Source organism: Podarcis tiliguerta (assembly GCF_965153285.1).
Source record: "Podarcis tiliguerta genome assembly, chromosome: 4".
Lineage (NCBI taxonomy): Eukaryota > Metazoa > Chordata > Lepidosauria > Squamata > Lacertidae > Podarcis > Podarcis tiliguerta.
Window position 1 is genome coordinate 67,050,453 of NC_139537.1, and position 288,358 is coordinate 67,338,810.

The following is a 288,358-nucleotide window of genomic DNA, read 5'->3' on the forward strand; positions in this document are numbered from 1 at the left end:
ATCTTTTCAGCATACATGTGTCAATAGTTGCACTGCATAACAAACCACTCATAATCTGATTGTAACTGTGTAGTAGAATAATGGACTGCACATCTGGATTTTGACTGTGTAATATCAGTTGCTCAGTAGCAGCCAACCTTATAGAACTACAAGGGCCACTACAGCTGATGTTGTGCTTCCTCTTATTGCCCTGCTTTTAATTAATTTATTTTTGTTGATGTCATCAGTGGCAGAAATGGCAGCCACACTCTTTTTCTTTCCCTCCCACTCCCCCTTGCAGGTAGATGTGCCTTTCATGCTCTGCTGCTGGCTCTTGGTTCCTGGAGCTCCTTAGCAGTATGGATATACTGTCCTCACATTAAGTTTTTTATATACAGTACACAACATAGCAAGAAAATAGCATTCGGTTCACAGCGTCAATGATAAAGCATCATAACACAAGGAGAGAACAGCTGACTCCTGTAAAGTTAATGAAGCCAGTCACATTCAGGTATCCCACTTGGACAAATATTTACTTGGAATCATCCACCCTTCTTTTCATGCTTGCATAGTGGTTGGATGACAATACCTGTAACTCTGTACCTAGATATCCGTATTAGCTCCACATTCAATCATTTAATTGTCTCACCTCTCTCTGCTTGGACCATTTGTGTGCAGGGAGGAAAAAGAAGATCCATACTAAAATATCTCCTGAGTTTCTTACTGGACAGCAATTTGTGTGACCATTCCAGGTGTCTCCTTGATAATTTCCGGTTGCTTTGTTTACTGAGGTATCACCAGCATCTTTGTTTTCTACATTTCGGTCACCATCTTTCTCTAGTGTGTATCACTCCTCATAAGTGATTTGTGAGTTCTGAGTTTAAATAATAATGTACTTAAGGCTATTTATTTTCTAATACCCAATGGCACATATGGCTTACAACATTGCATTATATTTCTATTTCATTGTGTTGACATAATTAACATTTTAATAACATTTCAATCAAGACAATCTGTCAGCGAAACACACGCTGATTTAATTTCTGCTGAATTTCTCTTAGGTTTGCTAATGTGTCATACCAGCAGTAAAACTCTGTAGTAGATTACAGGATTGTGTTATGAATGTGCTGCGGCAGAAATGACTGCATCCTTCAACTTAAGTGTAATTCTGAAAGCCTAATACTGGGGGTGGTGGGGGTGGTATGTGGGTACACACACACACACACACTCAAACACACACACACCCTGATCCTCAGCATCTTTGTGTGGGTGTAAGTCCCATTGACCTCAGTGGAGCTTGCTTCTGAGTAAAAATGCATAGGAAGGCAAGTCTTCTTGAAATCGATAGGGCTTTTTGCCACACAAAAAATATGGCTTAGGTCCTGGACCTAAGTGCATAGTGCATGAATCATTATGGCAGAACTCATAGCTTCAACCCTATGGCTTCCTCAGCGTGCTGTGGGGGGGAGTGACCTTTATGAAGTGGCAGATACAATCATTATCTGATACCTGAAGAAATGTCTCACCCAATACCAGCCTGGCCATGGAGGAAGCTTTCCTTGTTGTCTTCTCACCAGGTGAAGTGCCTAGTGTGGTGATGTGTGAAAGGGCCTTCTCTGGGATGTAGAGATGGGCATATATGTCAATTTTGGTTTCTATCAGTTTCTCATTTTTCCAGTCTGAAATTCACAAGGTCATAATTTTAGTAGGAATTTCTCCTAATGTGTAGATTTCTAGCACAATTTTTCCCCCTGATATAATGCATTTCTATATGCTGTTTTAACTAAAACAGGGCTTTTTTCAGCTGTAACTCACGGGGGATTAAGTTCTGGCACCTCTCAGGTGGGCTCCATTGCTATTATAAGAGAACGGGGAAGGTGTTCATGGTGAGTTCTAGCACCTCTTTTTCTAGAAAAATAGCACTGCACTAAAATATACATTTTAATGCACAACTTTACCCTGGGTTAAGCACTGTGTACACATTAGGCATTTGAAAAAAGGACAGTTACTTTGATTCACTTCTTTCCCAGGCACCAGCACTCTGATAAAGCGTGTTCTCCTTCATGGAGAGCACGTGTTGCGGTGGGGGCCTTCAGGACACTCCAAAGTTGGAAGGCGGGCTAATTGATTGTTGACCACTGATGCGATTGGGCTTCCCTTGTTGTTGGGAAGAAGTTAATGTTGCCATTTATTGATTGACAGCCAGAAATACTAAAACTCCTTGCACGAGGCTAGGGCTTCCTCTTTTCGCCAGTGCATCGGATTGCCCGTCCCTCCCTCCCTAGAATTAGGGTTGTTCGCTTTGACCTTGCTATTGCCTGTCATGGGGTCGTCTGCTTTGAAGCAGGGGCCTGGTAGGAATTTGTCCATCTGGCTGATTGGCTGGGGCCATTTGGTTTTGCCTACTACGTAGCAAATCGTCACAACTTGTAAGGTTCGCGGTTAGGCATTGGTTTATGGTTTGGTTGGTTGAGGGGCATGGATTGGCTGTGCCTGCCCCTCTAATGCTGCTGCTGCAAGGGATTCCGTTAAAGGAATTGGGAGCTAACTATTGCTTGTCCACTCTGTCAAGGGGGCTCGGGCCATAGCAATGAGCTCCTGGTTGCATTTGGGGTGAGGGCAGGTTCCCTGCTCCGCGTAACCCCCAAGTGTATTCCCCCATTCTGACTTTCGCATCGTGCGGAATGTCAGTCTGTCCCCCATGGTGGGGGCAGATAGTCGCAACCAATGCCTACGCAACCACTCACAAATTTGCATTTTAATAAAGTTGTGGCCAAAATTATGCCAAAAATCTTAAACAAAAATTTCTGTGTGATGTGTGAGTTATTTGGGGTGGACCTGGGGACCTCGACACGCAACATACAAGTTTCCCCACAGATATTTGTGACATGAAACTGGAAATGAGAAATAAATTGCCAATTTTCCCCTCTGAGTTTTACCCAGAGAATTAAAGCACAAGTCACCATCACTTATGAATGCAATCAGATGCACACTTACCTATGGGGAAGTAATCCCCAGTGAGCACATTATAACTTACTTCTAAGTAAACATCACACTGACACATCCTGTCAAATTAAATGTAATTCCAAAGGTAAGCTGACAAAAAGTATAAATATAACCAAAAGAATAAAACAAGGATGTGTCCTGGCACCTCACCTATTCAATCTATTCTTAAATGACCTGGCTCACTATCTCGAGGACGTAAATGGGCATCCTTCATCATTAGGAGACCATAAAATAAAACTGCTTCGGTACACGGATGATACTACAATCCTCTCTCAGACACAGGTCAGTCTCAGAAGTCTTTTGAAATCGTTCTCTTCCTTTGGCAGATCAACTCCCTGGGAATTAACTATGGAAAATCCAAAATCATGATTTTCCCCTCAAAGCCGTCAAATTGCCAAATGGAGGCCAAATTGATCAGATCAAATACTTCAAATACTTAGGAATATTCTACCAGCCAAATTTAAATTGGACAACATACAGATGCCAAATGATCATTCAAGCAAAATGTACCTCTTCTGCTATTCTTCATTTTTTCTTCCGTAGAGGCAACCAGCTGGTCCCTGCTGCAATAAAAATCTTTAATGCCAAGGTTCTCTCTCAGTTATTGTATGGCATTCCAATTTGGATACAGGCATTTAATAGAGAAGTTGAACAAATTCAAGCTACTTTCCTTTGCAAGATCCTTGGTGCCCCTAAATGCATAAGCTATCTAACCTTATGCGTCGAAACCGGCCAGCGCCTGGTGGAAACCAACGCGTGGCTCATTATAATCAAGGCCTGGCTGAAAATACATTACAGAACAACATCAAATTCCCTTTCAACTTCTATGCTTGGCTCAGCTGGATGGCATTATACAGTAGAGCAATTCAGCACAAAATACACAGTTTGGGTATTGCTCTGGAGAACCTTGAAGTATGTGATGAGGGCTACATACTCCAAACAATCAAGCAGTGGCTTTATGACCATGATAAACAGTGTTTGTCTCCTCACACTCTGAGACTCTGTTCTCCAGAGGCCCTAAGCATAACTACTACTTAAGGATTTTGTACCAGTTACCTAAGGGACCTACTACTTCCTTCCCAACGAAGAGATTTTATGCTCGCAAGACTAAATGCTTTCCCCTCCACAGTGTTTACAGGTAGATACTTGCAAATTCTTTATCAAGCCCACCTGTGTGCCTGGAAACAGGGAGTGCCAGATTCACTGGACCATATTCTTTTGGACTGCCCTTTGCACAGCAGACTCTGCAAACAGATACTGAGCAAGATGCTGGACCTGCGACCCACAGCTCTGAGTAAAAGCCAAATGAGGTTCCTCTTAGCGGACAGGGACAAGGACGTTACTGCCTCAGTAGCTTCCTTTTTAATCTCCATCTCACTCGAAAGGGTTCTTAATGAATCATCCCTGGAATAGACAGGATGAAGCAGAACAATTGAGTGTCTTGTGACCCTCGACAGCCTCACTCCTGTCCCTTTTAAATTTCCCCCACAGATTTGCAGTGTCTTAACTTGTAATGCTAATAAAGGTATTTGCATTGTATTGTAAGTAAACATTCCTGCTACACGGTGAGTCTTTTAAAAGAGGCCCCATGGAACATGTGTACTCTGTATCCACAGGGCCTCTTTTAAAAAACTCACCCTGTATTACATTGCTCATTTCATTGGGTTAAGCGGGACCTTATAAGTGCTTCTTCTTCTTTCTTTCTGTTTTGCTTTTGAAAGGGACATCTAATGTGTTGCTCCAAAGATGTTGGACCCCCATCATATAATCCATCAGCCTACATGGTCAGTAAAATAAGGAGGACACCATATTGACTTATGGTCATCAATTTGTTCAACTCAGGAATTTATGAACAGCAGCATTGCTAATATTCTCACTAAGGACTAAATATCATCTTCTCTCTAATTTTTCTAGAATGTCTGCCCACCTTCAAAAGTTGCATTTTGGCCTTTTCTGCTATGCACACATAGTCCCGGCATCAAACAAGCTTATAAAAATGAAAAGAAAACCTTATGTGGGCTCTTGTCATTGATGTTGAGTCTCTAGTGCTGGAGGAAAGACATTACATAAGCACACGATTAATATTAAGGAATTTATATGCAAATATTCTTATTTTTCTCCAAATGTTAGGTGTCATTAGTCCCCTAGAGAATTATACTTTTAGAACTCACCCTGTCTCTATTATCATCATTGCTAGTGCAAGCAAGAAAAGATGCTGGTTTGTACCATTAAAGCAATTCTACTAAAATAAACAAACCATTTGGCTTTTATATAATGGTTTAGGGTAATGAGATGTCTGGGGGAAAATAATACTGACAATGAATCATAGAATCTCAGAATTATGTAGTTGGAAGGGACTCAATGGGTCATCTAGTCCAACCCCCTGCAATGCAGGAATCCTTTGCTCGATGCTGGGCTCAAACCTGCGACCCTGAGATTAAGAGTCTCGTGCTCTACCAACTGAAGTGCATCTTTCATTTGGTTAATTTTGTGGAAGATGGGGAGAGGGCTACATTTTATTTATTCTGATAAATCTTTTCCTTTATTCATTCAGAAAACTAAAATGTATGGCCTTGCAATTATGGAAGTCAGAGGAAATTGTATTTGCCAGCGGATATTTTGATTCATTAAACATGTCCAGTAATTAATGATTACTCTCTGGAGGGCTAACCTTTGAATGCATTCATTATTCCTTTCTTCCCATCTTTGCCTTTAGCTGTCCTAGCTTTTAGGATTGGATGTCCTTCAACTTTGGCTCCTCTGCTGCTTTCTCCCAAGAGGCTTTTCTGTAGTCGTGCTTTGATTTTCTCCAGCTCTTTAAGTCATCTAGCATATAACCCATCTATCCTTCTCCTTTTGTTCATCTGGGAACTGATGGCTCTGTACCAAAGTGTTGAATTCTCCAGAGAACCTTGCAGCCGCTCCTCTGTAAATAACTACAGTGTACAATGGTTTGCAAGCTTTTTTTTAAAAAAAAATCTAGAATAAGCTTGCAGTGAATTTTGTAAAGCATCTATAGGGTTTCATGCCTTCCCTAGAGTAGAAAGGCTGTAGTTGTTCAGTTGTTGTTGTGTGGCTTTTTTCCATTTTTTAATAGTAGTGTCTGACTTTCCCCAGTTGACCTTTAAAATTTATGTCAGTTTAAACAATCAACTTACATTGCTCTAGCTATTCAAAAGCTTTTACATGCATGCAATTTTCAAATAGAGCAGATACCTTTACCACAACGGATGTGGTTTTGTTGTTGAACATGCAATTAAAAGTCTCTATCAGACTACAAATACGTACACTATGTTTGTGTTTCAGAGGAGGAGGGAAAAATTGGGTGTACATTTTGCTTTGTTAGAACCCTATTTTCTTATTGAATTTAGAACCTAATGAAACTTCACTAGAACACTAATAGAAACTGTCCATCTCTATTCCTGTGTGCCGGAGCATCTTCCTTGTCGGTGGTGATGCTATTCCCACACTGGTAGAGCTTTAGAACCGCTTATAGTGGAAGTCTCTGTTGTATTTTTTCTTTTCAGGCAGCATTTGTTTTGTTTTATTTCTTAGGCTCTTTACTGCCTTAACATTACTATGGACTTCTCTGGATTGCACATTTTCCCTGCAGGAAATGGACTAATCTTTTCCCCTCTCAAGGTCAAATTTCTGTTGAATCTTGAAGACTAACGGTGCACATTCAGAAGGGCTTTAAATTTACAAAGCGCTGCGTAAACCGTAACTAATCCTTGCCATGCCCAAGGGAGACGAGTAAATTTTCTGGAGCAGATGGTACCCATTCCTCATAGAAATGTTGATTAATAAGGAACAGGGTTTTTTTTCTTTTTTCTTTTGCAGAAATACCTGTAACTAGATACTTCTAACTTACCCACTTCACACCCCAGATTCAATACATGCCTACTTCTGAGGGAAATGCTACTGTTGTGGGACTAGCCCTCTGATCAACAGGAGTGAAATCACAGTTGACTGAAGATGCTGAAAGCACAGTGGGAGGAAATCGAAGGCACGGATGCTCTGAACTGCTCTCATGGCACAAAAATGTGCTGACTGTCGAAAGAAGGAATTGCTCAGTGTTGCATATTTTTCTCTATTTTTGTGTTTGTCTCCAAAGCCTGAATCGGGTGCCTCGGGGTCTGGGACTAGCCTGATGAACTACTGTGAACTTTCTGGACAACCCTCTTCAGGCAAGATGGGGCAAGGGATATACAGCATTACCTTCCACATGACTAGAAGGGACTATGAAGCCTTTGCCCGGCCACCTGCTCAAATGCACTTCAGGCTCCAACTTAAGCTCAGGTGCCTCAAGCTAGAGTTGGTTATGGCTGCATGTGAACATAAGAATAAAGGAAACTGTCTCATACTGGGTTGATTGTTTGCTCTGACTGACAGCAGAATTTCATGGTCTCTAGGTGAGGTCTTTCCAATCACCTGCTACTTTCCAATCTCAACTGTCCATAGAGGTGCGGACCAATTCTGTGTCCAGGGCAGCTGTCTACCAGTTGCATCTGGTATGCAAGCTGAGACCCTACCTGCCCGTGGACTGTCTTGCCAGAGTGGTGCATGCTCTGGTTATCTCCCACTTTGCCTGCTGCAATGCACTCTACATGGGGCTACCTTTAAAGGTGACTCAGAAACTACAACTAATCCAGAATGTGGCAGCTAGACTGCTGAGTGGGAGTGGCTGCCGAGACCATATAACACCAGTCTTGAAAGACCTAAATTAGCTCCCAGTACATTTCCGAGCACAATTCAAAGTGTTGGTGCTGACCTTTAAAGCCAGAAACAGCCTCTGCCCAGTATACCTGAAGGAGTGTCTCTACTCCCATCATTCAACCTGGACACTGAGGCCTTCTGGTGGTTCCCTCACTGTGAGAAGTGAGGTTACAGGGAACCAGGCAGAGGGCCTCCTCGGTAGTGGTGCCCACCCTGTGGAACGCCCTCCCACCAGATGTCAAGGAAATAAACAACTATCTGACTTTTAGAAGACATCTGAAGGCAGCCCTGTTTAGGGAAGTTTTTAGGGTATAAGTAATAAATAAATAAATAATAATAATAATAATAATAATAATAATAATAATATCATTTGATGCTTTTAACTGAAGATGCCATATCTGGGATCATCTGGAGGCAAAGCCAGTGCTTCTGTCGCTGAGCAACAGCCTCTCCTCACATCTCTACCCAGTGTTCGTCCCAATGTTATACTTTTTACTCAGAAGAAGAAAAAGAGTGTTGTCATTAGATAAACATATCAAACTGTTATGTACTAAGCTTGGATCCTAGAACAATTGGCAAGTAGGATCCTAGAATGCAACAACTGATTGGCTTGCAGCAGCAGCCCAATCAGACCCCAGGAGGAAGCTAATCAGCCTATTAGGCTGGTAGGATCATAGAATGCAACAACTGATTGGCCTGCTGTAGCAGCCCAATCAGGCTCCAGGAAGGAAGCAGAATCAGCCAATCAGATGGGACTCATTGTATAAAGAATGTATATAAAAGCCTGAGGTTTTGGGGGAAACCAATCGCTGTTTTACAAGCTGCAATAAAGAGCATGAAATCATTGCAGGACTCCGAGTATATTTCACAAACCTTGTCAGCTAGAATGTCTAAGTCAAGAGTGGGAGACCTCAGGACCAGGATCCAAATGAGGCCCCTTAGAAGTCTCTCTTGACCACACCTCTCACTAGACCTGTTTCGCCTTTCTCTCAAGTGGCTTTGCCTGGCTTGAATTCTGATGGATGCCTCTTGCTTGTCTGGATCGAGACTAGAAAGAGAGAACAGGTCACCATCTCGTAGAATCCTCACCTGCTTCCACTTACATGTTCCCAATGTCCCTGGTCTATCACTACCAGACTTCCCTTTTCTTAGCTGACTCAAAATGAGAACAATCATTTTGATTCTGGTTCGCATGCTACAAATTGGGTTGTTCCAATATACTGGCAGAATGGCCCCATGCTCCCAGCTGAATGTTCACCCTTGCCTCCCTGGACTAGCATCCCAGGACTCAGAAGGAACAGAATCAAGGACTGGTAAGAGTCCGCTTTCTCTTGAAATAATTTATAGAATCATAGAATTGTAGAGTTTGAAAGGATCCTGAGGATCTTCTCGTCAAACCCTTTCCTTCCTTTCTCAGCTTTACTGTAAAAATGCCCTATCCCCTCCTCCCCTTCCTCAGACTTTGTATTTTATTGTGCCACCGTGCCTCAACCCCTTCAACTTCTTCTCCATCCACTTGTGGGAAGCCAGTGCTTAATCATTTAATTGCTATTTTGTTATTCTTTCACACAAAAAATCTCAATTTCTCAAAACAGAAATGGCAGTGATTGAAATCGTCTTGTAAAAAACACAAAGCCACAGTGTGTCATCCCATGCACCCTGCCTTTTAAACCATCTTTAACCACTGAGATTTCTCTCTCCCCTTCCTCTAAAATCAGATTATTATTTTTTTGAAAAGCAAACACCAAAGATGCCTTATATGAAATCAGTCCCCAAGATTTATATAGTTTATAAGTTATCTCATGCTGTGCTGTTGTTGTTTGTTGGCCTATCAGAGATTAACAGTGCAATCCTACGCATGTCTAATCAGAAGTAAACATCATCGGGACTTTCTCCCAAGTAAATGTGCTGATTTGAATTACTAGGACAATTTAACACATATTTCAGTTCCTTACCATCGCTAAGGAACACAAGATGCAGAATTAATCATGCGACTTCCAATATTCCCTGGTAAGCGTAGGGAGCGTTACTGGAGTGGGGAGTCCCGACTTCCCCAAGTGTTCAACATCTTCCTTTTGCACTGATTCTGCACCCCCCCTGTTATAAATCTGATCAACAAAACAAAGTACTAGGTGATCACTGTGAGGTCAACATGACTTCCCTGTGGCTTGAAAAAGACTAAATCAGTGCATCCTGTGTGGTCATTAAAACCCTGTTAATAAAAGATCTGGGAACCGTCACCACAGACCTCTTCACATAATGTTGTTAAGTGCATAGGCTGCCATGTTTTTGTGTATACAAAAATTACCATGAGCCTAGCTGAAGAGAGAGTGCTGATGAAAATAATTAAGCCCATGCCTTTGATATTATCACGTTGCTTCAGGGTATTCAAATTATCTATGAATGCAAAGCATGAACCTTATTCCTTGGTGAAAATAGATTTCCTTGTCCCCAAGCTGTTGTGAAAACATCAGGACATTCTTATTTGGTGCTTGTGCAAGATGGCATGTAATAAAATAGTTTTGATGGAAATGGGGTCAGCTCAGCCAGTAGCAAAGTACAGATCCTCCCACTATCACCAGAGCAATGCATCAGTTTGGATTGAAATATGCACGGCATCACTGCTCTCCTGAGTAATTAGAAGTACACTGTAATTGCCTATTCTGCTTTTTACAGAGTTATCAGCCTGGCTCCTTAATAGAAGCTGCATAAATAATATTTCAGAAATAGCCAAAAGTGGTTCTGTGGGAAGGACTGCATATTTTGAAGATAATATGTTATGTTAGAAATTCTTCAAAGGCATAAATTCCATCTTTAGGAGGGCAACAATGGACATTTGGGGAACTGGAAAATTAATTCTTCTACATTCTTTAAATACTGACTATGCAAGTGTTTATCTTCTGGTTCAAGTCAATGAGACCACTTTCCTTTAAAAAAAAAATACCACCCAATCCTACTTATTCACACACATATATATCATTTTATTTGTATTCCACCTTCCCATAGTTAAAATCATTCTAAAGGTGGCTTACAACGTGAAAAAATACATAATTACAAACAAAACAAAGGTAGATAAATAAAACATCAAAAAGTATGCAACCAGATTGAAATAATTTCCATATAATCGTAAGATCTAAAATAAGGAATAATAATAATAATAATAATAATAATAATAATATCAAGAGCAACAACAACCTCTCCACCCCCCAAAACAATATCCCAGCCCAGGAGTCTGTTCATCAGAGTCAGCTTTTGTAGCTGGAGTCAGTCAAGTCCCCTTCCTCCTAGCCAAGTTGAAAAAGTCCTACAGGGAAAGAAGCAGATATTTCGGGACTTACAGCCAAGGAAGGAATCCAGTGTCATATGCTTTTGATCATTCCACCATCACAAGCATCTCTGCTTGCCAGATGAAATGATTTTCCCTTTCCTGTCCTCATTCATTATTCTGAGGCTTCTCCTAAAGCACCCTTCCCCAGTGGATTTGGGGAGGCATGGGGAGGAGAGAGGGGCACCACATTACACTAACGGAAGCCCTTCTGCTACTTTTCACTGTTGTGCCAAGTTAGTTGAATCCAGGCCTAAATAGATTTGGTAAGGACTAAACCTCATTGAGCACAGTGCGATTTCCTTCTAGGTTTCTATGCATGGGGACTGTCCTGTGAAAAGCAGTAAGTGCTTGCTTGCTTTTTGTGGGCCTAGTTCAGACACTTATTTGACCTAGTGTTTCAATTGTCATGCATAAAGCATCTACACAACACAGTAGCCCTCTTCTTACTCATAGAAGGTGGCTGTCTGAACTTGGGAGCCTCCTATACTCATGGAACTTCTCCACACATTTTAGAACCCTGATTTCTCAGGGTTCCAAAACAAGCACAGAAAGCTCTCTGCTTCGGATAGTTGTCTTCAACAAGCTGGAAGGCACCAGAAAATAAGATCAGTCCAGAGGGTGGGGAGGAGAAGCTATCATGCCTTTTCCCACTATCCCCATCATCTGTTTATTTTGCAGTATTTGTGATGTCTGAAGACGACTAATATGCAGGTATTTCATATGGAAGCCTTATAGATAGGATGGCTATGTATCAGTGCCTGAAGTGTTGGTTATTCTTACCTTTTTAATGAACTCTGCTACATATGTTTTATCACAACACAGAATGCCGAGGGTGGCCCAGAGGGGATTTCCCCCTCCCTCACTGTCCATGCACAACAGTTTTCCAGTAAAGAGTTTCTGAGAAAAACCTAAAGAAAACTACAGCAGATACAAGAATGATTTATAGAAGTTTCTCTTTCATGAAGGATGAGCAGGTAGTTCGAAGAACCATATCCTTGACTCAGAAGGAAACATGATTTCTCTTGGAGCAGAAATGATAGGTACATAATGCCAGTTCATCACAGGACAAGCTTGTAGAGCTTTACTAATGTTAGGCCACCAGGATTTCAGAAAGCTATTTGTACAACTGTTTAGTTAATTCTACTGTTTAATACAAAGCTTTGATTTATAAGTTCTCACTTGACACTCAAGATGAACATGGCAGCTTTATCAGTCAGGAACCGTTCCAATCCATGTTATAAACACTTACCTTAATTTAAGCAGGACTCCAGAAAACCCACAAGCACTCTCTCTAGTGCAGTAAGGAGGAAGCTATTTTTAAAAACACTTAAACACCTGTGTTTAGGTGAGCACTCTATGACTACTCTGTATCCATAAATCCAAGTATTAAAAACCACTTCTGGGAGTGAATTGTTTCCGTTCCAACTTGCTGTCTTTAACTGTACACAAACAGACCTAAGAACTCTTTAGTATGCAGTGTATTGTACATTACTACTTCCCAACTCTCAGCAGTTGGCTTCAGTGAAGACAACTTTAGAGTCATTTACAGCTCTCTCGGGGACTGTTTTTAATCATGCTAGGTTGGAGTAATTTTTCAGCAATATTTCTCTTAAGCCAGTTTATCAGATGCTACGGAGAGGTGCTGCATCACTATTAGGCAGGTCATATTGTGGCAAGTGATTCCTATGGTTGGGTAGATTAAATGCTCTTTATGGCTTCCTGAGCATAGCCTTCAATGATGAGGCAAGTGTATGAATGCATACAGATGATCCAGCTCTTCCAGGGTGATCTCTTTCATCCTGCTGGAGGCCAGAAATGATTCTTGGGATGAGGTGCAGATCCTTGTTGTTTACCCTAATAGCTTATATTCATAAAATCATGTAATTGTAGAGTTGAGAGGGATCGCGAGGATCATATAGTCCAACCCCCTGAAATTCAGGAATCAGAGCTATAGAATCCCTGACAGATGACCATTCAATCGCTGTCTAAAAACCTCCAGTGAAGGAGAGTCCACCACTATCAAACAGCTCTTACCATCAGAAAGTTCTTCCTAATGTTTGGTTGGAATCTCCTTTCATGTACAGTCGCACCTTGTTTTGTGACTGGGATCCGTTCCGGAGCCCCGACCGTTAGCCAAAAAGGACACAGGGCAAAGCACCACGTCTGTGCATGCGTGTGGAGCGGTTTCCGCTTCTGTGCATGTGCAAGCAAACCCGGAAGTAATCCGTTCTGATACATCCAAGTTTGCCAAAGCGGACGCTAGATGAGGTGGACTTTCATGGAGATATTACTGTAATTTGAATCCATTGGTGCTACCCTCTGGAGTAGCAGAAAACAAGTTTATTCATCTTCCTTGTGACAACCCTTCCAATATTTGAATATGGCTATTCTATCCTTTCTCAGTCTCCTCTTTTCTAGGTTAAATATACCCAATGCCCTAAATGTTCCAGCTTGTCAATATCCTTATTAAACTATGGTGTCTAGAACTGGACACAGTACTCTAGGTAGGGTCTGACAAAGCAAAACAGAGTGGTACTATTACTTCCCTTAATACTTCTGTTAATACAGCCTAGAACTGGTGCAAATATAAGATATATATGAATGTATATAAGAATGCATATATTATCCAATAATTGTTTGCATTTTTTACAGAAATTTGGGGGGGGGCCTGCTTCTTTTTGAAAATAAGGAGGAAAATGAGAATTGGAAAAAAATATCTGTGGATAAGCCTAACATCAAGATTTTAAGAAACTTCCAACCATATAACTTGGGATATATGAAGTAGCAACACAGATCCTTGAAGACTGAACTGTACTTTACTGTCTCTTTTCTAGCTGGTGAAATTGTTGATGACCATTGTGATTGTAAAATCTTTTTATTGTTCTTCAGCTGTTCCAGATTATATGAAAGAAAGCAAAAAGTAGGGGAAAACACAACCCATTTTCCCCAGCCTTAAGTTGCATTCATCATGTTGGCAGTCAGAAAGTAAAATTTGACGCGAATTCATCATTCCTTTGGAAGCTGTGAAGAGAGGAGAGGAGTTTTAACACTGGAAAACAGGAATCTCCAAGGCACGATTCTTATATTATTAGGCAGGGTGCTTCCTGCGGCTTCTACAGATTTGGACCATATAGGATTAATACAGAAAACAAATAAACCTACAGTGGCTTTTAGTTCCAGTAATCAAGACCAATAAGACCAGAACTTGGTTATCTGCAGAAATATTTGTGAATTCTAAAATGGGCAGCTACAGCAGGAATTTAAATTGAATTAGTTAACCAGCTACAAAGTGTGAAGATACTTAGCTCATATTGTCCAATTTATTGCTCAATCCAGTGTCTGAAATGCACAATATACGCAACTACAGTATACCTGGCATTTGACTTTCCAGGCAGTAAGTTACCCATGAGAAAGTATAGCTCTCAGAGTCAAAAGCAAGGTTTGTCATGCAGCACTTAGACATTTAAAACCTTCAGATGACACCAGTAGAGACTTTTAAAAGCCAGATTGATCATGTTGTGTGGTTTTCATTGCATTATAATTGTAAACTGCTTTGCTATTTTTAAAAATGAAATTGTGGTATACTTTATTTATTTATTTATTTATTTAATACCACCATCTCTTGAGGATCAAGGTAAAATCTACAAAGATAATGTAAGAGTTGTTGCTCATGTCTGTTGGTGGGGCTTTTTGTTAGATATAAGCTATTTATCTCTGTCCTTCCAATGCCTCACCACACCTTTTCAGTTGGAGGCTGTTGATCATTCAGACAAAACAAAAACCTATATTCTTAGCTTCCTGTCTGTTTTCTCTTCTTCCTTTGCATAGATTTTTTGTAATAGCATTTGTGCTACTCATCCTTCAAGTCAATGAAGGCTAGTTTCACTTGACACAATCTCCTAGTAACAAAATTCAATATTTTTTCTTACATTTTATTATTAGTTTTTAATGATTTCTTCTGTTTATGGTTACTAGTAAAACATACACGGGTCACCAAAACATGTTTAACTAACTGCTGTGAAACATTTACTTTGCTTCAAGAGTTAGGAGCTTTTACAATAAATTACTTTCAGAAGGGTCAATAAATCATTTATAAGGCAATAAACAACCTTTAAAATATCAAATGAGTTTGTAGTGGTCATTGACTGGTGAGAGCTGCTTAGTGAGCCATCCATGGGAAAATAAAATAAATGTCAACTTATATGCTGCATAAATATCAATTTTATGTTAATTCAATAATCTTTATAATTACAGATCCAATCCTGTAAGCATAATAGGGGGGAAAATTGCATATGGAGCTTTTTGATGTTTAAATGACCTATAGCTACAGTATTCCTATTTCTGTTATATCTTTAATTTGCAAATTCATTGGGGGCAGAATTGTTATTTACTAGCGAAGCCTGGCTGCCATTAAACTTTGCTTTTTCCTCCAATGCTTGCTTGGGCACACCATATGGGTGCCTTTTCTAGCTGATTGGAATACCTAAAGTGGGACTTGTCCATTGGCTGTTAAAAGGTCATTGATGCCTCATTCAGAGAGGGTGTTATTTCAGCAGCAGCAAAAGAGGCTGCAAGTTGTCTACTCACCCCTAGCGACTTGACAAAGTCCTCAAAACTGATCTATGGCAGAGATTGTCTCTGAACCTAGGTTGGTCAGGACCAAGGCATGCTCTTTATGTCTATTGGATTATATTGGACCCTCAGAACCTTCTGTATAAATTGCCATGTCTGGAGCTTTTGTTTTTCAGTTATGAAACTACATTTTCTGTTGCAAATCTTCATTTGATGATTGCTGGCCATTTGCCGCACAAAGAATATACTACGAATTAGAAATTTGATAGCGTTCTTCCATCATTTTTGCCATAAACACAGTGATGCACAGTCTTTGTGTTAGCAAATGAACATGATTTAGTTTTTCCGCTTCTAAGGGCAAAAAATCATCAAGCAAAGATTTAGAAAACAAAGCACCATTAAGTGTGCTCATCTAAATGATAATAGAGCTGACTGGAACATGTCCTTCCTTTTTTTTTAAAAAAAGGTTTGCCTCAAATTGGATGCCAATTTCTATGGAGCTATAAATAAACTAATGGGAGATTTGAGAGGGAGAAACAAACTTTCGATTGTGTATTGTTTTTTCTCTCTTTTTTTTAAAGGAGCAATGAATTTTATTTCACATTTTCCTCAAAGAATGAGTGACTGGTGGTGCTCTTCAGGTCATATGCATCAAAATAATGTAAACAGGTGGTGGAGGGCAGTGGGGATGAGTATGCTGGCTCTGCCCCTGTCACCATTCCAGTCACCCTAAAAAGGTGCCTGAAAAGGCCTAGCATGCTTTGGTCAACCCAAGTTTGTTCCCACACCACGGTCAGGTACTCATAGGCATGGAGGAGAGATTTAATTCCATGTGTGTTTCAAGCTGAATATCATAAACCCAGACTTTTTGAAACAATAGGCAAACCAAGACCCACCAATGTGTGAAAGGTGGGCAGCAGGTGTTGAGGGGCCTGCCCAAAGTGCTTGCTTTTGGCTTGCTCAAGATCACAAGCAGCTTGTCTTTCTTCAGAGGTACCATGCAGTACTGCTGGAATGCAGAAGATGTGGTGCTCTAGATGCTGGTCCTCTAGACTCCACCTATGAGCCTTGGCCAGCATGGCCAAAGGTCAGGAAAGATGAGATCTGTAATCCAGCAACATCTGGAGGGCCACAGATCCCCATGCACTGCTATATTGTCAGGAGTGACCCCCCCCCCAAAGATCACTTAGCAGTGCTTTTTTTCTGAGGGAACGCATGCCCCTAAACATTTTGTGAATCTAAGTTTGGCCTCATTGAGGGGCAGTATTTCAATATGAGAGTACCCCTAAACATTTTTGTTAGAAAGAAAGCACTGCTTAATTGTGATTGTGAGGTCTGAATAGATTGTTCTCATTGGATATTGCTTGTATTCATCCATCCATCCATTCTTTTCTCTTTTTTGTATTTTTATAACCCCAGTCCAGTAGCTCAAGGGAGTACACAAAAATCAATCTACTTCATTAGTGTTATAAAATGGAATCATAAACGTGCGTAATAAAAGCAGGCTAAAACTAATTAAAACAGAATTAACAATAGAAACCTTCCCCTTTAGCTAGTCAGTAAAATCAAGTCCAAACCAAAATGTCTACCTGCTCACTGGTGCTTACACAATTGCTTCCTTGCCTTTTGTTGTTGGTGGTGGTGGTGTTTCTATACAGTCCTTCATCTGAAGATAACACGGCAGTTCACAAGATGTGAGCTGCTCATATGTTTAGTAACTCCATGGCTGACAAGCAACCCCTTGGTAGATTGCTTCTGTAATGGAGAACTTGGTGGCTTCTACACAAGCAACTCATCATACTTACCTGAACTGTGTCACTCAAGATTGCTGGTGAGAGAGGCTTACTGTCTGGTTTAAAAGATACTACACATAGAAAAGACCAAAAAATCATGGAAGAGACTATTCATCTCACCTGTATTTGTAGCTGAAAAGATTTCAGGGTCGTCTGCACTCAGTCCCAGAGCCTTAAAAAAAAAAGAGTGCAACAAGCAGAGTCACAAAACAAGAGCTAGTTTCTTGGAAGTTTTGCATTTTCTACAGGTAATGTGCATATTGGCCAGGTAATGTGCACAATTATGACATTGTATGCATATTTCCCCAAGTGTCTTGGGAATCTTTTATTTAGAATTATTTAACAACCTACTCTTCATGGTTCACAATCATTAAGCGAGGGACAACAGTAACAGAAAAAAAAGGCTGTGTTTCATTGAAATTCAACTTAAACTAAAAACAGACAGTATGGTAAGAGCATATTATGCATAACCCCTGGAGAACATGCAAACCTCTGCTGAGATAACAACATTTCCCAAGGTTTGCTGGAAATAATGCACAATCCCTGGAGAATGTACAACAACCTGTTAACATATACAGAACTGTCTAAGTACCAGCGGCAGGGGAAAAGATTCTGAGCTTTCTCCCGCCTCCACAGGACTCACAATGCTGGAAACTAAATTGTGGCTCATAATATTGTCACCTGTATTAGGAATGGGCTAAATTGGTTTGTTTTGTATTTTCATATGAACCTCGCTCATTCCTAAAAGCAAACAAACATGTGAACTGAAATACAGCTGTCATTTACAGTGTACATTATTCTGAATTTTGCTTTGCTGCTCTCCAACTGAAACACGCATGCAAAAGCGCATATAATATGGGAAGATGTGCATTAAAATTAATGGGAAATGGGAAAAAATGCCCAATATTGGGCAGTATGGGCATACAAAAATCTCTCTATAATTTTTGTGAATTTTTGGTGAATGGGTGAAGTCCCTGAAGAGGATGGAGCAAGCTTGTTTTCTCCTGCTCCAGAGGCTAGGATCCAAACCAAAGTGACAAGAAAGGAGATTTTGACTAAGAGCTGGAAGAACTTTCTGACAGGAAAATCTGTTTGACAGTGGAACTGACTCCCTTGGAAAGGTGTGGACTCTCCTTCCTTGGAGGTTTTTAAGAAGAAGTTGGATGGCCCCCTTTCAGGGATGCTTTAGCTAAGATTCCTGCATTACAGGGGGTTGGATTACTTGACCCTCAAGGTACCTTCCAACTCTACAATTCTATGATTATATGAAATGTGTGCTCAAATTCTGAAATATATATATATATATATATATATATATATATATATATATATTGTTGTCACTCTTAAATAAATGAATAATTGACGCAGAAACTGTTGGGATTCACAGGATACTGAGTAAGTCTGCAGGCTTCAACAGGCTGATGCAATACTCTGTAAAGTGCTGGGTCAGAGTGACTCAGCAGGAATGTGATTGGCTATCACCTGTTTTAAAAGGAAAGCCTGTTTAACAGTAAGTGTGGTGGTTGTGCTGTGGTGTGGTGGTGCTGTGGTGGAGAGTATTCATTTGCCTTAAGGAGCAGGTACTCTGTATGGACTGTTTTTGTAAATACTTGTATATAGCTCACATTAAAAAGACTGCACTGAAAAGAAACCTGGGACTCTGAGCATTTCGCTAAAAAGCGCCGCGAGGAATTCACGACAGAAACTTCTAACTGGAAACTAAGAGAAACCAAAACTGGCAGATTCATTTTCCATCATCTATATCAGGGATGTCCAACTGGTTGACCACGATCGACAGGTCGATCCCCGGGTGCTAGCAGTCAATTGCAGTCCATTGCGGGCTCATTTTCCTCCGGGGGAAAAAAGGAACATCCGACCTTGCTCCCTCGCTCCATCCTTCATTCGCTCATGATTGCAAAAAACGGAAGATGGAGTTAACACTGTGCGGTTTATTGTTTGTCATTTGGTGAGTGACTTTTAGCTGCCCCCCAAAAAAGCTCAACAACTTTGGGTTCCCCTCCCCAAAGAAATGGGTAGATCACTGCCCCTTTTTGCCCCTGGGAGTTGATCACAGTCACTTAGGAGTTGGATGACCCTGATCTATATAAACATGGTGTTTCATGGTACTTCCTCTTTTCTGTTACCAAAGGGTTGTTTGGTGATCCCTATTCACCTAACCAAGCTACAGTGCTTGGTTTAACAATCATTCTCTCTTCCTAGGGAGCTCAGGGAATGTAACTGTGAGGGACAGAGCGGCCACTTAACATGTCTCTGGACAATTAAAAGACCATACTTCCCAGGAAGCCATGACTGCTTAAAGTCGTATGATACTTCTTAAAATGTATTGTGCAAAGGGGGCATTAGGAAAGTGTCAGACGGAGATGCATTCCTTCAGATACTTGGGACGCTAACTGCATGCTTGAAAAAGCATGTTTCTCATTCATGCTTTATACATTTCCCGGAGAAAACACCTATGTGTTACCACAGTAGCTTCAGCAAAATGATTACGGCTTGAGGCAGCCTGCAGTAAGCCAAGGCTGGAGGGAAAGAGTAACATTTCTTCTCCCACCTCCTTGGGTGCACACAATAAAACAACTTTGTCAAGATTAAATGCTATGTACAGAAATGGGAATGAATAGAAATGAAATGTCACAAAAATAATTTTTTTTGCTAGGAGGAAGGTAATTTTCTTAGGAAAGCTTTGACAAATGCAAAATACTAGCTCCAGTAGTTCATAAACAGTGCAAATGTCTTTATTGCACAAGTTATACATTGTGTTAGTTGTAAAGTTCCATTTATAGATATATCTTTAATCAATTCTTCTTTTACTAGACTTAAGTATATGACTTCCCGGAATAGATGTTTAGCTCAGTAACACCTCTGATTCTCTGCAGCCTCTTGTGCACTAATATTTTAGATAGCAAGAAAAGAAATAAATGGCTCATATCTATTCAGTTGCCAACATTGCTTCAGTCTACTGCCATTGTCCCTGTATTTTAATGCTTTAAAATCCCCCAAGTTTTTTCCTCTTCATATATTGCCTGCATGCTGGAATTTGCTGTATACTTTGCAAAGCTGTGAAGTAGGTGAAAAGGGAGGGATCTTAGGACCAATCAAGAACTCCTTTGAAAAAAGTCCTACTCAGCCCATTGGGATAAGGGACTAACAAGAACCCACACCGCATATCAGGGGGAGAGGGAGGGTGCAACAAAGTGATGTGCACAAGGCCATCCCTCAGTCATATTTGTAGAATGGGAAAGGGTAGAGGGAAATGTGCCTTTGTAGCAAGAGTGGAAACACGTTTTGGAAAGCACTGTGAGGCTTTCTCTGCAGCTTCCTGTCAGATGTAGGTTCCATAATTTCTTGGGAATAAGGCCACATTTCATTGCAATGCCTCACTTCCAAGGCATTCTGGGAAGTGTGGAATTGGTGTGAGGGTCTCTCCATCCTTTTACCTCAGCTGCTCTCCCCCAAGGCATACAGTTTTGGCCAGTGATTTCAAATAGTTGCGCCTCAAGGCCCCCCAAACCCACTCCCCAGAATAAAGACAAGATGACACAGTAATTAAGGTTAATGTTAATGGGCGTAATTTAGGCCACAACTTTATTGATTACAGAATGTGAGTGGTATTGGCTTAGGCATTGGCAAACAAGACTATATCTGACTTCCGGCCCGCTTTGCTGGAAGTCTGCTAAGGGTAAACCCTAAAGGGGGAGCCCTGCTGACGTGAACCGGCTCGAGCATCCCCTGGGTTCCCTGGGGTCATGGCATATCCCTAGCGCCTCCACGGGGTTCGGACAAGATCCAGATCCCCAGATTCCTTTAACGGAATGCCCTAGAGCATGGAGGGGCAGGTGATGACCGCACCTCCCCTCTCCCACACTCCGCTATTCTGGCAAAAGCGAATGACATGGCATCGCGCCGGGGTTTAAATTGTCCCGGCCACTCCCTCAAGCCTCCACTTGGTGCTGTGACATGGCTGGGACACCTCACCATGACGTGGGACATTGTCCCACCCATGCCGAGGTGGGAGGAGGTGTGCCAGGGAAGCCAGAGCACAACACGCCCCCGCTGTGAGGCGGAAGTGACTTGCCTTATACAGATAAAAATACAGAGAAAAGGAAAATGGGGTGAACAATATGTTATGATTGATTTAGCATTTTCCTTGGTCACAACCTGTAGTTCAATTTGATTTAATTCAGAAATATTCTACAAATGGGTTTTCCAATCTGAAATCTTCACAAAAGCAGTCATGGGAACATTTGTGAATATTTCTTCTTCTTCTTCTCCAGGTTTCCAGTGCTTCCACATATTCCAAGTTTAGTAAGCTTGTCCCTGAGGGATTTTTATTTTTAAAAGGACCTCAGGAAATGGCAGCACATTATGGTTTCATATCTCTCTCCACTCCATGCTCCCCATGTCCTCACTTTTAGAAAAATAATAATTCTAATGACTTTTTCTCCAGGATATTAGAAAAGCTTCATCTGTACTTCCTTTCTTTTTGTAATTCTATTTGAAGCCAGAAGACTTGCATTCATTTTGTAATGTCTTGAAATCATTGGTATACTCCATTGCTTATCTGGGGGTCCCTGCCATAGCTTAATTGCTTTATTGGTTTACGGTCCCAAAGGAGACAATTCCCAGTTGTTCAATCCCAAATTTGTGTTTGCATAGAGAGATTTAATTTAAACTCATGTTAATTGTTATGCCTATGAAGAGCTCTGCATGTTGCAAGATAAAACTCGCCAGTGCGTAAATATATGCCCATTTTGAACACATTGCCAAAAACGAAAAAAACGAAAAACAAAAGTGTGTGTTTTGATAATAACCTCAAAATACAGTCAGGAGCAGCAAGCCCATTTTGGTAAAAAAATGCTATTGACTTATGGGGGTGAGAAATCACTTCTATTATTAATGCTGTAATTGCTAACATTTCTCTTTTGTTAACAATTTGCAGATATTTTGTCCTCCTCAAGGGAAGTCATAGTACCACTCTGTTCTGCCTTGGTCAGACCATACCTAAAGTATTGTGCCCAGTTCTGCACACTACAATTTAAGAAGGATATTGACAAACTAGATCATGTGCAGAGGAGTGCATCCAAGATGAACAAGGGACTGGGAACCAAGCCTTATAAAGAAGGGAGTTTGGTATGTTTGCCCTGGATAAGAGAAGACAGAGAGGAGATAACCATCTTCAAATAGCTAAAGTGTTCTTGGTCCATCATATGAAACCAAAAACAGTAAACTAGAATATAAGCTTTAACCCACTGCATAGGTTGCAAAGCACCTTCAAATAAAGTTACTGTGAAGGTCCTTGTGTTCTCATTCTTTTCCCAGAATTCTTCATCAGCAGGATTTATCTGACAGCCTGTTATCTGATGTAAACCCATGCCAACAATAAGCAATGGTGGCATATATACAGCATCAATAGCACTGTAGAGCCGAGGATGGTAAACAATGCCTGATACTGAGCAGAATGTTTGAGAAATATTCTAGAGATTCCCATGCAGTGTTATACCTGCTTTCACTTCTTTCTCCTAATAAAATAAAAGGAGAAATCATTTATTTGATAGGGTGTGTCAGCTTTATTTCCCCAGATGTGTAAATGGAGTAGTTCCACCTCCCTCAGTCTGGGTTCCCAGATTTGGGGGAGTTTCATCTGCAATGTTTTTGACTGGCATGCAAGGTAGAGCTATACTGTGTACCCATTAGAGAAAGCACTGTGCGTGCTTCAAATATTTGATTCATGAGAAACAGAACATGGGGCCTGGATCCAATGAATCTGTGGCAGAACACTGCTCATATCATGCTGCAGAACGGGTAAGACTATTATTTCTGCTTCTCGTTTCTCCCTGCAGGTTCCTGCACTCTGAATCTACTTCATTTGGACCACCATGGAAGGTGGCATAGGGGGCCACCAGAGGGAAGGAGGAACTGGCATAAATACCACTCCCCTTCTTGCCTTTTGGATGCTCCACTAGCTACAAATGGAAAGAGCCCTTCTGTTAAGAGAAAGCAAGTCTAGATCCAAGCCTAAATCTATTAAAAGTTGCCAAAAGCTGCATATAAAAAAATAAGAAATGGAAGTAAAAATGTAGCATAATTAGGGACCAGATAGAGGACAAACATAAAACTCAAGTGCCCAATGTGAAAATACAAAGTGAAAAGCTAAGTGTGACTGCTAGCTTACATGCACAAATGTGACTTGTGCAGGTATCTCATATTGAATGAAAAGCTAATTTTAATCACAAGATCTTTATTCAAAAAGTAAGGAAAAAATATTGGTTGAAAAATAGAAACAGGAGTCAATACCATGCAACATTACTATCAAAACTCAAATAAGCATTTATTGTATCTCCTCTTGATGTGAATAGAGGAAGCAAAAAAATCATCAAGGCAAAGCCTCCCAGAACAGTCTACATCATTCATCCTTCCTGTGAACCGGAACATGGACAGAATATTAAGAAGAACAACACTGTCATTAATAAACAACAAGGAAAATGCATGTTTTCCAAGGCCTTTTACGCTCCCTGTTGTGCCATCAGGATACAAAGGCCGGTGGGATAAGATTACATCAGAATCTATCTATGGATGCAGTGTGGAAATCATAACAGTGAACATCTGGAGGTAACTTTTCACTGTGTAACTGCTAAAGCCCTTCGGAGTGCTTTGAAAATGCACCTGCTATTAGCTAGCAAAGTGCTCAAGTGGGATTCTGGTATCGCTTAAACCAAACTAGCATTGAGCACAAGCCTGTATGACTACAATGGCAATAGTATGGTACAAACCACTTTACAGAGAGCAGCTTCCATGCTGTTTGTAAACTGTATACTTGTAATTCAGCTCAAGCCAATGATGCCAAGAGTTTTAAACTCAGGAACATCAATCCATAAAGAAGTCTTTGGTTGGTGATTGTTTTTAGGCCTCAAAAAGGCGAATAGTAGCTCGTGTTATTGGCAAAGTGCATTAATTCAATTATTAATTTTACTTAGGCTGAGCTGCAGTCCATTCTGACTTTACCAAAATACAAAACTGTGTTGTTGTTGTTGTTGGTCTATCATGGGTCACCTTGCCCACAAGTCCCTCATAAAATGTTGCTCTAAAACCCTTTAGGGAAGGGAAGACTTACTTCAATGAGATTATCTGAATGGAGAATGGCTGAACCACATCCATGACCATTTCTGACTTCTGATTATCTCCTCCCAGTTCCAAGGAGGTTAATGGGGAAGAGATCTACAATTGCATGCAGCACATACCACTTGCATCCTTTTATTAATGGATAGGCCATGTATTTCCAATTCAATAACCCATTTCAGTGACACAGGAGAAACACAATGGCCACAAAAACAAGAGTACCTCTCATAGTTAAAGTTTGGACATGTTTTCACCAAAGTTTAATAGGCCATTGATTGTAATGATATTTCAAGGGTCCAGTTTGTCACTGAAACCAATATGGTGTATGAAAGTTTAACTTTGGCTGAATTATAGTGTAATATTTTATATTTTGAAACAAATGTTTGTTGTTTCACAGTCCCCTAATGAAAATCCTTAGGGTTTTAAATATATCAGATTGATCATTGTTTAACAAAAGTATTTTCAAGAGCACTTTTGGGAAAAGCATTTTAAAAGATGCCTACATTTTCAACATCAAGATAGTTTAGGGGTGATTAACATGGTACCCACTAGAAGTTGCTGTAATCTCTGACCATTGACCATACAAACTGGGATTGATGGAAGTTATAATCCAACAAGACTATGTCGGCTATCCCTGATGTAGCTGGTATTCCTGTGTATTTCACATTTGTTGCTTCTTTCAGCAGCAGGGAATATAATCTCCCATTGCAATGTTGTTCAGTGCGATGTAACAAATTTAGAAAAAGCTCTGAACAGTGCTATAGTATGTTTGTATTGAAGAAATCAGTGTTGTTGGTTTTTTTGGTAGAAAAGATAATGTTTTGCTTAAGTCAACCTTAGAGACTCAGCCTTTCTGAGGATCACTGGTGAATGCTACCTCCCTCTATTCTACTCTCCAAAGGGCAGGAATGCTAATAAAAAAGAAATTCAAAGAAATACATTACAGCCTGCAGTCTTGAACATTGACAAAAGTGTTGGCTTGGAAATGTTAATATGGCACCTGATATGTTGTACTCAGAGGTTCTGAAGTAAATATACAGTTGTTTAATCAAAGCTCCAAATGTGCTCTGATGCACACAGAGAGCTCTCCTGCCAAGAGGAACATTCTCATTGACTTCCTATCCTTTCACATGCACAGAACTTTACCCTTCATCCAAGTGGATAGAACAGCTGATCCTTAAGGAATCACTTGGTAGGAAGCATTTTATGTGTTGTGAATAAGGATAAGAAAAAAATATCTCATAGACCCTGAGTAGGCAAACTAAGGCCTGGGGCCGGATCCGGCCCAATCACCTTCTAAATCCAGCCCATGGACGGTTGGGGAATCAGAGTGATTTTACATGAGTAGAATGTGTCCTTTTATTTAAAATGCATCTCTGGGTTATTTGTGGGGCATAGGAATTCGTTCATCCCCCCCCCCAAAAAAAATATATAGTCTGATCCCCACAAGGTCTGAGGGACAGTGGACCAGCCCCCTGCTGAAAAAGTTTGCTGACCCCTGTCATAGACCAAATGGTAACAATCATGCTGCAAATAATTGCTGCATTGGCTGCACACTTCTGTGCTATTTTCCCAAACTTGCAGTAGTTTTATTACTGCAAAACATGGCACAATACCCATTATAGCCATTGCCACACTTCTTGGCCAGTGACACAGAGCCATCAAGTTCAGAACCACCAGGTTGGATTTTGGGAAAGTTTGTATCCATTTGGGAGGCTTGAGGAGGCCTTCTACAAGGTCTTGTTTACAGTCCATTGCAGTGTTCAAATGCTTGGAATACTTGTAACTTATTTGTGGATAAGCTAAATACCTCATGCAGATGAGTGAATTTTTATCTTTTTCAAGATAGGTATGGAACATTCCTAAAAAGCTGTCTGGAGACCAGAGGTAGAACCATCCTATGGTGGTGGGAAGCTACCACAACAGCCATAGCCTTGCTGTAGCGATTGCAAGAGGCGTCTATTTTATTTCCTCCCTCCCATTGCAGCCAATGTGAATTACTTGTGCCCGGAATGGAGTAGTTTGGGACCCATTAGAGGATGTGCCATTTCAGCTGCCCCCAGCATGTCTATTACCTCTGGGACATCTACACCCACAGGACTTTCTATGGGCACACTGGGAAGGATGACACTCCAATGGCAGAGTGAGCCTTGCACCACTTCCAGTGACCCTTTAGCTGGACTTTGGGTGGCATTGGAATTGTTCCCTCCATAATACATTAAGTAGCAGGTGCTTGTTCGAATTGGACACAGGATATGTGCACGGATTGAGAGGTTCAGTTCCTGGCCTGAAGCCTCCAGGGTGAAATCAATCACCTTCAGAGGAGTTGTAGCAATGAATCGTTTCACTTTCTCCTTTGTTTCCTTCCCCTTTCTCTTTTCGTTCTATTTCTCTTTCACAATCCCAATCCCAGTGTTTGATATGTTTGTATTCTAACCATGAGCTTTGTTCTGTAGAATAATTTGAGGCTATTATCTCTTATTTTGATACTTCTTAAACTATTGATCATGACCCAGCACCATGACCCTCTCTTCTCAGATGTGTCATTATGAGAAATTGGAAAAGCACAGAAACTCCATCAATGACACACAATATGGGAAGTGCTGGTTATGAGAAAATTGGCATGCGACTTACTAGATAAATGTAGCAACTCTTCTGCCACCTGGGCCCCATCTATTTCTCTCTTCTCATTTTTATAAGTTATTTTCACTGAACTGCCATCACATCTGCAACAATCCTAATTTCTTGAAATGCATTCGTAATGGAACTTCTCCATGGCTAGAGGGGAAAGGAGCATATATGGCTAGAAAAAATTATTATCAAAACAAACCTTGTGGCTGCCATTAAGGATTGCTAGTCTAGGGATGGGATGACTCAGAATTCCTCCAGTTTCATATCCTGTGGCTTGGGGACAAGCTGGATACTTTAAGAGGCAGGGAGAGGCTGTTGCTTTAAGTTTGTTTCCTTTTACCTCCTTGTAGCATGTAACACAAGGGACGCGGGTGGCGCTGTGGGTTAAACCACAGAGCCTAGGACTTGCTGATCAGAAGGTCGGCGGTTTGAATCCGTGTGATGGGGTGAGCTCCCGTTGCTCGGTCCCAGCTCCTGCCAACCTAGCAGTTCAAAAGCATGCCAGTGCAAGTAGATAAATAGGTACTGCTCTGGCAGGAAAACGGCGTTTCCGTGCATTGCTCTGGTTTGCCAGAAGCGGCTTAGTCATGCTGGCCACATGACCTGGAAGCTGTACGCCGGCTCCCTCGGCCAATAAAGCGAGATAAGTGCCGCAACCCCAGAGTCGGTCACAACTGGACCTAATGGTCCGGGGTCCCTTTACCTTTACCTAGCATGTAACACATAACAATGCATGGCATGACAGCACCACCCCCTATCTCCTCGCATCCTGCCTTGCCAGCCACTGTGGGGTTCTGATTCAGTTGTTCCACAAAATGTGCTTTGGGATGAAAAACAAGCAACCCAAGTCAGAATTTCCTTCTCCTGCCCTGCCACTAACCAGATTTCACAGTTACCTAAAGGTCAGGAGAGAAGGGATTCTGAACAACACCTTGACAATTATCTTCTGTTCCTTGGTTGTTTGGCAGGAAAATGGAAACTGTGCAAACAAATGCTCTGGGTGGCACAGGAGATCGTCTAGAGAGAAAAGATTTTTATTGTCAGAAATGAACAAATGAAAGAGAGATGTGCATAAAAGTGTGTATAATTCACGTTTACCCAAGGAAGATATCCACAAGCTAAATACATTACACAATTCACTTGATCTGCACTTGTAAACAATGAATCAGATGTGCTACATGTCAGGAATTATGCACTTTTTCATCCATTTATTAGAAATTGTTTTCATTTATTTTTTTTAAAAAAATGTACATGGAAATCTAATCTTGCTGCAAGGAACAGCATATCCTTCTACTCTGGTGACAGAGGGGGAACAAAAGGCATTGGATGCCAGTGCTTAGAAGAAAAGGTACAGAGGCATTCTCCAGGTAAGATGTGTGATTTTGGAGGTAGAAGAGGGGTTGCTCAAGCATGGATGGGAGAAACAGATATTTACAGACATGCCTGTAATAGAGGAACGCTCGCTGTGCAATGTATGAAATAGCTTTAACTGCTCACCATCTGGGGGGGGGGGGTCACTTGCCATTCCCTCAGCTGTGTGGCTTGCTCATTGCACCCATTTGCTTGGCCAACAAATCCCTGCAGTCCAGCTGCTCTCTGCCAGACTGTGTGGATCTGCAGAGGGCCTAATAGAGGTGGGGAAGGAGGACATGTTTAGGCAAGGCTTCAGCCATGGCAATGCCAGGCTTGAAGGGCGCTCAGGGCAAGATGCCCTGTGCAGAGGACTCAACCTGGGTCGCTGCACCACCCTGACTGTTCCATCACTGCTGCCTCACTTTCTTTCCCCTGGATCCTTGCTATTATCCCAGTTTCTCTTCTCTCTCCCCACCAACTTACCAGGAAGTAGGCTCAGCAGGAAGCACTTTGCTGCACAGTGTGGCCATTCAACTAAGAAGGGGAGCCCTGTCATGAAGTAGTGATTCTGTAAGCAAGTATCACTGGGTGGGGCCCCTCAGGCAGGTGGTAACAATTAGTCCCCAAAGTGGGAGCAGGCGATGGGAATGGCTAGCCGCCAGCATTCCCCAGCCCCTATAAATCTTCGAGTTAACCTGCTGAGGGAGGAGAGAACACACTGTGTATGAGGCAGATGTTTGATGTTCTGTAGCTGGTGCCAGAGAAGACACAAATAAATCCTGATAACCCGTTTGGTGCCTGCGTGTGAGTGATTAGTAGCTTGGAGGGAGGACTCAGAAAGTGATCCCCTCTATGACAGGCCATTCCCATTTGATCATCACCTGGGCAGTCTACTACCTCTCTGAACCTACCATATCAGGTGGCAGTGGGAAGCAGGCAGAGGGATGGACAAGTCACCTTGTGGGCAACTTTCTTGGGGGGTGCTTTCCACTGGTGGATGTAGCAGAAGTAGATGTGGCTATAGAAATCTCCACCCTCCATCCAAGCAAACAAGAGATAGCATCAAGGACATATTCCAGCCAGGAAAAATCACTAGAAGACAGTGAAGAAAGTGTCCAGTGAGGACTTCAGTCTGGGAAGGAGACATGGCCTGGGCAGAGGCTTGGAGGGTCCCATTTGGCCTTCTGGGGTCTGGACTCCCAACATTCAAACCTGCAGTGTGATCCTAGTGGGCCATCTGGACTTAAGGGGTTTTGTCCCTTTTGGCTCGTGGTTCAGACCTCCTGTTGTCCTACATGGAGATGATTCATTTTTATTTCAATTTTCTGTTAGTCTAATTTCTCCAGCCTTTCCCCTTTATATTTACTGGGTACAAGAAAACACAGTGCAGAAATCAACCGACTCCTCCTTTTGTAGCAGAACGCTATGGCTGTGATAGAGGGTCTCTATATCAATGGCCCATAAACTCTTCATTGGCGAAGTCGGGGGGTGCAAATCAAGAGCTAAGACACCCAAGGTCTTGCCCTTGCTAGTGTAACAAACAGCATTCAATTAGCTTCCCTGGTTTGCTATTGGCAGCCTATGCGTTTTGCCTTATTTAAAATCCCGAACTCCCTTTACAGCAGGCATATTACTGCCACGGATCATAGTCACTGCTTGCTGTTCTCCTGGAAGAATTATACTTAAGCAGTGGTTTCAAATAAGCCACTTTCTGACTTAGATGGATTTATTCTATCAAAGCTATCCATTCTTCATCAGGGGGAGCCTCTTTTATGTCCACAAATGCTGGCAGCAAAGAACGCCTAGAACTGCATTAAAGCTATGGGGATGTGGGCAAAGACAGCAGGAGGTTTGACAAAGGCAGCAATTCAGTTGGTTTGCTGTGGTTGAATCAATCAATTTGGGAGAAGCACACTCTCTCATCACTCCATATTACGGGAGAAGAACCAAAGAGCCTAATTCTTTTGAGGCCAACCTTCCAGAGCTGGGGATGGGGGTGCATTCCTGTGGTAGGTATGGATGGACTTAACTCCATTTCATATTTTTCCAACTGTCAATCTTCCACATTTCCAGATCACTTTACCTTAGAAAAAGCAGTCTTCGGGGGGGGGGAGGGGGCACCACAATTCTACTGTGAACTTCTCTTGATATGCACATTTTTGCATGCAATTATATATATTTATATATATTATATTCTGATGCACACTTTATCTAGCTAGCAGATGATTTTTTGTACACGTTGCTTGACTGGAGTACCCGACATGCATTGAAAATTCAAAGAAGTGCAATTTTCGAAGGCTGACTATCGCTTTGGATTGCATAGTATTTCAGAAAATGCAAATTTGGTAGGTTCACCTTTAAATGCAAACCACAAGTGCAGGGTTGACCTAAGGTTGAAGGAGCCCAGCTCATGCATGTGATGTCATATGTGTGGCGTGTGACATCACACACGTCTCCCAATGCTGCACAGGGCGGTGCAGCCTTCTGCTAGATGCGGGAAGGCCTGATGGGGCCCAACGCAGGCCACAGAATATTGAGGGGGACCTTCTCCTTGGAAATTTTGGGGGGCCTCAGCCCCCCTCCAATGGTGCCTCTGATGCAAACTAAGACTACATTTGTCCATAAAGCACTATGTTCCCACTTTAAACTGTCATGACTTCCCCCAAATAATACGCTGCAGTTTGGGTTAGGGTACTGAGAGTTGTTAGGAGACTCCCATTTCCCTCCCAGAGCTACCATTCCCATAGTGGTTTAAGAATCAATCCCACCTCCCTGGCATTATAACTGCTTAAGGACAACTGAAGCCCAAGAAAAGCAATGGAGGAGAGTGTGCAGGAGAGGCTGCAAAGGTGTGTGATCTGGGGAGCGTCCCAGGGGCTTGACAGAAAGTCCTGAGCCTGGAACTCTCCATTCCTGCTCTATGTTATTGATCTCAGAACAATATTTCATCCCTAGCACTTCCTCATAATTATTTCCTCCACCACTTGCCTTCCCCTAAATCTCTAAAGCAGCTGCTAGGTTTTCTTCCTCCAGTCATCTCCTGTGCCTTCAGCACTTACATCAGCAGAGCACATAAGTCTTCCCTTTTGCATATCACAGTTGAATTTCTGCATGTATTACAACTGCTGAAGGAACAGTAGTCCCGTGATTTCTTGCTAAAATCCTGTAACTTTTTATACCACAAATGTTCTGGGTTATTTTTGTTGCACTTTAGCTCCTCCGGACATTGATGGTGTGGAACATTGGGGAAGCATTGCAGAACAAACAGAAGCAGATAAACCCACCACTTACACACTATTATTGTTTCAAGAAGATGTTGCAGAATACACCTGCAATAAAATAGCACTCTACAGGGGCCACTAATCCCTGGAGAATTATTCTTGGATTGCATTCTACATTGGATTCATGTGTTGTTCAAGATTCCCAGGGGAAATTCCCACTTTCATGCCTGCTAAATAGTTTGATAGAAACTCTCGGTGTGTGACTTTTAAGCTGGGGTCATGAATATTGTGTCTAGGAGGTAAGGGTGTGAACTGTGAGCTAGCAGGTCCAATTCACAAATAGCCAGTGTGATACTTGTAGTTGAAGTGGGGCGGGGTGGGGTGGGCAATAATGGGATATATTCTGGCATCTGTATTTATTTGAATGCGTAGTGTGCATACAAACACACACCACACACAAATGGATCTCCTGTTATCTAGTTTGGGAGGAAGAAATTACTTCACACACTGATAGTCTGCTGGCCTCGTGCACTCGTAAGAAGAACTGAACAGCAGCCACTTACGCCGTGCGCACACTAAACGATAGTACTTGTATTTCTCCAGATAAGAGCCTGGAGAACAAGTGGCCTGAAACCATTTGCCCTACTGAGAGGATAGCCCAATTAAGATAATGGCCAAGGTGCCCTTGCTCTGTGCTGTTTTCAATTATACATGAATAAAAAAATGTTAAATCAGTATGCCAATCTGCTCTTCCAGTACCCTCTAATAATAAAAAGGCTTTGAAGGAGCCCCAAAATGTCAGTAACATGGGAGATGCGTAAAATGCACCAGGGCACAATCTTGCATCATCAGAGAGTGATGGTTGGGGCTCTATCTGGCCCCAGGATCATTTACAATGTTATTAAGACCTGTAGGGTCAATTCAAAGGGCCTTAGGAATAAGACTGCTAATATATCTAGATGATATCTTAATAGCAGCTCCATCAGAGGAACCTCCATTAGTTCACATAAAGGCCACAATTCATTTATTAAAAGCCTTGGGCTTTGTAATAAAGGAGTGGAAAAATCAATCTTTTCACTTCAAAAATCAATAGCCTACTTACATTTTTGGGGGTTGGGGGTGGGGAAAACACTCGGACCATGACAATAATGATACCTTGGGAAAAGAAAAGAGTTAATACCAAAAGGAGGCGGGGGGAGGGGAGAGAAGTGTCTGCCGAGGTAAAAGACTTTCAGGTGCATTATGTGGTTAGACATTTTTCTGTCATCTCGTTCCCTTTTCAACTATTTCCAGATTGTATAAAGAGCTTGTATCTGAGCTGGCCTTCCAACGCCACACCTGTGCATTTGAGGCAGAGTGGAGGTGGCAGATTAGATTTCAGGAAGTTTAAAATATTCTGTAGTTGCATGGAAAGTGACCTAACATGATTAAAGTGAGTTCAGCATATCATGCATCTTGGGAGGGGTCATAGCTGCTGGAGCAGAGTCATAGTTGTGGATCTAGACAGTCTCAATTCAATCCCCAGTATCTCCTGGAGAACTGCTGCCAGTCATTGCAGACTACAGATAAACCAATGATCTGACTCACTATAATTTTATTATTTTATTATTTATACCTCACACATCTGGCTGGGTTTCCCCAGTCACTTTGTGTAGCTTCCAAAACATATAAAAACAAAGCATACCATCAAACATAAAAAACTTCCCAATACAGGGCTGCCTCTTCTGCGCATGTTCCAGCTTGTCAATATCCTTCTTAAATTGTGGTACCCAGAACTGGACACAGTACTCCAGGTGTGGTTTGACCAAGGCAGAATGCAATGAGACTGTTACTTCCCTTGGCCGGGACAATGGATGTCTGTTGATACGTTTGTAAGGTAAATCTGTTTTGTCATATTCAAGTGGTGTTATCTTTTTACTTAGAATGACAAAAGCTAATTCTGGTGTTTTGAGTAGGTGTTTATCACCTATCATATGCACAAATCTACTTTCATTTGTATATGATTTGATTTAATGTGTCTCTCTGGTAATTGCATGTTCCTGATCCTTTTAAGTAACTTGAAGGTAATGAAGTGAGGAAGCCACTAGGCGGTATTGGGTGACTTCCAGTTATACTACAGAGAAAACTGAGGAAATCAAATTGCAGAATTCTACGCATAGTCATTGTATAATTCAATAACATTGCAGCAATCATTGCAGCAAAGGTTTAGAATGCTATGAATTATCCCCTGCTTTCTATTGCCATTGCTTCCTAAGAATAAATGAGACTTTGCTCATTTTTTTGGCATAGGTTTGGCTGCCTCTTGAGATAATGTTCCTAAATATGGCATGAGAGTTCTTGAGGTAGGAGTGTTTGGACAATGGATGCCATTTTTAACAAAGGTGGCAGACTGAAACATGGCTTTCATGTGAATTTGCTATGTATGGTTTTTTGCATAGTTTTGGCCAGCTCTTAAGCTATTGCTACCAAACTTGGCACAAGGATTCCTGAGATGGGATGGGAGTCTACTTCAATGTTTCATTGCCAGACACCATTCTGAATCCAGATGGTGGACCAAAATGTGACTTTAGATTGACTTCAAGCAATTTTTAAAATATAGTTCTCCTCAAAAAGCGAGTTCTTGTCAAAGAGCAATTTCACTTAGCTATTTCACATTAAACCCCCTAAACTCAGACATTTGCTATTGTCATCACAAATTATTATTTGGGGAACATGCTTATAAACTTCAGATCATAACTTAAGAAGTATTAAGAGAGTCATCTAAAACTGATCAAGCTTCAGCTTGACAACTGAAGTATTTGCCTGCAGATGTATCTATGCCACATTATGACATTAAATGCATATTTGCATTTATTTTTTTGAAAACCACAGGTTTCAAAGATCATTGACCAACAGACAAGATAATCATGGGGGTTCATGTAAGATGTGGAGGGAGTAACTTAACCCTTTAATCTTCTGCTATGATCCTTAGGTGAATCCGTCTTCTGAAGCTAGTACTATCTTTGGGGGGTAAATCTCCCACTGCAAATCTCTCCTGAATGCAAATAACACTTTTAGAGGTTTTCCTAAAGATCATAGCAGTTTGCAGTTATTTTTGTGAATCAAGAAGGAGGGTTGGGAGAAGAAATGAGGGGTGGCTTTGTGTTATGACTTTCCATATTTGTGTGTTATTGGAACTGTAGAGTTTGTGTGTGTGCGTGCCTAGATTTGAGAGAAGTATTGAGGTTTTGGATTACTGTTTTTCTTTAGGTTTCAACAATGCTGTGTGTGAGTTTGTGTGTTTTTGACTGCTGTGAGAACAGGATGTTAGACTAAATGAGTCTTTGTTCTGATCCAGCAGGATATTCTACCTTGGTGATTATAGCATGGGCTTTCTATACAAGGATACCTGTCGTGGAATCATCTTATTGAATACAAGCAGAGGTTTCTCTTTGTTAAGGCGGATGCAATCAGTGCACTCCCAAGCCATTTACTCCTGATGCTTGTAGTTTCTAGTTATGTCTCCTCTGTGAGAGGAGGCTGTGGTTTGTGAGGAGAAGTTGGTTGTCCCAATAGCTAAACTCCTTAGGCTGCATCACACTTAGATTGCTAGAATATTGCCTGTACATTTTCCTTCACAGAAACCAATTGGCAAGAACATCCTTGTCTTCATACCTTATAAAAACAAGCACACCATAGGATCTGGAAACTTAACTTAAAAATCCTCCTCTCTATGCTTCCAACAGTGGAGGTAGAACTTAAAGAGATCAGGGTTGGTAGTCATGAATGTGTTATGAATGTGTCTAATCCCTTTTGCTATATAAGTAAATTAACCACTGGACTTTAGGAATTCGGTAACTCCTTATTAAACAGACATCATGCAATGTAAACATTTTTCCCCAATACAGAAGTTGTTACCTTGAATTACTAAGTGCAAAAGTCTAATTATTTGGATGCCATGACAGTATTTGTTTGAGATGCATGACCTTTTGCAGAAGTTACTTCACTTCATGAGCAGGTATTACTGAGCTTATGTTAATGTACCTGTGAACACTCTATACTGTCAAGATTGTTGTTGCTGGTGACTCTGGGATAAGAACTCAGGATTAAGCATTAGAAACCATTTACGGATGTACTAATCCACTTTGCAAATTGGAAAGTCAACATCTTATTTCTGATGAAGAGGCAGGCCAACTGTATCTTCTATTTCCTTGTGATTTCTGCACATTTAAAGCATTAACAACAACTGTGTATATTAAATTATAAAAAGGCACTAAGGTACAATGCCATCAATAGAATGTTGTATCAAATGTAAGGAGTGGGAGTTTTCAGTTGAATGTGTTTTGGTAAAAAGTGTCAGGCTGCAGAATTCTGTATTATGTGTGCAAAAAACCAGAGAATGACATTATTACATGAACTTTATCATGGAATGAGCTGACTTTTATTTGTCTTCTTCTCTGAGTTTTAGAAAAATGCACGGTGCTTTTGTTAGGAATGCCAAAGCTATTACACAGATTGCAAAATATAACAAATCCTCAATGAAAAAAAAGGTCAGTTGTATTTGCTTCAGGACTAAGAATAGCCAATGGAAGATGTTTATATGTCTACCCTGAGATCCAGAAACATTTAGCAGAGGACGTCATAAAGAGCCATTCAGCATTTCCTAATTTCTCGATGGAGGATATTTTGGCAGTGACATTTGAAAACATGGAAACTGTTAGTAGAATTCCAGTAGCAGTAATGACTGATTTATCTCTATAGATGTGTCCTATTTTATGCTTAAGATTAGGATGCTAAGAGCCAAAGCAGATGTAGGAGAATAAACAACCACAATGACAATACTATGCAAACAGATGATAAATGTAGTTTATGAATTCTTTCTTCTTCAGGACATTAAGACAACCAGAGAAATGGGGGAATGATGGTGAAAGGGACTTTTAATCCAGATTCAGAGGCAGAATAATTCTGACTACTAGATGGTGGACAAATCCCAAGGAATGGCAATAACTTTCTTGCTCTGCTGTTAATTTCTCCAAATATCCAGGAAAAAAAACACTGGCCAAGACTTTTCATACTCCCACACAGATACCATCATATGACTGACCAGAAAGCTGCCTGCTGAGCACTGAAAGAGAGTATTGGAGAATGTTTTTTAAAATGAAAAGTCTCATTTAACTTATTTAAAACACTGGGGAGGGAAATCCTCTGCTGCTGTCATTTAATCTGAGTGGGTGGAGAGATTTCTCGGAACTATTCAGGTTTCTGGTCAGCCATTCAGGTTTCTGGATGAAGGTAATTTTGGAGTAGCCTTCTCTAAGCAGGCATTCTTTGAAAGAAGGAGACAGAGAAACTAGCTGAAAGTGACTGTAAATAATGGCTAAAAGCAGAAAGAGACACCACTCAGAAACTCCATAATGGTTTTTTGTTTTTTTTTTGGTAGGAACAAGAGCAAGGCCATCCCCATACACAAATGTTTCTTCGATAGTCTCCTGATGACCTTTACACAGGGATTATCCCCCCCCCCCAAGACATTTCCCCACATGAATGGTTGAGGGTGGGGAAACAGGCAAAAATATTAGCACAGCGCTAATTCTGACCAGGTTGCATATGGTATGTCTTATGAATGCCCAAGACACAACTAAAATTGTCTTAGTTCAATGACTGAAATTGTCATCTCCACCTATAGTTGAAAACATTAGACTTTCAATACTGGACAAAAAGGAAGGAGGTACCATTTGTAATTGTCAGACTGGAAATAAAAAAGGCAGGACAAAAAGTATGGAATTAAACAAGGCCACTAGCTACTACTTAAGTAAAAAAAAGCTAAAGGACCCCTGGACAGTTACATCCAGTCAAAGGTGACTATGGGATTGTGGCACTCATCTCGCTTTCCGACTGAGGGAGCCAGCGTTTGTCCGCAGACAGCTTTCTAGGTCATGAGGTCAGCATGACTAAACCGCTTCTGGCGCAACAGAACACCGTAACGGAAGCCAGAGTGCGCGGGAATGCTGTTTACCTTCCCACCACAGCAGTACATATTTATCTACTTCCACTGGCGTGCTTTTGAACTGCTAGGTTGGCAGAAGCTGGAACAGAGCAACAGGAGCTCACTCCTTCGTGGGGATTTGAACCGCCGACCTTCTGACTGACAAGCCCAAGAGGCTCAGTGGTTTAGACCATAGTGTCCCAGCTGTGTCCCAGATACTACTTAAGAACCTCAAAACTCAAGAAATTACCAACTTATAAACTTAGTAGGAGAAATGAGACCAACTGTGGGAAATATGCAAATCCTTCATCAGGCTCCTAAGCCTGGGTAAGGGAGGTTAGCTGGTTCTAATTCCAGCTCACTCCCCCGATATTCATTAAGAGGAGAAAGGTGGTTTTACCCACTCAAAACCCCACAACTCTTAGGTGACTGACAGAGGTTAACCTCAATTGTGATCCATACGCCCTCAAAGCAAATTTCTGGAATCTCAATTCAGCTGAAAAGTGCCTCTGGGTAATTAGAATTTCTGTTAGCATCTTCCCTTGCCTGCACACACCTGCCAAGTGATCAAGACCAATCAAGTCAATCAAATCGGTCTCATCATCCAACACCCACTACTAACTGCTCCTTTCCAGCAGTACAGTATGGAGCAGGTGAACAAAAATTTCTCCTGCCAGCCAAACAAAGCAAGAGAAGAAAATAATTATTCTCAGCCCCAACTATGATGACCTGTTCTATTTACACTGCATACTGGGAGGGAAGGCTGTCTGCCATATCTTGTGAAGGAGGATTAAGCCAGCAGGAAGTCCTTCTGTATTCTCTGCCTGCTTCTACTGTGTCTTGATCCTAGCATCCTTTTCAAACTGGAAGTGGCTTATTGCCAGTCTTCTGGTTCCTCCACAAATGTGCTCTTGAGTTAAATCCTTTCAGAGATGGAACAGGAGCTAAGTTGTCCAGGAAATGGACAAACAAGATGGCTATTCCTTTTCCAGTGAAGGCTATTATTTATTCTGTTTTGGAATATACACTGTGACACTGAAAATTTGAATCACATTATATTAATATAAAACATCTTAAATTAAAAACAACAACCAAGCAACCATCTAAACAGAATTCCAGCAGAAGTTAGCTCCCAGAAACAAGTAAAATAGAGATCCCAGTGCTTCAACATCATCCTTCAAACTTGTTGATGCATGGATTCCCATAAACTGAGTCCTATGGCAAAAAAGAAATGATGGCAGTGGTGGTGTGAGTGGTATGTTTGTAAGACATGAAGGTACCATTTCATTATGCCTTCTAACATACCAAATGCTGGACATAGTATCTTGTTAACCTGAGGTTGTCTCTCAGATTTCAGTTTCAGTGGGATTTGAATGAGGTTTTTGAAAGCAGTCATTCTTAAAAGAGAAGGGCCTTCCAAAATTAATCATAAGATATGCATTCATTCTGTGTTATCGACATGTTTTTTCAGATACATTCTAATTTTAATTTTAACAGGGCCATTTCTTATTAAATGAGTTCTGTTTGGCATTGTTATATCAAAAGCAATTTCACAGGTGTTTATGCATAATATAACTTTACTGATTGAACCAATGTTAATAGCAGGGTTTCAGAAGTCCTCTGGTTTCCCTCCCAACATTCTTACCTTACTGAAAGGGAAACATAATGAACTACTTTAATAATAAAACCTTAAAATGAGGTGAACACATTAAAATTGAATTACAATAAGTACATAGGATTCACATCCAGTCAATGAGCAACAGATCTCCAAAGGGATGATCTTGCTTTCCTCTCCTTGGATCTCTGTACCTTTTAACTAATAAGGCGATATGTTTAGCAATTTGTTGTATTAGTTTTGAAAAAACTGTACAGGCTCTATGGGTTTTCTGAGGCATGACCTATGAACAGCAGTGTCCTTATTGCCTGGAAATCTAACATTTTCTAGCTGACTGCCCATTGCTGCATCGCTGCTTCTTACTATACATTAACAAGGGAAACGTTACAGATTTCCACATAGTATTTATCACTCCCAGTACCTCTTAAAGCTATGTGTCTATGGACCATAGCGCCAGTATTTCAAGGAATCAGAAAACTAGCATACCTGATCACATACTACCCCAAAATGGTAAAACGCTAGATTAGCAGAACACGTCCTCCCTAGATATAATCCTTGTTGACATATGATCCCACAAACAGGTGTAGCCTTCTTGCATCACCTCTATCTAATCATAGGGCTGTGACCTGAAAGCAACATTTTGGACCCATGGAGCTAATGGCAGAAGCAACAGTTTACATCTGTTGGATCCAGACTTAGTCATGCTCAGAGCCGAACATTTGAAATCAATGGGATTTAAGTCAGTCAGGACTTACAGAGCAATCATAACCATGTCTACTTAGAAGTCCTATTGAATTCAATGGGACTTACTCTTGGATATGCGAAGTTAGGATTGCAGTCTCATTGATTTCAGTAGGTTTACTCTAAGCATGACTAAATCTGGATGCAACCCTATGTGGGCTTCTACAAAAAGAAACACCGAGTTCTGAGACTGCTTCAGCTGTGAGATTGCCCCAATAAAATTTGACTAGAAAGCCAGGAGGAGCAGTCTCTGAATTGGCTTCCAAAGATTGTCTTCAGTTGTCGGTGGTAAAGAAGGCAATGGATGCCCTTCATTTATTTCAACAGTGCACTGCCCTGCCATCTTGAGGGCAACCTCCACCCACAATTATTAGGATGGATTGGTTTTTAATATATTTCTGCCCTCAATAAATAAGCGTTATGAGAATCTGATGTCAGAGGCAGTTTTAGGGAAGTGCAACCAGTTCAGCTGCAGGGGGAACCACAACAGTGCTATAGTGCAAGAGGCAGGGGGTGCTGAATTTTAGTGTTACACCTGGTGGCAATGAAATTTGAGAACCCAAAATCTGCCAATGCTGGTGTCAGTGATTTGCAGCCTTCACACACTGCCTGTCTGCAAATTGTGCTGGAGAGTTTCAAGAACACTGGTGCTTTGGGGCCACCAGACTGTGGCAGAAGAACAAATGAAGGAACCTCATGTGCCATCAGTGGTCTTCTTAGGTAGCTAGCAAATGACTGAACAGCTACCACCTTTTCAGTATACATTGCCAATGTATCCCCACTTCTGGTATCCAGTCTAGTCCCCTCATTTCACCTGCAGAAGGTGAGGTCATATTGATAAGCAACAGTTGCCCATTTCTAGATGAGAGCATATCCCTGGGCAGTGAAGGCTGGCCCACTAGGTCTTTTCAGGCATTGGCTCACCAACCTCACAGCTCCACCTGCTTGTATTCTGACTTACAGACAATCCAGGGGATATCACTGCAAGTCAGCTTCTGCTTCCTTAGTGTCAGTGTCATCCTTGTAGAACTCAGGAAGGAAGAGTACAGGGATAAAAATAGAAATAGTTGACTCTGCCTTTGATGGCTTCTGCCTCCATTGGCTGTTGTTAACACTGCCTTCTGCCCTCACGGTGCCAATGGGCACCAGCTAACACCCTGGGTACCACATTTTGACCCACCAGACCCAGCCACTGCCAGGCTCCTCTGTTGAGAGTTGCTTGACCAAGTTGGGGGGAGGGAGTAGCTCCCATCCATGCGTACTTTGAGACAACCTAGTCACATCTGAATGGAATATTTTTACTCTCCTATTCCAAGCAATGGGGGAAACCTTTAGTTCACCATCTCCAGCAGTGCACTGCCCTCTCCTCCAGGAATAAGAAGTTGATAGTATACACAGAAATGTTGATTCTCTTACTTTTAAGGAAGATACACCTTTGTGGTATTTTGTTAGTGGGTTATGCCTGTAGAGGAGCTTAGTATTTATGAAGAAATACAAAGATTTCATGTTTTATTCTATATTATGTATATATTATGTTTCTATAGTGTCAAAAATGTAATAAGATTTCCATTTTCACTTGGCACTAGTAACACCAACCATACATTTCCTTCATTATCTTTTATTTTTTGCCTCAAGGAAAATAGACTGGGGCTATGTACACTGGATACCTGTAAAACACATTTGAATAGCATTATTTCCCTCAAATGATAATGGGCACTACAGACCCTCCAAGTGTCCCTATTTTCCAGGGACGTCCCTCATTTAGAGAAGCCATCCCGGTTTCCGATTTGATCCCGGAATATCCCACTTTTCCTTAGGATGTCCCTATGTTCATTGGAGAAATGTTGGAGGGTATGATAGGATGTCCCTGTTTTCACTGGAAATATGTTGGAGGGTATGGAGTTATCTGACCCCCTGAGCCATCTGAAGGCAATGCTGTATAGGGAAGGTTTTTTTTTAAAAAAAAAATGTTTACTGTTTTATTATCTTTTTATATATGTTGGAAGCTGCCCACAGTGGCTGGGGCAGCCCAGTAAGATGTGTGGAGGTATAAATAGTAAAACTATCATTATGGAATGGGACGTTCTTATTTTTATTGAAAAAATGTTGGAGGGTATGGCACTGTAGTTTATCCATTGCAGAGTTACAATTAGCAGCAACCCCTAACAAATGCTAAATGCCCAGAATTTGCTGCAGGGGACCACGTGCTTCAGAAGTGCTTTAACACTTAAAGCATATGCCACCTTATTCAAAGTGATCCAACATATATATGAGAGCCAGTGTGGTGTAGTGGTTAAAAGCAGTGGACTCGTAATCTGGGGAACCGGGTTTGTGTCTCCACTCTTCCACATGCAGCTGCTGGGTGACCTTGGGCTACTCACACTTATCTGAAGTCTCTCAGCCTCATGCACCTCAGAGTTTTTGTTGTGGGGGAGGAAGGGAAAGGAGATTGCTGGTCGCTTTGAGACTCCTTAGGGTAGTGATAGAGCGGGATATCAAATCCAAACTCCTCTTCTTCTTATATGCCACCTTATTCAAAGTGATCTAAACATTGGATTAGAAATGGTGGTTCTTTCTTCTGTGACCTTATCAAATCACACCTCACTTCATACTCCCAAATATCTTCAGGGTACCACTGTGCCTAAGCTTCCTTGTGCTTTTCTTCTATCTGGGCCCATAGACACCTTAAAGATCACTACACTGAGATTGCCAAGGAGCATAAACTGAAGTAATAGGTGACTCTACTAGGAGCTAAGCACTTCCCTATCATAAAATACAATTCCTTACTTTCATGAAATGATTATATACTTCTAAATCTTTGGCATTATGGTTATTTCTGAGCCTCCCTATGTATCAAAAGTTGTGACATTACTTGAGGAAGATAATGGAGATTCAATTACTTTCACAGTTTATCATCCTGAAAAAGAACATGGCCACACAGTAAAATGGATATTTTCTTTATATGTGAATCCTGTGCTGCTGAATTACTTATAATACGTAAGAAAAGTCAGGTGATTGCTCTTTTCGTCTTTAAACAGAATGGCATATAATTCTTTCTCTCCTCTCCCTCTCTCTCTCCCCACTTCCTCCCTCTCTTTTTCATATGCTAGATTAACCCCGGTTTAATTGGGCGGGGGGGGGGGGAGGTGCAAATTGCAATTTGTGTATCTTTGCTGCACTGATGTACAGCACTTTTCAAATCACATGAAAAATGCAGCACCTGCAGTTTGCTTGATAGAAAATATTTACAGTAACTATCTCTGGGGTAGAGAAGGGGAACATAATTACACTACTGCAGATTCTCATGCTTAGTTTAGAGAAAATGCATAATATGTTAATGGAAGGGTTTTAAGTGAAGCAGAGTGAAATAACACAAATAAAAACACTTCCGTCAACTAATACCAAATGTTAATCAAGGGCATGAGCCTGCATGGGTGAAGCAAGCACTTTTGAGTCCTATTTATTTTAATGGGAGTGAATTAGGTGCACACTTAGAAGTCCTGCTAATTTCAGACGGAGACTTCAGTGTATCTGTTTAGCAGGATCAGGCTCATCCCAAAAGTACATAATGCATTTCAAAATCCTAACCATAAGGGTAGCTATATTTCTTTCCACCAAGCCTAGTTTATCTCACAAGAGCTATGAAGTCCAGACATGATCAAAACAAAATTAAGAGTTATTTAGTCCCAATAATTTTCACTGTGTAAGGAATGTTGCAATCCTCACCGCTTATATGGTATGGGAGGAAGCCCCATTGAAGTAAAAGAGAGTAAATATTCATAGAATTGGGCAATAAAACTCTTCCACTGAAATCAAAAAGCTAAATCATACCCATCCTTTTATATTGGATTCCTATGTTTATTTTGTAATTTAGACAGCACTTAATATCACAGCTACTGCTGCACCCAACCATCCTTCCATAATTTCCTTTTTCTCTTATAGGATAGAAGACAAGGCCTAGCAGTGTAAGACACAGGGTGGAATTCGAAATTGCACCGATATGGATACTAGCCATAGTACAGCTATAAGCCATGATGGTTTTGCTCTGCCTTGGTGGTCGGAGACAGTAAATGCTTCTGAATAGCAGTTGCTAGACACCAACTGGAAGGGGTAGTTCTTTTGAGCTGATGGCTTGCTTGCAGTCTTCCCATAGGTATCTAAGTGGCCACTGTGAGAACAGGATATGGGAAGAGATGGGTCATGGCCTGATCTAGAAGCGTTTTCTTATGTGAATACAGTTATTCCATCAGCACAAACATTCTTGCTTGTAAGACAGAGCGATCTCCCCTGTCCTCATTGCCCCCACTCATTGTTACATGGAAAACTACATATCTAAAGGCATCCAAATCGATGCAGTTTATAATATTTTGGTCTGCCATCTTGATTCAAATTGGTGTCTGACCAGGTCCAAACATAAACAAAAAATGGTTCCGAAATCATCATACCAAATTAGGTGGTGGTATCTTCAGAAGCGTCCAAATGTAAAGAGAACAGACAGGAAGACAAAACACATTCCAACATACGTTTTAGAAATTGTCATTATTGCACCTCCCCAAGTGACTAAAGCCCCAAATAGCCTGTTTGAAATCAGATTGGTATTTGTGGTCTTTTCAGCTGCTCAAACAATACGTCCTTTTTAATGTAGATGCTACAAAGCTTATAAACAAAAACTCCTTCCAGCTTAAATTGTCCTTATGAAGGAATGAAAGTAAAAGCACAGATAAACATGATTATGAATGACACCCGTTTATTTGCTGTATTTATGACAGAAATCCCATTATGCAGACACTTTGATGGATGTGATAAAAGAGAAGTTTCCTGAATACAAGCCGAAGGATTGTTTGTAAATCTGAACATTCTAAAACGTTTCTCTGTGTCTGTAGCCATTGAAATGCCTTTAACTTCAGATAAAATGGGAAAGAATAGATTTGAATCCTTTCAGTGTGGTTCCTATTGAAATCAGACAGGCACTTACAGTTTTGATATTTTGCTACCACTTGAAAACATTCCTGTTATGCCAAGTGTTTTCAGAAAATTAATTTGTTCCAATGCGGATCATTTGTTCTGTATTTTACAAATTTATAATTTTGCGATGCCTTACTTATTTTATTGTACACTATCGTGATATTTATCATTTATAAGAAGCCAACTCATAGAAAGTAAATAAATCTGCTATAGATTTTGGAAAGTGGTTGGCCTCTCTGTTTTCTTTGCATTTGGATAGCTCTTAAGATATTACAACCAAATTTTGCATGATGGTTCCTGAGATCACAGAGCAGGTTTTTGTCTAATGTTTGGATACAATTGGGTGCCATTTTGACTCAAGATGCCAGGCTTAATCTTTCAAAACTGTACTTGTTTTATCCACTGATTTCAAAACGACATGGACTTTCCCTCTTAAAATTCCTGAACAATGCTGGGTACAAGGCTGCTAGTACTTTTATAAAATAAATAAAATAAATCATGCCACCAATGGGAGCCACAAACCTAGAGTGAGCAAGCACACTTTGCATTGTTTGAAGCATTTACCCTGCTTGTCTGTCTAAAACATCTTAATCACATAACATTGGAAACAAACCCCTGAACACCCAAGGCATGCCTTGAAGACACCTGATGAGGTAACCTTTATTGAATTGAAGGATGCATCATATTAGTCCATCCCTGGAAGGAAGGCACTAGAAAGACACTCCGGGAATCATGCTCATGCTAACCTGTGTACCATATATTGGCAAAGAAGAAACATATCACATATCATAAAGCAGCAAAGCCAAATTAAGCAGGAGAAACTCAGAACCATGCCATGGATACCATGTTCCCCTTACTCTCCTATGGTAGTGGTTAGTTAGGTGTCTCAAGCAGGGTGGTGTTCCTCACCTGCCTTCTCAGTGATGAACATCACTTCCGGTTCCCAAGAGGAAGAGGGGTGCAGTGCGGAGAGCCATGCAGCATGGATTCAATGGAAGAAGCATTGGGTTGGCTCCGCCACTGCACCTATGCCATGCTGATCTCCCTGGGCCTCACCGCACCCACTCTTGGAAACTGGCAGCAACACTCAGCATTGGAACAATGCACTGCATGACCAATCACTACCACTTTCCGGAGTCAATCTCTGACAGGCAATGTGGTGGGTTTGGTACTTTTGATTGGAGGCAACTAAGCATCTTCAAGAGGGACGCAGGTGGCTCTGTGGGTTAAACCACAGAGCCTAGGACTTGTTGATCAGAAGGTCAGCGGTTTGAATCCCAGTGACAGGGTGAGCTCCCGTTGCTCGGTCCCTGCTCCTGGCAACATAGCGGTTCGAAAGCACGCCAGTGCAAGTAGATAAATAATACCGCTCCGGCGGGAAGGTAAACAGCATTTCTGTGTGCTGCTCTGGTTCACCAGAAGCGGCTTAGTCATGCTGGCCACATGACCCGGAAGCTGTACACCGGCTCCCTTGGCCAATAAAGCGAGCTGAGTGCCGCAACCCCAGAGTTGGCCACAACTGGAACTAATGGTCAGGGGACCCTTTACCTTTACCTTTAAGCATCTTCAAGCTGCAGTGTCAATGTCTCCAGCCCACAGACACACAGTGGTCTTTTGCAAAGGAAGGTCCAGTGACGAGAGTTGCACCATTGATTGATGATGGTGCTCAAAGCACCTTCAAGTAGTCTTCTTTCTTCGTTGTCGATCAGTCGTAGCCGAGTAATATTGTCTTCCATAAACATGGTTTTAACAATGTGTCCATATGTGTTTGTAGCAGAGGTAGGGGGTTTGTAGGGTTTTGTTTATGTTCTGATTTTTATTATATATTTTGTGTTTTTATCTTGTATTTTTATTCCATGCACAGCCCTAAGATTTACGGGTGAAGGGCTGTATACAAATTTAATAATAATAATTGCAGTGTCCAACACTTCCTCTTCCACATTTCCTTCTCCAGAACAGAAAAGCCTGAGTGAGAGTGCTAATTTTGAGATAACATAAGCACTTTCTCCCCAGCTTTGGAGCTGCAGAGGCAGTAGTGATCACTGCATTACTTCTGGGTCAATCTCTGCCCTCTGCCCACACTGCACTTTTGATATCAAGATGGATACACTATGCCCTTTGATGTTGATTTATGTGCTCTGATAGTCACATATGTTCCAATCCCACACCATTTCATCCTTTAAATGTATAGAGTTGGGCCAATATGTTACCCCTCATCAGCAGTCTGAACCAGATGAAGTTCCAAAGCAGTTTCCAAAACCAGTCCAATGTTGACAGCAATGTGCTAATTCTGTCTGGAATTCAAAAGCATGAATTCCTTTGGTTGTGTTAGTCTTCTCCAGAGAGAGAGAGATGCACTTGGCAGGCTAAGGTGGCAAAAAGCATGGCAAGCCACCAGCTGATCATCTAATTGAATCTCCCTTTGCCCAGGATGGTATCAGAATATTTTTTTTAATCAAAAGCATCCTTAGAGCGCTGGGCACAGCTATTGCATCTTTATGTAATTTGTATTGAGTTTTGTTGAGATGTAAACCTCTTACGAGATTCTTGAAATATAAAGCAGCATATAAATTCATTAATAAATAAATATTGCAAAAAAGAGGAAAAGAATAGAGGGATTCATTCGGTTGTCTCCTAAATTTGGGGAACAAGGATTCTAGAAAATCTAAATGGCTTGGCTGCTGGTTCACTACATACTACTACTACTACTACTACTACTACTATTATTATTATTATTATTATTATTATTATTATTAAGCTTCTTTTAAAACCTGCCTCTTTCCTTGTTCTGAAATGTGTTGTTTTGGATACGAAGCATAATCACCCTCTTTTTCTTTTTTTAATGTCCTAAAAATCAAAACAGCTAGCAACCCTGAGGAAAGTCTGCTTCACCTAGGATTGAATGAGTTTGTTGATTATAAATGGGAATGTATCAATAAATAATCCTGCCTGAAACATTGTGCCTCCTGCTTTTCAACTGTATTTGGGTAAGTTATCTCAGAAACGCAGCAGGTGCAGAGAGACTTTCTCATTTCTAGCGCTGTCATCACAAGCAGCAAATTTTATGGTTTTTGACGATTGACAAATGATGTTTTTTTATGGGATTGACGCTAAATAAGAATTTAATTTAGTGGGGCTGCCTTGTTGACTAGTGCACAGAGAGCCCAGCTCAAGGCCTGAGCTTATTTAGGACATTGTAACACACACAGAGAGATGTTGTAGTTTTTAATTTTTTAAAAAAATGTATGTGTTGTTTTCCCACATGGGAATAGTGAATATTACTGCATAGTACAGATTGGGACATGGGTGGTGCTGTGGGTTCAACCACAGAGCCTAGGGCTTGCCAATCAGAAGGTCGGCGGTTTGAATCCCCGCGATGGGGTGAGAGCCCATTGCTCAATTCCTGCTCCTGCCAACCTAGCAGTTCGAAAGCATGTCAAAGTGCAAGTAGATAAATAGGTACCGCTCCAGCGGGAAGGTAAACGGCGTTTCCGTGTGCTGCTCTGGTTCGCCAGAAGCGGCTTAGTCATGCTATACGCCGACTCCCTTGGCCAATAAAATGAGATGAGCGCCACAACCCCAGAGTCATCCGCAACTGGACCTAACGGTCAGGCGTCCCTTTACCTTTACCTTTACAGATTGAATGGCTATAGGGCAGAGCTGGAGGGCTCCACAGAGAGATTCCCTCAAGTAACTATGTCTACCCACAATTCTCCTCCATCTAACTGTTCCACTTTGCTCATGGTTCCCCACTTCTTGCAGTTCGACAGTAACAAAAGAGTGAAAGGAGATTAAATGTGGTGGAATGTGGGACAGAGTTAGAGTGAGTGGCAGGTGGAGAGTGTTGAGAATGACAGTCACTGGGAGAATGAGAGGGAATGAGGTAGAAGAAACAATGGTTGCACAGAAGAAAAGTTAACTGTTTAGGAGGTTAGGATATTGCCTCTCGGTTATGTTGATTTTTGCTTAGCTGAGGGACAGGGCAAAGTTGGAATGAGCAACTGTTCAGTGTCTCCTGAGGTAGCTTAGGGATGCATTCCTGAGTCCCTCCTGTACAAGCACCCACCACTGGGGGAGGAAAAGGAGTGCGGGGGGTAGCGTACCGCCCCCGGCAGCACGATACTGGCAGGGTGCCATCGTGGCTGCCCCACCCCCAGGACACGCACCAGCCCTGCCCCCACCTGCTCTCCGCCCCCCCCCGGTGCCGGAGCATGAAGCTCCGCCACTGGCACCCACAAGCCGCAAGTTGCAATACCAGTGTGGGAGAGCCAACTGCATATCATCTGAAAACAGAGAAAAATGAAGCAATGGTTCTGCAATGGTTCAAGACAATGGTATGAATGCAAAGAGGAAACAAGGCCACTGATTTGGAGGGGGGATTTATCAAGTATAAGTGTTTTTAAAGGCATCATAATCCTAATAACTGCAGATGATTATGGCTTTTAATTTGTTCATATTGCCACAGCTCTCACAGAGTTCATGTTGAAAGGCTTTCAATAAAAACTAAACAAATTAAACAAACATATCCTCATCCTAAATGAAGGTTAAAACCCTGTAAGAAATTTACAATTAGTGAAATGTTTTCCAAAGTGACCACATTTTAACAGTTATAATGTAAGTCCACCTGAGCCTACATGGATAATAATAATAATAATAATAATAATAATAATAATAATAATAATATTTGTACCCTGCCCACCTGACCGGGTTGACAAAACAGTTCATTGGTATCTTTCCTGGTAGGAAAAGGTGCAAAAGCTACTCTCAGCCTTGTAACATATTCGAAGTGAGATCCTCTTTAATAGCTGAGGAGATAAATGGAACACATTTTATCACTGGATTCCGTACTCTCTATAAAATTGCCAATAAACATCCCCTCTCAGACTGAAGGTTTCGATAAAAGTGGTAGTGGGTTATTCTCAAGCTGATGTTAATATTTCCCTTCTCAATTGGGTATTGGCTGTTAGGGAAGAGATAGTAGAAGATTTCCAGTGTTCTCCATTGCTGTCACTCTTCTTTGCCCCAAACCAAGTGATATTTGAGGATTTTTCTGTATCAATATCACCTTCACACCTTGTGTTTGCTGTCCTTAGCATTCACATCATGGGATATATGTATATATTTAAAATGTTTGCAAATATTGAGCATTTGTGCCTGTTTAAAGATAAAGGCATTATGCACAGTCAGTACTGTCTGCCTTGGAAATAATCTATCTCCAATATAAGAGAGAAACGATGTAGGAATGTGTGATTAGCCTCTGATTATTTCAGTCTTCAGCAGCAGTGTGTGTTGTTGGCATCCATCTGTCTCAAGAGACAATGGATTGTGCCTTTGGGGGTGAAATTAAGCTGCTGGAGAATCACAGTGCCAGTTGTGGCTGTAGGGACCGGTAACTCGTAACTGCTGCCTCCCACATTTTTGCTGCATTATTAGCAATGAAGTCTGGGCAGTGTGGATGGAGATCCTGGGCTGCCCAGATAACAAGACCTCCCTCTCGTCCACACTGATGTGGTCCAAAGGGAAGCAGACCAATACATTTGACACCAGTTTGGCTACAGGAATTGATGGAATTTGACCTACAAGAACTGGTCCAATGGTAAAGAACTTTACATTTTACATGATGTATTTGTTTTCGTATTTTAATATTCTATTCTGCCTTGGGAGAAAGGTGGTATATAAATGCAATAAATATATGTTTTAAAATGATGACAGAACATCATTTTGAAGCCTATTTACCATTGCCAAGATTGCCTCCACATTGTAAGCTGTTTTGTCTCTAATTGCAATTACTTGGATGGAAGGGAGGGTGAGATCTGGCTCATCCGTGGATACAGCTGTAGTTATCTGGCAATGATTTCTGCAACCATGATAGCACCTTTTGAAGGTGGCATGTTCAGAAGAATTGTCTCTAGGTCACTTGCACTGTATCTAGGGATGTGCCAAGTCATACATTATCCTCCGTATTGTTTGCTATCACTCAAGAGATAATGTGGCTAAATTTTTGACCATGTGAGTGACTTGCAGCAATGTGGTGGGAAATGACCCATGTGAATTTCCAGATCCATTTGGCATCAGATATTGAAATGTCATTATCTACTTTATTTAAACAGAAATTCAGAAACTATCTCTGCCTAAGCTGACAACTACTTCTGGCTAGCCTTCTCTGCCTTAAAAGTAGAAAGGAGTGAAGCTTTTTCTATCAATAAAATTATTGGGAAAAGCTTCAGTATGTGACATTCTCCTTCTCATTCAGTTCTTAAAGCCCAGATTTCTGAAAGACTCCTTTAATCAACGCTAGCAAGAGGAACAAAGACTTCTGATTTTAAGAATCGTTAGTGAAGTGGGTATTGACATTTCAGTATTTTGATGTGAAATGTATCCATACTCCACCTTTGCTTTGCTATTTCATATGCTTTGATTTGCTTTTGCAGGCCTGCCTGATATTGTTTCCTCCCAAACTAAAAAGCATGAAGGTTTTTTGAAAAGGTCTTCCTGCTTCCCAAAGAAACCAGCTTCTTCAAGGTTTGCTTTTCCTTTCTTCCAGAATATGGCTTCCACTGTGTTTCAGGCCAGGTGTTGGATTAATAAACAGCAGTGCTGATGTCAAAGAGCAAACAAAATGAGTGACTTCAACCAAGGCTCAACGAAAGTGGAGTAATTGAAATAGAGACTTGCTTCTCTCTGTCCTTCCTAATGTCAGGAAGCCTGATAAAACAAAACATCAAACATTAAAAACTTCCGTATAGAAGGCTACCTTCAGATGTGTCAGGGAACTGCCATCAGTGCCGGAGGGAGAGAGCAAAAGCCAGAGGGATTCCAGAGAGTGTCCAGGGATCAGGAGAAGCAGCCCATCTTCTGGGGAAGAGAATCAGCGTAGCACCAGTGGAGAAGGGGGGCAGATGGGGGAAGCGGCGAGAAGGTCCCATGACTCCTTGCCGGGGACCAGCGGGGAGAGTAGAGGTCCTCCGCTGCCTACGCCCTCCTTGCGCAGAAGGCTTTTGCGCAGAGAGAGTAGGAGAAGACTAGGCATCAAAGAGCTTCTTTGCTGGAAGAAGTTTAAGAAACGCCCACTGACGGATTCTGCCAGCAATTGAGGCAGCCACGGGTGAGTGGCTCTCCGGACAGAAAAGGTTCACTTTGGCAACCCAGCCAGGTGTTTGCACCCAGCCGGGGAGATAAGCACCGGCTTACGCACGAGCAACCCCTAGAACCATTACAAGATGTCTTCTAAAACTTGTATAGTTATTTTTCTCCTTGACATCTGATGGGAGGGAGTTCCACAGGAGGGGTGCCACTACTGAGAAGGCCCTCTGCCTGGTTCCCTGTAAACGTTGGTGAGCCACTCCCAATGAGTGTAGACAGTGCTGAACTAGGTGAACTGATGGTTCAGGCTCTGTGTAAGACAGCTCCCTGTATTCCAGTGTCATTGGCTGTCCTTCTCATTCTCAACTCAGTGAGCACCAAGCACCAACAACCTAACTCTAACTCCAGCACCCCTTTCTGCTGCCCGGACCTATCATGCCTACACTTCTATTGGCCCCTGTAGTCCAGCTGCAGCCAATCACACTGTCTGTCTGAAAATTCCAAACCTGCACCCACCAATAGAAATGTGCATATCTTTTTACCTCTCTTTTGCATGCTGAGAATTCTAACACCAACTCTGTCAGTTAAGGCCCCAAGTGACAGTCAAACTAACTTTCACCAGACCAGACAGAAAACTTCCCACATCAAACACATTACTATGTACGTTGCAATACAAATGTCAGAATGCATTACACGATACCCATTAAACCTTAATTCAAATAAACAGGTTTTCTTCACAATGTCATTTGTACATTTAACTCTGGAAGGTTGTAGATGCCACATATCAGAGAGAAACCAGCGTCTACAAGACTGGATCAGAAAGTCATGGGTTCAAATGTTGTCTCTGCCATGACCTCATTATGTGGCCTTAGGCAAGGTACCCTTCCCCATTCTCAGTTCCTCAGTATGCAATACGGAGATACAGTCATACCTCATGTTACGGATGCTTCAGGTTATGTGTTTTCGGGTTGCGGACCGTGGGGAACCCAGAAGTACCGGAATGGGTTACTTCCGGGTTTCGCCACTCATGCCTGGGCAGAAGCGCCAAATTGCGCTGGTGCCTGCGCAGACACGGCGCTTCAGGATGTGAACGCTGCAGGTTGCGGACGTGCCTCCATCACAGATTACGTCCTCAACCCGAGGTTCCACTGTAATAATACTGACTTGCCATATTGGGTTGTTGCTGTTGTCAAACGCTTTTATAGACTGCTTCACGGCATAAGGCCTTTGAAGTGGTGTACAAGATAAAAAGAGAATGAAACACAAAGTCTAAAAAATAACAAAACATCCCTACAGACTCCCCAAACCACAAAACAATGTCCTCAGATATGAAACAGATATTCCATAAGTGACTGGGTTACAGCGTGGAACGTGACTGCTGATGCTGCCATTGCTGCAACACCGGTAAGAGAATGCCTGACGTCTTGCACCCATATGGCTTGCTCTGAGGTTCTGGCTGCAACCTCTCAAGCAACCTGGTTGCTAACCATGATGTCACAGCAAACAACAAATGTGGAAGATTTTAGTGATTTTCTGCCCTCTGTGGGAGCTACGATGTTGCTAACAGATTGTAGGAGGAGGTTTGGTTGGAGGAAGAAGCGAAAAGGCTTCAGGGCTTCCAGTGCCAAATAGCAGACCTAATCAAAGGTGATGTGGTACAAGAGTTGGGAAGAGGAGTGAGGATGTCATATGCCAGAGACCAGAGCAGTTGACAGACCTTCCTGTGAATGAGGTGATAATGAGACTTTCAAGATTTATTGTTGTTTGTGACAGATTAGCATAGAGGAAGTCAGAGAATGAGGAATATAAGCAGAGGAATGAGACCGAAGACTCTTTCCTTGGATGGAGTCCCTACTTCATTAGCAGTTTAAATGTTAACACTCTTTCCTGGATTGTTTGCATTTCTAATTAAGGGCACCTCAGCTGGCTGATGATTTTGTGTTAAACATCTATGTGTTGAACCTATGCAATCAAAAGTAAGCACCCCAAGTTCAACAGAGTTTATTTGTTTAATTCCATGGATTTGTGCATAGGATTGCAGTTATGCAACATGGCTGGTCAGCTATGTGAACCCAGATCTCCTTAGCCAAGTTCTAACATCTTACCACTGCATCCCCCTTTGCCAGATCCCTATTCTATGCCTGTCAGCTAACACCATCTATTGCAGCTGTTCTTTGGGAGTATATCTCTATACTATATTTGCAGTAGTCTGTCATCACACTATTTTCATGGGCTTTTAAAGGTAAAGGTGGCGATGAAGAAGGATGGTGCAGAAAGAAAAAAGAAAGGACTCTTAAGAGAAAGCCTTGGTGGAGGGAAGAAGGGTCCTTCTCTGTGTGGCAGTTTTAGTCCTCTGATAAGTAGAACAGAAAGGAGAAATTATGGAAAGGACAGATGGTAGTGGATGGGTTTAAAGGAGACATTTCAGTGTTGTGGAGGAGCAATAGGGGGCATTGTTAAAAAGAAATGGGTTATGTCAGGGTCCTTCCCTTCTCGATGTACTCAAACTTCTTGATATTTCATTCTTCTCCTGTCACATGAGAGACATAAAGAATGTGGAACCATCAAATATTCCATAATAGTTTCACACAATGTCTTTCATTCCTGAAACCATAGGTGGTCTTCAACATGAAGTTCCCGATTCAGTGTACAGTGGTACCTCGGGTTACATACGCTTCAGGTTACAGACTCTGCTAACCCATAAATAGTACCTCGGGTTAAGAACTTTCCTTCAGGATGAGAACAGAAATTGTGCTCCGGCGGCGCGGCAACAGCAGGAGGCCCCATTAGCTAAAGTGGTGCTTCAGGTTAAGAACAGTTTCAGGTTAAGAACAGTTTCAGGACCTCCAGAACGAATTTAGTACTTAACCCGAGGTACCACTGTAGTTATTTAGAGCAGCTATCTCATTGATGAGCAACATCCATTAACTGAACTTGCTCTTGAACACATAGTACCATATGTCATCATGGTGCGTACATGCAAAGGGGGCTGCAAAAGAGGGAGGCATGGAAATGGGGATGAAGATAAAAGTGGGGGTGCAAAAGGGGCTGCAAAACATGAGGGGATTGCAATTGGGCAGAAGGTGAAAGTGTTGTTTAGAAGTTGCAATATGTGGGAGGACAGAAAGGATGTTATCGTGGTGGTTATGTATGAGCATGAGAGGGTTTTAGAAAAGTAAGAGGAGATATAGGTTGAAGGTGAAACTTGGGGTTGCAAAACAAAAGATAAAAGTGGCTTCAAAAGTAGGGTTGGGAAGATGGAAAGGGGGTTTAGAAGTTGCATGGTGTGGGAAAGGGTAAATTTGAGAAGGTCAGTGGGTGAGAAGGGATTGCTATGTGTAGCAAGAAGGTTGCAGAGCATCCTGAACCTTTGGATTCTCCTTGGGGATGGAGCTAGATGGCTGTCATGATGACTAGACATATCAGGATTTGGCACAAATGAGTGGTCTTAAATCCATCTACTCAGAATAACACTCCCACCTGTGGTTTGATGGTCTATTGAAGTAAAATGGGTTCAAATAACCCTGATCCCAGTCCTTATTGTGACCTATCATAACCCGAGTCTTAGTTTGATACATTATTTTTATCAATAGCATTTATATCCCACCTTTTACCTGAAGAACTCAAGGTGGCACACATGGTTCTCCCCCGATTTAATCTCTACAACAACCCTGTGAGATAGGTTGGTTTGATATTCAAACCAAATGTGGAGCCATTATATTGTACTAGAAAAGGCACCTGCAACTTTTATGAGGTCTGTGTGTGTGTGTGTGTGTGTGTGTGATACTCATGTGTCCATCACAGCATTTCTCAGTCATCCTATCAGGTGCAGCAATTTCCTATGATTTGTTACTATTCAAACAAGTTTCCAGGCATTCACTGCCGGTAGTGGAAACACCATTTCAGTAGGCATGGTGGCACGAAAGGGTTAAGAGCGTGCACTGAGTAAAAGAGAAGCTAGACCAAAAAGTAGGCAGGGACTCTAGAGAGGAGGAGGAGTCTTTCCTTCTAGATACCCCCGCTTTTTCCTTTTCTTTTTTATTCCTACATGTGTAAAATGCCCACCTGTTCAACCACTACAGCCACCCTTGATCCTTCTGTTCCAGCTGGTTTGCACTAGGCTTCGATGCTCTTTGCATGCGGTTGTAGATGTAGGTATGCTTCCTGTAGCGATGGGGCCGGCTGCGGAGATCTATTGGCTGCCGGCTTTGTAAATTCCATTCAGTTTGGTCCAATCGCGGAAGGAGACAGCCTGGCACAGCCTGGACCGCTCGCTCGCTCTTCAATCTCGCTCTGCCTCGCCGATCAGTCTCGCTCTCCCTCTCGCTGTCGCTTGTCTCCCTGCAATAGGCAAGCGGAGCTCCCACTCCCAGACCCAACGCGCCTTCTTCTTCTTCCGCTGCCGCCGCCGCCGCCGCCGCCGCCGATTGCAATGCATTTGCCGCTTGAATGTAGGTCATTTACAACAGAAAGCGCCGGGTTCTTTCAAACCTAGTGCTGTTGTGTTGCTGCCGGTTTGGGGTTGTTGGTTGGTTGGTTGGTTTGGTCGCTGTCCACCACCAAGATTTTCTGCTTTTTTTTTGCGAGGGGCTGTTGCATTCCTCTGGACTAAAGGGGGGAAAAAAACAACCCAAAACAAAACCGTGTTGGATTTCACACGCACACCACGCGAGCTAGGGGGTGGGGGGAGGAAAAGAAGCTGGACCCCGGCGAAGCCTGCTGCGTGCTGCGATTCTGCTGGAAGTCGCCTGGGAAGACACAGGCTGCCAAGGACCCCTAAAACACAGAGGCAGCTTCCTCCGCCGAGGTAGGTACAAGCCAGAGCTCTGTCCTTTTTGCCTTTTCCTTCCCAAACTCCCCCCCCCCACCTCTTCGTTTGCAGCTGGTACTCCAGAGGGGGGACTGGTTTGCTGCAGTCGTCTCTGCACTGTTTTCGGGGGGGGGGGAGCATTGCCACCCTCTTATTGGGAAAAAGAGAATACTTCCCGTTTCTCAGCACTGGAGATGATTTCCATGTCTCATGTATGTAATGCATCTCTAGATCTCTTTGCCCAGGCACCATCCCATGTCTCTGGACCACCGCTCTTAAGTGATGGGGGGCACTTTGCTGCAGTCAGCTCTTTAGGAAGGCTCCGGGGCTCTGTGTGAGATGTTTACAAAGTAGCTCTGCCTTTACAGGCAAATAAACAGAAGAGTGTGGCGGAGAGGGAACGGGGCGGGGGGGGGGGCGGGCGGCTCATATCTGCAGTACACAGAAAGATAGAGAGAGCATTGCTACAGTTTCAGCAAACGGGGGAAGGCAGAGCTTGGGAAAGGAAACAGCACCCCGGTGCCCTGTTCTTTGCAACGGGGGTGGGTGTTGAGAGAGGCACGCTAAGCTTTGATTTAACCTCTCCCCCCCCCCCGCCTCCATGTCTTTTCCTAAGAAGGAACGATTTTGGAGGCTCTCTGGAGGCATTAAGCAAGTCCTTTTCTTTTTCTTCATCTGCCGGAGGCTGCCTGTTGTTTTTTAAACCCACGTGATTGATTTCCAGGGTGGCATTTGGGTGGGTTCTTCTACCCCCCCCCCGCCTCTATCGGCCCTCTTTATTATTTGTTTGTATGGTGGAAGTGGGGGTATAAAGAGGGTAACATAAATCGCTTATTCTACAAAGAAGCGGGGCAGGACTCTCGGGGAGGGGTGGGAATGAAGAGAGCAGGATTGCAGGGACGGGAGGGGATTTGTCTGTCCAGAGATTTCTGCACCTTCCTGGAAACTGGCTTGGCGGGGGGAGGGAGGGAGAAGCGGACGCTGCCTCATCTCTTGCCTTGAATGGTTTATCAAAGCTGCCAACTCTTGACTTTCTAGTGGAAAGTTAAGAAGCCTAGGACTGATCCTCTCCCCCCACACCCACTTCTGCCTAAATGCCCAGAATCCAGGGGCTGCCTCTGCTCATTGCTGCCTCCCCCTCCTTCTCTGCACTGCAGCTGCTTTCATTTTCCGACCCCCCCCCCACCCCCGTGCGTGCTTTTCACTCTGCAGGGCGCTGTGAATGATGCTCTGTCCCTTCTGCAGCCACCCATGAAGGGGGTCAGAAGAGCGGCCGGCTAACTTGTTACCCTCTACTCTTCCCCACACCTTTTGTTTAAGCGGTTTCCTTATCCTCACCCCCCCCCACAACACCCCCCCTTCCCAGCCTGCGTGGTGGGACCTCTGTGACGTGTTTAAGATTGCAAGAAAGGAAGACCCTAGTTGTGGGGGCGGGAGGGGGAGAGAAGCAGAGCTTTCCCCGCACCCACCCCCTGTCAAGCCACTGCAGACACGTCCAAGTCCCTGATGCAGACAGGTCTCCTCCATCTGCTGTCCCTCTTTGGCACCAAAAGGGTTCAGCTACACACACACAAATGCACTTTCAGCCTGTCAGGTTAACCCATCGAGTTTCTCTAACCATGAGAGATGCCAGACAGTTTTGGACATCCTCTTGCTTTCCTCTCAGCGACCAACTTTGCCGCCTCTTGGTTTGCCAGACCCATTTTTGTGGGGTTTGTTTTTTCAGGTTAACTTGCCTATCCCATTGCTTCCGCAAGTTTCCCAGCCATTTGCCAGGTGATCACGGCTGCCACTGCTGCAGCCAGCCCCCAAGGGTAAAGTGAAGTGAAGTCACCAACCACGCAGGCAACCCCCCACCATCTTGCAGCAACATTTAGTGATCCTGCTTGATAGGATCTGTGCCTCAGGGTTGACAAGAACCAGGTACAAGAAAGGAAATCCTAGAGGTTAAGAATACCCACCTAGGGGGTATATTCTCTGCTCTGAGTATCCTGTAAGTAGCTATGGTAAGAGATGGAAGAAGGAAAGTGGATTTCCTAGTCTGGCCATCATGCTCCCTAGCTGGCTTTCCGGTTAGTGGAGATTTACAGGTTGTGGTTTCCTGGTTTCCATTTTGAGTGCAGAGAGGGATGCATTGGAAAGTGGCTGCATTCAGCGACTGGTTAATTATGATCCTTACAGTTCAAAGCTATGACAGTGAGTTATTTCAAGGGAAGGAGATGGTGGTGGTAGAAATAAAGCAAAGCTAATTGTCTCAGTAGAACATTTTCCATTCTGAAAACCAGCAAGACAACCATCTCTATCAGTCCTTTTGCTATCCATACAGGATAAAGAGAAGAAGAAGAATATAACTTTATTTCTTTTCTTCTTGCGCCTTTTTTCTTTTTTGGGCAGAAAGAAGCAGGTGTTGCTCTTGCGAGAAGATTCCACAAGGTGGTGGTGTGGACACTTCTTAATGATGTGTATTTTATTTATTTTTTGAAGGAGGTTTGGTCAATTGCTTGAATGGCTTTGCTTCCATGCACTTCTCTCTGTATCTTAAAAAGACTCATTGTGTGTCTGTTTTGCAAATGACAAAAGCAGGATTGTTGTACAAATCATGGGATATATTCAGCCGGGCCTACTCTCCTTTCCGTTGATAGTGTCTTCTTGGGAAAGAGAAGGGCTTAATGAGATCTCGAAGTTATATCTATTTTTATATATATGAGAATTTCAATAAGGGCAGGAACTGGTTGTGTTTGTGATGAGATGTAGCAATGGTATTAAATGATATGCAATAGAATAAACTCTCTTCAATTCTTGGTTGTGTTCAATAAATCAAGTGTTCTGGATTAAACTGTAACAGGTCTGGTGATTCAGTAACCAGAGGCAAAGACTTGATGTGGCTATTGAATCCATTACACTAGCTGTCTTTGATTTTGCTGCCAAGTTCTTGCTTTGGTGTGTGTGTGTGTGTGTGTGTGTGTGTGTGTTGTGGAGAGCATTGCGGTCCCTGAGATGTAAACAATTTCTCTTCTTGAGATACATTATTTTATTTTATTTTTAATGGAGTAAAAGAAGCAAGGAGAGAAGATATACCCTTGCTGTAACTTTCACTGAGGGAAGAGGGGAAAGGTCTTCCTCTAAGCTGAAAAAATATTTTGAATCTGTATGTTTAAGGTGGGGCATATAGGACAATATAGAGATAGTGTGGCTTGAAAGGAAAGGGCAAAAGGGCATAGCAATTTGGCAGCATTTTCATGTGGACATAACTTGGATTGCTACTTTCTTATCGTTTTCAGGAATCTCTGCAATATGGAGCTTAGTGCAAATTTCAAACTCAGATTTATGGAAGGCCAGAAGTATTTTTCTTACGTAATACAGAGAGATATTGAGACATAAATGGTTTCCTTGCTATTTTGGGAACAGGATATGGTTGATGGTATCATTCTGTTTTATTCACTGGATGGAAACCTTTATAGTTTATAGATGATTGTTTCCAGTGACAGAGTGGCCCTTGATCTGGTATAGGAGTGTATCTTACTGGTTTTAATCATGTAAAACTCTTCATATATAAAAGTACTGTCTATAATTACCTATCAATAATTTACATAAGCATAAGCATTTGGGTGGTATACCAATGAAATTAAAAACCAAAAAAGTTATTTAATGTTAAAATTTATTCTGAAATGATTCAGTAAAAAAATGCCTTTCCTTTCTTCATAACTATGGGGAATAAATGCAAATGTAATTTCATTTGTTCCTTGGATCATAATTGCATTGGGTCTCTCATGCTGTTTCTTTCTAGTAGTTTCTCATTAATTCTATAATACTTCCAGGCCCTAATATAGTCTAGACATATGAGGAAAATGGCTGGTTTATTACCCTACAAATACAGTTACCTTTAAATCTATGTGTTGCATGCGTCAGAATATTTCATTTCCAGAGTGAATAGGAAATGTGTTGGCAAATAAGAATAATAATTAAACTAAACTAGTTCAAATAAAAACTGACTGCCATATATGATAGGTAAAATGAAAGTAATTCCTTTTGTACATTGTGTCTATTGTCATCTCAGCAGAATTAACTATTATTATTGAATTTTGACTGTATTATGAAGTAAAAAAAACCCCAAACCAACTCCATGTGTCTCACTTCGCTGCACAAATGCTCTCTTGAATCTGTTCACTGAACTTCATGTTCTTTAACAGCCAGTTTGTCTCCAAAAGAACAATGATAAAAGGTTTGTCAAAAATGGCTGTCTTAATACGAGGATGCCAAGCTGAAGTTCATCAGTAGTCAGCGAGACGAAGCTGTGAATCACAAGGAAGAGGCACTTGCTTGCAGTCTCCAAATGGAAATGGCTTTAAAATGTCCGTTTCTTGCATGGGGGCAGGAAAGCGTGCACTGCTGTTTTTGATGGGCCCTCAGTACAGCTGCTACTTGTCTTTTAAAGGTGAGGGCCTGTTCTCTGAGGAGTTCGAATCACCCACTGTGTGGCACAGATCCACTTGTGTGGAACAGCAGCTGTGTTTAAACCTCATAGAAGGTGCTGTCATTCTGCCATTTTATGACCTTCTGTGTAGTGGGGGAAAAACAACAACAACAGAGTGACAGGAGGCTTTTGTGTGCCCAAGGTTCATTAGCAATGCATATGCCTAAGTACCTGGAAACCTAGGAAGGAAGAAAAAAGAAATGTTATAAAACCAGGCCAAATGCACAAAACTAGCACTAAGCCATTCAGAGCCACAGTGGGGCTCTCCGTCCAACCTGCATCTGTTCTTTGTCACCATGCAGCTCAGGTGTACTGAAGCGATGTTTGTAAAGCATTTATGTTATGAGCCATTTTGATCCCCACATCTGACAGGGTTATGTATTCAGCTCTCTCACCTTTTAATGGGCCTCGTTCTGTTTGCTTTAGTAGTCTCCTGATATGAATTCCAAGGGAGGGGAAAATGCTTGTTGTCTGATAGAAATGAGATTTCATTGGCACTATTCCTGGAAATAATGGGTAGTGAAAGCTCTCTCAGTAGATCCGAAGGTGAGGAAGAAAAGCAGGAGATGGGGGTGGAAAATGGAAATTGTGTGTGCACAATGGAAAATTCCTAAATATAACAAGTTGCCATTTATCTTTAGGAATATTAGGAACAACAATCTTTGATGTTCACAGTTTCTAAGTGGTTTTTTGGGTTTTTTTGGCAGTTCTTCTTATTCCATCCTATCTTCACAACTCATCAGCTTAGGCTAAAATATATGACTTGCCCAAAGCCATATGGTGAGTTTCATGACTTACACTTCTCTCTTTCAACCTCAACATTTTGTTCAGGGGACCATGTGAATTTGTGAGGGAAATGGTGGAGAATTTTTCTAAAAGAAAATTGGTACTTTTTTTAAAAAAGAAATGTTCAAAAGTAAGAATGGGATGCAAATTTCCCCCTCTGCAATCAGGTTTGACAATTTCCTGTTCCTAAATCACATTTACATAAATTAAAAAGTAATTTAATTTGTGATTCCAAGACTCTGGAGAAGAAGAGTGAAAGAACAGCAGGGCAGCATAAAGAAAAGAGCTATCTTCAGAAGGAAGGCTTTGCCAAAAAGCCCAATTTGGAAAACAAAAAGTTTGGAGGTGTGGGTTATGACCCTTGATAATCAGCTTTATTTCACCTTATCTGATCTACCTGTTCCATAACAAAAAGCATATATTGGGGGTGGCAAACCTGTGGCCCTCAGTTAATGTTGCACTACAATAGTGGTAAGAAACTTTTAGCTTGAAGGCTGCACTGCTACATGAGTAACCTTGGGGATGACCTGCTGGTGGTGGGTAGGGTCAGCGCCGAAGTGGATGGATTAACAGGTGTGATGTTTACCTTTGTGGAGAAGACCACATTCCAGCCATGCAAAAGCCAGAGGTTTTTACAAACACATTACTCTATCCAGGAAAATAAGAGGCATTATCATTGTTCATGGACACATTCCAGCCAAGCAAAAGCACTTGAGGTCATGGAGCAGGGTCACTGAGGTGTGTTGTATGGGGAGAGGTGTTACCTTGAGAGAGGGGGGCAGGGTAGAGAAGCCTGAAGCATTGCATTCAGCTCCTGTGCCTTTGGTCACCTCCTCCATCACCCCAGCTCTACACCTACCACTACCATCATCCTTGCCCATTGGCCTTGCTCGCTGTGGCTAATAGAAACTGGAGTCTAATAATATTGGCAGTGGTGTAGTGGTGGTGGAGGTGTGCAGGTTCTTCATCCTTGGCACAAACAGAACCTGTGAAACATTTTACTATATGTACTTATTGAGACCAGAGACCATAGCCCATTGAAACATTGTCCTGAACCCATGTGGGCTCAAAGTGAAGACATGGAAGGACTGCACATGTAAGACTGGCATCCAATGTCCTTTTTGGACCTTATGTTTTGGTTGCATGCACTTAGAAACATCTGCATGATAATCAGTCTTTAAGAACGATTCAAAATTGTCAATGAAAATGGAGATAGGGGCTATTTAGTAAATACTTGAAGCTCCAGAAAGCTTCTGATAAAGCCATGAGTCCTCACCAAACTTTGGATACACATGATATGTGGCTTTGTCTTTGTATGGATCAGAAAATGATTAAAGAACAGGAAGGAGATGACCAGAATAAATAGAAGGATATAAGCAATGGACATCCCCAAGTATTTCTGTTGGGAGGAACTGATGCTGCTTAACTTACTAATAAATGATCTGGAGTCAGGACTGAATAATAAGGTTATTAAGTTTATGGGTGCCACCCAATTATTCAGGAGGGTGAAATTCAAAGCAGGCAGAAGAATTTCAGAAGCATTTCTTCAAAATGCTGAAAGGGCAACAAAATGGCAAATGATATTCATTGCAAATAAGAGCAGGTGATATCATAGCTCTTGCAGCAAAGTATTCTAAGTTAATGCATTTGCTGATGAAATTTGAATTGGCTGTGATTACCCAGGACTAAAAAGATCATGGGATGTGGTGGACTGTTCACTGCAAATGTCAGCTTGGTATGCCTCAAGTGTTTCGAATTATTAGGAAATGGCCTGAAAATAGAACAGTTGGTATAATGCCTTTATATGAATTGAGGGTTCAGCCATATTTGGAATGCTGGTTTGTATCACTGATAATGGAAGAAAAGTATAGGTGGGACAGGCCAAGATTTGTAACCAAAGGATCTACTGAAAAGAGGTGGGTAGGAAGAAGGAGCAGAATGCCAGCATTGGCAGTAGATGGATCAAGGGTGCTGTAGGCAGGTGTGAAGGAGTGGAAGGGATGGGTAGCAAGCATGAAGTCAGGCAAGAGCACGAGAAGTTCTAATTCGTTTTTGGCCAGCCAAATGACTGTATGCTGCCCTAGAAATATTTATATCCTGGCAAATTGCATCCTCAAAAGTGGAATCAGGTTAGACCTTGTTGTCCGAGTGAAGTAACCATCTCAGACATCAGATGCTGGGGACACTGAGTGACCATGAGGTGTTGGGAGACAGCCTGCCCTGTGCCCTCTAAACTAGGCTGCTGCTCTCTGGAATGTGGCTCATCACCAATCTCAAAACAAGATTAAATTTTCAGTCCGTTGGCATCTGTATGTGAAATGGGGGTGCCATCTTGTCCTTTACCTCAGGCAAAAAGGAAAAAAAATGTCTTGAAAGCTCTTGGTAGAATTATGCCAAGAGGTAATGCCAATGCACCAGACCTTTTTGATGGATGAAGTGTCTAGCTGGAGAGTTATGGTAGAATCCATAACAACCTACCAAAGGGTAGCTGGCCTTGAAAATGTTGGCCTTGAAAGGGGTCTAAATCCAGAACTATATCATTTTCCTTCCTGCTACATTTTTGAATAATATTGAACTCATTTTTAAATGTTTTGTTCTCCCCTTAACTGTTCATTGTTGAGATAACAACCTCTGAAGTCGTTTCAACCTCTTGATTTGTTTACAGATTCAGGACGTGTATCAAAGACTAAACTGAGTTGAAAGACACCTCCAAATTCTTTTCATTTATTCCTATAATTGTAGGCCATGACAGCGCTGACAGAATCAGATATTTGCACTCTCTGTAAAGGATGGCTTCATCACACTGAACACATCTGTGCACTTTAACTGTAATGTGCTCACATTCCAACCCTGTCTTTAATGTACTTGGAGTGTGATTCATTTGAGTAATGCGGTGAGATTTCCAAGGTTCCTCTCTCCCACAGTATTTTGCGAATGTTCTTCTTCTTGATGGAGATGTTAAAACTTTTAAGAGAGCCAGGCTTTGAAAATTACTGTAACTCTTATTAGAAGCACATGATAGAAAATATCACAATGAGCTGATTAAAAGACTTGGCCCAGGGAAGAGAAAAATGCACTATCACTCATTATTAAAATAAGGGTCTTTTTTTAAGGCACCAATTTATTCATGGGCAGAATGGGACTATTTTGTTGGATTCATGTAAGAAGACCATATCTGAGAGTGACTGACAGAGTAAATGGAAAAATTGGAAATTTGTAATGACACTATTGAAGTCCTGAAAAGTATAAATCTATATATTATTTAAATTAAAAGCTTGAGTGAAGTATAAATTTATAATTGTTCATTACAGATTCTGTTATATCTTATCCAATGTGGACTACACACTTACAGCAATGTGTTTGCCCCTGAATAAAGTTTCCACATCTGCTCAGGCAGCAGCCATAGATCATTGCATTCAGAAGGTTCCATCACTGCTATCTCTGGCTAACAGGATTAAGTATAACAGGGCTAGAAAATATCCCCATTTTGAGACCCCAGATTGCAGGTCTCTCTCCCCAAAACAGCATTGAGCTGGACATGGGTGGCCCAAATGCTTGAATCAAGGTAGATTCATATGTCACATTCTGTCAGATTTTGATAACAGGCTATGGAGCTAACTAGTTGTATCCCTTGTTAAGTTTTCTTGTACTGCATTAGTGTTGGATTACATGTAACAATTAGACCTAATGTCTGCTGTACCAAAGATTTTTCCTTGCCTTTAATTTGTTCCGCCATTCAGAAATTATTTTGTTGTTGTTAACTTTTCAGTGTCCTATGCACTCCTTGAGATAATGAAGATTAAAGTGAAACCCATGGTGATGGGATAGTTTTGGTTCAGTTTATTTAGCTGAATAAATCCCTTCCAGAAGAGTAGCCATATTGGATTCCCATTTGTGCCCTTGTGTCATGGCTTCCCACAGCCCTGGGAAGTGGTGTTAAGGGGATACAGGAGGCACCTACCCAAATCACCCTCCCCATCTCTTCTATGATCATTTGTTTCCTTTGGATCAAAAACCCTGCTGTGAGTGCAAGGAACTAGTTGAGTTCTACCCTCTGTCTATTGTCCCATGTTTTAGTGGTATCTTCAAGACAATACAGTGGTACCTTGGTTCTCAAACTTAATCCATTCCGGGAGTCCGTTCGACTCCCGAAACCCTTCGAAAACCAAGGCACAGCTTCCGATTGGCTGCAGAAGCTTCCTGCATTCAAGCAGAAGCTGTGTTGGACATCCAGCTTCCAAAAAACGTTCACAAACCAGAACACTTACTTCCAGGTTTTCGGCGTTTGGGAGCCGATATTTCATCAACTAAGCCGTTGAGAACCAAGGTACCACTGTACCTTTTAATGTGATACAAACTTTCAGGGGCACTTTGCAAAATTTATTTATTTAATATTATTAATTTATTGTATTTATAGCCCACATTTTTCTCCAGGGACCTCAGGATGGTGTACATGGTTCTCCCCTTCCTCATTTACTCCCCAAAATAACCTTGTGATGTAGGTTACATTGAGAGACAGTGACTGGCCCAAGGCAAACCAGTGAGCCTGAGTGGGGATTTCACAAATGAAGCCTCCCAATGCTTGCCTGACATTGTATCTGCAGGGCCTCACATGCTTGCTTGGTGACGGACTGCTTTTGAACGAGGAGTACACCTGTGTATAGATGGGACAATTCAGTAGACATTGTACAGCTAATGAGGTTTTGGGTATAATATTTGCTGCTGGTCTCCTTTAGATGAAAGGAAAATAAGTAGCTTGTACTATCCCTTGGAGTGCTGAATCAGTAGAACATGGTTTAAATTATGCACAGCTGGAGAGACAAGCTGCAGCACTGGAGGCTGTAAATTAGATAATGCAACCTCTCTGCAGAAGGTATGTAGCCCAAATTTGTGTGTGCTGTGTTTGTAGACATTCATAGGGCATGCATGAAATTGGAAGGTATTATGCAGTTCTGAAGTTCAGTAATCTCTGAATAAACTGCCACTTATTCTACCCTTGCATTGTTGCTTGTATGGTATTAACCAGACTGTATCATACTAGTTTTGGAATCGGTCCACCTTCCTTCCTTATGTGGAAAACTGTTTGTATTCTGCTAATACTAAACCGATTCCTTCACCATTGGGTTTCTTATTAGCAATATCAGCAGTCATTGGAACCCAATAGTAAATTGTGGTTGGTAAGCAGCCCTGGTTTTCTGGTGGCATCTTGCTCACCTCCCATGAAGTGTTTTTAAAGATGTTACACATAAAGCCATTTGGTGACCAGACAGTGGGCTCTGTTATTCCTTTTAGAATGTATATCAGCCTTGATCTCTTTCTTTCTCCTACCCCACTGGTACCATAAGTAAATATTATACAATAGACAGAATGTTGAGTTTTGAGCATGGAACCTCCTCATCTGTATCACTTTTTCTTGTCCAATTTTGAGCCTTCTCTTTTTGGAAGGTTTTAAAACAGGCATAGGAAGGAAATCTTATTTGTCAAAATGGCTTCCTGCAAAAGAAAAATACTGGCCATGAGCTGAACACAGTTAGAATCCCAGTCTTTTGGAAGGGTTCAACACTTCTTATTCTGAAAATTCCTACTGAATCCATGATGATCAGAGTGGAGCCTTTGAGGGTTGGATTAGAGTTCCCCTTCTATATGGAAAACACTGCTTTCATGAACAGAGGCTCCCAAAAACTAGGAATCCAAGCTATTATCTCTTACTCCAGATTCCTACTTCTGCTTACTACAGAAATGTATCAGTTATCATTTTCTTGCTCTTGGGCCAAAGAATCAGGGGATAAAATTAACACCTACTGTGTAAATATTTTTATCTGTAATCAGACCCATTACTGAAAGAGATAAAATTAAAAGTTGATGATTCATTGTGGTTTTCCTAACCAGTGTTCCATGTAATCTTATTGCATACTCAAGGGAAACAAATGATCATATACAATGTATTATGCACTCTAGAAAGTTTCATATAGAATGATTGCTGAGTATGTAATGTTCACCAGAACTAGTAGGGTTTCATGTGATAGATTTTTGAAAATATGTCTAGCGTATTGTTAGTTTCTGCCAGTACTATTGCATTCTTGTTCTCAGCAGTGCAATGGGGGAGGGAGATGCTTAGGAATTTTTAATATTCCATTTCTGGGGATGATACAGATCTCATCTCCCCTGTCATAAAAGTATCAGTCAGCTATTACTGGCTGTCATTATTTTAATATCCTTTCCTCCTGATGCAGCGTAGCATTTTGCACTGAACTCTGCTGCTTGTTTACAAAGGAGATAGCCACGAAACAGTCTGGAATTGGAATTTCTGTACCGCTGCAATGTAATACGGACACACGGAATGACTGAGATTGCATTTGAAAGCACACTTCTACTGCAACCCAAAGCATGTTTCCTGATAAATAAGCCCCACTGAGATCCAAATATGTGTGTACATGGTTTATTTTAGTCTGACTTTGGAGCAGTAGTGGTTGGTTTGGTGAGGCCTTGATGCTTAAACGACCGCCTATAACTGGTGTCACTGCACCTCACAGGAAAGGACCTGGTGATGGGTAGGTCAGCATGGTGCAAAAGCACTGGCAGGGTTATCAGAAAGGAAGTTGTCAAAGCTGTTTCCCAATTCCTAATTTTTACATTTGTACATCACCTTTCTTCCATTATTATTATTTCCGAAGTTATTCTGGCTCTTGTGTGTTGCTGTAAGAGAGAAATAAAATAGTAAAGATATTTTAATAGTGCTCCTAGAACCATTGCAGCTACTTGAGGCCCAAGTGTCTCCAGCAACTAGAAGTGCCTACACTGAGCTTCAGGTTGGTTCATCATCTATGGCCTTTTCTGAACAGGAATAGTCTGTCTACAGTTATCTATGTTCTGGTATCTTCCTGGATGGACTACTTTAATGGCCTTTATGCTCTTGAAGATGATCCAAAGGTGCAAAATGCAGTGACCAGGGTGTTGATGGAGCAATAAGCTTGTTGCATATAATTCCTGTTCTCTGTTACGTTGGTTGCCACTTACCTTCCAGGTTCAATTCAAGGTGCTAATGTTGACATTCAAAATCCACATATATGAGGGAATGCCTTCTCTCATATCAATTTGCTTCTCATTAAGGTCAACAGATGAGCCTCTCATGTTGGTCCCTACATAAAATGAGTTGTATACTGTAGCTTTTACAGTAGTGGCTCCATCACATCACTGAGATGATTCTTTCCCCCACCTCATATTCATTTAGACACTAGGTTAAAAACCTCATTTTTGTCAGGCTTTCAGAAAGGCAACTTTGCATTTGATCCTGCTGTATTTATACTCTCTATTGGAATTATTCAACACTTATTATGTTTTGCATTGCCTTATGCTGATATAAACCACACTGTGAGCATTTTTGTTTAAAGGTGTTATGGAGGCATCTTAATAAATAAATAATTTCACATCCGAAGTCATGCTAAATGGTTACTCAGTTCAGTTCAAAGTTCTGCATGTGTGCTTCTTATAAGAAACAGCTATATGTGGACAAGTGTAAACATTCATGATTACCCAGAAGTGGCTGAGCCACAGCAGTGTGTTGCAAACAGTTATTCTGAGCTTGCTGTGTTTAAATGTTATGCCTAATGTGAAATGGTTGGGAAATGCTTTGGTAGAGTCAGGATGGGGTCTAATAGAAATTGCCATAATGTATATGTTCTGCTACGACGTTGACAGGAGTGCCTGAGGGTTGAGAGATCAAATTTCTCCATCTGTTAACAAGATATTTTGCATGCCAAATAGTAGGCAAACACTTGATTAGATTTAAATGTCTAATGGATTCTGCTGTCTGGGCTGGAGCTGCATGACGTCCAGAAGCAAACAGACTGATGCAATCATTTCGGCACTTATGATTCAATACCTGATACGTGTCCTGAGATATCTCAATTGTGTCTGAGCGAGTCTGTCAAACCTTTGTTTTCTAATATAGACACCTCCCTGATGATATTATGAAAACATTCCCATTCAAACAAAGTGTTTCATTGAATGTATTCATATATCCTTTTTAATGCATCTTGTTTCAGCACTGAAACACAATTTTTATTTATTTCAGCAATCTGCATATCGCTTAATCACAGTCATCTCTAAATATTGTACAGGAGATCCAATACAATAAGACTAAGTTATAATCAGAATTCATTTAAAAATTCAACTGGAAAAAAGTATTCAGTAAGTGCTGGAAGTTCAATATAAGAAGAGGCTCTGGGTCAGGCCGGTGGCCCATCTAGTCCAACATCCTGTTCTCACACTGGCCAACCAGATTCCCATGGGAAACCCGGAAGCAGGTTTCCAGCACAAGAGCACCATCCCCTTCTGTGGTTTATACCAACTGGGATTCAGAGGCATTATTGCCTCTAGTTCTGGAATAGCCATTATGGCTAATAGCCACCAGTAGTCCTCTCCTGCATGAATACGTCTAATCCACTTTTAAAACCATCTTGATTGGTGGCCACCACTGCCTCCCCTGGGAACAAGCACCCCCATACCCTGAACCTGTTCATTCAGATGGAGTGCAACACCATTCAGAACAAGCAGTTGGCCAGTTTTCCTGACACAGGAACTACCATCCCACAATGCCTCCACCTTCTGAAGGTTTGACTTTTGTGACAATTTATCATACTCTTTATTGTCATTGCCACCGTGATGATGATTTAAATGTATGATGATTCATTTTGTCACAGCAGTAAACAAATGTTAGGTGCCTGGGTGTTAGCAGCTTTTCAGGAACATTTTCCTGGCGTCAAGTTTTGTTCCAGATGCTCATAGCCATCTTGGGCTCATATACACCTGGCACCATTATGGTATGAGAAAGTAACCAATGAACTGGGCTATTCAGGGGTGGCCAGGGAGATACAAGGGTCAAATGCAGTGGTACCTCGGGTTACGTACTTAATTCGTTCTGGAGGTCCATTCTTAACCTGAAACTGTTCTTAACCTGAGACACCACTTTAGCTAATGAGGCCTCCCACTGTTGCCGCACCGCCACCGCATGATTTCTGTTCTCATCCTGAAGCAAAGTTCTTAACCTGAGGTACTATTTCTGGGTTAGTGGAGTCTGTAACCTGAAGCTTCTGTAACCTGAAGCGTATGTAACCCGAGGTACCACTGTACATAGAGTACAGCTCAGAACTGCCCTTTCCTCGCTGAATGGATGAGGGTGGTGGTATGCATTTACCTGAGACAAATATTCACTTACATATTTTATGAGAACAGAATGAATTACATTCTTTAAGGCTCAAGCACCTGTTTTTATTTTTTATATGAATCATAGGAATTCTGTGCTGCTTCCATTTTTCATTTTAATTAAAAGTGTGTCAGTGCTACATTTTTAATAATGGGTTGCAAAACTGAACAATGGACTGATGAGATGGGAGTAAGGTTTTCTAATCATGGAATACATATTTATAAAATCTCAAGTGCTGTATTCATTTTATAGTGATTAAAGGATCTATGTAATGAAGATTCATAACTTTTTTATTTTTAACAAAACTATATTAGTGTGTGCAGATATTCTGCAATTCATCTAGCCTTTAGACACCACTATTCTAATATTCTAGTGGAGTTCTTAAAATACAAATGGAAAAAGTTAGTCACACATATTCTGCAAAAAAACTACTAAATATGAATTATAATTTCTCACATTGAAATGACAAGCAGTGGTGTTCTCAGTTCAAAGTTGGTGTTAAATAGTCACTATAATTTTTATTTTGTTGTTGCTGACATTTGTCTGTCTCAAGAGACAATGGAGTGCACCTCCGGTAGTTAAGTCAAACTACTGTTAGCAACACCCAAGTGACCTCCTTGCAGCACAAGCCTAGGCAGTGTGTGGAGGTCCTGGGTTGCCCAGACGACCAGGCCCCCCTCTTAGCCTCACTGATATGGTCCAAAGAAAAACATTACAATACATCTCACAACAGCTTGGCACCATCCAACCATCTTAGGGACTCCCCTCAGATTTGTGTAGGATTCTTCCAAAGATATCCTGCAAGGCAGTAAACATTTTGGATCAGTGTTTTCCTTCTCCTATATAGACTACCTTCCCAGTTTGATGAGCCCCATCTGCCCCTCACTCTCATCTCTCCCACATACAGAAACCAACCTCTTGACTGTTGGACCCACTATTGGTCTCAAGATTATTCAGGTGAGATTTATTTGTAGATTGCAGGAAATATTCTTCTGGTGGTAGGAGGGGAGGTGATCTAAACACAAGAGAATCAAAACATTTCCTGGAGTAGATACTGGCTAGTTTTGCTTTGGACACCACCATTTTTCCTCAAAACATTAAAACAAGAGTGAGAAGCACTTAACTGTTCTTGTTTTGTGAGATCTGAATCAGCTAAAACGATACTTACCAGTGGAATGTGGTCATTCACCAATAAGCCATTGTGCTGTGCTGATCGCAACCTTTCATTCTGCAAGTGTGGGTCCAGATTTGTGTTTGACCTGGGAGGTGCATTTTTAACCCAGGTGTTGGGAAGAAATCAGGACAAATCTTTATTGACTGCAACAGGCAGGTTAAGTGTTGGCATGGCAGTAGGGCCAGGAGAAGTTCATCATTCTACTCACTCCTTGCTGGTGGAATGGGATCCCCTGGGGTTGGATTGTGCCAAACCCATTCCATGGGAGTAGCCTAGTGTTGCACCCTGATGTGGTGCAAGCCAATCTGGCAAGGTCTCACTAGGCAACCAGGGTGAGGCTTCCAGCAAAGCTTGGACCAATCCTTCCCACAGGCTCCTCACAACATCCCCCCTTCACTAAACTGCTGCTGCCCAATGCCATTTCCACACAGCATTAATCCACCTAACAAAAGACTGCATGCTGCACATTGACTGTAACAATAAAGATTTGATCCGATTTCAACACGAACCTGCTTCGGAACTTCACCTTCCAGCAGAGCCACTGGTGAAACTAAAGGAAGTTTGAAAAAAAAAGAAGTTTCTGAGATGGGAAAAGCAGGGGAAAGCTTTTCAAACCAAACTTGGCTGTGTTCAAGCCTCTGAATGTCCTTAAGAATTTCAGTTAAAGGAACATGGGCATGCTTGGCAAGCCTTATTGCTGGAATGCCATTTGTTGAAATAACTCTGGTAGCATTCTGATTCAAAATTATTGTGCTGGCACATCTTTCTGCAGTACTAGCATGATAACCTTGCAGCACTGGTACAGTGTTATGCTTTGCAGTGGTAGTTCCGGTGCATCTATTGGAACATCCTTTCTTAGACATTTATCTGCTTCTGCAGCCATTCTTACAATCAAATTGAAGTCCCTTTGGGGATTCCTGTACCCTTTTGAAGTCAAAGATACAAATCTACACTTCTTCACCAAAGATGGTTTGATTTGTTTCCTTATCTATGTCATTTTAAGGACGTGTTCACTCACTCACATACATAGACACATATTGCATGTTAGCCACAGGAAAAGGGCTTGGATGATGTAGATTTTCTGGTTCCCTGTTTATAGCTAGCTTGCCAGGGGCACAGTAGCAATCTCTATCCCATTCTGCAGGCTATACAACAGCTTTCTCAATGGTATCACCACAGTTATAGAAGCATAGCTGTCAACTTTTCCCTTTTCTTGCGATGAATCCTATTCGGAATAAGGGAATCTCTCTTTTAAAAAGGGGAAAGGTGACAGCTATGTATAGAAGTGCATTCTGACGGAAGGAAGTTTGGCTACATTCTTGCTTGCTTTTAGGTGTCAAGTAAAAATTAGTGATATACAGTGTTGGGGTCAGGTTTCCAAAACTCACCTTGTAGGATGCCCTTGACATGAACACTCCCTCCTTTAGGTTGTCCAAGTCACCATTGTAAAGCAGAGGTGCATGAACAGTAGCCTTTCTATTCTGCTTAATACTTCTATTGCCTATTCCCTATTCTTTCAGAACAGCAATAAGTAATGAACAAGAACTCTGAGTTATCTTGATGGTAACACAGGGGTCCATAGTGGTTGTAAGTCTTCTGTTAAACAGTTTCTCACTAAAGTGTTTTCAGTTTGGATTTTGATCTACCTACAAAGTTAACTATGCCTAGAAACCATAATGTTAATATTCTGTCTTGGAGAGGAGGCATGCTTTTGATGGTTGATGCCCTCTATGGAGCTATCTGTAGCCCTTGGTCTGGTAATGTTTCTTTGAGCTAACATATTAAAAAGTCAAAGAACTTTGCAAGGGGTTATTTAGCTCTATTATTTGGATTTTATACACTGTCTATCTTACATATACCCTCAAAATCTTTATTTAAAAAATTCAGTTTTGTGTTCACTTGGCTTACCATGGCAGTCCTCTAATTAGTCCCAGAGCAAGGCATGTTTATCGCCTCAGCACTGGTTCTATGTTTCCATATACTGCCACAAATAAAATGACCCCTGATCTTGGCATATCATCTCCAACTCACAGATATCTCTGTGAGGAATTACTGTCTCATTGTAAGTCCTCAGTCTTACATTTTTGGTTATAACCCCCACAGGTTTTTCTCTCATTCTCTCTCTCTCTCTCTCTCTCTCTCTCTCTCTCTCTCTCTCTTGAAGGACATTTTGAGAAACTACATCCAAGATCACATTTGCCTTGGCTTAAGTATCCAACTTGTATTAAACTCCAGTCCCATTTGTTTCTAAGGGAATTGTCTATTTCTCTGGTCTGTTGATACCAAGGTACAGATGTAGAATTCTTCCTGTTGGTAGCCTGCTTTTGCTATAGTTTCATTATCTGTATACATTGCAACACTTACCTATGGCTGGACACTTTCTATATCTGTGACTGCCTCCACGCTGTGTTCACTTATCTTTATGGACTCTGGATCCAGAGACCTGTGGTGGTCCCATTCTGATGTGTGCACCCATTTCTTGTTCATCTAGATTCCTTCCCTCTGGGAATTCTCCTTCTGCAAAAGCCTGACCCTGCCATGCTTGGGTGACTTTGGGCTTCCTCCTGCACTTACTGCTTCAGTTGAAACATTTGGAATTCATTCCCTCTTAAATCTTGCATTCTGCTCTCTACTATAAAAGTAAATCATTCAAGTTGATTATCGTTTCTGAAATCAGATCATGGTCTCCCAGGAGTTATATATTTTAAAAGTTTACAATCTGAAAGTCCCAACACTATCAAATACTTAATTAGTGACCTAGGGCCTCAAAGTTTCATGGCTGGCCCACCAGTTTAAGGTTCGTAAGGAATTCTATTTGTTTGCCTTCTTGTTGGGCCCTGAGGTGCCACTTAAATTTGTTTAGAACTACTGAAAATTAGCCTGTTCCTACCAGCTTAGCGGCATGCTATGGTGCTGTGGTATATGTCCCTATCTCTCTCTCCCCAGGAACATCTTTTTCACCCATTAAGAACATAAGAAGAGCCCTGCTGGATTAGGCCAGTGGCCAATCTAGCCCAGGATCCTGTTCTCACAGTGGCCAACCAGATGCCTATGAGAAACTTGCTTTCTCTGGCTTTTATATAGATAATGGATTTCTGCACACACACACACACCCCCCCAGTATTCTGCTGCATTGCCAATGAGTTTCAGCTTTGCTGGGGCCGTGAGACATTCCATCCTTTTGCCACAGTTTCCCATCCCTTATATTTCTTTTTCATTTTGTCTGTAATGAGGAGCTGGTCACTGTAGATATAAAATGATTTATTAAAGAACTACATATATGCAAAAGGTTTGTGCTCTTTGAACTGCTTTCCCATTCCCTCTAGCCCTGTCCTTTCTTTTTTATCCAAACCTCTTAATCCGGCTAAGGTGGATGTCCCATTTATAATTGTGTAATCAGTGGTTCTCAAACCACTTGAAAATTGCCAATAGTCTTGATGGGTCATGTATTATTTTTATCCCTGTGGTAGCAATTGTAATACAGTGTGCTAGATACCATGGTTTTTAATTGTATTGTTAATGTTTTTTATATTTCTTATATTGCATTTTACTGTATTCCATAGAATTCAAATTATATTAAATAAAACACTGCCAAAAGATTGCATGTGGAAGGGGGAGTTAGCAGAAATTGTCCCCCAAACCCCCCCCCCCCCCGAACAGGCGAACAATTCAGAGCTATGCTTTTATCTTAAACACTAGCTTAGCACCAAATCTTAAATCTCAAAGTCACGATTCATCTGCAGTGCGTTTCTCCGTGCTGAACCAACATTACACTTCCGACTTATAAGGTCCTTGATCTGCCAGTCAAGCTATATTGATCCAAAGGAAAAATATGAGAAAAATCTAAGGTGCTTTCCCTTAAATTAGTTTTGTTGTGTATACCGTTGCTTTGAATTGCAATGGTATCGATTGATCTTCAGGTTGTTGAAACAACAATTGCGTGTGCTGAGAGGAGTCATGAGCTAATCCTGTCAACTTGCTTCTGATACTTGTTTAGCTATTACAGGTGATACTCCTTAATTCATCTGCAGTTTTGGGCTCTGCACTTCAGTGCCTATCTTCCCAAATTAAAAAAGGAAGAAACTGTGGCAGAAACTGGGTTCAGGTTAAGCACTGAGCAATCAACACCACAAATCTGTCCTACAGTGCTGGAAATTTCACTAAGAAACTTCTAAAAGAATGAAGGGTATCCATAACAGATTTGAAAGCTACTTTAATAATTTTATATTATCTGTCCCAGAATAGGAGAAACCCAGAGGATCTTTTATTAAATAATCTTACAATACTTGCTTGCCGATGTACAAATTTTCCTCTTTTTTGTTTTGTAGGAAAGTATAGTAACATACTAACTACATGTGGTATTTAGTTAAAGTTTGGGATATATTTATTTTATGGCAAAATTGACCCACTAATGATTAGTTGCTCTAGTTAAGTTTAAGTCAGGAGGACTTACACCTGTTTGGTTCCGACTTGTAACTCATGTAGATCGCCTGAACATTTGTAAGCCAACAAATACTGCTGTGGGTTTGTGTGTTAGTTAGTGGTAATATTTTAGCATTTGCTGTGATTAGGCTAATTGCATCTCTTTCAATATTCATCAACTATAAAAACTGAAGATAATGGCTTGTTATTGGATTATTCTGCATAGTAAATAGTGTCTTGGTTGTTAATTTATTCTTGCTAGATTATTGTTGTTTTGAGTAACCTTTTATTTTGTCTTTACTATTGATCTGCTGTGTTATATTAGTTACCTTTTTATATTGCTTGCTAAAACAATATAATCAATCGTGTGGCGTAGGGAGCTGTCCAAAGTAGTGAAGTCTAGCTACATGGAAGGGATTTTTCAGGTTGTTTTATTGTCATTGATGTGATTCCTCAAATAGGCCTCTGAAAGGACAGGCTAATATTTAGTGTCTACAAAACAAAACAAAACAAAACAAAACAAAACCACAGCCCCATATTAGTATATTTGGGTTGTGTTTGGCTGTTTGTGTGGATTTCAAGGGCACTTGCAGAAACTAGCTCAACATCTTTAGACATGGGAAGCTGGTTAGAAATTTTTAAACTTGGATCATATAGGATTTGTATTCATCAGAGGTAACTGGGATAACTATATACAAATAAGAAGATAACATATTGGCAAACTAGCTTTCAATAGTGGAGGTTTGGGTAGCATAAGTCAAAGGCTCCTGCAATTTATTTTATTTATTTAACAGCTAAATACATAAAATAATTTTCACTGACCTTGTCGTTGACTTAGATTACTTAAATCTTATCCCAATTTAATAACTGAGGAGAAAACCTAGTCCATTTCCCCTTGTGAATACAGCTCAGTGTGCTTTGGATTGGGGCCTGTTGCCTTCAACATATAAGTGAGTCACTAAATGCTTCATATTTATAGCCTCAGTAAACTCAGACCCTAGTTTCCTTTGTTAGTTGGCAACCCAAGATTACAGTACAGTTTCCTGGTTTGAATATAACTGTAATTTCAAGAAAGCAAGGCAGCAGAGTTGAAGCTGGCACATAAAAGGCAGGGGGAACAAGTGAGCGAGAGTATGTTTGCCTGATTCTCATGTTAATAAGCCATGATTGATTAAACTATGATTGATGTATAAACTGGCCCATTGGTTTGGTTAAGCATAGTGTGCTAATCGACTTCACTGGTTTCCTTCAAAAATGTAAAATAGACAAGAAATCTCTTCTACTTTTTAGCATTTTGTACAATTCTTAGAATATGAGAATTCAACCCCACTTTGTCACTTGACATAGAAATTTTCTTTGTGCATACATATGCTTCTTATGTATGCTTATCATGTTGAGATTGTTGAGAAGAGAGCAATTGAAACTCATGCAGATTAAGTCTAAATAAGTACTGCAAATGGTCAGCAAAGGTCAATTTGGTTAAGTAGGGATGTGCAGATTAAATAAAAGTCAGAAAGCTTAAAAATTACAAGCTGGTGATCAAGAAGAGTTCAGAAAAAGCAGAAATAATGTAAAACAATGACAAAGTAAGTTGTCACAGTGTCTCAAGTTATGTATGTCTAATGACTCACTTCAGACAAACATTGCTTGAATAAACATAAGTTATAAACTACATATAACAATTTAATTTGTTACTGTCTATAGATCTGCTTTGGGCTATGTGGCTTGTATAATCTACACTGGGAACCTTAAAGCACATAGGATATAAGAACCAAGAGCTTCAGGCATACTGTCTTCCAAGGATTAAAAAACAACCTGGAAGTTAGGAACAGAATATTATGTATGATTACAAGGAAATCACTTTGGCTTAGAAACCATATGCCTGCATGCTTATAGCATGCGTGCCTTACACAAAATGCTGTAGAGCAAGGAACCTGTTGAACTCAACTTCCATCAGCATCAACTAGCATGGGCAATGGCAGGAATGGTGGGAGGACTAAACCTTAATAATGTCCAGGTATTCTGAGAGAAAGGAAGAGTGAAATGAAATTTAAAAGCATGATCATGATTGAGTCCTTGATAAATAACATTTGGAGGCATCCTGACCTTCATAGAAAGTTTTTTAAAATGGAGAAAAAGTAGTGTGGGCATATTAATTTAAGATGGCGTGTTGTCATTTCTTTTACTGAAGGGCAATCTCTACCTCTTTCTGTTTCCGACAGGGGAAAAATGTGTTAACATCTAAAATGGCATCATGCTACCTCACACAGATAGAATTTGAAGGCTTCTAAAGCTGCAAGGCTGTTGGTAAGCATTTTTATAGTAGTCCTCCCTAAAACCCAGTTAACATTTTAATCATTTTCACTTATTCAGGAGTCAAAGCAGATGAGACATAACTGAATATTCTACCTCTTTGATTTGGTAAAAAGCACCTCTGGATGGTGCTGAGAGTGTCAGGATCACGGTACAGAGATGTTAGGGGATTTCTGATTTTTTTGGGTGTGTGTGTAAATAATCATGCATACTATATATCTGGCAACATTTCCCTTTGGTTATTTACACTTATTCTGTAATATAATAAAAGAAACTTTACTCAAAATCCTCTACTCGGCTCTGAACTTTTTATATCAGAGATTATGTGTCTTTGATTCTTTCTCATATGGTTTTTGAAAGGCACTATTTTCATGACTATAGTATCTGGTCATAGATGCTGAACTGGACATTCCATGGAAGTAGTGTAGGAGTTGTAGATTAAACCACTATATAATTCAGGGCCTTGATCTCATTGTGGACTAGTTCCTTCTCTGAAGTTTTTAGGTTGTTTTATCTAAAGGATGAAAAAGGTCAAGATATTGTGTCTGTCCCCCCTTATTTTCTCCTCCTCTTTTCCAATGGTTTTCTTGTTGTTATCATTTTATTGATTTTATGATACTGTGCAATAAAAGAAAATTGGGGTAGTCCTATTCCTTGTTTAGCTAAGCTCAAACAAGCAAAAAAATAATGCCCATGAGAACATTTGGTATTAGTGTATTATTGTGGTGGCTGTAAGTAAAGCTTTTGATTTTGATAGGTCTATATATTGGTGACACAGATGGGGGTGATATGTTCTGAGACATAGCTGCTATTATTGCTAGTGACAGGGCTTCCATTAATAGATGCAGTGGCTCAGAGGCTGTGAGCGTGAAATGAACTGATCTAAGCAGAAAAGAGAGCAAAACAAGCTGAATTGTGCATTTAAAAATTTACGGTGGGTCAGTGAGACCAGGAGACAACTGTGAACTTCTTTTTTTAAAAAAGAAGCAGCAGCAATAATAAATGAGGGCATCAGGGCAAATTACAACTATTAATTGAATGTTGTTGCTTAGACATAGAATATACTTGGTTGTGGTTCCTTAAATTATAAATTAATGGCTGCCAAAGAGAACCTGCCCTATCAAGAGTATGTAGTCTCATGAATTACTTGTAAGCTATGTAAGATAATAATCTTTTTCAAGGCAAAGATGAGGCTGGGTGGGCTTATAAAAACTAGAATTATGGAGTGCTGGTATAATGTATGAATTGTGAAATCTGTGAGTCAAATCTCATCTTACCCACAAGCTCACTAGGTGGTCTTCAGGCAAGGCATTATTATACCTTTTTTTTTATTTGCACCCTATGGTGATCATAAGATTGGTCTATCTTAGGATGTGATTATAAGCATTACTCTCATGGCTCTCACCATGCTTGACTATTGGCTCTGATACCTGGGTGATGAAAGCTGTAGTTTGGCAACATCTGGAGTTTCTCCCAGTTGGTATATGAAGCAGTTTGAAATATTTATCGGTGCTTTTAACACTATTCGGTTGTCCTTTATGGTGACATTGCCTTGGTGGAAATCACTTCCACAAGCTGCTTTTGGGTGGCAACCCCCCCATCTTTTTTCTGCTAAGGTAAAGCCACATTACACATAATAATATTTTGTTTGCTTGTTTTTTTAAGGAGATGATGGATTGGGGAAGGTTGGATCCAGACATGCTCTTCCACTCATGGAACAGCTATTTCCATCAGAAACAGTACACTCTCATAAACAGCAAATCCCTTTTGTGAGTGGAGCGTTACCTTTCCATGAGCAAAGACTGGTTTTAGGATCCATCCAAGTATCCACTCTAAACTCTAGAAATTTAATTTAAATTTCTCTGGTGGTCTATGCACCCAGACTTCTAATATCTCCATAGTTTAGTGTATCTGTGTTACTCAGAGACTTTACAGTAGCCCTATTTTATTTGGAGCACATAGCAATAGTGACAGAAAATTCTAATCACTAAAGACAGTGTTATGAAACTGGTTGGTGATGGTGACTTGCAATGAATCCATCATAAGCAAATATTAAGTTTCTGTATATAGAGACCTGCATTTGCTAGATAAATGTGGCTGCCTCTTTCAGTGTCCAAAGGAATTCTAAGGCAAACGCATGAAGGCAAATGCCTTGATGCATGGAAACAGCCTTTCGTATGTGGATTCGCTTTCTACTCTGGATTGGCTTTCTAGACTTGGTTCTATGCACTGAAAGGAAAATAGAAGAAAGGTTAAACCCCTATATCTACCATCCAGTGTTCACAATAAGTCATAGCAGATGGGTCCTGCAGAAATGGTTTATGCAACTTTGGAAGTACTGATCACTGTTCTTTTGGCATGAAGGTGGCTTAAATTAAGGTATATCCTCAAACAGGTTATCTAAGTTGACCTTAATGTTGTTGGAAATCACTCATGTTAGGGATGGAGGGGAAATGTGGAATATAGACATGTTTTAATGGTACCTATCAAACTGTGACAAATACTTAAGAATTAAAACTTTGCAGGCTGTGACTTCCCCACCCGCAACATTGTTAAATGTTCATAACAACTCATTTATCTTCACTGAGGGCGATGATGTTTGGTGGGGGATAATGTGAGTAATTTTAAAATTGTTCAGTTTACTTAGAGAAGTTCATAAACATTGATTTGTCACATCATGTATGACAAAATGTTTTTTGATCTCCAAACTTTGAGTGCTGCTGGAACAAAGCAGTGCAATAAAATGATTTTAACTGATGAGACATAACTGCATCAGTCTATTTCCATGCCAAATGTAAGCAATCCACCTCAATTATGCTAATTGGTGCCCTAAAAGAAAATGTTACAGCTGTTTGGTAAATCAGGAAGGTAGAGAGTTTCTTTTTCAGCAGAAAACATTCCACAGTGTTCTTGCAATATAATAGTCAAACTGTTTGTATTTACATTTTTTAAAAAAAAAATCAATCATATAATTTGGCATCTCATTCTCATCATCAAAGTTGCCTATGTTTGCATAGGTTGTGCATATTTTCAGGTTGTGGTGAATCTGAAGGTCTATATTTGGTCTGTTTGAAGAATTCTGCTTCATCAGTTTTGCCTCATTTGTCCAAAACAAATGGACAGGTTGCAGTAGTAAGAGGAAGATGGGAATTGTGACCAGTACTATATCTCTTAATAAAGATCTTCATGTTGTTGTTTTTGGAATTTCTGTCCAACACAGGCTTTCAGACTGCTCAGTCATATCTCTGTCCTCTTAATAATTTTAAATAAGTAAATGCAACACACCAATAAAATATTTATTTATATGAAAAGCACACTCTCTATTCAGTTTTACAATATTGGTTAAAAACCTGTGGTCCCTAGCCCGGCTTTCCATCAGTGAAGGAATTGCCAGAAGTATGCCACAGCTCTTCTGGGAAATGCTAAATTCTAGATGGATCCTAAAACAGTACTATCCCTGAGATTATATGGTTTCACCCCCCCCCCTTGTCTAAGGAGCATCAGGAATGGGAATGTGTAGGTTTTATTATCAAATGGTGCAATAGCTAAAAGCTAAAAGCTAACAGACATTACTGAATTTTCATTTAATGCATTTAAGTCAAATCAAATACCACATATAGGTTGTTTCTGCCATGAAATACAGTGCTAGCAATGAGATGTATAATTGAAGATAGCAATGGAAAGCCACTCCACATGCCATCAAGTGCAGTGCAGAGTCTGGAAAGCCTAAATGTTGGCCTATTTTACTGGATATCAAAACATTTCATTTGGGAATTAATTAACACTGGAAACACATTGTGGCAAATTCTTTAGGCATATCTGAGCCTGGCTTGAGTTCATGCTGTCCGAAGAACACCGCCGTTAGTTGGATATCCTGCTGCTGGCAACCTATAAACACATGTGGTCACTTTCATGATCCAAATGTCTGTAGGAATTAGTTGCACTCTTAGAGGCCCCAGTAGCAAACTTGTCAGTTCTCCTGAATTCTGTGTTGATGGCAGAAATAATTGTCCTCCAGCTTGACTGTGGGAAAGCATAGAGGGAAATGACCCTAACAAATGGTGTTTCAGCCATTTTGTGACCAGTAACATGCTGGGATTCCAGAAATTATTGGAGCAATAACAGCTAACGAGAAGAAGACTTTCCAAGCTTTGAGGAAGCTGATTAAAAATTGCGCAACCGATTCTCACCCCCACCCCCCATGCTGCAAAGCACATGGCAGCATAGCAACTGAGAAGCAGGGAGGCAGGAGCCAAATGGGCATCACCTCCCCATTGCAGGCTATTCTCTACAAATGCCAAATCCTGGCTGGTCTGTTAGTTATGAAGCAGGATCTGTATGATGACGAGGCCAAATGAAACTCCAAGGGTAAGAACACAAAACACATGATTAGCAGGCCCAGAAACCTACCAACCAACCTGGAGCTAAACCCAAATTTCTCTGAGGTTATTTTTCCTGAGAATGTTTCTGGTACCTTGCTTTTTCTCACTATCCCTGAAAGGCCACTTTGCTGAATATACAGCAACATTTTTTGTGGTGACCACAATTTCATCCCCACCTCCAATACCCCAGAAGAACACCAGGCATTGTGGATTATGGAAAATGATTGCCAGCATGTCAAAACATTTGCAGCAGCCAAGAAACCAAACCAAACCAAACCAAAAAAACAAAACAAAAAACAATGGAGGGTGGGGGACAGCTAAGCCGTTCCACTGTCAGTGTTAATTTTGACATTATTTACTGTGAGAAACCGTTGAAGAATTATCCACACACCTCAGGACAAATTGGATGAAATGGTGCCCCAATTTCTCTGTCCAAAATAGGCTTCAAAATGTTGCAGGGTCTTCTACCATACTATTTTCCAAATGTACCTTTGCTAACTGATTAATATACTGGGGATGTCTGTTTATGATTGCCAAGTATAATTACTTTCTCTGTCACCAATTTGTTTTGATTGTGCCATAAAAGAGCATTCTCTTGGCATTTAGAGTATGATAATTCAGGGAAAACCAATCAGAACAACCAGCACTTATCTCTGTGACTATATTGCCTTTGCATAACTTAGCATTCTAGCTGAATGATGCATGACAACCGTGTTTTCTGTCCTGAATCAGACAAATTGTTCTTAGCTAGAGGTACCTAGCACACCTTCCCTTGGAACGTGGTTAACCCTTATGTCCACACAGCACCCTATGTGACTTTAGCAACCATTGCTGGACAGAGATAACTTGCTCACTGTGGTCCTTATACTGGTAACCTTTCAATTGCAATGTGCTCAATGGGACTTCCCTTGAAATAGAACTGGAAGCTGCAACTGATGCAGAATGCTTCAGCGAGGTTGCTGAGATGTCCACATATTTTACCTGTGCTGAGGTAACTGAATTGGTTGCCAACCAGCTACCTAGTCTGGTTTAGAGTACTCTTGTTAACATAAAAACTCTGAACAACTCGGGACCAGGTTACCTAAAATAATTCCTGCATAGACCTTTAATATCACTTAGATCATCTGGGGAAAATTCTACTCATGGCACTGGACCCTTCATAATATCACAGAATGTTGATCTGAAAACAGGCATTTTCTGCTGTTGCCCCTCTTCTGTGGAATGCCCTTCCCTCTGCCATACACAAAGTAACAATTATGTCAGCTGCGTTCCATTGCTGACAGAGGGGGAGAGTGTGGAGAGACAGGTGGAGGTAATTAGACAGGAATGCAGAAGGGGGAGGAGGAGCCAATTTGCAGTAGAAGCCAGAGAACAAGGAGAGTGCTGAGAACAAGGAGAAGGGAAGGGGAGTTCAAAGGAGAAGATGCAGACTGACAGCTGTAGCTCAGACTCATGGGGAGCGATACTGGGAATTACCCATCCCCAGGTGTAGGCTTGCAAAGATTAATGAAAGGTGTGAACAGGAAAGGAAGCGTAAGTGGAGCTTTAAAAGTGGGAGGAGGAAGGGGCGTACCTCAGACTCAGCAACAGCAAACATGGAAGCTGACGCTGAGTGACTGAGCTCCAGAGTGATTTGTGTGTTTTGAGCAATAAAACCTGAGTTAATTGCTGCCAGCGTTGTCTTGCTTCGGTGGGAAAGACCCAACCATAACAAATCATCACTTGCTGCAGATGTGTTGTGAAGACTTATCTCTGCCCAAGCTTTCCTTGACCCGTATTATCAGACCTGTTTTATGTGAATCCCCTAATACCTGTTTTATTATTTTACATGGTTTTATGTTGCTGCTTTATTGGTTTCGGACTGCATTTCTTATTGATACTTCTTAACATAAATGTACTCCACTTAGATTTTTGAAATATTAAGCAATTTATAAATGCCTTTAAAGATGCTAGAAATACTTGGGACTATGGTAGCCTGGGTTTGAGTTCCTGCTCAACCATGATGCGTATTGAATTATTTTGAGCTAGTTATTATCTCTCTGTTGAAGCTATTTCATAAGAATGTTGTATGTTTAAAATGGGACAAACACAAATCATTTGCCCTTAGGGGAAACACGATATGCAAACATGATGAATTAAAAAGAGTAAGAGCTCCTCCAGACAAACTGTTTGTTCAGCACTCATCCTGACTTGCTTGCACAATAAATTTGGTCTTTATTAAACATTCATTCTGATTCATTTACAGGGTAGTTATATGACAATGAATATTCATTCTGCACGCATCCTGGTTGGGATCCCATTAATTATTTCTTCATCCCACACTTTTAAATTTATTTTCCCATCACTTTCCAAACCACAAAAAGTTGCACTGGTTAACAACCACTTAATCCACTTCAATTGAAAAAAATCTAAAGCTACAGTATGCCATTGAATCCTTCCTGAAAAATAGGAATGGTCTGGAGGCACCCTAAGTGAATAAAATTCAGAAATGTGCACACAGAGCTCCTGTGCTAAACTACCCATTTACATAGGCACCTATGTGCAAAGATTCCATTGCATAAGCATAGCTGCCCTAAACAACAAAGAGAATAGGAAAATATGCACCCATTAGAATTCTGTGTGTACGCTTGACCTCTTTGTATCGGAGCCATATTGTGCCACTCATGCTCCTATGAGTCATGTACTTTGTTCATACCAGCTTTGGAGATTAATGTAAGTGTTATTTTTGTCCACTGCCTAGTTTCAGCCAACTGCTACGGGCTATTGGATTTAGTGACACTGAGCAATGAAGAAAATAAATATTATTGCCTAGAGCACTGTGTTACAGGGCATGCCAAGAAAAAAAAAGTTATAAGGTTTTGTTAGATTATAAAGAATCCTAAAGGATGCTGGGAAGGGGCCAGAAACCTAAAGCACTAAATAGTATAGAAAAACGATGCCAGATAATTTCTTTTTTTTTAATCCACCTAGTTCAGGACTGCAGAGCTTCTGATTTTCCTTGTGAATGCATTCTGCCAGGCGTCTATTGTGGCTAGGGATGGATGGACCTGTCAATTTCAGTTGTCTGTTTATCATTTTTCCCCCAATTATGAATTCAGTTCTCCAAATTTCCACAGCAATCTGGGATTATGATTATGATTATTTTTTAAAATCTAATGAAAATTCATCAGCATTTTAATGCAGATTTCTCATAATAAACACAAATTTGTATGCAGTTTTGACTAAAGTACATATTTTTGCAAGTAATTTCCCCTGATATAATGCATTATAGGTATGTTATCTTTCACTAATATATTTCTTTTTGTGCACACCTCCCCATAATATATGCATTTTTTGTAAGCATTGCTTTGTTGGAGAACTGCATTGCAAAATTCAGATAGGTGTGAATTTCAAAACGGTTTCAGAAAGTGATAATTCAGTAGATTTGTCTAGTAAAGAAAATGCCACAGTCTACTGCATCTGGTCCAGCTGACTCCTTCTGAATTAGGCCCTGGAGCATAATAAAACTTAAAAATGATGACACATGAAAACAAAGTAAGATGCCTAAACATGCTCAGTGTTTTGTTTATATAATCAGTTGATCTCCCAGGAAATATTCATCCAGGTCTAACCACAACAAATATATTTTCATTAGTACTTATGAACATTTAAAACTCTTTACAATCACAAAATCTATTATCAGTTAACAAAATCAAGTCTTTTACCACTTGGGACTGAACCTGGTACCTTCAGCTATTCATTACTAAGGAGGGTGGTTGGCTGCAGAAGTTCTGTTAACTGGACTGTTACCAAAAGCTGTCTGTATGATCCTTATTGTAGGAATGTTTCTTCTGGATAGCACTTGTTGAAAGTTTCAACAAATGGCTGTGTGTGTGTACATGTGCATAGGCACATGTCCTTGTGTTTTTTTTTGTGGGGAAAGAGAATATTTTCCTCCTGAATATTATTTTTGTTTTCTGACTCCTTCTTCTTCTGGAACAAAGATGCTGAATTGAGTTAAAATTCTGAAAGCTCATTGATGTGCAAAAATGTAATTAAGCACTGGAAGACATTTTTAAATTTTATGTGTTTGGCTGGATGATAGGGGCTGTCAAGCAAATCATTTTAACAGGTTTAGCTCTGTTATTACAGAAAAGCACTGAGACAGCATGTTTTCTTACTAGGGACTTGCCATGAATAATAAAATTCTGTCTTACTTCCCTTATTATCTGTTTTCCTTTCCTGTTGGGGGAATAAGACAGGATTCTAAGCCTCTGCTCATCTAATTAAATTGCATTTCTACTGTATTTTCCATTTTGTAGTGAAATATATCATACAGAAAAGACCCATTCTCATTTTGGCACCACTTCTGAAATACTGGATTTCATTCTGTAATTGATCATTTTTAGTCTTCATCCATTCTAGATTGAAAAGGATAAAGAACCGGATCTTCTGTCACTGAAATGACAATGCCTTAATCTCCTTTCTGCTTGCTATTTGAATAGTAACCTGGGAGCTGCCTTACTGGGAAAACTATGAGTCCATTTAACTTCCTATTCTTACTCAGACTGATTGTAGAAAAGTATATAGAAAGAGTAATAATAACTCATTCCTACCAGCCAGTTCCTGTAGTCTAAGCTTTAAGTGCATTGCTATCAAGGAGATCTACACCTAATTCACAAATGACCCCACACTTGTGTGAGCTTCAGACTTTCCTAAGTAATCATTATGTGTGCTTGGAATCTACAGATCTTGAATGCAGTCTCAGAAAAGTCTGAGAGAAGGGTAAAGTGAATAAGTCAGCCTGTTTTGCTCACACAAAATCCAGTGTCAGTGTCATTATCCCACAGGGTTTTGGATGGAGGCAAACTGTTTTGTATAGTATCCAAATGTATGATAAGGGTGGTATTAACTTGGCTTGACACTGGAATGCAACACACACACACACACACAGCTTAGCTCATGGGTCAAATGGGAATTGAGGTGTGTGTGTGTGTGTGTGTGCATGTGTGTGTAAATAAAAGTAAATAGCAAAGACAAACCAACCAACCAGACATTCTTAAATGAAAAATTATAGCAGAAGTGTTAAATGAGAAGAGGATTATGCCTTGTCTAATCAGGACTCATGAGTACTGGGTCTGCCTATAGTATTTAGTGGAAGTCCCCTATCCTTATTTCCAAAGGGAATGTTGTTTTGGACTTTGAAATTTGAGAGGTGACACCTGTGTAAAGGACTGTGTGCATGGGCAGAATCCAGACAGGGGCTTTCTTGTATGGGAGACGTTACTACCTTGATTCTGCCCATAGCAGTTAAAGCACAACTGCTCACACCATTGAGCATCCCTGCTCCAATTCTTATAGTTGTGCACTGTATCCCTCCAATAATCAGGACAAGTAACACTGGGACAAATTCCACATGTTGTGTGTCCTGCCTTCTCCCAACCATCTATTCCTTTCCTTGTCCACAGCTGTTGCCCTGTGAAAAGGGAGAGGCAGACACAGGAAGCCACAGGCTCTCTGTAAGACCACCCATTGGCAAACATAGCCTTAGAGGATGCAAACAAAGCAAAGCTAATCTGTGTGTCATGCAAAGTCTTTGGTGAGGTTGGGGAAAGGAGATTGTAGTTGCTGTCGTTCTGCCATTTATGCATGGTAATCTAGGAAAACATGTTTTCCTGAGCAAACTCAGAAGGTATAACTATCATTTAAAACAAGGCTGTGAAAAGCTCTGGAGTAGCTTAGAAATGTTTTCCCCTCCCTGTTAAGTAAATACAAGCAACAGAGCTGCTAGCATAATTGCAAAAGGTCAACATTTTCATGACCTATCACAGGTGACTCTAAGGCCCTGTTCTAAAAAAACAGCAGATGGTAATGAAACTCTGCCTGGGATGCACTTCAGGCTGCAGAAAGAGCTCACATCATTAAGTAGGAAAGACTTGGAGCGGTAGAGCTCTTGCTTTGCATTCAAAAGATGTCAGGTTCAACCACTGGTATCTCCAGGTAGGACTCCCAAAGACTCCAGTCTGAATCCCTATATTCAGGGTCAGTGTATTTGCGTACCACATTTTCTACAAATACATCTGTGCCCAAAGCATTTTACAGGATAGACAACTGAAATGCCATAACTGTGATTTGAATACATTGCAATGCAACATAAATCCATCATTTAATTCAAAACAGTGGCAAATGTTTAAATGAACATAAAACATACCAGTTGGTCAATTAGCAATATCCAATGCCAATAATATTACAGTGGTACCTCAGGTTAAGAAATTAATTCGTTCTGGAGGTCTGTTCTTAACCTGAAACTGTTCTTAACCTGAAGCACCACTTTAGCTAATGGGGCCTCCCACTGCCGCTGCGCCGCCAGCACACGATTTCTGTTCTCATCCTGAAGCAAAGTTCTTAACTCGAGGTACTATTTCTGGGTTAGCAAAGTCTGTAACCTGAAGTGTCTGTAACCTGAGGTACCACTGTATTATAATACCCACAGTATCCAGTGCATTCCAGTGGTTCATTATGAGACCTAAGAGATCTCACTCATATGAAACTCAAGGAAAAAGACGAAAAGAGAAAGCAAAATAACCACTAGGTTCTTCAGGCAGGCCACCACTACAGTAAATACCATTCTCTCACCTGGGCCTCAAATTTTGGTCCTAAAGGTGCACACTCATCCTTGTGGCAACTCCCCTATTGGCTGACTCTAGAAAGCAGAGCACCAAGAGAGGCAAGATGTCCCCATTAAAGGTTATGGTTCTAAAGAGAGCATAAAAGCCTTTGCATACTGACAGAGCCATTGTCTGGTGGTTTAGACAATACTGAACTAGAGATACTCTGGCCAAATTCTGTGCGACTGCCATAAAACTTAGGGAACAAGTTGTGCTACCAAAATGATTAAGGTTTTAAATAATAATTTTAGGTTATATTTTAGTGATCAAGATTTAATATATTTTTTTAACTGCCGCTATATCTGAATTGTCTCTGTTGTACCCAATTGCAATTCAATGTATTCCTGTTGTGTTTTATGATTTTCCTGATATTGTAAGTGACCTGGAACTGGTCTGTGACTGTAATAATAAAATTCTATTCTATATTGAGCTAGAGAGACCAGTGACATAATTCAGTATCTGTGAATCCTAAGAACCCTACTCCACAATCTTCCACACAAAAGGAAGCCTTAAGATATATAAACAAATAATGCCAATAATCTTGTGTGTGTGCTTGTGTGCATACGTGTTTACTGTTAGAGGAAGTCAAGTACCTCCCAGCAGATGGGGAAATTTGCTCCAATGTGCTCAGTGATCTCTTAGAGTTTAGTTTCAATGAATTTCTGTATGAGAATGTGGTTAATACAGTTTAGTTTTAGCTGGAGTCGGGGTGCTGTCCCTAGTGGAGTGGAATCACTCGTGTTTGCTTTTCCTTTGACTGAAAATGTTTCTCATATTACGTTTTTGTGTATTCCATGATGCAACAATCATACAGTTCAGCCGACATTTTCCTTTAGGTTAGCTTGATACGAGTCTAAATGCTACGGAAACTTCCTGTCACTGTCCTGACATTTAACAGTGTAAGCAAAGTCCTACATTAAAATTAGGCCACTTCCTCAGGGCAAATGTGGGGGAGGGAGTTATCTAGATAGAGAGTGCTGAGTGCTCACTTCTTTAAAGAACCCTGGCATGGATTTGTTGAATATTTTGGACCTTATGTGGAAAATTGCATCTTAATGAGGAACTTGAAAGGACACTTCTGTGTTGAGTACATTTTATAGCTAAAATAATGTAGCTATGACAACATGTTCCTTGACAATGGAAAAATTAACACATTTCACGTTTGCTTTAGTTATTTATTTTTTAGTAGATTTTCTTTCAGCTGTCTCATTCCAAGGTCTTACGGTAGGGTTATACATAAAAATGTGCAGAGAAGTAGGCAGGGATAGAAATAATCAGGGAAGGTCTGTGGCTCAGTGATAGAGCACATGCTTAGATTTGGAAAAGACCCCTGTTTGGAATACTGGGGAGCTGATTCCGATCAATGGAGATTATACAGAGCAAGATGAACCAGAATAAGGCTGCTTCTGCCTATGTCCCTGTCAGGGAACTGCCATCAGCTCAGAGACAAGAGATGGAAGGGCAGTTGTGTTATAGAGAGCCTCCGGAAATCTTGCGAAGCAGTTCCTCTTCCGGCGAGGAGGAAAGCCCTACCTCCAGTGGAGAAGAAGCGCAGGGGCAAGGGGATGCTAGGGAGAGCCTTAACACTGAGCCTGAGCAAGCCAGAGAGGCGAGAAGCACGCCCTTGCCAGCGCCCATTCTGTGCAGTAGTTTTCGGCACAGGGAGGGTCGGAAAAGGCTGGGGGTGACAGGACTTTTATGCTGGGGGAGGTACACAAACCGACCACTCCCAGATTCTGCTAGCGATTGAGACAGACATGAACTTACTACTCTCTTCACTGTAAATAGTTTGCACCAAGAATAAAGCCTGTAAATGACAGGTCAGAGTCCTGCCTGGTTACTCTCGAGCAACCACCATAGCCACTGAGAGTCCCAATTAAAATGTTAGGCAAATAGCTAAGCCTAACAAGTATAAACAAGTCATCTCAAACTGTTCTGAAAGATGCTCAGATTTGAGCTTGACTCTGCATGGGGCAAGAGGTGCAATGCATTTTCACACATGTGACTAAACCACCTTTGACCTCTTTCACTACTATTGTATGCATGTGAATGATGTTAAGAGAACTTTTTTTCAACACCACAGCTACATTTAATCAGTTACAGTTCTGCATTTGCTTGAAACAAGCCAGGGAAAGGGGGAGAAATGCATAAAAAGATCCTAAATTACAACCCAGTGTGCTGAAGTAGATACTCATTGGACTTCAAATATTGGACTACAGCATCCTGGAGTCAAATCTGTGCTAGTCACACTCAGCATAATGCTTCTGGGTTAAAATGGGGAGGAGACACGATATATACTGCTCTGAGCCCTTTTGAAGCAGTGATGTAAATAAATGGTCAATGCGCAAAATAGTAATCAAAGCTAGTCCCCTCTGTTCAATGCCACTGAAATCTTCTCTAAGTTAAAATTTATTTTTTCACATACACAGACAGCAGATGGTTCTGCAGCTAGTTATATAGCTGCTGAGAAATGAAATGTGCAGTGTCACTGCCCAGTGGAGATAGCAGCTACCGTTTAATGGTGTGCTACTCAAGCATTTCTCATTAGCTGTATGTCCCACTGGACTGAAAGGCATTGGAGAATTCCTATTTCCTTAAATGGCAGCATGATGTTAATCTAGCAGAAATAGATGAAGGTGATGAAATGGCAGGGAAACAAATTGAAGATTTATTTTAAAATATTGTCAGCAGCAGAGTGTATGTTAATTCTCCCTCTCCCTTCTTTGTTTATTGTACAGGTTGATTCATCATGCTGGAGTTAACCGGAAGGAGCCACCGTGCCAACGTAGCAGAGTAAATGTTGAACATCTTGCCACTTCTGATTCTTGGATTGTGATATCAGCACCGAAATAGAAGCAGACCCAAGGGATGGGCTTTAAGCAAAAGAACTCCCTTGCTTTTTGTGCCACGGGGATCTGTCTATGGTCGTTCTGCTGAGACACATACAACACTCATTTTGGGGGCTTCTTTCTGCCTTGTCAAGATTGTTTTTGCCCCTTATTTTATTTTCCTTGGTCAACTCCTCCCTCCCCTCCCCCCACTTGCACACTCCCCTCCCTCCTCACTTTTTTGTCCTTTCCTGACTAATTTGATTCTCCATCTGGGTGTGGAAGACAGAGGCCTGCGAATGTTGATGTAAATCATGTCAAGGCCAATGGGACTCTTATGGCTGCCTTTGATCTTTACTCCTGTTTGTGTCATGTTGAATTCTAATTTCCTCTTCTGGATAACTGCTCTAGCGATACGGTTTACACTTATCGATGGACAAGCACAATACCCAGTCGTAACCACGAATTATGGCAAAATACGTGGTGTAAGAACACCTTTGCCCAATGAAATACTTGGTCCTGTGGAGCAATACTTGGGAGTCCCTTATGCTTCTCCTCCAACTGGGGAAAGACGATTCCAGCCCCCGGAGCCTCCTTCCTCCTGGACCGGCACACGGAATGCCACACAATTTGCTGCCGTCTGCCCACAGTATCTGGATGAGAGATCACTGCTCAACGACATGCTGCCTGTTTGGTTTACTGCCAACTTGGATACTGTGATGACGTATGTTCAAGATCAAAACGAAGACTGCCTGTATCTGAATATTTATGTGCCCACTGAGGATGGTAAGTACATTATTCAGCCATAAGCCGGCCAACTAGCCTGCCTACTACAAATAAGTGAGTCTAGGGTATTCGACTGTAGAACATGCTGTAGTCACCTTTCAGCTTTCTCCTTGACTCTTGTTAGACAAAAATGTTATCAAACATAGTAGCTTGTTTATATTAATGCTGATGTCTGTGTCGGCTGTGCATATTTTGCTATCAGAATGCAATTCTATTTTCAGATGTATATCAATCCCCACCACAATGGTTGTTCATGGAGGAAAAGTCAATAAATAATAATAAGAAAAAGAAGAAGAACATTAAACCCATTCAAATAGGAAATGAGTTGCTTTGATTATTAGTGTACTATATAGGCCCTCTGAAGAGAAAATAGGTATAGTGTATTTTATTTTGTAGAAGACTTCTGAAATGTCATTGTTTATGTAGGAACTCATTATACTTCACATTTCTTTGAACTTGTTTGATGAAGGTGTTTGCAGTATAAAGACCTCATCATTTTTAGAAGATTCGCCATTTTAATAATGCTGTACATATATCATTCATGCTGGCAATTAAAAATGGGTTAGTCAACAGCTATTGCACAGTAATGAGGAGTCACCATCATTTCTGCCCCCCCCCCACCTTCTGGAACATCCTTCTCTAATAATTTCTCTGTTGCTACCTTTTATTGCAAATCTTAATGACATACTTTTCCTGTAACAGGAACAATCTTTTAAACAACATTTTTCTGTAACATACTAACAATGTACTTTGAAAAAGACACCATTTCTGGCCTGCAGACCATGCCTTATTCAAAAAATAACTTGCTGGTTCTACTTCACAGAATAATGGAGAATTGTACTATGTAACGATGTTGGTAAACAGCTCCAAAGCAGACCATTTCTGTTAATGTCTAATTTTAATAACTGTATGATTTGTCCCCAGTCTTGTAACCTGTGCCAATGTAGGTATGGAAGACTGATTGCCATTAAGTGCTTCTTTTTCAATAGCTAAACACTTATATTATAATTTGAGTATCCAAACTGTTGTAATTCCCTTGCTTTGACTGCTGCTTGGATCCGAGTACGTATTGTTGCTGGCTTAATCATTTTTCACTTCAGACGTGGAAATGTAGAAAGTGTAGTAGATGGAATATAATATAGGACACTTAAGCCACCACAAATCATTCTCCCCCACATCAAGGGTGGAGATCCTACAGCTCTAATGGACTTCAGAATAACGTCCTTCTAGCTGCCACCTGCTTCTTCTGTCACACTGCAGCACAGCAAAACATTTGTATCAAACTGAGATCCTCCTCTCACTTTACCTCGGAAAAAGTCAGTGCATTGATCTCCCACAGGTCATCTTGCTCGACAATGTTTCCCCTGTGCTGGCAGTAATCTAGGATCCTGGGGTTTTCATGAGATATGGGGAGCTCCGATTTAAGGTATGAGACAGCCTTAGTTTAAATGACCTAGCCAAATTGCAGCTAGCTTGGTGGGAGAACAGCAGGGAAGAGTTCGGTGCAGTTTCTCTGTTCTTCTGGTTCAGAGAGAAGGCTGCAGCATAGACTTTCTGTCTCCTTTCTTTTCTTTTGCATGTTAAAACAAAGGAGATCCCACCTATCTGTTCTTGAACATGTAGGAATTCAAATAAGTGCCAGGGTTTCTCCTTTTACTTCATTATGCAAAAAAGCTCCATGACATGGTGTACACAATGCAGGGTGCTACACTGTAGGGAGCAGAGATGTGGTCCTCTACTGATGACATTGGACTCCTACTCCCATCAACCACAGCCATCACAGCCAATGTTCAAAGAAGATGGAAATTGTAGCCCAATAATATCTGGAGCGCCAAAGGTTCTCTGCTGGTGACCTGTGGAGCTCCCTGTATGCATTTGGATGCTCATCAGAAGCACTCTTTGTAGAGCAACTCCTGGTTGATACTTCATCCTGAAGTTTCCCCCCTATGAACTCTGTGCACAGCTTTAGACCAAATTTCTTCTTATTATTTGGAATGGGAAACTTTCGTATCATTAGTGGCATATGATTTTGGAAAATATGATCTAGGACAATGCTTAATCACAACTAATCTGGAAAGCTCCTGTTTGTAGGTAACTAGAAGGAAATATTTAAAAGTGTGAGTATTGTGTGTGGGTGGGGGAGGGGATTCAATGCAAATTTTAAAAGGGATACATATATTTTTCCTATGTTGTCCTTGCAGGAAATCTGATGGCAGATTGATTCAGTTCCTTCTTGGTAACTTGAAATCTCTGAGCTAAGCCCTTTGTAAAGTAATTAGCATGACAGTTTTGTTCTAAAGAGCAGCAAACTAATTCAAGTAACAACAGCTTGGGCATGTAACAAAAGTGTTTTAACACCAGCTGTTGTTGTTTTTCCTGAACATGTATGCCTGGGGGAAAAATATTCCTTCCAAAGCTTGCTTCGTGCACTTTTAATTAAGAGGTGACCCCACAGAAATTATTCTCTCTCGCACCTTCTTCTTCCTCTTGCCATGAACAATCACTGAAATTTTTGAAAGGTTGTACTTACTCAAGAAACCAACAGAGGGCTCTTCAAGACTTTGAGATGCAGGTGATCCGTGATGGCAGCTTGAGAGCTTTCCAAATGATTGGTTTCCTAGTTCTGGGAATTCCTTCTTTGTAGCAGGCAACAGCTTTTTACTTTGTTAAGTATGGGGGAGGCAATTAGAGGTGTGCAAAAGTATTAAGAGTAGGGCAGCTGAATGTTTGATTCAGGCATATTTTAAACTAATCACTCGTCTTTAATTTATCAGGTGATATCCAGCATTAATCATACTCAGAGTAGACTTGTTGAAACCAAGTTCATAGCTTTTAACGGGTTGACTCCATTCTTTCTCTTTTTGGAGTGCAAAAGGGACCATGCAATAAGGGCACAATTTGGGGAGCAGCTTTAAGGACAGAAATTGTGGGGAAATGACAGAGGTCATTGTACAATGACAAAAGTAATTGTAATTACTACAAATGGGTAAAAGGGACACGGGTGGCGCTGTGGTGTAAACCACTGAGCCTTGGGTTTGCACACTGATTGCTGGACTGTCCGTGGGCCGGATTGAGAAGGTGATTGGGCTGCATCCGGTCCCCAGGCCTTAGTTTGCCTACCCATGCGGCTTACTGATCAGAAGGTCGGTGGTTTGAATCCCCACGATGGGGTGAGCTCCCGCTGTTCAGTCCCAGCTCCTGCCAACCTAGCAGTTCAAAAGCACATCAAAGTGCAAGTAGATAAATAGGTGGCGGGAAGGAAAATGGTGTTTCCATGTGCTGCTCTGGTTTCGCCAGAAGCGGCTTAGTCATGCTGGCCACATGACCCGGAAACACTGCGGACAAACGTTGGCTCCCTCGGCCAATAAAGCGAGATGAGCACTGCAACCCCAGAGTTGTTCACGACTGGGGTCAGGGGTCCTTTACCTTTTACAAATGGGTAATGTGCCACATCATCCATGAAGGTGTGGGAGAGGAGGGGAATATGACATGAAACAGCTTTTCTGTTCTGCAGGTTTCTCTGTTTCCTAGTCCTACACCATACTCTGTTTGGAGCTGTGTATCTTTGTGTTGTTTGTTTGTTTTCCTTTTATATGTTTATATAATAATGAGAAGGTAAACTGTGCTTAATTTATGGGCAATAGCGTTCTGTGTGGCATGACATCCTTTTTGGTCTTTCTCTCTCCATCTGATCTTTTAAAATATATCGGGCAAAATTGGTATTGTGCATTGAAAAAGCTATGACAGTAACATTCAGCTGGAGTAGCTTGAGAGGGATTATTCGGAGTCAGGAGAACACTATGTATAGGGGGAGAGAGATATCTAAAATAAACTTAAGGATCCAAGATGTCTCACTTACTTTCTGGTCAGATACCAAGACACTATGGTCAGGACTTTGGCCTGCTGTTATACAAAATGAAGAAGAGAGAGAACTGCTGGGGGAGGAAACAAAAGGACAAGTGCAACTTTTCCATTCCCAACAGCAGCTCGATATACCATTCTCGTAGATTACTGGTGATATCAGGCAATACTGCTGCTTTGGGACAGATTGTAAGTAATTCCTCACAGATCTCTATCCCAATGGTTGTCATTAATTTGATTTGAACTGATTTTAGAATGAATTAATTTTAGAATACTGTATTATTTTACTGTTGTTAGCTGCTCTGAGCCCGGCTTCAGCTGGGGAGGGTGGAATATTATTATTATTATTATTATTATTATTTGAATATAGAAGCACTGGTGTGATCACCTTTCCTTTGTCTGATGCCAGTCTATTCTCTTCCTCATCTCTCCTTGTTGTTATGCAAAATACTTTGTTGCATTTTACAGTCAATTGAAAATAGAAAAAGACCCTGCAATCCTACTTTTGTGACTCTGGAAGCTAAGGACAAATTAACACTATTGAAGAAGACAGTGACCTCCTTTTGCCTCCACAATATGCATCTGTCTATAGACCACATGTTTGGATGCTTGGCATATTGACCCAATGAGAAAGCTGCTTCTTTCAACTGAGAAAATACAACTATGCATTGGTAGTTATTGTATTTTCTGTCCAGTTATTCTACATGGAAGGATGCTGTCACCTTTTCATCTGCACTTTGGATTTGGCTGCCAGAATCTTTGACCCTATGAGACTCCTTTTTTTCCTCAGGGTGGACAGTTCTCTCTTTCCCATAATAGCCTTCTTGCTTTGGAGAGTTGCCTGAGCTTCTGTTTATAGTGTGGTGTCCTCTATATGTCACAGCAGAGTAGATTCGCCCTCCCAGATGTAATCTGCTTTATCATTTTCACCTCAGCTGACTCTGGATTTAGTGTTTCTGTACACTGCACTCTGGCAACAAAACGCTTAGTCATTTGAGCCCTGGCCCAGGCCTTCAGATAAATTATTTAACAATGGCCTCAACCTTACTTAACAATCTGCAGTGTGAAATTTCTATAACCTAAATTGCAAAGCATAGAATGAAGGGGGTCAATAATAATAGGAATTATTAACTCATCCAGGATCACCCGACAGTGTGTTCAGATGAATGAAAACAACTGCTTCAGGCATGGGCCTGGAGAACAGTAGCTATTATTTTATTTTCATCCTGCTCTTTCTCTAAGGAGTTTAAACAGGTGGTTGTTGTGCTCCTCTGCCCATTTAATTCTCATGTAAGGTAAGGTTAGCAGAGAAATAGTGACCTAGTCTAAGGCAGATTGGTAACCATGTACATTGCTCTGGCTTTCATTCTTTTTAAAATATAAGATGCTTTTTAGTCTTCTTTTAAACAAACCAAAGTTAGATCTGAGGGATGGCTATTTTTATTTATTTTATTTTTTTACATTTTTGTTAGTTTAGTCAATGAATTTATCCATAGTTTTAACTTGATAGATCTTCCAATGCCCAAATGCCACAAGTTCAACCTTTAGTCACCCACCGTGGATGGTTGCTTCATTGTCAGGAGAATCACCTTCATTTTACTTGGAAGGCTCCTATATTACTAGGTGCTCTGCAATAGCATTTTAGAAGCTAATTCCCTGGCCACAGGTACATAATCTTACCCCTGTCACTACAATGTGGGAAAAGCCATAGCTCAGTGGTAGAGCACTGTATGCCATGTATGCAGACGGTCCCAGGTTCGGTCTCAGGAATGAAACCCTGCAGAGCTGCTGCCAGTCAGAATAGGCATTACTTGAGCTAGAAGGACTAATGCTCAGACTCAGTATAAGGCAGATTCCTATATTCTTAACTGGAAGTTTAAGGCAGTAGGTGAAAAAGCCCTAGAGGAAACAGGAACAACAACGTCCCAAAATCTACAAGATCTTTAAAGTGCATATAAAAGAAAATGCAATGTTTTAAACAACGTATTGGGGGGGGGGGGGAGAGAATAAAGGTAAGAGGAATGTTGGCTATTCAGAGAATGGAGTTGCAAATCAGAGGAAGAACCCAAAATGAATCTCCAAAGATGCCAAGAAATAGAAGATCTATTAGTTGAGAAGATTTTCTCTTGTCTTGTATCGGCCGTTTCATTTCAGTCTTACGAGCATGCCTCTGCTATATAAAGCTTCTTCCCTCAGTCTCTGAACCTGTCCCAAATTGGACTCCACTAAAATAAAATATAATTTAGTTCCCAGTAATAGTGCTCCAAACTAGCGTAGAAGCTCTGCACCTGCCATTATAGAGATGAGGCATGTGAGAAGGTTCTCTCAGGGATGGAGTAGAATTCAGCTGTCTTGCTGAATTTGTAATAAAAAGAGGAAATGTTTTACTTCTTCTTACCACATGGATATTTTATGATGCATCCCTTTCTCTTAGGGATCAATGATACATACATATAGTTTTGTGCAACATTTTTTTAAAAACTAAAAGCTGCACAAGGATGCAAATTTGAGTGCAGCACTAGCTGGGGAAGGGACTGCTCATTTCCCCCCTCTTTCTCCTCCTTGCCATTTTTAACCTCTTCCTTGGGAGCAAAGCTGCAGGTTCTACTGTCTTTTCCTTCATGTAAGAATTGGTTTGGAGTGAGAAACAGTTCAGGAGAAAGGTGTTAAGCAGCTACTGACCCGTTCAACATTGCAGCTGACCACAGTTCCATGGAACCACACATAACATGTAATCTGGCTGCCAGCAGCAGTGGACTTTACTTTGGCACTATCAGAAACCCTGAACAACACAGCACAGTGCATTTTAAAATATGGAATGTCTCCCTTCTTTCCATGTCTCCAATCTGCTCAGTGACTGATGAGACACTGATGGAGGGGAGGGCTATAGCCTTGATTCTCCATGATCTGACACTTGTAGAAGACTGTTCTACCCTTCCAGACAACACAGATGAGAGTTCTAAGTCAATCGTGGGATACCACAGCTATCAGCTGGATGCTCTACCCAATAGAATCTTAAGAATACTGCTGCTCTATCCCTCCTGTTCATTGCAAAACTTATCTGTAAGATTAATTAAAATGAGCTTCAGTTCAGTTCCTTTAGTACAAGGTTTTAGGAGTTAAAACACTGTATGGGGAATTTAGAGATGTGAGTTATAAGTCTGCCTTAGGTGAGCTTTTGCCATTTATTCCTTTTTAGCTCCTAGACTCTCTAGGATTAATGCTTTCAATGCAGTTGAAGAGATTCGTTTATAACCACGCTCAGTTTTGCTTCTACTTTTTAAAAGGGCTCTCAGTAAGAAACAAATCACTCTGGATATGACAACAGAGGCTAGTTTTGCAGCAACATCTAATTTTGAGGGACTCAGCAAAATCCAAAAAGCAGTGTTATTAAACCTAGAACTAGTTTCATTGAAACATGTAAGGGAAAGTGTGAAAAGGACGGAGTGAGACTTGGTATTGCATTTTCCCACTTGCTTGTATCTGAATAATGAAAAAGAAATCGCCATAATAATGCAACTAATTTTTTTTTTTAAAAAAAGCTCAGATAAGACAAACTACTGGGTAACTTTTTTTTCTTTTTTCTTTTTTCTTTTTGCTAAAGGAAGGTGCATGTACCTCCATGAAAAGCTCTGTACTGTTCTCATCAGGTAGGACTTGTGCTATCAGGAGTAGATAGAGCACAACGTAATTACATTTCTCAATTACTTCTGCCTATCAGGTACAGATTTCAAAATTGCTTCCCAGCCAACAAAATATCTGCTCACAATAATCACATACAGAATTCTGATTTCCCCACTCCCAATCCTAAACATAATGTTGCTTTAGATTGGGGAGGGGGATTCCCCCCTAAATGCTAAAAATTAATAAATGGTAGAATTTTGATTATTTGGAGTATTGAAGGGAAGATTGCAGGCCAGTGGGAAAATACAGGCTAAGCTTTCGTTCCAAGCCAGGGCCTCACCTGGAATAGAGGCATGAATATGAAGAAGGTGTTGATGGCCCATCTGAGAGCCTGGGCAGACAGAGGTTGCCAGAGGTGATGGGGTGTGGGTTTGTAGTGGCAGAAAAAGAGGGTCTTTTAGGAAGGTGTACTGGGAAGAAGGATTGGGAGAGAAAAAGACTGGGATTCATGTTGAGCAGGGTTACAGAAGAATGGCTGGGAAAGATGCCTTGGACTCCAGGGCTGCAATGCTGTGGGGAAAAGACCCCTCTTGAAATGACCATGCTGTAAGATCTGGACTCCCTCCATGAAGACGGAAGGTGTAAATAGGTGAACAATTCATATTTCTTAAAGGTACGACAGTCGCCATCATGTCTCAATTCTCCAAAGGAGTATAGCCCTTGTGTGAGTGCCTGGAACCCCCTGTAATCTTGCAAAGAGTGGGGGGTGGCACCCAACTTCTGTAACCATATTTAAAATATTCAACAGGTTAAGGAACCATAGCACAACTGAAACTAACCAACGTTCCATTTTGTCACAACGTGTGATGATTATGTGAAGAGTTTTGGAATGACTGAATGTTCTGTTCCTTGATAGATTTCTTCCTCAAGTGACTCTAGTTGGATGCAGATAAGTTTTGCTAACGGGCAACTTACAACATTAGAAACAAATTGACACACACTGCATGTTTACAGGTGACCCAGTTTGCATATGGTGGCATGTCTGTTGCGCCAAATTTATTTGTTTTTCAGTATTACTATTTTATGCTAAAACTTTTGACCAGGTACTGTTCTCTGACATAGTAGAAATCTCTGGATGAGCCAGGAAGTTAGTGAGTTTTCTTGAGCATCTAAGTGTATGCTTTGATTGTCTAGAAGAAATCTAGATGAGGATCTTCCCCCCCCCCCACAATTTGGAGAAGTTCTCTTTCTGAGAAGATCCACTCACATGATTGCTGTTTAGCTGTTTTCCCCGTGGTTGTTTGTGTCTGTTTTCCGCATCCAAACAATGGAATTGTTTGCTGCGCACTACCATAGAGAATGATGGAAGGAGAACCTGTTTTGGTCTGGATGCCTAATTATTACCTTTTTATTCTGTATTATTCCACTAGGTGCTGCACTGTAGTGGGATCTAGTGTCACCATGCAGGCATTTATCAATATAAGAATGGCAGCCCAAAATGGGGACACCCTATATGTTCCCATCTGAAAGCAAAGTACACTGATAAATAGAACTTGCAGTGTCTATTCAAGTAACCAATCAGATTATATAACACATATTGATTGTATGAACTTATTCTTAGAATCCATTTTATATAGATAGAACTATAAACTAAATGGCATGTGCCAGCAGTGCATTTCAAGCATGAGCCTGAGACTTCATAATATGAGCATATAAGAGCAAGGTATATGTTGATTGGATGAGAGTTAGCCAATTTAATCCTACGTTGGTGATTTTCAAATGAGAGAGATTCAACGTCCTACCTAGCAACATAGCTTCTCCTCTCTATCAGGTTTTTTTCCCCTAATGCCCCTATAAATCTCATATGCAAAGCAGCTCTGTTTACTTCTCCTGTCTGGATGGTATGGGAAACCGATCTGGATAGCAGCCATTCCATTCTTCTAGTTTATATAACATCAAAGGATTTTCCACTTTGATATTACATTAATATTATTTTAAATATTGATATTTATACAGGGACTACTGTGGAAGAGACAGTTCTTGCTTTTTTGTTCATTCCTGCCAAATAATAATAATAATAATAATAATAATAATAGTAATAATAATAAATAATTTCTTAAGTACTACTTAATGCCAAAATAGGTTTACGCCATTTAGAAATTATAAAAACAAATTGCACAGACTTTAAAATAATAGCCCCACCCCTTTCATATGGAGCTACAGAATTGGCAGTTACTTCCAAAGTGAATTAAGGTCTCTTATCATAGCTATCCTAATACTCGTAACTCTAACCCTCTCTCTTTTGTCAGTAAATCCTGGATGGACTGCTAAAAAATATGATTAACATGGAAAGGCCAGTACTTTGAAATCTTTAAACTAGTGTGGCGCCCAAATCATGCCAAAGGTAAATTGCTTTGCATTTGAGTCCGTGGAATCAGATTAAATACATTACACTATATCATATGACTCCAGGCTGGCAGAAATAAGCAATGTTGTTATGGAGACAGACCATGAAATTAGGTTTGAAGGAGAAGTCTAAAAGTGAGGGACTCTGTGAGCTAAAAATTAATATTGGCCATTCCTATTCAAATGCAGGTCTTTTGTGAGCTCCCTGAGTGAAGAAATGAACAGCATCACTCAATATAATGAATGTTAAGCTCGGAGACCTATACAAATAATGTTATTATAGTTTCCTTTTTCAAACTCATATAGCCCTTCTTTGTTTTTGAATACTGCATCAGCTTTCAGCTGTTTTGCTTTGACTTAAAAACAAACTGTGGAACAGCTAATTGATTGTTGCTGAGCATTTCCTGACTAGCTACATTAGTCATGCAGTGCTACCAATACTCTTTTTTCCCCTAGTCAGTTCTGGAGCCACCACAGCTGAGGAAAAGCTGAGGTTAAGATGGCAAGATAGGTGTGAGGTTTGCTGCTCTGGGAGCCATAGATCAGGATGGCTTCTGGGGAGTTGCCCTGACTTGTCCTGACAATTCCTCTGTGGATTGCAGGGATCACCTGCTACCTGCCTCTGTTTCTCTCCAGTGGAGGCTGGTCCACCTGCCCCATAAACCTCAGTCTGCTCTCAGCCAGCCCACCTGCCTGCCTTCTTTCTTACAAACTTCCCAGAGGTGGCACTGTCTATCCTCTTTAGAAGTTGCCCTTCTAAAACCCAGGAGGTAAAGTAATGGAGACAAAAGTAGAATTAGTTAGCTCTACCTGTTAGCTGCTGGTTCACCTACTGTTGGTCTTCTTGCCTTCCACCTTATGTGTTCCAATGGGCACTAGCTACTATTAGGCAGTTCTCAAATTGTGAAAGCTTTTATCAGAAGTTTGTAAAATGATGTGGGTTCTTGGTGGTTTTTCCTTCTTTTTTAAGGTAAAGGTACCCCTGCCCGTAAGGGCCAGTCTTGACAGACTCTAGGGTTGTGCTCCCATCTCACTCAAGAGGCCGGGGGCCAGCGCTGTCCGGAGACACTTCCGGGTCACGTGGCCAGCGTGACATCGCTGCTCTGGCGAGCCAGAGCCACACACGGAAACGCCGTTTACCTTCCCGCTAGTGTTGTTGTTTAGTCGTTCAGTCGTGTCCGACTCTTCGTGACCCCATGGACCAGCTAGTGACCCCATGGACCAGCTAGATCATTTTCCCGCTAGTAAGCGGTCCCTATTTATCTACTTGCACCCGGGAGTGCTTTCAAACTGCTAGGTTGGCAGGCGCTGGGACCGAACAACGGGAGCGCACCCCGCCGCGGGGATTCGAACCGCCGACCTTTCGATCGGCAAGCCCTAGGCGCTGAGGCTTTTACCCACAGCGCCACCCGCGTCCCATAAGCATCAAATCCCATGAGGTGCACCCAAACTGTTCAATGTGCCTAAGTAGCTCTCTCAATTCCAGCTTCAGCAAAGAAGGTAGGAAGCAAATGGGAGAGAATCTGTGAAGGAACACAGTGCATGTGAAATTATTCTAACCATCACCCCCCATTAATAACAGTGCCTGAAACATAATGAGAATATGAGGTTGTACAACTTGCTACCTTTCTGCCAGTACATCCAGAATTGCATAATTTTGCCCATTTCTCCATCAAATATTCACTTGTTCATGTTACATTTCATGTTGGAATAACCAATTATTTGTGTGTCTTATTTGCACCTAAAATCGAAAACGCTACACTGTGGAATTGTAGATTTGGGAGAGAAGACTGTCAATGATCGCTAGCCATTATGACTAGTTTTCACCTCCACTGTTGGAGAAAGGATATCTCTGCATGCCAGGTGTTGGGTACCACAGGTGAGGAGTGTGCCATTGTGCTCAGGTCCTGCTTTGAGGCTTCCCATAGGCACCTGGTTGGCTACTGTGAAAGCAGGATGCTTGACAAGATGAGCAATTAGTCTTATCCAGCAGGGCTTAATGAGAATGTAAGAGTCTGATTGTTCCAACCAAATTCTGTGAACCGAATACTGTATTATCCAGTCTTGCCTTATTATCCCGTTTTCATTTTAAGAACAATCACATTCTTACATCCTCTTGTCAATAAAGGTATCACAGAAATGTACTACCAAAAAGAAACCAAACGATTAAGTCTAGGTCACAGCTTCCATTAGCACCTGTCTATTTTTAACTGCTTCCAATCAATTCTTCATTTGCTTCAGAGGGGAAGAAAAGACTAGTCTGATGGTCCCAGTATCTTCTTGACTTAGATTACGCATCAATAAAACACATAGGGAGCCATCCGGCAAAAGTTATTTGTGACTCAAGTCCTATTTAAATCAATAGAACCTGTTAGTCAAGAGTGAAGCTAGATTGTGTATTTGCTTTTTGCACATGTATTTATGTGTTGTTAAAATGGTAGCCATAGGGCTGTGATCCAGATGGGGACTGTGATATTGATAGAGCTGATTGTTATTTTTTAATCCTCCCCCCTGCTTGTTATTCTGGAGGGGGGGAAAACACTTTCCCTGAAGCTATTTGTACTATAGCATGGTGGGAAAGAGTATAACTGTGCTCATTCTGTAGTTTCATTGTGGGTTGGGACACTCTTCACACATACAGCTTCTTTTTAGTATACAATAGTATACTAAATAGTATACAAACAAATGTGTAAATACACAATTGACATAACTTGCAGTTTGGCTCCCGGTCTTATGCAGTGACTATAAATTCCTCATACAATCCAAGGATATAAATAGCAGATAGTGTGTACAACACAAAAGAAAAGACTGAGTTTCTGATTCCTGTTAAATAATACAATAACTTTAGTTAACGTTGCCTTTACCAACCTGGTGTCTTCCATATTTTTTGAACTACAATGCCCATCAGCCTCTGCCAGCCTTGGGGACTGATATGAGGTGTAGTCTCAAACACCTAGTGCTCAAGTAGCCAATGTGGTGTCCTCAAGATGTTGTTGGACTCCAACTTCCATCAGCTCCAGACATCAGAGACAATGGCCAAGCATGATGGGAGCTGTAGTCCAACAACTTCTATAGGGCACCACATTGGCTACCCCTAATCTTGAGGGCACCAGGTTGGTTAAAAACAACCATAGTTTGAATATGCCCTGTTTGAAGAAGTACCTTTGTTTGTCCTGAATCTTCTAGTGTTCAGCTTTTCTAGATAACCAAGAGGTCTAGCAGAGGCAGATATAGGACAGTGCAACCAGTTCCACCACACTGCCAAGCCTAGGGAGTGCAACACATCACAATTATGGCATAGTTAACTGAGCAGAATGGGAGGTGGCAGGGGGTTCCAAACTTTGGCCCTGCACAGGGTGCTGCTGAAATTTAAAAGACCAAAGCCCACCCCTGGTTTTAGGGTTACGCGTAGAGAGTAGAGCCATATAATTTAGTATGACTAATTTGATATCTCTCAGTATTTCCCTTGTTCCCATGCTCATCTTCAGATAGTTCCTTTCTTGTGTTTGTGGCTTATTTGCTAAACAATGCTCACCATGCACAATTGCGCCATGTATTGATCAATAAGCTTGATTGTGAAAAAAATGTAGGTGTGCATTAACCTGTTTCAGAATTTAATGTGAATGCAATGAACCTGTATTGACTAGCGGCAGTGACATTGAACTAGCACCCTGCTCTCACTGATATAACATGTTCATTATACGGTCTCAAAAAGACCACTGCATGTATATGCATAACTCTTCTTTGTAAGTTTGGGAACTCTGCATTTCCAGTATTCTTTCTGTGTGCAAAAAAAGAGCCCAACATGCATAAAGTTGTACTTTTGGACCTTTTGTCAGACAGTACAGCGAGAGCAGTACTTTGGGAACTATGTGGTTACTGGACTGAAAAGGACTCTTGAAACCTCTCTTTGGGATTTCAGACTGAGTGGCCAATTCCAATTCAACTTGACATAAAATTTTGATGAGGTGCCTAGCTGCAAAATGATTTCAATATTTTAAAAGTGAACAGGATTCTGAAAATGCCATTGTCTTGCTCATCTGCAGCATGACCTTGGCTTTGGAGAATGGATTTACTAGTGTTTTATTTTTCATTCTGTATTTTTCTTTCCCTCCTGCACCAGAAACTTTAATTTAATACTGTATCTCAAAAAGCATTGCAAATCAACTCTCATTTATTAGGAAGTCGATTTAAAATGTGCCATGTGCTCATTTTATACAGATGATGCTTGATTTAAGCATATCTTATTCTCCTTAATTTGGTGAGCTACCAACAGTTTGGCTTTTCTTCTTTCTGGGTTTTTTGCTGACGTATTTTTCCCTGTCAGCTTTTTTTGATTTTCAGCAAGGTTTGTTTCCCTTCTACTGCTTTACCCCTGAGTAGAAAGCAGCACTGATGCATTCATGTTCTTGACATTTCCTTTACTCTTCCTGAGATGTCTTTATAATGATATATTTTAAGAGCCTCTTAGCTGCCTTTCACATTTGGATTTAAATACTTTTTCTTCCTTGCCCATTTCTATGCATACATTATTTGCTTTTGTCTCACATACTTTTAATGATACCGTCATCTTCACATTGAGCAAATTCAGATTAGCTCAATTAGACCACCGGCAACCTGGAGCTTTCCCAGGGCTGCCATATGTCCAGATTGCCTTTTAAAAAGCTCAACCATTTTGGGGTGTCTTGGTTTCTACTTTTTGAAATATGGCAACCCTTTCCTGACCTTGCCACTGCCCCACCCTGCTGAGTGCAGCACTACCACCACTGGGAGGGCATCGCTGCCTCTCTGCTCTCCCTTCTGCAGGCTGATGTAAAAAACGTGACATCTCATATCTACACTCTTTCTTAATCTTTCTCAGCTTCATTTTCCACCTCTAACATAACAGCAGCACTTCTCGAAGCTTCCGGTCCAAAAGTGTGGAATTGTTGAAATCATTTTATAGAAAGGCAGGGATTGGGCCTGCCAACGTTGTTGGACTCCAACACCCATTGGACACAACAGCATGGTCCATTGTTATGGATGATGAGAGTTATAACCCAACAGCATCTAGAGGAACACAAGTCCCCTATTCTTGCAGCAAAGGAACAGGTCATATTTTAAAATCTGGCACACATGTGTTAAGGTCGCCGTTTGTGTGTCAGTTCATGAATCCTGCTTTTGACGTACAAGGGTGTTGGCTTAAGTGTGAAGTCTGACAATTTTATTTTGTTAATTACTTGCATTTTAATCTCGATTTACATAATTTGCACAATTGTTAGGGCAAGAAATGCTCTTTGGGGACATGCAGTGTTGGTACATTTGATCTTTATGCCACCAGTGTCAAGGAGATTACAGATGTAGCTGTCAAACTAAGCCACTGCATTTCAGTGTTTTTCCAGCTCCTCTAATACCTCTTCATATTTCCTTTGGTCAAACGTGCTCAGCTTCTTTGATATTATTGCATGCCACCCCAATATCTGAGTGGTGCAAGATTCCAGATGTTCCAGATGCTTACCCAGATTTGTGTTTCCTTTGGAGTGACATACACTGGAGAATGTGGTGTCTTTATGGTATATGGTTTATTTACACACATATACAAGCTGAGCCTATGATGGATAGGTTCACAGCACTACTAAAAGGCCCTGGCTTTCTCCATAGCTGCAGCCTTGAATTCAAAAAAGAGATCAGGCATCAATCTGATCCTCTCACTTCCCAGCCTGTTGCTTCCCAGTCTCCAGTTTTTCCTCCTCTTTCTAGCTTCGAGCTCCCACCACTCAACCCAACTCTCTCCTCTTTCAACTCTGGCCTTTTTCTTTCTAACTACAGTGAGTTTGACCTTTATGTGAATATTCCTTGGTCCTTTGTGTCAAAAGATTTAGAAGTCAAAGTTCCACACAGAAGAAACAAAAGCGTTCAGCAATAATGCTGAGGATGATCTGACTGGCAGGCCACATCTTGCTAAACACACACACCCACCCCTGGATGCCCTCCCCCATATACACTGGTATAATGGAGACAGATGACAGGCATATTTTTCTCTAAAGAGAAAACACAGAGGCATAAATGAAATCTACAATTATTCATAACATTTCTTGACCACCCCAAGCCTCCATTGTTGTGCACTGCTGTTCTGTGCTGCTGTTTTGTGATTTTATTTTTATTTTGTTGTTGTTGGCATCCATATGTCTCAAGAGACAATGGTGTGCACCTCTGGGGGTGAAGCCAAACCTCTGCATTACTGGGGTGCAAGCCTTGACAGTGTGTATGGAGGTTCTGGGTGGTCCACACGACAATACCTCCTTCTCGGCCTCACTGACTTATTCCAAAGGAAAGCAGAGCAATACATTTGACACCAGCTTGGTGTCCTAGAAGGGCTACCTTCCCAGGTTGACGAGCCCCACCTACCCTTTACTTCCCTTTCTAGCACATGCAGAAACTACCTTCCTGATTGTTGGACCCACTATTGGTGTCATCCACTCAATTTGCTGGAGTGTATCTTCACTTGTAGGGGAACTCTCTAACTCACAGAGGGTTTGAGACCTATCATATACCCTCACCTGGTTTAGCTGGCCAGTTGAAGCTGCGGTGTGGCCACTGTCATATGCTGACAGCTTCTAGGAGTCGCAGGTGAGAGCTGAGTGCAGGGCATGGGCCAAAGGTGGACAAAGCACCCCAGAAGGAGCATGATGTATCCCCCTCCCCTAATACTCCATATACCCCAGTGGACTTGTAAGCGCAAGTAATACATACATAATAAGTTTGTCAGGGAAATATTAGAAAATTCATGAATTATTCTGATGTCAGGAGATGGCAGAAGACCTCAAAAGTGGCTACTGGGCTTCTCATTTGTTCATAGCAGAGCTAGGTTCTCCACTCCTGTCAAAAACAGGTTGCATCTCCATGGTAGGTGGTAGCTATTTTCTGAGGATTCAGCAGCCTTTTCCAAACTCATGACCTCCAGAATTTTTGGGGGGATGACAACTCCCATTAGGAATCATCACCTGGTTGCTAGAAACATTGGATTCCTGTTTTTCTATCTATTGCCACAGATCCTGTTCTACAAATAAGGATATAGCATTTGAAGCCAGGAGGTATTATGATCCTGATCCTGCTTGTTTGTATGATAAACAAAATGTGTGCACCCATTTAAATTATCATATCCCAATTTAATCTTTACCATGTAGCAAATTCTTTGGATGATTACGCTTCTGCTTCCGTGACTGAATTTCTATATTTGGATTTACTAACTATCCTTTAAGATCCAAGGTTTAAATTTGCATGCATATTACTAGTTTATAGGCCTCAGGAAAAAAAGGAGCAGTCAACTCAGATATGTTTTCATATTACTTGATTATCACCATCTGGGAAATTACTCAAATCAAATACTTTTGACAACATTGCAGATTAAACTTCAGCCCTGACATCTTTATTGCATGAACACTTAAGCTTTATTGCACATTCATAAAATTTTGTTGTTTTTCTTCCATATTTAAAAGGCGAAAGCAACTGTATTGTCTTGGTTAAAACAGTCTATTATATGATTATATATTTATTTGGTTTTTTGCCTGCTCCAGAAGTGTAAAAGCTGCCTGATAGACTGAGAATATAAATTTGTAAAACAATGATTTCCAGATCAACTTGTGTCTGTTCTTTTTGCTTGCTCTCTCTTACTATTTTTTATTACTCTTACTATTCCTTTATAAATCTAATAAATCAATAAATGAAATAACATATTCCTCATCTTCTTAGTAGGGATGCGGGCGGCGCTGTGGGTAAAACCTCAGTGCCTAGGACTTGCCGATCGTATGGTCGGCGGTTCGAATCCCTGCGGCGGGGTGAACTCCCGTCTTTCGGTCCCAGCTCCTGCCCACCTAGCAGTTTGAAAGCACCCTTAAGTGCAAGTAGATAAATAGGTACCGCTTCATAGCGGGAAGGTAAACAGCATTTCCGTGTGCTGCGCTGGTGCTGGCTCGCCAGAGCAGCTTTGTCACGCTGGCCACGTGACCCGGAAGTGTCTCCAGACAGCGCTGGCCCCCGGCCTCTTAAGTGAGATGGGCGCACAACCCTAGAGTCGGACACGACTGGCCCGTACGGGCAGGGGTACCTTTACCTTTACCTTTATCATCTTCTTAGTACTTTTCAGGACATACATCCTTTTTGCATATCTTTAATTTACTGACAGTGCAACCCTATACATAGACCTATTCAGAATTTAGCCCTATTGAGTTCAGTGGAACTTACTCCCAGATAACTGTGTTTAGGATTGTAGTCTGATTGTCTTTTTCCAGATACTAAGAAGCAATCTAAAAGCACATAGGCCAATAATGCTGGGACAGGAGATGCTATACTTGACTTTCAACCATGTCATTTCTGACCTGCATTCTACAGTGGTGCTGTTCTGGGAATTCTGCATCATGTTATGCCCTTGAACCTTTTGTTCATTTCCTATCTACTTGCTGTTAAGCTTCACCATCTCCACATGCTGGCTTATGCTGATCTTAGCTACCTATAAATACTTCCAGATCACATTCTAGCTCTTGCTCAAACAAAAGGTAAACTCTGGGTCAGTGACTCTGGATCTCCACTCCTGTAATTTCTCCCTGCTGTTCGCCTCTTATCCTGCCTGAGCCTGATTACTTGCTTTTGTTTCAATTCTTTAATAGCTACTGGGACATCTTTGCTGCAACTATATTGCCTCTTTCACTTTTGCACCATTGTTATTTGTTTCCTCTTCATCTGATAACTTATCACCTTGGTCTAAACCACTGAGCCTCCTGGGCTTGCTAACAGCAATGTCGGCAGTTTGAATCCATGTGGCGGGGTGAGCTCCCGTTGCCCTGTCCCAGCTCCTGCCAACCTAGCAGTTCCAAAGCATATGAATGCGAGTAGATAAACAGGTACTGCTGCGGCAGGAAGGTAAATGGTGTTTCCGTGTACCCTGGCTTCCGTCACAGTGTCCTGTTGCACCAGAAGTGGTTTAGTCATGCTGGCCACATGCTGCCTGTGGACAAACGCCAGCTCCCTTGGCCTGAAAGTAGAGATGAGTGCTGCACCTCATAGTCAAGTTGACTGGACTTAACCATCCAGGGGTCCTTTACCTTTTACTTTACCTGTTATAAATGTTTTGTATTCCAAATGGCTCAAGTATCAACAGTTCTGAGAAGTGCCTTTCATTTACTCACAGCCTGGTGTGCCCATCAAAGCCCTTGGCTGATTTGTGGTGTGGTGTGGCAGCTACCTTGGCCAAGAAGAATGGACAACCCTCCCATGAAATCTCAGGGGCCCCTCCCTTTTATGTGATCTAGTTTGATCTCAGGGTGGGGGAGGATCTCCCTTTAAAAAGACTGGCCACCATCTCTCCCAGTCTCCTACAGCAGGAATATATTTGTAATTGAACATGTAATCAGTTCCAGCTGTATTTTTTCAGTCACAAAATAGTCAATTGTTTATTGGAACTAAACCCTTTTTAAAAGCTTTTAATACTGGTTAACACTTGTACTTTTACACTTAAATAAGGGAATTGAAAAGAACACTGATAGTTTTGATGGTTGCAAGAAGAGTTCCATCCATGGCCTACATTAATATCAGAGTTCATGGTAGGAAGGACTTTGCCTCTAGGTTTGGGCAGAAATGTGTAGCTATAAATGAGAACTCCTTGCATCGCCTTAGCTTGTATGGTAGATTAAACTAAATACTTCCGTCAAAAGGGCTGTCAATGTGACATGTTTTAATGAGTTCTAAATGCACTTAAAGCATTTTAAATCAGAGGAGCAGTTACCATAGCAGCCACTGTGTCATATGAGAATTAAGAAACCTGTTAAGACTTTCTTTTGCTAATTTGAGATGAGGAACATTAACACACACAAAAGGCAATATTCTTGGTTTGTCATTTCCACAGTCTCTTCACTTTGTAAGATATTGGGGTATGAATATTTGCTTCATTATTTCAACACTATGTTCTGTTTGATTAACAATTTATGTGTAATGCTTTTAAAAATATAGCAATGTAAATTGATTGTCTAAATTTAGCTTCACCAGAAGAACAAAAAGACAAAGCAAAAAAGAGTAGCCTGGGAGGAAAGCTTCCCTAGCATTCCTCACATATAACCACAATTGATGAATCCATTAGTTATTTGGATTTCTTAACCTCCCTCTGTAGCTGGCTCAGGGGAATTAGCATAAAAAAATTATAAAGCGTGCCCAAAAGATATACAATATATTTCTACTTTCCCTTTGCTCATTAGATTTATTTTTTTACATTTTCCTTCCACTCCCCTCCCCTTAATAGATCACATACTTTTCTGTTTCTCTTGACCTTGCAAATGCTTTTTATTCTGTGGTTCCTGTTTTTCTTTGACTCATTTCTGAAACTCACTCCTCACTCTCACTTTCATTCATATGTCTGCCCTTTCTGTGTATCCTTGCTACAGGGGCTTCAAGTTTTAAACCTGAAGCTGCCCTCTCTCTTAATCTTCTTCCAATATCTTCCCACTCCTCTTCCCAGTTCTCATTCACCTTGTCACTGCCTCATTTTCATCAAAACAGTCCTTTACTCTAGTAAGTCTTAGCTCAAATAGTTTCAGCACCTTGAAAAACTGCCTGATTGCAAGTTGGAATGGGAACTCAAGCTTTGAAATAATTGCTGTCCCATCAACAGTGAGGGCAATGCTCTCCTTACTCTGAAGAAGAAGAAGAAGAGTTGGATTTTATATCCAACTTTATCACTACCCTAAGGAGTCTCAAGGGACACGGGTGACGCTGTGGGTTAAACCACAGAGTCTAGGACTTGCCGATCAGAAGGTCGGTGGTTCGAATCCCCACAACGGGGTGAGCTCCCATTGCTCAGTCCCTGCTCCTGCCAACCTAGCAGTTCGAAAGCACGTCAAAGTGCAAGTAGATAAATAGGTACCACTCCAGTGGGAAGGTAAACGGTGTTTCCGTGTGCTGCTCTGGTTCGCCAGAAGCAGCTTAGTCATGCTGGCCACATGACACGGAAACTGTATGCCCGCTCCCTCGGCCAATAAAGCGAGATGAGTGCCACAACCCCAGAGTCAGTCATGACTGGACCTAATGGTCAGGGGTCCCTTTACCTTTAAGGAGTCTCAAAGCGGCTAAGAATCTCCTTCCCCTTCCTTCCCCACAACAAACACTCTGTGAGGTGAGTGAAGGTGAGAGACTTCAGAGAAGTGTGACTGGCCCAAGGTCACCCAGCAGCTGCATGTGGAGGAGCAGGGAATCGAATCCGGTTCACCAGATTATGAATCCACTGCTCTTACAGCACACTGAATTGGCTTTGTGACATATGATTGGCTTTGTAATGCCACTGAATGACTATAGTTAGGAAGGAGGGGTAGGAGAAGCCTGGGTGCTGTTTAAATCGTACTGAAGCAGTTGAATAAGCTGTGACTTTCAGCAGAATGTGTGTGTGTGTGTGTGTGAGAGAGAGAGAGAGAGAGAGAGAGAGAGAGAGAGAGATTATGGACCTTTCAGCTTCCCCCATCCCATCCCCAGTACTAATTTAATGCTGAAAACATTCACTGGTGAATACTTGCCACAGTACTCATCTCTTATCTACCTGACAGATAACAAACTGTTTGTCAACACTGTATGGATTAATACTTTCTGCTCAATAGATGGAGCCTTGATTTCCATTTCATAGCAATGCAATTCTTCTAGTGACTGGAAAGGAACATTGGCAGGTGATACGCAACTGAGGTTTTAGTGATAGAAATGCACACATATTCACCATTTTATACCAATAGTTTGCAGTGCATTTTCACTGAAAAATCTGTTGGCTCTTAATTTACTGCACGGTAGAAGTTAGCTTGTATTTAGGAGTCACAGAATTCCATATAAAGCATTATATGGGAAGCATTATCAACTCTGTTCCTATTTTGCCCATGGGAAAATAAATCAAGAAAGGGAGGTTAAGTGAGTCTAAACATTTTACAGTCTCATGCTGAATGGACAGCAGGGTTAGCTACACATCCTTGACTTCCATTGCCTTGTGCAGCTACTATGCAGATGGCTTCCTTCTGTATGTTTTTACTTTTACATGAAATAAGAAGAAAAAAAAAGGAAACGGAAGAAACCATCCATGCACTGATAGTCTACTACTTTCATATTGCTTCCTTGATCAAGAACCATGGCCTCTAAATAGACACTGAAGTATGGATGCTGTGAGTTGCCTTCAAGGCTGCTTGAACAGAGTTCTACTCTCACAATGACACACACACACACACAGAGAGAGAGAGAGAGAGAGAGAGAGAGAGAGAGATTTTCAGCAGGAGCTCACTGGAGCTCAGGTTGACATTCTAAGAAAACAAAGGAGAAGTTCATGGTGAGCTCCAGCTCCTCTTTTTCTAGAAATCTCTCTCTCTCTCTCTCTCTCTCTCTCTCTCTCTCTCTCCATCATATATCCAAGATGCACTGCTTTTCCATTGAAAGTACTCTTGGATATACTTTCAAATGGAGAGGTTATCTGATATGAGGCCGCCACAACGGCAATGGTTTTGGCAGATAGTACAGATAAGAGAGGTGTTATGTACTGAAGTTCACACCCTGGGCCAGCAGGGGGATACTGTAGATAGTTTTCACTCAAGTCCGCATATGCAAATAAGGAATTGAAAGTGACATTCAGTGATTGGATAGTTACAGAAAGTTGTTACTGTTGCTTTGTAGTTGAGCTCTATATAAGCAGGTTGGCTGAACCCTTCAGTTAGTTCTGTTCTGGCCTGTGAATAAACAAGAGCTGTCTGAAGAAACGCTGTGTTGTCTGATATGTTCACCCACAACTTAACAAGAAGGAAGGTCTTGGAAATATAAATGGAAGAAGCAATAGTCATGGGAGAAAAACAGATAGGGAGAAATCAAGAAGTAGCAATGGATGTTATTGGGAAGTTTTCAGAGACAACTCAGGTGCAGATGGAGAAACATGAGTGGATCATGTTTTGTATTTAATTTCCACAAAGCAGCTTGTGTGGGAAAGATAGGCAAGCATCCCCATCCCATGCAATTTCTTTTTTCAGTGTTATACTAACCAGACAAAAACACAACCATGATTTAGTCATCCTTTTATACCAGCTGTGGCTACCAAGTAAAATGAGTCCCATAGTTGCTCCAATGTATAGTCCAAAGGCACAGGAGGCCACCACCTTGCTGAAGCTAAGCAGATGAGGTCTGGTCAGTGCCTGGTTGAGAGACCACCTGGGAACTACATCTATATCATCTATATTCTATGGTGGAAGAAAGGCAGGGTAATAAATGTAACAAAATGTATAAATAGTGCCTCTGGCACAGGGTAAGCCAGAGCTGGAGTATGCTGGGCACTAAATGAGAAATGTGGAGAGTATTTGGATTAAAATAACATAAAATATTTCATTGGCTTTGTTTTGATTGTATGCTATTCTTTGCTGATGTTATAAGCTTTCTTGGGGGTCCCCTAATGGAGCCCAAAGGCACAGCATAAATGCTATATATAAGTTTTGCTATGCCCAACTTGAGATGTTGATGAGATAACCAGGAGAAGGTATCAGAAAGGCAGCGGGTCTCAGATTAGGGTTAGAAAATGTATATTGGGAGAGGCCTCTGCACAAAAATGGCAGTGGAGGTGTGAGAACAAATGTGATCACATGGGAAGGAGTGCGTAGAGACCACAGAGTAGAAGACCAAAGACTAAGCCCTGTGAGACTGCTATAGGGAGATGGAGAAATGACAGCTGAGAAAGAAGGAAGAAGAAGAAGAAAAATGCACTTTGATGTAAGGCATTTGCACAGAGCAAGGAATTATTGATAGCTTAGGTATATTTCTTTTCTTCTGATCCTAGCTGTGCCTTTCCTTTAAATGCAAGCCCCATTTATACCACATGCAGTGAAAGCAAGCAGGCAAGCACTTCCAGAATTTTAACAAGTGGATATAAATTAATATTGTCACACCAGTGGAATAAAAAAATTGGAATGGAGAGCCCTTGCAGCATAGGCCGATCATACAAATATTGATGGAACATAAAACCAAAAGAATGTGTTTAGTTTTACAGCCATGGTGGTACAAATATTTTTTATTGCAGGCTGATAGTATTAATTTGCATGGTGAAGGAAAGGTGGGATAAATGCAGTAAATCAATGAATTGGCTTTTAAAAGTTATCCATTTTCCTCCAAACAGTTTGCAGTGCTTCCCATTTTCTTTTGATCACACATTTCTACTTACCGTATTTTTCGTCCTATAGGGCGCACCGGCCCATAGGACGCACCTCGTTTTTTGGGGGGGGAAATGAATAAAAAAATTTTATTTCCCCCCCTCAGCTGTGGCTGCCGCCCCAAGCCTTGCGGACACCCGCCAGAAGCAAGGGGAGCCCTCTGGAGGGCTCCCCGTGCTTCGGGCGGGAGGCTGCCGCCCCAAGCCTCGCACGCTCGGCGGGACCTCCCGTCGGGCGCGCAAGGCTTGCAGACAGGCGCCCGAAGCACGGGGAGTCCTTCGGAGGGCTCCCCGTGCTTCGGGCGGGAGGCTGCCGCCCCAAGCCTCGCGGGCTCGGCGGGACCTCCCGTCGGGCGCGCAAGGCTTGCAGACAGGCGCCCGAAGCACGGGGAGTCCTTCGGAGGGCTCCCCGTGCTTCGGGCGGGAGGCTGCCGCCCCAAGCCTCGCGCGCTCGGCGGGACCTCCCGTCGGGCGCGCAAGGCTTGCAGACAGGCGCCCGAAGCACGGGGAGTCCTTCGGAGGGCTCCCCGTGCTTCGGGCGGGAGGCTGCCGCCCCAAGCCTCGCGCGCTCGGCGGGACCTCCCGTCGGGCGCGCAAGGCTTGCAGACAGGCGCCCGAAGCACGGGGAGTCCTTTGGAGGGCTCCCCGTGCTTCGGGCGGGAGGCTGCCGCCCCAAGCCTCGCGCGCTCGGCGGGACCTCCCGTCGGGCGCGCAAGGCTTGCAGACAGGCGCCCGAAGCACGGGGAGTCCTTCGGAGGGCTCCCCGTGCTTCGGGCGGGAGGCTGCCGCCCCAAGCCTCGCGCGCTCGGCGGGACCTCCCGTCGGGCGCGCAAGGCTTGCAGACAGGCGCCCGAAGCACGGGGAGTCCTTCGGAGGGCTCCCCGTGCTTCGGGCGGGAGGCTGCCGCCCCAAGCCTCGCGCGCTCGGCGGGACCTCCCGTCGGGCGCGCAAGGCTTGCAGACAGGCGCCCGAAGCACGGGGAGTCCTTTGGAGGGCTCCCCGTGCTTCGGGCGGGAGGCTGCCGCCCCAAGCCTCGCGCGCTCGGCGGGACCTCCCGTCGGGCGCGCAAGGCTTGCAGACAGGCGCCCGAAGCACGGGGAGTCCTTCGGAGGGCTCCCCGTGCTTCGGGCGGGAGGCTGCCGCCCCAAGCCTCGCGCGCTCGGCGGGACCTCCCGTCGGGCGCGCAAGGCTTGCAGACAGGCGCCCGAAGCACGGGGAGTCCTTCGGAGGGCTCCCCGTGCTTCGGGCGGGAGGCTGCCGCCCCAAGCCTCGCGCGCTCGGCGGGACCTCCCGTCGGGCGCGCAAGGCTTGCAGACAGGCGCCCGAAGCACGGGGAGTCCTTCGGAGGGCTCCCCGTGCTTCGGGCGGGAGGCTGCCGCCCCAAGCCTCGCGCACTCGGCGGGACCTCCCGTCGGGCGCGCAAGGGTTGCGGACACGCGCCCGAAGCACGGGGAGTCCTCCGGAGGGCTCCCCGTGCTTCGGGCGGGAGGCTGCTGCCCGCAAGCCTTGTGAGCCCATGGGAACTCCCACAGGGCTTGCAAGGCTGGCGTATAGCTTCCTGAAGCCTGGAGAGCGAGAGGGGTCGGTGCGCACCGATGCCTCTCGCTCTCCCGGCTTCAGCGAAAGCCTGCATTCGCCCCATAGGACGCACGCACATTTCCCCTTCATTTTTGGAGGGGAAAAAGTGCGTCCTATGGGGCGAAAAATACGGTAACTTCATAACTCCTCTCTCTATTATTCCTTCTTGCAAAACCCCATCTCTACTGTGCCGCTAGCATGAATTCCTGATTTCACTTGTCCTTTAAGTTACCTAGCTCAGTGCATAGAACATTTCATGGTCATCTAGAGTGGCTATGTTCTCTGTTAAAAATATTATTGATACCATCTTATTATGTCACATACAGTTGAATTACTCTCAATTGCTTGAGCAATGATGGTCACCTTTGAGAGTCTGCTTAACTTGAAGGTGATGTCAAGGAGACAGAAACATTGTTCTTCATTCTGAGGCACTTATGAAGTAGGATTTAGTTATATATCTGTTCAGCTGAAGAGAGGTGTGGCTAGAATAAAATACTATGCCTATCTCAGCAGTGCTTATATCAGGGTTCAGGCACAATTATGCAGCATGTCTGATGTATACAGTCCAAGCATGCAGGAATTCTAAGCCCAACAAGGTTCTAAGCCATTTATTTGGCTGATGGACATGATTATGAAGTCAGGGTGCGCCATGCATTTTGCATAGCTGGTTTCCTAACATTTGGCACAGGCCAGCCATAGACAATAGGCTCCTGCTTTTCTAGATTCATCAGGGCACATTTTGAGGGGTAAAGAATGAAACTGGACTTTCTGCAAGTAATTTTAATGTCAGGACCCTGGAATTGCTCTAAAGGCTTGCATTCCCTTCTGCAGCAAAATTTTGTGAGCCATCTTCTAATGCTTGCCCCATCTTATGATTTAAAGTGAATCATGATTAGAATATTAGTGGGCATGCTGACCATAGTTAAAAATGAAAAGGGAAGGGAATGGATATCCATGTTAGACAGATGAAGGAACGTAATGGAGTACCTGCTTCCCATATTTTCAATACGATTCACTGCAACTGCATTGGGTTCTTACAGAACTGCTAGACGTTTGATTAAGACACAACATCCTTTTGGTACTTAATGAGTGTGCATTTATTTTGACTGATGACTTATGCATTGATTATTTAATTCATTCTAATGACATTTTTTTAAAAAAAACCAAAACTTTAAAACCTGCCATTTTCTGCTTCTTTTCCACTAGTAGTTCCACTGAGATAAATAGAACTGTGAAAAGAGAGGGGGGAACTTGATTCAAGAATGAATTCCCTAGGGAACGTTCATTGTTCCATCTTTCCAGTGAAATTGCTTTATGCCATTCTGTGACGATAACAAATGAATATGCAATATTGGAGTGGTGGTGTATATGAATACACAAGTAGCCATTTGCAATAATGAATCCCTCTGGTGCTCTTGCTATTTTTAAGGTGCACTTGAATACTTCTGAATAAATTCCTTCGTTTTAATGTTCAAAACATCATGACAGATTGTAGCAGAACTTTTCCAAGGTGCCGTGCCCAAGCAATTAGCAATGGTCTCTACAGAGAGTCTCCACAGCATGGCAGCAGTTCACAAAAACCTGCAATCTCCCTGGTAGCTCCACATACTTCTGAGAATCTTTAGTAGGAAACTGTCAGCAATTGTGACCTTGCTTTTTTTCATTCTTGGGTAGTTGTGTCTGTTTTTGACTCCACTGGGGTACTTTGGAAAAATATGTGTCTCAGAGCGCATTCTTGGCATTAGTAATAATCAGCTGATGCATATGCTAAAAGACTACATATGGAAACCTTGCCTAATGTAACACCTTATTTGCAAGGGTTGTGTCAAACTGATTACAGGACACATGGGCCTTGTGGAAGTGAATTTCTATAGGATTTGTGGGATTCCTTCTTTGATATGGACAACACACTCTTACTGCCTGACTGGCCATTATTTGATCCTACCGATGTATTTGATTCTTCTTTCCAATTTAGACCTTTATAATATAGAATCCCCCCCCCCTTTAGTTTATTCCTAATTGTTATATTCCTAATTGTTATATTGGCCTAGACTGTGTACATAGCCATATTTTTAGAAGGCACATCTACACAACTTTTCATCTTATTAAAAGTATGCCCTACACAGTGGGAAAGGCCTACTGGACATCTTCAAGTGGGTCTGGGAAAGCTATTGTTCATACTTGAACAAGTTACATCATTGGAATCATACATAATGTTCAGCTCAATGATAAAGTCAATTCAAACTGAGAAAAACACCCTTAAAACACCCTTAAAGTGGTGATTCCAAAACATTTTTATTCCTTGATTTAATTTAATTTCCCTCCATCTTTCTTCCAAGGAAATTGGTGTATATGATTCCATTTTTTAAAAAATTCTCATAGCAATCTTGTGATGTAGGTTAGGCTGAGAGTAGCCCCAGTGTTGCTGAGAAAGTGGTGAGATCCTTCTGAGCTGACAGTGGGATCAGGATTGGAGGCATTGAATCACAATGGCTCTGATCCTATCTCCAAGGTCATTTTCACATAATAGCACTGGGTGATTGTCTTTTAGTCACCTGGCTAAAAGCTGTGCTGTGAACTGCCACAGTGTATTATCTTAACCCCAGTGCTGTTCAACATCTATAGCAAGTAATGGGAGCATTCATTATCATATCTGTGGCATGGTGTCATCTGTGCAATGATGATATCCAGTTCTACTTCTGTAACCTCTGAATCAGGAGAGGCAATGCAAACACCTGCCCGGTGGTTGAACTCTGTGATGGGCTAGATGAGAGCCAATAAACCAACTCTGAATCTTGGCAACATGAAAGCACTGTGGGTGAACATTTCCCAAATCCAGATAATTGGTGAATTGCCTGATTTGGATGGGGCAAAAGAAGAGGTTTGTAGTCTGGGGGCTCCTGGGTCCATCGTTATCATTAGAAGCCCAGGTGTCTTCAATGGCTAGGAGTACCTTCTATCAGCTTGGGCTGCTAAGACAGCTACAGTCATCTCTGAACCAGGATAGCATGACCACTGTTGCCTATGTGTTTGGTAACCTTCAGGCTCTATGTGCTCTATAGGGCTGCCCTTGAGATTGGTTCAGAAGCTGTAGCTGGTATAAAACACAACAACTCAACTGCTCATTGGAGTGGGATATTGCAAAAATGTTACGCCACTGCTAAGTTTAAGGTGCTGGTTTGCCCAACCGATCACTGTAGACGAGGGCCTTCTGTAGATACCAGCTTATCAGGAGGTCTGTTCCACACAAAGTAGGAATTGGGCATTTAGTGTGGCACCTACCCTTTGGAATTCCCCCGTCTTGAACATTAGACAGGAGTTGTCTCTGTGGTCTTTTTTGTGCCTACTGAATATTTGTCATCCAATAAGCCTTTTAAGTTGAGATCTTTCCCAGTCTGTATCTGTAGTGGAGTGATTTTTGATAGGTTTTCAATATGTCATTTTTGTATTATCATCTGTTGCTTGCCGCCATGAGCTCCTTTGGGAGGAAGAACAGGGTACAAGTTAAATAAACATACAAACAAATATTCAGAACATTGGCCCATTCATCTCACTATTGCTTACACTGATTGGCAGTGGCTCTTAAGGGTTTCAGTTGGTAGTCTCTCCCAGCCCAACCTGGAGATTTCAAGTCCCTTCTGCATGTATATCAGACGATCTTCCAGTGAACCACAGCTGTAGTCTTGTTAGAACTCTACAACTAACAACATAAATTTTGGTAAAAGAGTGTTTTTGAACATCTATTCCAATTTGCAATTTGAGATTCACTAAGAATGTAATTAAACTATGTTCTCAGAATGACCAACTGGACATGTTGACAACAACCTAAGTATGCTATTCCTTTAACTCACTGACAAACTGCGATGTGTGCATTGCATTGCGACGGGTTACATCACTGGTCATGACATGATGTAACCCAACGCAGCATGATGTAAGCGTCGTGATACATTGGAGATTTAAAGAAACAGCAACGTTTCATATTTAAAATTTAGATTGGGGAATTTCCTTCTGTCCTGTCTTTTTGACCTTAATGATGATCTTTTAAAATATATGCATTATTTGATTGTGTTATTAAAGGAATAATAAACAGTGAAGTGTAGGGAAAATATGGTACAAAATGGTGACAAGTTTGAATGTTCCTGACTTCTACGTGTTTCCTAATGGTTAGCTGACTATAAGGGCAAAAATTGGGGTATCCTGCATTAAACTGATAACTGCTTTAGCATACTCTGGTCTGGATAGTGGCAGTTATTCTTTAGGAATGGGCCATGCTTGCAGTAGAGTGTTGGATTATGGCAGGTTTTTATCTTAATGTGGTTTAAATTATTTGCCATGCAGTTAAATATAAGTGATTGCAACTTGGTGGTGAAAAAGTACCCTAAGCATGTTATTCCATGCTTCCTTCGTACATTGAACCCAATAGGACTACTGTGTATGAGATCAGACTGGAAGTGACACATCTCATCCTTTTGATCCTTGGCATGTCTATTCTGATGTATTAAAAGTGGCCTGAACTCACTTAGATAAAGTATTTCACTTCTTATTTAACTTTGGAGTAGCCTCTTGAGTCTAGACTTTTAGCTGCGCTACTTTTGCCCTTCTTGTTTATTCTGGGTTATACAGTTTTTCTGTCTTCCTGCTATGGCCCGTTTAAATATTCTCCATGCTGTGTCTAGAATGATTTTTCACTGCAGATTGTGTTTATGGAAGAGAGACTCAAAATAAGATAAGTGGAATCCACAGGGAGAAATTGCAGCAGTTAACATAAAAACTAATCAGATCATGACAAGAGGATTATGGACAGAAGAGTGTGTTTTAAATAGTAAAGGAGAAACCTGCAATATTGGCTTGTAGACTGGATGTTGAGCATAATGAATTGAGCACAACAGTGAAATTGTAAACCTAGGAGCCTGAGCAAAGAGGGAATACCTAAGATTTTCAAACTGATGAAAATTAATTACCCTCGGGTATAAGTAAATGGAAGATTTTCTTTCTTTGCGGTCTAAAAAAACACATTACTGTGAAATTTTGTGGTACAATTATTTAATACTTCCCATTTCTGGACCTTGCTTTGCAAAGGATTGCACAGATTAATATTACTATGAACTAGTCTTTACAGCAGCCTTTGTTAGCTTGGTGCCCTCCAAATACTTTGAACTACAACTCCTCACTAGTTCCAGCCCGCACAGCCTCAGTTTTATACAATGTACCCTGCCAAATCCATCCGTCATTTTCATGAGCAAAGCCACTGGAAAAAAGTGCTGAAGTAGTTACTGCTAGACTCATCAATAGCAGATTACTGTGGACCACAGGGGATCCTGACACAAGGTGGAAAACCCTGGGGTGATGTAAGTGAAAATATTAAAGAGGAGGAGGTTGAGGTAATGAAAATAAGACACTCAAAAGAACCTGGAAACAAAGGCAGGAAGAAAGTTAAGCGAACACATAAGAAGAAAGAGCCATTCTGAACTTTGCTGAAGTGTAGTGAGAAAAAGGAGATAAAAACCAAAGGAGTGAGATATGTATTAAATTATGGGAGAATAGGGAAATGAATAGTGGCTGACAACTAGCAGTTAGTTAGGGATAGACAAGTCTGCCTATTCCAGGTCAATAGAACTCTTTCGGACGTGTGCACTCATAAGTCTGTTCTGTCTTCTTTCTCTATTAAACTGTCATTTTAATAAAGCCACATGAAAATTCACATTCAAATCATATTTTCTAACATATATTTAGCTCAAAACGTGCATTTTGAAATGTATTTTGATTGTTTTCTGGAGGAGACTTGCATCAAGGTTCAGGATTCATGGAAGCCAACAGTGCTATCTGAACCATGTCTACTTAGAAGTAAGTCCTGCTGAAATCAATAGGGCTTACACCCATGGGAGTAATGTTAGGATTATAGCTAGAATTCTGTTCAGCATATTTGTCCAGAAGGTATGCATCAGATCAGTTCATATTAGAGGCCACATCAAATTCTGAGGGACTAAAAATGGGATGATGTTTATGGAGAAGCAAGCCAAATTATATTTTGATCATATTACAGATTTTTGCATACAGAAAAGTCAATGTACGTAGCTTTGGGTGGGTATCAAAGTACACTTAAGTAAGTGGGAACACAAAGAAAGAAACTTTGTCCACCAATACTGTATGGAATCCAGAAACAAAAATGACAAAACCACAGTTGTGATGGGCTTCAAGGGCTGGCCAGTACTTTGCCCACACTTTGCCATTTCAGTAGGACCCAATCCTCACTACTATGTACCAGCCAGAAATGATTTTTTAAACAAAAAATGTATTCAGTAGGTTCCAAACCATAATGATGTTAGCCACCTGCATAATGTCAGCTGGTAATGGAGCCCAAAGGGCTGGAGCTGCAGCAGTAAAAGTCTGGTTTCTGGTACAAACTGAGCATACCTCTAGGGCATGTGGTATTCTCAACAGTCCCATCTGAGCAGCACAGTTGCCAGACAGGGATACAGGGGGCGAGATGGTTCCTCCAGTAATCTGAGTTAACACCAAAACACAAATGGGAAGTAGAACTGCACAAAGTAGTCCTTGCCTGTGGTTTCTGTGCATAGAATGGAAACATCTGAAAAGCAGGGAGCAGCTTGGGCATATGCAGGCCTTCCATGCAACCTGGGATCCCAATTACTCAGGTATCCAGATGACATACAAGGCTGAACATGTGAAGGATTCACCCCGTTTTAGCCATTCACATTCTATGAATGGACACCAGGGGCTGGTTGCGGCCTGAGCAGTATCCCTGGATATGGCTAAAAGTCTTCATATGAATACAGGTCATCATGCTGTAAAAGAAATGCAACAGAGAGACTGGAAATGTTTCTTGTGGTGTGTATATAAGCTGCACAGGGAGAGCCATGTTGTGTTAAAAGTCAGATGAAGTGACATCTACTCTCTTCATCTACATTTACCGTATTTAATGCCTTTGTTGGTGTGATTTACTAGGGAACATCCTTCCACAGTCAGAAAAGCAGACAGGTCCCGGGGTCAAATGCAACCTTCCAGGACTCTCTATGTGGCCCTTGGGACTTTCCCCAGGTGACACGCCTTTTCAGTTCTGCTTTGTGCCTCAAGTGTTTATGCCTGGCTGAAATGTTTCCTTGAGCTCGGATAATGTCTCTTTGTTGCTTGGATGTAGAGAGGTATATGAGAGCATGTATAGAAACTAGCCTAGTGTATAAAGGTAAAAGTTGCATTTATTGCCCATTTTTGGTCTCTGGCCTCCATATGCCATTGGCTTATGGCTCCTGGAAAATTGTCCGGTTGGGAGGATGACTCCTTCCTCTGAAAAATATTGTCTGCTCCTAATGTATGGTAAACTAAACATCCTTTGGATTTGTGGCCCTGATGTTTTACCTCATTAGCTTTCACGGTACCATCTGGTTCAACCCATGTCAACACAACTTCTTTGGCTGGTCTCTCTCTCTCTCTGTATCCCACTAAATGAGAAAACTCAACATGGCAAAATTATAAGCAACAGAAGGGGGAGCCTTATAAAGAATGAATAATGTCACTCATAGTTTAGAGAAATGTCACACCGAGCTTATATGAATCAATTTTTCCCACATGCACAGAACACCATCTGTGCGAGGGATTGTACATACTGTACTACTCTCTTCCCCTGTGGCTCCCCTCATAGTCACTCAAGACTGGAAATGGATTTTCCCCAAAGATCTTAGCCCTATGAGAGTTCCTGCATGTTATGTCTCAATATATCCAGATCTATGGGGAATTCTTGATTCTAAATAAGAGCTGTAATACTGTTTCTTACTTCTGTTTTTGCTCTCATGGTAAGTAAAATGTCGTGTATAACTATGGCAGGTATAATGTGCTTGGAACTGAATGTGTAATCCACACATAGGCCTGAATCTTTCACACTCAGAGGATTCTAAGTTTAAAATTAGATGTTTTAAGTTCATTGTTGCTGATGGTGGAAATGTGTATTCGGTGAAACAAATATCCTGACTTCTCTATGTTGCGTTATATTTTCCATGTGTGTTATCTGTGTTAATTATTTTGTTTGTATTGATAATAATTACATTAAATTCATTTCAAATACTACAGTGATTTTTGTCAGAAGACGAGCTACGTTTGGCATTTCCAAGATGTTGGGTATGGCCAGTAGGATTTTGACTTTTCCACTCTGAACAGCAACAGACCCAAATTTCTATTTGCCATGTCACAAAAGTGTATACCTCTCCTTGGTGTACAGAATAGTTGTGTAGTTCTTTGGATCCAAACCATAATGACTTGGGAACAGAGACAATGGCACAACTTAGGCAGGCATCTGAAACAGAATTTCATATTCATTTTCACCACTTATCCCCAATCTTTTAAAATATTTGCTAATTAAAAAGTCTTATTTGATGAATATTGTACTATGACAGTGCACTGAAAATTGGACTGTCAACTGAATTACAAAGAATTCATGTATACAGAATGTATTTTTTTTCTTATCAATTTTGAATGCAAAATAAGCAATCATTTTAAATAAAATTAATTGCATTGTCACAACATTTGATTTTTTCCTACCAGTTTTTTTCTGATTTGTTGTCTTTAGCATTTATGTTAGTGTGCAATTTGCATCCTTTTTTTCAGATTCAAATTTTGACTTTTTGTGTTACTTTTTTTTCTTTTTTCCACTTTTTGGATAGTTTTTTTTTTCCTTTAAATTTTTGGGAACCTGCTGTTTTTGAATTCTCTTTTTTCCCTTTATTCTCCTGCTCACTCTGATCCCAGGAGCCAACACAAAGAAAAGCGCAGATGATATAACCAGTAATGATCGTGGGGAAGACGAAGGTATTTTTTGTTTTTGTTTTCCCAAAAACTGAAACGTGATATGCATGAACATTAACTTTCCCCCTCCTTTATTTAATCACACACATTTCAGTGTGCTGCTTTATTTTCTTCTTATCTGGAATCAACTTTCCTTTCCACCTGTTTTTTTCTTCTTCCAAAAATAAGACACAAATTAGCATTTAGATGACTGCAATTCCCCTTTGAGATAAGTGTACAGGTTATCTGTAAATATGTGTGAAGTGAGTAACATAAATATTATTTACAACCAAAAATGCTTCCTTATTCCCAGTCCGAATTTTTGCCTAGGAAAAGGGGAAAAAATATGGAATTGAAACCTTGCATGTGTATCTTTTCCTTTATCTTTTTAGTACATTTTGTAAATTCACCTTCACCTTATCTCCCTCTTTCTCTTCCCCATATAGTGGATGCAATTACTTTGTCTCCAGTTTCAGACCCCGCTCCCCTGATATTTCAAAGGAAACTGTTTAATTTCTTTTATTCTTTAAAGCTTTCTTCCTTTGCATGTATCCGGGACAACGTTAACACTACCATTTACTCCCATATTGCTCCCAGGAATATGGTTTGTGTGTTTATATATTATATATAGCACACTAGTGATGCCCATCCTTTTGGGATGTCCATCACTTCCATGTTATTGTAAACATGCACGGAAGCATAATCATGTGGGTATATGTTTTATATATATTTTATATATAAAATCTGTGAAGTGTCATGGATACAGCTACTTAGGTTGTAGCAACTGCATTATTCTGGTAGGTGTAAAGGAAGCCTAACTGTGGTGGGGACTTTTATGGGGGGGGGAGTGAATTGCAGGATTCATTTAAACCTCTGTGGATTATTGGGTGCTTGTCATTCAATGCAAGAATTTTAGAACTTTCCCCATAAGGATGGAGGGAAGTACCTTAATAATATGACATGACGATGTTTCTCTTTCTCTGTTTAATAATAAGCACATATACTATAAGAATACACTATCAGCATTTGTTTATATTCAGATTAATCACAAACTCTTACGAATTTCAGAGAAAATCTTAATTCACTCCTAAACCTCTTTATTGTTCCACATTTAATAACAGCTGTAAGAACAGACCACTATGCTTTGAACCCTTTTCAGACTAATTACACTTAGCTTGTTTTTTAATGTTACACATCCTGACAAAGGTTTGCATAAACAGATGAATTATCTGAGTCTGCCACTTTCATGCATTCTGGATTTCAACCTCACATCCTTGGTGTCTGGTCTTTTCTTAGCCTTATTTCACTTCTTTTCTGTGTTTTGAAATTTGACACTATTTCAACTAGCATGGTAACATTTGCCCTTTCTGTTCCCTTCAGAAATCTTTACAGTTATGGTGCGGTCACCTCTTAATCTCCTTCTTTCTCGAGAGTTTAGAATTATGGTGGCTTTTCTGACCTTTTCAAGTACAGCTGCTGAGATCTCTGCTTCCTTGTTATTGCGACTGTTCACCTTCTTTTCCATTGCTCTGCTGCTGTAATAATGCCTTTCCAAATAAAGTAATTAGACATTTAGTTCATACACAGCAAATTGATTCTGTCATGCAAGGGCTGAGCTCAGAAATTAGTTTTTCTGTAAAGTACATCTACCCTCCCTCCCTCCCTCCCTAAGTTTGATTATTTGATTTCTATACCACTTAATATATTAAATAACATTTTCTGTTCCTCTTATGGGGGCAGATCTGAAGGAAGGCTGCCAGTTGCTGCCCCCTATGCTAGAGTCTATATCTTCCATTTATAATAGGTAAAGGAAGGTATTATATTCCATACTGGTATCGTGAACAGCAGTACAAATGTGATTCTTAGCAGAAAATATATGTTTTATTTATCTTGCCAAGGATACGTGAAAATATATTTCTTTCTTAGTTGGAAGTCTGTTAGTTGTTAGCTAGTGCATACCTACCATAGGAGCAGACCTTCGTAATATGCTGCCCTGTGCGAGGCCATTTGATGCCATCCCCACAGCCCTCACAGTGCTGGCTTGAGCTGGGCTTTGAGAAGGAGATGTGAGGCTCTGACAGGTTCCTAGTGTCCTCCTTGGCTGCATGCCTGGTGCAACCACACCACAAACACTGCCCTAAATCCTCCTCTGCCTACCATGTGTTCTAGAACCCATACAGATACATTGGCGAGTCAATATTTTTCTCCATCAAGCTCTGGATTCAAATCAAGAAAATGTGGGAGTATAAAACACCACATATTGGTTTCATAACGAGAGGTAGATTGTGGACTAAAGGGAAATACTATTTCCCATTAACATAGAACTATTAATTGCCCGTCAATTTATTAAATAGAATATGCAACCATGAACTAGTTTAGGAGAGCTATTCTGAAGGGTGGTTGAAAGGTACTGTGGCCCTACCTCCAAATAAAGTCACGTATAGCTATAGCCACCACTTTTATACATACCTTTGGTTGGTTAAATGGGAGACTCTTCTAATGGGTGAGCAAAATTGGCTGCTCCCAATATACTACCCTTTTTTTCAGCTGACAAATTGAGGGAAAGCCATTTTGCTTCTGTTTTGAAAATCACAGTTCAACCCCACAGATGCCTCTAAAAGTGGTTTCAGTGGCAGAGAAGCTTCTTACAATAAATGGGAGGGAAAGGTTACTTATTTTTGCATCTTTCTCCTCCTCCTTTTTCTGTGAAACATTTTGGTCTTTTAAAGTATTTTTGAAGCAAGCAATGGGTTGGCAAATTGCGAATGTCATTCCTAGTGGTCCTCCGTTGATTCAATTTAATTAGTTTAGACAAAGCAGAATGCAGATATGAAACTCTTTTTGTCTCCCTAATATCTGTCAAGATATTTTGCCTGAAGATTTTCCCCACCCACTTCACATCTTACTGTGAATGATAATTTTTGGTGGTGGTAGTTTGTTGAATATGCTTCAAGAACTGCAACATTATCAGTTTCGGAAATTGAGGAAGACAGAAAGACATGGGATGGTGCTGCTATTTATGTTAATAAACCTATTAAAAGTTTGCTATTTTAAAATAATGTTTATGTTATAAACCACCTCATAATGACACTTTCTGTACATTACTTACTTCAACTTATGTATTTTGCATGTGAGATTCCTACATTAACTTGAGGCCTAGTATTGTGTGATACATATTCCAAAAGCAACACAGCTCTGTTTCAAGTTGTGATCCAGGTGAGACTCAGCAGGTATAGTTCCCCGCCTCCACCACCATTCCAGTTGTGCAATGAGAGATGCTGTCACCTGTGGTACTCTTGGCCCTTTCTGAGCTTATCTACAAGCCCTATCTCCTTTTTTATTCTGGTCCTAACTGAAGAAAGCAGACTAGTAGATAAGAAAAATAGATGAAGTGAGAAAATATGCAAAAATTATTAACACTTTGTGGGGGCGGGGATAGGCAACAGTTTTCCTTTAATACTTGTATTACTTTCTTGTGTTTTCCTTACTTGTGTTCTTTTCAGACATACATGATCAGAACAGCAAGAAGCCAGTGATGGTCTACATCCATGGTGGATCATATATGGAAGGCACAGGGAATATTGTTGACGGCAGCATACTGGCCAGCTATGGAAATGTCATTGTTGTAACCATCAACTACAGGCTAGGGGTTCTAGGTAAGTTCCCCTCTTTTTTCTTTCTTAAGTCAATGAGTGATAACAGTTCTTCAGAGCCACTTCTGATTTATTTCTCTTAAACCATTTAATGGTCGATACATTCTATATGTTGGTTCATGCTGTAAAATCCCAGTGGGTGTAATGGAAAGATACCCTCCTCCATGCAGTGCTTTCAGAATCTGTGGTTCTAATTTGATGGATGCATTTTATAATGAACTATGCTTATTAGTCTCTTCCATCTTCTGGGAAAGAGCACTGAGGCAAAGCTTTGTATAATCAATTCGATTTCCTTTTAGTCAACTCTTTCCACATTGGTTATTGCTTGTGTTGCTGCGTGAGGTTTTTCAGATAACATATATTAGATTGGAGAAACTGAATTATATTGGTAGGCGATGTTTTTTTTCTTGAATGTAACCACTTCTGCTGTTGCCTAAATCACTGGCTGGGTCATGATGGTATGAATTCAAGGCAGCCAAGATAAGTTTTCTTTGTGACTCAGTGACTTCCTTGCCTTGGGCTGAAAACTCTTACAAACACACTCTTATAACAACCTTCCTTGCCAATAATGAGCTGGTAACAACAAACAATGAAGCTACATTTGAATATACAGTGGTGCCTCGCAAGACGAAATTAATTCGTTCTGCGAGTTTTTTCGTCTTGTGAATTTTTTCGTCTTGCGAAGCACCACTGTGTATTGACGGTTTCCCATAGGAATGCATTGGCAGTTTTTAAAAAAAGGCGCAAGACGTTTCGTGTTGCGAAGCAAGCCCATAGGGAAATCCATCTTGCGAAGCAACTCAGAAAACGAAAAACTCTTTCGTCTTGTGAATTTTCGACTTCCGAGGCATTCGTCTTGCGAGGTACCACTGTAAAATATTACATTTGCCAACATATTAGCAGATACATGTGGATTTTGTTTTGTTATGATTTTCTGGGTAGTGAATAATGCAAACTGTGGCTACTATTCGTTTCAAAATCTCATGCTATATAAAGAATGAGTCACCTGAAGGTCGCCATTATTTTCTCACTGGCACTTGACTGAATTATGCCTGCTTTTAAGCTTCCTCATGAAAGTTAAAGGCTTCTGGTTATTAAAATGTGGTGAAACATAGACCAGAAAATTAGTTTGCCTTATATTACTTAACTAATAAAATAGCTATGTTTTTTTATTTAAAAAACTAATTGTTGTCTCAATAATATATTTTTATTCCCCTACTTTTGCAAAAACAACAACAACAAAACCATCAAGCAGGAGTGCTTTTTTAGCTTTCTGTAGTGCATCTTCATTTCCTTAAATGAACCATTACTAAAGCACTGTGATTTTGTCTATCAATAAATAAGGCACTCAGCATGGAGCTGGCCATGAAAGCAGTCGGGAATGCAACTGGCAGAAAGGGCTGTGGCCAAATTGCTGACAAGTGCTAAGCATTCAAAAGCATTAGGCCTGTTTTGTTTGGCATGCATTGGTTGAGTGTTTGTTTTCAGGCTCAGTTCAAGGTGCTGGTTTTAACCTTTAAGCCCTACATGGCTTGGGACCTGGTTATTTTAAGGACCACTGTATTTTCCTCACATCTGAGCCATTGCTCCAGAACCCTTGATCCTATGAAGGATGGTGCGTAGATACTGGATTAGAGCCTTTTCTGTTGTGGCACCCACTTTGCAGAATATCCACCTGAGATTCATCATACTCCAACACTTTAATGTTTTACATAGTTAGTTGAAACATGGCTATTTATTAAAGTGTTTGGCTGAGTGCCCTTTTGGTTTACTTCATTGAATTCTGTTCCCACTTTGATCCTTACTTTTTTACAAATGATTTTATCATTTCTCTAGTCTGTTACATTAATGTTGGCTCATTGTGATTGCAGTTGTGGTTTTAGGAATGCTGCATATGTTATGAAATATTGTATTTTTTAAAAAAGCAGCTTTGAGTGGGATATAAGTTTTTTTCAAAAATAAAATACATTAAATACATTTCATCCCCTATCCAATACCTACCTCTCAGAAGAATAACAGTGAAATTTTAACTATAGCCACTGAGAAGTAAGTATTGAATCCAATGGGTTAATTCCCAGGTAAGGGGGTTAGGATCATGGTGTTGATGTGCTGGTTGTCTCATATGATATTGCGATTAAAATTAAAAAGAAAAAGAAAAAATGGTTCAGCTGATGCATTGATGTTGAAGGCTGTAAGGAGCAAAAACAATTTGGCATTTGTGAGCCACGTTCATAGTTCCCACTTCTGTACTTTGTTTGGTAGCATGCGGTTAGTTCTTAAGCAGTGTCTGTTGGGCTGGCTGGCAGTGGCGATGATCTCTCTTCACACTTGCATCTTAGCCTGACCAGATGAGAACACCTGGGCAGTTTAGTACTTGTCTGCAATCTGGCTGTACCACAATTATGCATCTTGGTCAATCTCTACCTTTTGGCTCTCTGGCTACCCGGCACCTAAATGTGCCTCCTCCATTCCCCTCCTCTGCACCTGCTGACATATCCAAGCATATGAGTCAGTTAAGCGCATCATTGAGGGAGGGAGGCAGCTCACCCTTGCTTTGACCAGCCTCCACTTCTTGGAAGTGATAGGTGACACATAACAGCCATTTTAAATGCCACGACCCACCTCCATGCAAAATATCCTTCTGCTACCAAGTCTGTCCTCTGTCCCTGTCCCTTCTCCCACTCAGAGGCATGAGAAAACATCGGCTCCTTGCCCGTTTCCTGTTCATGTTCCTGATTAATAAACTGGCATCTCCTGTGCATGTTGGACATTAAAAATACCTTATGGTTGGATTACTCTTGTTTGACAATGTCGCTGTTAATGCTAGCTGACTTGAGCACTTCTTCCGATGTGGGAAGCAATATGCTAATTTCTTAACAAATAATAAAGAATGTGTTTCCTTTAATACTATCAATCATGGATGTCAGAGTAACTTGCAGGTTCAGTTTCTAGCGTGGGTAGTCATTCCACAATTATAGTGCAAACAATTATCCTAAACTCTGCCTTCAGTCCCATTTTATAATTTTCTTTCCAGGATGAATTGTTGGGGAGATAGATGTGCAGACATCTGTGCAAGCTAGCCAGGGGTTGAATAGTGGAGAATGCATATATATATATATATATATATATATTTATTGAACTCATAGGAGACCACCTGTTTCCAAATGTGCATTCTGTTAAAAGCAGTGCCTAGCATCCATATTTGGATATTCCTTCAGATGGTCTTCCAGTTTATACCTGCTGTTCCTAGATTTCTGTAGTTATTATAAAGCATGGGGCAGAAACTCAAAGTTGTTGAGCTTTTTGCCGATTTCCCAAAATTTCCCAGGACATATGGCAACCCTACTCTATGACTGCAGTCCTAAATGCACATATTCAATAGGGTTTACAGACAAAATGTAATTATGTAATCTAATTGTATATTACTAGTCCCAGTAATACATTTCAGTTTGTACAATACACAAATATTTACAAATTTAACAGTTGCTTATTTTAAGATTTCTTCTTCTTCACTTAGACCATTTAATATCAATGATGAAGCATGTGAACTATAACAATTTAAGTTTTGCTCTAAAGCCATCAGGCAAAGACGGGGGGGGGGGGGTCACATGCAAACACGTCACTAAAATACATCAATTCATTTAATTTAAAAGTCTCAAAATATGTTGAATTTCTGTTATAAGCAACCTGCTAACTGAAAACAAAATTGTTGTTAAAAGCAACACATTAGGCTGTTTGCAGTTTTTTGTGTTCAGAAATGATTTTCCCTATCCCCACCCATTCGTGACGTTTAAAATGTGATACCCATCTCTGCTCAGCAAGACTCCACCCTCCTCTTAGTCTAGAGATTATTTAATTATATATATTCACCTGATCTATGCTCAAGCGGTTAATAAAACTCAACAAGAAAAGATGCCTCATATATGCCTTTGTTTTCAGAGAAAGCCAAGTAAGCTAGTCTCAAGATTTTGCAACATTTCACTTGCACACTGAGCCTTTCTGTAGATCTGAAATTCTGATATAACTATGGAGCCTTAAATGCACCAAGAGGGTTGTATAAGGATCTGTTGAGTATATCGGCTGAGTCGTACACTGAACTACACTAGAGTGACATGCATATATAACTGATACCCAGGCTGTTTGTAAAGCTTTTTTCAGATATAGGGGAAGTACTGAAGAAGGCAAAGACTGAATTGAGGTCCTTTCTTTCCTTCTATACTAGGAATAAAACAATCACCACTAGCCAGGTTCGGTACTTTCACAAATAACAAAGCATGCACCAGAATAAGGCTGTGGGTAGTTATAGAGGTGGACTTGAAATGAGGGATGGAAGAGAAATGAGGTTTGGTTCACATTTTAATGCAAACCTGCTTAATTTGCACTTCCTGAAACAACACTTAAACTGAAACACAGCTATCTTGAGAAAGGCACACTTTTGTGGTGTATCTCCAACTAAAAATGCATGTATTGGGGATAAAAAGTGCATATGCACGCAACATACAAAGAATCATTATATTAGAGGGAACTGCTTGCAAAAAAACATGTATATTAGGCAGAATTACATACAAAACTGAAGAGAAATATAAGCATATTTTCAGGATGTACCTTAGGCACAAGCTGCTAATACCCAATTCAAGTTATAATACCTGTTGTGGCATGTACTACACAGTCCCATTTAATTTATTACTCTCTTGGATTTTGATAATAAAATTTGCTAGTTAAATTTGCTCCTTAGGAAAAAATGCAGCGCTTTCATGGGCAGAGGAATGGATTAACTAGAGACTAGCAGAGAAAGCTCAGATAAAAAGGTATTTTGATACAAATGGTTTCTTTGAAAGGTTGGGAGAGATTGCTTCTTCCTCCTCCTCCCCCGCCCCCAAATTGCAGCTGCAAGTGAAAGGATTATATATACAACTGATTATTAAAGTCTTCTCAGATAAACCTTCTTTAAAGTGCCAATAAGCCTGATAAAGAATATCAGCAATTTAATATGAAATGCTGCTCAAAGCATCTGTACTTATCACCTCCCAAAAGGCAATGGATTAAATGTTGGAAAACTTACATATATTTAGACCTGAAAACCAACCAGAAGTACACCCAAACAGCTTGGATTATATTCCAGCAGCTAATTGTGGACAGCTCAAGTGGGGTCTGGAGTGGAGACCATAGTCATGCGTAGATATGTTCAGATAATCAAAGTCTCCAAAGGTGGGCACTTGGAGAAGAAATTTGTCTCACACCTTCTGAGCTTCATGCATCCATGTTTTCTGAGTGCTATGTGCATAGACCAGGCTTCTTCATCCTTGGCCCTCCAGATGTTTTTGGCCTACAACTCCCATGATCCCGAGCTAGCAGGACCAGTGGTCAGGGATGCTGGGAATTGTAGTCTCAAAACAGCTGGAGGGCCGAGGTTGAGGAAGCCTGGCATAGACTTTCTAGGCACAAATTGTATCTCTTTCTTGGCAGGCTACAGATCAGTCTGTTGGATATGGGCTCAATGCAGACAAGGCTGAAATGAACAGAAGTCAGGCTAGTCCAACTGGTTGCACTCTGGCTACCTCAAGCCGAGTATTCATTTGTACCACTTCAATCTGTGGAATGGGCACTTTGGCAGTGCTCCTTCAAATGTTCATTCTGCACCTCTAAGGCATTGCTCTTTTAGTTTGGCAGCGCCTGAAATGCCCCACGCATTGACATTAGGCAGGTGTCTTCACTGTACTGTATTCTTTTCAGCGTCTGATGAAAATGTCTCTACTTTGGTAAACTTAACCAGACATGTACAGCTGACATATATTTTAATCTGATTATGTGTTAATAGTGTCACCTCAACATTCTATGCATCTAGGTAGGCTTGTCTAAACAGAAATGTTTTTAGCAGGTGCTGAAAAGAGTACAGGGAATGCACCTGCTTGATCTCAATGGACAGGGGGTTGTGAAGGTGCTGCCACATTAAACAACTGAGTTATTACAAATACAGAACATGTATTATGTAGCACCTGTAGTAGTGCCAAATCCACTGGTCATCATGGCTGGTTGGGCACATGTGAAGTAAGATGCTCTTGTAAATAAGCTGGTCTCAAGTTGTTAGGGTTTTATATACTAATAGTGCTGTAACCAAGTACTTGCTCTGTCTCACGCACAGCCAAAAACCACAAGACAGCAAGTGAAAAAGCAGGACCGAGTATTTATTTCTTTTCTGTGCAGAAAGGACCAGCAGGGCTTTCTTTGTCCCAAATCAACTGGCCACTGGACAAAGCATTCCAAACAGTTTTATACATTTGGCACAAATTCCACACATTCCATTAAGTTGCAATTTCTTATCCATTTCCTATCCAATCCAAATACTGAGGTCCCTCACTCCATTTCCATGATTGGTCCAAATTACAAAGTCTTAGCATGCGTACTATCATCTTTAACAGAGAGCGTCATGGGATTGGCCAATACAACACAAAGGGAGCGTCGTGAGATTGGTCACCTTTACCAAATTCTTTGGGCATGCTCAGTACGCCAGGATTTTATTTCGTAATTCCACTACAAGAGTAACACCTTGAACTTGGTGCAGAAACAGATTGACGACTGGTGCAGAGGCGTTATGTGCTGACAAGGCCTCACTGCTGTCAGCAATTATGCTGCAACATCAAGAACTCTTCGTTGGAGTCTCTTCGCTGGCTGCTACACACTCTCCCCCAAGTTGATGATAATAAAACAGTAACAACAAAGCAAACAAGAGTATACAATATTCAACTGTAGGGTATCTAACCTTAAAAAACAGGGGAAATGTGCATTTCATATGAAGAGAAGAGAAGAGAAGAGTTTGGATTTGATATCCAGCTTTATCACTTCCCTTCAGGAGTCTCAAAGGCTAACATTCTCCTTTCCCTTCCTCCCCCACAACAAACACTCTGTGAGGTGAGGCTGAAAGACTTCAGAGAAGTGTGACTAGCCCAAGGTCACCCAGCAGCTGCATGTGGAGGAGCAGGGAATCAAACCCGGTTCACCAGATTACGAGTCCACTGCTCTGAACCACTACACCACACTGGCTCTCACATTTCCTATCTCCTTCTGGGAGATGGATTTAAAATTGGAGCAATGCATGCAGTTTTTAAAAGCACAGGAGGACATTTCTGGGTTGGAAGTGAAAGTGGACTTGCTCCTGCTTCCGAGAATATTCTGGTCTGCTTTTCAGTATCTTTCAAAAATGTAATCTTGCAGAAAAGAACAACTTTATAAATTATCCAGTTGTCAATTTTCCTTTCACAGTTATCTAAGCTTGAGATGACCAGAAGGCAGCTGTGTGGCAGGCACTTAGAACGTATTGACCATATAGCTCTCTCTGTATGTCTTTCCTTCTTGCTTTCTGTTACTGTCCTTTTCTTTTTGGTAGAAGATATAATACCTGATAAAAGTATACATTTATAATTCGAGGGGGAGGGGGAGGAATTGTTCCAGCAGGATTTTGAAAGGCAAGGCAGAGCACAAAAATACTGTGCATGCCATGAGGCATATAAAGTAGATTGCTTGTTGGAAGTGACAAGTAGCTCATAGCAAATTTCATGTAAGCATATTTCCAGCTACAGTTTTTAAAGCTTATGTGGCAGCTGTCAGTTTCTTATTAAAGTTTTTATTTTAATCAGATGTTGCTTGGGGGGCGGGTGCTGGGAATTTTCACTTAGTTGCATTGTGGCATAAAAGCCCAATTCACCACAATGTATTACGCATATTCTGCGCATAAACTGGGGCTTATAGCTGTCACTAGGCAAAGCCTCCCCAATTCTCAGTTTGGAATAGGATCAACTAAAATGATTTATTCCTCACTCCTGGAAACTAACCCCTCCCCCCCCAAAGGTAATACTCAGAAAATAAATGGTTTTATTTCTGTGCCGATCATGAAGTTTGAGCCCTATCATGCTCCCAGTGACACCATCAAAAGCATAATAGAGCCTGAATGCTTGCATAATAAGATTTGATTGAAACTGTTGGATTCACACTTGATTTCATTCAACTGTCAAAGGAAGTAGAAAGGTTTAAAGAAAAAAAATCATTTCCATGACAAAAGCCTGGCAGAGAAATATGAAAACCAGCTAGATTTTCTGTGCAATTTTTATTGACATCACTGCAACCAGGGAAGATCCATCTTTGTAGCGGTGTCCTGCCTTCTCCAGGGAGACTCCCCTGTTACCTAATCTGATGTTACATTGGTACTGAGCAAAAGACCTTCCTCCATACCACCATTTCTCCCAATACTTCTGAGTTTCCATATGCTGCTTTTAGACATTGTCACTGTTTCATTGGGTGATTTCTAAAATCATTTTTGTGTATGAGTGTTTCCGTGCGCTGCTCTGGTTCGCCAGAAGCGGCTTAGTCATGCTGGCCACATGACCCGAAAGCTGTACTCTGGCTCCCTTGGCCAATAAAGCGAGATGAGCGCTGCAACCCCAGAGTTGGTTACAACTGGACCTAATGGTCAGGGGTCCCTTTACCTTTACCTATTTGAAGAGAAGCCTAAATGCTCAAAAGTCTGGAGCAAAGCTTCCTCAGTGATTTCCCTGGCTTCATAGTATGACTGCCTCCATATGGTTTTCATATGGTTTGAGGATGCTGCCATTTTAGTATATAGCAGTTACAGTTAAATCTTTGTTGTTGCTGTTATCATGGCAGTGTTGTAAAAGTCATGTAAAACACTTTTGTACACTACAAAATATTTTAAATAAATGAAGCAACTGGGCTTTAGTTGATGTCGTCAACCACACTGAATATTTGTAGAAAGCAGATTTTTAAGCAAGTGAACAAACACAAAAATGATAGAAATGAAGTTATAGTAAAAAATACGTAAAATTGGTAGTAAATGCAGGTTGCACCATGCGAAAATGTATATGTTTCTGGTCATAAGCTCTGCCTCAATTCTTAAAGCATTTGAAAGTGAAACCCTTTCATTTTTCCAGTACTACTTGTGTGCCTGCTCCATTTTCACACATACACTTTTGCCTGCATCTTTCTAGTATGAGACTAGTTCAGGAGTGATTCCTGCATCCCACTGTGTGCATGGCATGGTACACTCTCTACTCATGTGTTGGCCAGTTACATAAAATGAATTTGCCTAACATGTTGTGACAGTCAGAGCCAGTGTAATGGTTAGAGTGCTGGGCTAATACTGAAGAAACCAGGGTTCACATCTGCAATCAGCCATGAAGCTTGCTGAGTGACTCTGGACCAATCATCTGTCAGTCTACAGGGGTGTGATAGGGTTAAAAACAGAAGGGGGAGGAAGTATGGTAACTATAAGGAAAACAGGGTATAAATGCCATAATCAATCAATCAATCCTCCTTGAAAGCTACTAGTTTGTATAACAGTATGTTTGTGCCAGAATTCAGTTTTTGAATATCTTTTCTGCAAATGCTCTTATCAGTGACAAGGTCAAACAATGGAACCCAAAGCATGGATCAGATTGTTCTGTTCTGGAGCAAAGCTTGTATTTTGTGTTTTTTAATCTGGTATTTTCATGCTGTGAACTGCCCGGAGATCTATGGATGGAGGGCAGAATACAAGTTTTAATTACAACAAGAACAGCAGCAACAACAACACAAACTCCATATTTCATGCTTTCAAAAGCTGTGCTTTAATGCTACCATTTTCCTTTTGAGGGAAAAGCAGCGGAATGGACCCCATTCCAGTGCCATGATCCAATCCTGACTTGGACCAGTTTCCTACTGAAAATCATCCGTCCCTCCCTCCAGTTGTTTCCAGTCCCCTGAACCTGATACTTGCAATAATAAAAGGCTGGATTAGAGCCCTTCTGGCTGCTTTCCTTTCAAAATAAACGTGGCAGCATTAAGCACACTTTTAGAAAATATGATGAATGAAGTGTGTAGTTTGGCCATTAAGGTCCGATGGGTTGATCATATAATCGGGAATCAATCAGTGTGCATGCAACATCTAAATGAAACTCAATGTTAAATGGTGTTAGTATGTGAGTCGAATGTGTCACCAGAGGGCTAAAGAGCTAGCATAGTTTACGGAAGTTGTATGCGGCATGCTTAATCAAAGCAATCACCTCTAGAATCTTACCTGATAAAGTTAAAACACTTTAGCCCTACTTGTTTTGTTTCCCCCTCTGCCCTTGATAGTGCTCTTGTAGTGGGTAAAGTGAAAGCTGTTCTGTGGTTCTAACATCAACAGACATTAAGGCATAAGGAGAACGACTCTACTGAGAGAAGCCTTGATTAATTCTATTTATTAGTGGCATGTGCCATTGATAAAACAGTGTAATTTAAACAGGCAGGCTCAGCAGGAAGTTACTATGCTCCTGGGTATAATCGCCAAATTTAAGATCTAATCAGCCTTCTGGCTGGCAAGTTGTAGTTTTCTCAAGTGAGTTTTCTCTCCAGACGAAATTGCAAGGTCAGCTTCTGCTACAGAGATATTCAAGCAATGATGCACTGACGAATGTATGATATTCTGTATATTAAGCAATTTCCCCTTGATTCAGTGAACATATAGTGATGACCTTTCTGCTATTAAAATGGGGGGGGGGGGGGGCAATCCTTGTAAATTATATTTTTTCCAGATCTGCTAAGGCTAAGGAAATTCACAATCAGAAGCTTTTTCTGTTGTGTTTATCACTTGCTGGGTCAGCAACCACAGCTGCAAATTGAATATATGTTTAAAAGTGCATTTGAATTCACATCTGCATAGGACTGCTGTCTATCTTCATTGCATTGCTTTCAATATACTATGCATTCTGATTCACATTCTGGCACAACTGGCCATCATGAGTCATTCACACCCTTTTGCGCTATTTAATCTACTACTACAGGATGTTCTATTCTTCTGCGTTTTCCTTCTGCTCCATAAAATTACTTATAAAATGATTTTTATCATACAGAAAGCTATTTTGTACCAAAATAGCTCTTCATAATTTTACAAAATATATATTTAGTCAAATTATTGTATATTGAATATTCAGAATGGATCCAGTGAAATCCATTTATATAAGTCTAGTTTTTTCAATGGGCCTTCTTTGAGTATGATTTAGTTGGATATCACCCATAGGACCTGGAGTAAATAATCCAAACTTATTTCAACATATCTTCAGTAAAGACTTTGTATATGTCCTGGTACAAGTCTATAAATTGTTTCTCCTGAGCATATTTTGAAACACATGGAGAAAAATACATGGCACTCTTGGTTTTTCTACTCCCTATTTTGTAAAAGCATTCTCCCAAAAGCTTTCGTATGAGATCAGTGAATGTTATATGGAGTTCCAAATTTTTCAGAATTGTTACACTTATCTACAACCAAGCCCATCTGAGCCCATCACCTCCTGGCAAATAGAAGGGGAAGAAATGGAGGCAGAGAGAGATTTTACTTTCTTGGGCTCCATGATCACTGCAGATGGTGACAGCAGTCACGAAATTAAAAGACACCTGCTCCTTGGGAGAAAGGCGATGGCAAACCTAGACAGTATCTTAAAAAGCAAAGACATCACCTTGCCAACAAAGGTTTGTATAGTTAAAGCCATGGTTTTCCCAGTAGTGATGTATGGAAGTGAGAGCTGGACCATAAAGAAGGCTGATCGCCAAAGAATTGATGCTTTTGAATTATAGTGCTGGAGGAGACTTTTGAGAGTCCCATGGACTGCAAGAAGATCAAACGCATCTATTCTTAAGGAAATCAGCCCTGAGTGCTCACTGGAAGGACAGATCATAAAGCTGAGGGTCCAATACTTTGGCCACCTCATGAGAAGAGAAGACTCCCTGGAAAAGACCCTGATGTTGGGAAAGATTGAGGGCACAAGGAGAAGGGGACGACAGAGGACAAGATGGTTGGACAGTGTTCTTGAAGCTACAAACATGAGCCTGACCAAACTGTGGGAGGCAGTGGAAGACAGGAGTGCTTGGCGTGCTCTGGTCCATGGGGTCACGAAGAGTCGGACATGACTAAACGACTAAACAACAACAACAACACAATCAAGTAAATTGTACTCACTGTAGACTCATTGAAATTAATATGTCTAGATTAGTTATATCCTTTAGTTTCAATGGGTCTGCTCTATCTTACATTGACTAAACATTCCAATTCTCCTTAGACTGAGTCTGCATCTATACCTCATACAGGGATTCTTGCTTGATACACTTTCTTTCAAGTATAAGCTGGCTGTTTAGAAGACCACAACAGAAAAGGCAAGATATTGTAATCATTGTTATTGATAATCCATAGTTATTTAAAACATAGCAGAATGTAAAAATGGGCATCTTGTTTCTTTTATGTCCAAGCCAAACACCTGATTAACTATCTCTTGCTGATTCTCAAAACCAACTGCTATTGATCCTTACCACCTATGATGTCCCCTCAATATATTCTCCCAAGAGACAATTATTTAGCTTCTTTGTTCCCCTGAAAGTAAAGATGTAACAAACAGGATTAATGGAATCAATATTTCCAAACAATCCAATTAAAACATTAGATCTTAGACGACATTAGATCAGGACAATTTACCACAACTGTTCAAAACAAATGAAAGGTGAGACCGTGTGAAAGCACTTCTCATCTTCTCACATTTGCAAATGTCGCTGGTAAAAGGAAATTAGCTTAGCTAGCACGTGTTGATATTTCCAGGTTTTAGTTTTTATTTTTAAACCGTATAATGCCATAAATGTTTCAAATATGGTTGCACAGGCTGGAACCCCATACCTAATATCTCCATGTGAGTAGCAGGAACCTGTGGTATGTTGTTAAGTCAGTGGTTTAACAATAATTTTCTTTTCCCATGGAACTCTGGGAGTTTTAGCTTGTAAGGAGAATAAGGGGTATTCTAAGGTTGCCAAGTTTCTTGAGGGGAAGCTATGACTGTATGAAGTGGTACACTACCGCTTGAAATGTATAGCGCCTTAAATGGGTTTAAAATGTGGAGTGGACCTATTCAAGGTGCTCGTTGTTGTGATTCTCTTGCTGTGTTACTGTCCCCTACCACTTTGTTAAATAAATCCTGATTTGGATCCAGAGGCAGATGAGCACTTGTGCTATGGGTTCTTCAGTTGTAGCTGCATCTGCTGTTTATGCAGGGGGTTCCAGGTTCAGTTTTCAGCACACCTTTCCTCTAACCCTGGAGAGCTGCTGTCACTCAGTGAAAACAGCAATGAGCTCGATGGACCAACAGTCTGGCTCAGCATAAGGCAACTTCCTGTATTCCTATACCACCCCACTACATCACCTGTGCCTCCACAAAACTACTCTTAAGGGATGGCGGATTCTCTAGAACAGCATGTGATAGGGCACTGGAAGATGATAGGTGATACAGGACAGGGAAACTATGAGGCTGCCTTGAATGAACAGCATACTTCTGTTCATGCAAGAAATCTCTGGATCCAAGTTCATGTTTGTTGTATAATCCATGTGAAAAAGGAGAAAACCGGATAGGCAGCTTGCTTCCTGTGGATGCCCAGGATCATGACAGCCGCTTCAGCACAGTGCTTTCCCACACTGTGAATAGGAACATGTATGTGAATTTTGTAACTACATAGGTGGAGAAGGTCATGAGGGCTTTTACTGCAGAATGAGAAGAAGTGTAGTTCTGGATGCATGTAAGTTTAAAATCAGGGAACAAATACATTCTGAAAAAGCCTTGTTACTGCATTAGCACTAAATTACATTGGGCCATTATTGCTTTTTTGTGGAGAGCATCATCCAAATGTAATTTATGTGATAGATAAGGTGATTCTCTTTGAAGTAAAAAAGTGTAGCCACAGAAATTGACAGGGTGTAACTATGCATTTAGTTTTCCATGCCTTCTATCTCTTCAGTGTGAGTGCTTTTCTTTGCTTAATATGTAGAACACTAACCTGGTGTTAAAGAAGGCAGTGAATCCCCTCATCATGGACAGCTCCTTGTATGTGTTAGATATCAGTGTGTGAACAGGAGCCTCCGGATGGGAGTGAAATGCATCCATTTAATGATCTGATATTCTTCACCAATCAAGGTACGACTGAACATTCTATTACTGGACAGCATCAAGCAAATAAGAATACTTCAATGAAGGTAATTTTAGGACATTAGCAGAGTGGCAGTCCCTCCCACCCCTAAAAATGCATAACGCAAATTGTTTTCACATTAGCATTGTTATTTGTTGTACCTGATCTCCCCCGCAAAGAAAAACATATTCAAACCTGATTTGAATCTTTGCAAAGCATCAATCTGATGTGCATTTTCTCCCAGTAGGGTTTGTCAGTACATAGAAGCACTGTCAAATAATTTTTAGACATATCAGTTTGTGAAGTATTTGTTTTCTTTAATTGGCTGCTGTCAGGAACAAGCCAGCAGTAAATCACATGAAGTACGTGGAGTTATCTCTTTATTAGAAAGGGGAGGGGGACAGGATCTGCACAGGAGTGCCATGCCTAATGAGCATAGCAACTCTTCTTCAGTAGGTCTTGAAGCAGTTGTGGAGACTGAAGGTCCCTGTCTTCTCGCAGCTGCCTAAGCCCCCCTCCTCTCCAGGGTTTCCCCCCAAACAATCTGAGAATGTGCCTGCATGCCTGTCAATGCTCCATCCTTTTTGTGCTTCTCTTGGTTCTGGGAGACCAGGAGGGAAGGGAGCTTGTCACAGGAGTAGGATGCCTCTTCATCATCTTGCTTCATCTCTGCTTCTTGGCCTCCTTCATCCTACTCTCCTGCTGCAGCTTCTCGCTCTCGTTCTGGACTGCTCTCTGCCACAGGCTCCTCCCACTCACTAAGCCTTCTTACCTCTTCAGCTTCTGGCACCTTCTCCCATTCTTCTCCCTCTGACCACTCAATGTCACACCACCACCAATCCCCTGGCTTTGAGCCTTCTTCCCTTGCAGGTTCCCCAGCTGCTTCCTCCTACCATTCCTCTTCCTCTGTGTCCAACCAGTCCAGGACAGCTGCTTCAGTTTTGCTTTGTTTTAGAATAGTCTCTCCTCAGTTTCAGATTTTTCTGGGTTCTCCAGGGGAGGGTTGAGGCAGGGCACAATATGGCAACTGTGGTTCTCTCAGGGGTGTCTGAAAGTATAATTTCCAAGCCCCTGAACTTCTTCTCCCAGCCGTAATACTCTGGTTATGAACTTAATTTGTTCTGGAGGTCTGTTCTTAAACTGAAACCATTCTTAACCTGAGGTAGTACTTTAGCTGATGGGGCCACCATGCCGCTGCTGCACGATTTCTGTTCTCATCCTGGGGCAAAGTTCTTAACCCGAGGTACTACTTCCGGGTTAGCAGAGTCTGTAACTCGAAGTGTTTGTAACCTGAGGTGTTTGTAACCCGAGGTACCACTGTACTTTATTGCATTTGCATCACTGTATGTTGGGGCATTTGGTAATGAACATTGTATGCACAGACACCAGCCATTCCTTGAGCACCACTCTGACATGGCTGGATGCGAATGATACCCAAAGAAATTGTATTAGTGTAATTGCTTATGACAGCAGGGGAGTGAGCATAGAAAAGGAAGCAAATGTGACTTTTGTTGCTGGAAAAAATATCCAAAGAACAGGTGAAAGGAAAGGCAGGCAGGAAAAACAACAACCCAGGGTTGTAGTATTCTCCTGATGGTGATGATAATAATGGCTTGATTTTGTATGAATTTCTGTTTAGGGTGGTATCCAAGTAAGTCATACAGAGTAGACCCATTGAAATCAACAGACTTAAGAAACTTAAATTTTGTATGAATTTTCAGTGGATCTACTGTTCAGTATGACAAAACATTAACTATTGCCCACAGTGCTTTATTTCACAAGAACTATAGAACTATTTACTTATTTAATTACTGACAGATTAATTTAAAGTTAACACAATGTTTCATGCAGCAGCACCTTGTTTCAATTTAGCAATGCTTGAGTAAGCACTGTAGCTAAGTACAGCATGCCTGCTTTGTTTCTGTCTGCCTTTTATTTCACCTGCCCTGTGGGTAGCTAAATACTACAATTTTAAGAGTTGATCATTTGTGAATAAATGTGGCCTGACACTGAGGTGGCACAGAAAAGACCTCTTAACTGGAGTTAAAAATAAGCTAGAGTTGTGATGGACAAAGTGGCCCACCAAACAAAAGAGCCTGGTATTGCTGCTTTAGAACAATCCACTACGTTAAGAATCGCCACACCAAATGATCAAGGGCAGAAATTGCATATCTGTAAATTTCATGCCTAAATCCTAAAACAGCTGGAATCTTTAGCTCTTCTTCCTGCATCTTCACTGTCTGCTCTTTGGTTGAAGTTGGCATTCCAGTTCTTTAGCCGACATTGAGAGTTAAAAACATTTGCTTGTGATCTTGTTTTGGTCAAATGAAAAAAAAAATGGATTTGAATGTACTGAACCCAAAATGTGCTCTTTTCAATCAATAAACAGTTAATTGATGCAGAGAATTGTCTCATTAAATCTTTGTATAATGTGCATTTTACAATCACTCACACTCAGTAGGAATAATTTTGTAAAATTCAATACCAAATCTTATTACCAATCAAAGTAGCCTTCTGAAAATATTTACCAGTGGGGCAGTGTGCACCAAAAAACAAACAAACAAACACCAGGAGAGGACTGCATATCATGTTGTTCTTACATGTAAAATTTATGGTCAGAAACTGGAGTCTTATGGGTTACCAATTAACCTATCATTTGTCTGTTACCTTAGAGCAGATGAAGAAGCCCTTTAACTCTGGGGAATATCTCCATAATTAGCTTCAAGAAGGAGGAAAGATTGCTGGCAGTATGTCCAGAACAGTATACTGGTATGGTATGTGCTTTCACTTTCAGCCAGCTACTGGTAGGAGCAAGTGAGCAAAAGAGAAGATAGAAGGGACTTGGTGCCTCTCATTGCTATCTGCCCTAAACAGACACACTTGCCATTGTAGTTTCTCACAAGTAACCTAAGTCTGGGTTTTCCAGTAAATTAATCCATTTCTACCTGATTGCTAATGATAAAGGTGTTTTTTTTTAAATTAAACCTTTTAAGAAGTTTTTAAATAATTAGACATCACTATTATCTTGAAGACAGAGGCAAGAGTAACAACAGAATGGTTGCAAAAAATGAAGCAAATAACCATTTCAAACCTTCTGGAAAAATCTGGGTGGTTAAACCAAAATAATTTTGTAAATTAAGTTTTGGATAATAAAGTCCAACAAATGAAATTCTAATTACAATTGGTGCAGAATAAGTTGCAGAATAAGTATGCAGGATTTTCCATCTCCATAGGAGTTTTTCATTAAACCAAATGTAAAATACCATATGTCAAAATGTAAAATAAAAATTATGCACATGGGGCATAATTTATAGTCCCTCATTCTATGGTGCATACAGTTCCTTATTACAAGCAAGGATTTATCTGTATTAAATTAGAAAATTTCCATGATGGGAAATTTTCATATTAAAATACTGTTTAGATATTTAAGAGATATCTTTTCCATTTGCCTTTTGGTGTGGGGATTCTTTAAAATCTATCTTCACTTACTGCATAGTACTATTTGTAGAAAATAACTTATTGGGAATAAATCATCTCAAACAAACCCACCACAGGAAAGATGCATCCTGGTTACTGGGGGGGGGGGGGAGGGAGAGGAAGGGCAAACAATGGAAACTTCCAGGACCATTAGAAAATGACACAGAATCAGAAAAAGTGCACTGAAGTGGAGGGGAAACAGCAGGCCTTTAGTATCCAAAGGATTCCTATTGCTTGGTGTCTAAACAACTCATTTATCAACTACAACGCTCACTTCCCTAAAAAAACACTTACGGGTGGGAGCAACCAGGCTGGCTAATTGCTTAGAAGGTTACCTGCACATTTTGCTTCATAACTTTCTTAATAGGAGAGCTAGAAACTTATTTTTCTCCATCAGTGTAGAATCGACTAATCTCCTTCAGACCTGGTTACAAATGATATGAAAAGTTTCCCCAAGCCATAAAAGTATTTTGATTATCAATGTGCAAATCTAGTATAATTTCACTTGCTACTTGCATATTCTTCTAGAACTCAATAGTTCTATAGGTCAAATTTATGCACGATAGCATTAAAGGTGAAATGCCCCAACATTAGACTTGGTTTATATGCATACCAGAGAGCATGTGTTATAGTGCAAGCTTTGCAAGACAAGGAAAAAGTTGACATCAAACCCAGAGGGAACAATTTATACAGCCTGTTACAGGAGCTGTACCTCAAACTCAAGCACAAGGAGGAGACCTGACAACACTAATCGGCTTGAGAGCAGAAGACACTGCCTCAGTGACAGGCTTTTGACCTTTAACAAAAATCAATCTCTGTGATTATGAAAGACACTAAACCTACTATAAAAAACCCAAGTGCATGAGTAGACTTTGCTAAAAGAGTAAGTGGTACCCTCTTCTCCAAAGAGAGTCTCCAAAACTAATGGAGAAAGGTAACTGTACTATGAGAGATTTCTCAACTGCTCAATCAGAAACATCATGTTGCTTGTAAGCGTTTGGAGATAAGGGAATAAGTTGCACTTCCATAGGAAATCATTCTTGCTAAATGAATTTCTACTATTTAATTGTTCATATTCTCAAGAGCATGGGGCTGGGTAGAGGGAATGTAAGAAATGTATGGAGGTTATAGCCGAACTATCTTGAAACTAGCCATCAGTGATAAGAGCATTTGGAATGAGGCCTGCTGTTTCAGCACAGGAAACATGATGGATTTGTGGCTTTCAAGCAATCAGACACATTCTGCCACAGACCTTTGAAATATACATCATTTCATGAACCTCCATCTCCAAATTTCCCAATCAGTAGGAAGTTTTGGGGGCAACTCTTTATTTAGTCCACTTTCTTCCTCTGGTGACTTCCACAATATGACACTGTGTTTGCTCGATCACACTTCCCAAAGGGTATTTTCTGTAATTTTAAAGAATTTTAAAGAAAAATAAATAGATGAAACTCCTCGTTGTTATTAGGAAAAGAGAAATGAATAAATTTAAATAGACTATACCTGAGTAAGTTATACTTGAAGTAGATCCATTATAATCAGTGGACTTAGTCATGACTAATGTTATGTATTGAAGTTCTCACCCGGGCCACCAGGAGTATTGTGTATATAGTTTTCATTCAGGTCCACGTCAGTTACTTTAGGTGGGAAACCCTGGGTTGTTGTTGCTACAATGTTGACAGCTGGCAGCCTATAAAAGCAGGCCAACTATTCCAGTTTACAAATAAAGAGCTGCTTTGGAGAAATTACTGCATCGCCTGCTATGTCTACCCACTATTTAACACTATTTAATTTATTTGTAAGCTGGAACAGAACTGAACTGCAAACAGCTCAGCCGGCCTGCTTTTATAGGCAGAATCCCATTGAACCTTCCATAGCAGATAGGAGGTTCAGGGAAAGGGGAGCAAAGGTAAATACCATTCATACAAGTGGACGTCTATAGCACAAGTAGGATGCCACACCTGGGCGGGGGGGGGGGAGATTCAACATGTGACTTTCTACACCATTTCACTTGAAAGCTTTAAGGGTGATTTCTTTTTAAAATATTAATTCCAAATTTACAATGTTTTTAAGAAAAAAAATCTTCCTTACATTCCACATTTATCAGTTAATTTCCTGTCATTTAATTCATGTATTTTAAAAGCTTTATAGTCGTTTTATAGTGGCTTACAACAGCACAGTGAAATTGTTTCTCAAAAACGATTTCGGTTTGTTTTGCATAATGGAACTTTATAAAAGAGGGGATTTTCTAAAATCTCTCATCATAGGAAGTCAAGTTGTTATCCTTCCCTTTATCCTTTATAATGCCGTAGCATGCTGATTTGTTGGGTTAGATAGTAGTAACAAGAAATGTAAATGAGACAAATAAGTTGCATGGAATTTATCCCATATCACTGGTATCCCATCTCTTCTTTCCATAATGAAATGGCCTCATTCTGTCAATTGCAGCTTTTCTCACCCACTGACAGATCACACTCTACATTCTATCAAAGGTTTTTGGTTTTTTTTAAGGCTCTTGCATATGGTTTCAAAAATGTTGCATTGGGGTTTAACGTTTTCCAGTTTTTAACTCAGAAATTATACCTCATATAGGAAAATAATTTAAGTGGAAATTATTCAGCTTGTGATCTGGTTCTGAATTTGCTTTCCTATACTGTATGTTTCCATTTCTTCATCCCAACTGTTTTGTACATAGGCACTGTAATATATATTTATAAATTTAGATTGACACAATATTGCCTACATAATGCAATTTTTGATGACAGTGTATACTCCACAGTGTATACACTGTGAGAGCCAGTGTGGTGTAGTGGTTAAGAGCGGTAGTCTCGTAATCTGGGGAACTGGGTTCACGTCTCCGCCCCTCCACATGAAGCTGCTGGGTGACCTTGGGCCAGTCACACTTCTCTGAAGTCTCTCAGCCCCACTCACCTCACAGAGTGTTTGTTGTGGGGGAGGAAGGGAAAGGAAAATGTTAGCCGCTTTGAGACTCCTTTGGGTAGTGATAAAGCGGGATATCAAATCCAAGCTCTTCTTCTTCCACAGTGTTGTTGTACAATGAGTCCAACTCTACCTTTTGTGAGATGTGCTTTCACTGAACATTTTTTTATTTTATTTTGTATATTTTACAAAATAAAATTTTGCAATACATATTTTCTTTGAAGCTATTTTCTCTATATCCAATTATGCTTATATGCCAATTAATGGTGCATCAGACTGCAAGATCAGATTACAAGAAATTTATATTTGTGGGATTACATTAACCACATGGATGTGTTTAAATTAATGATGGTGATATCATTTAATATTCTAGCAAATACTCAAATATCATCTTGCAGAACCTCTTGCCTAGACATGAAATTTCAGTTTTAAACATAATAACATATTCTGAACTAGAGCTGCAGCCCAATTAGTCTATTAATCTACTGGTTGAATTTGAATATGGACAAATAACATTTCTGAAGCAAGAAACGTATTTTATTTGTTTTATCTAAAATTAAACTCCAGTTTTGCTAATATGTAGATTACTATGTTTCTCTTTACATCTGTTATGAGTTGCCCAGGGGACAATCAGGGTTGGAGACAGTCCCAACTAATAATTACTAGATTTAAAAGTGTGTAGGAATATATTTGTCGTGGAAGCTCTGAGTGCATCCTGCAATCTGTTTTGTAAGTAGTGTGGCTAATCCAGTTATGTCTGCTTATCTCCTATACTCCATCTTTAAAATGTTTTAAACGGTTGACTAGGGCAGCAACATCACACCCAGCTTTTGTTTAATGGATTATTGAAGTTAGAGGAAGCAAATGGTGCCAGCAATGTCATAAGTAAAAACCTTGCTATGTGCCTGGCTCCCCTGACATACTTTTAAACAGCCCCCTGCATTTAACTTGCAATATATCTCTTTATTTTTTTTAAAAAAAACATAGGCTTTTGTTAATAGTTTCTTTTATCGACACCATCAAATTAATTTGAATTGACCTACTTTCCTCCCTACAATACGTAATGGCACCTACACATATCTCTAAGTACTTTAATTGAGTTTCTTATCAGATTTCCCCCCCCATGGCTTTCGCAGAAGGATTTGGGTTAGATTGTTGCATCTCTAGCCTTAGAGCACGAAGCTCACTGTATTGTTGCTCTGTTTCCAAGTGCCATTGTATGCAAGGATGGGAAGAAAGAGTCATTATCTCAAAAAGTACGCTGCAAGGCAGCAAGGGAGAGATTAATCTTGATTGGTTTCCCCCCACATGCCCAACACAAAATTAATTGCCACCAATTGTTCTGGTGAGCAACCTTTTTGATATATGAACTAAATCAGGTCCAAAGTATTAGCAGCACTACTGTTGTTTCCACTGCCGTCTGATTGTAGCTCTCGGTGCCTTAGGGTGGTTTTCCTACTACTTTATCAGAATAGGCAGCACATAACAGCACATTGCTGCAAAAATACGTGGGGATAGACCTGGCTGCAGTTGTAGACCTCTAAAAGCTCTACAGCTTCTCTGTAGGCATGCCACATTTTTACTTACTTTTTTTTTTTGCTCCTGTGCCACTCGAAGCATCCATGTCATAGGCTAGTTACCAGTACTCTAAATAGGTCTCAGTATAAGTCATCTCCAAAAATAACACTGTAACATGGGTTAGTCACTCACTCTCACTCCAACCTACCTTCCAGAGTTGTTGTGAGGCTAAAAGGGAGAGGAGTAGAAATATGTATGCTGTCTTGAGCTCCTTGGAAGAAAGGTTAGCTCTAAATGCAATAAAATAAGTGAATAAAATAAATATAGATTGAACTGTTTTACCATCATATAATTTCACCTCCAGGACTGCTGAGGGTACCTTCTGCCCTTCCATGAATTTGGGAAGATAAATGGACTTCCATGAAACTGGAAAGTAAATTTCCACCTACCTTTAGATAGAAGCCCAATTCTGAACCAGGTAGCCAAGCATCTGGCGTAACAGGGTTCTTCTTATTTATACCCAGCCCATCTGGCTGAGTTTCCCCATCACTCTTGGTGGCTTCCAACAGAGGACTAAAAACAGAATAAAACTTCAAACATTAAAAACTTCCCTAAACAGGGCTGCCTTCAGATGTCTTCTAAAAGTCAGATAGTTGTTTATTTCCTTGACATCTGATGGGAGGGCATTCCACAGGGTGGGTGCCACTATTGAGAAGGTCCTCTGCCTGGTTCCCTGTAACTCCACAGGGAGGGAACTGCCAGAAGGCCCTCGGTGCTGGACCTCAGTGTCTGGGTGAACAATGGGAGTGGAGATGCTCCTTCAGGTATACTGGGCCGAGGCTGTTTAGGGCTTTAAAGGTCAGCACCAACACTTTGAATTGTGCTCAGAAATGCACTGGAAGCCAATGTAGGTCTTTCAGGACCAGTGTTATATGGTCTTGGCAGCCACTCCCAGTCACCAGTCTGGCTGCTGCATTCTGGATTAGTTGTAGTTTCTAGGTCACCTTCAGAAGTAGCCCCACGTAGAGCGCATTTCAGTAATCCAAGCAGGAGAGCATGCAAACTCTGGCGAGACTGTCTGTGGACAGGTAGGGTCTCAGCCTGCATACCAGATGGAGCAGTAAGACAGCTGCCCTGGATACAGAATTGACCTGCGCCTCCATGGACAGCTGTGAGTCCATGTGCTGATTTATGCTAGCAAATTGCAAACATGAACTCACAAGAGGCATTCACAGGAGAATTTAGGAATAACATTGCTACATTCTTAACTCTAAGTCACAATGTGATTGAATAAGACAGGCAATGGGGCAAGTAGCTGAAAGCTAGTTTCAGCACATTCCGTGAGAATGGAGAAAAGCTGCACTGGGGATTGGCTAAATTTCATTCCAGACCTTAAATTTCATTTTATACAGTTTAATAATGGTTTGTCTCACTTTAATTCAGTTTACTGTCATAGGAGGTAATTCATACAATTACACTGAGTTACAATTTTCTCCAATGAGCCTATGCGGGAAGATCTACCCTGATAAAAATTAAAGGATATTTTTCAACTGTATTTGGTTAAAAATATAGAAAGTAATATAGAAAGCCAGACAGGAGAAACAAAGGCAATGTGTGCCTTTAAGAGAGGAGAAACGATTAAAATGATCTCACTGTCAGTTTATCTTGAGACTGCATGCTAGTATCCATTCTGTAACGCATTGTTACTGCATAATATTAGATCTTCTCCCAAAGGCATTAATTTTCATGCAGTAAGATCTTGCCTTTAATCCATGTTCCTATAAATGATTTTATGTCCCCCCCTACTTTGCTTATGACTCAACGGTTCTTGCTGCCCCCCCCCCCCAGTTTTATCAACAGAACCAAATTGTGTTCTTAATATATCATTACATAAAACTATGCCTCGCACACACACACACAAAAACCAATGGTGATGTTTGGCCAAGCTAAATGATTTTCAAATAGAAACTAAGGCTTAAATCCAATACTTTCCACACATCTGTAGTAGTACAGTTGCTGTTTTAGCCAGTGTGTTTAAGAATGAACTTGTAGCTCATTGTCTGCAGGTTTGGTCATATGTAGAGAGTGAGTGTAGGGTTTTTCTTTCCCCACAAAATTCAGGTTGTGCCCAAATTGAGAAAAGTTCTGTATCTGTGCTCACAGATGTTGTCATGTTCCTCTAGCCAGTAAACGCTGGAAACCTGAACATAGGGATAGCTCTCTCTCCCCCCCCCAAAAAAAAATGAGATTCATGTATTATGGGAATACAGGAGCATATAAGAGGGAAAATGTGTCTGCCTGAGCTATGTCAAACCTACTTATTGTGGCGAAATTTTGTCAGCAGCTAATGATTGCTGTCATTGGCAGTACTTTGACTCACATTGCTGGTCCCGGGGGGAGGTTACCGTGAGGCGTGGTCAGGGGCCTGGGTCGAGGGTCTGTAGACTGACCTCCAAGGGCGAAGCGGGGTCCAAAGTGAGGAGCCGGGCAAGGACGGGAACTCTGGAAGAACAGGTCTGGGTGCTGGCCGAAGCAGGTCTTCAACGACGTTGCTCCCGCAACCTGGGACCAGGCTAACTGGCCTTTATCTTCTCTGAGGCCAGGGGTGGTCCCGGCCCCCAGGTGACCCGCCTCTCCTGGCCTTAAGGCGAGCACTCCTCCTGGGAGAAACCAGTTCCCTCCGCCTCTCTGCCCTGAGCCTCTGCAGCTCAGGAGAGGCTGGAGGGTTACTGGACCCAGGGGAGACTCACCTTCCCCTGACAGGGCTGGGAGAGGTGCACCTGTAGGCAATGCATCCTCAATCATCTCCGGAGCCAGAATGGATTCACCTGGTGCCTGCTCCTGAGGATCTGGCACAGGTGCAGGCGCTTCAGAGTCAAGGCCCTGCCCCAGCTCAGCCGGCCCTGGAGGCGGGGACTCCTGTGCAGGCTGGGATCCCTCCGGTTCAGCCTCTGAATCGGATTCCCAGGCCATCACACAGTACCACAATTCTCATCTGCCATACCACAGCTTGCACTGGACAGAGGGAAATGGCTCAAAACAATGTCCCCCACACCGTTCCCACCATGCCCCACCCCTCCACACAGAAACCGAAATGATGCTTGTACACATGGCAGACAAATGAAAATATTGAGGATCCATTTTGGATCTTTCACAAAAATTGGATTTTTTAAATTTATTTTATTTTATTTTTTTGCAGTAGAATAAAAATGTATAGTACTCTAAAACACTAGCTAAATACAGATGACATTATGTGTCAGTATGACAAACAATCAGAAAAAAAGCAACTATACCACTACAAATTGTGCAGAAGCACTCTTAGGCATGGTTTAAGTTTTTTTAAAAAGAAAATATAATGGTAGCTAAAGGTTTACTATATGCTTGTGAAACATGAACCACTTATAAATGCCATCTCCAACTCCTCGAAAGATTCCATGAACGGGGTGTCTGAAAATTTTTACATATCACTTGGGAAGACAGGTGAACTAATATCAGTGTACTGGAAGAAGCAAAGATCACCAGTGTTGAAGCAATGATTCTTCAACATCAACTTTGATGGACTGGTCATGTTGTGCAGATGCCTGATGATCGTCTTCCAAAGCAACTACTCTATTCCGAACTTAAAAATGGAAAGCGTAATGCTGGTGGTTAACAAAAGAGGTTTAAAGACTGTTTCAAGGCAAATCTTTAAAAATGTAGTACAGTGGTACCTCTGGTTACATACTTAATTCGTCCCGGAGGTCCGTTCTTAACCTGAAGCACCACTTTAGCTCATGGGGCCTCCCGCTGCTGCCACGCCGCCACCGCGCGATTTCTGTTCTCATCCTGAAGCAAAGTTCTTAACCCGAGGTATTATTTCTGGGTTAGCGGAGTCTTTAACCTGAAGCGTATGTAAACCGAGATACCACTGTATAAACACCGACAACTGGGAAACACTGGCCTGCAAGCACTCTAGTTGGAGAACAGCCTTTACCAAAGGTGTAATGGGCTTTGAAGACACTCGAACTCAGGACACAATGGAGAAACATGCTAAGAGGAAGGCACACTTGGCAAATCCACACCATGATCAACTCCCACCCGGAAACCAATGTCCCCACTGTGAAAGGACGTGTGGATCCAGAATTGGCCTCCACAGTCACCTACGGACTCATTGTTATAACCGTGTTTATGGAAGACAATCTTACTCAGCCTCGAGTCATCGCCAAAGAAGAAGAAGAAGACTGTAAGGCTCCTGCCCTCCTCAAATTCACAGCACTTTAACTCTTAAAAAAGGAAAAACACACTTTTTCTTTCCCTTTTTTTTCAAAATACCATCTCCACAGATGTATCTAATTTAGCACATAAAAGTATCTAGTTGAATTTACATGGGTTTTGTCAAAATTGCAATGGTGGGGGTTTTTTTTTGGGGGGGGAGTGTGGGATTCTCACTCAGTCTTTCATTGGATACTGGTCAGATTTAGGTCCAGAGATGGATGGAACATTGAACTTTTTGAAATATGTTTTCTCTTTTTGTTGTTGTCCATTTAAGTCTATAATCTTATGAATCTTAATTTCAGAAAAATCGCTCTTAGATTTAGCAGGGCTGACTCTCAATTAAGTGTGCAGACTTTCTGCACATAGTACATACGAGCAAATAAATATCTGTTTATTATAAAACTTACTATCTGGGCAGGTATGTCAGTGAAGTCATACCTCGGGTTGCGAACATGATCTGTGTGGGAGGCACGTTTGCAACCCGCAGAGCCACATCTGCGCATGCGCCTGACGCGATTCGGCACTTCTGCACCTGTGCGAGTGCCGAAACCCAGAAGTAACCTGTTCCGGTACTTCCAGGTTCGGCGCGGTCTCCAACCCAAAAACATGCAACCTGCAGTGTTCACAACCCAAGGTATACTGTGGAGAGATATAAATCTATGTTCTTCTGTGCAGTTTAGACAGGAAGATAATATTACATTTACACAGAGGTTGTATAGATTCAAAACAACTTTAAGTGCTAGGGAGAGGAACGAAGTATCACTTGCTGGCTTCACCATTATCTCTGTCTTCAGTGGAGATGGGCAGGGGACCAAAGAATACAGTACTGAGATAATTTATGGTAGGCTCTGAAAGGATTGGATGCCTTTGCCCTTAAAGTGTGGGTCAAGCTACAAGCCGCATTCATTCTGAAAGATCCAGCACTCTGATCCTGGTCCATATTAGGGACATGTGCTGAAAATGTGGCTGGTATTTCCCCCATAAGGTTGTAGTAAAAATAGCAAATAGCAGCTGGGGAGGGATGGTTTTTTTCATTGGTCCTTGATTTGTATTGGAAGTGCAGAGCCACACCAGCTCAAGGTCTCCTGGCAGCTATTCTTTGAAAATGAAAGTAGCTGCATTGAGCACATTTTCATTTTCTTTCTTTCTTTTTTAAAGCACCATTAATGTTACATGTAGTCTGGTCCTAGTTTGCACTTTTTTGTTGCTGTTCCTCCTGTAAATGATGCTTGAAAAGGCAAATGTATTTGGTGATCATTGGTTAGCAGGCCTGCATTATACGATTTACTGCTTCTTCTGTTGTTGGCTTAGCTTCAAATTCTCATTGAGGTTCAGGTTTGGAATGTTTGTTCTTATTCAGGATTTCGTTCATAATTTGAACGGGCAGGGGCTTTTGCAGCATAACAAGATTGCTGTCTTCGGTTCTTTACAAGTGTGAGTTTTATTAATTTTATTGAGTTCAACTCAGAAGTAGGTTTGTACAGAATTGGAGCAATCTGTTCTGGTGGTCAGTAATTATCAGTAATATTGCAAAGGCTAATGGTTCATTATTTCAAACATGCTCCTTTCCCTTGTGATGAGTTCGGTATGCTAAAGTAAATACATGAGACACAAATGACATGAGGGTAGACATAGCCAGATGTTTGTATTGTGCTAAGTGCCCAGCTGGAGCAAGGATGCGGTTGAATGGGGGCTTGTCAGGAAGATTTGCAGCCAGGGACTGTGGAGCTTTTGCTCCAGATGGACACTGTACAATCCAAACATCCAAATTTGTGCTATTTGTGTTTCATGTATTTACTTTTGCTTACTGCTGCCACAAGGGAAAGAAGTGTTTTGATCTCTGGGCTACAATGGAAATGACACGCCACGAAGTCATGGAGTTCCCATGAAGCACTATATGCAGCCAGGACTTGTGGGACTTCATCAAGTGAAACCTCAGCAGAAAAAGATGAGCCAGTGTGGTGTAGTGGTTAAGAGTGATAGACTCGTAATCTGGTGAACCGGGTTTGCGTCTCCGCTCCTCCACATGCAGCTGCTGGGTGACCTTGGGCCAGTCACACTTCTCTGAAGTCTCTCAGCCCCACTCACCTCAAAGAGTGTTTGTTATGGGGGAGGAAGGGAAAGGAAAATGTTAGCCGTTTTGAGACTCCTGAAGGGTAGTGATTAAGCGGGATATCAAATCCAAACTCTTTTCTGCTGCCTACTGTCTCCTCCTCCCTATAAAGAAGAGTTTTTTGAGGAAAGGGGAAGGGGTTACAGGGAAGAGTGGAAGGTAGATTGACCTGCTCAAGTTTGTCACCAGGAAGAACAAAAAATGAGTGCTGTGCCAAAACCTGTCCTTTGATTCCTCATCCAAAATATATGCTATTTCTCAGGGCACTTTAGAATTTTAGTGGGTTTTTATCACTGGGTTTATCCCTGGGTTTATCACTGGGTTTTTTAAAAAAATATTTATTTGTCAAATCTTCCAGTGTTCTACAGTCCTCCCAACTGCCTGTGCTTCCTGATCTGGAAAAGACCCATGTGGGAAGTTACCTCATCATGAAGTTACCTCATCATGATAGCTTTTAACTGAAGCATGGGAAACCAGGGGAGGGGCAGCCTACCAAATACTTGATATTATGATATACTATTTTGTTTTCAAAGCCAGCCACACTTTAGCTTTTTTTTTAATGCACTAATTTCTTTCTGTCTTCTTTTATAAAAGTGTTTCTGCACCACCCTATCATAAAATATCAGGATGCCGTGCATCTGTAAAAATGCAAAACACCATTAGAATCAATACAGATAGCCATTACAGTGATTGGTTAACCAATTAAACATCTGTAAACTAAGGCCTGTCTACATAAAAAGATCTTCAAGAGGTGCCTGTAGTCAAAAGGGAGGATGCCTGTCAAATCTCTTCTAAAAGAGTATTCCACAGCTTGGGACCAGTGACACAGCATGCCAACATCTAGGGAAGACCCTGTCAGACCTGAGTTTTTAGTATTTTAAAAATAAAAAAGAGAACTACAATTACCCAAAAGCCCAGATGAGTATGTCATGAGTTTTTCAGGAAATGCTGACACTCAAGAAGGGTACAGAGTGCAGATTATGAAAAGGATTATTTGAAGAATGAAAGAAAGGACACCCCAGACATGCTTTGGGTACCTTGAACCTAAGAGCCAACTCCTAGGTTCAAGGAGCTTTCAACATTTTGATCAAAACCAAATTGGGTAAATTTATTCAAAATGGCAACAGAATCTCTTTACTTAACTCCTCTTGCAAAAATAAAAATAATAATTGAATGGACTCAATAACCCAATTACAAAACTATTGGGTAACGTGTCATAAAATGGCATGAGAGTAAAGGAAAGTCCATAAAAACCTGCATCTGTTGAGAAATTCTCAATCTGTTGAGAAATTCTCAATATGCATATTGGTACAAAAAGTGTTATTGTCATGGACAAAAAGTAACTTGCTGTGTTTCATATCTATGATGTGATAGTAGTATGCACAGAGAACATGTCTCTGTATGTGACACACATATTTTCAGGCAAACTAATTAACTAAATTATTATTTTCAGAAATTATCTAGACTATTGACATTGTAAGGTGCATTATCTCTATGTTGGTTTCATATTGCTTCTGCATTTTCTACTGTTTTACAAATGAAATAAAAATAAGAAACGTGCTTATCTCAAAGAAAAAATAGGCAGTTTCTGAAGATGGATGTTTTTTATTCTTGCATTTCAGAAGCAGCTCTCATTGTAGTTATTCATATTGTGTAACTGATGGGCTACATTTTTGTAATATCTTTTATTTAGAGTTAATCTTAAATGCTCAGAAACATAAGCTAGTGCAGGAGACACCTTTATTCTGATAAAATGCAGCAAATTATTTATTACATTTCCATCCTGCTCTCTCCGCAATGAGCTAAGAACATCATACACAGGGCTGTCATAATTCCCTCTAATACAAAAATGGGATGTTCTAATGGAGATCAGTTTGGCAATGAATTGAAGCTTCCCCTCCTCAAAAAAGGTAGTTGTTTCTGCATACAGAAATATATATGTTTGCAAGACTTTTGTAAAAATAAAAATAAAAATCCTGGGTAGCTCTGTTATCCTGGATAGCTCAGATGGTTAGAGCACGGTGCTGATAATGCTAAGGTTACAGGTTCAATCCCTGTATGGGACAACTGCATATTCCTGCATTGCAGGAGATTGGACTAGATCAGGCATGGCCATCTTGGCCCTCCAGATGTTTTGGGACTACAGCTCCCATCATCCCTTACGACTGGTCCTGTTAGCTAGGGATGATGGGAGTAGTAGTCCCAAAACATCTGGAGGGCTAAGTTTGGCCATGCCTGGACTAGATGATTCTCAGGGTACTTTCCAACTCTACAACTCTATGATTCTTTGAAATGACATAGACTGATAGGGAGTTGTGGTCTGTGAGCTTCTAGGAGCTATTGGATACTGACAGCCATTAAAACATTGAAAGTTGAGGGTGTCAGTTGGAAATAAAGGGAAGGGGAAAGGAATTAGGCTGCTTGGAGGAGAGGATTAAGGTTGGATAGGTTCCATTATTAGGTTAACAGCCTCCTATCCCCATGCTATATGGAAGGAATTCATGGGGGATGAAATGAAAAGGACATTTTTTTCATTTGCCAACTCTCTAGAAGCCTATTCTCCCTTTCTTGCTCTCTAAAAATAAACACTCAGGTTCAGGGCTAGCCCTTAAAGCTGTATAGAACAGCAGTGGAAGCTTCCAGAAGGGGTGGGAAAGTAAAAAAAAGGGGGGGCAGGGAGCTTTCTTCCTTCCAGTTTGTTGAAACCTTTTCCCAGTCTGAGAATCCCCAACAGTATGTGGTTGATCCATTTCCAGGTTCTATTGTGACCCAATCAGTAATACTCCTGCCAGGGATTGGTGGAACCATGTAATGTGTTCATGAGAACTCTGGAAAGTAGATTAAACTGGCAAGAGGTCACCCAGTGGGATTTACCCCTGAGCAGGGGTGAAACATGGCTCTCTCCAGTACATGTCTCGTGCTATCTACTGCAACAGATGTGGTCTCTTCTCTTTCACCTGAGCGCCATTTAAAAGTCTCTCCATTGTGAAGAATCAAAGTTCCCAGATTTCAATGGATGCAAGGGTAGAGATGGAAGGAATATGCTGAATCTACATTATCTTCACAAATTATCCAAAATTATGTAGAGCAGTTGGGTTTTTAGCTATCTAGGCAGTTTCCACTTCATATTTTCAGTTCCTTTAAATACATATCATGAGACTGAATGTGTGTTATTTTCTAATTCTACCTATGCCTCTACTGAAATGCTTCCTCCGGTAACAATGGCATTGCAACAAATACCGGCCTTAATGAGTCCAGACTATTCCTTATCTCCTGATGTGATGGAATATGCTGGTGAATTCTGTAGTAGTAATAATTTTATCTTTGTCAAGAGTTCTGAACTTCCTGCTAATGGCCTTTCTGAAACACCATAGATCTCTGAGATCCCATAATGACTTCAGAACATAATCAACACTGTCAGCTGGAGCCACTGCTCTTTTCATTTTCAGTACAATATGCTATTTCACCCTGAAACACAGCTGATAAGAAACACACCAGCATCTGTTGGAGACTGCCTTGTTTTGCTCATATATGTTGTTTTTGCAAAAACTACATAATTGCTAAATTGCAGAAAGGGGAACCTGCATGATTTTACTTGCATAGCTAGCTTTGCAAATCCAAATCCTCAGGCTCATTTTCCTAATGTTATCTTTTAAAAAAAATCTTTTAAAAAAATCTTTCAATGATTTGAGAAACCCAGAGGCAGGAAAAATCTCAAAAATGCCTGCTTTGTTATTGTGATGCAGTTTGATCTCTGCTGAAAGAAGCAAATTTTGCAAAGACATTTTCAGCTATAAAGAATTGCTTAAACAGACACGTCTTGCTTGAGTAACTAAACTCAAGTTGCGGGTGGAAGGAGAGAAACGTAGTCTCCTTTATAGGAGAGGTAGTCTAGTAGCAAATTGAAACTTTTTTTATTGTTTGAATCAGGAAATGTAGTGATAATTATCCCCAAACCCTTATGGCTGTTTGCTGGCTTTTGATGCCAGCTACTGGCATCTGAAACCAGCTACTTGGTTTTAAGATATAATAGATTGGGCCTTTGCTCAGTGATAAAGCATCTGCTTTACTTTCAGATGTCACAATCCTCACTGCACGCACATGCTCGTATATTGAGCATAGAAATCTGACTCAAGCTACAAAAGCTGAGGCTGCTGAAGAGGCCAGAGACCATCTTGGTTGTGGCTTCTGGAAGACCTGCTCCTGCTGGCCTTTTCCCACCTGACCTGGGAGGGTGGGGTACTGACTGACCCCATCTATAAAAGCTGAGGCTGCTGAACAGATTCTTGGCCTGGGGTGTTCTTTAGTTGTTGTAGGGGGTGTTGTTGCTGTTACAGCCATACTTCATGTTACGTTTGCTTCAAGTTGCGCATTTTCAGATTGCGTCCCACGGCGACCCGGAAGTACTGGAAAGGGTTACTTCCCGGTTTTGCCGCTCGCGCATGCGCAGATGCAGAAAATGACGTCACACGCATGCGCAGAAGTGCCAAATCGCAACACGCGGGTTGCATTCTTTTCAGGTTGCGAATGGGCCTCCAGAACGGATCACATTCACAGAGATAGCACTATATTGATATTATTTTTTATCATTTTGTGATTTATTTATTTTGTGAGTTTTTTGTGTACTTTTTGATGTTTTATTTATTTTTGATGACTATATTTGATTTTTTTGTTTGTTTCCTATTGTAAGCCAATCCTTGACCATGGATTTAACTATGGAAAGGTGGCATACAAATAAAATGATGTTATGTTCTCACATACATTTAAAAACAAAAGCCTACCAGTGAACTCTTAAGATTGAAGAAGGGAATCTCAACTTTGCTCATTTTTGGAACAATGGAACAAATGGGGATATTTCTTTAATACAGTGGTACTTCGGGTTACATACACTTCAGGTTACAGACGCTTCGGGTTACAGACTCTGCTAACCCAGAAATATTACTTTGGGTTAAGAACTTTGCTTCAGGATGAGAACAGAAATCGTGCAGCGGCGGCGCAGTGGCAGCAGGAGGCCCCATTAGCTAAAGTGGTGCTTCAGGTTAAGAACCGTTTCAGGTTAAGAACCGACCTCCAGAATGAATTAAGTGCTTAACCTGAGGTACCACTGTACCTAGTTTTTCCATAAGTAATAACTGCAGTGTACTATCACAATTGTGGGATATAGTCAACAACAGGACATAAGAAATTGATTCGACTTTATCACAATATGCTAGGACGGTTATTTCAACCCCTTGTTTTGTGTGAATCTAAAGCCATTTTGATTTATTCAAACTTGATACCTAGCTTGCAGGTGTTTAGCATACCAATGTTTCTTCATGCCAGCAGATACACTGTAGCTGCTGCAGAAAGCCAGTGTCGAGAAGTGGCTTTACAAGCACCTTGGATTGCCACTGATTAAGTTTATTAATCACAATATACTGAGGACTGTATTCACTTAATCACACACTATGCTGAAAATAGTGTTGGAAAATGTGCAGTGATTACTTGATGAGAATTCTTAAAACTCTCAGGGAAAACCATAATTAAGGCAATTAATACCTAGTGATTAGTACCCATTCTAACTCACAAACTTTGTGTACTGGAATAATCAGATAAAGAGTTTCACCATCTGGATGTACTTAACATAAATACATTATACTCTTGCAACAGAAAGGTTCTGCATCAGAACTGCTTTCTATAGAAAAGTACAGGAAGCTCCCCGATAAACACATGAAATCTCTCTTTTTATTGGAAAGAAACAAAATGTACCATTACCTACATAGCTCAAATAATCCTGCTTTACAAGGAATTATGAATCCAAACAGCACTCCATACCTTTAGACTTTTCTGCCACTCTTGCTCAGGAAATGTGTCTCTCTACACAATCCTAAACTACGCCTCTGTGTTCAGGTAATGATCACAGTGGTCCTTTCCAATTCTGTCCTCCTACATGTTCATGTAAGGGACGCAGGTGGTGCTGTGGGTTAAACCACAGAGCCTAGGACTCCCCGTGATGAGGTGAGCTCCCGTTGCCTGGTCCCTGCTCCTGCCAACCTAACAGTTCGAAAGCACATCAAAGTGCAAGTAGATAAATAGGTACCACTCCGGCGGGAAGGTAAACGGTGTTTCCGTGCGCTGCTCTGGTTCGCCAGAAGTGGCTTAGTCATGCTGGCCACATGACCCAGAAGCTGTACGCCGGCTCCCTCGGCCAATAAAGCGAGATGAGCGCCGCAGCCCCAGAGTTGGTCATGACTGGACCTAATGGTCAGGGGTCCCTTTACCTTTACATGTTCAGAAGAACTAAATGTTCTCCCTTTTAAAATTATTTTTTTAAGATGCATGTTCTTATCAATGGAACTCTTCATTTTATTGTAATATGCTTGAGTATTCCAGTTCAAATCTGGAATCCAAATCTAAACATCTGTCTGGCCGTCTGATCTCAAGTGGCTTCAACACAAAAATTATCTGCACAACTCACTCACTTCAGTAGCAATTGATGAGACAAATCAGTTAGTAGATAGTGTCCAATCTAACCTGATGCTACAGTACTGCCTTGTGTAATTATGATCTGAACTTATCCCCAATACTTTTTAGTATGAAGTTTATTATACTTTTAGAACAAATGATAGTGGTGGGCAAAGGTAATTCCACAGCCCTTTAAAAATTATTAATAATACTCATTCAAAATATTCCAGGAAGACAAACTGATTAAGTGGAGAGTCTTGCAGAAATGAAAACCGAAGCACAATATTTATACCCTATTATTATTCATGGGGGATTTGTGATGTCAGGAAACCCATCCTAATATCTTCTACAGGCAATGTGCAGCAAGGAATGCAAAATGATAGTGGTCCCCCACAAAAAAAAAATTAGTGTAAGGAAAGGTTTCTCCCCATTAAAAGGCAAAAGAGAGAAAAAACAGCTACTTTTAAAAGCATATAAAAACCTGCAAGTCTAATTGTTGCAGCTGTGAATGATATTGAATTCTACTCCAAATGGAACTTGAGCTGAATTTCCAGGTTGCCGTTGGAGCAGCTTACCGGTCATTTCTAGACTAGACATTGGCTGATTTTTAGTGAGTTTTAATATTCAGCATGGAAATAGTTTGAAAGACAAGAGTCAGCACAGTCCCGAAAGTCCATAGGCTCTGCTAGGCTTTTTCTCACATGCACGGAGACAGGCATGCATCCTAGGTTATTTGGAAGGTTAGAGCACATTGCTTTCAAAATCTACTGCAGCAATCTAGAACAGAACTCAGAGGTTTCACTTATTCCAGTGCCCTACATTTCCCAAGCTAATCTTGAATTTCAAGCATACCCTTTTCAACTGGTGGGAGTCCCATTTGTGGAACACTCTCTCGACGGAGGCTTGACTGGCCCAGTCATTATCTAGCATTCATCATCAGCTTCATAAAATAAAATAAAATTCCTCTTCCTGCAGGCTTTCTGAGCCTGCTAGATGTTTTATGTGGGCTGACAGTTCAATTTTATTGAATTGTATTCTTAAACCATTTTGTGGATGTATGTGATGTTTTAACTTTTTAACCCAACCTGGGATCATAATGAAGGGTGGGATATAAATTCTTGTAATAGATATATACAAAAATCAATGACTTCTAGAATATTTGTGTACCCCAAATCACTTAAGCCCTTGTCCATGTGATTAAACCATGTTAGGGGTTGGGGGGGAAATCATTGACAAGGTTTTATTAAACAAGGAGGGAGAAAGAGGGAAGAAGCAATAGGAATAATTCAGATAACTACGGTATACAATGTAATTAAATCTCTAATCAGATAAAAACTAAAAACAAGAGGGAATGGAATCCAATTAACCAATTTTCCAACAGTGAGCAATTAAATTGTTGCTGAGCTGACTGTGGTCCAAGGCCGTGAGGCAGCTTTAGGCATCGCAGGCTCTGTGACTTTGTGGAGCTGCCTCTGGGTGAATGCTGAGTGAGGACAAAAGACTCCACTGTCTTCCCTGGATGGTGCTTTTTATTCACTCGCCCTGTGGTCTCTGCAGCCTTTTCCCTTCCTCAAATCTTCCGCTCTTCATCAGAATGTCACTCACGCACAACAACAACAAGCATCCTCCTCAGAATGTCAAGGCATCTTTTTGGGTGAATTCACCCCGTGAGGTTACATAAAATTGCAATGGGTTTATCGGTTACTACTGCTATATGTGCAGTTATCCATGTACAGATCTTTTCATGATCTGTAACCTGGATTAAGTTGGATTCTGATATGTGTAGAAATCAGATAGGAATACACATAGACAAAAGCCCCCTTCAGGTGTTATAATCAGGTAGATGAAGAGAGTGGGACAATGCCCAATTTCCCTCCTTTCAGCGTTCCTGCATTCTGAGGCAAGGTCTGACAAGCATAGCCTACTCCTCACTCCACCCCGTGATTTGCAATAAAGCCCTGATCATCATCCATTCTCCTCTATTGAGCAATATTCAGAATAATTTAAATACCTCTGCACAGTGCTTTCCCCCCTAGAAAAATAGGTGCTGGTACTCACCATGAAGTTGTTACGGAACAGTAACTGCCACACTTTATAACAACAACAAAAAAGAGGTGCTAGTACTGCGTACCCTTGATTACCCCCTTTAAAAACCCACCCACTGCTTTTGCAGTTTGTAGTCCAGGGGGAATCTAAGTGTGTATAGCAGTCGTCTCTCTTCAGACTTCGCCATGTGTAGTGGTGGGGGCAGCAGGCATCGCCCTGTTTACTTCTTCCACATTATTATGATCACTCGGAAAATAATGGGTGATAGCTATCTTCAAATGTCTGAAGGACAGTCAGATGGATGATGGGGCAAAACATTAGGAAGAACTTTCTGATGGTAAGAGTTGCTTGATGATGGAACAGACTACCTTGGATTGTGGTGAAAAACTTTGTTAGAAGTTTTTGAACAGAGGTTGGATTCTTACAACTGTCTTAGCATGGCTGCATAAAGCATGAATGCATGTTCTTTTGTATATTTGGGAGCTCTTTGCATGATTAAGTACCCTGGAAAACTGCATTTTGCTTTTTTAATTCTATTTTGAAGTACTCACCAGTTTTCAAATCAGTTCCTCCTCTATTGAGCAATATTTAGAATAATTCAAATCCTTCTGTAGCTTGTAATACAGGTTTCAAAAGTATAAAACAGCTCACACAAAGCAGCATAAGATTGGGTGGAGATTTAAAGGCAGGATATTATTTTGCTTTTCCACAGAAAGCATTAAGCTCAAAATGATTCCTCTTTCAGTCAGGCTAATGTACATCATTGTAAATAGATTTTGATATGATACCTGTCAGCTGCAGGTAGAGTAGCAAGAAATTGCTGTCTAAAAGCCTGGATAGCAATCACTAGTGACCAATGCTCTTGTTAGGTATAGGGCAACTATTCCTGTGACTTGAATTGGTTTTAACCATTCTAACTGTTGAATATTAGATTGTCGTAACATGCCATGGGAACTGCTGGTGAAGGGTAGGAAGATAGGAAGCTTATAACAACAATTGAGACCATTGGCCTATGTTGCTCAGCTTTTTCTACACTTCCTGGAAGCAGGTCTCCAGGGTTTCAGGCAGAACTCTCTCCCAGTCCTACCTGGAGAGGCTGGAGATTGAACCTGAGACCTTCTGCATGCAAAGCAGATGGTCTATTACTGAGGTACAGGCCTTCCCTGCAGTTTGTGGGTAGTAAATTTATGAGTAATAAAGTTGATAATAACTAGAATGACCAGTGCTCTCACTGACCAATGCTGGATCAACCAGTGCTATTATTAGATACAGAGGAATTTCCTATGTTCCTACAAGGTGGCCATCTTCTGTTTCTGACAGCAAAGGATGGGGTGTAAAAGTAAGGACAGATTGTGCTACAATGGTGCTTTAAATATATGCAGTGTTAAACATGGAATATTTCAATATATAACGTATAAACCTGTGGGCTATGAATCATTTACCTTGTCTTCATGCTCGCATAAAGAATGGTATACTTCTAAGGTATTCTTTAATGAAGTGCCATGTTCATAAAAGCTGAGGAAGGATCTTAAATGGTTATATATTTTATATGCTACATCTGTCAAAAATATTTTTAACAGAGCATCCAGAATTAGAAAAGAAGGGGAGGTGTTAAAGAGAAAGTCTGTGAACCATTTACTTTAATTGGAAGCCATTTATGTAGTAACTTCTCAGAGGGGCTTGCATGCAATTCCTATTAATCATCATCACAAGAAGTCCCCGGAGTATGCAATGGGAGAAAAAAAGAGAGCTAGTAACAGGGTCTCTTTTAAGGTTTATTTTTGGCTGCTGGGATTTTCATCAAAGTCATTGTTAAGGCTAGCGATCAGTCAACGTCAGGCTGAGATGGTGCTGATGACTAGGCTCAGATAGCTCCTTGTCAAGGAGGCAAATGTTTAGGATGGTACCTTTTGAATTAAGCAATTCAGTCAGGTACTCACAATAGACCCGATAAACTTCATGTACAGCTCATGGAAATGACCATAATGCCAAGAGACAGACAGAAAAGGCTGAACTTTGATGCACTGTCACACACATTTCCATAGATGACATATGGAACTCTGATAAAAAGAGTTTCATATTCCTAAAGTTGCACTTTTTAGAAAAAAGTTTAAATATTTTACTAACATGAGTTTGACCAAACTGCAGGAGGCAGTGGAAGACAGGAGTGCCTGGTGTGCTCTGGTCCATGGGGTCACGAAGAGTCAGACATGACTAAACGACTAAACAACAGCAAATTTAACTAATTTATAGGATGTGTTTACCTATTTTATCTCTGCTGTCATATTTGTGTAGAGTTTCAAAGTCTCTGCAGTGATGGTAAACTGATTATTGTGGTCCATATACAGCAGGGAACAGATGAATCCAGATGGATTTTTGAAGTCTCTGGAGTGACTTCCTGCAGTTCAGGCCAGCAGCCCTGTCAAGGGCCTGGTACATTTGGAATGAGAGCATTACTCAGGTCATAGATACAATTTCTCCCAAACAAGCTCGGACTAACCACAAAGCTGCTTCAGTACCTTGCTATGCAGAGGTAAAGGTAAAGGGACCCCTGAACATTAGGTCCAGTCATGACCTACTCGGGGTTGCAGCACTCATCTCGCTTTATTGGCTGAGGGAGCCAGTGTACAGCTTCCGGGTCATGTGGCCAGCATGACTAAGCCGCTTCTGGCGAACCAGAGCAGTGCACGGAAACACCGTTTACCTTCCCACTGGAGCGGTACCTATTTATCTACTTGCACTTTGACGTGCTTTCAAACTGCTAGGTTGGCAGGAGCAGGGACCGAGCAATGGGAGCTCACACCGTTGCGGGGATTCGAACCGCCGACCTTCTGATCAGCAAGTTCTAGGCTCTGTGGTTTAACCCACAGTGCCACCCGCGTCCCTGTATGCAGAGGATCTGGAGGCAATAAGACAGCTAGTTTAATGCATAAAATCAAAAGGCAGAAATCTCAGAATGTGTTTGACTGAACACAGTTAATAATCCACTTTATAGCTTATTCTGTGGTTATGGTGTGGCAATGAGGGAACAGGCGCAATAGACAGTAGAGATTTGTTCAAGATGTAGAACCAGGTAGGATATTGTTTTCTCACATATTTTGTAATTAAAATCTGTGTCCTGTTAATACTTCAAGAGAAATAGTGTATCTCAGGGAACTCTAGCATTGGTTAGTGCATGTTCTATATGATTTTGTAAGCAGTAGTGTCAAATTAGATGCTCAATTTTATGTGGTTACAAGTTTACAGCCCAGTCGTTCACTGTTCTGCTACTGCAGCAAAGTCAGGGTTGTGGCTGTGGGGCTTCGTACATAGTTGCAAAGGAACATCTTGCTGAAGTGATGTGAGCAGCCATATCCCTCCATATACTGCTTTGTTATCTTTTTGCCGACTGGAAGAACATCCATAGCAGCCTTGCAGATAAACCACAGGGATAAACAAAACAGCCAGTTTACAGGGGGAAATAAGCTTGTGAGATTGTTTCTTGTCATGTTCCTTGTGAGATTGTTCTCTATTAGTTTGACTCCTTTTCTTTAGGTGAAATAATAAGTGTGTGAGCACTAGAGATAGTAATCTTCACACCATACTTTCCCTCTTGGGAGGCCATAATAGAATATTGAGAACTTATCGATTACACTCAGTGTGGAACACAAAACTTTCAAATGTACAATGCAATGAAAAATACAAATGCATTAGTATGGACTGCCCCTTTAAACCTGAATATCACTATTACATTGCTGAATACATGCTAAACATTCAAAGCACACCTCCCCCAAATAATTCTGGGAACTGTAGCTTACGCCTCACAGAACCTACAGTTTCCGGCACCCTTAACAGTTTTCAGCATTCTTCTGAAGATGTGCGTGCTTTAAGTGTATGTTTTATGTACAGCCTTCATATGCCTAAGTACTACAAATATAAACTTGGTCTTAAACCTACAACAAGTTGATGCATGCAATTGTATTCTGCCCCCACCCCCAATCAGATATTTCATTTTACTTTCCATTTAGAAGCAACATTAAGATCTTCTGAGAAAATCCTCTAGACTTTATCTTTCTAGATTATACTAAAGTAAAAAAGAGGGCCTTCTCTGTGGTAGCCTCATTGCCTCAGAACTCTGTCCTAATGTTCCTTTAACCTCCTCCCTGTTATCTTTTCAGGGATAGCAGAAAACTACTCTTTTTTTAGATAGCCTTGCCTTGTTCTTTTTATTGTGCAAGTTCTGCTGCTGTTTGTCGAGACAGTTTATTGAGTTCATCTGTCTGTTTTATTGGGCGTTGTTTTTTATTGTTTTATCTTGTATACCTCTATGAAATTTTATGGATAGCAGTATACAAAAATCAAATAAATAATAAACAATAACAGAAAGTTATGTTCCATCTACAGAGAGGATGTTATATTCACGCTGTTGTAACTGTTAGTTACTGGGCAGAATCCATGGCAGTACAGCAAAAGAGCACTCAGCCTCACTTCATTGGAATTTTTTCTTTGTAGTTACTTCAGATTCTGTCATTGAACTTTAAGCAAAAGCAGGACTGTGTTTATTCATGGAAACAAAGTATGGAAAATCAGAATTTCAAAAAATGATATGTCTGTTTTATTCCTGGGCTCATTGAGCAGAATCTCAAAGATCTGCAGGTCTTGAATTTCAGAGGATCAAGAACCATAATTCTTAGGAACATAGAAATCTGGTTCATTCCTATTCACATCATTAGTCAGCCTAGCTCTGCTGTAGTAGCTGTCCAGGGTTTCAGACAGAGTCTTTCCCAAGTTGAGGATAAAAGGTAAAGGTAAAAGGTAAAGGACCCCTGGATGGTTAAGTCCAGTCAAAGGTTACTATGGGGTTGTAGCGCTTATCTTGCTTTCAAGCCGCGGGAGCTGGCGTTTGTCCACAGACAGCCTTCCGGGTCATGTGGCCAGCAGGACTAAACCACTTCTGGCGCAACGTGACAGAAACCAGAGCACATGGAAATGCCGTTTACCTTCCCGCTGCAGCGGTACCTGTTTATCTACTTGCACGGGTGTGCTTTCAAACTACTAGGTTGGCAGGAGCTGGGACACAGCAATGAGAGCTTACCCCATCGTGGGGATTCGAACCACTGACCTTCTTATTGGCAAGCCCAAGAGGCTCAGTGGTTTAGACCACAGTGCCACCCACATCCCACAAGTTAGGGATACCAGTGATTGAGCCCAGGGCCTTTAAACTAAAAATAATATGTTCTCTGCCACTGAATGAAGTCTCTTCTTGCAGCTTTGCAGAAAGATATTTTGTTATTGATAACCATTCAGGACTATTATTCAGTAGCTAGAGATTGATGCTACCTTTAGATGTTAAAGAATTATTTAGAGAGTGTTGGTTGGTTGTTGTTTTTAAAAGTGAAACTGAATAATAGAAGTTGATTTCTGATAACGTCACTGCAATAAAAATAGCTGATAGAAGGTCCTGATAGCCCTCACTTTATTTTTCATTTTAAGCATCAGTGCTGTCAGTTGGCAGTTATTAAAGTGATAGCATTGCCTTGCTTGGCCAATTAAGGTGCTTTTATCAAAAGAAACCTGTGATTTGGCAATATGATTCAATTTACATAATTCTTTAATTCAAAACATCCCATCTCATAAGTAGGGTTGCCATAATCTGGATTTTCCTGGACATGTATGGGATTCAAAGGACAAAAATAGCATCCAAGGGAATGATTTTAAAAAATGGCAAAATGTCCAGATGCCTTTTTGTTTGGGGTGAAGAGAGCATGTGTGGGCGAGAACTGCCATTCTGAGATCACAAAAAACTGTGCTCTGGAAGTGGAAGTGTCACCTCTTTTCCTGCTGGAGAACAAGGCTGTTGCTAGCCAAGCGCATACAGGATGGGGGGTGGCAGGGGGTGGGGTTGTGGTGTGTGTGTGTGTGTGTGTGCAGTAGAGCACTTAGAGAGAGGTAGGATGTGTGCCCGCCCCGGTCCCCTTGCCCCGCACTGCCTCTCCAGGTGCATAATGCCGAACTCCCCTGTGCCAGGAAGCTGTGAGGGCTGCTGCAGATGGGGTGGGGGGGCTTCCCTGCAGTAGCATAGTTAGGAGGGGCATAGGAGGAGGACTCAAAGCTCCATCACTACCAGTGTGGTATAGTGGTTAAGAGCAGTGGACTTGTAATCTGGTGAACTGGGTTCGCTTCCCCACTCCTCCACATGCAGCTGTTGGGTGACCTTGGGCTAGTCACACTTCTCTGAAGTCTCTCAGCCCCACTCACCTCACAGAGTGTTTGTTATGGGGGACGAAGGGAAAGGAGATTGTTAGCCGCTTTAAGACTCCTTGGGGTAGTGATAAAGTGGGATATCAAATCCAAACTCTTCTTCATGCAGGATTGACTGGCTGACCCCCAATCATTTCACCTGAGGACAATTGCTATTCCTCCTCCACCAGACTAAAGCCCCTCGGGTGGCAGCTTGCACCTTTGCTGCCCAGCCTGAGCTGGTGAGTGAGGGAAGGGCGGCGAGGGGCAGGGGCCATGCCTCACCTCAGCCCACGAGGCCAAGTGATGGGACCTGCCTCACTTTCCCCACAAACACAGAGCAAGCCCTTCAGGCAGCTTCTCTGATTTTACTCTGCTAGCTCAGTATTCAGTGCCTAGGATATCCCAGAAAATTCCTTACTACAGCATTAAGAAGTCACAGCAGAACACCATCCTGTTGGTTTTGTTGTAGTTTTGTTAGCAGTGGATACAGTCCTTTCTTTATTCAAAGGATTTAAGCTACTTCTTTAGATGATTACTTCCCAAAACAGCTAGCAAAGTCTAAACAAACAAATTTAAATCTGAACAACCCCAATAAAACTAACATTTAACAAGATGCAGAAGTAAAAACATATGGATGAATTGAATTGCACATGAAACTAGATCTAAAAGGCTTTGTCAAATAAATACATCCATCTGGTACCAATAACCAATAACCTGCTGGTGTCAGGCAAGTCTCGCTTTGGGAACGCCATGTCAAGACTGCGGGAACATCCAAAAGCCCTTACGGCACCTTCTCAAAATCAGACAGACTTTGAGAAGGTGGCAGGGAAGGTGCTAATAGTTCACGGGCAAAGGTTTTTGCACAGAAGGGGCCCAGATCAAGGCTTGGATGGCTTAAGGTGGTTCTGGGGATTGTGCAAAAAATACATAAGTATCCCTTTCCTAACTCATGAGAGAGAGAGAGAGAGAGAGTTACCCCTATGCCATATTTTCAGCAACTTTGGGGTTTGTTTAAAAAAGGCTTTTGGGGTGTCCTGGTTTTTACTTTTTGAAATTTAGCAACACTATCATAATAAAAGTTAAACTATCCGGTCTCTCCTAGCATTTGCAGGACTTGCTCCTTGTGGCTAATACGCGATCTTCCTGAATATTTATTTTGGGTTTTTTAAAAGTAAATTGAGTATTTACAAACAATTCATTATAATACACTTGAGAAATTAATCAATCACCTAAGATGCTCCTTCCAGGGACACCTTTTAATTCCTTTTTCTTCCTGCTAGAGTGCTAGACTGGAGCTAATGAAACTGGGTGGTCATTATCCAAAGAACAAAAATGGGAAAATTCAAAATGGTGCAGACTGGTATTTGTAAAAAGCATCCCAATGCAACTCCAGCAGTCCCCAGGATAATAATCTTCATTCAAAAACAGATCTGCTCTCCAGGCATGAAAAGTCTATCTATTGGCCATGCTGACTGGGGCTTATGGGAATCGAAGTCCAGCAAGCTCTGGAGAGCCACAGGTTCCCCATAGGAAAGTCTATCTATTGGCCATGCTGACTGGGGCTTATGGGAATTGAAGTCCAGCAAGCTCTGGAGATCCACAGGTTCCCCATTCCTGCATTAACTCCCCACTTTGCCCTCCTGTCACTGGGAAGGTTTAAAGGTGACTTGCTTCTGACTTCACTCACCACTGGCATGAATATACCCAGAAGGGAATATGGACTTCTGACTGAAAACAGTTCCCATTCCTGCAGTAAAGCAAATGCAATCTGTGTGTCAGAAAGATACGATGGAAGAGGGCAAGGGGAACGGGTGGAGAAAATGGAAAGAAGGGGTGAAGATGAGAATTGAAGACGGAGAAGCAAAGACAGGAAATGGGCATACAGGACGCGATTTTTTTAATGAGTGGTGCCAAGTGGAAAGATGGCATAAACTATATAAGTGGTATTTGTAGCATAACCAAAGTGTTAAAACACCATTAGGCTTTGTTGAAACCCTTTTCAATTGTACCAGTACAATAACTGAGCCACCCTGCAAACTTCTTTTTATAAGAGGACAGCCCATAAATAATGTAAATAAAAGATCAAGAGGTACCCAAGCCTGGGTTTTGGCATATTGTGTCCACTTTACATAAGACGTTTTGATAAGTACAGCAATATAATTTTCCTTTTCTACACTTTTCCTTTTCTATGACTATTTTAATAAGCATAACGCAAGTAAGAAGACAACTCTGGTTGTCTTTCAGCACGGGAAGGCGAAATATTTTGTCAGTTTGTCACAGTGTGGGTCTGGCTCTGTAGGAAAGTTAAAAACCAACACCTGCTTTGTCTAATTTGCCTGCTTTTCAATACCAACAATTTTCGCTAACTTCACCACTGAGAACTAAAACTGGTATCTGACTGCAAGCTGTGAATGCAAGGAATTGCGAAAAATAAATGTCATTTTCCTTGCAGGCCAGATGCAGTCAGACGATTTGAGGTGGAGATTCTGAGCTACCTTGGCATTTTGCAGAACGTTTATAGACCCATTCCCATTCTTTATGATCTCCTGCAAACACATACCCCTCCCAGTCCCTTTTTGTAGGGTATGATATTTGCTAAGTAAAATAGTGGAATCAACTAAGTATCTTCTGAAAGGAGACTGTGAAAGTTATTTACCAAAAAATAAAATAAAAAAATCCTAATGTATGGATAGACAAAACAATCATTTTTTGGTTCCTTCCATTTCCCCCATTATTATGTTCAGTTCTCCCTGTTTTCACAATTTTCAAAACAGTTAACATGAAAATTTGTATGCACCTAATATGCACATTTCATATTCAGTTTTATCCAATATACCACATTTTGTACATTAATTTCACTATAAGGATTTTTTTGGTACACACTTTGTACTAATGTAGGGACGCGGGTGGCGCTGTGGGTAAAACCTCAGCGCCTAGGACTTGCCGATCGCATGGTCGGCGGTTCAAATCCCTGCGGCGGGGTGCGCTCCCATCGTTCAGTCCCAGCGCCTGCCAACCTAGCAGTTCGAAAGCACCCCCGGGTACAAGTAGATAAATAGGGATTGCTTACCAGCAGGAAGGTAAACGGCGTTCCGTGTGCTGCGCTGGCTCGCCAGATGCAGCTTGTCACACTGGCCACGTGACCCGGAAGTGTCTGCGGACAGCGCTGGCTCCCGGCCTATAGAGTGAGATGAGTGCACAACCCTAGAGTCTGGCAAGACTGGCCCGTACAGGCAGGGGTACCTTTACCTTTACCTTTGTACTAATGTATCGAGTTTTTTTATTTGCACTTTTTGAATGGAGACCAACATTGCTAAATTTGAACAAGTATAAAATTCAAAGGATAGCTGTGTTTCGGTTTGTATATTGCTCCAGAATGTATAAATTGAATTGTTTCCCCATTCCAACTCACAAGGAAACAACTGTGAGGATATGTGGTGATTTTTGATTTTGTAGCTCCCACAAGGTCAGAATTTATCATTCTGGGGTGCGTGCAATAGGACTTGTAAGAGGGCAAGTGGTAGTACTGGGGGGAAAGAGCATGATCCCCAGGAAAGACTAGAGTTGGGAAAATGTCACCTGTCCAACAAGGACCCTTTGTGGGACACTGATGAGAGAAAGGATCATTGGTGGGTTGAGATTTGACTCCCCCCTAGTCAGTGTTTCCCTAGTCAGCTTGGTTTTGTTTATTGAGGGGGAAACACAGTTGTGCATTGTTTGGACAGTTAAGACTACAGAGCATCTCAGTAGCTTAGGGACTCCCTTATCTACCTCAGGATGCCTTCCTAGCAGCACAAACCAACGCATGGGAACCTTCCTCAAATGACCCTTATTTGCCTTGCAATGTAGGGTATAAAAAGAGCTGATTCAGGCCTCTGGTGCATTAGAATCCTCACTTTCTTCATGTTTCTCTGTCATTTTTCTCCTCAGGTATTAAATATACTGTCTTTTTTGTGAGACTTTTGTTCATTGAGGAGGAAAAAAATGTTTAACAGATTGCAACAGATTTAGGCAGGTCTGGGCAGCAGGTGTGAAGAGACATAGAACTAATACAAAACTGAAACAAATATAGCAGTGACTTAAAAGCAAGACGGATATAGACTAAAGAACATTAACCTCTTTCCTTCCTCCTGGTGTTTGCTGCTGATAGATTTCACACCAGGATGTCTTAGGTCTTTGATGTGCGCTATTGAGTATCACCCTTTTGTAAGATGCATGTCCCAGACTTCACCCTCATAAAATACTTGTATTATTAGAAAACCATAAGACTTTTGTTTTGTTTTCAGTAAGTAAAGAAATACCTTAAGTATGGTTGATCTGTTTACTCTTGATTAGATCGGCAACCTCACCATTTTTTGTCAGTATCATTCTTATTTTATGCTATATTTATTTCCTTAGGGCTACTTTAATGAGGGAAAAGTAATACTGTAGTCCTCTTTCTGGCAAGATATAATTTTTAGGGCAGTCTTTCCCAACCAGTTGTCTTGTGGATGTGAAACTCCCATCATCCCTGAACATTGGCCATGTTGTTAGGGGAGCTGAAGTGAATCCAGCACAGTTGGACCGGGAAGGGATGGAGGAGAGAGGGAGGAGATATTAGGTTTGATTAACACTTTAGAAGCTAACTGATTTGCACTTCCAAACTGAAACACATCTCTTCCTCTAAATTCATACTTCTCTGAATTTGCAGATGTAGTTCTCCAAACAAATGATGTGTACAAAATGGATATATTAGGAAAGAGTGTGCATGAAAACACATACATTGGAGAAGATAACATAAAAATGCATTATGTATGGGGGGAATTGTAAATATGGAAAATTGCTAGGCACAGCTGCATACAAAGATGCTTGTTCTACCCTACTTCCTGCCATGCCCTACTTTTCAATATTAACTTTTTGGTTTTGAATTTTATTCTGCCTCAGGAACTAAAGTGAAGGTATCAGAATATATGCCTTGCCATTATTGCTTGTGAGAGCAAAGATATTGCACTGAGAACACAGGATTTTAATACAGGCTTCTCAATAGGTTGTAACATGGGAACAAAATGGACAACATTCCCCCACGTTGTAGCCAAAGGTACCACCCATCCCTAATATGTTGTTGGACTTTGGCTCCCACCACTCCCAGGGGGTGTGACCAATAATCAGGGATGATGGGAATTGCAGTCCAACAATATATTTAGCTACTTCTTATCCAGAAAGTATGTTTGAAGCTACACTGATCATTTATTGGAACACTTCCATAATTTCAATGGCCAGATCGCCTCAAAAGTAAGTAATGTAATAGCAGAATGAGGAAGGAATTGAGGAGACATTTCTCTAGGAATGTTCACCATTATTTTTCTTGTGGATGCATGCCTATAACTTGGGTTATCTCCCTGAGTTGTCGTTTGCTTTTGGTCAATTGGTTTGTTTGTTTTCCCTTGCATTACTCACATTCTTGACATGCATGTTTAATAAAAGTTAACATAGTTAACATTAAAAAAAGAAAAAAATTGAGGCCAAGAAATCCCCCATCCCATCATTTGGACCAAATGATGGTTTTTTTCCTTATTTGACTTTAGTCAGCATTTCAGCTTGTTTCCTTGAGCCATCTGAGGCTATCTTATTAGAACCTATCACTTTCATTCTCTTCACTTCCTGCTGTTCATGTTGGTGGATCAGAGGTGTTTTTTTCAGTTGAATTGGAGCATAGAATCTCCTCAGGAGCCATCTCACAGGCCTGAGAGAAATCAGAAGTCATCATGCTTAGGCCTGTGCTCCACAGAAGGATCAGTTTCCTGATTCTCACGCACACCATTCAAAACACATTGTAGTAATTACAAGTAGAGAACTAAACCACACAAGGTGTTCTGTGCCGTAGAGAAGATTGTGACAGATAGCCCAAGAAAGTGAACTGAGCCATTTATCACAGAGAGAGGATGTCTGATAAAGGACACATTCCTGCCCTTGGATGCAAAGAGAGGAAAGTGTAGGTAAATAACTGCATCCACAGTCTCAGCAGTGATTCCATCCCACTTCAGGGGCAAAGCACCCTTTGCCAGAGGATATTCACACCAGCATCAGTTGGGTAGTGATTGCTGGGAGCTGCCCTGCCCTCTCATCCTTGAATCACATTTAGCCCTAGATCAAGGCTTCCCAAACTGTGGTCCATGGACCTCCGATGGTTGGTGAGCATCGTATGGTTGTTCCACAAATAGGGCACATGCAGTTTGAATTTTACAGAATTCTGTGGAATTCCAAATGCAAATACAATAAAATACAATGTGAGAAATAAAAGAAGAAATCAAAATATTATTAAATATCATACAGCACCTAGCATAGCATGTTACCATTGCTACAGCCGATGGGGGGGGGGTCACATACCATTAAGTGTTCTGCAAGACGCTCAGCAATTTTCAAGTGGGTGAGGGCAAGGAGTTGGGGAATCCTTACAACATGGGAAATTGCAAGGGCGAATGTGCTAAGCTCCATCCCATCCAAAATGGGGAATCACCTGTACTTAGGAAAGTTCCGGTGTAATATAGAACTGTAGTACACAAAGTTCCCACCTTCAGAAGCTCCAAATGATGGAGGAGAGCTTAACTCACTCATCCCAGCTGTTCCCTACATGATGCGATCCATGTGCTTGTGTGCATGTGGAGTGACTGTGATGCCTTAAGAGGGCTGTTGTAATGGTACACTGTATGTTTCCTTTGCAATGGTTCTGAAACTTAAACAGCAACGCTGGTTGAAGATTTTTCAGAAACTTCTATTTAATATATTTATTGCTGATCCAATTTGAACTATTTGGTATTAGTAATGAAAAGAGTGAATTTGGAACACCAAGTAGCCTTCAGCTACTATGTAGTTTGGGGTACATGATTTGTTTGGCGGAAATGAAGGAGAAAACACACATACAATGTGTGTTTTTCATACTCAAAAAGCAGAAGCATAAGAGTGATATCTGCAACTGAATTTCTGCCAGACTGAAAATGGATTTGATATGGAGTCAGCCCTTGAGCTATAGTGTGAAGAAAAACAATAGGTTCTTCCGCCGTGATGTAATTCTAGATAATTTTGTTTTGGAAATGGATAGTAGGGATTGTTACAGTTCTTTGTTCCTGAAATAAATCATTTTAAAAGAATGAGGATTAAAATACATGTAAAAAATGTTCCAGAATTATAGGTTTCAACTTTCAAAAAAATATGTATTCTTCTTAGACAAAGGCTACACTGCCAACAGTCTTTAGTTACCTTTTTCCCAGGAATTTTCACAGATTATACCATGAACTGGAGTTTGCATTACTAAGTGAGATAAAATGAAACTATAGATTTGATAATTTATTGCTTGCACAGTGAGAAAGCAGGCCTATTGACACCAGGTGGCACCCACAGGCAGCTCTTGAGGGTTCACAGCTACCAACACCACTGCTGGCCTCCCTCTCTGCTGCTCTGCAGATAACCACAAGGAAGTTCTGCATTCAATATTGTGATTGTATACAATGCGTGAATGATCATTACAATTAATAGGCAGCCAGTGCAAAAATATGTTTGCTCCATCTGACTCAAGTCAAAGTTCTGGCAGCCATATTTGGGGCTAACAGAAGTTTCTCAACACTCTTCAAAGGGAGCCCCAAGTTGGTAAAGTGCACAACAGTAGTTTAATCTGGCTGTTACAAAGACCTTACTCACTGTGGTAAGATCTGCCCTATCCAGGAAGTTGACACAGGAAGAAACAGAAGAAGAAGAAGAAGAAGAAGAAGAAGAAGAAGAAGAAGAAGAAGAAACAGAAGAAACAGAAGCAGCAGCTGTTCTGGGCACAGTTGCCACATGGTTGTTTAGATGGGTGCTAGAGGGTAAAATTGGGCCTAGGATATATACTCTCTCTGATTGTTAAAGGGTACTTCAATCCCAGCCCAGGCTGAATGGATCAGAAGGTTGTATTTCCATCCAATTCAATCCATTGCTGACACCAGACACTGATCTAGAATCTCCACTGCCTTCATAGGATATGAAGAACAAGAAAGCTAGAGCTGGGTGCCACCAGCATACTAATGGTTGTTGCTGTTTAGTCGTTTAGTCATGTCCGACTCTTCATGACCCCATGGACCAGAGCACGCCAGACACTCCTGTCTTCCACTGCCTCCCGCAGTTTGGTCAAACATGTTGGTAGCTTCAAGAACACTATCCAACCATCTCGTCCTCCGTCGTCCCCTTCTCCTTGTGCCCTCAATCTTTCCCAACATCAGGGTCTTTTCCAGGGAGTCTTCTCTTCTCATGAGGTGGCCAAAGTGTTGGAGCCTCAGCTTCACGATCTGTCCTTCCAGTGAGCACTCAGGGCTGGTTTCCTTAAGATTGGAGAGGTTTGATCTTCTTGCAGTCCACGGGTCTCTCAAGAGTCTCCTCCAGCAGCATAATTCAAAAGCATCAATTCTTCGGCGATCAGTCTTCTTTATGGTCCAGCTTTCACTTCCATACATCACTACTGGGAAAACCATAGTAATGGTACCTCAGCCCAAACGTTTGAATGACTTGATTTGGTGGTTTCATGTATATGTTAAAAAGTGTTGAAAGCAGATGGAACTCAGGGGGCCACTAGGGGCGCATTGGAAGATGGCTGACAATACCATCTCTCCGGACCACACGGGGTATCAAATCAAATCAAATCAAATCAAAACTTTATTAGCAAAGCCAACAGACCACAGCTGTACAAGAGGTAAAAGTGAAAATAGGGATAAAAGGAAGAAAAGAACAGGCAAAAGGAGGTCCGTCTGATGAACAAGTCTGTCACTCAGATGGTGGTCCTCAATTTCGCAGCTCTCTCAATGTACCTCGCGACCTTCTCTGTTATCTGACTATCCGTATCAGATAATAGAAAATACAGTGTAATGTCTGGTGAACGGCCGGGGTTGGAGAGAATGAGTGGAGTAATAATCTCATTCCTTAGGTCTTTGTAAAGGGGGCAAGAAAGAAGGACGTGGGACACTGTTTCCGTGTTACCATCTCCACATGGGCAGAGTCGTTTTTCAAATGGAGTCTTTTGGTAACGACCTTCGAGTACAGCAGAGGGAAGAACATCCCATCTAGCCAATGTAAAGGCACGTCTGTATTTTGGGATGGTTAGTTTAGACAAATATGAGGCTGGAGAGTCAAAATGAGAAGGGGGGAAGTAGGTATACCATGGGCACAGTTTCTTTAGGATAGTCAGGTTGTTTTGTCGTTCAATGTCTTTCAGGCGCTGGCCTATTAGACTCTTTGCTTTAATGAGGCCCATTGATAGTAGGGACTGTGGATGCAGACCGCATGTAAGGAGTCTTTGATGCACAGTTTTGAACCACTTGCTTTTGTAAGGGTCTTGCATTACTAGAGGCAGTAGACCAGGTGGATTCAGATTAAGACGAAGCCAAAAGTTGAATGTTCTCTGCCAGGTCCGAGTTTCCACAGATGGAAGGCAGGCCTCAAGTCGTAATGCTGCGTTTGGAACACAGGAGGGGACGCCGAATATCTGCCTTAGAAATTTAGACTGGACAGTTTCAAGACTGGAGCAGTGGTTCCCCGTCCAGATTTGCGCCCCGTACAGTAACTGCGCCAGAGGTTTTGCTTGAAAAACTTCAAGGGCTGCTGGGATGTATCTGCCCCCCTTCGTGTAGAAGAAGCGGGACAGCATCTTGGTACTTTGAGCTGCTTTTTCTTTGGCACATTTTTGATGGACATCCCAGGACCCGGTCGACTGGAAAACGATACCCAGATATTTGAAGGCTTTGACTTGTTGAATTGTCTGGTTATCCATCCTCCAGCTGTACTGTCTGTGTTTCCTTGCAAAAACCATAATTTTGGTTTTCTGATAGTTTATTGCAAGTTGCTCTCTCCTACAGTATGCTGAGAATTCACCTATGAGCCTATTTAAGCCTATTCTTGTTCGAGATAGGAGTATCGCATCGTCAGCGTACAAAAGCACTGATATTGCTTTGTCAGCCAGTTTGGGGGCGTGGAAGTCCGGAGATGACAAACAGTTAACCATATCATTGATGTAGATGTTGAATAGAACTGGGGCCAGGATGCAACCTTGCTTGACCCCCTTACTGACAGGAACTGGTCCTATAAGATGGCCATTTAACGAGGTTCTTACATGCAGCACCGTGTCTTTATATAAGCAGCTGATCAGAAATAATAGTCTTTTGTCTATACTTGATGTGCTCAATTTATCCCAGAGTCTTACACGTGGAATTGAATCGAAAGCAGCCTTTAGATCGATAAAGGCTGCATATAACACCCCACGGGATTTTTTGGCATATTTGTCAATTAAATAGGCTAGGGTGAAGCAATGGTCTATGGTGGATCTGCCTTGCCTGAAACCCGCTTGCTCTTCCGCTAGAATAGCTTCAGTTTCCAGCCAGCTAGTTAGCTTGGTATAAAGATGTTTGGCATATAGTTTGCTGGGTATAGGCAGAAGGCTGATTGGTCTATAACTCGCCGGGTCTGTCATGGGTCCTTTTTTATAGATTGGGATAATTATTGCCTCAGTCCAACCATCTGGGAGTAAACCCGTTGAGTCGATCCAAGAAAATAAAGACGCCAGCAGGGGGGCCCACCAGCCAATGTTGGACTTCAGAAGTTCGGCAGGGATATAATCATTCCCTGGGGCCTTGTTGTTCTTTAATTGTGCGATTAAATTCTCAACTTCCTTCGTAGTTACTGGTGGCCAATGGGGTAGGTCCTCCAATTGAATGCATAGTTTGTAATGTTGGGCTTCCTGGTCATAGAACAAAGATTGAAAATGGCGCAACCACTCCATTGGTTCCACTGTACAGATGGGATTAGTACGCTCCTGGTCCAGTAGACCAGATATGGTTCGCCAAAAGCAAGTAGTATCTTTCTCGTGCGATGCCTTAACCAAACTGTGCCATGCGGCCCTTTCAGCTTCCAGTTTCTTTCTCCTTAGTAATTGTTTGTAAGACCGTCTCAGATAAATATAAGCATTAAGTAGGAGGGCAGTCCCTGATTTCCTGTATCTCCGGTAGGCTGTTCTCGTTTGTCTCCTTGTTTGCCTGCACTCCAGGTCAAACCAGCTAGCTCCGTCCTTTGCCCTCTTTGTAGCGGAGCTATGTATCACTGTTGTTAAATGGGGTTTCAATCTTTCCAAAAGTAATTTAAAGCGTTCCATAATCACAGCTACTGAATTGCCTGATACAATAGCGGAGCGAATAAGCTTTAACTCCACTGACTGAAGAAGGAGGGTTAGATTTTCATTCAGTATTGGGGACCATTTGAGTCTTTTGGGGGCAGGTATATCCAAATTTACAGAAGGTATATATTGTGGCTCGGCAATAGAATAGTCAAAAGGCCGACCTGCAAGCTCTAAAATTAGAGGTAGGTGATCACTCAGAGTATTGTGGCCCACTTGGAACTTCCTTACAAAGCTGTGAGCAAATCTTGAGATTAGGATATAATCTATAACGCTTCCCCCAGCCTTGGAGAAATGGGTATATTCCCCGGGGCGGTCCCCCTCTATATTGCCGTTTAGTATCAGCAGTTCCCTCCGTCTGGCAGCCTGCACTAAGCAGAGACCTGGGAAATTACTTCTACTATCTTTGGACAGTCGTGTCGCGCCAATATCCGTCTGTTCTTCAGGGTCCATAAATTGGTTGAAATGAGTGTATAGGCTGTTGTCATCTGTTCCTATACGAGCGTTAAAGTCTCCACACACAATAGTCAGGGCAGACGGGTAAGTAGATTCGAGAGGCTCTAAAAACGCCTCTAGCTCAGCCCATGTAGCCTTGACAGCGGGGTTTTTTTGACCTGGGGGAATATAGACATTGACCAGCAAGAGAGTAGTTCTCTTGAAGCTAAGTAGAGCGGCTGTTGCTAAAGAATTGCAGCTGGGTAGGGCTGTTAAAGAATGCGCCAGCTCCGTGGAAATGAAGCAAGCTAGGCCACCACTAGATCTGCCGCCCCTTAGAGATGGAGAGGCAGGCAGGTAGTGGCAGTTATACCCATTAAGAAGTATAGGGTCATTCTGCCATGTCTCCTGAAAGAAGATGATGTCAAATTGCTTAAGGTAACACAAAAATTGTTGATTATTTTTCTTGGCGTGCCAACCCGCGATATTCCAAGACAGCACTTTTAGGCCCCGGGCCCTTCGGGGAGCTGGATCTATGTTACCACCATGTCCAGCAATTCTTTGGTGTCTAAAAAAACACACCCGTTGGCTCTTTTCGAGGCTGACTGCTTGGAGAGAGTGTAGTGATCCTCTTTTCTTGGTGATTTGGGGCTAGATTTTGGAGTTGGGGGGGAAGCTAATTCATTCGGAGACAATTTAAGATAGCTGTGCCAGGAGCTTTGAGGTTTCACACCTTGATTTGGTCTTACTTTATTGTACATCACAGGGGGCTCAGATTGTAATTCCACGTCTACACATTTAAAGGTGCCTCCCACTGTCTTCTTATCCACCAGACATTTGGGAGATATGGGCTGCACATAAGGGTCCTTCATTGTCTCACCTTGATCATCCTTTTTTTCTAGTCTGCTTCGAAGTAAATCCAGTCTTTTCAGGATCTCAGTTTGAGCTGGAGAATGCAATGACCAGAATCGCTTTATCAGCGAGAGTTCTTCCTCCCAAGCGGAGTCCTCACTATCCCACGTGAGAGGCCCGACGCCAGTTGGATGTGAGGCTTCCTTTTTTTCATTTGGTGCTGTTTGGTGGGGATGATCCTGCTGGAACTTATGCTTTCTATTTCGATGGTTTTGGTGGTTGGTTTTTTCCCTATTGTGCACTTCCATTCCTATGCTCTTGGGCCCCATCAGAGAGGTTGCAGGTGCTCTATTTTCAAATATTCTTAATAGGACTATTCTTTCTTTTTTGAATAGGTTTTTAGCTCTAAAAATGAAACTAGCCAGATTATGATCTAAAAAAGTAATCAATGCTCGTACCGAGCGATCATCTTGATGTAGATACTCTATAGCGGCTATATCAGTTGCTTTTACTACCCCCGGTAAAATGCCACTTATAATGGACAAAAAGTGGTCTATACGGTCCAACCCTGCATAAAATCTAGGCGGTTTAGGGTAATTAGCAAAGACAAGCTTTTGTGGGATTAGGACTAAACTCCATTCTCTTTTGGGACACAACATCTGTCGAACTTGGGAAGAGTGGTTCCCCTCAATAGTTTGGGTCGCCTGCTCACCTCTGTCTACAGATTCTGTGCTGGCCATAAGAGGACTCTGGGGCGGTATAACTGCAGATGGATTAGTTCCTTTGTCCCAGCTCGGTGTTGATTCTTCAAAACTTGATTTAGATTCTTTTATGGGTGTATCTACTTTACGTGTCTCTTTGATGGCACTCGAGTTGGATTTGTTTGTTCCACTTGTAGAAAGGGATGGAAGAAGGTTAAAGAGCTTCTGCCAATATTTTTTACAGGTACGGTGAGTTGTCTTGAGCCGCCTTAGATTTCTCATGTTTTTGCTTTTCTTCATCTTAGGCTCAGCTTTTTTTCTCCGGGGTTTGCTGGGGAGTGGTGGGTCCGGGCTGGCTAGGGGATTTGTATTCTGGTCTGAAGCGCTCACATGTTGTTTGAAATTATCCACTAGGGTCAGGAGCAGCCCGTTTGTTATCGCTAAAAATTTTTTAACGTTAAGGAGATCCTTAGAAATCTGGTATATCTGCTCCTGAAGATAATCACCCCACATTTCTGTTCCGCAGTCATTGGCTTTCAACCAATGGGTTGAAAGATTACCTCCAAGTTCCAGCGGTGACAAATGAGGATTGACATCAGGTGTGTTGGCTGTGTTAGCCTTTGTAGCGTTCTCTGCTATGGCAAGTTCTTGGGCCAGATTTGTTGGATGGTTTGTCCTCTTGTTGTTTGTTTGCAAGTCCTTTAGCTGTGTTGACCAATCCAACACTGTGAGTGGCAAAGGCATAGCTACATCTAGGATACTCTCATTCTGAGTTCTCTTGCTCGAGTCTTTTTGAGGAAAGTAGCTGGTAATTTTACTTTGTCTCCTTCGTCGCTCCAACGGGCTCTGTGGTGACCCAGGCAAAATTCCTTGGTCCTTGTATTTTTTCCTGGTGAGGACCATAGTGGGTATAGTGGGTATATGGGTATATATGGGTGTATGGTAGGGGGTGCTTGCTTAACGGCAGCTTATCTTTTGTTCTAAGCTGGAGTAAACAGTAGCAGAAGTGCCGATTTGTGGAAATTGCCTCCTAAACCTCTCCAACCTCTCCAACTTGTTAGTTTCTCCGGCAATTTACATCGGGGCTTGTGAAGTATCAGTCATTTAAAGTGTTAGAAAATATTACTGGTCTTAAGCTTTCATACTGTGCCTTGTTTAGTTTAAAATTCAGCTAGGTCTTTCTCCCTCATTCAACAGCCTCACGACGTAACCAGTAAAGTAGCTAGGCAGAATGACGAAGCAGAAAAAAGAAAACAAAAGCCCCTTGGAATAATTAACGGGTTGAACTTGCCTTGTGTTTCTTGGGGTTGTAGCAGCTTCAATTCCTTCCTTTTTTATAGATAAAAAGCTCGGCGTCCTTCCAGAGGAGTAGCTGGCCTCCCCCGTCTGCTAGTTACCAGCTTCGTGAAGATAGGGCGGCTTGCTGAGCTTCTTTTGGATAAAAATAGGCCTTTGGCACTTAATAAAAGAGAGTGATAATTTAAAACTGCTAAGCTCGATTAAAAAAGAGGAAAAAAAAAAAAAAAAAGGCTTTAAAAGTGCTGATAGATACTGATAAAACTATATATCAACGCGGAGCACAGAATAGAGCTACCACTAACGACGCCATCTTAGCTCGCCTCTAAGATCTTTTTAAGAGGCTGTTATGGGAGTAGGCAGCCTCCCTTGTTGCCCCAAGGGAATGGGGAACACTGCCCTTGCCTGCTGTGCCCATAAATCACCCCCCAATTCAAAAGAAGGGGGTGAGGGCACTAGGCAGAATGCCCCCGTGTGGACCCCTGTTCTCCTAGACGCTGTCTCTGATCGCACACTAGCTGCAGCAATTTGGAATAATTAGTTACAAAAGAAGCAAATGCACATATTTCAAGTGAAGAAGGGGAGTGAAGACTACTAACAGAAGGGACCTCTGTGAAAGAAGACGACGGATTGGAGCAACAGGAATATTTTACGAAGAAGACATCAAAGGCTGGGTATGTCGGCAACGGGACTGGATGGGAGGGGGAACCTTTTTTTCTTTTCCTCTATGTGATTAACCAAGAAACCCCCCCCCTCGTTAGAACCATTGGTTAACTGACCCAAGCAGGATGATTAAGGACTGTGTGGAAATAAACTTTAACCACAAGTATGCTTTATGGAGATTGAGTAAAGAACAAGAGCTTTTGGAATGGCGCAGCAATAAATACAGAGTTGCCATCTTGGCAGGTCTTGCCGAAGGATTTATAACCGGGAGGAGGAATGGATTTGTTTTCAGACTGCATTCCTGGTGAATCTCCTCAGAGGTTGAGAAAGGCGACAGATTTGTGAAGATTAATGACGCTAAGACTGATTTGGGTTATGGAAGTGATGTTATATGGAAAACGTCTGGATATGGCTATTGGATTATATATATATATATATATATATATATATATATATATATATCCACACAGGATTACAAACTGTTTTAATCCACTTGTGGAGACTATCAGAGGTCACCAAGAGAAAGGAAAAATATATGAAAATAACAAGAAGAGATGTGGAAAAACAATAAGAAAGGACTGGACAGTACTGTGAACATCAAATGGTCAGATTTGTGGATATTAAAAGCAGCAATAAGAAGCAAGAAGATGATTGGATCCCCTTCGGAACTTGAAATATGGGTACCCCCAACAAAAATTTAAAATACGGCTTTGTAATTTGGAATTTATGTAATTTGGTTTGATTTCATGTGATTGGTCGGTTAATAAAAATTATTCTTAAAAAAAGAAGAAAGCAGATGGAACCCTGACGCTCTCTTTAAGCTCCAACCACCTTCCGAAAGCTAAACGTCAGGAAATGTCAAAACTAGTTGAGCATGGTACCTCCCATCCTGATACTGCCAATGTGGCATAGAAGGATACCATGGTCAATGATGTCATATCACCATGTGAAGTCCAGGAGAACCAAGATTGTTGTATATACCCATATATCTTTTGAAGCACATCATCCAGTAACTCAAGCAAGCAAAAGTGGTTTCAGTCTCAAAACCAGGCTGGACACCAGACAGAAATTGAACTAATTTAATCAGGAAATGCTGGGCTTGAGGTTTTATTGCATGCTCAAACTTCTTATTCATGAATAGAATATACAAAATGGGCTGAGAGTTGTTTAAATTTGAGGGTTCAAACAAAAACTGCTTTACTAAGAGACATGCTCCAGCCTACTTCAACACAGTTATAAAAATATCCTCCCTCAGTGAAGCATTAATTACTTTGACTGCCCAACAGACTAGCCTCCATCTGACTGCTCAAATGAGCCAGAAGGAGCAAAGGTTGAATATGCAAATGATAGGTCTCACATTTCCAAGATTTCTCTCCATATCCTCAGGCTTCACAAACTGAAAGGTATCCATGGAAACCTGCTAAGAGGGAGCTGTAGATACATCCAGCACTGACTCTGTATACAAGTAGTTCAAATCAGAATAAATATAATTGATTTTATCCACAAAACCTTTTGCAGACTGATCACACTGGCCTTCTTCTAACTCCCTTCAAGGGCTAAACTATAGAAGTCCCCTCACCTTTTGGAAAAGCTTATCTGGATGACACTGCAGATATTTGATGGTGGCAAGGCATAAGACTTATTTGCCATTATCAGTGCCTCAGAATATGTTCTAAGATGGCCTCTAGCCCATGTTTTACTGGATGTGCCATGAGATTTTCTGCACTGACAATCACTCTAGCCATTTTATCACAAATAGTTCAGCAGTAAACTGTGGTGCCAACTGGGCTGCACTAATAAAGAAAGAACAGCTGTGAACTTGTGTTTCGATTCATCATCTGACTGCAACCATCATCAGAACCACTAGTCACAGTAAAGAAAACTCATTAGAAAGCTATCTGGAGCCATCAGATTGCATATACCAATTTAAAAGGTCCCTACAGAATTCTGATTCAAACTTTAAACAGGTAATGAACTATCCATAGCAAGAGAATTACATCAAATTCCCTCATCCATAGCTCATCTTCCTGCCCGGTGCAGAACACATAGTTGAAAAAAGGGCTGAACAAAAATGGTACGAGCCTCGGATTCACTGTTCTGTTAGCATAAAGTAAAATTGGGAAGGGCCATTTATATATTTTTGAGCAAAGAGGGAGGGGTATCCCAGAGTTTCAAGGGTGCCTAGTTTTTACTGTTGCAGCACGTGTTATTCTTTTTCTTCCTTTCGCTCTCTCTTTTTTTAAAAAATCCTTTAACTCTGCCACCTATCGTACTGATAGTGGCACACCTGCCCACCAGTTCTCCCAGCACCCATGTTGTTCTGGTGGCTACTGAGAGGACTGCTGCCACTATTGCCACAGGCAGGGAAAAAAGCAATGTATTGACCATCCAACAGAAAATGGTAATCCCTTTGAACCTGAGGTCAGACTGTGGCAGGGGGCTGTTATATGGTCTTCCAGGGTACGGTAGCAGCGCTGGATTTACATATAAGTTAAACAAGCTATAGCTTAGGGCCCCACTGTCTTGGGCCCCCCAAAAGAATTTAAAGGAAAAAACTGGATGTATATTTCCAAAATATAAGATAAAAAGCAAATAAAATAAAACCTACATACAGCAAGTGTTTTGTGTTGTGTAGGCTCCTATGATGTAAGTAATGGGCCTCGCCTGCTATCCTGCTCCCTAAAATATCACTGGTCTGCTCATTTCTATATATAGGGTGCCTACATTCTGCCTGTGCAAATGGCTTTAGGTCCATAAATTACCATATAGCATATATTCAACACAAAAAAACAGCAACAATTTGTTGTTGACAAAGGACAGCCGGACATATAAAGGGCCCCATTACCTTCAGTAGCTTAGGGCCTCATCAAACCTAAATTTGGCCATGTACAGTAGGCATGAGTAGTTAACACCTTGGGGCCCATGGGGTCATTTGTGACCCAGAGAAATGCACACCACAACCTATCATACTAATGTAGCTGCAACTGAATTTCTCCTCCAGTAGGGGAAGGGAACTCTGTGAGTGCCAGGGAAAGCTTCTGCAGGTCCATGCAGACTTGCACACACTAAGTTGGTGAGCCCCACAGTACAGTTATGGAGCCCCTGTGCTATTTTGAGACCACAGTAAATATTAACTTGATAGCTTCATTTGCTGATCAAAGCCAACCCAACCGCTCTAGAAGCAAACTGAGATGGTGAGTTGGGAAAAACCCTGAGGTTGCAGAAATTATTATTATTTAAATACAAATGTTTTAAAACAGAAACATAAAGGGGAAAGGCACACTCAAATCAGACCAATGAAGATTAAACACATTCTGTGGCTACAGAAAGTTGAGTGTCTGTTAGAAAAGAAGGGGCTGTATTCAGGGTTTGACCTGAACCCTGAACAAAAGCATTTCTGTTAGGAAGTGAGCATGCACTGCGATATTTGGTTGTAGGTCCCACTTATTTCTTAATGAATGCTTAAAAGATATGAAATAAAACATTGTCCAACAGAATGGCTTTCTTTTAAAAAAAGAAAATCACCCATAGTATGTTGCAGTCTCTAAGTATTTATAAATCTTCACATTTCTTAATACAAGTAGGAAGCCTTCCAGTTCTGTATGTTTAAGTTTGAAAAGATAATCCTTGTCGTGACTCTAAAATGGCTTTTGGCCAATATTATGATCTAGTATTCAAAGCATGAATCAAGAGGAGAAATATTTGTTCATTCATTTGATGTCAGGTGAGACTGACTGCTTTTGCCTTGATGATTAGTTTTTAAATTAAGAAAACTTGCTCTTGCAGTTAATGAGGATCAGCAGAGAACTATGGAAGACAAAAAAGAGAAACCTTAATTTCTTAAACATGAGATAGTCATTGATGGTGATCTCTGTCACCTTTCAGTGTATTTGATAGGAATTGAAAATCACAAGATTAAAAATTCAAGGATCGAAACGTGTTCCTGCTCCCAGTGCTAATTATAACACTATGCTAAAGTTATCTTGGGTCAATCTCTCCCAGTGCAGACATTGTTGCCATCTCTCACATGGTTTCTGGGTTCTCAGAATACATTGTTGTAACAGATTTGGCAGCCAGATTGTATCACCTCTTCCCTTACTTGAAATGGATTCATGTAACAAAGAGAAGCTCCTTTATACAAATAACCTTTCATTTTTGAATTAATAAAGGTTGGATAAATCTGATCTGTTAATGATAGGCTTGGGTTGTAAAAATAAATTTAAAAATAAAATGCAAAACTTTATCACACAAAGGTTGACTCTCATTATGTATTCGCAAAACCCTGGTTTCAATATCATCCTTGCAGTTGTTTCCTGTCTGTTTTCTCTGCATGCACACACCTGCAGCATGTGAAGGCAGTATGCAACAATGGGAGGGAGAAGTGCTCATATGAAATGGAACAGAGTGAATCCATTCTCTGATGAGAAAAGACTATCCATCATAGCACACATACAGTTGTACCTCGGGTTACAGACGCTTCAGGTTACAGACTCCGTTAACCCAGAAATAGTACCTCGGGTTAAGAACTTTGCTTCAGGATGAGAACAGAAATCATGCAGTGGCAGTGCAGCGGCAGCGGGAGGCCCCATTAGCTAAAGTAGTACCTCAGGTTAAGAACAGTTTCAGGTTAAGAATAGAGCTCCAGAACGAATTAAGTTCTTAACCCGAGGTACCACTGTACTCGAAATCTCAACGCCTTTGCATGTGTTTAGATATATATATATATATTTCGGCTATGGAAAATATCATGGTCAAAGTCCAGCAAATAAAAAAAATAGGCTTAAGTGCATTTAAGTTTGTGGCCAGTGCCAGTCTTCTCACTACCATATTTTAATTCACAAGACAATATCCACAACTTATCGAGGTTTTGTGTTTCTGTTTATTAAAACATTTGAGTACTGAGTGCAGCCACTTAAGTTTACTACCAAGAAAGTTTGGAAAAACAGCTTTTGTTGGTACAGCTCATTTTTGACATATTTAATGGGGGGGGGGGGAGAAGGAGAAATGGCTGCTTTTGAGGGGAAATAGTGCTCACTTGCCTGCTTTATAACTCACCTACAAATTTGCAAGCTACCTGACAACCCCACTATACATGTGCAGAAGGTTCTCATTAGATATTTTACACTTTCATCATTTAAATTGTGCTACCGGATAAATCTTATTAAGTCTGTTTTAATTACCAGGAGAATGTCCATAATTCAGCTATTTCTTTGTGTTTCAGTATGTGAAAGTATTTCATGTGTTACATGCAGACACTTACTTAAGAAAAGCAACTGATAAAGTCTTGATTCATTGTTGTTGTTGTTGTTTTAGAGCTAGTATGTTGTTGTTGTTGTTTAGTCGTTCAGTCGTGTCCGACTCTTCGTGACCCCATGGACCAGAGCACGCCAGGCACTCCTGTCTTCCACTGCTACCCGCAGTTTGGTCAGATTCATGTTTGTAGCTTCGATAACACTGTCTAACCATCTCGTCCTCTGTCGTCCCCTTCTCCTTGTGCCCTCCATCTTTCCCAACATCAGGGTCTTTTCCAGGGAGTCTTCTCTTCTCATGAGGTGGCCAAAGTATTGGAGCCTCAGCTTCACGATCTGTCCTTCCAGTGAGCACTCAGGGCTGATTTCCTTCAGAATGGATGCATTTGATCTTCTTGCAGTCCATGGGACTCTCAAGAGTTTCCTCCAGCACCATAATTCAAAAGCGTCAATTCTTCGGCGATCAGCCTTCTTTATGGTCCAGCTCTCACTTCCTAGAGCTAGTATACCTCAGTTTTAATATATTTAATGCTCGAAAAAATGGGGAGAGCTCTTTTCTTCTATTTTTTTTCTGGTTAGGCTTGAGAAGTGGGAATGTTGGGCAAGTAGGGTGGTCTTACAGAGGACAATCTTCTGTTTGAAGCTGTCCTCTATTTGAAAGGCTGCCTGGTTCAAATCCAGTTTAAAGATAATGCGTCATAAGAAGGGAAAGCAGAGACCTTCAATCACCCATCCACAGAAGCCACACGGACAGCACAATAAGCAGGCACACAGCTCGCCTGACCATACTCTTTGCCACTGTAGTGAGATGCCCTCCCCTAATTTACATCTATATATGACCATTTGCATATGCATTTTTTCTTGCAAATCTGCATCCTCTTTTGTCCTCTTATTTTGCGATGTGTTTCTCTCCTTTTTTTGGCACTGTGCAATTGGCCACCCTATGGGCAAAGGACACATTGGAGGCAGTATGTAGATGGTGCGTTATAGAATAATGACAGCAGACATGGCTGGTCCAAGCCTTTCCTCAGACTGATGCATCCTGCTTCAGGTGGCTTGATGTAAAGAGGAGGAAATCTTTGCAACGGACCAGCTCAAACAAAATGTCAACCAACAGTGACAGCAGGATTAGCAGGGATGACAATTGTTGCTAGGTTAATACCATATGACATTAGATTAATGGCACTGCTTGTAGGAATCTGGAGATTGGATTTCTCTGCTACATTTTATAAAATAAAATAAAATAAAATAAAGCTTTGAATCTCATTACAGAGGTCTGCCTCTTTTATTAATATTGCTGTTAACGACTAGAATGAGATTACTAAGAGATAATCTTCAAAAAAATTGGCATACATAGATTCTTACAAAATAAATAAATTAGGATTTTAACTAAATCCCATGGTTTTGGGGTCCTTGATCATGATTCCAAATGCAAGCAGCTTTGCTCTCCAGTATCTGAGAAACAGGAATACCTTCTCACTAGCCCCCCAAACCCTATAAGTAGCTATTGGCAGACAATGTGTTCTGCCCTTGCCTTGCTGATCATTTGCAGATGCTAATGGCAAACCCGCTTTCACTGTAGAACTATTCTGTGCTTATAAATCTTCAAGTGGGAGTTTGATATACTATGGATTTTTGTACAAGTGCAACATTCTTAAATAATTTGCTGAGATAAGGTCTGTGCAGTTAAAATCAAGCTTGAAGATGGGAGACTCAAAATGGCAAATTTGGACATTGTGAGCTGTGCAGAATTGCTCCAGTCAATGTGAACTAATGTAATGTTTCAGGTGTGCTGATTTCAGCGGAACAAAGCAAATCATACACACTCAGGTAATTGATGGCATTCTGAGTTGCAAGACCACCTGCAAACATGGCACATTTCGTTTCTAAAATCTGATAACCAGATAAAAGAGGCCATGGAGGAGAGGGGGGAAGCAGTATAACATTTTGTACTTATCTTGATGCCAACAGCAAAATAGCTAATATTCACTTTTCTCATAAAATCTGTTGTACTATATTGCATTTTGTGCATTATTTCATAATTATGTATATGAATTCTTATTGTTGTCATGCATTACTGCCATTATGCTTGCTTTGTCAATTGACAATTTATTTGTTCTCATTATAAGTGTCTTTCTGCACCTATGTGGCAACAAACTTGGATTTGCAGCCACATTTACTTAATATTCTACAGTGACCTGCAGCCAGTCTTGACATATAGATTAATATATAAGTATGATACACTCGGGACACGGGTGGTGCTGTGGGTTAAACCACAGAGCCTAGGACTTGCCAATCAGAAGGTCAGCGGTTCGAATCCCCCCGACGGGGTGAGCTCCCATTGCTCGGTCCCTGCTCCTGCCCACCTAGCAGTTCAAAAGCACATCAAAGTGCAAGTAGATAAATAGGTACTACTCTGGCGGGAAGTTAAACGGCGTTTCCGTGTGCTGCTCTGGTTCTCCAGAAGCAGCTTAGTCATGCTGGCCACATGACCCGGAAACTGTACGGCGGCTGGGGGCCGGCTCCCTCGGCCAATAAAGAGAGATGAGCACCGCAACCCCAGAGTTGGCCACAACTGGACCTAATGGTCAGGGGTCCCTTTACCTTTACCTTATGATACACTCACTATTCACAAACATTTGCTAGCCTCACCTCCTTTACACACTACATGTTAAGTATGCACTGAAAACCATGAGTACACCTAAGAAAATGTAATGGACAATGTCAGGGAACTGCCATCAGCTCACAGCTGAGAGGTGGAAGGGCAGTTGTGTTATAGGGAACCTCCCATAATCTTGCGAAGGAGTTCCTCCTCTGGCGAGGAGGGAAGCCCCACCTCCAGTGGAGAGGAAGTGGTGGGAGCAGGGGATGCTAGGGAGAGCCTCAACACTGAGCCTGAGCAAACCAGAGGGGAGGGAAATACCCGTTTGCCAGCACCCATGCTGTGCAGTAGGTTTAGGCGCATAGAAGGGAGGAGAAGGTTGGGGGTCACATGACTGTTATGCTGGAGGAGGTATAAGGACCGCCCACCCCCAGATTCTGCTAGCGAGTGAGCCAGACATGAACTTGCGACGCTCTTCACTGTAAATAGTTTGCACCAATAATAAAGCCTGGAAAATACAGGCCAGAGTCTTGCCTGTTTGCTCTCGAGCAACCACACCAGCACCTGACACACAAACTAGCAGAAAGACATTTTTTATATTGAGAGAAAAGGAATTTGGATTGCCTCATCCCCTACCCTGTACAATCCAGGGGCAGCAGGAAATCCCATTATTATCTTGACTTCCAGGCTTCTATGGGGCATTTTAAAATGTTACTGACCTTTAATCAGATTTAGCAGATTTCTAAGACTAAAAAGGGGGGGGGAGAATCTGTATTACTTTTTATTATTACTATTGGAGGTTATGAAAAAAGAAGAGATGATAATTCCCATATCTATGCAATCCTCTGCAACTGGGAGGGGATCACTGTGTTCTCAAAGTTTGTGTTAAATATATTTAACCACATCTGTGGCCTTTCAAAAACTGGAAGAAAGAAGGAAATATGTGTTGTGAAATATGTGCATGGCCTATAGCAAATTCTGTGACTGGTGAGCTAAAATTATCCCCCTCCCCTTTCTTTTCTTTTTTTTTTTTGCCTTATAGGTTTTCTAAGCACTGGAGACCAAGCTGCAAAAGGCAATTATGGATTGCTTGACCAAATCCAAGCTTTACGATGGATTGAAGAAAATATTGGATCGTTTGGAGGAGACCCAAAAAGAGTTACTATTTTTGGATCTGGGGCAGGAGCCTCCTGTGTCAGTCTGTTGACATTGTCTCACTATTCAGAAGGTAACAAATCACCTAGCTAAATACCAGAAATTTTAAAAGGGATAATTTAATGTGAGTTGCAAAGGTCATTTGGAGCCTCAGATAATATCCCAGTATTCCATTCTTTTTTTTTTTGGGGGGGGGGGGAGAGAACTAGATTATTTTCATGCGGCATGCAACCCAAGCAGCCGATCAGGGAGAGCAAACATTTTGCAGAAAATACAAGCATACTTCCAGAAGCATAAATTGTATTTTGTCATGTAGAAAGTTACCCTGCTAGATCAGTTTTTATGTAAAAATATAATAGGGGTGCTTTTTTAGGGGGTGGCACTGTTAAAGCATGTATTATTTTTGTTATGTTTGGATAAAATGGGGGGTGGGCTGCTGAATGGAAAAAAATAGTGGTATAATTGACTTCCAACAAGCACACAGAGCGCGAACAAGACTGAATGTATGGCGGGGGCGAGGGCTCATTTAATTTCACTGCATACAGGTGGTGTAGTGACAATAAAGGTTTATTATTATTATTATTATTATTAATGCCAAATGTATCCACATCCCCTCGCTGATAAAGATCTAGCTTGCTATGTAACTAGCTAGCTTTCCCCCTTATTTGAGAAGTCAATACACACTTTGCAGATCACAGTCAAACAGAATTCATTGCTAATTATGTTACAATTTGATGGGTAGTTGTTGTTTTAAAAAAGATTGATCACATTGTGATATTTTTTTCTGGAGCATTCCCAAAACAAGGCGTCATGCCTGTATTGTGGTTTTGTTTTTGTTTTTTTTAGAGCATAGAGTTTTCTCACCTGAAATTCACCTGGGAAAGACATTTTTTTATCCAGCTGCTAGGCTATGCTCAAGCGAAGCAGAGCAGCTTTAGGTCAGCTTCGAGTTGCTTCACATCACTGGAGCATAGCAAAAAAAAAAAAAAAAGTCACACTGGGCCATTGAATCTGACCCCAAATTCCCAATCTTTTAGGAGTGGGGAATGCAGATACATTTTAAGTTATTGATCTGGCCAGTGTTTAAATGAAGAGATGTCCATTCAAAAAAATGAGGATTATGTTTTCAGAATTAAACTCTTGGAATTCATACCTATTACATTGATTTTAGCCTCACATTTCTTCTTCTTCAAATTACATGATGTATAGCTTCTGTGAGACAGAAGAAAACGTATGATTTTCCTCTGACCTTTCTGCTGGTGAAGCACTTATTTGTGCAAGTCATTCACAGAAAATGGAAATGATTGCTGGCGGCTGTCATTCCCGTAAAGTCCTTGGGCGCCATTCAGTTCAGGGAAGTAACTGATACATAGAGATGCCAGCAAAGCTCACATAGGCAAAGGTTCAGGCCCAGACAGATATGACCTCTCAAAGAGAGGCGGCAGCAGGACTCCTGGCTTACTTCTATTGGCACCATGTGCCACATACCGAATGAGAGCCTCACATAGCCACTGTGCCCTCTCCAATCTACACAAACCCAACAAAACAACCTGTTCTAGTCCCAAGAAGGAGCCAACAGGACAGAGTAGGCATGAGTGATCATAGTTAACAACTGCTGGGACCAGGTTGAAATCTTGCATGCCTTGACATCCACAACCTTGCTTCCTCATTGACAAGTGGAATGCCTTAAAGGATCAGGCCTCTTGCCTGGAACCCAGCAGTCTATCATCTCTCTGGGAATTTGTAGCAAGCATGCTGCCTGTGTCAGTGCATCGCCTCTGTGGAGGCAAGTATGGTGGCACCTTACTGGAACTGTGCTCATGGGCTGCAGTCTCTAGACCTGACTCAGGGGTTTCAGCCATTTCATTTTCAGATGTCTCTGACATCTGAGCCTTGGGTGCCCCCAAGCTTCAGGGGTGATGTGCAGAGAGGGTCCTTCCTTTGCTGACACCAGAAGTCCCCCATTCTCTGAAATTGCTGGAATCCAGGGTTATAACACCAAGGGAGCAGGGAGACTTGAACCCACATAGAACCATTAGATGGGGAAAGTCCACCTCTTGCCAAAAGATTCTTGGGAGAAGAAAGTTGTCTGTGGGGAGGATTCAACTTCAACAGAGGTTTTCATGGATGCGGCTCCTTATCATAGCTGTCAACGTTTCCCTTTTTTAAAGGGAAATTTCCTTATTCCGAATAGGATTCCTCGCAAGAAAAAGGAAAAGTTGACAGCTATGCTCCATATGCCTCTGTTTCATCCAATGGATGTATGTGTCCCTGTTAAATTGGAATCAGGACTGCAAACAGACTGTACCTGCAATTAGGGGTGGGGTGGTGGGGTGGGGTGAAATCCTGCCCCTGCAGAAGGACACCTTGCCCTAAGGACACTCTGCAGAGGGTAGACACCCACACCCTAGCAGTTCTAGCAGGTTTTACCCCAGATGCTTTGCAGGGCCAGAAGAGATTTTCTTAGCAGCCCCAAATAAGTCATTTGACAGCCAGAGTTGGGAGAATCTAAAATGCAAGAGTAGGATTGAAAAAGGCAAAGCCGGAACAACTGGTCTTCAAGTAGGATTGGAAAAGGAGTTCATTCAGCATCATTGAAGATAGCCGAGCTGAGCATGGCCAGTGGATTTGTTGCCCCTTCCCCCAAAGGCCTGGGCTTTTGCTGGAAACTATGCAACAGATTGAGGCTATGACCAAGTCACTTAGGAACAAGTTGAAATTGTCAATGGCTAGGAATCATCTTAATGACAACTCTGATGTTATATCTATTGATATAATTTTAGACAATACACAGAAGAATTAGTATTCATTCCCCACTATTTTAAATTATTAATTTAGGCTTTCTATATTTGATATTATAGTAGCATGTCACTATATCAGAAATACCCCCAGCTGCTGCTGTTCTCCTCCTCCTCCTAATCACAGAACTATTTTTTGACATTCCTGTAAGAGAGACGGTTTTTTAAAATAAGAAACAAAACAAAAATCACACACAGCCACCAAACTAGCTTAAATTTTAATTTGCATTTTGGTATGTTCTTTTTGCTTCGGTATGCATTGAGAGACGTGTACAGTGAAAGGGGCAAACTGCAAGGACGCAATGTTTGGTTACATAGATATGATGCAGGCTATTCTCCAGATTGTGGCTCTCATCCATATGAAAATATGTGTATGTTTACTACAATGTACTGAATATTTATGGATATTTGTGAAGCATTTCATCCCTAGACATTTGCACTGGATTCATTGTATGAATATGTATGAATATTAAGTACTAGGAATAATTTAGCTAGCCATAGATTAGTGACAGAGGGGGAAGAGCTAAATTAAGAGCAATAATTTCTTGTGGTTTTTTTCTTCTTCATGGAATGGAAATGGAATGAAACTTGCTCTTCACTAGAATGTACTTCCTGTAAGTGATGCACAAAAGGTTCTTTTGCTTGGTGGTCAATGCTGCTTGTTCATGTATTTTAATTTTTAACTTCTGCACCTGCAGGTCTGTTCCAAAAGGCAATCATACAAAGTGGAACAGCCCTGTCCAGCTGGGCAGTGAACTACCAGCCTGCCAAGTACACTGCAATTTTGGCAGAAAAAGTAGGCTGCAACACGCTGGACACTACAGACTTAGTTGAATGCTTTCGGAATAAGAACTACAAAGAACTCATTCAGCAAACTATCACACCAGCTACATACCACATTGCCTTTGGGCCTGTGATTGATGGGGATGTAATTCCAGATGATCCTCAGATCCTGATGGAGCAGGGAGAATTTCTCAACTATGACATAATGCTAGGCGTAAACCAAGGGGAAGGCTTAAAATTTGTAGATGGAATTGTAGATAATGAAGAGGGCGTTTCTCCAAACGATTTTGATTTCTCCGTATCCAATTTTGTGGACAATCTGTATGGCTATCCGGAAGGGAAAGACACGCTAAGAGAGACCATTAAGTTCATGTACACAGACTGGGCAGATAAGGAGAATCCCGAAACGCGAAGAAAGACCCTGGTGGCTTTGTTTACTGACCACCAGTGGGTTGCTCCAGCTGTCGCCACAGCTGACCTGCATGCCCAATATGGCTCCCCAACGTACTTCTATGCATTTTATCACCACTGCCAGAGCGAAATGAAACCCAGCTGGGCTGACTCAGCACACGGCGATGAAGTCCCTTATGTCTTTGGCATTCCTATGATTGGCCCTACAGAACTGTTCAACTGCAACTTTTCAAAGAACGATGTCATGCTCAGTGCGGTAGTTATGACGTACTGGACAAACTTCGCCAAAACTGGGTAGGTTTTAACACTTCCTGGCTTTTCCCCTGTGCTGTCTTTCCCAAATTCTAGCCATGAGTATTGGGTCTAATTAAGTGCTGCAGCTTTTGGCAGCCACTGTTTCACAGAGTGCTTCTTTGCAAGAGAATTAAAGCAATATTTTCAGAATGCTGGCAGGCAAGGCTAAATTAAAGGGCTTTGGAGGTGTTGCCTGTACAATCACAAAAGCACTGGGAGACAGTGGGATGGTCTTTTAGGCAGTGCAAAAAAGACGAGTCCAAAAAACAAACATTTGCGTATACACTAATTAGGGTATTCTGATTTTATATGGGAAAGTGCAAATTTACAACTATTATACTGTAAAATGTCCTGTGATCTTCAAATGATGGTGTTATATAAATTTAATAAATAATAATAACTAATTCCTATAATTTAAATAGAAATATAGTACATCTCACCAAAGTGTGGCTGACCTGTGTGTTTGTTCAGTCTGTACTGTCCGGGTGCTATCTGTTGATATGCAACTTCAAGGCCCCTATATTATAATCAAAGTGGATTTGGATTTGGACAGCCCCTCACATAGAGGACACCCCTCTGCGAAGTACGACACACAGCCACCCTAGCCATACAGACATCCTTCTCTGATCCTGAAAACTCTCTCTGGTATAGCATTCTTGTATATTTTTATTGTGCTGTGCAGATGGTTTTTGCCAGTAGTGAGAACATGCCCAGTGCCAGGTTTGAAGGGACCCTGAGCAAGCTATGCACTCCATGTTCACTCCCAAAGCCACCTTACCAGGGATCAGCTGCAGTGTGGAAAGGATCAGTAGACCACCTCTGGTAGCCTGGTAGTCCTTCTGTCAAGTACTGAGAGAGAAGGACCAGACCAGGCAAGTCCAGCCACCACAATCAATTCCCCCCAAATGACTCTGTGACCCAGTGTAGTACACTCTGTAAACTAGTCCCAAGGGCACTTAGGTAATGAGAATGACAGTGTTTTTAGTCACTTGACTCAGCACTTTTCTTCTTAGTGTCAGGTTCTAGTTTTTTTAAAAAATAAAGGAATGCCATGGCTGGCCTTTCAGTGCCCTGGCAAATTCCTAGCCATGACATGTTTCAACTCCAGGCCTGCCACTGTCTCCCTGTCTTGTGAGGGGGGGAAAGTCTTCTTTATTTACTGTGCAGAATTATAAATGAGATTCAGAAAGACAGAGTCACTCACCATACAGAGCCACTTGCTGATATAAAGGACTCTAAAATAGCTTTAATCATCATTCCTTTTAAGGTAAACCAGTGTAGGTAAACCATAGCTCTTTGGCAGGGAAATGGTAAAGTTTTAAAGTGGATTCTCAGTAACTCTGTTGTGAGTAAACAAAGCACAAGTGTGTGTGTGTGTAGTGTAGATATGCCCTTCTATTTTGAGCCAATGGGCATATTTGGAATTTTCAGAAAGCGTTGTGGGGATGTGGCATAACACAAAATATCTGCTGTGGAGCACGGCATAGCACAAAACAGCTTTTTGTGGGGATGTGTGTCATAGCACAAAGTAGCTGTTACATCTAAAAGAACAGAAAAAGACAGAAAACCAAAATGGTGTGGGAATGCCTATCCCCTCAACCAAGAGAGAAAAGTCACCCACATTAGCCAACACCACATCACTCATGAAGAAAACCTCTTTGCACCTCTTCTCTATTCAGAAAGGAGGGTGGGTGTCCAGTCCTGACATGAAATGAAATGTGGGCATGTTTAAGAGGGTGTGTTCAGTGTAATAATAATAATAATAATAATAATAATAATAATTTATTTATATCCGTCCCTTCCCAGCCGAAGCCGGGTTCAGAGTCGCTAACAACAGTAAAAGTAATACAATTTGCATAAAATCACAATCAATTAATAGAAATACATTCTAAAATCAATTCATTCTAAAACCAATTCAGAATCAAATTAATGGCAACCATTGGGCTAGAGTTCTATGAGGATCACCATAGGAGGGGGTCAGACTGTGCCTCGGCCAAAGGCCTGGTGGAACAGCTCTGTCTTACAGGCCCTGCGGAAAGATGTCAAGTGCCACAGGGCCCTAGTCTCTTGTGACAGAGGAGAGGCCAAGCCATGAACAGAGCAGAAAGGGCAAAAAAAGCTCTCATACATTGTGACTTTTTGCAGGATACTTGCTGAGACATTTCACAGGCACCATAGGAATGCTGGACACATTGCTTCCCTCAGGCACTGCACTAGTGCCCCCAGTACAAACTCTGTACTGTGCAAAGCCTCCTAGATAATCCACCTTTGCTTCATAAGCAATGATTGCTTAGTTTCCTTTAAAAAAACAACCTTTTTTTGACTGTTGGAAACAGTTCTTTCTCTCCATTGCGTTCTCTCACTACCTGGTGTGAAAAATGATGCATTGCAGTTTCACATAAAAACAATGCAGTTATTAAGGCATGAATGTTCTTGAAAGCCATAGTCCTCAGGTTAAGGTTATAAAATACACTGAAGGAAAAGGAAAGTATGGTATAGATCAAACAAGCCCATTGTGCCTCCTCCACAGAATTACCTAGCTGAACTTTCAAAAGATATCAAGGGAACACGGGGAAAAGAGAGATCTCGAAAGAACAGTGTTTCCTTTCCTCATCCAATGAATTATATTAATGTGTAGCCCCTTAAGACAAAGAAGAAACTTCTCGTATATGTTTTGCAAAGGCAAATAAGAAAACATAACAGTGAAGGTGGACGTAAGATGCTCATTAATAAAGCTGAGGAAGTACCATTTCTTAAGGAATGTTGCAACGTTTTCCCCTCCAAAAAGCAAGCAGAGTTTGTTGTTCTGATTTTTGCTTTTGAAATTTGCTTTTTTTTTCCCTTCTCTTTTTTCTTGCTTCGGTATTGAATTAAAATAAATGTCCTTGTGGCACACTAAAGGCCCATAAATCTTTCCAATGAACATTTAATGGCAGAACTGGGCTTTTAGAACCGCAGCTCGACTGCAGTGCAGAGAACAGTATGCAGCAATATCGGAGAATTCAAAGAAATGTGTAGCATCCTCCTGACACATTTCAGGAGTAAGCAGATCTTTTAGTACTTAAGAAAGCCAGGATTGCATTGTGTGATGTATTTTCCACAGTCACTCTCTCCCCCCCGCCCGCCAAAACCCAAGCAATTAATTGTATAAATCAAAGAAACTGGGAGCAAATACATCCTTCTCTGAATTGTGAGTGGACTGCCACTGCTTTCTCTGGAATTGCATAAAAAGGTAAAGGGGACCCCTGACCATTAGGTCCAGTCGTGACCGACTCTGGGGTTGCCCGCTCATCTTCCTCTATAGGCCGAGGGACCGCCCATGTGGCCAGCATGACTAAGCCGCTTCTGGCGAACCAGAGCAGCGCATGGAAACACTGTTTACCTTCCCGCCGGAGCAGTACCTATTTATCTACTTGCACTTTGACGTGCTTTTGAACTGCTAGGCTGGCAGGAGCAGGGACTGAGCAACGGGAGCTCACCCCGTCATGGGGATTTGAACCTCCAACCTTCTGATCAGCAAGCCCTAGGCTCTGTGGTTTAACCCACAGCGCCACCCGCGTCCCTTCTGGAATTGCATAGGGGAGCCCCAAATCCTAAACTAAATTGTCACCTCTTGAAAGCCATGATAAGAACATGCCCTCTGTAGGCCACACAGGGAGAGACAAAAACTGTCCAACCTAGAAGAGGTCTTCTCAATGAGGGCATTTGAATGGGATTTGCAACAAGCCACACATCATGATAGAGCCCCGCATAAAGGGAGTGTGGTGTCAAAGTCTGAATGGGGCAAACAGTGCTCTTTCAGTTTTTCTTTCCAATTGATATTTGCCATGGTCGACGCTTGGTGCAATGACATTATCCTCTCCGAAGATTAGAGTGTAATTAAATTGCTGCTCATAACTTTGTCTGCAGATAAGCATTGCTGTATGTCATCCGTGTACACTATGGCAGTGAGATCAAGTAGGGAATGAGTGAACTGTTCATCCAATGATGAACATTTGTGCATCAGGACTTCTGGTTTCTCCTCTTCTCCTTCCAGCCACACACACCAACACACACACACACCTGCTTCAGAGCCGGGGGGGAGCCTTGTTGTGTGAGCCTGTTCATGCTACAATTGGATCTCGCCCAATTGTTACCCATATCTGTTCAGTCCAATGGGGCCATTCCCACGGAATTGCATGGAGGAATTAAACTTAAAGGTTTCTTCAAAAGTGGGAAATGTCTCTGTGCTGGAAAGGCTAAACACGTCAGGAGACAAGAGACTTGAGTGTTCTGGTCTTTTTTAAAAAATAAAATAAAATTAATTTTAAATAGAGATTGTACACAACAAACATAACAATTTACCGGTATTTATTTTTATATAAAAAAGGTTCTCTCAAACCTTCTGACCTCCCTCCTTCCTGCCATGGGTTCCGTTTCTAAATTTTATCCATGCATCTTTTGCTGTAATCTATCTATTATATATTCATAGTACCCAAAGTTTATGTTATTTTACAAGTGCCATCGTATTCCTGCCAATGGTTTCAACTGTTTACAGTGGTCTCTCAAATATTCCTGTCTTTCGCAAATATTTGGTCTTCCTGCTTTCTGATCGTTCCCGTCAGTCTTGCCATTTTGGCATATTCCATCAACTTGATCTGCCACTCTTCTCTGGTCAGTACTTTTTCTTCTTTCCATCTCTGGGCTAAGAGCATCTTTGCTGCTGCCGCTGCATACATAAACAGTCTTTTCTTTTGGTAGTTCCATACCTATAATTCCTAACATAAAAGCCTCTTTTTTTTAACAAAGATTATCTTAAACCTCCCCCCCCCCCAATTCATTATATATCATTTCCCAGAATGTTGTTAAAACCCCACATGGCCACCACATATGATAAAAGGTACCTTCTTTCCTTTTACATTTCCAGCACACATTTTCACTATTTTACTAGGTGTCAAATACCAACGGTACATCATTTTCATATAATTTTCTTTCAGCAAACAGCAAGCTGTAAATTTCAATTCCTCTTTCCATAGCTTTTCCTATGATGAAAACTGTGTATTATAACCAAAATCTCTTGCCCAGTGTATCATTACAGATTTAACTTCTCCATCTTTAGTAAACAATTCTAAAACTAATTGATACATTTTCAAAAGTAATTTCACATTATTTTACAACAGATCTTTTTCAAACCTTGATATCTCTTTACCAAAACCCTTCTATTTATCCAATTTGAAGACACCATTTAATTGATTATACTGTAACCAGTATTTTAATAGCTCTCTGATGTCTTCAACCTTTTTCAATTTTAATTGATCTTCCACTTCTGTTAGCAGCTCTTTATAGGTTGCCCAATTACCTCTCATATTTAGTTTTTTAACAGATATTGCTTAAACTGGGTTCCTCTCTTCCCAACAATAATGATGTATTATTGTTAATAAACAGTGCTTGTAGAATCAAACATGTAGGTGTTTGAAATATATGGAGAACAATTCCCAGGATGTCACACCCTTCTGTATCTGCTTATTATTTATATTACTGTTATTATTATTCCTGCAGGGTGTTAACAAGTTAGGCTTCAGCATTTATCTAAGGATTACAAAAGCTCCCTCATGATCCCATCTGTCAGTATTACTCATAATTTCAAGCAGTTTTGCACAAGCCGCCTGCTCAAGAGCTAATTTCAGCAGGGTGTACATAAAATTGTACACTCTCCTGGGTCTGAATTTATACCATACTTCCTAAAGACAGCAAAAATCTTTAGGAAGGGCCATTAATCATTTTACCATGCACCCAACTGTTAATATGATTACTAGGTCGAAATGAGACTGACTATAACAAATATTCCCTATTTGGATTTGCTCTAAATTGACAATAAGCATTTGGAACTGTGTGACCTTGAAATCCCACCTGTTCTGTTGAAAAGTGAAGTATTTTCAGTTTTGCTAACCTTTTAGTAAGTACTCATAATAATATCATAGTCATTGGAGAAATACACAAAATATGGAATCAATAAGAGAGAATGAATAGAATCTAAAGATGGTGTTCTGCAATTGCACTGTATATTTTGTGTTCTTTTCTTTTTTTACTAAAAACCAAACTATCTGCATTAAAAAAAATACATTTTCTTACAAAAATGATGGTCACAGTTCTACACCATTCACAAGCAAAGATGAAGATATGCAAAACTCCAGTTTAACTTGTGCTCACTGAACACACTGCAGTCCAGTTCCTTAAAAGAGATTTTCCCAACCTCTTGGCCTTCAGATTTTTCAGACTGTGAAGAATGCAAGAGTCTTGGTGAATGCTTGCCATGTTGCAACATTTCTGGCAAAGCAATAACACTCTGGGTAGAGGTTAAACTAGAGTCTTATAAAGAGTAATGCAGCACCCTGCACTGACAAAACCTAATGTATAATTGAAGGAGGTGATAGTGTACCACTTCTGAAAAAGCCCAATCTATACCCCATGGTAATTAACAGCTACTGCCTTGTCACAAATACTCTCTTTGGGGGCAAGGTACATGAGAGGCAGAAACAAGTGGCAACACCGCTGCAGGCACTCCTAAAGGAGACTGAATATCTAAACCAGTGTTTCCCAAACTTGGGTCTCCAACTGTTTTGGACTACAACTCCCATCATCCACAGCTAGGGGTCAGGGATGATGGAAATTGAAGTCCAAAAACAGCTGGAGACCCAAGTTGGGGAAACACTGATCTAGACCCATTCTAGTCTGGGTTCATAACTAGTTTGGGGACTGAAACTGCCATAGTTACCTCTGTCAGGAGAGGGGTGTGTGAATGCAAACCTGTTGGTCTTACTATAACTCATCACCAGTTTTTAATACCATCCTCTTAGACCCCTCTAGAGGAGATATGTATTTGGCACACTGTTCTGCAGTGGTTCCAGTCTTCTCTTCAGGAATGGTTCCAGAAGGTAGCATTGAATAAGTACTTCTTAGGCCCCTGAAACACTTCTGCTATTGGTTGCTACAGGGCACTATATTGTTTTCAGACCTATTTTAACATCTAGATTACGTTGTTGGGAGTCATTATTAGGAGTTTTGGAGCCAGGTGTCATAAGTAGCTGATGTCCTGAGCATGCCCAGCCCAAGGAGGACAAATGGTTGATAGTTTAGATTCTTTATTGAGAAACTACACACTTTATAGTAGCTCAGAACATGGACATGACTAAGTAGATAGCATCCCTTCCCCAGGCTTGTGCTCTTGGCTGGACTGCTGGAGCAATGGCATGGCCACGCTTCCACCCTCATTTGATGCGGGCTCACAAACAACCTGCAATTTCTTGTATCGCTGTGCCTGTCTCTCCAAGCCCATCCTGGTTCTGGAGTACAACGAGGAAGGTAATGGAGCAGATTCTACTGCCCCACTCTCAGACACTGTCTCTTCCTCTGCTTCTTCCTCTGCTCTTAGTTCATTCTGCCCTTTCTCTGGTCCCAGATCCAGCCTCACATCCTGAACTTCCTCCCTCATATCCAACTGCACAGACTCTTCTCCTTCCTGCAGCCCTGGCTGCAGCTTCACAGTAGGCACAAAACTCCATATATCACTCTCCCTTTCCCCTGGATCAGCCTCCAGCCCCACAGCCTCAACCACACACACCTGCAAGTCCTGCCAGCTGATGATCTCCAACTCAATTTCTCTGTAACATCTGAACTGGGAATGGGTCTGAATTCAGTAATGGGGCTAATCAACTGTCTGAATCCTAGCGGGTGAGTACTTCCTGGATCTCGGAAGTCAGTATGTTGTGTGCCCAGGATGGGATCACACTCTCCCTGAAGGAGGAAGTTCATAGTAATAATAATAATAATTTATTATTTATACCCCGCCCATCTGGCTGGGTTTCCCCAGCCACTCTGGACAGCTTCCAACAAAACAGTAAAATACAATAACCTATTAAACATTAAAAGCTTCCCTAAACAGGGCTGCCTTTAGACATCTTCTAAAAGTTTGGTAGTTATTTTTCTCTTTGACATCTGGTGGGAGGGCTTTCCACAGGATGGGCGCCACTACCGAGAAGGCCCTCTGCCTGGTTCCCTGTAACTTGGCTTCTCGCAGTGAGGGAACCGCCAGAAGGCTCTCAGCGCTGGACCTCAGTGTCCGGGCAGAATGATGGAGGTGGAGACGCTCCTTCAGGTATACTGGACTGAGGCCATTTATGGCTTTAAAGGTCAGCACCAGCACTTTGAATTGTGCTTGGAAACGTACTGGGAGCCAATGTAGGTCTTTCAAGACCAGTGTTATATGGTCTCGGCGGTCGCCCCCAGTCACCAGTCTAGCTGCCACATTCTGGATTAGTTGTAGTTTCCGAGTCACCTTCAAAGGTAGCCCCACATAGAGCGCATTGCGGTAGTCCAAGCGAGAGATAACCAGAGCATGCACCACTCTGGCGAGACAGTCCACGGGCATAGCCAGCATTGATCTGACTGCACACCAATTGGAGGGCCCTGCATTTGCAATTCTCAGGGTCAGATAATGAGTGATAGCTCCAATCAACTTTTGACCATCACTACTGCTAGTACAGCCATTTTAGGGGTGTCAGATAAGAACAGCATACCGGTTGAATCGAGTGCATATTTCCATACACAGAATATGTGTGCAGAAGTCTGTTCCTGTACATGTGTCTCTTTAGCTGTACTGGAAGTTGTGCTCCTAGTATTGAATCATAGAATCATAGAGTTGGAAGAGACCACAAGGGCCATCGAGTCCAACCCCCTGCCAAGCAGGAAACACCATCAGAAAGGATCCCTTGAAAGGATCCCTTCCTCATCATAGTCCCTGTTGCCCCCCCCCATGGTATAATTAGCTGTCTCTGGTTTGCTGTCTCTAACATAGTGGACATTGTCTGCTATGAGACTGAAATATGGCCACTTTCTCTCAAGCAGAGTCTTGAAAACTTAAAGAGCTTGCAACCTGGAATATTTAAGCAGGTATTTCATGGGGACCCAATATATATTTGTACTGTTTGTGTTTGTAAGAAATAACTGGTGTAGTTGACTAGCCTCCTAGTAAAACCTAAGATCAAGAAGACCTAGCCCCTCATGCTACACACACACACACAATCTGACACGTTTTTAATTCCTAAATAAGGAAGCAACATCCAGAATCTTACTGTACAATTAATACTTAGTGCATCATTTGGAGGTTCTGCACTATTCCTCTAATTGGCACAGACCTCAGACCTCCTATGCTTACAAACTGCACACTATTTGATGGGCCCACTACAAGAACTAGGTTTTGAGGAGAGGGCAATGCTGCAAAACCGCTAAGTGTCAAAAGACATGACAGCAAAAGGCATTTTGTGTTCCAGCCTGTAACTGGAGCTAGCATATGAAATGTGACAAAGGGCAGTGGCTGTTGAAAGCGGGAGAACATTAGGAATCAAAAGCAGCTATTTACCGATGCGGTATTTCCAGTTCCGCCAGCTTTATTCTTCAGTGTGCTCACAGAAATGAGACTGAAATGCTTGCATGCAATCCCCTCCAAACAGTACTGTTTAAAATGCCATTAAGTCAGCAGAGAAGGCACTGTATAAATGTTTGCGGCATAAACTTTGCTGTGCTACCCTCATCACTAAATCACAGGTGGCTTTGTACATGATGGTGGCTTTTGCTTCTGTTTGGAAGCAAATTGGTAATTGCAAGCTTTCTCATAGGAGGGCGCACCACTACTCTTCTTTCCAAGACTTTTCTTCCCACTTGTACCATTGGCAAATGCATGCAGACACATTATCATCATATACCTCATTGGTAGAGCATCTGCATAGCATGCAAAAGGTCTCAGAGCTGGAAAATATCCCAGGTGTGAAACTGGGCAGCCATTAACAGTCAGTGAATATAATACTGAGCTAGATGCTCCAGTCATCTGACTCAGTATAACTTGACAGCTTCCCATGTGTCTGTAGTGGAGAACTGCTTGAGAAGTCTCCCACTGACATACATAGCCAAAAGTACAAAGGCATTCACTTTAGATCTGGATGTGGAGGAAACAAGCATGATAAATGATAAAAGAATCAGCTCAAGCACAGAAGATATGCCCCACACTCGAGCATGTTTGGATGGTCCGAGAGGGGCTGTTGCCCAGTGATAGAGTACAGTCATACCTTGGGTTGTGAACGTAATCTGTGCGGAAGGTATGTTCGCAACCCACAGCACCACGTCTGCGCATGCACGTGATGCAATTTGGTGCTTCTGCTCATGCGCGTGACATCATTTTGCACTTCTACGCATGTGCAAGCTCCAAACCCTGGAAGTAACCTGTTCCAGTACAGTGGTACCTTGGCTTAAGAACTTAATTCGTTCCGGAGGTCCGTTCTTAACCTGAAACTGTTCTTAACCTGAAGCACCACTTTAGCTAATGGGGCCTCCCGCTGCCGCCACAGCACGATTTCTGTTCTCATCCTGAAGCAAAGTTCTTAACCTGAGGTACTATTTCTGGGTTAGCGGAGTATGTAACCTGAAGTGTATGTAACCTGAAGTGTATGTAACCCGAGGTACCACTGTACTTTGGGGTTCAGCGCAGTCTGCAACCTGAAAACACACAACCCGCAGTGTTCGTAACCCAAGGTATGACTGTACTTGCTTTGTATGGAGATGGCCCCAGGTTCAGTCCCTGAGTACTCCAGTTAGAGTTGGAAAAGACCCATGTCATAGAATCATAGAGTTGGAAGAGACCACAAGGGCCATCGAGTCCAACTCTCCATGGTGCTGGAGAGTTGCTTCAAATTTAGTGTGGACAGTACTGTGCTAGATAAACAAACCTAGTCTGACTTAGTAAAGGGCAGCTTCCAGTATGCAGCAGGTCATGTAGTACAAACTTCACAGCATTCTGCAAGAACAGGGATTAAACATTAAAGGAAGCCTTTGCATACTAATGCACAGTTCCATGGCAATCAACAAAAGCTGTAGTGAGAGTAAGGCAGTTAATTTTAAAGAAATGTTGTACATGTACTGAATCTTGCTGGCATTTTGAACCAGAGAAGAATTAGGGGGGGAAATAGCATTTGACTTCTAATGCAGCCAAGGATCACTAGCTGCAAAAGCTCACATTCCGAGCTAAGTTATATCAAACTTTTGTAACGTTTCTATATTATAGAAAGGTATTTCCCCCCCTCCTTACCAGAAGGCTACATTTTCCTGTTACTCTCCCAAGATTGCTTGAATATTTTCCCACATGGATGATACTGAACTATAACCACCAGAAATACACGGCAAGCTATTTAATTTGATGCATTTCTTAAGACGGCATCCCTCACGTGGGGATATACTTGTCAGAAAAAGTAAAAATTGAGGATGGCAATTGAGGGTGGTACTTGAGGATGGCACTTCGCCCCATCCTGTACCTTAGGAGCACATTTTATCTCTCCATTTCATTTCAAATTTCAGGTGGAATAAGATTCAACAAACTTCAGCTTCTTAGGTCTTAGCTTCTGGAGAAATTCAAATATGAGCATCTAAATGAATTAAAACAGGTTTTGACAGTATTATCATTTGAGAGGTGGGATTGGTATTGTAGTACATAGATTAATGGTTTAAACAACCAGCATACCTTTCAAGATGCAAAATGCGTTGTCGGCATCATTTTTGGATTCTAGTGAATATTGTCATCTCATGTTTTGACATTATGAGTTCCTGGTCAAAATCATAGTTATTTAGGTGTACACCTGGTTATGTGCAGCTCCTGATCTAGCAAGTCTACTTTGAAGAGAAGTGAAGTCTACCTTAGATGAATTGGGATCATATTATCCCACTGCTTACTCTTCAGGATTTACCAGATCTTCCCTTCCCTTCCCTTCCCTTCTTTGTAAAACAACTAATACTGTGGCATTCTTTACAAACAAAATTAATAGGTTTTGTGGAAGATGTTGAAGTCCTGTAGAATGGCAACAGTAGTGTTTTAAACATGGATATTGCAACATAAGGTTTGCTAATAATATTAAAAATAATAATGCAGTATCAAATTATTTCCTTAGAACTAAGCACACAATATGCAAAATTCATAAATTATATAAGCTAATGTTCTCCCCACATTGGGCTATTCAGAAGTTTTAATGCTGCATTGAATGGCAAGAGAATTTCCCTTTCCTTAAAAATAGTAATAATGAAAGGCTAATTCTGTCAAAGGAACAGAAGGATATTATTAAGCTTAAATAATACTTTTGCCTGCTGTAATAACCAGCAGCTCTGTTTGAACAATGAAGGAACCTTTGGAGCATTTAATTGTGCTTATGGATATTTTGAATATATTTTGAAAAGTTGTAGCATTCTGCGAAAAGCAATACTGTAACGCTCGTTTCTAAAATAAATGAATGTAACATGTTTGGAAATAAAAATGAGAAACCTTGGTGTAATGCATTCTGCACTCTGGAGCAATATTGAAAAAGCACTAATTCGTCAAACAGAACCTGAGGAAAAAAACGTAGCTTGTAACAAAAGACAGAATGCTGAGCTCAGCCATTGCAGTGCAACAAAGATATTCACATATTTGTCTTATTTCGGGGAAAGAATACATAACTGCTGTTGAAGCATGAAGCAAGGCTCCGTATCTCATAAATATTATCCCCCCACCATTTCTGTTTTGAAAGCAATGTGAGTCCTTTGTTGCAGTGCCTAATAAGGACGCCTAATAATCAGAGTAATGATAATCACTCTGATGCAACAAGACGATCTCTCGGTGTGGAAACAGATTTCCACCCATGGACCTTTCCTTCTGTATGCAGAAAAAGGCTACTGGCAAGAAATGGGCATTGATTGCCCATGGGTGAGCAGGCAGTGCTTTCCCTTCCCCCTGGTGCAACTGATGATCAAAGCTGACAGCAGTGGCTATCTGGGTGAAACAGAGATTGCTCACTGCAGCATGCCTTCCTGTGTTTGCAGTTCCTTGATATGCACTGGGCATGTGCAGCAAAACACTGGGATCCTGCTGCATTCTTCCAGCTGCCTTTGCCACTGATTAGGCTGTTAGTAGAACTTGCAAGAGCCCATGTGGTGTAGTGGTTAGAGTGCTGGACTAAAACCTGGCAGACCAGGTTCAAATCTCCACTCTGTCACGAAGCTCAATGGGTGACCTTGGGCCGGTCACAGCGTCTCAGCCTAACCTATTTCACAGGGATGTTGTGGGAATTAAATGTATACCAACTTAAGCTTCTTAGAGAAAAAAAAATACAATATGAATGCACTAAATAAATAAATAAATAAATAAATGTGCCCTTAGATTTTCTTCATTATTTCAATTACCCACGTTTCTGTAATGCTGTTTGCTCATGGCTATGGATGAGTCCCTTCCAACTCATCCAGAACATTATCCAGACTTTTCTAGTGTCCACACTGAATATTTAACAATGGCGGGGGGGGGGGGGGAAGCTGTATGGACTTTTTAAGCATATAACTTGAACACTCAAAAACCACAATTTCCTGCCACTCACTTGCCCTCCATGCCACCTTCTCCTCTTACTATGTAGGTATGTGAGGAGTGAAAAATGGCAGAGGTCTCCTTTGGAGGAAAGGATGTAGCTCAGGCCCTAGGTTTAATCCCTGGTATCTCTAGGTAGGGCTGAGAAAGACTCCTGCTGGAGAACCCAGCGTAGCCAGTATTTGCAGTTTGAGCCACATGGACCGGTGGTGTGGCTCACAATAAGGCAGCTTCCTATATTGTGGAAAGAAAAATCTTCATGGGGTCTCCCCTTAATTGCACATGCCTCACAGAAGGTAGTTTTCCTTCTGAAATTCTTAGTCAAGTTTCATCATTCCTAGCACGGAATGATGTTCTGCATGCAATTTTCAGCTGACAATGCATTTGAAGGGAATGATCTCTACCGTTTTACCCTCTCCACATTTTCCCATGGTAACACCTATTACTTGTGGGAGGTGGTAGTGTTTTTGGAGGATAAGGGAGAAACAGAAGCATGGGGTTGGATCTGACTTGAAAAGGAGGAACATGTTCAGGCTGGCGGGGGCAGTACTTTCTGCATACTTTCTAGTTAGAAGTGTATTGGAAGGGAATTCAGTACAAAGGCTTAGGAGCAAAACAAATTAGATCACAATTTTGCTATCCCGTTTGTGGGAAGTGAAATCAGAAGAGCACCCATATAAGCCAATTTGCCAGTTTATAGTGTTTGTCCAAATCACCCTTTTTGAAGAAACAGTCTGATCTAAACATAATACAGAAAACTAGCTCTGATTATATATATGATCTTGAAGAACCAAAACCTGGCATCAATATCCTGAAATAAACATTGTTAAAGCTTGTAGTAGTATATCCGAGCATGTAATTATTTTCCAGGTTTGGGGCTGCTTTGTAATTGTTAAGTTGTGGGTGAACATATCAGATGACACAGCGATTCTTCAAGCAGCTCTTGTTTAATTACAGGCCAAAACAGAACAGAACTGAAGGGTTCAGCCAGCCTGCTTATATAGAGCTCCAGTACAACGTAACTGTAACAATTTTCTAAAACTATCCAATCACTGAATGCCACTTTTGATCTCTTATTTGCATAACTATCTACAGTATCCCCCTGCTGGCCCAGGGTGAGAACTTCAGTACATAACAGTAATATTGTTTTGTTTGTATATTTACAGGGATCCGAACCAACCCGTTCCCCAGGATACAAAGTTTATCCATACGAAACCCAATCGTTTTGAAGAAGTAGCCTGGTCTAAATATAATCCAAAGGACCAACTTTATTTACACATTGGCTTGAAACCCAGAGTCCGGGATCACTACCGAGCAACGAAAGTTGCTTTCTGGCTAGAACTTGTTCCACATTTACACAACCTGAATGAAATATTCCAGTATGTCTCCACAACAACAAAGGTGCCGCCTCCTGATATGACATCATTCCCTTACGTCACCAGGCGTTCTCCTGGTGGGAAGTTCACCACCAAGCGCCCACTGATGACACCGAGCAACAATCCGAAGCATTCGAAAGACACACAGAAAACGTCTCCAGATGATGCAAGTGTTCTGATAGAAAACAAGAGAGATTATTCCACAGAGCTGAGTGTTACCATTGCCGTAGGTGCATCGCTGTTATTCCTCAACATATTAGCATTTGCCGCGTTGTACTACAAAAAAGACAAGCGACGTCATGAGACGCACAGACGCCCCAGTCCACAGCGGAACACCACCAACGATATCGCCCACATACAGAATGAAGAGATAATGTCATTGCAGATGAAACAGCTGGAGCACGACCACGAGTGTGAGTCACTACAGGCACACGACACCCTGAGACTCACCTGTCCACCTGATTATACCCTCACTCTTAGAAGATCTCCGGATGACATTCCACTCATGACGCCCAACACCATAACCATGATTCCAAACACATTAACAGGAATGCAGCCTTTGCATACTTTCAACACTTTCAGCGGAGGACAAAACAGTACTAATTTGCCCCATGGACATTCCACCACTAGGGTATAGCTCTGTTATTCGCCCCACCCCATGCCACCCGGAAGATTAAAAATAAGGAAAAAAAGGGGGGGAAAGCAAAGAAAATAAATCATACTCTCCATCAAGCAACTTGTCTAAACAAAACAAAAAGATATAGAGAAAGAAAGGCAGACACAATTTTCTTACAGATCCTTTTCATAGGAACTCTGATATTCTATTAAAAAAAAAAAAGATCACCTTCTCAAACCCTGTGAAATGTGAAATGTGTACATTGCTATTAGGATACTGCTTTAATATCTCAACCACTCTGATTGAAAGTTAAGAGTTGAGGCCTGAAGAGAATCACTTAGAAAGGATATGTATTGAGTGTAACAAACAGAAGCAGAAACTTCTGGAAACACAGAGCCAGTGACTGTACAGTTTTTTAATAAATAAAATTTTAAAAAAATGTTCTATATGTGCCATACCATGAATGGCCCTTGTTATACAAAAGACATCACCATGGGCTTTTACCCATCATAAGAAGCTGTAATCCAGAATGGGGAAATAAGATTTTATTATTAAAAAAAAATAGGACTGACTATGCAGTAAATACGTATAGTTCTGTGCAAAGAGATGACTTGCCAGCCTGAACTATATTTAAGAAACTTTGTAAAAAAAAAATGTACATAGCTGTGAGTTTTAAAAAGAAGAAGCTTTTATTGGTGTTTTCAGTTTGAAAAGAGCTTTTAGAAAGATTGTGCTTTCAGTTGTGATCTATGTGTATAAACATTAATCATACCACCTCTGTTTCCTCCCAGACCAAAAGGAGGATTTTCTTCTTAATTACTAGTGGTAAACCAACACATGAGGGTTTCTTTTTTTTCTCCCTAATGTTTCATTTCTAGGAGAACATGATGTCATGCCGAGGATACAGACGACTGTGTGGCCTGCCAGATTTTCTTTTACAGGTTACACACATGCATGTTAAGGCGTTCATAGATAGGAAACAGTTGGGTTTGTTTTCCTAAAATATATAAATATATAAATATATAAATCCTTTTTTCCCCCTTTCCTTTCCTATTTTTGTGTTAGCCTTCATATACTGCAACACAGAGAAACAGATTTGAAGAATTACAAAAAGCTTGTTAAAATTGAGCTATGAGTCCATTTTTTTTGTTTTGGTTTTTATTTCTTTTGGGTATCCGCTATGCCATGAATCGTTGCTTTCCAAATTGTGAGTGCCCTGATGCGTATTAAGAAGGCCTGCCTCTCTGGCCAGTCTTTTTCTGAGGAAGATTAGTTCTGCCTGCACCAGCAGTCTGCAGAAGAGGTTGATCTGAGAAGCAACTGCTCTGCTATTTTGAACAAGGGAAACACATGAAGTGGAAGATGGGGAAGAAATAGTTTCTATTTACTGTTCGTTTAATAAAGTATGAGGGAAGATCTGGACGGAACAGTCTATAAAGAGCTTTTGGCCCAGTAGTAATTCGTAACCAAGCCCACAGTCTTTTGTTGCACCACAGAAAGGATGGATGGCCTGGAGAGCTAGAAGAAAACCATATCAAATGTACAATAGGTGAGTTGCCTTGAAGAAGCTGGGCCATTTTACTGTGCAAAAGCATCAAACCTTTTTCTTAATTCCTCGCTCTATTCCTGTTAACAGGGGAGTTTGGTATGAAAGGCAGCTGTTCCAACAAGATACTTGGCACCTCTGTATAAAGTTTTTAAAAAATATCAACTGTTATAAAGGTAGAATTGAGTTATTAATAAGTGAACAATGGTTTATATTTTGTCTTTAGAAAACTGAAGTTAAAGTTGGTAACCAAAGATATTTGAACAGAGTTGCTCTGCACATGATCATATCTTTCCCAGGATGTATATTGTATTTTTTATTTCCCTGTGTTAAAAAGGGCACAACGCTGTATTATCATCCCCAGATAATCATATCTGACACAAGATGCCTTCTGCCTTTAGACTAGACAGCTTGCAACATACTAACTTACAGCTACTTTGACATCTTCTCATCTAGCTGTGTTATAGGCGCAGCTCCATACTGTTTCTGGCAAAGAAAGCAGGTCCTGACATTGAGAATCACAAAAGGTGGATTGGCAATCCAGCAAATTGACTAATGTGGCCCATACTGAAGTCTTGTTGGAAATTGAAAACTTGTATATGCTTTCTGCTTCTTGGTGAGGGTTTACATGAGCTTAGAGCTCAGTTTGTCACCCAATATTAAATGGGGATGAAGGAAAAAAACAATTGCCTTCCATGATCTTTACTGTCATTTTAATTAAAGCTGGGCCTATTCTATGCCATTCTCACAATTGACGCATTGCCTCCACTAAGACACAACAGTTCTTCACGACTTGTGGGATTAAAGAGAAAGGGATGTGATGGCATCTTAGTTGGGTATGTTTGTTATGTGAATTATGGTATTTGTTTAGTATTTCCAGTTGTCTTCTGCTAGCAACATGTACAGTACTGTGTCAGGCTTGTGACATTTGGGTAAAACCGTTTCTGTAAGTGAATGATTTTAGCTTTTAAAAACGATGACAATGACGTCACTTTAATAATCTAATACGTCTGGACAGATGTATAATTTATAAATGGAAATTTTTAGGCTCTTCATAGGATTCTATAATAATAACAACAAAGTATACTTTGAAAAAAAACTATAAAAGGAAAGAAAAAAGAACTTTCCCAGGCTTTTCTTCTTGACCTTAAGAGGCACGCAGGGTTTCTTTTTATTATTGTTTCTGCATTTTTCTTTTCTTTTTTGGTTCTGCCTTAAGTAAGGATAGAAGATATATATGGCTGGACACATATGTATAAACTTTTCAGCAGCATTTTTAATAATAAAATATCACAGTATTTTCTAATGCTTTGTGCAAAGAATTATGTGTTTATCCTTTTTGTAAAGAAAACAATCATTTTAAAAACCTGACACCTGTACTTAAGCTCTCGGGTCTCCATAGAGGCTTGTCATGTATGGTTCAACTGGTAGGTTGGATTTGGGTTCATATTATAATTAGCATTGCTGTAAGCCTATTGCCAAGGGAAATCCATGCCTGATGCTGAACTACCAAACAGCAAGTATTATTTGTTATTGCATATGAATTCCATCACTTTTATAAAGCTGTTGCTGGTGCCAAATGAAAATGAAATGCTTGAACAACATGTGCCCAAATTTTCATAATTAGCAATCAGTCCAATGAGGTTGGAGTGATGTCTTGTCTAGTTTTGTTTCTGAAGTTGACCCGTACAGTCTGCAACTCAAATTTAAGAACATATGAAGCTGCCTTATATTGTATTAGACTGTTGGTATCTAGCTCAATATCATTTAAACTACATCTCAATAGCATCTCCAAAGTTTCAGGCTGGGGTCTTTTCTAGCCCTTTAGCAGCCCATATGACAGTGTCCTTGGGACGTTCCAAACAGACCATGTCATTGGTGCTTACCTGAGGGGGGGCAAGAGGTGGGGAGTTGGGTGCTGTCCCACACAGCACTGAGCTCCCTTAACCTTGCCCTGCCCTATCTCGTACTGGTAAGCACCAGTGAAATGTTGTGTTCAGAAGCTAGGAGAGCAGTGATGCCCCACCTACGCCACCACACAGCCTGCCACGGTCCCGGCCCTATCTGGAAATGCCACAAATGTAACCTGGGAACATCTGCATGGGTTTTGGTGAGACTCAAACTGGGTGTCCTGCAGATAGGGATGTGGGATAAATTCAATTCAGTTCAGATGTTAAGGAAATCTTAGCTAATTAGATCTTTTCAAAACCATACAGAAACTGAAACACAGCCTTCCTTCAAAATCCACATTTCTCTGAATTTTGCAATGCAGCTTTCTAAGCAAGTGTATTTGTTTTTAAAGTCATATTCTAGCACAAAGTGCATCTAATGACATATATCAGTAAAAATAGCTTACAAAATGCATTATATCAGGGGATATGTGCATATTAGGCAAAAATGCATACAAAAATGTATGCATTAGGAGACATTTTCATGAAGACTTTAAACCAAAGGGGATCACAAAGTGTTATGAAAATATGGATAACTGAATTTAATACTGGAAAGATGAGAAACAGAGGTAAAGAGGAAACGTTATATTAGACCATGCCTTCTTGCAGATCAGAAATTAGCTGTCTGTCGCCTGTACTACTAGGCTAAAAAGCTAGACTTTCAATTAAAGCTCACTATTTCTCTAAAATATTGAAACAGCTATTATTGATAACTGCAGCATATGGAAACCTTGAATGCAGCCCTAAGAATTGCAGCCTTCCTGGTGTGACCAGGAAGTGTGTCCAGTCCCAACAAACATGTTGAGAACAAATACTTAGATCACTTCTTTTAGCGTACAGTTAGCACCGTCAAGCATAGATTTCAAGTGCAGGGAAGCATTCATGCAAGCCAAATGCAAGACCTGGGAATCTATTCACTACGACAAACACTCAAAAGATAGTGGCTCAGGTTGAGAGAGAAGATAAAATGGGAGAAGCTTGTCTCTCTGGGTAAGTAAGTTCCAGTTGATTTATTTTAATGTATTGTCTCCGTCTCCCTCAAGGCTCAAGATGGTAAAAACAATGTGTGTTTGTGTGCGACTTTCATTTTACAGATACAGTGGTACTTCGGGTTAAGAACTTAATTCGTTCTGGAGGTCCATTCTTAACCTGAAATTGTTCTTAACCTGAGGTACCACTTTAGCTAGTGGGGCCTCCCACTGCCGTCACACCGCCGCCGCACGATTTCTGTTCTCATCCTGAAGCAAAGTTCTTAACTCGAGGTGCTATTTCTGAGTTAGCGGAGTCTGTAACCTGAAGCGTCTGTAACCCAAGGTACCACTGTAAGGCTTTTTATTTAAAGCACTTAATATTTGAAATTATTTTAAAGATTTATGCGTTTTCTTAAAATACCTTTATCAAATTTGGTTTCAGTGCAAATTACAATTCCAGTCCGTACTTCAACTTTTGCGAACAAAAGAATGTAAGAAAAGTCCAACTGGATCAGGCCAATGGTCCACCTACTCCAGCATCTTGTTCTCATAGTGGCCAACCAGATGCCTACATGAAACCCACAAATAGGACCTTAACACAACAATGCTGTTCCCCCCAATTGTGATTCCTAGCAACTGACATACAGTGATATGCCCCTCTGAGAATGGAGGTAGAACACAGCCATTGTGGTCAGATGGCAACTTCTATCCACAGAAGGCTTTTGATTCAACAGAAAGATTCCTTTGGTAGATGAGGACACAATTGCTTTTGCTGATTCCTTGCTCTCCCAACTTCCTCCCTGCCGCATAATTCATGATATATCTGTGATCAGAAAGTGCGCTTCCGTTTGCCAAAGGGGAAGCCTTGATCTATCCCCAAATAAGTGCTCTTTGGAACAAAAGTCGATTTTCCTGGAGGATTTGCTTCTGTGTTTGCATATAGAACAGGTACACTTATGCGCTCCTGTGGGAAGAAAATAGATATATACATAAAAGCAGATCTTGTGAAGTTGTTTTGGAGGTTGCTGCTTGAATTATTGGGGGGTTTGCTTCATCCTGAGCAGGAACTAGTACATTCATGTGAGAAGGCTATTTTTTAAATTTTCTTTTGGGATATAGATCCCCTCTTTTTAAAACTATAAATCTCAAAGAAATAAATACTTTTTCTTGCACACAATCCATTATTAACATTCCAAATTTCTTATATCTTGCCAACAGGCTACTTGAGCAGAATCTAAGGCATAGGAGAACTGTGGAGTAATTATGAGTGGAACTGAAGGAATCTACTCACCCCTATAATTATAATCTACTCATCCCTAGAATTATAAAAGAGTCCAGATTGTCTAAACTTCAGCTATTTAAATGTTAGCCATTTAACTATTGATACAACTGTATGTGCTGAATGTTTAATCACACATTTGCATATCTGAACATTTGGGATGTTCCCCCGATCATTTCTGTGAAAAGAGGTTATACTGTATAGCCATAATTTAGTTCACAAAATCTACTAAGAGATGGGGGAGAAAATTATTCAGTTTGCATTTTGATGCAAACTGACCTAATTTTCTAGTCCTGGATGTACATTCAGGTTGGAATGCACTTCTTTGAATTTTGTGACACCATTTCAATTAGGAAAAAAATGCACACAAGGATGTGTATTTTATGAGGGAAATGCGTTTGAGGTATGCATTGAAAAGTATACAAAATGTGCATTTTAAAGGAATAATGTGTATCAAGTATGCATTAGAGCATGGGTAGGCAAACTAAGGCCCGGGGGCCAGATCCGGCCCAATCACCTTCTAAATCTGGCCCGCGGACGGTCTGGGAATCAGCGTGTTTTTACATGAGCAGAATGTGCCCTTTTATTTAAAATGCATCTCTGGGTTATTTGTGGGGCATAGGAATTCATTCTCCTCCCCCCTTCAAAATATAGTCCGGCCCCCCACAAGGTCTGAGGGACAGTGGACCGGCCCCCTGCATTAGAGGGAAAAGTTGAGATGTGAATTTTTCACTTTTTTAAAAAAACTACAGAAGGGTATAGAAGAGAAACGACTTATCATTAAGTGCATGCAAACTGGTCATGAAACAGAAACATCTCTACTTCCACTCTAATAATATGTGTCCATCCCTTCTACTCCAATTAAAATCTTGCACACAGTTCTCAGATTCAGTTTTAGTCAAGTCTCTCACACGACTTCAGAAAATGTCCACATCCAAACTGCAGTATCTGGTCTGTGATGGGAACTTAAGTCTTTGGAATCAGCTGCCTGAACGTTCAGTCAGGTGGCACAGTTCATATTGTAGCCCGAGTGGTACCTTTGGGGAACACAGCTCTAGCTGCAAGAGTTTTTGCAGAAATCAGTTATGGGAGTAGAAATGCTAAAGTTCTGGGGCCTGGTTCTATATCAAGATTTCCCCAGTCACCTTATACTTCTCTAATTATGCACTAATGTGTGAAAGACTACTGTTAACTGGTACATCATGGATACAGTCAGCCACAGTGTGTCTAATTGTGTGACAGCATTTTGCTTAGCCTGTAACATCAAGGAAATTGCAGCTGATTATGTTTGTAGTCAGCTAGTTAATGTGTAGTCATCCATATATATATTTTTTGTATACAAAGTGAATATCTCGCTGTTCATGCAGATTAAATAAGACAGTAGAGGCAAGTACATGGGAACACAGCAGCAACGGTTTTTTGGATATCACCCAGAAGTCCACCTGCCAGACATGGATCCTTTCTAAAAAGCCAACCATAAACAAAATGTTTTTAACTCCTTACGCAAGCTTCAAGTAATACTTCAAGGTCTGAATTATGCTGCTTTGTAGAATAGAGCTACGTGTCCCCTTTCTTTTATATTTTTAACTGACCAATATAGCTCTAAATAGGTAGCTCTTTTGGTCTGTTAGAATAAAGCGCACATGGACCACATGCTACAAACATTTTAAACCATTCTGTTCTTTTCAGAAATTATCAGACTGAGTTCAAACTTTTGCTGCTAACTGTGTTCTAACAAGAGCCCTTAAGTCATACAAAATGTACCTAAAGGGCTAAGTGCCACTTGTGGTTTTTTGTTTTATGCCATCAAGTATTGTACATAGCAAATTATTTTTGATAAATTTACAGAAAGAGTGCATATGAACTGGATAACATTATAGAGGACATCTTACAATTTTGGAAGTTTCAGTTTGGGTACATTTAGATCATATATATATATGAGAGAGAGAGAGACTTATTCAAGATCTGCTATAACTAAATTATGATTGGTAGCATGAAGGTAAAATATTATTTGGTGATAGCTCTGTGGATTAATTCTCATGCTCAAGATCTAATCAATCATCTTTGAAGAAGGAGAGAGATTTCTTTAGAAAGAACTAAAATTATACCTTTCAAAGTTGTTTCTCATATCAAAAGGAAATGCATCAGACCTCACTACTTTTCACCAATTCTCTTGAGCATGACATACTCAGTGATGTTCACTGATCATGTGCAAAGACATTCTGATTGCTGTGTGGGATGTGACTAGGTTAGTTGACTCACATTATTTTATTAGCTGGAGTTCTCTGGTATTTCTAATGTAATCCTGTTTGCCCCTGCAAAGGTTCTACATTTTGCTTTTCACACTGATCTGGGATTATTTGCTTGTCACCTACCACTGACAATGATCATGGCACATCCACAAGACTCTACTGATTTATAGTGTGTGGTAGAAGAATTTGGTCTAATTCAGTCACACTGACCTCAAGCAGAGAGTTTCAGAAATTTGAATTAGGGAGGGAGAGGGGAGGAAACAAGATGGAAGGGTTTAATGCAAAGGGTATAGCTCCAAGCAGCCCCATGCAGAGCGGAGGACAGCCAGACACACTTGCCCTGGGCTTCAGAGGGCTAGGTTGGCTGGGGTGCCCTTCCAGGGGCCTGTTGGGCTTATGTGGTCATGACAAGAACTTTATCCTAACAAGACTCCCAACCCAGGCCTCAGACAAACTCTGCAGAGGCCTGGGTGGTCATAGTAATGCCACCATCTCCTAGAGGTGGGATCTATGCTTTTAAGGAAGATGTTCAGAAGGTTTTGTGTCCACAGAGGAGTGTTCCAAGAGTTATTTGGTCTTTATTCTCTCCTGCTACTCTCTTCCTCTGTTCTTACAACAGCCAGACTAGCAGAAATTAGGGCCCAGACCAATGGCACAGAAGATGCTGAAATGCATTCCTCTTCTCCAGAGCTGCAATCTGGAAAGTCGAAGTAATCACTCCTCGTCACTGAGTACATTTTTCATCTTCTGCTGCATTTCTTGGCTCTCTCTAGTCTCTCAGCATGACAGGTTTTGAGTGACTGAAGTCTGCCATGCAGTGGATATTCATCTGTGGAGGTTTCATGTCCTTCATGTCTAGATCCTCTATTTTCGCCCTTTATCTTTTTCTCCCCAAGGGCAGCAGTGACAGGCATTGATCTTCCTGACTTTTCTCCTTTTATCCTGCCAACTACCAAAACTTATTAGCTATAATCTCTGCCCCGTTCAGTGTTTGCTGTCTTTGGTGAGTGCAGGTGTATTTAACCCCCAGATGCCCCTACACACTCCCTAGTATCTAGCCTACTCAACCTTAGCTCCTTATCTTATGCTTTTGACCATTTGATCTTTGTTACTTCTTGCTGAATGTCTGGATTCAGTCCTGGATAAAACAAGAGCTGGTGCTACTGACGCTGCTCATCAACACAAGGTGAACTGGACATCTATTTGTCCTAGACAGTATTGGTGGAAATCAGTTGCTTCATACCGGTAGTCCTGATAGTGCCAGTGCAACTCCTGGAGAAGGTAATATTGTTCAGCTTCTAAACCTTAAGTTTCAATGTCAGAAATATCTGTGTTTAGGGTGTAGGTTATGTGTAGGCTGATTTTGGTTGGTATTGCCACCATTCTCATTATGGTGAGATGTAGTAGTCCTGTGGTCAAATTCAAATATCCCTGCTAAATGTTGTGGACATTTGAAAAATATGGGAAGGCCATTATTTTTTGGTTCGTCTCAGGTGTCAAAATGGGTTGGCCCCAGTTTTGTGTCAACATCAAATGAGCCTCACCTACTCTGGGGGCAACCAGTGACACTCCCAACAGATTTACATGGGACTTCTGATATAAATGATTGTGGAAGGATAAGAAGTTGAAGGTTTCAAAAAGGTAGATATGAGGAACGCCTGAGATCACTTTGCATGTCTTATCAAAATTCATTCATCTTATCTTGAACTTCTCTTCACGGTTTGCCTGAGCAGATGCATCCATGGAAGTGAGAATGTAGGAGTGTACAGAATGCCTTTCCCACCCTGACTTCTGATAAAGTCCACACATTATCAACATTTTAATGGGCTCCTTTGATATTTCTCTGATCTTCCCACCTGAAGAGGAATCTCTACATTCACTACAAATTTTCCTTTAAGACTCATGTCCATGGCAATCCTAGATCAAAGAAATAATAAATCAAAAACATCTACAGAAGGAAGAAAAGTGTGTGTGGTGTACTACTGCAAACTGCTGCATAAGCCCTTAAGAGTTAAGGATCCTGTAGAATAACTTCTGTGGCAGTCTGGTGTCTCAAGCTGTGACCTTCTGTTGTCATTGGGAATGCAGGGTGTCTTAAGTTAAAAAGCAGTGCTGAGTGGTGTTGTGCGATCAACCCTTCATTGTCCTTGACATTCTTTTTCATTCCTGCAGAATACTTGGAAAACCTCAGAGAGGAGAAATATAAATGTTTGACAGAAGATTTCTAAAAACCCATATGCATATTTTGCAGGCCCTTTCTCATAACTTGTGAGCATAGGAGCCAACTCCTGGGGGTTGAGATCCCTTCACCCCGCCTAAAATATTTGAGAGTGCTGGGCCCCCCAAAGTTGATGGGCATTGCCATTCAAATGGTGTGTGTGTGCCATGTCATGTGATTGATTATGCAGTGTGGGACTTACCTGCCCCCCCCCATATTTTACTCAAGTTGGCACCCCTGCTTATGAGTTTCTCCACTTTCAAAGCAGAATCCCTCTTACCTTTAAAAATGGAGATAATCTTATCAATATCAAAAAGCAGGGCCCAAGCATAGGAGAAAAGACATATATCCGGATATCTGAGGTGGGAGGGAGACCAAGTTACAATCCCATTTCGGGGGTGAGGCGTTGAGTCTAAATTATAAACCATGTGTGATGAAATTTATAGCAATATATTTGTATTTATGTAGCTATTGTCCAGATCTTGCGAATGGGGCCATTCAGAAGCAGTGTTAGATCAAAACAAGTATTATGAACATTGAATTCCTGGCCCAGGCCTGTCTCCAGAGCAGAAAGAGGATGTTCATGCATTCAGCTTTAACTTTTAAGTTTGAGAAGCAGATATTTGTGCTTTTTTATATGGCTTGCTGGTCAGATGCATGGCATTTTAGTAGCAGTAGTAGTAAGAACTACCTGTCCCATAGATCCATGTTCAGAGACAGAAGGAAGGGACAGTTGATAGGATACACAAAGAAACACAATAATTAGGGGCATTGATTTCAGGTACAATAAGAACCACTGCTGCTGATTAGATTACGAGCCCAAAATATATGACACCAAATGTTTAGTTCACACACATACCCCACTGTACTCTCACATCTAGCTATATATAATGTTGTGAAATGTTGCATCTGAAAAAAATAATCTCAAACTACTTTGGAATTACTTATACAATAGGAGAGAAAAAGAAAGAGAGAGAGAGAGAGAGAAAGAGAGAAAGAAAGAAAGAAAGAAAGAAAGAAAGAAAGAAAGAAGCAATCTTATATGCAGAATGCATAGCCCTATGCAGTCGTTTTGCAGAAGCTGAAAGAAATTTCAGTAAACAAGTCCAAACAAACAAACAAACACCTATTCAGGTTAGGACAAGAAAAGTTAAGCCACCCATTTGGACTACCAAATGCAAATTTGCAAGTAAAAAAATAGTATTAAAATAACAACAAGAAAAGACAAAAATTGGCACCACAAAAATTGACAAACACATTGTGGCAATGGAACTTGGGAAAGAATTTCCCATTGTAGCACTTCACAGGGTAACTATATGGATAGGCTTTTGTGTTCTTGGAATCCATTTGTGTTAGCGTTCCAGAAGGTATGGAAAGCCCATGAACACTGGGGCCAGGTTGAAGACCTGTGCAACCTCAGGGTCCTCCTCTTAAAATATGAAGTGATGCACCACAGAGAACTTTGTTTGACACTGCATGAAACAGACACTGAAAATATGATGAAAACCTGTCAAGGGGATAGGATCAAGGGATACAGAGAAGCATTATATCTGAATTGCTTAGAACTTATTAATGTGGTTCTGAATTTACAAGCAGCAAAGGGATGTAATTAAGTAGTAAGCTTTTTTCTACACATGATGCACCTCCATATGACACTTGCCTAAAGGGTGTTATTCTTTCAGTCTTATCCCCAATGCTATGATCACATTCCAACTGCATGCACCAGTTCTGTCAAATGTGGAATCATCTGGTTTTTCAATAGGTGGAGGGAAGAACCTACATTGCGCTGCTGTTGTTGCTTTGCTCTGCTGTGTTCTTTTCTTATATTTTCTGCTGTTGTTTTGGTGGTTTTGCTTTCATATACATAGCACCTTGAGCTACTTTTGGAAACAAGTGATGCAAATGTTTTAAATGTTTTAACAGCTAATTGTTACATAAACCAGACAGAATATAGATGCTGAAGTATCTCCTGAAGCTGGATAATCCTGACCGGGGTGGGGGTGAGGGGTGGGGGCAACAACAAGGATATTGTAGTAAATAAAAGTGATTTCTATAGAGAGAGAAAATTCATTTCCGTATCATGGCTGTGATCCAGCAAGGACAGGAAAAAATGGAATGTAACTCAATCAAATGTGAAGATGCACCTGTATTTTCATCCATCCCAATTAAATCAGAAGTTTGAGGACTGTGTAGAGGCATATCTGGTGTATGTGAAATTATAGAATGTGGCCAATGGAGTTTTTGAGTGTTTGATTTTTAAATCCATCATTCGAACCTCAGTTGCATTTGAGATGGATGTTTTTGCTTGCACTGTTGATGGTTTGACTTCCAAGAGCAATGGAGTAGAATCACCACCTTCCTGGCCTTCAGTCTGCATTTATTGCTATGGGGAGGGAACATAGTTAAATGCCAAAGCACTTGGTTTGATGCTTAGTATATTAAAATGGCTCTCCAAGATGCAGCTCCCTTTGCAATGCTACAGCTGATTGGAGTAGGCAGCAGCACTGGGCCAGAGCTGAGTCAATATAAGGCAGTGTTTAGGCGAGAAGAAAGATGGCAAAAGGAAGACTTGAGTGCTTTCAGCTCTTTGCTCTGGAGCAACAGGTGAAGTGATACTGGTTTTGTGCTCAGGTCATGCTTGCCATAGATATCTGTTTGTCTATTGTGGGAACAGGATTCTGGACCATTGGCCTGACCCAGCAGACTCTACTTTATTTTATTATGTTCTGTCTTCTGGAGGGGAACAAATTATTTTGTTGTTAGTTGGATTGGACGGGCGTGTGTGTGTTGGAATCTAATGGAAGATCCCATTGTTCAAGTAGCTGGGCCAGGGCCATAATGGCCCAAGTATGGGTTGTTAGTATAAGAAAGGAAGTTGCTGTGTGCCAGACAGGAAATGGTTGGACCCCTTCCCTCACTTGGCTGGTAGTGAGACAGACAATAGTATGTGATAGAGCTGGGCTTGGAGGCAAGCAGAAGCCTGAGAGTGATAGCCAGGATAGATTTCTGCTTGAATTCAAGGCTATGACTGTGGGAGAAGCATAGCCTTCTGGGGTGTTAATGCTGAGAGATCCCACATCATAGGCTCACGTTGTATATATGTGTAGATAAACCATATATTAGAAAGCCACCATAGTCTCCACTGTCCTTCATTCCAAGGAAACCAAACCCTGGGTAAATATCTGGAACTTCTGGAATCTCATACCACATGGAGATTGAGGTGATGTGCAACAATATTATCAGCTATTTGAAGTTATTACATTCCCTTCTCTACAGGAAAAAGCCTTCCCTAACCATTAGGAGAGTTCACTTCCTGTCTTTCATAACAAGGAAGAGTTTAGGTGAACTGATGTTCTTCAGAGAGAGGAGGGAGAACCTTAGCAAGTCCAAGGAAGCCCCTTTGTACACAGCTTCTCTGCCCTTTGCCAAAGAAGAAAAATAGACAGAACAAACTTTCCCCCAAGAGAACTACCAGGACATGGTACAAAACCTGACAAGACACATTGGCTGTCTTCTTTCACCCCGCTAAAACGGGTGAGTTGCTTCCAAACTCGTATTCGATTTGAAAAAGGTAAGGTGTGTACATAGTGGATAGTTGACATCAGTCACACAGTTGTAGTACTGTATAGTATAATCAGAAGTACCACAAATCAAGAGAGCATAATAAAGTAGTGCTATCTTGCTCTTCCTTGAAAATACCAGTAGTTACACTCTTTGATCAGACGTATTAAAGTGTGCCGACTTAAATGTCAGAGCTCTAGCACAGTGCCATAGAGAGAGTTGTTCAAAGGCAAGAAATGGCACTCAGGTTCTAACACAGATTGATTCCCCCCCTCAATGACCTAGAAAACCTATTCCCTGCTTCTTCTTCATCCCCCTTCCTCTCCATCTTTTGTTAGTAATTAGGCAAAGGAGCTGGCATTTTTGTTTCACCTCCTCTAAGCTCTAGCCATAGAAAGAGCTGTAAAGTTCAAATTATGGTGTCCTCTCTAAGGAAATGTATAGCATGAAATCTTTAGTGCCTCTGCATCAGGAGAACTTTCATTTAAAGGGCAGCCAGTCAGAACAAGGAGACTGGTGGGTTTTGAAATTCTATAAAGGGTGAATCTTTAGTAGGAGGACAGAGCCTCCATCAGCTATATGATGGTTGTGTCATCCCCAGATTTTTTTTTTTAAAAAACCAAACAAACCAATGAAGGTCAGTCTCCTAGGATTGTGGCTGGAATCCAGAAGGTTCCCTTGTATGCAGAGAAGGAGCTTCCACTTCCACAAAGTTTTCCCTCCCAGTTTCCACTGATTCTCTTCCCCTTGTGCAACATCCTGTACAAGTTTGGAGGACACCACCTCCCCAAGTCTCAGGACTAGCTTTTCAATGGGAGGCAAGAAAGCCTGTTGTACAAGCCAGGAATGTCATCTTGGTTCCGTGACTGTGGGTGCCCAGGGTCCTGCATGCCAAGCACATGCATGGCCCTGACACCAAAAATTGTGGGTGCCCGGCTCATTCGTGGAGAACTTTGTGGGGACTCAGGCACCCAGGGCCCCAGGGAGTTGGAACCTATGGAACAAGCAGAATTCTGCTCATGCATTTATTCTGGATTCTGGATTCAGCCTTCCATGGTAGAGGAGAAGAGCAGGAAGATAAACACTCAACAAAACATCTGTTTGCTAAAATGCATTTGTACACACACAAATCTGGAAGGTAGAAAGCTGTATCCTACCATGCTGCATTTGGAATTTTCTGTTGTTGTCAAATGTTTAGGATTTGCCAGGAGAAATATAGTTTACCCTTGAAACATTGGTTTATCACAGATTCAAAGTAATATCTAGGCCAGTTTATGCAAGCAAATTGCATAATAGGGGGAAAAAATAGTTTTGAGACTTTGAAAAGATGAACAGTTTTCGTTTCCATCTACAGGAAAATGCAAAGCAGGGTTGTAGGTTTCTGGTCTCTCAAAATTAGGAATTGTGGTGGGAGCTTTAAAAGATAGTAAAATTACTCAAGAGTGGTGGTCCTCTTATCCATAGAACGAAGCTAATTTCACTTAATGTGAAAATCCAAATGGATTTTGAAATTATTATTCAGGTGAAGGGAAGCGAAAACAATTCTGGTGGTAAAGTCTGCATAATTTCCTTGGTGAAAGGGATCATTGCCATATATTCCCGAACCAACCCGTTATTCATTACAACATAAAAACACAGGGTAGTATTTAGCTATGGCTTACTCAATTTCAGTGGACCTACTCTGAGTAAAACTTAGTTTGAAAAGAGCCCACAGTAATTCTGATATTTCATACCATGTTATCAAGTTGACATGAACATTGTAGAAAGATCACTTTAATACATTTTGAGATTACTGGGCTAATTTCTAATTGAAAGAGAACTTCCAGACTACAGTCTCACTATCAGACTACAGTCTCTCTACCCACATATCAAGTTTCTAATCTGAATGGCCCTCCCTTCTACATGTAGGAGCACCACTCCCTATATATAATGGCCCAGACCTTGCTGTCTCCATCACCAGGGCCTTCTTGTGGTCCCACTGATGGCTATGACGCAAAACAGAGCCTTCTCTGTTGTGGTATCTCATTTATGCAATTCCCTCTTCTCAGAGGTGCCGCAAGTCAGTCAGTCTCATTATTTAAGTTTCATCACCAAGGCTCCTGCGTGATATCAATATTTATATTTTGGCAGAAGCATCTCTACTGCTTTGGGCATCTCTTGATTTTATCTAATAGCCATTCGCAAATTGTTTTATAGTGAGCATTTTAATTATTCAGCTATTGAATTCCGAATGGCCCTGCCACCCTAACTGGTTGAAGGGTAGAATATAAAGGAATGAAATAAATACATAAATTTGTGAATGAAAAATTTTGCCCTCAAGGGCAAAATGTGTGATTAATGTCATGCGTAATTTGATGGTGCCCATGGAAAGTTTCCTGAAACTTTATGTTATTTCCCATAGACTTGCAGGAGTGTGTGGTCTGGAGAGAAAGAGTGGCTAAGTAGAGTCCTGAAGGCCAAATGTTGAGGTCTGGAGAATTGTGTTTGGCTTCCAAACCTTCGAGTCCACACCCCTGTGATAAAGGGTTGTTAGATTATTATTATTTTGCCAGTGCTGTTCTGAAGTCTTTCTAAGAAGAAGAGTTTGGATTTGATATCCCATTTTATTACTACCCTAAGGAGACTCAAAGCGGCTAACAATCTACTTTCCCTTCCTCCCCCACAACAAACACTCTGTGAGGTGAGTGGGGCTGAGAGACTTCAGAGAAGTGTGACTAGCCCACGGTCACCCACCAGCTGCATGTGGAGGAGCGGGGAATCGAACCCGGTTCACCAGATTACAAGTCCACCGCTCTGAACCACTACACCACACTGGCCTCTAAGCCACTGGCTCTCTAAGCATGGGGTTGAGTGTTCCTTTGCTATATTATTCCTTTGCTGTTGTTTGGGAGGCTAGGCCTGAGAGTGCTTTGGATCAGGAATAATGCCAAGTAGGTGATGAGGCAAAATGGCTGATGTTCTCACAGCTGAAGGAAGACGCAGACTGTGAAAGGCTACAGATCTGCAGAGGAAAGCACACTTGGCATTCTGTGGAGCTAGGGGATGAGTGGGTTGGTGTAAATAAATGTTTAATGTCTTTTCACTTCTCTTCTTTTTTTAGCAAGGAAAGCCATCAGCAATATTTTATTTCATTAGGCGTTCACACGTCTCATTGTTATGATAATTTCATTTTTCCCTAAGAACAAAGTAGCTGATCAATTCTGGAGAGAGAGAGAGAGAGAGAGAGAGAGAGAGAGAGAGAGAGAGAGAGAAATCATACTTCCAGTACCGCTGAAAGGTCAAAGCAGAATTGTAAGAGGCTATATTGGGAGCCACTGTGCTCTCAAAAGAGTGCAATGATATTACGGATCTGCAGACAAGTACTATACATCTAAATTGAGCCCTAAGCAGGAGATTGATTGCTCCAGTGACAGCTGGCTAAAAAAAGAAGCTGTGATTTGAAAAGTGAAATATAGGAAGATTTATCTCATACTTATGCATCTCCAGCTAAAGAGAGATATACGGCATGACAAGATCCTATAACCGTCTGTAACTGGCCATGCAGAATTAGAATTAAAGTGCATTGGAGAAAGGGAGGGAGAGAGAAGCTTCCTTGAATTAATGATCATTGGAGAGGCTCAGTAGGACCTCATTTCTCTTTTTACCTATATTGCCCATTTATGTAAAATACCTTATGAATTTTACTTGGTATTAAGGACTATCATTCCAAAGAAGGCTGTTTATTCTGGCAGCTTGGATGATGAACACACACACACACACACACACACACACACAAAATATTATAGACAGTGTATGATTTTAAAGAAATACAGCAAGGTTTCTTTTATAATTGGCCAACCTTTTTAATAAACACCTTTGAATAATGGATGAAGCTATATAATATGCTAGAAATCATTAAGAACCTATCCTAGTCATTTGAGGTATTAGTGTAATGTCAGTCACTGAATACACACACACACATACATTGGTTTAAACAGCCCTGTCTTTCTTGCCCTGTGGAATGCAGCTGTTAAGAACTGAAACAAAACAACAACAACAACAACAACAGGAGGAGGAGGAATGTCATGTTTGCATGTTTGCTCAGGAGTAAGTCCAGCTGTGTTCAATGGGGCCTGCTCCCAGATAAGTGTGAATTTATAGCTGCAGCTTCAGTTTGTATAATAATTCAAGAGGTGCCAACATGTGCCAGTACCATAGTTTACAATCTGTGGTTACTTGCGGTGTGCGGTGTGTGTGTGTGTGTGGTACCCACAAAAGTTTCTTTGGTGTGTAAATGTTGTAAATGATGGTTGATGACCTCTGTAAAAATGAGGTTTATTTCCAGGCTCAGAATCAAAAGCTGTGGTTTGTGAGAACCATTTGGAGAGGCACTTGTGGATGCTGCCATCTGGGTGTGGGTGGCAACCAAAAACCATTGGACCTAATCACCGGATTAGGTCCAATGGACCTAATCAATCGTGTTCCACCGGAGCACGATTTCTGTTCTCATCCTGAAGCAAAGTTCTTAACCTGAAGCGCTATTTCTGGGTTAGCGGAGTCTGTAACCTTAAGCATATGTAACCTGAAGCGTATGTAACCTGAGGTACCACTGTAAATGGACAAAAGTACAAAGATTCACAAAATGTTTAGGGGTATGTGCACCTTCCCAGGAAAAAAAGCACTGGCTATACCATATAAAAGACTGGCTGTGCTATAATCAGTAGTGATTGACAGGCAGAGCAGGTGGGGCTGCATTGCCAGCCTGACTTCAGAGCACCATGCAACACTGCTGGTTATGAGAGGCAGAGGAGCATCAGGGAGCTCAGCATGGTGCATGCACAGTGGCAGAGTCAGTCAAATGCTGCTGATCCTGTACCTGTACCGTGCCGAGCTCCTCATTGCCACGTCTTCCCCTCTCAGTAGCCAGCAGTGACATATGGCACTGGGAAAGGTCTGAAGGCCTGTGTGTTTGGCTGAAATCACAGTCTTCCCCATGCTCCGGGTTCCTGCTCATGAGAGGATAGTAATCATGTTCAAAGCAGGAAGGTTATGGTGCGGGAGTCATGTTCCCCTGAACATCACCTTCAGGTGCAGAATTTGTGAATGCTTGAATGCTGACTTCCAGAAAGTCAGACTTCACTTCTCTATATAGAGCCTCATTTCATATTATAAGAGAAGTAGAATGTATTTTGTAAACCTACCAGTGAGTACAGGGCAGTAAATAATAATAATAATAATAATAATAATAATAATAATAATAATAAAAATGCAGTTCCCCTTCAAAGTCTCTCAGTCCCTCCCTCCCTCCCGCTCCCTCCTTCTCCCTCCTTCTCTCACATTACTTTACTTTTTCATAAAGTTTTCAGCACTGACTGACGGCCATCACACTCTTGATCAGGGGTGTCCAAACTTTTTTTTAAAGAGGGCTAGATTTGATGACGTGAACATGTTGTTGAGCTTTTTTTAGGATTGAGGTTGTTGAAATTTTTGGGGGGATTTTACCCCCAGGAGCCTGTAAACTGCCACAAGGGCAGCTGACTGGCAGACCGGATTAGGCCCCCAGGCTAGACTTTCGACATGCCTTCTCTTGACATGCACATATAGCAGCGACTGCAACTGTTGAATGGACAATGTGTTCTGATTCCTTGTATGCCCTCTCCTGAAAAGTAGTCCACCAAGCCAGATGGATAGGACTTCATGAGTCTAAAACTTTTTGAAATTAAAGTTTTGAAATTAAATTAAAATTCTGCTAATCAGGGCAATGGTTGGTGGAGCAGCAGCTAAATGGCAGTGTTAACTTATCCACAGAGTCATCTTTGTAAATTCTAGTAAGAAGAATCAGTTACTATTTTCACCACATTGTTCCTGAAAGATCAATTTATATATATTTTAATTTGTTCTCAGTGGCAATATTTATTTTCTATTGTTTAATCTCTCAAATTCCCCCCTCCAACACACACACACACACACATTTTCTTTTCCATTCTGCTTCTAATTAACATTTCACATCTCTTAATTTATTTCCTGGATTTCAGTAATTTAGTCCCATGAACACTTCAAAGGGGGGGGGGGGGAGAGAGAAGAAGAAAAAACCAGTGCAAATTTTGAGCAGATTGCTTAATTGCTTAAGTAGTTAATTTGCTATTACACAGAAGCTCATACATAGCGAGCGGTCTTTAACCTTTTAAAATTCCATCTGAAGATATCTGAAGATTAGAGCTCAGAAGTACTGAAAATCTTTTAATACCCAATTGTTTGTTGGGCTGTTATGAGATGCATTAAAAGAAAGAGGTAACTCATGTATTTATGTACTTTAGTTCCAGCTTTGTGTACTGCTAATGTGCGACAGCTCCCTAAAGGCAGTGTCTTTTCATCTAATACACTCTGAAATCATAGCTATCTATCAGCATCTTAGTTTGACAAAAGAAGAACTACTCTGCATGGCTCTTTGGAGGCAATTCATAAGCATAGCAGCACCCATTTCGTACCTTGGGGGAAGAACCTTGTCAGATGTTTAATCTAATCTGTATAACAAATTACAGGTTGCATTTTCTTCATGTTTTTCTTGCTTGCTTTCAAGCCTTTTCTCTTCATAACTTCACAGAGGCATTGGGATAAAAGTCTTCTAAAAAATTCCCACTTTCTACACAACCAAAGGAAAGACACTCTGTTTTTCTTTGTATCTGCCCAATCTTGGGCACCTCCAATGGGTCCTTTAATAGAAGAGGAAGATTCTCTTCGCTGGATGACAAGAAGCCCCAGACCAAATTTTCTCTTTTATCCTGACAACAACCTAACTAGATTGGGCTGAGGTCATCCAGTGAGCTTCATGGCTTGAGCTGGGATTTTAACCCTAGTCTTTCCCTTCCTAGTCGTGCTCACCACTGCAGCAGTTATCACAACAAATTATCACAGTGAGCAAAATACAGGCACCCCCCCCCCATTTATGGACGTTCAATATGTGTTTACATGCATCACTCAGAACCCAGAGGTGACCCAGAAATGTCATAAAGACATCACTGAAATGTCACTAAAAGGGCGGAACGGGGTGTTTGCAGGTGTCAGGGACTGGGTTGAAGGGGAGGAGGAATGGTGGAGATCCGCAGTGGTTTGAGGAAGGTCAAAGCACTGAGACAGATGAACAGAAAAGTTGGGAGATGTTGAGAGAAGAGAGGGGAGCCAGCTGACATGTTATCACTGGAGAGTATTTCTGACACCCCTTCTCCTAGAACTCGTCGTTCATTCAGGGTGCAAGAGCAAAGGACTCAGAGACAATTAGGCCCTGGCAGCCACCGTAAGGGGAAGTGCTGTTGCTAAAAAGGGGGGAGGGAGGAGCTCAGTTGGAACAACACAATTATGGGAGAGTGACTGGATTTATTTGTCTCTCACCATGATGTTCGAATAAACTCATTAATAAGAACTCTTTGTTTTTTCCTGCTTTGCGCTGCCACCGGGGGAGGGATAGCATTCCCCGAGCCTGACAGCTGGCTTTTAAGTGGGTTTCAGTTATACATGATTTCACTGACACATGCAGTGCCTTGGAACGTAACCCCCATGTAAACGGGGGTGGGGTATCTGTACAAAAACTCAAGAAAAGTCAGCTTTTCTTGTTGGTTTGCTAATAGCAAATCATTGTTGTTTTGCTAATATTGTTTCAGTTAACAATTGCTAATCAAATAGCAACTTCTCAGAATTGAGTTTGCAAGAACAGCAATATTTCGCAGACTTGAGGGAGGCAGTTTAGGTTCTTAGAGCCCAATGCTCTAATGATTAAGGTGAGTTCACCCATATTGTGTGTGTGTGTGTGTGTGTTTTATCTGCCAAATAGGGATAAATCTTCATGTATCAGACCAAGGAACCCCCAAGGGATTGCTCAGGGAGTACAGCATAAGGCTCTTAATCTCAGGTTCCCGGGTTCGAACCTTATGTAGGGTGAAAGATTTCTGAATTGCAAGGAATTGAACTAGCTGATCCTTGTGGTCCCTGCCAACTCTACAATACCATGATTCCATGGAGTGGCTTTAGTCCAAGCAAATGTATGCCACAATAAATCTGTCAAAACTTTAAGATGCTACAAAACTTGGTTCTTTACGTTATACCTGTGTTTCATTCCGATTTTGTAGGTAATTTCTGCCATGTCATATACTTTTAATTAATAGATACGATGGTGCGAAATGCAGCCAATGGCATGAAGATGCATGCCAAGATTGACGTCAACATAAATGGGCCAATTGGTTCCTTACTAGAGCAATAAACACAGTCTACTACTGAAGCTATGTGAAAAACACACAATTCTCCTGATGCATCAGGATTCCCCAAATTGCTTCAAAATGCCAATTTCCCAAGAGGCATTCATTTACCAGGTTTGTTCAACTGGCCTTTTTTTATAAAATAAACTTTACAATATAATAATAATAATAAACCTTTATTGTCACTACATTGTCACTATACCACCTGTGTGCAGTGAAATTAAACGAGCTCCCCCCATACACTCAGCCTTGTTCGCTCTCTGTGTGCTTGTCGGAAGTCAATTGCACCACTATTTTTTTCCATTCAGCAGCCCAACAGCCCACCGATAAAAACTGTTCTTTAACCTGTTGATGTGGCTGACTATACTTCTGTATTTCCTGCCCAAAGGTAGGAAATTAAATAAGTGCTGGCCAGGGTGTGAGTCGTCCCTAAGAATTTTCCTTGCTCTCCTGAGGCAGCAGTCTCCTGCGATGTCATCTAGCGAACTCCGGGGACAGCACATTATGTCATGTGCTGTATTCGCCACCCTCTGTAGGGACTTCCCATCTGTGGCTGTCAAACCAGCGTACCACACTGTAATACAGTATGAGAGGACACTTTCTATTGTGGCCTGGTAGAAGGAGATCATCAATTTTTGTTTGACATTGTTCTTTTGCAAGACCCTGAGGAAATGGAGTCTCTGTTGGGCCTTCCTAACCACCTGGGTTAGCACAAGACTCTATAGTGCTCTTGAGATAAAGAGGGTATGCTTTTCATGCGGTGTTGTTCAAAATACTGAATCAATTAGCCTTTTATTGTTTTTCTTATTTTATAAGATGGATGGATTCTCTTTGAGTTTGTAGTTTTACAGGAAGAGTGGCCGGGTTGTAGCTCATGAACTATGGGTGACTCCTGGGTGAGAATCTGCTAGACACATCACAGTGTTTGGTCACTGTGGAAATGGAATGCGAAGCTGGATGGGCTTTTGGGTTGATCCAGCAGGGTTCTTGTAATGTTCTCATGGTATAAACCAGCACATCTGAAGGCAGCAGGCCAGTGTACAAGACTAGCAACATGGCACATTCTACAATAGCAGGTAATGGCCACAGGGCTGTTGCCACCTCACCTGAGGTGGTTGCTTCATTCTATCTAATAATCACTTTACATATAGATCTTTCCAAGTTTATTGTGTGCAAATCTGGAGGAACTTCTTCTTCTTCTTCTTCTTCTTCTTCTTCTTCTTCTGCTTCTGCTTCTGCTTCTGCTTCTGCTTCTGCTTCTTCTTCTTCTTCTTCTTCGTGTGGGTGACCTATATCAACGCTTCTAGTCAATTTCCAACATACAAAATAAAAGAATCCACTTGAAATTCAATAAATACTATCAAGGAACACCAGCAAGCCACCTTTCTATTATAGAAAACTATATATAAAAAGTGTCCCTGTCCAAAATAAGTGAAATAGTAACCACAACAAACAACATTAGAAATCATCAGCAGGAAGAAGATGTTGACTCTAACACCCAATGGTACCATTGTTAAAAGTAATGAAACTGCCAAAATGTATTAAAAAGCTTGGAGAAATATATTTGCCTGATGCTGAAAAGATTGTACAGAGGGTGCTGACAAGCTTCTCTGGAAGAATAAGTCTATTTCTGGCTATATCTTTCTCTCCCTTCTCCTCTCAAGTACAAATGCTCTCCTGCTTCTCTTTTTGGTGAAACCATCATACAACATGCTATCTGCACCAATATCAACTCTAACTGTGTTTAGAATGCCAGAAACCTTAGGTCTTTACCAGGCCAAAAAATCAAAACTGAATTTCTGAAATGCGTCAGGTTCAATAAAGTTTCTTCTTCCTCCCCTATTATTTTAGCTAGGTTGTACTCTTAATTTTTATGGTATGGCCCATTAAAGTGTGTAGTTTAGCACAGGGTTTCTCTACCTTGCAAAGGGCATGGCTCAGCTGTATGGCAGTAACTGGTGAATTATGTTAAAGAGGGGGTTTTCCAGCCAAATCTGGTGGTGCTTTGGCCAAAGTTATATTTTCCTTTCATTACTGCCATTCTCCCATTTAATTTACTTCTGGAATTTATTAATTTTATGTAAATGTTTGATCTCTCAATCTTTTCCAATATTACCCACTTTAAAGATCACATGGAAAGATGCAAACATACATTCAAACCAGCCTGTGAGCAGACTTTATGCAAAAAAGAGAGAGGCTTATGTAAATATTAGCTGGCGGGTTCCAAAGGACAGGCCTTTGAAATCCTAGGGGTTTGAGAAGGGGGAGACAAGAAAATTAAGCAGCACTTGGCTAAATGTAAATATATTTCCCCCTTCCTGTGTATGGCTTTTTCAGTAATTACTTTTATGACCTTTCGGCAGCATCACACAAAAGCAAGGCCCACTTCGTAGTGCAACAAAACTGCCTTTTTTCAAAATGTTGTCATAAAAATTTCACAGCGTCTTTCTCCCTCCCTCCCTCGCCTCTCTCTCTCTCTTCCAATGAATGAATTGCTTGGACTGCTTCCCATTTCAACATGACTCATGTTTTCTAATAACTTTCATGGCTTAAAAGGAATAAAGAAATAGGCTAGATCATCCCTAAGGTTTATTGTGCTGGAGCTCCAGAGACTAATTTGAGCCGAAGAGCAGAAGGGATTGGCCTTGGGATGTATTGCTCGTTTCTGGAACATGGCAAGAAATAATGAAGTACTTTGGAGATTGTGCAGAGTGTCTTTTATCTCTGACAAAGCACCCACAGCTCCTCTCTCTTTATCTGTGATAAAGGATATGGGCCTCCTTCCAGGACCAAGGTGCTAAGTTCCAGCCAGGTTTCACCCCTGTCATCTCATGCTATGAATAACAATGCACTCAGGTCCCACTATCCAATCATGAAGAATTAGTAACTGAACATTACTATATGCCCATTACATTCATGTTGACTGTACTGGCTACCAATTAGTTTCCAGGCCCAATTCAAAGTGCTATAAAGCATTAAACAGCCTAGGACCATAATACCTCAAGGGCCACCTCTCTCCATAGACCCTGCAACATCATCTGAGGTCCTTCTTAATATGCCTGCACTGTGAGATGTCTGGAGGGCAGCAACACAAGAACAGGCCTTTTCTGTGGAGGCTCCTCATTTGAGAAATGCTGTTCCCAGGGAGGCCTGCCTGGTGCCTTCATTACATATCTTTGTGCACCAGGCAAAACACTACTCTTCTCCTAGGCCTTTAGCTAATTTAACAATCAACAGCCTTTTAAACTGGGATGGGGTATTGTTGTGGTTTGTTAGTTTGGTATGTATTTTTGTGTTTTTATATTGTAAACTGCCCCATGATCCTTGGGCGGTATAAAAATTTAATAAATAATAATAATAATAATAATAAAAGACATCTAGACAGCTGGATGGACCTGCATGAGGTACTGTAAACAGATAAGCAGCCTTTAAAAAGCCTTACTTTTTTGCTGGTCCACGGCAGCCATGTTATCAGAAACTATGGTGGGAAGAAGCAAGAGAGATTGGACAAATAAGAGAGCATTTTTTCCCCTTCCTTGTCTGCCCCTTTGCAAGGTCCCAGAGGGGTTTCTTGGGGTTTCCCAGGGCTTTTAGTCATTTTTTTTGGGGGGGGGGTGGAGGTAAAAATTCTGTAGTTGGGAACACATTAGAAATTTCCCCGTAGGAGTCAATGGAAATCACTGACTTGTTATATGGACGCTTGCATAACAAATGATTTCCAACATTCGCGTTGTGGTTGGATCATGAGCCCTGTGTGTACAAGAAAATAGCACTATTAACTATATACCCCCCCCCAATTGCTTTATTTGCTTGTTTCCATTTCTTTAATTTTTTAATTTCTTTAATTTAATCTGCTTTCATTCCATTGCATTTATTTGCTGGCAATTTCTCACAATGCACTAGATGCTGCATATTATAGTATTGCATATTATATCATCTCAATATTGCCAGTTAACAATTTTCATATTGCCTTTACTCTACTGTTATTTCATTGCCTTTTCCGTGCCCATTTCATCTTCATTTTCTTTTTTTCTTTTTTAAAATTAATTTTTTTTTTAATTTTTCATTAATAGCAATCCAATGGAGGCCACATTAATACAATGCCAAACCACAATACAATCAAAAGAGCCAATTAAACAGTTCCAAATTAAACATTTTTGGATGACTTCCCTGGTTCCGCCTACCAGGAGTTGATGTTATTGCTTGATCTTTCACCAATTTTCTTAATTAATCCAAGTTCCACAATTCCGATCTTAATCCTTTGTTCTAGCAGCCACTGTGTTTAATATATCCAAATCCATTAACTTGCATAGGGGATTTATATCCTGTAGCTGTGTGGAATATTTGTTTACCTTCTTCATTTCCTTCATGTTGTAATCAGTCAATTTTTCTTCAACATTGCCCCTCCTTCGAAAGCTCTTTACTAGGTGTGTCACAAGTCCATTTTGCCTATCTGAAACCGAAAGCAGAAAGATGTCCCGCCGCAACTTCTGGCTTACTTTCAGTGTTCATCTCCTTGTTTCTTCTAACAAGCTGGCATCTCACCAAAACCATCATAAATCAGAACTAGAGCTCTTTACAAATAATCACAGTATTTCACACAGTCTATTCTTTCAAACACTCCGTAAAGAAAATTGTAAGTCCTTCTTGCATTCCATATACTGTATAGTTGTGATCCATTCCTTCCATTAATAATTGATTCCTTTCCCGTGAAGGCTTGCCGATTCATAGCACAGCAAAAATAATGTATAAAGAGAACAAAGGCTCCCTCACTTACGTAGCATTCCAATTATGATGACGAGGGTCCTCTCTAGATCAAAACCTTGGCACTCCGTGGCTGATTCATTTCGCAGGTTATCTTTCTCCTTCTTCTAAAACATGTCTGTTTCTGAAGTCCATATTCAGATACATCTTAAAAGAAACAGAGATACCTCTGCTCATGGCGACCGCATTGGGAGTTTCCAATAGATGCAGTGCTATGCCCTCTGCGTCTCTGCCCCCACATTCCATCAGAGCAAGAAGCAGTTACAATCTGGGTCGGGGGTGGGGGGCTTGCAAGGTTAATTACTCCCAAATTATCCTTAATTAACTGCATGGTTGGCATCCACTATCATGGGATCAGCAGTTCGCCATGGTGACTGCACCGGAAGTCCCCATTTCATCTTCATTTTCCCTAGTTTGTGTCTCCCTTTCTCCAACTTTTAATATCTGATCATGCTATCATTATTTGGCAGGAATTGGTCACAAATAATCCTGGCCAAGAGTGCAAATGGATGAGAGAGAGCGAAGAAGATGGAGATGATGACAAATATGTTTGGCCACGGATGATGATCTGGCACCTAGTTGGAAGGAAAGCATAGGCAATAGATTACAAATCTATTTGTTGCTGGGGAAAGTGGAATAACCTGTTGTGTACACCTACAATGACTGGAGTGAGTGTCATGATGTGGTTCTGTGAAAACAGGAGGATATTGGGATTTCAGGGAAAACAGAGATTCCAGCCAAAAAACTAAATCAATATTCATGGGTAGAGTTTTTCATGCCTTTGCTGAGACTCCCCCAATTCAGATGTCCACGCCTAGTTCAGGGACACGGGAATGGGTGAATCTGTAGAGTTAAGTCATTTAAGGGTCAGGGCCTGTTGCCTTTTCTGTGCATGGAGACTCCTTCACATGGATAGCACATGATATGGTCTTTCTTATAAGCAAGGACCAGACTACATCCAAGACACAGAAGCACATGTAGTGCTTCTTCCTCTTTTGGCTGAAAAAGCTGCTTGAAATGCTGGAGGAGAGGAAACTTCACTGCTTTGGCGGCCATTGCAGACATACAGTTGAAACATTGTGAAGTGAAATCTGTTTCAGAGGGGATTTCCACCCGCTCTTGGTTCCCTTTATCTCTCTTGAATGGCGTACACAATTTAAATAAGACAAGTCCAACATTTCTAGGTGGACCAGTGGGGATATTTAGCAATTCCCAAAACTGATTTATGAAGCATATCTAGCTGTTTCAAGATGAGTTTCAGAGTGTTGTGCCCAGCATCTCTCTTTCAAAATCTTGGTCACAGTGATTTTGGATTTACCATATTTAATAAGCATGACTCCACGCTTTCATACCAATTCCCAGCTCATAGTTTTACATTTCACACTGTGTAAACAAGCAAAGCAACATGATCCACTCTTTCCTCTCTTTTTTTCTATTGATCTCCAAGGATGATCACAACTCACAACTATCGTTGTTTTCATTATATACACCCTAAGCATCCCTTTGATCTCCATGTCAAACAAAAATGGATCTTCCATAGTTCAGTATTTACAATACGTGTCATTTGAAGTTAACATATTCTTATGAGTTTGGGGTGGGGAAAGGCTGTATGCCAGAATCCTTCCAACCCCTGGATCCAGCAGGTGTTAAGCCAGGTTGACTTCCTAATGAGCAGATGGCCTGGGTGATGGGCCATTAAAGGGAACAAAGGGTGTAGATTTGTGTAAGATTGCAAATGTGTAGGGTCCCTTCTCCCAACCTGTGGATAGTTACGTAGAAAGGCAAAGCCAGAATTGAGAGCAGGGAGTTTGAAGTGATGTGAGTGGCAAGCAAAGCAGGAAACTGGGAACTGAGAGAGACAGAGCAATGATTGATTTCTGTTTGAATCCAAGGCTGTGGCTATGGGGGAAGCAAGGCCCTCTTGGGGAGTTAATACTGTGAACCCCTCCATTTTAGGCTAGGGTTGCATATATATCTGTAAATAAACCATATATCATAAAGATACCACTATGCCTCATTCTGAAGGAAAAAAATGAACTCCTGGCAAGGCTGGATCTCCTGAAATCTCACACTGCTCAAATCTTGGGGTGGCATGCAACAATATCTGATAATCTCAACCTTCTGGCTTGCCCTTGTGGGCTTGCAGCCTGGGAGCCCAGTTCTTTCCTTTGTGATGAAGGTAATTTCAGAAGACCTGGAGCATGTCGGAAGAGCCCACACTGTGGCTCATTCCTACACCAGCTTTATCCTGCCTAGAAACTGAAGCAATGCTGGTATGATACACATGCCCCATGGGCTTCTTACTTTTCAGCTTGGGAAGGAACCCTTAGCTGATGTGGACAACCTTAGATGTCAGTCTAATTTCAGAAACTCCAACAGCGACAATGCCTCCCATAGATCTGGCAGTTGTGCTGGAGGTGAGGGGTTTTGCTGGGCTTGGGATAATAATAATAATAATAATAATAATAATAATAATAATAATAATAACAATAATAATAATAATAATAATAATAATAATGATGATGATGATGTTATTATTTATTACCCACCTGTCTGGCCGGGCCTCCCCAGCCACTCTGGGCAGCTTCCAACAGGATATTAAAAACACACTAAAACACCGAACATTAAAAACTTCCCTAAACAGGGCTGCCTTCAGATGTCTTCTAAAAGTCAGATAGTTGTTGATTTCCTTGACATCTGGTGGGAGGGAGTTCCACAGGGCGGGCACCACTACCAAGAAGGCCTTCTGCCTGGTTCCCTTGAGGCTGGACCTCAGTGTTTGGGGTTAACGCTTTTTGACTTTCCCCAGAGCAAGGAAGTAGATCACAGCTTGTCTGCCTATTTGACCAATGGCAGGTGGACTGCGGCACTGCTCCCCTCCCCCAGGGCAGATCAGGCTTCACTCTGGTCCACCTCATGGATTATTAATCCCGGAGCCTAGTCCACTACCTTGTCCAGTTTTGAAAAACTGTTTGTACCTGTTTCATTTGTTGTGTAATAATGCTTACCAATGTAGCATAGAGTTAAAGTCGTAGTGATTAATTTATTTTCCAAATAAACACACAAAACCAATAGCACATCCTTAAATAGCAGTAACTAATAAAGGGAAAGGTTCTATTTTTTTAAAAAAAAATGTGTGGTTTATTGCGAAAAGTATTTTTATCTACTTTAAAGATTAAAGAAAACCCAAATCATTGGAAAGATGAATAAAACTTCCCTGCCTCCCTTCTCCCTGTCGGTCATTTTTTGTCAAGAGATTGCGCCCCAGTGTATGTGTGCATTTGTGTTCCTATTTACCTGGAAGCATCAAAAGCACATGCAACAAGGTCATTATGGAAGGTGGTGGTGGGGAGTCTTGCAATTATTCCCTACAACTGTCATTAATTCCTAAGTAGAACAGCCTTCCTTGAGATAAGCAAAGAGCAGCTTTTCAAAAATAGAATGCTGGTGCTTCTTGTGTAATATCAAAGGATACGGGTGAGTGGGTAGTTCTGGATGTGAAAACATCAGATCCTAGGTGTCAATCAACATTTCCACGCAGACAAGCTTTGACAGTGTTACGGCTGTGGAAATAAGGAGGTCTGAAACCTAGTGGCAAATACTGAAGTCGAGTTTCTTGATGCAGAACTGGATAACAATATGCTGCCAAAAAAGCAGACACATGCCTTTCAAAAAGGTAGGGTGGTCTATGGAATTCCTTCTCTGTCCTCCACCCCACAATGAAAGTAAGAATAGCTCTCTCTCATAAATGTTGATATCATGAGCCATGATTATACCATCTGTGAGTGTTTAGGGCAATGAGGTGGGGACCTGTAGCCCTCCAGAATTTCTTGGACTACAACTCTCACCATCCCTGATCACTTGTCATACTGATCGGGGCTAATGGGACTAGGAGTCTAACAATCTCTGGAGGGTCACACATCCTCCACCCCAGTTTAGAGGGGGGTGTCTCTCTGTCAGCAAGCAAAGCCGTTACTATGCTTGAAGAGCTACTTGACACATTTTGTTTTCCCTGGAAGTATGGCACATGGGAAATGTCAATGTTTTGATTTTCTGAGGTGGTGTACACATGATGACTCTGTCCCAATATAGCTGTGAAAGTCTACCTAAATGCTACAGTATTCTTTGTGGATATTTTCATCCCAATTCAGGCTGTGTAACTGTGTGCAAGAATAAAGTGGGGCACATTGTTGCTATCGAGGCTGGCCCAAGACATTTTGCTGCCTGAGGCAAAGGATGAGGTGGCCTCCCGCCCCCTTCTATGTACAGAAGCCAATGAAAGACCGTCTTCTCCACACCACCGATAAGTAGCAAGTTTGCTGAAACTGTAGCTGCTTACAGGAGCAGAGCAACACAGACACCAAGCTTTGTGCAGAAATGTATTTGTAGAAAGATGGGGCATATACATAAACTATGGACTCAGCTACACTCGTCAATTATATTGTTATAACTGTGTTATAAACATGTGACACTAGAAGGTGATGTAGAGCAGTGCTCCATTCCCAATGGGGTTTTCCCATTAAGAGCATATTTTTTTCTATATCACAGGGGTAGCCAACCTTTTTACACCTACTGCCTACTAACACACCTTTCTTGATGGTAAAATTTCCTTACCACCCACCAGTGCTCGATGGAAGGAGGATTCAGCTTGTACCATAGAACCCCCTACTGCCCACCTAGAATCCTGAGACACCAACTAGTGGGTGGTAGGGACCAGGTTGACAACCCCTGCTATAGCGTTTTTAAATTCTGTATAGATCCAGCCTATGCCTACTGTGACTATGTCTGCTGGAATGCTTTGCTTGGCGAAGGTCCTTTCCCAGTGATGCTATGATGATGCATTGGGTGGTAGAGCAGGCAACTACATAAGACATCTGGCCATCTAATTCACAAGCACAGGTCATCAAGAAGCAGGACTACAGATGTGCACTGATTTAGGATAATAAGAATGGCTGTGGGTTGGGGTGGTGGGTAGAAGGAGGGGCTGGTGCAACTGTTCTCACGTCCCCCAGTGTATACTCCCTGATGTGTCTACCTATCTCTAATGATAGGACAGCCCTTCTTCCTCCAGAGCTTTGCCTAATCTTGGGAAACAAAATGGGGAGGTTGTTTTGGTTCAGTTCTAAGGCGGACAGATTCAGATTGCTAGGAGTGAAATGGTTGACCCCTTTCCCCAGAACAATTCCCCCCCCCCCCACTGAATAGTGACAGCCCTTCTATTTTCTCTGCAAACGAAAAGTTAGATAACTGCATGCCTCTTGTGCAATTTTCCTGTAATGAGGCAAATATCAGCTTTCAGGAGGGGCACAATTTTTATTGGGGGAAATGCCATTATCCTGACCTGAATCAAGGGTCCCCCATGGCAGTTAAAAGTGAAGAGGTAGAAGATCCGATCACAAATTTATGCCCTTTCTCACGGGGAAGGCAATGAATGCAGGGAACAGGGTTCAATATGGTGGTACCTTGGTTTTCAAACATCTCAATTGATGAACGTTTCGGAACTCAAACGCCATAAACCCAGAAGTAAATGCTGCCATTTTCAAACACGGCTCAAAAGTCGATTGGCTTCCGTTGAGTGTAGATGTTATTTTTATCAATTTTCTCTATTAAATTTGCATACCGCCCTTTGCACTTCAATTTTCGAACGTTTCAAAACTCGAACGGTCTTCCAGAATGGATTATGTTTGAAAACCGAGGTACCACTGTAGTCCTTAATGCTTCAGATTATGGATTTGTACTGAAATTGTGACAAATTAATCCTAGGTTTTTGTTTTTTTAAATAAGAATCTGTCATCCAGAAACAGGGACATCAACAGTGCAATCCATGTCTGCTTAGAAGTCCTAGTCATACTGATTTAAATAGGGTTTCATTCTCTGATAAGTGTGTTTATGATTGCAGCCTAAATCTACAATACTATTCCTACATACTAGGGAATAAACCCTACTGGGATTTACTTATTAGTAGGCATGGCTAGTGCTGTAAGTGTGCTCTATGTATTCATTTTCTGTCATTTTTGAATTTATGGGCAGGGGACTGATTTGTGGGTTGTTTTTTAAAGAAGAAGAGTATTGACAACCCTTTATGCAACTCTGGCTTGTATGGAAGATAGTATTTCTTCTGGGGAAACTCTGTCAGGACATTCTTACCAAATGTAATGGTGAACTTCCTGTGTAATCTCTTTATTGTTAAAGTCCTCAGGATGGCTCTAAGCTTCTTTCTATAGAATAGTCATCCTTCTCTGTTAAATTATGTAAGCAATTCCTGTTCACAGTCTGTAGAACTTCGCTGAATTTATCCCAGGTAAAACTGTGAAAGAATTGCCTAGAAAAGGAAGCTTTTATAACTATTGTACTAGATCTTCTATAAAGCAAGGATAACCTCTCAAGAACTACCTCCTCCTACTGTTCCTTTCTACTTTGCCAACACCTGAAAATTACAGCGATTTACAGCCATTTTTCAGTGCACCTGTTTAGCTATATTTTGGACGATTTCTTAGAGTTGACATTCTCATTCTGTGCTTTAATCTTTCATATTCTAAAGACTATTCATCATAATTGACACATTTATCTCAATCCAGCTAGGGGGAGTGATGCTAGTGGTACTATTTCGTAATGGAATCTACCAGCCAAGGCGTTTCTCATGCAGCCGCAGTGAGAGTCTCTGATCAGTGCCGTTCAGCTAATACAGAGAGAAGTCTTGGTTCATTGTTAACTTTCCTCTCCCCTACCTAAAATCTGATCCTCTCTGTTCAGGGTTTCTAATCAAAGATATGTTAATTTTGCCATAGTTCATGTAGGTTTGACTGGTGCCAACAGTTGTCCTAGAGGATTGTCTGAATATGAGTTCACCAGTTATTGCTGGAATACAGTTCCCATCACCACAGACCAATGGCCTTCATGTCTGGGGCTGATGGGAGCTGGAGTCCAGCAAGATCCGGAGAGTACTGCACTGACTATACTCATTCTGGTCGATAGACTTTAAAATGCTACAGTTTGCATCAATGCCTTTCCCGCTCCCACCCCAAGGACTGTACAAATACAACTCCAAAAGATATAATTTATTAACCTTTCTACAATCCTTTCTTTTATAGCAAATGATTAGAATAATCATAATTAGTGAAGTGCAAAGCATCCCAAAATAATTTGAATAATCAATGTCTTGAAATTTGCAGCAGCCCGTGAAATATATGAATAATTCAAACTTCACGCCTTGTCTCAAACTCTTCAGATTTAGATAAGATAATGGCACTCTGCTACACATGATCATCACTTCTGAAATTAGAAGTGCTCTTTGCTTTAAGTGAGTGGGCCATTGTGCTATGTTGCTCGAATCAGTAGTTTCACTGCAAAACAGGAAGCTGTTTCAGAAGGTGCTAATGCTGAGTTATAGATAGGAAGGTGTCACTTTTGTCCCATCCTGGATACTAATGCTGATAAATAAATTGCTCTTCTAGTGATAAACTTGAAAATCAGCTGTGTGGAAAATGATTTATATTTGCATAATTCAATAGTCTAAAAGCCGTTTTCTTTTATAGATGATCTGTGCTGAGAGCCAGATATGATTCACCTTCTTTTTATATTCATTGAGCCAATACAGTCCCTATACAACAAAGCACCATAATATCAGTTTAATTTTACATAAGCATCGATAGGGTTTTAATACAGCATTGACAACATTCTGTGCATTCTCAGTTAACTGAAGTGGTTCCAGCTTGGGAGTGCATTAACTGGATGAATTCAGTGATGCTTCCTTAAAAGGTATCATCTATAGCATTGTAACTAGTGGTCTAATCAGGACTACACACATTTAGCAGTACAAATCTAAAAGGATTTTTTTAAAGAAAAAAAAATCAATGTTGAAGAAAATCATAAAACCTAAAAGCAAACCATTTCAATCTATGCAAAACGATTTACAAAATAGAAGACAGGCTCAAGGATTGCTACAAATAAATAATATATTATTACATAATTGATTGGAGCAACTGAGCAGACAAATATAAGTCCCCTCATCCCCTTCTCTGAAGCCCTTAGGAAAACTCCAGCATGTCGTACATTAGGGGAAAAAGCATTCCTTTCTTTGTTCTCCCTCTGGCTGGCTTGCTTGCTTACCACTTAGCCTAGTAAGTGAGACAACAACAACAACAACAACAACAACAACAACAATAATAATAAATTCTATTTATACCCCGCCCTCCCCAGCTGAAGCTGGGCTCAGGGCGGCTAACAACAATAAAAATAATCCAACATTCTAAAAACCTTTCATTATAAAAATTAATTAAAATCAAATTGATGGCAACCATTAAGCAAAATTCTGTGCAGATTCCCAGAGGAGGGGCTCAGGCTGTGCCCTGACCAAAGGCCTGGTGGAACAGCTCTGTCTTACAGGCCCTGCAGAAGGATGTCAGGTCCCGCAGGGCCCTAGTCTCTTGTGACAGAGTGTTCCACCAGGTTGGAGCCACGGCTGAGAAAGCCCTGGCTCTAGTTGAGGCCAGCCTAACCTCTCTGTGGCCTGGGATCTTCAGGATGTTTTTATTTGCAAACCGTAAGTTCTTCTGTGGGACATACCAGGAGAGGCGGTCCCGTAGGTACGAGGGTCCTAGGCCGTATAGGGCTTTAAAGGTTAAAACCAGCACCTTAAACCTGATCCTGTACTCCACCGGGAGCCAGTGCAGCTGGTATAGTACCGGATGAATGTGATCTCGCAGCGAAGACCCCATAAGGAGTCTCGCCGTGGCATTCTGCACCCGCTGGAGTTTCTGGGTCAGTCTCAAGGGCAGCCCCACGTAGAGTGAGTTACAATAATCCAGTCTGGAGGTGACCGTCGCGTGGATCACAGTGGCTAGGTCAGGGCGAGAGAGATAAGGAGCCAACTGCTTAGCTTGGCGGAGATGAAAAAATGCCGCCTTTGTTATAGCTGTAATCTGCGCCTCCATAGAGAGGGAGGTATCGAAGATTACACCCAAATTCTTAACGGACGATGCTGGCACTAATTGCACCCCCGCAAGAGATGGGAGTTGCCCCCTCAATCCCATATCGCCCCGTGCCAGCCAGAGGACCTCTGTCTTCAAAGGATTTAACTTCAACCGGCTCCCACGTAACCATCCAGCCACAGCTTCCAGACATCTGGTCAGTGTGTCTGGGGCCGAGTCAGGATGGCCATCCATCAACAGAGTTGGGTGTCATCGGCATACTGATGGCAACCCAGCCCAAAACTCCCCCAAAAGATGTAAGGGAAGTGTACTTGTTAAGTGGATAGGAGGCAGTGGGGACTCAAGGGGATGAACTTGGATGGGTTTGAAAATAAGTGATTCTTTCTGGGGGGTTGATCATATTTGTTGTAAGCTGCATTGAGAGGACTATGTCCTGGACCTAAATAGTCTAAGGCAGGGGTCTATAAACTTTTTCAGCAGGGGTCCGGTCCACTGTCCCTCAGACCTTGTGGGGGGCCGGACTATATTTTGAAAAAATAATAATGAACAAATTCCTGTGCCCCACAAATAACACAGAGATTCATTTTTAATAAAAGCACACCTTCCACTCATGTAAAAACATGCTGATTCCTGGACTGTCTGTGGGCCGGATTTAGAAGGAGATTTGGCCAGATCTAGCCCCCGGGCCTTAGTTTGCCTATCCATGGTCTAAGGTGGCCTAAATATTGTTTAAAAAAAATGAAGAAGAAGAAGAAGAAAGATTTTTTTACAATACTTTTCTTTTGGTTCAGCATTTTTACAAAATGCTGCAGCCTCCTCAGGTGCTTGCACTTCCTGAACTAATGAAAAGCTCCACAAGAGGACTTGCCTCCTGATATCTTCTCTTAATTTAAAGAAGCTACCTGAGATCTGTGTGCTCACTGGTTTTGTTTTTAAGGAAATTTCTCGCTTTTAACTTCTTGGAAAAGTATATTTCTCTGCATTTATTTCTTTAAAAGTAAAAGAAGACTTCACTATTTTTAAAATGCTAATTTCCAGCTGCTAGGAATGTAGCAAACAAGGCTGTACTTCCCAAGCTTGAAGAGAAGTTCAGAAGGAAACATGATCACGAGGGAGGGCTGTAAAATGAAGACAATTGAAGGGGTGGTTTGTAAAAAGAAGATGTACCTCCAGACTCTTAGCCACCTCTTAAGAAAGGTAAGCACACCCCCCCACAAAAATCCCCTTTACACCCACTCATAAGAACTTCACAGACATTGTCTCTTCTCAGATATTTTAAATGTGATTTCTTTTTGTGTAATGGAAAGGGGGGAAAATGCAGAAGAAATATTAGACAGCACTATCTGATGCAAATAACCACAGTCAATGCTTTGATTATTGAAGGGCATTACATTAGTTCTTCCATTCAATGGTTTGAGTATTAGGCACAAAATTGGAGTCAGTCATTAGTGATGAATAGGCACCAAATGACTTGAACAGGGCTAACAAAAAAGACAATTTAGAGTTTGGAAGAGAAATAATATCTGCAATCATTCCTACAGATGCAGATTTCATATTAGCATTATTGAACAATTTAAGGAAAAACTACCGTATGTATGCCCAACAGGTCAAAACATCCTATAGTCAAGTGTATTTAAGGGACGTGTATTTTAAAAGCTATTTCTACCAGCAACCCCTTTCATGTTTGCTGAGCTCTGACATTTGAATGTTGCATTATTGGGTAGATTTATTATTTTAATCAAAGAAAGAAAGAAAGCATTGATTAATAAATGGAACCTTTTTGCATTAATAATAATTGATCCCATATAACAAAACATGGATCTTCCTAGCTCTCCTAATGCTAACATTTTCTTTTGATGCATAGCAAAAAGCAAATTAAGTAATTTTGCTGCAGTTAAAATGAAGATTAAAATGGATTGGTGTATTAGGGTGTTTTGTTTGGGGTTTTTTAAAAGCCTATCTACAGTATCATTTTTGCCTACTTAAAGAACAGGGTAATGTTCTATCAGAACTGTTTGACTTTGTCCTCATTGTAGCATAGTTGAATACTACTTTAATAATAATAATAATAATAATAATAATAATAATAATAATAATAATTTATTATTTATACCCCGCCCATCTGACTGAGTTTCCCCAGCCACTCTGGGTGGCTCCCAATCAAGTGTTAAAAACAATACATTATTAAATATTAAAAACTTACCCAAACAGGGCTGCCTTCAGATGTCTTTTAAGAATAGGATAGCTGCTTATTTCCTTGACATTTGATGGAAGGGCGTTCCACAGAGTGGGCGCCATTACCGAGAAAGCCCTCTGTCTGGTTCCCTGTAACCTCACTTCTCACAATGAGGGAACTGCCAGAAGGGCCTCGGCGCTGGACCTCAGTGTCTGGGCTGAATGATGGGGGTGGAGACACTCCTTCAGTGTCATGGTACTGCCAGAGAATGCAGGGGAGGAGTAGGATCAGGCAGAGGGTAGTGGGCAGAAAGTGGCGATTGAGGAAAGAGGGGAAAGCCAGGTGGCAGGAACACTCTCAGATGTTGAACCAGAACCTCAGCACCACACAGGAAGTTCTGGCACAGATAGTGAGACAATGCCTATTCTGTCTGCCAGGGAAAGGAGAGAGTTAAAGAGGAGGGGGGAGAGTCATCACATGAAAGTTCCCCGCCTTTTCTGTTGGAGGAGAAGCCAGTGTAGGCCACTCCCAGAATCTGAACCGGAGGATTCAGATGCATGATTGTAATGCGCTGTCTGTACATATGTAAAATAAAGACTGTATATATATATCTCTCTGAATGAGCAGAGGTACTTATTGCAAAGAGCATTCACAAGCCATCACATTCAGGTATACAGGACCGAGGCCATTTAGGGCTTTAAAGGTCACTACCAACACTTTGAATTGTGCTCGGAAATGTACTGGGAGCCAATGCAGATCTCTCAGGACCAGTGTTATATGGTCCCAGCAGCCACTCCCAGTCACCAGTCTAGCTACCGCATTCTGGATTAATTGCAGCTTCAAAGGTGGCCCCACGTAGAGCACGTTGCAGTAGTCCAAGCGGGAGATATCCAGAGCACCACTCTAGCAAGACTGTCTGTGGGCAGATAGGGTCTCAGCCTGCGTACTAGATGGAGCTGGTAGACAGCCGCCCTGGACACCATTCTAAGTTGTTATTCAGAGTAGACCCACTTAAATTGATGGACCCAACTTAGGTTAATTTATTCCACTGAATCTACTCTGAGCAAAACTTAACTGAACCTGAGCTATTGAAATCTGCCTTATACCAAGTCCTTAATACTGGTCCATCGAGTGCAGTGTTATCTCTGCTAACTGGCAGTGGCTTGGCAGGATTTCAGACCAAGTTCTCTCCCAGCCATACCTGGGATACTTCTGCATGCAAAGGAGATGCTCAGTCAGTGAGCTATGACCCCATCCCCAGGGAAACATCATGGTAAATATGAGATATGGTTAAGTTGATTAGCAGTTAGTAAAATGTCTTTGGGTGTTCGCATTAAAAAAAATAGCATATCAAACACTTGTAGGAAGAAAGAGCAGCACAGTGTACCAGGCTGGCGAAACAGAACCAAGATTAATAATTGCAGTAATCTAGCGACTATGTAGAGCCAGCAAAGTAAATTCAGCAAAAAATACTACAAATCACTAGCTTCATGCGGGGAGGGGGGGATTTCCTAAAGGGGGATGACATGAGATCAAAGGAAACATTATTTGATTTGGTGGTGAAATATGACATTAGAGACATATAGTAAGGCAGCAGGGGCTACATTTTCATTATGTCTGCTTACTTGATGCCCACACAATAGTACTTTAGTTGAGTTCAACTATAGTTCATGCGGCACTGTAAAAATCACAGGGAAGAAAATCCAATCATCACAAAAGAGGAAGACTGTTAGTAGATCTGTCATTAGATATGTGAATGATGGCACAATATCCATTCGTAAACTTGAAGCACTCAAAAGCTTTTTAGTTTTTATTTCATCTTGAGTTTAAGCATCAAGTTTAAGACTCCCAGAAGTGGAAGGCATTAGGACAGGTGTGGAGAACCTTTGGTCCTCCAGAAGCTTTGGGAAGGAGACACCAGGGGAACTAGCTTAGTCCCCCTGGTCCACTCACCACACACCACTGGTTTGTGCATTGTTTTGGAAAGTGCAAGAAAGATAGTTCCAACTTTCAATGCGAAGTGAATTTTATTTCCTCCGCCATCCATACCTGTCACTGATACTTTTGTCCTGATATTGTTAAAACATACAGGAGCACCATTAATGCAACCAGTGTGTATTCGTGTTCTTTAATTAAAAAGATAATATTTATGCTACTGGAACCAATTGTATCAAGTTAATTTACAGTGAAGTTTGTAGCTGTATTTGCACTAGATCAAGTGAACTATGAAATAACTTTTTAAGGTTATAGTACATCAGGGTTTTATATATATATACCATCACAGCAGTTTAACCATCCATTGAGATCTGCTCCAGAACAATTTCTATTACTGTGAGACTCTGCTTCTTTATTATGTAGTTGGATACAAACTTTGTGTGTACCTAATGCAGACAAAATACTGAGCAGTAGATAGATAGATATTTCACATGCCAACATTTCAGTAATGCTGGGCATGTTTCATGATCTGACGTAAGGTGAAAGTGGTGGAGGTGAGGCAGCAAATGGGGTGAAGCTGTAGATCAGTAGTAGATGGCATGATTTACCTGCAGAAAGTTTCAGCTTTGATTCTTGGCATATTTCATTAAAGCCCCTTGGGTTGATGGTCTGAGAAAGATGCCTGGCCCCACAGAGAGCTGTTCCTAGATCATCCACCCTCGTCCCACATCTAAAGACAAAATAACCAAATAAAAACAACAAACCAACGTAACAGAGCTGAAATATAATAAAGAAAGGCTCTATAAGATTAAATGAACTCTCCAAGCAAAAGAGGGGGAATGCGGAGGAATGATCAAGGCGGGTGGGAGGGGTAGTTGACTGAAGGAAATATCAGGAACGTGGGTCAGATGGCAGAATGTAAGGCTGGAAATAAAGAGCGGAATAAGAGGAAGGCAGGGAGGGAAGGAAGTTCCAAGGCAACAAGGCAATAGACACTACTCAGAAGGTAAGCAACTTGCAGCACCACAAGACAGTCCAGAAACGTCCTGTTCGGCAGCGCGAAGCACGTGCCCCCAATCACATCACGCTGCAGCTTTTATAGGCCCTGGGAATCACACCACTCGCCCTGATTGGCCAAAACAGCCTGGCATGATCCGAGGGCCTAACGGTTAAGGCTTGGGCCACACCTAGCTACAACCCACCCTGCGGGGGTGTCCCGGGGGCGCAAGTGCAACCAGGACCCTCGTTACGGAGGATCCCACTTACCACACATTACAATATAAAGGGCCTCTCTCCCCTCACAATACCTTTAAGCACAGAGCCTAAAATTGCCTATCTGCACCACTGAAGTGCATTGGTGGACCAATGAACTGGTTTATTATAAAGCAGCTTCATATATGCTCAATTAAATAAAATCTAGAACTGGGTGGAATCCAAACACTTCTTTACCAGAACTGTGCAGCAGGAATGCTGAGCTTTCAAACGCCACAGGTCTTTCTTATATGCAGTTCAAGTAACTTGCAAAACACCGAAGGTGAGCGAAATCTGGGTATTTGTATTGCTGCATTCAGGACTACTTCTGCGTTTTCTTGCTGGATAGCTTTACTGCATTCTTGTGAGATGTGGATAATGAACAGGATGCCAGGAAAAGGGGCAGCGACAGCAGTCAAAGACACAAGGAAATGGCATGTATCTATCTCACCAATATTCCCTAGTATTCCACATAAAAACCTTTGGGTAGATTCCTTAGGCTTTTCCTTGCCAAAATGGGTTCCAGATAAGCAACAATCTGGAAACCTAGCCTGTATCTTACCATAGCCTGACTGCTATTTTGGCATTTGTTAGTTAGGTGGTTAATGAAATTGGCTTGGCAGTAGCCCTGCATTGGATGCATTTCAGACATGGGAAAGCATCATCTGATATTCTGAATTGGTGGTAGCAAATCAAACAGGCATCACTGGCATGGGGCAGCTTGCTCATTCCTGATCTCTCCTTGGCACATTAGAATATGGATGAGCTGGATTACTTTGTAGGGGATTGATATAAAACATGGACGTAGTTCAGTCAATGCATGCAAGATCTTGCCTTTGGGAAGGATATCAGACTAGATTATATCTGGAACACTTTCAATCATGTGTTTCTCAGACATTTCAGGGAATCCAAAACAAGAAAACAAGTGAAATGAGATAGCATGGGGAGCGGCTGTCCTTGAGATAATTTATCTTGAATCAATATGTGTTACATAAGATAAAATCTATAAAACATAGTTTTCTTTATCATACTCTGGCTTTTGGAAGATAAAAGATGAAAGTTGTAGCTGATGTTAGTCTTACTCAGAGTAGATCCATTGAGATTAATGAATTGAATAGGACTAGTGTTGCATACATTCTACAATGTAAAACAATAATCCATATTTGGGGGAGGGGGAAACACCAGAGCTAAAGCAAGTAAGATGGATTTACAAAAGGCTAGAGGGATAATTATTATTAATAATAATATATTATTATAGCTTAAGGATGATGGAATAAAACTCAATTTTCTTGGCATCTAGACATAATTAAGGAAAATATTAACCAGATCTCCCAGAGGAAGAAGGCTCCATAGACCATTCAAGAGTCCCACAATTTAAAATATATAACTCCTATCATCACTCCAGATTTCTTACTTGACCTATAGTCAAATTGTATAGCACTGGGGCAAGGAGTGATGGACAGATATTGTCAGATGCCTGGTAGATCAAGTGGCAAGGGGAAGAAGGTATGTTTGCTTTAATATGTTTGGAAAATCTCTCTTTATTCGGTAGTGGCTCCCGCCCTGTGGAATGCCCTCCCATCAGATGTCAAAGAAATAAACAAATATCTGACTTTTAGAAGACTTCTAAAGGCAGCCCTGTTTAGGGAAGCTTTTAATATTTGATTAATTATTGTATTTTAATATTTTGTTGGAAGCCGCCCCGAGAGGCTGGGGAAACCCAGCCAGATGGGTGGGGTATAAATAATAAATTAATATTAATTTTAAAAATATTCGGTGTATTTCAAAGCATATAGTTTAACCGGAGAGTCCTTATGCCACGGGTATTTACTATGCCACATATTCAAGATTTGTCTTTGAAGCTGATAAGGGCAAGAATTTCCCTGAAGGAAATTTAAAAATGACTCAGTTTCTTTCAACGAGGCAGCATGAGCAGAGAAATATAGGTCAAGGGAGAAGGCTGGAAATAGTTTGGAACTATTCCCAAGGTTGTCTGACAACAGCTAACCCTTCTGGTTTCCTGCACTTGGCTTGATCCTCAAGGGCTTTGGCTTTGACTGCAACCCTAAAACAGTAATGTTCAGCCTTCTTCAATGGGTCAGCAGAAAGTCTGTGCACTGCTTAGGTCTTGCTTCAGTGAGACACAAGCCTGGCATTTTCACTGTGAAGAGCAGGGAAGGGAAGTGCTGTTCTAGATTAGATAATTTATTACAGTCGGAGACCAGCTTATAAAACACACTTGGGGGTACAGTTACAGAAGAAAAACAAACAATTACAACAATGTACAACAATAAATTTAAAAACAGTGTACAACAATAAACTACCGCAGGGAGTTGACCCAGAGTCACCCATGGAACCGAGTTTGGGGATTTTCATAACAGTTTGAGTTGGAAGATGGCCTGTGCCTACAGATCTGTACACAGAATCTGGCGACCATCCAGGTCATCTTCTGATCTTTGCCTAACAGGAAAAGGTCGAATTTTTGCTTTTCCGGGAGGTCGGTGAGCCTTCCCAGGGGATCAATGGTCTTACTGCGTGCCTCTTCATAAAAGGGACATCTAAAGAACAAGTGTTCTGGGCTTCCTATCTCTCCCATTGAACAGGTGCAAAGTCTCTGAGCATATGGGACCTTTTTAAAGGCTCCTTCCAGGACCGGTGAGGGCAGAGCCAAGCTTCTTGCGAGTGTAAAGGCCCTTCTTGCAGGAAGTGCTGTTCCTAAATCTTCCAACTCAGAGCTGTTTTCCGTTATATTCCAGGTGCAATCTCTGCAGTCTTTCTCGCAAGTGTACCTCATAAAGCACAATGAAATTTGTTTCCAGGATAACCTCAAACCAAACATCACAGCACTAAACATTCATATGAATGGGTGCCAAGAGTCTCTGGGGACACTAATAGGCTTACTTCTGATAATATGTCCCTCTTTCAATACAGAACATAGATTGATTCTCTCAGCATGAAAACCTTTACACATCTTCACTAAAATGTCCTTTTCTCCAGGAACCCACTAATGCAAATTAGCATAATATCATTTACCCTGATCCTCTGATCTGTGTTAATGCTGCATTAAAGCATTCCACTTCTGTGCTTGTTTCCTCAGACATGAACAAACAAAAAAGGAAAAACAGAAAAGGTGTTTCAATAACCATCAGTAGAGGATGCCTGAAAGTGTTCAATCTAGCAAGGAGACCTAACCTAATCGCCTACATAGGGGCCGGGGAGTAGCACCTGATTCCTTTTGTGGTGGTGGTTATTGTTGTTTTTGTTATTTATTATAGCCTTCCATTCTGGTCTTGTTGGTCTTCCTGCATTTTCTTTCTTTGGCCAGCAGTCTAAGTTGGCATAGAGGTTGACCATCCCTGGGTTTGGGATTCAGGAGGCTCCACTGTGATGGGAGACTATTAAGGGAAGTTATGAAAGTGGGGAAGGGTATTAGGATTCTCAAGTAGAAAGGATGGTAATGTGAGTCAGAGAACAGCAGAGACTCACAAGTATGCAATGGGAACCAATCTATGAACCTGAGAAAATGGGGACCAGTAAACAAGTTCTAGTATTAAGTAGGAATACTGCAGGATCAGGGATGTGATGGCCTTTCAGATGTTGGATTCTCTTGCAACCAGAATAGCCATATGCTATGATGTAGAAATGTGGTGAGCTGAACTTAAAATTGGGGGGGGGGGACCGGGGGGGGGGGACAGAATTGACAAATTTCTCCATCCCCAGTTCAAGCAGACTGAAACAGGCTTCTGATTTCCATTCTTTGATGAATCCTGCTAGCAACAAATTGTTACGTCACATGTAAAATTTTAAGATAATACAAGGGATAAACATATGCAGGAAGACTGCAGGAAGGAAACAATTGGACATGCCACATATTAGACCACAAAGTGTCTATAGAGATCACAAAGATTACGGCAGGTAGGAAAAAACGATTCCAAAAGGCCTTATTTCACTCCTGCAGTTGCTTTTCTGCTTTCTTTTCATTCCCTGATAATATCACGTCCAGCTGCCTGTGGCTCCTGTTTGTTAATCATATCGGGAACTGCCTCAGAGGCAAAAATGAGTGTTAAAAAAGAGGGAAATAACACAGAGCAGTTTCCCTTTCTGTCTTCCACCCCCTCTGAGCTGTCCTCTTGGTGAAGCTTCGACTGGGGAAAGTTTCATTTCTTTCAGAGTATGTACATCAGATAAAATTCAGTCCCTGGCAATAATGTCTGCTACCGCTTCGTTCTAAAGCCTCAGAAGAAGAAAATCTCAGTTATCTGAATGAACAGAGCTTTTGTTGTTTCTGCTTTTAAATTTGATACCTTGACTTCATGCACAGACAAGAAAAGCATGTTCCCAAGGCAGAAAGCTACTCCCCCCCCCCACCTCTCAATGAAACAAAGCAAGGCAAGGGGCAAGACACAAATGTTATGAACACTATTCAGGCTGATTTTCCCTTCTGATCCTTATCACATCACAATAAAGGTTAAGCTTTTCATCTCTTCCTGAGCTATTTATGTTACTTTTAAAGATCCAAATAGATACGTTCTATCCATATTTCATTCAGAACAAATTCCCCCTTGCTTTTCAGAAATGCTTCCCTCTGTGTGTATGTGTGTGTGTGTGTTTATATTCATATCTTGTACAGAAAATCCCTTAATCTTTTTTCAAGGGCATCCTAGGACAGCACTACAGATGAGCCAAAAGCTAGTTTTTTTCAAGGCAGTTGATGACTATTTGAAATTTAAAAAAACAACAACAGCTACATATACACATATTTGCATATGCATATACAAATATTTGTGTTTGCTGTGTGCTTCTAAGAAATGTATGTGGAGAGAGATCTATAAGCTTCTAGTTTAAACAAAAAGATAAAGCTGTGGATGAATGGTGAACTTTTGCTGCATAAACACTATACATTTGAAGTACCAGCAAACTTTAGTTTTCCCCGTTCATGCTCTAATTCATTGCCCAGAGTAAGTGCAAAGGATCTTGGGGCATAAAGGCATCACATCACAGATTCTACTTCATTAGTTGTTAGTGGAGGAAAGGGGAGGACATGATTCAGACTGCTGTTTCTGGTGGAAACCCATGTCTCTTATAATGTGTAATCCAGAAGCAAGGAGTATAGTCCCCATCAGATGTTGTTGGACATCCCTGGCTATTTGCCATGTTTTGGGAGGCAGATGGGAGAAGGAGTCCATCAACATTTAGACAGCACCACATTGACTACTTGCCATGTAGCCTATTCTCAGCATGGCTGTCCTCTTTCTTCCTCCGTGTAGTTATGGTTTGGGAGAAGCAGGATGACCTTACAAATTATTGTGAGATGTGCAGATAAGACAATAATGGTTGAGTAGGATAGTGATCATGAATCCATGAAGTCAAGGTGAGAATGGTGGTGAATCCCCTTCTTAGGTATTATAAAATAAGGCTTTTCTGTGGTGCTTGCTATGCAGAAGTGCCAATACAATTCTTTCTGATTTCTGTTAGGCAAATGCTTCCAAATCAGTGCAGATATTTTTATCAGCTCAGCCAACTGTCAGCTAAATAAAGTACATTATGTAATGTGATGTTAGAGCACTGAAGGCAGCCAGCAGCTACATTGCTTCTGGAATTCACAGCAGATGCACAAGAGCAAAATACTGCACTTGGAATCAAGATGAAATAAGTAGAAAGGCCATTTTAATGTACTGCTCCACAAGCAATATTGACTGTATACTAAGGACAAGGGACAGGGGATCTGAGAGCCAAACACAGCACCCAAAAGCTTTCCATCTTTCCCTTTTATAACTCTGTACCCCAAGGATGCCACCACCATGCACACATTTAGAGCTGAGCAAATGTGGCTCTCCCAAACCTGATGCATGATGTATAGATGGCGTATTTGGAGAGGGGCAATTCAATGATTGTGGGAGGTGAGCAACATTCATTCCCAAAAATTTGTGCTCGGCCCCTCCCCCCCATTGTGGGCAGTGTTGATCCCCCCCCCCCATTTTTTAAAATATAATCTTCTTCTTGTAGTGCAACAGATACTGGCAGCAAACAGTGCTTTGTGGTGAACTGCATGCAACAGTAGGGAGAATGCAAAGAGTTAATAGCTGTAGGAAGGGCCACCCAGAAGCAGAAGCGGGGAGTCGGGGATCCTGGTTGTTATTTCTGTTCTGGATAAATGGCTGCTTGATTATAGAGGTGTGTATTAAAATAAATGAACAGCATTAGTCTGCTGTTATTAGAAGCTGAGTGACTTTTTGTGGGCTTCTCTTGGTTCTCAGCAGCTGCCACCTTCTACCTCACAAGCTGCAGAGGGCCATGGCTCTGTGGTAAAGTATGCAAAAGGTCTCAGGTTCATTTCCTGGCTTCTCTAGGTAGGGTCGGAAGAGGCTTCTGCCTGCAATCCTAGAGAGCTGCTGCCAGTCAGAATAGACAATACTAATGGTCTGAGTATTTACTAACTGGTAAATAGCAACCTCTGTCCAGAGTGGGACACGGGTGGCGTTGTGGTCTAAACCACAGAGCTGAGGGCTTGCCAATCAGAAGGTCGGTGGTTTGAATCCCCGCGATAGGGTGAGCTCCCATTGCTCGGTCCCTGCTCCTGCCAACCTAGCAGTTCGAAAGCACGTCTGCTTGAAGTCTTCATGCTCCCATATTCTCTGTCAACAAAACAATGGCAAAACAACCAGCCAACTTCCAATCCCCCCCCCACTCTCTAAGAGACACACACTTTTAAAAAACAAATTAGCAAGGCAATGATTCAGCGTTTCTGTGACCTTGATTGGAGTCACCTGCTTTGCAGCTGCTGCATGTTTTCTTTTCCCCAGTACAATTTATTCTTTGTAAAATATGTTTTCTAGCAAATGGAGTACAAATGCTAACACAGAGTGACATTTTGTTGTCATCGATGTAACACCTTTGACAGATGCCTGTCAAGAGCTAAGGTGGCTCCCACTTGGCCCAACTATCATGCATCTTAGCCACTTATTCCAAAGCTCTGTGACACAGTCCAGCTACTCTTAAAACACCCTTTCCCTTCAGTCTGAGCAGCAAGAGTTGTTTCAGCAGAGCTCTCGTCTTATTATGCACCTCAGCGGCACTCGTGCACAAGCAAAGAAGCACACAGGGTAGGGAACAGCTGAGGTGCATAAATTCAAGGGCTCTGCCAAAGCTTCTGTTGCTGTTTGTACTGGGAAAGAGGATTTAAGCAGTCCCTTGCATGGGAGTGAGTCAGCGGGCCAAGCCAATGTTGCAGGCTCTTCAGCTTTTGCATCACTGAAACTATGGCAGTGGTTAGAAACGAGGTACAGGCAGAGTAAATGAGAATTTAACAGGTGTCAGCAAACTTTTTCAGCAGGGGCCGGTCCACTGTCCCTCAGATCTTGGGGGCGGGCGGACTATATTTTTTGGGGGGGAGGGAATGAACAAATTCCTATGCCCCACAAATAACCCAGAGATGCATTTTAAATACAAGCACGCATTCTATTCATGTAAAAACATGCTGGTTCCTCGACTGTCCATGGGCCGGATTTAGAAGGCAATTGGGCCAGATCCGGCCCTTGGGCCTTAGTTTGCCTACCCATGATTTATTTTTTTTTTTATAATATTTTTTATTGCGTTTCTTTCCAAATTTTGTGCATTGCAAACATACCTACAAATTTACAAGAAACCATTTTTTTTTTTTTTTTTTTTTTTTTGTATAGCAAAACAATATAAATCAAACCAAAAAAAGAGTCCTAACTTGGACTTCCCCACCCCTTCCGATTCTGCATTCTTTGTATTAACAATGTCAGCAATTTGTTACCTTATATCATACCTTATTGTAACTTTCACATGTTATGTATCCAAATTCAATATATTATGTCACCATTTTTATACCTTTAAAAATAAACGTAACATGTTCAATTCATATTATCTCCTTTTCTCTTTTCTCACTTAATTTACTGTTCACTTAATCATAGTTGCTAAAGCATATCATTTCCAAATCATGCATAATCTTAAGATTCATACAGCTTATAATACTTTTGCAAATAATCTTTAAATTTTTTCCAGTCCGCCTCAATTGTTTCTACATCCACATCTCGGATTCTGCCGGTCAATTCAGCTATCTCCATGTAATCCATCAACTGCGTCTGCCATTCCTCCAGCGTGGGTAGATCTTGTGTCTTCCAGTTCTTAGCGATGAGTATTCTTGCTGCTGTACTAGCATACATAAACAAAATTCTGTCCTTCTTTAACACTCTCTGGTCCACCATGCCCAACAGGAAGGCCTCTGGTTTCTTGGGAAAGGTATACCTAAATACCTTTTTCAACTCATTATAAATCATTTCCCAAAAGGCCTTAACCCTTGGGCAAGTCCACCAGAGGTGAAAGAATGTCCCCTCTGCTTCTTTGCACTTCCAACATTTGTTGTCAGACAGGTGATGTATCTTAGCTAACTTGACTGGGGTCATGTACCACCGGTATATCATTTTCATGATGTTTTCCTTCAAGGCAGTACTTGCCGTGAATTTCATTCCGGTGTTCCATAACCTTTCCCAGTCTTCAAACATAATGTTGTGTCCAACATCCTGTGCCCATTTAATCATAGCAGATTTAACTATCTCATCCTGTGTATTCCACATAAGCAGCAAGTTATACATTCTAGATAACAGCTTTGTCTTTGGTTCTAACAATTCTGTCTCTAGTTTCGACTTTTCCACCTGGAATCCAACTTTTTTATCCATTTTGAAAACCTCTTGAATTTGAGCATAGTGTAACCAATCTCGCACCTTGTTTTTTAATTTCTCCTGGCTCTGCAGCTTCCAATTGTCTCCAATTTTTTCAATTAGTTCCCAATATTTCGGCCAGTAGGCCTCCATATTGGGTCTTTTTCGGGCCTTGGCCTCCACTGGTGATAACCACCTCGGAGTTTTACTCTCTAGTAGGTCTTTATATTTCATCCAGACTGCAAAAATTGCTTTTCTGACAATGTGGCTTTTAAACAATTTATGTACTTTAACCTTGTCGTACCATAGGTATGCGTGCCAACCAAAAGCATTATTAAATCCTTCCAGATCTAGGACATCAGTGTTTTCCAACAAAAACCAATCTTTCAGCCAGCAGAAGGCTGCAGCCTCATAGTACAACCTCAAGTCCGGCAGGGCAAACCCCCCTCTTTCTTTTGAATCTGTTAGTATTTTAAACTTTATTCGGGGCTTTTTGCCCTGCCAGATAAATCTAGATATGTCCTTCTGCCATTTTCCAAAACAATCCACTCTGTCCACGATCTGCAAGGTTTGAAACAAAAATAACATTTTCGGCAACACATTCATTTTTATAGCTGCGATTCTTCCCAACAAGGAAAGTTTCAATCTTGACCAAATTTCTAAATCCTTTTTAACTTCCAACCAACATTTCTCATAATTATCCTTAAATAAATTCAAATTTTTGGAGGACAAATAGATCCCTAGGTATTTCACTTTTTTTACCACATTCAATTCTGTTTCTCTCTGAAACCCCTCTGTTTCTGTAATTGTCAAATTCTTGGTCAACACCTTAGTTTTTTGTTTATTTAACTTAAATCCCGCCACCCGACCAAATTCAGATATAAGTTCAAGAACTCTTTTTGTACTGGGTTCTGGCTCCTGCAGTGTCAAAACTAGGTCGTCTGCAAATGCTTTCAGTTTATATTGTTTCACTCCGACCTCTATCCCTTGTACCAACCGGTCCTCTCTGATCATGTTCAATAGCACCTCCAGGACTGAAATAAATAACAGAGGGGATAGGGGGCACCCTTGTCGTGTCCCTTTCTCAATTCTAAATTCCTCCGTCACCACATTGTTCACTATTAATTTAGCCTTTTGTTCTGAATAAATTGCTTGTAATCCATTCTCAAACCCCCGTCCCACTCCCATCCCTTCCAAGTTCTTCTTCATAAACATCCAAGATATGTTGTCAAATGCTTTCTCCGCATCAATAAAGATTAACACCGCCCTTGTGTTCCTATCAGTCTGCAAAAGTTCCAAAATGTCAATGATGTTTCTAGTATTTTCATATAAGTGTCTACCAGGGAGAAAGCCTGCTTGGTCCTTATGAATTACTTCATTTAATACTTTTTTAAGTCTATTTGCCAAAATGTCTGCAAATATTTTGTAATCCACATTTAGGAGTGAGATGGGACGGTAGTTCTTGAGCTGAGTCTTTTCAGATTCTGACTTGGGTATCAATGTGATGAAGGCTTCTTTCCACGTTTCTGGTGCCCTCTTCCCCTCCATGATCTGGTTGCATACCTCCAACAAGGGTTGTATCAAATAGTCCTTCAAAGTCTTGTAATATTTGGAGGTAAGCCCATCCGGGCCCGGAGATTTGCCTAGTTGCATATTCTGAATGGCACCTTCAATTTCCTGTGAAGTTATTGTAGAGTTCAAGATTAATTTTTTATCTTGAGTTATCTTTGATAATCCATTTGTCTTTAAAAATTGATCTATCTCTGATTCTTTCTGAGGCCCCTGTGCATACAGTTCTTTAAAGTATCTGTGGAAGCACTTCCTGATTTCTTCTGGTTTCTGAATCATCCTTCCTTCAATCTCTAGATTTGTAACCGTGTTTAACTTTTGTCTTTTTTTCAGCTGCCATGCTAGCAGCTTTCCACATTTATTCGCTGATTCAAAGGATCTTTGCTTCATCTGTTTTATTTTCCATTCAATCTCCTGATTAATCAATTTTGAATATTCTGCTTGATGGAATTTAATTTCTCTCAGCACCTCCTTTGACTTTGGTTTAGTTCTCAATTTTTTCTCTCCTTGGTGTATTTTCTCCAATATTTTATCTTTCTTTCCATTCCAGAATTTTTTCTTGATTGTATTCTGCTGTATCAGAAACCCTCTCATAACGGCTTTGCTTGCGTCCCAGATCGTTCTTTTTTCTACTGTGGTATTCAAATTTATCTCAAAGTAGTCCTTTAGTGTTTTTTGGGCCTTTTTCACAATCTCTTGATCTCTTAATAATGTGTCATTCATTCTCCATCTGAAGGAACCGGGTTGAGTTAGTCTAAATTCTATTTTCAAGGCGTTGTGGTCGGAGCATGTTTTTGGGCAGATTTCCACCTTTTTAGTCTTTGGTGCCATCCCCCTGGAGGTCCAAATTTGGTCGATCCTTGACCAGGACAGATGGGCCTCAGAGAAGAAAGTTCCTTCTTTACCTAGGGGGTTCTTTGTCCTCCATATGTCAATCAAATCCAGATTGTCAGTCAGTTCAAAAAAAGTTTTAGGCAGTCTGCCATCTGATGTTAAATTCTGATTGTAAGACTTATCCATGTGTGTAGACACCACTCCATTCATGTCTCCCATCATTATGATGTTAGCATAATCCAGATAGTCCAGCAGCGTCTCATGCAGCTTCTTGAAAAATTCTGATTTCCCATCGTTTGGAGCATAAATTCCTAATATCAATATTCTTTCTCCTTGAGCTTGAATTTCAATTGCCAAAATTCTACCTTGTTCATCCTTGAATAAAAATTTAGGTGTCAGACTCTCTTTAGCATAAATCACCACTCCTCTCTTCTTTACTTTGTCCGACGATATAAATTCTTGGCCTAATCTTTTATTAACTAAAACCTTTCTATGGAGCCTGGTCACATGAGTTTCTTGTAGGCAAATAATGTCCAATTGTTCTTTCTTCAATATGTGAAATAACCTCCTTCTTTTCTCCGGGGAATTTCCGCCATTAATATTCCAACTGAGTAGCCGCAGAGACATCCTGAACTATTCTGTCACACCTAGAGCGGTGTGTCTTCTTTCTCCTCTGGTTCCGAAGGTGCAGGCGTTAGTCCACCTGGGTTGGGTAAAGGCCAATTAGCTGCTGCTTCTTTTTGGAGATCTTCTCCGTGGTCGTGCAGGAACTTTTGTAGGTCCTCTGGTGATCTTATTTTAGCCTTCTTCTGTTTGTAAGTAAATGATAGTCCTTGTGGGAACTCCCACCTGTAAGGAATTGTGTTAAGTCTCAACAATTTAGCCAATTCTGAATAGGTGGCTCTCAAATCCAATAACTGTTTGGGAATGTCTCGGTAAATTTCCACCCTTTTCTCTTGTATCACAATTGAGTTTTTAAAGTGTAGGCCTAGTATTTTGTCTCTCTCTTCCCTTGATCTCAAAGCTATTAAGCAGTCTCTGGATCTATTTTTTCTTACCAATCTTCCCAACCGAAAAGCCGATACAATTTTAAAGTCACTTTCTTCTTTTAGATCCCAGAACTTTGTAAACTCTGTTGTCAAGAGTCCAATCAAATCTTCTTGCTCAATTTCTGGGACTGCCCTCAGCCTGAGGTTAGTCTCCCGATTTTTCAATTCCACCAATGAGAGATAGGTTTGTTGGTCACCTATCTGTTTGTAAAGAGGTTTGACTTCCGCTTTAACTTCCTCAACCTCTTTTTTGGCCGATATTGCAATTTGAGCGGCTTCCCCTGCCAGTTTACGATTCTCTTCTGATGCTCCTTGCAATTTTTCAATTGCTAGGTTATGTAGGGAAACCTGCTCTGTCAACTTCTGGATTGAGGATGTTGATTGATCAATTTTTATTGATTGATTATCAATTTTTTGATTTATCACTGCCAATTGTTCCAAAACTTGTTTCAGTACACCCTCAGCTCCTCCTGTTGCCATATCTCCCTCCTCTGATTTTTCAGGCTTTTCGGTTTCTACTTTTTGTGTCGCAAGCACAGCTGGAACTGATAATCTGCGTCCCTGAGTTAAAGTTGTTTGAACAAGCTGTGCCTGCTTTTTTGCTTTCTCTTTCTCCTTAGCTTCTTTAGCTTTGGCTGCTCTTGTCTTTCCTGCGCCACTCATCAGTCAATGTTCAAGGTCAAATGTTATAGTCCCATGGGAAAGACAAGCCCAAATTTAAAAACAGTCCATTGAGAGAGGATAAACAGAAAACTTTTCCCAGGCCTCTATATTACCAATATCCTCTAGGGGGAGTGCCACCAAAATTTTAGTGAGAAGAAGGTAACTTTTCCGCCATCAAAGTCCCTTTGTTCCAACTTTGAAAGCACCTTTAAAGCACCTTTGAAAGCACCTTTAAAGGCGAATTAGTTCCAACGCACTAAGAAAAGAGTCCTGCAGAGCACTTTTAAACATGTAACAAAGTTCCAGCAAGGTGCCTGCAAATGTATCCACTTCAGCTAAATAAGCTCAAAGTTACACTTTCCAATTACAAAAAGTGTCTGGAAGTTTGCAACAGTTCCGCAGTTTATACAACTTTGACCGGCCACCCGGGAATATGGAGTTAGAGTCTTCCCTTGCCCCTTGGGGGACCACTTCAGGTCCAATTTATGCTGTATTTATTCTTAAAAGGAAAGTTTCCAATGTGCACGAAAGTCCCAATTTAAAGCTTGAAAGCTTCTCTACTCACAGCGCTTTCCGCTCTTTAGATCATCTGCTTTGATCTTGCAAGCAGTGCCGGAAGACGGACTTCCTCTTTCTCGTCTCCCGTTTTCAGCCAAATTTTCCGAATTAATTTGTAGGATCTTAGGTCCTTACTCACGGGTTTGATGTTTCAGCCCGATGTTTCTTGGAAGAAGGATCAGCGCTCATCCGTGACAGCCGCGCGGCTTCGCCTCCGCAGAAAGAGCGATGAACCCACAGCACCACTCCCCCTCCTTCACTCCGGAGCCCCTTACGGGGTTCCTTTCGTGATTTCGGGGTCGCTCCAGGTGCCCGCCGGGTCCCACGGCCACGGACTCACTCTGCCCGTGGTTTCTCTTGATGGGTTGTCGCTGCGCCGTCGCGAACAACCCTTTTCTGCGGTGCCCCTCTTCAGAGCTCGAAGAGGTCCGCCATCACGGTTTCGCGCCGCCCCCGGAAGTCCTGCCTACCCATGATTTACAACCTGCAACAGCTATGATCATTGCAGCCTGATTCGATATAACAATGATTTGGAAATCAGAACAACCAGTTAACATTTTGCAATGGTATAAAATAGTGTGGGATACAGGTCAACAAAACTCACTTATTACAAAAGAGATTTTGAAGGCTGTGCACCAAATTCTATTAAAAATGAGCCTGCTTGAGATTTTAAATTCCAATAGTTAACAAAGTTCAAGCTTATATTTTTCTCTCTCGCTTACACAAACTTCTTATAAATAAAATAACCAACAATACCTAATAAGCACGTTTCATAATGTTCTTGAGACCTTAATTGACTATTTGTATTGGAGTTTATGACATGATGCTTACATTTCTGGTTTTATATGGATAAATGAAATATTTTGGTTTCTGAATGATATTTTTGGCAACAAAGTAAGAGTAGTTATAGTTGGATATATATATCTGTGGATATATTAGGGTTTAGGTCTGCTTGGCTCATTCTGTGATGCCCTTTTAGTATTAATCCTTCACATTCTGGTACATTGTAAATGGCATGAAGTCCTTCCTGTGAAATATCTTCAAGATTCCCAGACATTTAAGTGGGGACTTTTGCTGAATTTGATAAAAATCTCATCTACCACAGAAGAATTAAACACACTTTATTGAAAGCACTGTAAAAAATTATGATAGAAGTAATTAAATTATTGTTAAGATTCAGTAGTATATTTGTAACATGCAAATTATTTCATTTGGCTATTTCTAGAACTATAACCCAAATTTACCTCTTCCCCAGCCTACATAACAACAGCAATCACAGTCATATTAGTCTTACAATGAGATAGTGGTGCTATATATATATATATATATATATTTGCTTTCGTAGATTTTCACGGGTACAGGAATGCAGGTTTTGGTGTCCTCGGGTGTCTTCCCGTGTAAAAGTTGGGGTGTCTAGGCGACGTTTCGACGAGGTCTCACTCGTCATCTTCAGGCTGGTGCTTTCGGCTTCTTGTTACTGGAACAGAGCAGGATCTCAGTGTTTGAGTTCCTATAAATACTGTTGAGGAGGTGTGGTGTATAGCCTCCAATGTTCTGGGCAGAGAGGAGGTTCCCAGGCTAGTGTGCCTTTTCTTCTTTTGTTCCTTAATTACTTGAGGGATATCTTGAGTGATTTCTTGAGTGATTTCCTGAATCACACTTAGGTGGGTCATTAGGTGTGGATTAGTTGCTAAAGCCTTCGTGTCTTGAACTCTTGAACTCTTCACAAAGTTCAAGAGTTCAAGACACGAAGGCTTTAGCAACTAATCCACACCTAATGACCCACCTAAGTGTGATTCAGGAAATCACTCAAGAAATCACTCAAGATATCCCTCAAGTAATTAAGGAACAAAAGAAGAAAAGGCACACTAGCCTGGGAACCTCCTCTCTGCCCAGAACATTGGAGGCTATACACCACACCTCCTCAACAGTATTTATAGGAACTCAAACACTGAGATCCTGCTCTGTTCCAGTAACAAGAAGCCGAAAGCACCAGCCTGAAGATGACGAGTGAGACCTCGTCGAAACGTCGCCTAGACACCCCAACTTTTACACGGGAAGACACCCGAGGACACCAAAACCTGCATATATATATATATATATATATATATATATAGTGAAGAGTACAAATACTTTATTTAGTTCTTGAAGCTATATTGGATGAAAAGAAGAGAGACAAGCCTGTTAGTTCAATGTGACCTTCTGTGCTGAGTGCTGGGATACTGTAGAATGGTGCATTTGAACTAGTCGAGATATACAGACACAAATTACTCCATTTTGTGAGCAGCACTTTCCTTGCAGCATTGCCTGCCAGAGGCTAGGACCTGATTAGCATTATCTTTTGGTGGACAAGTTAAATGCTGAGGCTGGCTATTTGGCCCTTCTGAATTACAGAGAAATTCCAACAGTGAAAAATCTGCAAGATCATTTGCACTTAAGAGAAATCCATTGGCATGTCAGAACAAGCCCTACAGTCTTCTAGCCCACAGTCTAAAAGTGCTTAAAAACAGAGATAAATGCTTTGCGATTTCCATTATGTGCTGGCTTTATAGAGGTTAAATATAGTGAAGAAAAAGTGCTTGTGTAGATCCATGTTCTTCAACAATAGTTTAAAGGCTTTTCCAGATAAAGCATTCCTAGCAGCCTTCAAATGTTCCCCATATAATCCATTATGTTATTCAGAGATACGCTCACCTGAATTCAAAGTCAGAAAAGAATCTGCTGCACAGTTTGAACTGCGGGAATAGCAGCTCATAACACACATATTTCATCTTCTAAGAATGTTGGAGTTTCTGGATTCTGTAGGACAGAATTTTGTATTCTTGCTATTGCTTGCTTGCCACCAAAGGCCATTTCAGGCAGAATCAGCTCCAGTTTGGGTCCAATGCTGGTATATGATAGCTAACAGACTGGCTTAGGTTCCTGTAGATTTTGGTCCAGCTCAGTCTCATCCTCTTCTAGCATCAAAACACCCTGTTTCAGGAAGCAGTTCTTCCAGGACTCACATCTAAGATGGTCTGTAGAATCATAAAACTGCAGAGTTGGAAAAGGCCACAAGAGCCATCTTGCAGGAAAGGTCCTAAAAGGCAGGAATCTTTCACCCAACATGGATCTTGAACCTACGACCCTGAGATTAAGGGGCCTTATGCTCTACCAGTTGAGCTATCTGTATGATTCATAGATCCATAGATCATGAACCACAGATCATGCAAAACTTAATATTGTTATGAGTTTGAGGGTGCCTAAATTCCTGGACCCAGTAAGTGTTAAAACTTAATCAAGCCTCCTGAATTTCAGCAAGGGTTAAAATATAACACAGGCTAGCTTCCTCTTGAGGTAATTGCCTGGGTAATGGACCATTAAGATAACAAAGGGAAGGCAAGGAGCCATTATGAAAGCAGTGGAGAAGAGGCTCTGTGCCATAGGGCAAATAGGTGGGGCTCCTCTTCTCTCTCTTAGATTGCTAGTAGGACAAAACAGGAATATTGAGGTTAGAGCTGGCTGTGATGTGACTGAAAGGAAGAACCTATAGGTTGGAAAGGTAGAGAAAAGGCCATAGCTGATGTCTGCTTTGAATCAAAGGCTGCTTCTATGAGAGAAGCAGGACCTTATAGGGGTGTTAATGTGGTGAACCCCTCCAACACAGGCTGAGGTTGTATATATGTTTAAATAAACCATATATCATAAAGACACAATAGTCTCCATTGTGCCTCATTTCCAAAAGGAAACACAGACCCTAAGTGAGTGACTGGAACTCCTGCAATCTCACACCACTTGGAGATTGGGGTGGTGGGCAACCATATTAAGGAGAAGAGGCAAATGCAGTCCTTTGATAGTGACATAGCAATATCCATTGCCTTAAATAGGGAATGTATGTACAGTACAAAGCCACTTCATCAATGCCTGTTTTCTCTTTAAGGTGAACATAGATAACACCCCTCCCACCCCCAGTGTTTCAGTCTTCTGCTTAATTTAATGAAGAAGTGTTAGCTCTAACCTTTTGACACAGAGTTTTCAGTTATACCTGCATGGATTTGGATGTTACAGAATACCTTTATATCCCTGTTTTTAATGTCTGTTTTAACCTTTTAAACCACATTAACCTTTGCATTATTATTGGTGGTGTGAAACTGTACTACATTTTGGTATTCATAAATTCCTTTCCTGCTCTCACCAGGTTTAATGGCAGTCATGGGTTACCACTACCATAAAATATTTTTAAAAGCTGTCCTCACCAATTGTAGTGATTTACTCATCCCAAATCTCAAGCCATGCCGACAAGCTGATGCTCATTAATGTGCTTGTGTATTTTGTCATCCTAATTTGACATGTTGGATTTTATTGACAATGTGCATGTGTGCGCGTTATGTATATATTCCTCACCAGGAAGCAATGTGATTACCAGTCTGCAGATTTCAATTGCCAGCAGCAACAAACATCCCCCCCCCCCCCACAATTTTCATAAAAGAAAAGTGTTTAGATCTAAGCATTTAGTTGCTTCTCCATCAGAGAGCCTTGAGACATTTTGTTTGGGTATTGTTAGGATAGCTGGTAATAATTTGACAGTTACAAAATATAAATCCTTCCTTTTGGGGGGAAGGATGTGATAAACAATGCAACTTCAGGAAAACAAGATGGAATGCATTGTGTTCTAGATACACACTTTGACAGGCTCTGCTTAAAATGAATACAACTCAAGATAATTGGCAGAACTAAACAACACAAAGAGACTGATGTGGGTTAAAAATGGCCACAACATTTCTGGATTAGAGTTTATTAGAGTTGGATGTGACATAGTGCAAGGATACAATCTTCTAGCAGCCAGCCTGCTGACCGATGTCTCCTTTGAGCCTGCATACTGGGACAACCTTAAAAATTTGGCCTGATTTTTAGAGCCATCATTCTAGGAATTGTTCCTTTGCTCCCCACCCCAGCAAAATGTGTGTGTGGAAGCCAGTTCTAGCCCCCCACAGCATATGGAGCTGAGGCTATAGTGCCATTCCTTTATGGGAATTCAACAGTGGTCTATGGATCCTGCCCTGTTCTTTTCTCGAGCCACAGCCAAAATTGTGGTAGACTGATGTTCTATCACTGTTCACATACAACCACTGCTATTGGTGAATTGAAAAACCTCACAGCAGAATGCCAGTCATACTCCATCTAGGGTGGGGATATTGGTGATGGCAATGCCAAAGCCACAGTCTACACCTGGATTTATAACACTGGTCAACAACAAATTTGTTGTCTGTGTTTTTTCAGTTGATTTAGGACGAATCTGATGTGCTGAATCCAAAAATTGCTTTGGTTTTGCTCAATCAGGTCAAGTTTTTGAGCTATGGCCACATGTCGTTTTTTTACGTTTTTGTTCACATGTACGCTTGTGTGGAGCATTTTAGAAGAAGTTGGTGGGGGGTAAAATGCCATGTCGAATAATTGTTTTGATTGGAAATGATTATTTCAATGACAAGAAGTATTCAGGTCCGATAGTTCTGGGTGATTATGTCGAAAACGGATCAGTTTGAAGTCATAAAATCTCGAAATCTTCCATAATTTGGTGCGGCAAAGCATAAAGTTGGGGGATCAAAACTAAGTTAATGGGGCAGCCACCCCACGAAGTATCCTGATCTTCAATCAGCATGTCGTCCTGTAGCTCATTGTGATGAAATTCCAGTGCCTATCTTTGGAGAACTTCCTGACATTAGTGATGAATATGCCTCCAGTGTTGAAGGACATGAAGAAGAAGAAGTGGTTGTTGAAGATGATGCTCCACATCCATTTTCCCAAAAGGAGTTGAATGATCTAGTTCATGACCTCAGCTTGTCAAAGGACTCTGCCGAACTGTTGGCATCCAGATTGAAGGAAAAAAACCTCCTCTCTGACAGTGCTCACACCAGTTTCTTTCCCAACAGGCATCAAGAATACCTCCGTTTTTTCTCGGAAGAGAAGGACTTGGTGTACTGTGCAGATATTGCACAGCTTCTGCTCAAGCTTGGAGTGCCACAGTACGAACCCAAAGATTGGAGACTGTTCATTGACAGCAGCAAGCAATCACTGAAATGTGTTCTGCTACGCAACGGCAACCATTGCCTCTATACCCCTGGCTCACTTGAGTACACTGAAGGAGAACTATGAAGCGGTGAAGTATGTGCTGGAGAAAATTGGTTACGATCAGCATAACTGGTCTATTTGTGTTGACCTGAAGATGGTGAACTTTTTGTTGGGACAACAGTCTGGCTTCACCAAGTACCCATGTTTTCTGTGCATGTGGGATAGTAGGGACCGTGCTCAGCATTACACGAAGAAGGACTGGCCTGTGCGGGAGGAATTGGTGCCTTGCAAAGAAAGGAACGTCATCAACGACCCTCTGGTGGACAGAGACAGAATACTCTTCCCACCGCTGCACATCAAGCTCGGCTTAATCAAGCAGTTCACCAAGGCTCTGGACAAGGATGGTGACTGCTTCACTTACTTGTGCCAGGCTTCTCCAGGATTGACCGTGGAGAAGTTGAAAGCTGGAATCTTTGATGGTCCTCAGATCCATCAGCTCATCAGAGATCCAGAGTTCGGAAACTCAATGAACAAAGTGGAACTGGAATCATGGAAAGCATTTGTTCTGGTAGTGAAGAACTTTCTTGGCAACAATAAGGCCAGAAACTACGCAGAACTTGTCAACAACATGCTGACTGCTTTCAGAAACCTGGGCTGCAACATGAACGTCAAGATGCACTACCTATTTTCACATATGGACCGGTTTCCTGAGAACCTGGGTTCAATGAGTGACGAGCAGGGGGAGAGATTCCATCAGGACATGAAAGAGATGGAGACCAGGTATCAGGGTCGTTGGGACACAGTCATGATGGCTGACTACTGTTGGACTCTGAAGAGAGACCTCCCTGCCGCTGAGCATTCCAGGAGTTCCAAGAAACGGAAGTTCAAGCCCTGAAGTTTGAAAAAATGGTGAAGCAACATGCAATTTATGTGTACTTACCTTTATCAATGCCCACCATTCAGTTTACAGTAAACCTGACCTGAAGGAGAGAAACGGATGCCATTTCCCGATTCATCAGTGCAAAAATACGCTAAATCAGTTGTAGAAATCTAGACAACATTCCAAAAGTAAAAAATTGTTGCCCAGTGTAATCCAGGAGTGAACCAAAGGGGGTATGTTCTCTCTCAGGTCCTCCCTCAACTCTATTTTTTTTCTTTTCTTTCCAATATAATTTTTATTCAGTTTACAAATAAAACAAATTAATACAATTCATACAATTTTTTAAAACCATTCTCACTTTTTGACTTCCCTCAACTTGGCTGGTACTCCTTCCCTTCTTAATTTCCCACACATTTCTGAAATCTCATCTAGTTTGTAAATTAAATCTTGTTTCACTCCAATTTTAATCTTTCTTTTTTACAAAGCTTCATTAAAACTTACAAGCGTTATTTGTTTTTCACTTAAATTATGCATATATTCTGAGAATTTTTCCCATTCTTCAGTAAATCTCTGATCTCGTCGATTTCGAATTCTTCCTGTCATTCTATCCAGTTCTGCAAAGTCCATCATCTTCATTCTCCATTCTTCCAGTGTTGGTAGTTCTTCTTGCTTCCAGGTCCTCCCTCAACTCGAAGAACTGATGGGATCCTGGGGTGAAACCAGCTAAGGCCAGGACATAACTAGCTGAAGTCAGTTTGCTGGGCTTCTCCATGCTGAGAGATTGGCTCCCTCTCTGGACTGTCATATGGGAGGCACAAAGGGGGCACCTTGCTTATAACAGGGGAACCATGATGTCTGGATTTATACCATGCATGTTTTAACTATTATCCCCCTCCTTAAAAAAAGAAGAAAACCCTCTCAGCATCACCACCAGGGTTACCATTTAGATGACTCTTAACAGTTCCAGACCTTTCTTAGATATGCTGAACTTGGAATCATCATAGTGCAGAAGGGGCATGTGGAGGTTTTACTGAGCTTTTCTTGTGGCTGTGAAATTATTTCTTATTCACATTTTCTGGGAATGGAGTATACTGAGAATCCTGCTAGAGGAGATCCTTTGTGATAAATATGCCCTTTTCTGTCAAAGAGGCAAAGACTGTTTTCACCTCCACCCCACCCCACTTCGTCTACATGAACCAGTAACCTTTTAGTATGACCAAGTCACCAATGAATTATATACATTGGGACTTCATTTGAATCTTTTAAGATGCTCTGGTTCTGACCTTTTCATGCAAGATAAGTCAAATGTGGTGACATTATCACATTGCATATTTTATTCTTTTTATATTCATCATTTGTCAGAACTCTATAGGGGGGAAATGATCGCAATGCCATTTTTACCTTCAAATGCAATAAAACATCATTGCATAAGGCTTTGCAGGTAATTTATTGTGCTCCAGCAAAGCATATTTCTACAGAAAAGAGACTCTGATAATGTGGGTTATTCATTCCCATTGGCTTCTCTTTTTATTGTCCCTTCTAATGATATTATCATTAAACACAAACGAGCCCTTCCTGCTGAATTCATTTGGATCAAATAGTAATGTTACTATTTGTGGGGAAGGAAGAAGGTTGTATGCAAGATCCTTCTAAACACAGGATCCGGCAAGTGTTAAAATATGAGCCAAGCTAGCTTCCTGTATTGAGGTAGTAGGCCATTAAGGAAAATAAAGGAAAGGGGTTCTGTGTGAGACACAAATGTGTGGGGCCCCCTCAAGTCAACTCGCTCACAGTCTTGGAATCCTGGACACTGTAATTTACCCTTCACAGAGTTACAATTCCCAGAAACCATTAGCAAACAACAGTGACCAGAATTCTTTGAGGGAGAAAATATTACAAAAGTTGGGTGCCTGCCCCTCTCTCTGCTGAGCGGGGCAAGAATCTGTGGGGTCCCAGGCACTCACACAGCGTCTGTGCTCCTTTGGAGAATTGAAGACACAGTGGAGACTGTCGTGACTTTAAGAAATATGGTTTATTCACCTATTTACTCCCAGAGGGAGTCCAGATCTTGCAGCATAGCCCTTTTCAGAGGTGCTGGTACCCCACAACAGTGCAGGCAACCTTCTGCCTGCCTGCCCACCCAAGGTGGATCTCAGCTCTTCTTCCTGCTTCTTCCTCCCAGCAACCCTTGCCCACCCAACCCAGAGCAGTTACCCTGGCAACCTTCCAAATCCCCAATCTCTGGTCACACCTGGGACAAGGGGGAAGGAGTTCTCTTGTATTGTTAACGTCCCTCAATCATTCTTTTGATAGCTGTAGCTCAGCTTGTTCTGTGTAAACTAGCCCAGGAATTACTTTGCAGGTTGCATTCTCCCTTCATATCACAAATAACCAAAATCCTAGCATTTATTAATCTCTAGAGTTTAGGGGGGGTGTCCCCCACTTAAATCTTTAACACCATGCTTTGAATGTGCTTTACAGGTATAGTGTGCAGGCAGCCAGGCCAGCTGGTGAATGTAACATGTAACTCTACAGCCCTCTGTATCTGGGCCTTGGGATTCCTCCTAGCCATAATCGTTACCTGCCGTGCTCCACATCCTCCTTGGGTTTGTTTGTTTGTTTGGCTGGCATATGCTACTGAACTGTGATTATATCTATTGCTTTCCTGGAGGGTGGGTGTGTGTAAACCTCTGTTGTGTGGTAACTTTTCAAAAGTTACTGTGCTGCACTCCCTTTTGTCTCCATCCACCACTTGGGTGTGGTCCTCAGAAGATTGTCCATGAGAGAATGTGGTCCTCAGCTTGAGAAAGGTTCTCCTGCTACATGTAATGATGGTGATGGATATTAGATTAGGGCTGTATAATACTGAGCCACCAGTTATTTTTGAATCTGCAATTATATAAATGGAATCTTCTTGCTGGAATATAATTTATCTGGCACTTCGGGAACGCAAAGTGGAATCTGATGTATACCTGTTTTGAAATACATTTTAAAAGACCTACGCATCAAGCAAACAAGCTATTTCTCTGAGCCTTGTAATTCACAGAGTATCAGGACTTCCTTTTCCTTTTTTTATTATCAAAAGTGGGCTGCAGCTATAAATAAGATAAGTCATCCTTGACACTTGGCATTCTATTTAGGCTTGTGTGGGCTGTGGCATTTCTCTCTGTGACTCAGAACTTTGCTATTTGTCAGCAGAATGCCTGTCGATGGAGTTAACATTTGTTTCAGTGACATGGAAGCCTGAAAATGTGCACTGATCTTTGGGTGGAGGGGCTGGTGGGTTTATTTTAAGGATCCTGTGGCAGCTTAAAAAATATTTTTTACAGGTGTTTTTTGGATGAACTAGGTAAAAAGGCTAAGAGCAAAATCTACAGAGAGGTTTTTTTTGCAAGTTCCTTTATGCATACCCTGGTTTTGAAATAGCAAATAGAAAGATGTCCTTAAGGGCAGAAGGAACATGAAGATTTCCCTGGAATCTCAGCTATTCAGGGTTCCAGATCCTGAGGAAGTATTCTGGGTCCCCTTCCAACAGCCATCCATGAAGTACATTTGGGCTGGTGACCTTTATTCAATTCCTTTTGAGCATCCATCTGGGGAGAGAGCATATGCCAGGAGTGGGTGAAGTGAGAAGCAGAAGTAGGTTGAGTGACACATGTATAGGAGTATAGCATCTAGATCAAGGGAAGTAATAGTGCCACTGTATTCTGCTCTGGTCAGACCTCACCTGGAGTACTGTGTCCAGTTCTGGGCACCACAGTTCAAGAAGGACACTGACAAACTGGAACGTGTCCAGAGGAGGGCAACCAAAATGGTCAAAGGCCTGGAAACGATGCCTTATGAGGAACGGCTAAGGGAGCTGGGCATGTTTAGCCTGGAGAAGAGGAGGTTAAGGGGTGATATGATAGCCATGTTCAAATATATAAAAGGATGTCACATAGAGGAGGGAGAAAGGTTGTTTTCTGCTGCTCCAGAGAAGCGGACATGGAGCAATGGATCCAAACTACAAGAAAGAAGATTCCACCTAAACATTAGGAAGAACTCCCTGACAGTAAGAGCTGTTCGACAGTGGAATTTGCTGCCAAGAAGTGTGGTGGAGTCTCCTTCTTTGGAGGTCTTTAAGCAGAGGCTTGACAATCATATGTCAGGAGTGCTCTGATGGTGTTTCCTGCTTGGCAGGGGGTTGGACTCGATGACCCTTGTGGTCTCTTCCAACTCTATGATTCTATGATTCTATGATTCTATTCTATGATTCTATGTTGCTTGTCTCCATCCAGGCAAGCAAGAGACATTATCAGAGTTCAAGGATATGTTCTAGCCAGGCAAAAGCACCCAGTGAGGTGCTACAAGGTAGGGCTGGTGAGGGGTTTGGCCTGGGGAGAGTTCCAAGGGTCTTGGCCAGGTTTAGCTATTCATCTGAACACAAGATTTTGCAAGGCATCTCCTTAAACCTGGTGCTGATTCTGAAGTGTGCATTTCTATCCAGGTACATGACATATTACACACATAAGTAGAGCTGGACTGGAACCATAGTATTTAGGGGTCTGTAGTTTGCATTTCTGTGGCTTCCCCTGTGCTCAAACTGGGGGGAAAGCTCTTGTGACACCTAAGCCGTCTTTCATCAAGCACACAGTCATTCCTGCCAAGTGCCCCAGAAAAAAAATGAGATATCACGTTTCTTCTTGTGAGATTGCAGTGGCCATTTTGGGTGCCATGATCTTGCTTGCTCTTGGTCTGCACTCTCACGCCCCCCCCAAAAAATCACTTTTTTCAGGGTGAGAGCAAGCCACAGGCAATGTGGCTTGCCTAGGAGCATGTCCCAGGAGGCACACATACTGATTTTGGGTCTCCAAAAGTTGGATGGTATACAAAGTTGTGTACATAGAGTCTAGTATTATGACATGAACTCCCCCCTCCCCACTTCCTGCTGAAGATATGAAGGCAGTGATGTTGCTGTGCGATTCATCTGTAGTTAAGATAGGAAATTATGCCAACAATCCTAGGAGTTCAACGGGGCTTCTCATTGTAGGCGTTGCTGTGAAAATATGTTTTCCATTATTGTGTTTATTCTTCCCATAGTATTTCCAACCATCCCATGCTGCCAGAACACTTTTAGGAGCTTCTTGCAAATGTCTTTGTGAGCTGTTCTGGGGAGGAGGAAAAAACCCAGGCCATTTAACAAAGTGTTCTTCTATTAAAGCGTTAAACAGTTGATTTAGGAAGGAGGAAATGGGAGGGGGAGAAAACCTCTTCTACATTAGAGCTTCGAAGTGTGTTCTGATGAAGATGATTCTCATTTGCAGCTGCCCTCCTTGGTGAAAAGAGCTGGCAAACAAGGCAAAGGCTCCTTGCCAGGAAAGAACAAGGAAAGAGGAGGGGAAGTGGGGCAAGTTTCTTTGCAGGTGTCCCTGTAGCGATTCCCGCTTGATTACATCTTAAACACTATCTGTGAAAACGACACAGGCTTGTTCTTTCTCGGTGAGCTCCTGCTATTTTTGAAGCTGGGGGAAGACGTTCACTCATGTCCACACACTCCACTAATTAGGAAAGGAGAGCATGAAGCAGGCAAAGTTATTGGCCGGTGGAGGGGAGGGGATGGCACACAGACTGCAGTGTCCTTTTGTCTCAGAGGGCATGTGCTACAATAGCAAGATTTCCATTTTGCTTCAGTCTCGTTGTCCACTGTTTCTGTGCTTGCATGCTGGCCAAGCTGTGGTTTATGCCTTTTATCTGTTGGGAGATCTCCTATGTCTTTAGCAACTGCCTGGTAGTTGGAGATTCAACAGGGCAAGCTTTTCACAGCAGTTAGAATTAGTGGTGGCTGGCTGGGATTACTGGTGGGATTTTTGCTTAGCTTTCTTTAAATAATTTAATATTAGATAACACTGAGTTAACAATTAAATAAATTAAATAAATTTTAAAACCAAATTTCTCTATCTCATACACACACACACACACACACACACACACACAGTGGTACCTCAGGTTACAAACACTTTGGGTTTCAAACTCCACTAACCCGGAAGTAGTACCTTGGATTAAGAACTTTGCCCCAGGATGAGAACAGAAATTGCGCACCAGCGGCACAAGACCCCATTAGCGAAAGCACGCCTCACTTTAACAATGGTTTCAGGTTAAGAACAGACCTCCGGAATGAATTAAGTTCGTAACCCGAGATACCACTGTGTGTGTGTGTAGTCAGCATCCACACACTTCAGAACTCCCTCAGGTGTCTTCACTGTACACTTTTTGGTGCCTGGTAAAAAAATATTTTTGCTTAGGCTTACCCATCCAGCTATGCAGAATGTTGACATGTGTTTTAACCTGGTTTTTGCTTATTGTTCATGTTAATTATTTTTAATGCTTTAAATCATTGTTTTTAACTGTTTTCACAGATAATTTTTATCGTTTTCTAAGTGTGGAGGTTTTTTTTACAATCAAGTGGTATGTAAATTTTCTGCAATTAATAAATATCCCCCCTATTCATGAATCAATATTATTTTGGTAATAGCATATGGAGAACCTATTATGTGTTAGGATATTTCTGTTCCACCTTAAAAGGGAGCAGGATGTTTGTGTCACAGCCTGCGCATTTCCTGTCTCACAGGATGTTTCTGTTGTGTCTTTTGCTTTCGTTTCTCACTCACTGCCGGAACTCTCTCTAGCAGGCAGTCATGGTTTTTCTTTGTTCTGATCAACGCTGAATAAACCTCTAAATAATGCTCTCCTGTGTGCATCTTTCGTTGTGCATATCTGCTGTTAGAGTGTGCAAGAGCTCTGGATCTTTGGGAAGCTATTTCTAGAGCTCCTGTCGCTAATTGCTGATACTGCGTGTCTACGGGAGGTCGATGGAAGTCCGGAGACGACGTGGAGTCAAAATGGACTTTGTCTCCCTGGCAGTATCCCAACATTATGTTTGTCAATATCCATATCATACCTGTCTTTTCACATAGTAAATCAACAGAAGCTATCCACATCTGATTTCCCCTCTTTTCTTTGTCTTCCATCACACGGTTGAACCAGTTCTTTGAGCCTATGTGTTTCTAGTTTTTCCAAACTTTTATTAGCCATTTTTAAATGAGAGGTGGTAGTTTGTCCTTCCTAATATTGAAATACAAGATGCTTCTTCTACTTACTTATGTATACTAAATAAGGCAATCAGTATCCAATAGTGTTTACTCTGAAGGAAGCCTCATTGAGATCAATGGGACTTGCTCCCAAATAAATGAGTGTAGGGCTATGACTCCCCCCACTTTTAATACATGGGGTGGATATTTTGCTGAAAGCTGCCATCTTACATCAGTATGATGAAAATATGCTCCACTAGATCAGAGGTTGCCAATTTTTTTTTGGGGGGGGGGGAGTCTTTGGGCACACATAGAATTCTATAAATATTTAAGGCACCAGACACACTTTATCCCCTCCCTAAATAATAAATGACCACCCATCTACTCATATATGTTTAGTGGGATGCGGGCGGTGCTGTGGATTAAACCACTGAGCCTCTTGGGCTTGCCGATTGGAAGGTCAGTCGTTCAAATCCACATGGCGGTGGTTAGCGCCCATTGCTTTATACTAGCTTCTGCCAACCCAGCAGTTCAAAAGCACAACATTGCAAGTAGATAAATAGGTACCACTGTGGCAGGAAGGTAAACGGCATTTCTGTGCACTCTGGCTTCCGTCATGGTGTCCCATTGTGCCAAGAGCGGTTTAGTCATGCTGGCCACATGACTTCGAAAGCTGTATGTGGACAAACACCTCGGCCTGAAGCAAGATGAGCACCACACTCCATAGTCGCCTTTGACTGTACTTAACTGTCTGGGGTCCTTAACCATTACCTTCTACATATGTATAACATACTTACATACATATATGTAGCTCATAACATATACACATATGCACACACACACATGCATGTGGGCCTCCAGGCCTCTCTATATGTCTACATCCCATCTCCAAATATTTGTGCCCTCCTTGAGTGTTTTGGCTTGGCTCAAATTTGTCCTTGCATTCTGATAAGGCCTCTTGCTTCTGGGATGGAGGATAGAATGCTTTGTAAGACTGCTGTGGAGATTACCCTGCAGTAGAAAGGTAAAATTTTGGGAAAGATTGAAGGCACAAGGAGAAGGGGACGACAGAGGACGAGATGGTTGGACAGTGTTCTTGAAGCTACTAACATGAGTTTGACCAAACTGCGGGAGG

At 41.3% G+C, this 288,358-nt stretch overlaps 1 protein-coding gene across 8 annotated transcripts; it reads left to right on the forward strand.

The window, feature by feature from the left end:
• Positions 1 to 56,159: 56,159 nt before the first annotated feature.
• NLGN4X (neuroligin 4 X-linked) lies at positions 56,160 to 221,663 on the forward strand. Of its 8 annotated transcripts, none has more exons than XM_083437763.1 (8): positions 56,160 to 56,909; positions 79,196 to 79,280; positions 93,054 to 93,929; positions 128,335 to 128,394; positions 131,874 to 132,026; positions 199,013 to 199,198; positions 202,622 to 203,411; positions 217,986 to 221,663. In XM_083437763.1, the coding sequence occupies exons 3-8, from the start codon at positions 93,458 to 93,460 to the stop codon at positions 218,830 to 218,832; spliced, it is 2,508 nt and encodes an 835-aa protein (XP_083293889.1). In that variant the 5' UTR covers positions 56,160 to 56,909; positions 79,196 to 79,280; positions 93,054 to 93,457; the 3' UTR covers positions 218,833 to 221,663. The 8 variants fall into 8 exon arrangements, with proteins under 8 accessions (XP_083293889.1, XP_083293890.1, XP_083293888.1 ...); XM_083437764.1 differs by having other exon boundaries at positions 56,160 to 56,553; XM_083437765.1 differs by lacking the exon at positions 56,160 to 56,909 and adding an exon at positions 57,107 to 57,124.
• The last annotated feature ends 66,695 nt before the right edge of the window (positions 221,664 to 288,358 follow it).

Excerpts from the sequence above, each read along its gene's own strand:
- NLGN4X (XM_083437763.1), top strand. The coding sequence starts at position 93,458 with ATGTCAAGGCCAATGGGACTCTTATGGCTGCCTTTGATCTTTACTCCT. Across the intron at positions 93,930-128,334 it reads TTATGTGCCCACTGAGGATG|GAGCCAACACAAAGAAAAGC; the intron begins GTAAGTACATTA and ends CTCTGATCCCAG. Across the intron at positions 203,412-217,985 it reads ACAAACTTCGCCAAAACTGG|GGATCCGAACCAACCCGTTC; the intron begins GTAGGTTTTAAC and ends GTATATTTACAG.